The sequence below is a fragment of the Microcaecilia unicolor genome, chromosome 2 (genome assembly GCF_901765095.1).
Source record: "Microcaecilia unicolor chromosome 2, aMicUni1.1, whole genome shotgun sequence".
Lineage (NCBI taxonomy): Eukaryota > Metazoa > Chordata > Amphibia > Gymnophiona > Siphonopidae > Microcaecilia > Microcaecilia unicolor.
The window spans coordinates 424852508-425079224 of NC_044032.1; the positions used below are offsets into that span (position 1 = coordinate 424852508).

The window sequence follows — 226717 nt, forward strand, 5'->3', positions numbered from 1 at the left end:
GTTACCAGATACCACCAACTTCTTGGCTTTTTGCTGTGAATGCCAAAATGGCTACCCCTCCGGAAAATTTTAATTCTGAGAAATTAATAGAAATACTACATCCAGCTACTGACTAAACCAATATTATTATTATTTATTGCATTTGTATCCCACATTTTCCCACCTATTTGCAGGCTCAATGTGGCTTACAGAGATTTGGTATGACGTAGTCATTCCAGGATATCAGATACAATTGGTAGTGTACAAAATTTAAGTAAGGGAAGAGAGAAGGAAGGTGTTAGGCAGGATAGTATAGAAGGTGGACTTTCATTGCTGGGTGGTTGGTGAGGTAGTTTTGTAAGGCTATGGGTTCTCTTTGTAGGCCTTGTTGAAGAGATGTGTCTTCAAAGATTTGCGAAAGTTAGTTATTTCGTCAATAGTTTTCAGGGCTGTAGGTAGTGCATTCCACAACTGCGTGCTCATGTAAGAGAAGGTGGTGGTGTGTCAGCTTGTATTTTAGTCCTTTACAGCTGGGGAAGTGCAGATTGAGAAATTTGCGGGATGATCTTATGGCGTTTCTGGGAGGCAGGTCCATGAGGTTTAGCATGTAGATTGGGGCGTTTGCATGGATGATTTTGTGTACAATCGTGCAGATCTTGAACGCAATGCGTTCCTTGAGTGGGAGCCAGTGAAGTTTCTCTCTTAGGGGTTTTGCACTTTCATATTTAGTTTTTCCAATCAGACAACAAGTCCTATAAAAATAAAACCTCTATTTTATGGGGTTTTCTTTATTATATTTGTTACAGTCCTTGCAAGGGCAGATTAATTTCACTTTTGACAAGTTTAATGTTCAGCGTTGTCTCCCTCAGTAAATGTCCATCAGTGAGGTCACATGGAGGGCTGCTGTGAGTAGAGAGGTGCTGGTCGGCTTCCATGGGAAAAAGATCACAACTTTGGTTCTCTCAGTCATCAGGAAGCCATTGTCACTAAACCTTCCTGGGATGTCACCAACATCCAGCCAGACATACGGAGCCACTGCAGTGGTCTGTAGAGCAATGGCATACAGTTCACCTTGTTGGGAAACAGTGGCCTGGAAAAGAAGGAGCAAACAGGAAGATAGGTTGCAACAGTAATTTCTAATACCCCAATTTTAAGGTAAAAAGGCAGCTGTATTTTCCATGTTTAAGGCCCCAATTGATACCCCCACAAACATTTCTTCTACATGCTTCAGGCAAACTTCTGAGCAAAAGGGCAGCATATTAAACCTACTGGGGTTATTTTAGAATCCTTATTCATGATTTCCATGTGGAAAGATCAGCATTTACATGTGTAAAAACTAATTTCAGAAAGTCAGAAGTATGAATCACCCAGTTAAGTATCTATTTTCATTTTTTCTTTAATTAAATGTAACTTTATTTTCTGTCTTTATCCGTCTCTACTTAAATTTAATTATCTATTAGGCCCACTGCCCTGCCAGTTCTGTCTAATAGCAGTATATCAAATCTTAAATAAACTGTAAATTATTTACACGTGGTGATCACCTCTATATGGAAATTTCAACAGAACTTAGTTTGGGCCTGATAGCTGCTGAGTCCCTATTGTTCAATTTTTTAATGTGTATCTTTGCAAAATGGCTGCTCCTTCTGTACATGCTGGTAAATACTTGTGCAGTCCTGCAGGTATTTCAGAAAAGGCTGCCAGAACTGAGCGTGTCTTAACCTGAACATCTCAGTTCCAATCTCTATATTCTATGTGAAATGGAGCTTCATGTTAGTATGTATTGCAATCGCCTTTGAATACTCATATGGTCTGTAAAGGAGGAATACAAGTTTTAAACTAAATTTAACTTTTATCACTATTCTTTCTGGAAATCTCAAACTAAAATGTCTGCTTTTCTTTTTTTTTTTATTTAAAAGAAACAAAATAAGGGATCCTTTTACTAAGGTGTGCTAACGCACCTTAGTATAAAAGGACCCCTACATGAAAAACACAACAGAAACAAAAGAACATTAAGCACACTCTCCTACCTAATACAAAAAGGTGGGGGGGGGGGGGGGGGGGGGGAAGAGGCAGTTCCTACCTTACTCTGAATGACCAGAGCTAAGAGACAACCAGGACGGGGCTGGACTCAGTAGATCTCTAGCTCTCTTTCACTAGATCTGCATTTTTAATGAGAAATTACAGTAGCAGAGCAGCTAAGAAGACATTTGAAGGCTCAAAGCCAATGTTATTCCGGTGCAAAAGCGGCTTACATCATAGGTGCCAGCTCTGTGGCTGCCTGAACACCCGCAATATTGACCTAATTACTTAACTTTGTCTAGGAAAAGACCATTTTTGTTCCGTTGAGCACTCCCAATAATTATAACAATTTGGCTCCGAGGGCTTACATTGAGCTGTGGAGTCTGCAGTCCTTCTGTGTCCTTCAGTGATGATAAGAAGTAATAATTAGCTGGCTCGTACAGCTGATCTTTGGCTGTGAAGTAGAAGGAGACAACACAGCTCTGCCTGGTACAGTTCCCACACCTTTTCAGCAAGTCCGGGATAAGCTCTTTGTAGATTGGGACGGCACTGCCAGCCTTAACCGTGCAGGGCTCTGTCACATGGATACACACGGGCTCCAGAGAACTCCACTGGTACAACTTCACCTATGGATGTACGGATTATTAAACAGACAGTTTATGCACATAAATCGCTTTATACCTGTGTAAATAGCTTTGACAATTGTCTTCCCTATCTTTATATTATTCAGTTTTCCTTATGTCTTCTTTTTTTGTTTGTTTTTTAATTATTTTTTGCTTTTGTGGTTTTTAGCACTTTCACACAAGGACACAGTGGCTTTTCTCTTCTGAGCAAAAAGTCAGCAAGTTTACTGCAGGTGAGAGCCCTCGATTTGGCTTTTCAACTGACATATTGCCTTCGCCAGGACTGCAGCAGCTGCACAGCCCCCTATCTAAATGTAGAGGTACGTCACGTGCTGGCTTGGTCCCCCCACTGTCTGGTGTGCTCAATGGTCATTCGCAGACTCAGAAAGTTTTCATTAACATTCTCATCTCCTCCCACTTAGATTACTGCAACTTGCTCCTTACAGGTCTCCCACTAAACCATTTCTCTCCCTTTCAATCTGTTCAAAAGTCTGCTGCATGACTTATCTTCCACCAGTGTTGCTACACTCTTTTAACCCCTCTCCTAAAGTCACTTCATTGGCTCCCTATCCATTTCTGTATACGGTTCAATCACCTCTTACAGACTTACAAATGCATTCATTCTGCAGCACCTCAGTATCCCTCTTTTGGTAATTTCATTTTACACCATAAATGCCAAATCTCTTGCATTTAGCAGAAGACTCTTGCTTTCACAAGTAATCTTCCACACTCCCACTGAGGCACCAAAACCTCCCACTCAGTGCATTTGGTATGGTGTGGAAGCAGGAGACATGCTAATATGTCATCTCCTGGTGCCGTGAGAAGAACTGTGAGGTTTGCACCTCTTATCACGAGACTGGTCCTGTGGCAGCAGGATATGACATGTGGCAGCGAGGAGGAAGCATGTTAGTGTCACAACGAATCAGATACTGAGGAGAGGGAGCAATGGGGGTGGGCTACTTGGTTAGATGGAGGGAGAGCATCAGATGGGTGGAAATGAGAATGGAGGGGAAAGCTTTGCATGCATGAGTGGGGGTAAGAATGAAAGACGGAAAGAGGATGAATAGTCTCTAGTGAGGGGAGAGAAGGACGGAACGATAAGGTGAAAGGGAGAAGCATTTCTAGAGAGAGAACAGGTGGGTCAAACCTGTAGAGGACAGGAGAGACAGCCAAGAGAAGAGCCTCCAGTGAGAGGGAGAGAAGGGCAAAGTGTTTCTGGAGGTGAGAGATGGTGTGAAGGGTCAGGGGACTGGGGCTTAGGAAGCAGTAACAAATGACACTACGAAGGGCAGACAGAATACGAAAATGGGACTGGAGAGAAGCTGGAGGCATGGGAAACTGGGTAGGGGTTAAGAGGAAAAAGAAACAGCTACCTGTCATGGAAGGGTTGAGTTACAGGGAAGGAGTTGGGGTTGATGAGGGAATGAGAGTCACAGAAAGTCAGATGAGGGCATGGAAGGGGGTGAGGATAGGGGATGGAAATAGGGACTAGGAGGTGAGTGAAAGACAAAGGGAGAACAGACTGGGAAAGGGATGAGACATGGAACAATGGGAAGACATGATGACAGAGAAGAAATGGAAAGGAGACACTGGAGAAGAACCACATAAGGGAAGTGGAAAAGAGACTTGAACCAACCCAATCAGAAAAATAAAATGCCAAGACATCAAAGGCAGAAAAGAAAAACATTATTTTACATCTTTTACAAGAGGAGTGTGTCAGCTCTGGGAAAAATACATCTTTATATTTTTGTGTTTTGTAGCATACAGAACCAAATACATATCTGTTTCTCGTTTACCAGTACTGCACTGCACTACCATTTTGAACTCAGGACAGCAATGAAACAAGAGCATGGGGGTATGGCTGATATTCAGTGCTATACCTGCATAGCTAACCAGGCTTCCTTAGGGGTTTCCATTTCAGCTTTTATGTTTTAACTTTTTTATTATCATCAAAATTAAGCAATCCACTTGCTCACTATAACTGAACATACAAACATTGCAACAAAGTGAACTCCGAATAATCATAGCATACAATTTGCCATCATTTTTAGTTTCCCCTTGTTTTCATCATTTTTAGTTTCCCCTTGTTTTCCATTTCAGATTTTGTCTATCTGTTTCTTTCTAACTTATGGTCTTTTATTCTGTACTGGATGAGGGTCTGTCCATGTTCTGCATATGTGACCCAGGTGAAGTGTTTAGTTCCTCTGAAGGGATCTGTATCAATTCAGCTTGTTCTAGTTTCCCAATAGCAGCTGTACTGGTGTTGGTACTGGGAAAGTGACTGATAGGGAAGCTAAAGTCAAAGAAGGATTGTGAGAGGATAATCTGTACTGCAGTTCTCACCCCTCCCTGTTGTCACCGCTGTAAATAAGGTATTTGCTAGAATGATCTTGGGTTTGAGGTGGAGCAGGTGGAATTAAGAAGTGAAATGTGTGCTAGAAACTTCCTCTCAAAAATTGCTCCTTGGCATCTTTGATACACCCCTCTCCAGGAACCCTGTTGACCAAGTAAGTCACACTTATCTGTACCTTTCTCCTCCATTTCAAAATCCACACTCCATTCTTTCCATCTTGCTCTGCTGTATGCCTGGAATAGACTTTCTTAGTCGCTATATAATCTTCCATCTCTAGTCCTATTCAAATCCAGGCTAGAAGCCCATATTTTTGAGACCATTTTTAATCCCTTATTCACCTTTTCAATGTCCATGTTGTTTTAATCATTCCCATAAAAGAATGAAACACCTAACCCCTTATTTGTCTGTCTTGAGTAGACTGTAAGTTCTGTCAAACAGGGACTCTCTCTTATGTGTTCTGTGCACATCTAGTAGCACTACAGAAATAATAAAAAAAAGTAGTGATAGAAGAATAAGGCGATAGAAAATGCAACTTACAGCAACTGCTATCTTGTAGTCTGTGTGGAGATCTGACACTCCATATATGTACAGCGTGTCCTCCTCTTCAAACGCCACCGGCACCAGTGGGGCAAAGAATTTTTGAGCGAAGTAGTGAAGCATTTTCCACTTGCCACCATACTCTGGAATCACAAGGAAGGGAGGTTTGTCAAACAGTACACGGCCAAAGTCAGGAGCCTCTGTGGTGACAGCTTCCTCTCCATCCCCACCCATCATGGGCCAGAAGACGCATGCAGAGACTGTTCTTCCTTCACTCTGTAGATCCGAGAGGCAATCAGTGACATCCATCCCCTCATACACAGGGTCAAATTCAGCAGCAACATACCCAGGAATTTTTCACAGGGGGTGCATCTCCTACTCCCTCTGCCATCCTTACCCTCAAATCACATCCACTAAAGTCTTGCCTGGGCAGCGGAACTGGTACTCATAAGCTGCCTGCACCGGTACTCTCTCTCTGAACTGTCCCCACCCTTCACAAAAAAGGAAATCTCATCAGAAGGGGTGGACAGTTCAGAGTGAGAGAAAGTCCCGGTGCAGGCACAGACAGCATATGAGTGCAGCGTCTGCTGCTGCCTGGGCAAAGCCATTTACAGTGTCAGCTTGACCGGCATATTCAGAGTGACCAAACGCAGCAGTAAAAAGATGCATTCATGGAAGAATGGTCTACCTGGACCACGCAAACAGCCCCAACCATAATTCAATTTCTCCCTCTCTCTCCTTCTACCTGACTTAAAGATAACTTGGGCCAACCAGGCAAATCATTCTGGAGCACTTGCTGCTGCCAGCTGCACCACCTGCTCCATCTGTGCTAGTCCCACGGTGTCACAGTGCTGGCATCGAATGAACGAAGCAGGCAGCAGAGGTGGCAGTGTCAGCCACAAAGGCTCCAGAGTGATCTCCTAACCTGCCCCTGCACCTCCTCTAGTTCTCCCTCCAGCTCCTGTATGACAGTGATCCCTTCAGGCCACACCTAGGGGCCATCATTATGTCACTGGGCAACAGTGTGCGAAAAGAAACATTGCACAGAACAAAAATGGTTTGCCTCCTTTTCCATGCTATGACAAAGTAAATTGCACTTTATCAACATGGTCATTGCGTGCTCAAGTACACAGCGTCTTGTCACTGTGCAAATAAAATGGAAACTATGTTAAGTGGCAATAAGGACTAGCAAAGGAACAGACCTGCTAAATGAAGTGTTTGTCATACCAGGGGTCACTAAATCTCAGATATGCCAAAGAGCACTGGACTCTGATTATTTCCCAAGTTTTGAACTACCACCAATAATAATAACTTTATATATAAACCAGAGTCTGACAGACTCTTTGGTATTATCCCCTTGTACAAGAGTACCCAGAGAGCAAAGTAATGTGTAGCCCATGTACAAATGATAGGCCTCAAGCCTCAGTATCTCACCCTCCAGCACACACAAATTCTGCAGTACTTCACAAGGCTGAAAGGTTATTTATACACTTATGAGAACAGAGGCAGTGCATGGGAATGCACTCCCATAAACAGATTCTGGTGAAACACCTTACCCAGAGAGGCCCACGAAGGTGCCTGCCATATATCATTCAGTTGCCAGTACAGCGCACCCATGGTATGTCCTTGTCCGTTGACAATCTCACTCTGGCTGCGACGATAGAACTCCGTCTGCGTTTTCACACACTGAGCCTGCATCACCTTAACCAAAGACACATCTAGTGAGGCTTCAGCTTTTCACATTCTAGCATGTGCTCTGTACGCAGGAGAGAAAAGCAGTGTAGAGGCTGACATTCAATAAATTTAGGCACCTAGATTTAAGAGGGGCCGATGCATGTGTGCTAAGTCATCTGCACATGGTCCTAATGTAAGTTCAGTTCACAATTTTTGCTTGCTGATGCTGTAAACTAATTATTTGCAAGTCAGACCTGCAAAACACTACTACTACTACTACAAATCATTTCTATAGCGTTACCAGTCATACGCAGCGCTTCACAATTGAACATAAAGAAAAGACAGTCCATGCTCAAAAGAGCTTACAATCTAAATCATAACAGACAGACAGGACAAATAAGGGATAAGGGTAGGACAGACAGATAGGACACATAGGGAAAAGGGACTATTGAGAGGAAGACAAGATAAAGGTTACACTTGTGTACTAATCAGGCAGGGCATACCGGACACATGTATACAAAACTGAACGCTGAGGGCAACTAGTGCTGCACGCCTGTCTGCGTAAAAAAAGTTACCAGCACACATCAGCGCATATGCTGGAATGCAATTCTCTGCACAACAGTGGCGTAGCCAGAAGTCAATTTTTGGGTGGGCCAACAGGTTGGATGGGTGGGCACTAGACAGTGGTGTGCTGGTAAATGTTTAACAACAGGCTCTCTCCCTGGTCCACCTCTGCGCCCCCCCCCCCCCCCCCCCCCCCCCGTCCACCTGTGCACCTCCCCTCAAAATTGCAGAGCTGGCTATAACCGGGGAGAGAGCCTGGGGGGTGGGGGAGGCAATGCATTACTCTCTCCAGGAAAAAAAACATTAAATGATCCCAGGTTCCAATCTAATTCATGTTTAACGTGGGATAAAATGCCATAAATAAGTAAATAAATATAAACTTTTAATGTTGAGCACCTGATTCTCAAAGTGGACATGTTCCAATCATTATAATGACCTCTACTCATGATCGCTCCATAGTTTCACCACTGTTTATGCAAGCTACTTTGAATTACCACTACCCCTAAATCCAGTAACTTCAGTTTCAGAACAGCACCCGACCAAAATCAAGGGTTATTTCCTATAAAAATATGCTTGAAAATGAACCGTTTTGAGGTCTGAAGATTACTAAAAGTTTGAAGGACTTTATTGGACATTTCCAACTACCCCACAGTGGCAAGGGATTCAGGGCCTTTTTCAGATAAGTTGATATTAAATGTTTAGTGAAAAACTTAAGTCACGTAGTATGAAAGGAAGTTTGTTATGAGATATGAATGACAATGAGCAACAAGTGAAAGTAACCTTCTGACCCATTGTAAAGCATAGATTTGTAGCTTCTCTATGTCAATCTATGAAACTGAAGTATAAATCTTTGCAAACAGCAAGCCTAGCTCCGACTCTTTATAGATATGCAGATAAACAAGGTTTTGGGTACTACTGCAAAGTATAGGGGAGCTGCATCAATGTAGCTCACTTTCCCCTGCTCTCCTTGTTTGCTTGCTGCCATATCTAATCTCACCTCCTCATTCTCCCCCTTCCGCCCTCCCTCCAACCCCCCAGGTTTTCCCCACCTCTTGTTTTTCTGCCTTCTTTATTTTGTGTTGTGTTGTGTAGTGCTATGCTAGGTACATATGCTAATAATAGTATATCAAGCTCATGTAATAATAAAACTTTCTGTCCCAAGAAGCCATTGTTCCTTTGATGCTGCCCTGCAGCTGTACTAAAAACTAATAAGACTGATCAAGTGACTCCCTGTAAAATGACCACAGTCCCTTTAGGGTAAATTAATGCTGAAAAAGAGGATTTCATGTTTTACAGTTGCTACTAAAAACTGATAGTACAGGCAGTTATCCATCCTTATCTCCCCCCCCCCCCCCAAAAAAAAAAAAAAAACACCCCATACTGCATATTCCTTAGGGTAGGGTCCCACACTTTTGGGCAGTTTTTAAACTAACATGCCTTTTAACATATACAAGCTGTACAGTATCAAACCAAGAAAACAAGCAAACCACAAAGCAGGAAGTTTACTAATAGCACAGGGATATGATTTGAAGTACAGAGAGCGGAGTAAGGGCATCTCTCCTGGGCTCTCTAAACATGCAGACTCCAGAATGTCTCTTTCTATGAATCATTCACGGTTAGGAGAGTATCCTTTCAAAAGCAATTACAGTAATCAGTACCCACAAGGCTGTCTCTGCCTTAGAGGCGAGCGACCTGCCTTTTCTGGCTCTGCAGAAGCACATGCATCACACCTGTATGGAGTCAGCGGTTTCTGCTATTATTAGAAATGACGCGCGAAAGCAGCGCACACTGGGCTCACAAGCACCTCAGTTAGGATCCGATCCTACAGATACCGATGTCCTTTCCTTCCTCCGGATCCTCTAAGAAGCCTACACTGGACATCTGTCCGTACAGGACACTTCCCTCACCTGTACGGGGCCAGCTCAGGTCTCTTTGGCTTGCATGACAAAGGTGGGGGGGGTCTCTTGCACACATGAAGCAGGAACATCTCACTCTCAACAGCAGCGGTAGCGATTCAAACACGCTACCTCCTGCTTCTAACTCGGAAGCGTCTCCTCTGCAGAGGAGACGCTTCCGGGTTAGAAGCAGGAGGCAGGCAGCGTGTTTGAATCGCGACGCTACCGCTGCTGTTGAGAGTGAGACAGAGGGAGGAGGTAGATTGTGGCGGCGGTAGGCAGCGTCTGGGAAGCGCTGCCGTCAGAGAGAAGGAGGCAGATGCAGGATCAGCGCTGCCTGCTCCCTCCGCTCCGCTGCTGGGTGGGCCTGAACCCAAACTGGGTGGGCCTAGGCCCATCCAGGCCCACCCGTGGCTACGCCCCTGCTGCACAACATTTTTTTTTTCATGCTGTTTGTAACTGCAGAATAGCATTCCAGCACATGCACAGAGGTGTGCTGATACAATGTTTTTCTGTTCAAACCTATGTGCAGATGTAGCTGCCCTGAGCACCGAACCATCACCTCCCCACTTCCATCTTCTTTTTTCACCCATGCTCTTTATGGATGGCACCAAAAAGCTGGTGAGCCCCTTATGCATGCAGGAAAAATAAGAGTGGACATTAAATCCCCTTAGACACAGAGCAGGATTAAATCTTTGGTGGGCCTTAGGCAAACAAGCACATTGGGCCCCCCTATGATAATATGAATATATTTGAAAACTTCCACAAACAAGACCCTGCATGGTTCTGACTGGAGAGGAGAACCAGCAGCCAGGAAGCAAGAGGTAAGATGTAGTGTTCACTAACTCCTCCTGCCAACTGGAAAAGAATGTATGGGGGGGGGGGGGGGAGCAGAGAATAAACATGGAAAGATTAAAAGTGTTACCACTTTGCAGACTGCTGTGACTCTCCCTCCTCACCTCACAAATACATTTCTTTCTGCCAGCAGCTGACATACCAGAGCAAAAACGTTCCTCAGGGACCATTGAATTAGCACATCTGAGAAGGCTCTTCCTAAGCATTTGTGACTCTGAGCAAGTCACTTAACCCTCCATTGCCCCATGTAAGCCGCATTGAGCCTGCCATGACTGGGAAAGCGCGGGGTACAAATGTAAGAAAATAAAAAAATTAACCCTGTGCAAGCTTTCTGCACTTGCTCCAGAGTGAGGTGTCCAGAATTTCCTAAATACAAATACTCCCATTTTCAGTTCCTCATTTTAAATGGTCTCAAAACAGTGAGCAGTTCCAGGGGAGGAGCCAAGTTGGGTGCTCAGTGCTGACTGCAGTGCTAAGCGACTAAAGTTAAATGGCAGGTGAAAATTAGGTGCTGAAAATTAAAGCTAGGAGCCTATGTTCAGTCCTAAATTGATGATCCCAAAATTTTGCACTCAGCATTTTTTGAATCTTGGCTTCTCAGTACACTCAACTCTACACCGTTGGCCAGGCCGGGGCGGGCTTCTCACTGCCTGGTTCACCAAAACCTCTTTACCTCTCCCACCCCAACAGGAGACATCACATCCTTTGCAGATTTGTAGAGTTTAAAAGTACAACTGCCAAGTCAGCACTGAATGACCAGATGTGATGTAAGTGCTGAAGAAATGGTAACACTTTTAATCTTTCCATGGAAGAGTCCACATGATAATTCCCATGTAATATGGGACTGTAGAAAAGGAATGGGGGTTTGGGTTTGGAGGAAGAGGGATGGGGTGGGGTGGGGTAAGTGGGGGGAAATAATTGTAAACATTTTTGACAATTCTTGGATTGAAGATTTTCTGTACTTGGGTTTTGGGGGGGGGGGGGCTTTTTTGAGAACTGTATATGCTTGTATTAATTGTAGCCTGTGTTATCAATGAAAAGATGTAAACTAATCTGTCCATGGGGGTATCAGTAAGCCATGCCTTAGGCTGAAATTATACCGTAAGGGAGTTAATTTATAATTGTGCTCAAAGTTAGGTGCCAAAAAAACAGGCTCTAAGCTAGTGTTCTATAACAACCAAGTCACGTGCCAAATCCATTACAGAATATTAGTGCAAGTCCTCAGTTACGCAGCAAAGATGAGGTGTGATCACTTACACCATGTCTATGGCTGGCATAAATGCTACTACTAATCTTTTCTATAGCACTACTAGACATACGCAGCACTGTACACATTATATGCAGGTATTTTCTCTATCCATAGAGGGCTGACAATCTAAGCTGATGTACCTGGGGCAATGGAGGGTTAAGAGACTTACCCAAGGTCACAAGGAATTGCAGTGGGAATTGAACCCAGGTCTCCAGGATCAAAGCCCAATGCACTAACCATTAGGCTACTCCTCCTCTCAGCAGTAACGCTAGCACCTAAAATCAGCAGTTAAGTGCCAAAGAGGGGCGTAATCGAATGGGGCCGGCCATCTCTTAAGGTCGGCCCCGTAAAGCAGCATACCCGACCGTATTATCGAAGCAAGATGGCCGGCCATCTTTCGTTTCGATAATACAGTCGGGGCCGGCCAAATCTCAACATTTGGGCCGGCCTTAGAGATTGCCGGCGTTAGAGATGGCCGCCATTGGTTTTTGCCGATAATGGAAACTAATGGCAGCCATCTCAAACCCGGCCAAATCCAAGCCCTTTGGTCATGGGAGGAGCCAGCATTTATAGTGCAGTGGTTCCCCTCACATGCCAAGACTCCAACCGGGCACCCTAGGGGGCACTGCAGTGGACTTCAGAAATTGATCCCAGGTGCATAGCTCCCTTACCTTGGGTGCTGAGCCCCCTAAACTCCCCCAAAACCCACTACCCACAACTGTACACCACTACCATAGCCCTTAAAGGGTAAAGGAGGGCACCTGGATGTGGACACAGTGGGTTTGTGGTGGGTTTAGCTGTTGCCTGCTGTCCCAGTCCTAGCCTTCCCGCCTTCCTCCTCTACTCCTATCACATTAGCCACTTCACATTTATCCGCATCCACCTTAGCCCCATATATGGCCCCTATACACATTCTCTTCATCGCCCTGTCCCTTCCTAACATCTTCCCCCCTCCCCCTCCACTGTCTACCTCAGGAATTCATTGCCCACCCTCGTCCCCTCCCGTCCTACTCATCACTCCCCTACCCTACCTCCCCCCACCCCCCACCACCTCCCCAGCTCTCCTGCCCCCTCATCATTCCTAGCTCTCAACCTTCTACACTTCCTCCCCACCATTAACCCATCCCCATTCCTACTTAACACATCCCGTCTTCGTCTTCTTCGTCGACCCTCCTCCCCCACCCTCCTCCGCACTCTCTTACTCCTTCTCCTACTTTCCACAGGTGACACCCCAATCCAGGTCCCCCTCATCTCTCCTCTCCATATCCACGCAACCGATCCCAGAATGCCTCCAATCTCATCCCTATCCCCATTCTCCCCCCCGCTTCCCTCCCCTTCTCGTGTGCCCTATGGAATGCCCACTCAGTATGCAACAAACTCCCCTTCACCCACGATTTATTCATCTCCCGTTCCCTTCAACTGCTCGCTTTAACTGAAACTTGGATAACCCCTAGCGACACTGCCTCAATCGCAGCCCTATGCCATGGAGGATATCTTTTCTCCCACACTCCCCGCCCAGATGCACGCGGTGGAGGCGTTGGGTTTCTTCTCTCACCCTCCTGTAGTTTCCAACCCCCCCCCCCCCCCCCCCCCCCCCGCCACAGTCTCACTGCTTCTCATCCTTCGAAACTCATTCCATCCGGCTATTCTACCCGACACCACTCAGAGTTGCAGTCATCTACCGCCCCCCTGATAAGCCCCTCTCTTCATTCCTTACTGACTTCGACGCTTGGCTCACCGTCTTTCTTGATCCCTCATCTCCATCCCTCATACTTGGTGATTTTAATATTCACGTTGACAACCCATCCAATTCCTACGCTTCTAAATTCCTCACTCTGACATCCTCCTTTATCCTCCAACTATGCTCTACCACCCCTACTCACCGTAATGGCCATTGTCTCAACCTCGTTCTCTTCTCTTCCTGCTCACTTTCCAACTTCTGCACCTCAGTCCTTCCAATCTCAGATCATCACCTAATCACCCTCACACTTCACCACCCCCCCTCAACCTCGCCCAACTATAACCACTGCCTTCAGGAATCTCCAAGCCGTCGACCCCCCTACCCTATCCTCCCACATCTCCAATCTCTTCCCTTCCATCTCGTCTTCTGAATCTGTCGACAAGGCTGTCTCTACCTACAATGAAATTCTCTCCACAGCTCTGGATACCCTAGCACCATCTGTCTCTCGCCCCACTAAGCGCATTAATCCTCAACCCTGGTTAACCCCTTGCATCCGTTACCTTCGCTCCTGCACCCGTTCCGCGGAACGACTCTGGAGGAAATCTCGCACCCTGTCAGACTTCACCCATTACAAATACATGCTTTCCTCCTTCCAGTCCTCCCTATTCCTTGCCAAACAGGAATATTACTCTCAATTAACCAATTCTCTTGGCTCCAACCCTCGTCGCCTCTTTGCCACCCTCAACTCCCTACTTAAAGTGCCCTCCGCTCCCACCCCCCCTTCACTCTCTCCTCAAACACTAGCTGATTACTTCCACGATAAAGTGCAGAAGATAAACCTTGAATTCACTTCCAAGCCTTCTCCTCCCTGTGACTTCTTAACCCACTCCCTCAACCAACCTAACCTGGCCTCCTTCTCCTCCTTCCCTGAGATCACCGAAGAGGACACTGCTCGCCTTCTTTCTTCCTCTAAGTGCACCACCTGTTCCTCTGATCCGATTCCCACCAATCTGCTTAACAACATCTCTCCTACAGTTATCCCCTCAATCTGTCACATCCTCAACCTCTCTCTCTCCACTGCTACTGTCCCTGACACCTTCAAGCATGCTGTAGTCACACCACTTCTCAAAAAACCTTCACTTGACCCCACCTGTCCCTCCAACTACCGACCCATCTCTCTTCTACCCTTCCTCTCCAAAATACTTGAATGCGCTGTCCACAGCCGCTGCCTTGATTTCCTCTCCTCTCAGGCCGTCCTCGATCCGCTTCAATCCGGGTTTCGCCCACTACACTCGACAGAAACAGCACTCTCCAAAGTCTGCAATGACCTGTTCCTTACCAAATCCAAAGGTCACTATTCCATCCTCATCCTCCTCGACCTATCGGCCGCCTTTGACACCGTCAATCACAATTTACTTCTTGACACACTGTCCTCATTCGGGTTCCAGGGTTCCGTCCTCTCCTGGTTCTCGTCGTACCTTTCCCAACGCACCTTCAGAGTATTTTCTAATAGCACTTCTTCCACCCCCATCCCGCTCTCTGTTGGGGTTCCTCAAGGATCTGTCCTTGGACCGCTTCTTTTCTCGATCTACACCTCTTCCCTGGGCTCGCTGATCTCATCACATGGTTTCCAGTACCATCTCTATGCTGATGACACCCAGCTTTATCTCTCCACTCCCAACATCACAGTCGAAACCCAGGCCAAAGTTTCGGCCTGCCTCTCAGACATCGCTGCCTGGATGTCCAACCGGCATCTGAAACTGAACATGGCAAAGACTGAGCTCCTTGTTTTTCCACCCAAACCCTCTTCTCCTCTTCCCCCACTTTCCGTCTCTGCTGACAACGCCCTCATCCTCCCTGTCTCTTCAGCCCGAAATCTCGGAGTCATCTTCGACTCCTCCCTTTCCTTTTCTGCCCATATCCAGCAGACAGCTAAGACCTGTCGCTTCTTCCTCTATAATATTAGCAAAATTCGCCCTTTCCTCTCTGAACAGACCACCCGAACCCTCGTCCACTCGCTCATTACCTCTCGCCTTGACTACTGCAACCTTCTTCTCGCTGGCCTCCCGCTCAGCCATCTATCCCCCCTTCAATCTGTCCAAAATTCCGCCGCACGTCTTATCTACCGCGTGAACCGATACTCTCATATCACCCCTCTCCTCAAGTCGCTTCACTGGCTCCCGATCCGCTACCGTATACAGTTCAAGCTTCTCCTATTGACCTTCAAGTGCACTCAATCTGCAGCCCCCCACTACCTCTCTGCCCTCCTCTCCCTGTATGTTCCCACTCGTAACCTCCGCTCTCAGGACAAATCACTCCTATCTGTACCCTTCTCTACCACCGCTAACTCCAGACTCCGCCCCTTCTGCCTCGCATCACCTTATGCCTGGAACAGACTTCCCGAGCCCATGCGCCCTCCCTGCCCATCTTCAAGTCCTTACTCAAAGCCCAACTCTTCTCCCTTGCCTTTGGCGCCTAACCACCTTCCCCATTCATGTTACCTACACTGACTACATAGTTTGTAACCTCTAGATTGTAAGCTACTTAGTGTATAACCTTTAGATTGTAAGCTACCTACACTGACTACATAGTTTGTAACCTTTAGATTGTAAGCTCTCCTGAGCAGGGACTGTCCTTCCCCATGTTAAACTTGTACAGCACTGCGTAACCCTGGCAGCGCTATAGAAATGCTAAGTAGTAGTAGTAGTAGTAGTAGGGTTTTGGAGGGCTCCCATTTACCACCACAAGTGTAAAAGATGGGGGGGGGGGGGGGGGGATGGGCCTGGGTCCACCTGCCTGAATTGCACTGCAGTACCCACTAAAACTGCTCCAGGGACCTGCATACTGCTGTGATGGAGCTGGGTATGACATTTGAGGCTGGCATAGAGGCTGGCACAAAAATGTTTAAATTTTTTTTTTTTGGGTGGGAGGGGGTTGGTGACCACTGGGGGAGCAAGAGGAGGTGATCCCCAATTCACTCCGGTGGTCATCTGGTCAGTTGGGGCACTTTTTTGAGGCTTGGTCCTAAAAATAAATGGACCAAGTAAAGCCGGCCAAATGCTCGTCAGAGCCGGCCTTCTTTTTTCCATTATCAGCCGAAGCTGGCCATGTCTTAACCATGCCCCCGTCCCACCTTCGGTACCCTGCCGACACGCCCCCTTTAACTTTGGCCAGCCCTGCAACGGAAAGCAGTTGAAGCTAGCCAAAATCGGCTTTCGATTATACCAATTTGGCCGGGTTTAGAAGAAGGCCGGTCATCTCCCGATTTGTGTCGGAAGATGGCCGGCCTTCTCCTTCGAAAATAAGCAGGAAAATACAACACAGGAAGAGTCAGAACACCCCTGACAAGTCCATACCCCTCCCATGTTAATACCCCCTCTGCAGCAAGAGACGTTAGGAACTGTGTTTAGCGCAAGTCAGTTATGCGCACAACTGCTCATTAGTGCCATCTAGTGCTTGTTAACACCAATTATTGGTACTTATCTCTATTTAAGTACCATTTAGTGACAACTAGTAAAAAAGCCCCGTTTCTGATGCAAATGAAACGGGGGCTAGCATGTGGGAGTGTGTGTCCCTGCCCTCTGCCCTCTCTCCCTCCCCCCTCCCCCCTCCCCCCTCGGAGTCCAGTCCTTCAGTGTTAAGTTTCCTGCTGTTCTGTGTTTGTGTTACAGAGAGAGTGAGGGCATCTCTTTCCCCTCCCCCCTCTGAGTCCTTCACTGTTACAGAGAGAGGGATTTCGTGCTGTGCTGTTTTCCTTCACTCATGGGGAAAACGGTTATCTCTGGCGCTTCACACTTCCGGCTGGAGGCTTCATAGAATGTTGGTGGTGCCTTTTATATACAGTGGTGGAAATAAGTATTTGATCCCTTGCTGATTTTGTAAGTTTGCCCACTGACAAAGACATGAGCAGCCCATAATTGAAGGGTAGGTTATTGGTAACAGTGAGAGATAGCACATCACAAATTAAATCCGGAAAATCACATTGTGGAAAGTATATGAATTTATTTGCATTCTGCAGAGGGAAATAAGTATTTAATCCCTCTGGCAAACAAGACCTAATACTTGGTGGCAAAACCCTTGTTGGCAAGCACAGCGGTCAGACGTCTTCTGTAGTTGATGATGAGGTTTGCACACATGTCAGGAGGAATTTTGGTCCACTCCTCTTTGCAGATCATCTCTAAATCATTAAGAGTTCTGGGCTGTCGCTTGGCAACTCGCAGCTTCAGCTCCCTCCATAAGTTTTCAATGGGATTAAGGTCTGGTGACTGGCTAGGCCACTCCATGACCCTAATGTGCTTCTTCCTGAGCCACTCCTTTGTTGCCTTGGCTGTATGTTTTGGGTCATTGTCGTGCTGGAAGACCCAGCCACGACCCATTTTTAAGGCCCTGGCGGAGGGAAGGAGGTTGTCACTCAGAATTGTACGGTACATGGCCCCATCCATTCTCCCATTGATGCGGTGAAGTAGTCCTGTGCCCTTAGCAGAGAAACACCCCCAAAACATAACATTTCCACCTCCATGCTTGACAGTGGGGACGGTGTTCTTTGGGTCATAGGCAGCATTTCTCTTCCTCCAAACACGGCGAGTTGAGTTCATGCCAAAGAGCTCAATTTTTGTCTCATCTGACCACAGCACCTTCTCCCAATCACTCTCGGCATCATCCAGGTGTTCACTGGCAAACTTCAGACGGGCCGTCACATGTGCCTTCCGGAGCAGGGGGACCTTGCGGGCACTGCAGGATTGCAATCCGTTATGTCGTAATGTGTTACCAATGGTTTTCGTGGTGACAGTGGTCCCAGCTGCCTTGAGATCATTGACAAGTTCCCCCCTTGTAGTTGTAGGCTGATTTCTAACCTTCCTCATGATCAAGGATACCCCACGAGGTGAGATTTTGCGTGGAGCCCCAGATCTTTGTCGATTGACAGTCATTTTGTACTTCTTCCATTTTCTTACTATGGCACCAACAGTTGTCTCCTTCTCACCCAGCGTCTTACTGATGGTTTTGTAGCCCATTCCAGCCTTGTGCAGGTGTATGATCTTGTCCCTGACATCCTTAGACAGCTCCTTGCTCTTGGCCATTTTGTAGAGGTTAGAGTCTGACTGATTCACTGAGTCTGTGGACAGGTGTCTTTCATACAGGTGACCATTGCCGACAGCTGTCTGTCATGCAGGTAACGAGTTGATTTGGAGCATCTACCTGGTCTGTAGGGGCCAGATCTCTTACTGGTTGGTGGGGGATCAAATACTTATTTCCCTCTGCAGAATGCAAATAAATTCATATACTTTCCACAATGTGATTTTCCGGATTTAATTTGTGATGTGCTATCTCTCATTGTTACCAATAACCTACCCTTCAATTATGGGCTGCTCATGTCTTTGTCAGTGGGCAAACTTACAAAATCAGCAAGGGATCAAATACTTATTTCCACCACTGTATATAGATTAGCTAATTATGTTACACACATAACTGATCCTATTCTATAACTGGGTGCACAATTGCACACCCAATTAGGCACCCATTGATAGAATTGACCACCAGATGTTTGTGAACACACACCATGGAAGATCTAGTCAAGAGCCTACAGTGGAAGACAATGTAACTAGGCAGCTAGACAGACAGAATGATCCTCACAGCCTTGAGACTCAGAACTTGTCGGCCTATGTGTTTCTTCTGTTAATGTAAGTGTGCTTCCTCCTCTGCCCCCTACACCGCTCTTCACACCAGGAGCTGCTGCTTCATACATATCAGAGGTTTCTCTAGAATCGGGAATGCACACACCAGGTTCCCAAACCTGATTCTGGAGGCACCCCAGCCACTCAGGTTTTCAGGATACACACAATGAATGCCTCCACTGCATGCAAATCTCTCTCATGAATATTCATTGTGGGTATCCTGAAAACCTGACTGGCTGGGGTGCCTCCAGGTTTGGGAACCACTGCACTAGGTAAACAGAGATCAGCCAAAACGTGCAGACAAGGACAACGGGCAAACGCAATCCAGGTATGCAATCCAAACCAATAGCAGAATTACGCGTTCAAGCCGTACTGCAACTCAGCTTCAGCTACAAGTATAAAAAGGCATTAGTAAAATCCAAAATTCCTTCCCTTTCCTTTCTAAAACAGTCTACCTGAAAGCTCCCACACAAAAAGTTTCACCAGCTCTGAAGAAGGAGTAACTATGCCTGTGCATTTGCCAGTAGGAACTGTCACATATGAACATATTTTACACATTACACATATAAATGCTAGTCCCACCCTTGCTCCACCATTTCTTGCCCCTGTGAATGCCTATGAAAGTATCATATAAAAGTAGGCGCATTTATTTTGAACACCTGCTTTTATGTGCCTATATTCCTGGGCAATTTTAATGCATACTCAAGTCGCTTATAAAATTACCCCAAAACGGAGCTGTCTGTCTTTCCAATCCTGTTTCAGCTTAAAACGTCCTTCTGCATGAAAACTTCAAAATCACCAAACACTTTGATGCGTAATTCAAATGGATGGGATATATTTAGAAAAGGAGCTTTCTGCTACACTGTTTCTCGCATTACCTGTCCTGGGATTACCTGAGTCAGATAAATAGTAGCCCTGAAGCTTTCCAGAGAATCTTGGTTTGGGGGCAACTTGAAGTGGAGCCCAGCCTGATGCAACATTTCATCATTCCCAGAGTCATGGTGCTGTCGATGGAGGGAGAAGTTGCTCTTGTAAGACCAATCCTCAGGGGCAGAGATCTGTCAGAGATATATTCAAAAAATAAACTGCAGACCATACAGCCCAGTTAGTCTGACATCCATACCTCCTACTCAATTCTACAATCCCTTCTCTCTCGGGTATCTTTTGTACTTGTCCTACGCTCTCTTAAATGGAGAAATACAGAAAGATGGTAGGGTACAAATTCCCCATCATCCACTGATGGCTATGTTTCATAGAATAGCAGCATACTTACATGTTAGCATGAATATTCATGAGAACAATTGAATAAACATTTTCTCTACTTCAATGATCTGGAATTCATTATAAAATGCTTGTATAGTATTTTTGTTATAAACTTACACAAGACTCAAGGACTGGGAATAGGGGGCAATTGTTGGGTGGGGATCTGGCCCAGTGCTTGTAGGGTTAATACGCCAAATTACTTAATCAGAGGGGAATGCCTTTGTGAAGTAGAAAGTTTTCAGAGCCTGTCTGAATTTTGTGAAGAAAGTTTCAAATTAGATATCACTGTATGTCACCTCAGGGAACTAACTTGGTTGCTGATATGGGTCTGTACTTAGTTCATCCAAGATGGAGGATACTGTAGAGTCTATATAAAGCTGAAGAAACCAATTGATGAACGTATCTCTGCTTTTAATTTGCAAACAGTGTCCTACTGCTGGGAAGGAGGAAAAGACCTCAAATGTCCTTGCTAGGCGGCAAGCATAGAAACTTAATGCCAGCTCATCTTGGACTATGGTCATATCATTGGTCAAAAACCTCCTGTGTTCCTCCCACAAACAATCTAATATATTTACATTTTGAGCTTGTGTTTTTCTGTATTGTTTTGTGCTTCTCTTGCACCGCTATCATAAATATTTAAATTTTCCATTCTAAATACCAGCACTTGGCTTAAATTTTTGCTTCAAAATTGAAATTACTGACATGCTTTTATTATAAGACACATCAACATTAAGTACTCGTTTGTACTTTTACTTGAATTATAGCACTTAGCTTAAAACTCATGCTCACAACGGGACTCTCCGTTTCACTCTCCCAGTGAGCTTCTTCAGGGGAGTGGCAGATAGAGTGTCGATAACGCATGGAGAGAAAGGAGAAAGCCAGACCCCAGGAACAGGAAGTTTGTCTTAGCTGCCCACTCCTTTTCTGATCAGCCTTGCACCAATATGTATTGTGGACACTACTGTACCCATTAGGACCTAAGACCAACAGCCATAACAGGAGATATTGTTGCAGACTGGTATGAGAGCAAATAGAAGTGGAATCGATTTGTAAGACTAAGTTTCTGCTCTAAACCAGCCGCCACCAGTGTGCACTGTAGGAGAGCAGGAACTCTTACAGCCACCAATACCTGTTTCCTTTAACATCTCTTTCGAATGTCCTTCTGAAGTGCTAGGGAGGGTCACTTTCAAAAGCATTTCTGTGGGTAAAACAGTGCTTCACACAAAGAAATGGGCTTTTAAAAAAACTGCCACCTCATAGGTGGATGAAAATATGTGAATAGAACCTGTTTGTGCAACACTTAACCTCAAAGCAGAAACATTCTTCAAATGAGGGGAGTTTCACTTATGCAAATACTTTTGAAAATGCTAAATGTCAGGTACAAATGTAAGCACATACTTGTGCTGAGGTAATTTCAAAGTACCGTACTTTCACTTTGAAAATCCACCAAAGTCCATACAAAGAAAAGCATGTGAGTTCTTTTCACCTCTTGGGAACAAATTCTATAAAGTGGATGCCAACACTTATGTGCCAAACGTGCGCATAAACAATTAGAATACTAGCATATGCGCAAATATGTGAACACATACACGCATAAATGCAACATATCTGCCTAAGAGCTAATCTTTAAGTATACACACATCTTACATAGCATGTATTTGACAGATAGGTGCACATATAAGCAGGATCTGGCTCACACTTAGACATGTAACTTATAAAAGAGAATAAGCTATGCATGTATCTCTAGCATTTATGCCAGCTCTATGGCTGATATAAGTGCTCATGCCTAAATAATAGGCAAGTATTCCACCTCTTCTACTTGTCTTCTACATATATAAAAGGCACCTCCAACGTTTCATTGAAGCCTCAAGCCGGAAACTTGAGGCGCCCGAGATATCCTGTTTGGCCTGCAGGCTGCAGTTACTGTAGCTCCGCCCTCGCGTCAAAACGCGATGACGTTGAGGGCGGCCCGGCGAAGACACAACGGACGACTTCCACACATTCTCTGACAGCTGCCGGGAGAGCGCACCGAACTTTGCAAACTCGCAACCACGTCACTCAGGGACGGAAGGAAGGAGAGGAGAGGTGTGGAACTCGGAAGGGAGGCACGGAGGGGGTGTCTGGAACTCGGGAGGGAGGGACGGAGGGAGGACGGTGGGGGGGATTACCCTGCTAGCGCCCGTTTCATTTTTTCCCGAAACGGGCATTTCTTACTAGTATTCTATAATGGAGGAAGGCGTCTACTCTTCTTTATTCGATAGGTGGCACACAGGCACACTGTTACAGAATTTCCTCTTTGCAGTGTAGCCATTACTGCTTCCACTGGCAAAACGTTCTACAATTTCTGATTAAAAAGGCTGTGAAATCTACTTTCCCTTAACCTTAGAGGCTGTCCTTTACTTTTACTTTGTTTCTCCTGAGGTAAACAGATCACCTACAAGATTGCTGTAGGATTCACTTATGTATTTGACACGTGTCCTTAAATCTTCCCTCAAATGTCTCTTTTCTAATGTAACTGTAACTAGAGCCCTCATAGTGGCCCTTCCTATTTTGAATTTTTTTTTTTTTTTGGCGCAGGTAGTACCTTCTTTCTCATTCTTCTTCCATCTCTACCAGAAGAACCAGAACTGGGGTTCTAGCACTCAGCCTTCATTCACAATGACTTCGGGATTTCTCCCTCATTTTAACAGATTCCACCCCCCCCCCCCCCCCCCCCTAGTCTGATCATTGCAGCAAAGGTCCTGAAGCTAGAGCCATGCATCAGGACATCTTCAAGAACCACGTTATCGTGGACTCCAAACCTGGTCACTAAGACGTAATTCTGTAACAGTGCATCTATTTTAATGCCCAGAGGGAACTAATCCTATAAACAAAGGTAGGTGCCTGCTTTCCTTTATAGAATACTAGACAAAAAAAAGCAACACTGGGCCTTCAAGACTGGGACAATAAAAGTTCTTTATTGGTGACCCGACACGGGCCGTGTTTCCCTGCTTCAGGGGTCAAGACGATACACAATAAGATGTGCTTGAAGTCAGTTCAATGCCTAAAATGGAAAACTTCCAATAGGAACAATTGCAATGTTCATACAAGAAAAAACCAGCACATCCGAAAAGACCAATAATGTGTCTAATCATATGAAGCCTCTGCTAGTAACTGACAGATGAAAAACATGCCTATAATTTAGCTGTGAGCATTTTCAATAGCCTCAGAGCTGGTGTAAATGTTCATGGCGAAATTGCTGAAACACACATATAAATTATAGTATTCTATAATCTATGCATGTAACTGTGTGCCCGCCCATGTTTACACCTACCTGTAAAATACGGGCTATGTAAAACATGCACTTATTTACAGCATAGTGTTTATATGGATTTCTGGAACTTATAAATGTATGTGCACACATAAGTACATATATGCCAGTAGTCTGATTATTTATACATGTAATCAGCACATATATGTTAGCGCCTTATTTCTAGAAATGCCTCCATAGGTGTCACACTTAACCAGGACCACAGCTCATTCTCCTTATCCCCAACCCAGAATGCAAAGACCCAGTCTGGAAATTGAATTGGGAACCTTCCACGTGGCTGTGCATAGCGCTGTCATTGAGGCACTAAGCCGGCTCCTTTTGGATATCCTTTCTGAGAAGCAGCATCCACACCTCAGTCCATACTCCACAAATAACTTGGCAAATGCTTTACATCGTGGAGAAATAATCCCTTTCTTCTTTGCTTCCAGCCTCCATCAATATGTGCACCTGCAGGCTAAGATTCAGAGCCGATCCCTTCCCAAGCATTCCGAGTAAAATGCCAGTAACAGGATCTCTCTCACGTTTCTCAACCATGCTGCACTGCAAATCCTATAATCAAATCAGTGACAGGAACTCTTGCTGCAGAGAAAATCACTTCCCTCCAAACTGCCACTTGGAATATTTTAACTTATTTCCTCTGCTTTTTTTTATCTCAATAAATTTTTATTAAAAATTTGGACACAACACCAGCATACAGGCAACCCCAAGAGACAAAGTCCAATGGTAACACCCATTATCTCCCCTAGCCCCCTCCCCCAACCCTCATAGGGCCACTAGGCCCCCCACTCTCCCCTACCCCCCTCCCACTACTAACAAGCCAATAACGCTGGAGTACCTTGTGGTTCCTTTGAGACACTCCTATCCAACCAACCCCTCCCCTTGCGTTCCCCTCCCCCCTCCACCCCTGTAAACTCTTCAACCAACTTGTAACTTTAAACCAGTCCAGTCTATGTTGTGAATAACACCCTTTTCTCTTGTCAGTAAGATGCTCCATCTCAATCAAAGTGTCCAAGCGAGACCTCCATTTGCTGAACGTTGGTGCAGCGGTACTCTTCCAGTAAAGGGCAATCAAGGATTTAGCTGCTGCCAGTCCAAGGCGCAACAATTTACTTTCCCATCATATCCCCCTGTTGTTATACAGACCCAGTAAGCAACTCTGTGGGTTACATAGCAAAGTGTCCCTAACTGCTCCCAAGAGAGAGTTCATCACCACACCCCACACCCCCCCCAAAAAAAAAAGAAGAAAGCAACCTACAATCCTACCAAATATGCTTAAAAGTCCCCAGTAGGAGGCCACACCGCCAACATTGGTCAGAAACCGTAGGAAACATGGCCTTCAAGCATTTTGGCATGTAATACCACTGGGTCAGAACTTTATAAGCATTTTCTTGCACTAATACACATACTGAGACTAGCTTGACCTCAGCACAGATGATGACCCATTCCTGGGTCGTAAACATGCAGCCTAAGTCATGTTCTCAATTATACATGAATTTATGTTTTTCCACATCCCACCCCCTTAGATATTTATATACCACCAAAATGTCCTGGGTACCCTCCCCAATAACAGCCACAAATTTTCCAAGTATTCCTTATCTATGGGATTCGTCCAAAACCACCCCAGTTGAGCCATGAAGTGCTATAATTGCATATAGAGGAGAAAGTTCCCTGAAGGTAAATCAAACCTCTCCCTCGAAACAGCAAAGGGTATCAACTTCCCTGCTTCAGGAAGTCCCTAAAGGTGACCAGACTCACTCTATCCCAGTTGACAAAAGGCCCCCTAGGCCTCTCCCCACTAAACCGGGGCTCAAACCTCATAGGGGCCAATGTGGAGATTCTCTGCCAAGCTCCCCAATGCTTCTGAACTTCCCCCCAAATTTCCAACAAATGGTGTACGAAAGGGTTCTCTACTGATCAAGCCTAAGTCTTGGGTGTGACAGAAATCCATAATAAGTGCCTAAGGGGAACTCCCCCAACCCAATACTGTTTCAACTGGACCCCTGTCTTAGAGACCCCTGCCTGCCAATCTAACAAAATTCACAATCACGCAGCTAAATAATACCAATATTAGGGACTGCCTGCCCTCCCTGACCCACTGCACCCCACAGAATCTGTTTAGCCAGCCTGTGGGCTTTCCCTACCCATACAAATTGAAAAAATAGTGTATGTAACCAATGGAAAACCTGGCAGGAAATACCAATAGGCAAAGTCTGAAAATAAAACGAAAGCCTAGGGAGAATATTCATTTTCAGGACTGCAATTCTACCCCACCAATACAACCAAAACCCCTTCCCCACCCCAGATTCTCTCGAACCTACTGCACAATCCTAGAATAATTAAGCTCATATAACTGAGAAGGATTTTGCTGCACCCAGATTCCAAGATAGCGAATATCAGATCTAGCCAGCCTAAAGGGAAACGAAAGAGACAGCCACTCCTCCTCCAGGGATGTTATGGTCACCCCCAAAAGCTCAGCTTTATCCATATTGACCTTAAATCCAGCTACAGCACCACAGCCCTGTAAAAGCTGCAAAACAAGCGGTAATGTCAAACCCAGATCTCTAATATATATCAAGATATCATCTGCAAGGAGAGCGATAAAGTGTTACACTCCCCCCCCCCCCCCCACCCTTATTCCCTGGAAATCCGGATAAGCCCAAGTCCGAGCCGCGAGAGGCTTGATGGAAAGAGCAAAGAGCAGAGGAGATATGGGACAGCACTGTCACATCCCTCTGCCAATAGAAAAAAATTTGTATACACGAGATTTATCCGAAGGCAGGCCTTTTATAAAGCACGGACTCATGCCCAATAATTATCCCTTAACCCCACTTTCTGCAGAATTGCCCTTAAGAAAGCCCAGCTCACGCAATCAAAAGCCATCTCCGTGTCTATAGCCAACAAGGCAATTTTGTCACGGGATTGCTGGCCTGCCCAAATCAGATGGAGTGTTCTCCATATATTATCCCCTTCCTGACGTTGGGCCATGAACCCCGACTGGTCCATAGGTACCAGGTCCGGTAAGACCCCGTGCCAGCCTCAATGCCAAAACTTAGCTAGAATTTTCACATTTAATAAGGAAATGGACTGGTAGAAACCACAAGAGGCAAGATCTTTTCCCGGCTTTAAGAGAACCATCACTACCGCCTCTGACGTTGATAGGGGCAAGGACTGCTCCACCAAGACCCCATTACCCACCCAAACCAACCGCCCCCCCAGGTCTCCCAGAAACTCCTTATCAAACCATCCCATAAAGTCATCCGTCTCCGGTGCTTTCCCCTGTTTAAGATGACGTATGACCCTTGTTACTTCCCCCAATGTTATGGGCTCATCCAGCTGTTGGCAGTCCCTATCTGAGAGCCTGGGGAGGTGCACCAATGTCAGATATTGATCTATATCTACCGGGTCCACCCCTTCCGTCTGCATATAAAGGATCCTGTAATAATGAAAAAAGTTTGTTTTAGTATTGTAATCCGTATAATGTCACTCGCCCCCACGACCCTTAATCCTTTGAGTATTAATCTCCCGTCTATGAGCTCATAAATAGCAAGCCAGCAGAGTGCCCAACTTGTTACCAAATTTAGTATGCCACAAGCACAGCCTACAAAAATCTACCTCTTCCATTTGTAGCTTAGCAAGCTCCACTCACACACAGCATAACGCCTGCAAAAGCCGCGAATCCAACATCTGCTGGTGCTTTTTCTCCAGAACCAATAACCTCCATCTCAAAGCCAGGGTTCTCTGTCCCTACTGGCACTTCTTTCTCGCCCCCACTTACCACTGCTTTGAAGGCATCTCATAGGTTAACCTCACATCACCTGTATCATTCTCACGCCAAAAATCCTAAATTGTCGCCCGAAAAGCTGCACACACCTGGGCATGCCCCAGTAAGGATTTATTTGATCTCCAAAATCCACTTCCTGTATCCCCACCCAGATCCCCAAGCGTTATCCAAACTGGGGCATGATCTGAGGTTTGAATAGATTCTATGCCCGAATCCCACATTAACACATCAAATCCCGTGTAGTTCTGATTATCATAGGAATGTATAGGTTTGCCGAGTCCCATGCAACAATCGCCAGCAATCCACCAATTCCAGCCCTCGTATGAGGCTCAGCAAAGTCTTCCTATGGCCCCTACTGTAGTCTCCCCCCCCCCCCCCACCTCCCGAGTGGTCTATCCGGTACCACATTAAAGTCCCCCCACTACCACTTCCCCCTGAGCAAAAGCCTGGCGATCCCACTGAAGAGACTTAAAGAGTCCTCTTGGCCTATATTGGGGGCTTAAACATTAACAAAGGTCAAATCCTGTTCCTGATAAGTCCCTCGCACCACTACACAGCGGCCCCCTGGGTCCTTAAACACTTTTTATAGGTCGAAGCCCATCTTCCTCTTAATTAAAATTGCCAGCCCATCCATGCGCTTACCCCCAGGTGCTTTAAGCACTACCACCTCCTCAAACTGTCGTCTTTGCAACACATGTAAATCCCTGAGCTGCAAATGAGGTTCCTGCAGAAGGCTAACATCCCACTGCATCCTCTCCAACTCACCAAGTACAATACTGCGTTTCCCTTAGTCATTCCATTTCTGTTCACACCCCTCCCAGTACCTCCCCCCACCCCTTCCCCCCTTCCCCTGGACAAAAAGCTGATCCTCCCATTCCCTAAGCAGCCAACCCTTGAGGAAATGTCATCCCTTCCAGAAGGCCTCAAATATTCCATCCCCCTCCCGCCCTCATTTCAAAACCACATACATACTGCACCCCTAAACACTTTTTCCATACATACAAAATATAAATAGTTGTCAAACTTACTCCTCAAAAACCAACCCATCCTTCCTACCAACCAGTCTCTTAAGTGGTAGAGCTCATAGATTTCTTGCCCCTGCCGACCACCATCTGCCAAGCTGAGTCTAGGTGAGTTTCCAGCTCAGCAGTGCAATCTCTGGATGGGCTGGAAAATCTTTGCTTACACCCTATGCTGTCTATTAAAATGTTTTATTGTGTATTATGTTGACGTTGCAATGTAGCATACTACGCCATACTTTTATTGTTTGAATACTTTTACTGCTGTAATTGTCTATTGCTTATGTTCGACATATTCTTGCTGTACACCACCTTGAGTGAATTCCTTCTTAAAGGCGGTAAATAAATCCTAATAAATTAATTAAATAAAATTAGAACATCCCATGGCCCTTAATGCTGACCAGGATTCCTCCACAGTTTTGACTTTCTGAGATTTCCCAGCAACTGTAATCCAAAACAAAGGATGCTGACGAGCCTCGCCAGTATAAGTTTTTAGTGGGGAAATCTGCAAAGTTCACCACAATATCCCTGGTTAAGCCCTCTCACTGCGGGCCTAAGCTCCAGTGCGCTCTCTGAATATGAAGCTCCCACGGTGATCCATCTCCAGTTGTATCCAACAACTTAGTACAGATCTCCTGCACCAGCATAGCACAATCTTTGAACTGCTCCGTTTATGGTATGCCTTTAAACCTCAAATTGCCAGAACTGATTGTCTAAATCCTCAAGCTGATCACGCAGTTCTTATAATGAGGCAGAGTCCTGATGGATTGTGTGCTGTAAGGACTCTGCACCTCTGCTTGCAGCGTCGCCACATGCTCCTCCGTCTCGACCACTCGATTACCTGGATCACTCATTTCAGTTCAAATTTCTGCCAGTGTAGTTTTTACATCGTGCCAAACTTCCAGCATCTCATCTTTCAAGTCTTTAGACAAGGCTACCACATCAGGGACGCCCATGGAGGTGCCCCAGGACGATCCGCACTCCTCCTCATCAGACTTGGAGAGCCGCCCTGCCATCTTTTTTCGCTCTTCTGTAGTCCCCCCCCGACTTCTGCTCACAGGCTGTCACCAACCTCGGCCGAGTAGCGAAATCTTTCCAGACTCTTCTGCGTTGCCATGCTCTACAAACAAACTGGACACTTCCCTCTGCAAAACTACACTGAGCCCTGATGGAGCTCCAAGTTAAGAAGCCATCCAGAAGGGTGACATCACTTCCTCCTTCTTATTTTCCCCGCTTTTTATACATAATAAGACCATGTTGCTGCTGTTAGCCCATGGATGAAGATAGGAGGCCTCATCCAGAGCAAGTACAATGAATGTTGAATGCTGGTAAGCTTGTGCAATTTAACAGCATGCACAGTTGCCATGGTACATGAAAGGAACTGGGACACTACATGCCAAAAAGTACAATAAAGTCTGCTACACAAAGAAAGGACACCTTTTCAACACATTATCTATCTAATATTCCTTGTCCTCAACAAATTCAACTATCATGCTGGACTTAAAGGTGGTCTTCTCAAAAAATTACAAACAGCTCAAAATGCTACTGCTTGTCTTATATGTAGATCTCCTCGCTTCGCCAAAGCCACTCCTCTTTTATATGAGCTGCATTGGTTACCAATAAGAGAGAGAATATCTTTCAAATTATACGTTTTCATTCACCAAATCCTGTTTGGACAAGCCCTATCATATATGAATAATCGTACTGAATTACCCCCTCGTAATGCTTTCATCATCTAGAGAATATCTTGTCTTACATTTCCCTATCTGTAAGAATGTAATATATAAAAAATTTCACTCTGCTTATTTCTCCTATCAAGGCACCAAAATTTGGACTTATCTTCCTAAATCAATCATGTTTACAGATAATAACTTTTAGAAGTCTTCTAAAAACACATTTCTTCAGTCTGGCCTTTCTGAATACAAAGAATACACCCTTTTCTTAATTATGCTCTCATCTATCCACCCTTAATTATTTGTTTGTCCTTGAGATAGTCTAAATCCCCGGTTACTTACTGCACATGCATTAATTTGCTTCTTGAACTTATTGTAATTTGTGTTATATTCTGTACATTATTATGTTTTATTCACTTTATTGTTTGTTTGTAAACCACACTGAACTTGAGTCTCTATCGGGCTAATGTGGGGTATAAATGTCATGAAAAAATAAATAATAAATATGCATTATCTGCCTAATAAATATGCACACTTGTACACTCAGGAAGTACGTACGTGGTGGAACATCCATGCAGTGGCGTTCCGACCCTAACTGACAGCCGGGGCGGATCGCCGATGCGCCCCCCCCCCCTGGGTGCAGCGCCCCCCCCCCCCCCCGGCAAAATGACACCTCTTCCCCCCCCCCGGCGAAATGACACCCCCCCCGGGTGCATGCCGCTGGGGGGGGTGCCACGGCGCGCGCATATTGCCCTGTCTCCGAGGTCGCAATTCGCATGTGTTCACTGCTCCCTCTGAGTCTGCCCCGGAACAGGAAGTAACCTGTTCCAGGGCAGACTCAGAGGGAGCAGTGAACACATGCGAATTGTGAACTCGGAGACAGGGCAACAGGCGTGCACCACAGCACCCCCCCAGCGGCGTGCACCCGGGGCGGACCGCCCCCACCTTGGTACGCCACTGCATCTATGTGTCGTTTTAGCCCGAGTCAGGAAGGGCAGTGTTCAGACAGCTGGTTTTATGTGTGTAAATCGTTCTTAACCTGCAAAAACGACTGTGGAAAAGCCCCTCTTTATTATATCCAAAGTATTAAAGAAGACTTATTTAATGTATCTGGAGAAAAAGCAACTGGTAGCAGGGAGCATGATTTACCTGTCTTAGGGTACTGAAGGAGGGCCATGACTGAAATCCATATTCGGAAGCAAATCGAGTCTTTGGGAAGTTTTTCCAGTCCCAGCAGTCTTCGGAGTAGCTGTAAAAGTGAGTGTCACCGTAATGGTTGTCATAAGGATCGTTGGCCACCCAGCCCTCACTGACCGTCTCTGCACCATTGGTAGGACTGGATATGAGAAAAGGACGGCTCTGGTCTTCCTAGGCAAAAACAGAGAAGGATTCAAATTACTTAACTTTGCTATACATCCTTACTGCAGGAAATTAAACCAGGAAAACTCTTTGTTGTTGTTTTCATGCAGTACTGTGGTAAGGGGAGTTTGCCTCTGAATACACTCTGCAAGTTCCACACAAAAGGACAGAAGCCGTGATACTGAGCCGGAGCTAGGCAAACTGTAACCTCAATTCCAGCATGGCAAGGGGCTTCACTGCAGGCAGCAATACCTTTTACTGAACCCACCCAAAAATTGTGCAGAGATGCATGCAGGGTCCACACTTTCTACTACTACTATTTAGCATTTCTATAGCGCTACAAGGCATACGCAGCGCTGCACAAACATAGAAGAAAGACAGTCCCTGCTCAAAGAGCTTACAATCTAATAGACAAAAAATAAATAAAGTAAGCAAATCAAATCAATTAATGTGAACGGGAAGGAAGAGAGGAGGGTAGGTGGAGGTGAGTGGTTACAAGTGGTTACGAGTCAAAAGCAATGTTAAAGAGGTGGGCTTTCAGTCTAGATTTAAAGGTGGCCAAGGATGGGGCAAGACGTAGGGGCTCAGGAAGTTTATTCCAGGCGTAGGGTGCAGCGAGACAGAAGGCGCGAAGTCTGGAGTTGGCAGGCCTGGGTTTCTCTGATGCAAATGCCATTTTGAATTGCTTGTAACAGTGATTTAGAAGTCCTTAGTCTGCTCATCTGCCCTCTGTATCCCCTGCCCATGCCATCTGTTGTCTCTCCTCCTCAGCCCTCATACCTGCAAGTTCCTGTATTAACCACTATGGAAAGCTTGAATTTTGCTGAACAGAGTTCACTGCTTTTGGTACAGAAATCTGAAGTGTTACTTTGGAGGCACTGTGGGCTGCAATTGATAATTTGGGTAAAGTTTTGTCTGGGAAGTTTTGTTCCATTGAAGAACAATTGACTGGCCTTTCTGGAAAAGTTAATTAACAAAAGCTTAATATAGCTGATCAAGCAAAGTGTTTAGACTCTTTGGAACTGAAAGTTGACAAGATTGGATCCCTAACTGGGGCATTAACTAGGGATAATTTACTTATTCAGAGGAAATTGGAATTGAGGGGAAATCAGTCCAGGATGAAATTCCTTCATTTTACTAATTTTCTATGGCAAACTGAACTACCTGCACAGTATATGCTACAAAAATATATGGTTGAAATCTCTTCTAGCTATGACTGAAGTGTTTTATACCCCCCCTCCAAGATCTGAAAAAGAGGGTGGTCAAACTTTGGGGCTGCATTTGTCTAAGGACAGTCTGAATAAGTTAAGCATTAATGGTCTATCTACTGAATAGATTGTGAGCCCAACCACTTTGGTTGTGCCCACAGAAAGGTGGTATATCAAATCTATGACCCTCTGCACTAATTCCCATCCACAACTGTCGCAGCAGTTCCCTGCCAGCTGACCTGCTGGCTTCCCTCCCTCGTCATCTACCACCCCCCCTCCAAAATCCACCAGCTCACTTTTCTAGTGGGCCATCTGCTAGCTTCTCTCTATACATGCCTACTTACCAACTCATCTCACTGCGCCCTAGCTCACCAATTCACTCACTCCACAGCAGCCAGTGCTACATCAAGCAGCCTGGTAGCACAAGGCCAACAGGAGTGCACAATTCTGTTTCTGCATTTCCTTGCACTGGTGGAAGTTGAGTTGTGGAGACAGAGTGTGTGGTCATTTTTCCCAGTAGGCCAGCCTATCTGATGCAGTTTTGATTGCTGCAGAGATAAGCAAATTGGGGAACAGTCGAGGAGAGCTAGTGAGAGGAAGTAGAGTAGGAGGGCTTGGGTGGGGTGGGGTAGAGAGGAGTGGCAGGGGTTGAAGAGCGAGTCCTCAGCCATTGAATTGCCCCTGTTCAGCCACAGTCTTACTGGAGGATGTGTTAGTGAGTACATTAAGAGACTAGAAGTGAAAAACTACAGAGGACAAATGTGTTGGAGGGGGGGTGGGGATGATGTGTACCAGAAGTGTGAGGTAAGATCATGAGGGAAGGACAGAGGGAGCAAAAATTCAGGGGAGAAAAAACAGAGACTAGGGAGGGGAGAGAGACAGAGATGCAAGCAGGGGAGAAGGATGGAAGGAAGAAGCAGAGGCTGCTTTAAGCTTAACCTAACTCAAAACAAGACAGCTACACACAGAGGGTGAGAAAGGGAAGATAAAGAACAGATGAAGAGAAAAGAATGAGAGACAAAGCCTGCAAAGAACCAAGCTGGTCTGTGGAAGAAGGGAGAACTGTCAGGTAATAGTAAAATGAGGGACAAAAAGAAGCTTCAAGAGGAACAATAAATAAATAAATGAAAGGAGAGCAAAACTGACAAGTGGAGACTGGACCAGTGGCGTAGCCAGAAGGCAATTTTTGGGTGGGCTAACAGGTTGGATGGGTGGGCACTAGACAGTGGTGTGCTGGTAAATGTTCAACAACAGGCTCTCTCCCCGGTCCACCTCTGCGCCCCCCCTCCACCTCTGCACCTCCCCTCAAAATTGCAGAGCTGGCTATAGCCGTGGAGAGAGCCTGGGGGGGTGGGGGCAATGCATTACTCTCTCCAGGAAAAACATTTTTAAATGATCCCAGGTTCTAATCTAATTCATGTTTAATGTGGGATAAAATGTCATAAGTAAATAAATATAAACTTTTAATGCTAAGCACCTGATTCTCAAAGTGGACGTATTCCAAACACTATAATGAAAATAAAATGATTTTTTTCTACCTTTGTTGTCTGGTGACTTTGTATTTCTGATCATGCTGGCCCAGTATCTGATTCTGCTGCTATCTGTCCTCTTAACTCCGTTTCCAGGGCTTCCTTTCCATTTATTTCTTTACTTTCCGCCTTTCTTCTTCATTTCTTGCCCTACATCCGTAAGTAAAAGCTGGGTCCTCCGCAGACTTGACTGTCCAGTGGATCCGGCTTCTGCCTATTTTCTTCATCCATTTGCAGTTTTTCTCCTCCAAAGCTGAAGTACCTGTTCAATGCTGGTGGGGTAGCTGAAGCCCTGCCAGCCGAAGAAGTCCACTGCTTGAGTCATCCCCTTCCTCCTCGTATTGCCTCAGAAACGAGGAAGTCAGTGGGATGCCTCTAACCACCAATGCTTGCACTTCCCAAGCATGCTCAGTTCATGTCAGTTCAGGTCTGGTCTGACACACCTGCTCTGAAGAGGCCAGAACTGATTTCGCCATATTCTCTAAAGAGCTCCAATAAGGATCTCAAGCAGGCAGCGGGATTAGTGATATGTACTAAAAGATCATCCGCAATAGTGGCTACCTTAAAGCAGTGATGACCCACCACCTTGTATATCTGGAGTCGCATAAATGTCGCTAATCAAGGGTTCCAATGTTAAAACAAAAAGAAGAGGGGTAACGGGTAACCCATGAAAAACAGAAAAGCTCTCCAACTCCTGGCCGTTAGCCATAATTCTAACACTGAGTGAAGAATATAAAGCCTTTATCGGCAAAACAAATCATCCAGAAAACCCATATCAATTCAAAATAGCAAAGAGGAACTCCCAATGCACTCGGTCAAACACTTTTTCCATGTTAAAACTGATTAACAAGGACAGAAGATGAAGTCATTCCTGTGCTCCAATGAGATCAAAATTTTTCTCACATTTTTGGCTGTCACACAACCCTGAACAAATCCTGAGAATCATGTACAGTGGTGGAAATAAGTATTTGATCCCTTGCTGATTTTGTAAGTTTGCCCACTGACAAAGACATGAGCAGCCCATAATTGAAGGGTAGGTTATTGGTAACAGTGAGAGATAGCACATCACAAATTAAATCCGAAAAATCACATTGTGGAAAGTATATGAATTTATTTGCATTCTGCAGAGGGAAATAAGTATTTAATCCCTCTGGCAAACAAGACCTAATACTTGGTGGCAAAACCCTTGTTGGCAAGCACAGCGGTCAGACGTCTTCTGTAGTTGATGATAAGGTTTGCACACATGTCAGGAGGAATTTTGGTCCACTCCTCTTTGCAGATCATCTCTAAATCATTAAGAGTTCTGGGCTGTCGCTTGGCAACTCGCAGCTTCAGCTCCCTCCATAAGTTTTCAATGGGATTAAGGTCTGGTGACTGGCTAGGCCACTCCATGACCCTAATGTGCTTCTTCCTGAGCCACTCCTTTGTTGCCTTGGCTGTATGTTTTGGGTCATTGTCGTGCTGGAAGACCCAGCCACGACCCATTTTTAAGGCCCTGGCGGAGGGAAGGAGGTTGTCACTCAGAATTGTATGGTACATGGCCCCATCCATTCTCCCATTGATGCGGTGAAGTAGTCCTGTGCCCTTAGCAGAGAAACACCCCCAAAACATAACATTTCCACCTCCATGCTTGACAGTGGGGACGGTGTTCTTTGGGTCATAGGCAGCATTTCTCTTCCTCCAAACACGGCGAGTTGAGTTCATGCCAAAGAGCTCAATTTTTGACTCATCTGACCACAGCACCTTCTCCCAATCACTCTCGGCATCATCCAGGTGTTCACTGGCAAACTTCAGACGGGCCGTCACATGTGCCTTCCGGAGCAGGGGGACCTTGCGGGCACTGCAGGATTGCAATCCGTTATGTCGTAATGTGTTACCAATGGTTTTCGTGGTGACAGTGGTCCCAGCTGCCTTGAGATCATTGACAAGTTCCCCCCTTGTAGTTGTAGGCTGATTTCTAACCTTCCTCATGATCAAGGATACCCCACGAGGTGAGATTTTGCGTGGAGCCCCAGATCTTTGTCGATTGACAGTCATTTTGTACTTCTTCCATTTTCTTACTATGGCACCAACAGTTGTCTCCTTCTCGCCCAGCGTCTTACTGATGGTTTTGTAGCCCATTCCAGCCTTGTGCAGGTGTATGATCTTGTCCCTGACATCCTTAGACAGCTCCTTGCTCTTGGCCATTTTGTAGAGGTTAGAGTCTGACTGATTCACTGAGTCTGTGGACAGGTGTCTTTCATACAGGTGACCATTGCCGACAGCTGTCTGTCATGCAGGTAACGAGTTGATTTGGAGCATCTACCTGGTCTTTAGGGGCCAGATCTCTTACTGGTTGGTGGGGGATCAAATACTTATTTCCCTCTGCAGAATGCAAATAAATTCATATACTTTCCACAATGTGATTTTCCGGATTTAATTTGTGATGTGCTATCTCTCACTGTTACCAATAACCTACCCTTCAATTATGGGCTGCTCATGTCTTTGTCAGTGGGCAAACTTACAAAATCAGCAAGGGATCAAATACTTATTTCCACCACTGTATAAGAGAACGTAAGATTCCCATCAACCGATTAGCCAAGATTTTGACCAAAAATGTAATTTCCACGTTTAAGAGAGATATAGGGTGATATGACTCAGGGAGAGCAGGGTTTCTCCCAGGCTTTAGAAGAACCATCATTTTCACCACATTATTTCTACACCAAGTATTGTAGCCGAGCCTTTAAAAGGGAGAGGATGACCAGTCAAAGAAGGTGAGACTGTATGGGAGGACAGGCAAAGAATGGATTCACATTTAGAAATATTCAAAAAGTGCAGATTGGAACTGAGCCATGCAAAGACCTGAGAAAGCGTCTGTTATCCTGGATAACAGTGAGCAAAAGGTGCAAGAAAAACATTTTAAAAAGAGCTGGAGAGAGGACAGAGTCTTGGGGTACTCCAATTAGAAGGGGGAAGAATGGAATAGAAGAGTGGTTGAAGGAGAGCTGGTAGGAGTGGCCTCTGAGGTAGCTTGAGAACCTGGAGAGGACAGTACTGGAAATTCCAACAGAGTGGAGATGACAGAGAAAAAGCTTGTAGTCCACCAGATTGAAAGCAAAGGACAGGTCAAGGTATACCAAAATCATGGAGCAGCGCTGATCAAGAGAGGTCCAGATGAGGTCGTGTGAAGCCAATAGAAGTGTCTCAGTTCTGTGGTGTGGGCTGGTAGGGGTGAAGGCCATTACTGTGCCTGATGTATTGAACTAACTGAGAATGGACTAGTTTCTCCAGGACTTTGGAGAAAAAGGGAAGATTAGATATCGGACGAAAATTGGAGGGCTTAGAGGAATCCAGGTGTGGTTTCTTAAGCAGGGGACGGACAAGTGCGTATTTCCAGGTAGTAGGGAAGATACTGTTGGAAAGAGATGTGGCGAGAGCAGAAGCTGGACAAGGGGGGGGGGGGGGGGTCAGCAGGACGTTTGACTAGCGATGCGGGCCACAGATCTGGGATGAGGAGGTAACAAATACAATACATATATATATATACACCACACTACTCTTTTCTCTTTCTCTCACACACACACCATACTTCTCCTCACACAACTATACAACTGCTGCCAGCCTACTGAAACACAGTCTACTATGTATCTTTGCATTGAGCCTCATACATAGACATGTCTGCATCTGCAAATGAAGAAACGGTAAAAACTGTTTAAAAAAAAAACAACAACATAAAACACATTCTCTAGTTCCAACAACACACTTCAAACACAACATGTCAGGAAGCTCGGACCCCTCCAGTTGTGCCATCCAAATCCCCAGAATTCTATCCCCCACCATTGCAATCCTTTAAAATTTAAAATCCACTTACTGACAGAACAACGTCCCTGATATTCTTCACATAAAGTGTGACGTAGTCTTGGAAGTACACTTCCTTCGGCGTACTTGGTACAGGGAACCAGCCCTTGGCAAGGGCAGCTTCATTCTCATTATTTCCACTCCACAGGATAATGGAAGGGTGCGACCTTAATCTCCTCACCTGCAAATCAACATTCCACATATGGATCAATAACTGTGCCACCAGAAAAAGAGATCACTTCTCAGGCCCATGGACAGAAAGCCTCCTTCATATAATAGAAAAAATAAGAGAGAGGAATCAATGTGACACTCCTAATCCTGCAATGGCTTTTTTTCCCCATGCTTTAAACTTCAAGTGAAGCCCTCCAAATAACCTATCACATGAATTTCTTTCTTAATGATAAAACTATTATTTTCACTTTCAAAGAACTAGACAGTTAATATTCAGCCAGTGGTTGTCAGCAATCTTTTTTCCAACCTCCCTTCATCCACCTTTTTGACAGCCCCCTCCCCTCCCCTCCTGTACCTTAATGCGCCCTGATCTAGTGGCCTCTTCAGGGCAGGAAAGAACCCCACTCTTTCCTGCCTGGTGCTGCCCTGCTCGCCGATGGCGCCACTTCAAAATGGCTGCCAAGACTTCAGGAGGCCGCTGCTTGAAGTCTCGTCAGTCATTTTGAAGCAGTGCCGGCAATGAGCAGGTCAGCAGCAGAGCCAGGCAGAGTGGGGTTCTTTCCTGGCCCAAAGAGGCCACTAGACCACCAGGACAGATTACGGTATGTGAGGAGAGGGCACCCTGAAGCATGCCGCTAGCCAGCCAGCTAGCCAGGCTGCCTGCCCTCCAGCCAGCCAGCCTGTCCACCCAGAAACCCAGACAAAATGGGCAGGTTGGAAAAAACTGGCCAGATCCCTAACAGTCCCATGAAAAGGAGGACATGTCCGAGGAAATCCAGACATATGGTAACCCTATGTGAAGGCCCTGATATCCTGGAACAGAGATGTCCAGTTTGCAGATGCTTCAAAATAGGTTGAACTGGTTCTTCAGAATGCACAGGAGACATGTCCTGAAAAAACATTCTTGACAAAACTGGAGGAACTGGTTTTAGCTGACCTGGAGTTCAACTGTGTAGGAGCCATGGCTAGTCACAAAGCACAGAGCTACAGAAATTTAGAAAAATGAAGGCAGTTGAAGACCAGGGGACTCATTTTCAAAGCACTTAGCCTTCCAAAGTTCCATAAGTAGAGAGGTGTGGTAGCCGTGTTAGTCCACTCTTAAGGTTATCAACAGAAACCAAACAAAATAAAACATGGAAAAGAAAATAAGATGATACCTTTTTTATTGGACATAACTTAATACATTTCTTGATTAGCTTTCGAAGGTTGCCCTTCTTCGTCAGATCGGAAATAAGCAAATGTGGTAGCAGATAGTATATATAAGTGAAACATCCAAGCATTAGTTTGACAGTCTGACAGGGTGGGAGGGTGGGGGTGGGCAGGAGGTATGCATGGGGACATCAAAGCATTTCATTGGTATTCTAACAGGATGGGTGTGGGTAGGTGAGAGGAGGGTGATAAACAGAGAAATACAATTTTATGGTTTATAATGGGCTAGAAAACCCAGATCCTTGTTAAGTCCTGTCTGTTGGGTGTCAAAATATTCAATCATTCTGACTTCAAAGGTCTTACGTTCCTGTATTGTTTTAAAGTTACCTTTCAGGATTCAGACTGCAGTGACAGCAGAAAAAGCAACGTATAGTAGACTATAAGGTTGGCACTCTTTACTGAGATTAATGGTCAACGGGCTACACTGTGACCTGCCTACTGTTTATGAAATAGGTTATATTGTCCACTACAGTTTGGACTCATGATGTGTTCTCAAATTGGATATATTCTAATGCTAAAATTAAAATAAAATAAATCTTTCTACCTTCGTTGTATGGTGACTTTGCTTTTCTCATCATCTTGGTCCCGGTCTCTGGTTCTGCTGCTCTCTATCTATTCTCTTAACTCCGTTTCTAGGGCCCCCATTCATTTATTTCTTTAGTCTCCTCCTTTCTTCTTCACATCCTGCCCTACTTCCATAAGTAAAAGCTGTGTCCTCCGCGGACTGTATAGAGTGGATCCAGCTTTGCCTATTTTCTCCATTCATGTGCAGTTTTTCTCCTCTCTTCCCTTTCCCTCCATCCATGTGCAGCATTGCTCCTCTCTCTCCTCCCCTCCCTCCATCCATGTCTAGCATTTCTCCTCTCTCCCCTCCATCCATGTGCATCTCCTTCCTCTCTCTTCTCTCCCCTCCATCCATGTTCAGCATTTCTCATCTCTGCCCTCTCCTCCATCCATCCATGTGCATCTCCTTCCTCTGCCCCCTTTTCTCCATGTGCATCTCCTTCCTCTCTCCCCTCTCCCTATGTCCAGCATTTCTCCTCTTTCCCCTCCATCCATGTCCACCATTTCTCCTCTCCCCCCTCCATCCTTGTCCAGTATTTCTCCCCTCCCCTCCATCCTTATCCAGCATTTCTTCTCTCCTCTCCCCTCCAACAATGTCCAGCATTTCTTCCCCTCCTGTCCTTTCATATGCATCTCCTTCCTCTCTCTTCCCTCCCCTCCACCCATATCCAGCATTTCTCCCCTCCCCTCCATCCATGTCCAGCATTTCTTCTCTCTCCATCCATGTCCAGGATTTCTCCTCTCCTTCCATGTGCAACTCCTTCCTTTCTCCTTCTTCCCCTCCATCCATAGCCAGCATTTTGCCTCTCCCCTTCCCTCCATCCATGTCCTGCATTTCTCCTATCTCCCTTCCCCTACTCTCTTCCCTCCCATTCACTCTCTCTATTTCCTCACCTCCCTCTGCCCAACTAACATCACCTCATCTCTCTCCCTCCCCCCTCTTCCTCCTTCTCCTGCTGCCTGCCTCTGAGAGTCTGGCCCCAGCAGTAATCAGACAGTACAAGGCCCAGCACCAGCGCTTACTTAAGCGCTGAGCAGCCTTTGCTCCCATGCACTTGGGTAGGCCCTGTTGGTTCTGCTCTCTCCCACATGTATGCCTCAGAGGGGCAGTACCAGCAGGGCCTCCACGAGCTGATAGGCTCAAAGGCTCCTCAGTGCTGAAGTTAGCGCTGGTGCCGAGTCTTGTACTGTCCAATTACTGCCAGGGGCCAGACTCTGAGAGGCAGGCAGCGAGACGGAAATGGGATCAGCTCCATAACGATACCAATGGGGAGCAGGTAAAAAGGTTGCAGGAGTTATGATAATTTCTAACCCAGAGAAAGGCCCCCAACTCCTGTGGATCTTACCGTCTCATACTCCTTTTGAATTTAGACATTAAAATCCTGGCTAAAGTTTTACCAAACAGACTTAATGGAGTGATTGGGACTATACCGGGAGAAGATCAAGCAGGTTTCATACCTGGAAGATCCACTGGAGATAATGTGAGATGTACTCTAAAGAACAAAATATCCCCATGGCTCTTTTCACCATAAGTAGTGCCACACTGGGACAGACCAAAGGTCCATCAAGCCCACAATCCTGTTTCCAACAGTGGCCAATCCAGGTCACAAATACCTGGCAAGATTTCAAAACATTTCAACAGTGGCATAGTCACAGGTAGGCCTGGGTGGGCCGGGGCCCACCCACTTAGAGCTCAGGCCCACCCAACAGTAGCACACATTTAGCAGTAGCTGGTGGGGATCTGAAGCTCCGCCAGCTGAAGACTTCGCCCTGATGGTAACGAAAATGCTACTCTCCATGATACCGGCACCTGTGCATGCTCAGTTTTCAGCGCATGTCTGCTGCAGACTGCCAAGGTGGAAAGAAGCATTTTCCTGCCAGCTGAGATATATTTTTGGTGGTGGTTGGGGGGGGGGGGGGGGGGGAAACACTTGGTGCTCATCCACTTCTTGCCTAGGCCCACCCAAAATCTGTTGTCTGGCTACGCCCCTGCAGTACAATACATTTTATGCTCCGTATCCAAGAAATAAGCAGTGGACTTTCCCAAGTCCATTTTAATAATGGCTTATGGACTTTTCTTTTAGGAAGTTATCCAAACCTTTTTTAAACCCCACTAAGCTAACTGGTTTACCACATTCTGTGGCAAAGAATACCAGAGTTTAATTAAATATTGAGTGAAGAAATATTTTCTCTGATTCGTTTTAAATTTACTACTTTGTAGCTTCATTGCAGACCCCCTACTCCTAGTATTTTTGGAAAGAGTAAACAAGCAATTCATGCCCACCCGTTCCAATCCACTCATTATTTTATAGACCTCTATCATATCTCCCCTCAGCCGTCTCATCTCCAAGCTGAAGAGCCCTAGTCGCTTCGGCCTTTCCTCATAGGGAAGTCGTCCTATCCACTTTATCATTTTCGTCACCCTTCTCTGTATCCCATCTCTAGATCATTTATAAACATGTTAAAAAGCAACAGTCCCAGCACAGACCCCTGGGGAACTCCACTATCTATCCTTTTCCACTGAAAACAGTGACCATGTTGAAAAAGCATTTGATCAGGTTGAATGGGGTTTTATGATCCCATGTTTTATTTTGTTTTATTTCTATTGATTACCTTTAAAAGTGGACTAACATGGCTACCACACCTCTCTACTCATGATGCAGACATTAACTCATTTTGGGTTGGATGAAAATTTTGGACAATGGATATTAGCACTATATTCCTCTTCTACAGCAAGAATATGGGTAAATTTAGGTTGTTCAGAGGAACACATCAGGGTTGTCTCCTGTCCCCACTCCTTTTTGCTCTAGTTGTTGAGCCATTTATGGCAACAATCCATAAACATAAGTACATTCAGGATATTAGTCTAGCGAATGAGGAATTTAAAGTCATTGGGATGAAAATTTCCTGGAATTGTGGGAACAATCTGGTATACATCTCTCTGACCTCATGTGAACTTTCTTTAAATTAGTCACCTTACTTTCTAACTCCTCTTACTCTCTTACCTATCTATATGTTCTATCTTTGCTTATACCCTACACTGTCAATTAAAATGTTCTATTACGTATTCTGTTGACATTGTAAGTAGTATACTATGCCATACTTTGTATTGTTATTTGAATATTTTTACTGCTGTAATTGTCTATTGCTCATGTTTGATTTATTCTTACTTTACACCGCCTTGAGTGAATTCCTTCAAAAAGGCAGCAAATAAATCCTTATAAAATACAAAATAAATCCTAATATATAAATAAAATGTGTAGGAGACTTATTTGATGGTAGAATACTTAAGTCTTTTCAGCAATTACAATCACAGTATTTTCTTCCCTCTAAATACTTTTTTATATATCTTCAGTTACTGCATTTACTACATTCTTCACCAGTTCGTGAGCGGTTACAAATTAAGCTAGTGTCTTTTGAAGAAATTCTTTTGTCTGAGCCCACATAAAAGAAGCTCATTTCAAAAGTTTACAATTTACTTTTGGGGGACCTCTTATTAAACATTTGTATATGTGTAAATGGGAAAGAGATCTGGGAGTTACTATCTCAGATAAAGAATGGTCTGTTTTATATGTGACTATTTTAAAGAATTCTATATCATCTAATATGATTGAACAAGGTTTCAAAATGCTGTATAGATGGTATTTGTACCCTACTCGTTTGTCTTTGTTTTCCCTGACATGTTCTGACTGTTATTGGAGATGCAATGAGGGAAGGGGCACATATCATCTATGGTGGGAGTGTCCAAACTTTCTGGACTGTGTGTGTTCTGAACTGCTATCAGAGATGCTATGGGTCTCGGTTCTTCCAGCCCTGAAGGTATTTTTACTACATTGGCAACCTCTTAGTCTCTTAGACTCCCACTACAAGGTGTTAAAATGTTAAAAGTCTGTGTAGTAGTTATGCGTAGGGAAGTAACGAGAGACTGGTCAACTGCAACCCTTCCTAACTTGCTTTCAAATCAAAATCGAAGCTGTGGCAAGCTTACTATCATAGTAAGTTGACTTTCAAAGATATCACCAAAACAGGGAAGCAGTGGCGTACCAAGGGGGGGCGGTGGGGGCAGTCCGCCCCGGGTGCACGCCGCTGGGGGGGTGCCGCGGCGCGCGCCTGTCGGCTGCGAGTTTGAATTACTACGCTAAATTCTCTCGTTCGCTGCAGCTCCCTCCCTCTGCCCCGGAACAGGTTACTTCCTGTTCCGGGGCAGAGGGATGGAGCTGCAGCGAACGAGAGAATTTAGCATAGCGATTCAAACTCGCAGCCGACAGGCGCGCACCACGGCACCCCTCCACTAGCGGCGTGCACCCGCAGAGGTGTCATTTCGCCGGGGGGGGGGCACGCTGCACCCGGGGGGAGGGGTACATCTGCGATCCGCCCCGGGTGTCGTCGAGGCTAGGAACGCCACTGCAGGGAAGATAAGGTATCCTGATATTGAGGTTGCAAAAGAGACCGTAGTAGATCAGGTGTCCCTAAATATAATTAAAAATCAGACAAAAGATTGCAAATTAGTACTGTCAAGTACTAAGCATGATGTAAATAGGAGCAACAAACACAGGTTGAAATGTCTATATGCGAATGCCAGGAGCCTAAGAAATAAGATGGGAGAGTTAGAATATATTGCACTAACTGAAACATTAGATATAATAGGCATCTCTGACACCTGGTGGAAGGAGGATAACCAGTGAGACACTGTCATACCGGGGTACAAATTATATCGTAGTGATAGGGTGGATCGAATTGGTGGAGGAGTAGCATTGTATATTAACGAGAGCCTTGAATCAAGTAGACTGAAAATTCTGCAGGAAACAAAACACTTCTTGGAATCACTGTGGATTGAAATTCCATGTGTAAAGGGGAAAAGGATAATGATAGGAGTGTACTACCGTCCGCCTGGCCAGGATGAACAGACGGATGCAGAAATGTTAAAGGAAATTAGGGACGCAAACAAACTGGGCAACACAATAATAATGGGTGATTTCAATTACCCTGATATTGACTGGGTAAATGTAACATCGGGACACACTAGGGAGGTAAAATTCCTCGATGAAATCGACAGCTTTATGGAGCAGCTAGTACAGGAACTGACGAGAGAAGGAAAAATTCTAGACCTAGTCCTTAGTGGAGCACATGATCTGGTGTGGGAGGTAATGGTACTGGGGCCGCTTGATAACAGTGATCATAATATGATCGGATTTGATATTAGCTTTAAAGTAAGTACACATAGGAAATCAAATACATTAGTGTTTAACTTTAAAAAAGGAGTCTATGATAAAATGAGAAGAACAGTGAAAAAAAAATTTAGAGGAGTGACTGTGAGGGTCAAAAATTTACATCAGGCGTGGATGCTGTTCAAAAATACCATCCTGGAAGCCCAGGCCAAATATATTCCGCGTATTAAAAAAGGAGGACGGAAGACCAAACGACAGCCAGCGTGGTTAAACAGTGAGGTGAAGGAAGCTATTAGAGCTAAAAGAAAATCCTCCAGAAAATGGAAGAAGGAACTGACTGAAAATAATAAGAAACGGCATAAGGAATGCCAAGTCAAATGCAAAGCGCTGATAAGGAAAGCTAAGAGGGACTTCGAAAAAAAGATTGTGTTGGAGGCAAAAACACATAGTAAAAAGTTTTTTAGGTATATTAAAAGCAGGACGCCGGCAAAAGAATCGGTTGGACTGCTAGATGACCGAGGAGTAAAAGGGGCGATCAGGGAAGACAAAGCCATAGCAGAGAGATTAAATGAATTATTTGCTTCGGTCTTCACCGAGGAAGATTTGGGTGGGATACCGGTGCCGGAAATGGTATTCGAAGCTGGCGAGTCGGAGAAACTTAATGAATTCTCTGTAAACCTGGAGGATGTAATGGGGCAGTTCTACAAACTGAAGAGTAGCAAATCTCCTGGACTGGATGGTATTCATCCCAGAGTACTGACAGAACTGAAAAATGAGCTTGCGGAGCTATTGTTAGAAATATGTAATTTATCCTTAAAATCGAGCGTGGTACTGGAAGATTGGAGGGTTGCCAATGTAACGCCAATTTTTTAAAAAGGTTCCAGAGGAGATCCGGGAAATTATAGACCGGTGAGTCTGACGTCGGTGAGGGGCAAAATGGTAGAGACTATTATTAAGAACAAAATTACAGAGCATATTCAAAAGCATGGATTAATGAGACAAAGTCAACATGGATTTAGTGAAGGGAAATCTTGCCTCACCAATCTACTACATTTCTTTGAAGGGGTGAACAAACATGTGGATAAAGGGGAGCCGGTTGATATTGTGTATCTGGATTTTCAGAAGGTGTTTGACAAAGTACCTCATGAAAGACTCCAGAGGAAACTGGAGAGTCATGGGATAGGAGGTAGTGTTCTATTGTGGATTAAAAACTGGTTAAAAGAGAGAAAACAGAGAGTAGGGTTAAATGGTCAGTATTCTCAATGGAGAAGGGTAGTTAGTGGGGTTCCCCAGGGCTCTATGCTGGGACCTCTGCTTTTTAACATATTTATAAATGACCTAGAGATGGGAGTAACTAGTGAGGTAATTAAATTTGCTGATGACACAAAGTTATTCAAAGTCGTTAAATCGCGGGAGGATTGTGAAAAATTACAAGTGGACCTTACGAGACTGGGAGACTGGGAGACTGGGCGTCTAAATGGCAGATGACGTTTAATGTGAGCAAGTGCAAAGTGATGCATGTGGGAAAGAGGAACCCGAATTATAGCTATGTCATGCAAGGTTCCACGTTAGGAGTCACAGGACCAAGAAAGGGATCTAGGTGTCATCGTTGATGATACGTTGAAACCTTCTGCTCAGTGTGCTGCTGCGGCTAAGAAAGTAAATAGAATGTTAGGTATTATTAGGAAAGGAATGGAAAACAAAAATGAGGATGTTATAATGCCTTTGTATCGCTCCATGGTGCGACCACACCTCGAATATTGTGTTCAATTCTGGTCGCCGCATCTCAAAAAAGATATAGTGTAATTAGAAAAGGTGCGGGGAAGGGCAACGAAAATGATAAAGGGGATGGGACAACTTCCCTATGAGGAAAGGCTAAAGCGGCTAGGGCTCTTCAGCTTGGAGAAAAGGTGGCTGAGGGGAGATATGATAGAGGTCTATAAAATAATGAGTGGAGTTGAACGGGTAGATGTGAAGCGTCTGTTCACGCTTTCCAAAAATACTAGGACTAGGGAGCATATAATGAAGCTACAATGTAGTAAATTTAAAACGAATCGGAGAAAACTTTTCTTCACTCAACATGTAATTAAACTCTGGAATTCATTGCCAGAGAATGTGGTAAAGGCGGTTAGCTTAGCAGAGCTTTAAAAAGGTTTGGACAGCTTCCTAAAGGAAAGTCCATAGACCGTTATTAAATGGACTTAGGGAAAATCCACTATTTCTGGGATAAGCAGTATAAAATGTTTTGCACATTTTTGGGATCTTGCCGGGTATCTGTGACCTGGATTGGCCACTGTTTGAAACAGGATGCTGGGCTCAATGGACCTTTGGTCTTTCCCAGTATGGCAATACTTATGTACTTATGTATGTACTTCTATACATCATGGACGTTTGGCAGATCTGAAAAGCAATGGAAACCTTTCATCACTTGGTATGAGTTGGACTCTTCTTCTCGACTAGGACATAGTAGAATAACTCAAGAAAGTACTAGTATTACTGCATCATTACTGCATCACAGAGACTTTTGAATTTGCTGATATTTGGGTAAGAACAGCTACTAATTTTGCTTGGCTAGTTATTTGGAGATACTGTTTATAGACTTGTTATCGCACTGTGATCTGGGGTTTCTTTTTTCTTTTTCTCTTATACTGAGTTTAATGGGTCTTTGTAAACTTTTTATAGATATTAATAGAGTTTCAAATAGAAAAAAAATAGACTCACCTTTTGTGCATTTATGCCTCGGAGGTATTTAAACACCTCAATCATATCTCCCCTCTCCTTCCTCTCTTCCAACATATACATATTGAGATCTATAGGTCTGTCTCCATAAGCTTTATGAGGAAGACCACCGACCATTTTAGTAGCTGCCCTCTGGATTGACTCCATCCCCTTTATATCTTTTTGAGGGTGTAGTCATCAGAATTATACACAGTACTCTAAGGTCTCAACAGAGACTTAAACAGAGGCATTATCACCTCCTTTTTCCTGCTGGTCATTCCTCTCCCTATGCACTCAAGTCTTTGCTACCTGTTTGGCCACCTTAAGATCATCTCTCTCCTCTTTCATGCACAAAAGTACATCACCCTCTAACTTGTACCGCTCCCTTGGAGTTTTGTAGCCCAAATTCATGACCCTGCATTTTTTAGCAGTAACTGCCAAATTCTGGACCATTTTTCAAGCTTCGTTCGGTCTCTCCTCATGTTATTCACACCATCAGGGGTGTCTACCCTATTGCAGATTTTGAAATCATCTGCAAAGTGGCAAACCTTACCAGACAGGCCTTCAGTAATATCGCTTATAAAAAATGTTCAAAAAGAATCGGACCAAGAACCGAAATTTGCTACACACCACACATCCTTTTCTTCAGAGTGAGCTCCATTTACAACTACCCTCTGTCACCTTCCACTCAACCAGTTCCTAACCCAATTAGTCACTTTAGGGCCATACCGAGAGCACTCAGTTTATTAGTCATCTATGCGGAACCGTGTCAAAGTCTTTGCTAAAATCTAAGAACACCACATCTAGAGCTCTCCCTCGATTGAACTCTCAGTCACAGAAATTAATCAGACTTGTCTGACAGGATGTGCCTTTAGAAGCATTTCCATTAATTTATTTACCACAGAGGTTAGATTAACCAGCCTTTAATTCCTTACCTCCTGCATCCTATCTTCAGTCCTCCAGGACCACTTACAATTCTAAAGAAGCATTGAAAAGGTCATTCAGCAGAGTCACCAGAACTTCTCTAAGTTCCTTCAGTACCCTCAGATATATGCCATTGCGTCCCATCGTTTTGTCCACCTTTAGTTTAAGCTAGCTCCTCATCAGCACAGTCCTCTGAAGATCATTCTATTACTGGTACTTTGCACTGTCCCTAATGGCCTCACAATCTAAGTTATATATTGTACCTGGGACAATGGAGGGCTAAGTGACTTGCCCAGAGTCACACAGAGCTGCAGAGGGAACTGAACCTGGTTCCCCATGATCTCAACCCACTGCCTACTGTCAGGCAGTAGCGGGAATCAAACCCGGTCCCCCAGGTCCGCAAGCTGCTGCACTAACGATTAGGTCACTCCTCCACGCCATTTGTGTTTGTCTTCTGCAGTCCTACTCCTGACCCTTCATCTATGACTACAGAACAGAAATATTTATTAAGCAATTCTGCCTTATCCTTATAAGCTTCTGCATATTCCTCCCCTTCACCTTTGAGTCTCACAATGCCACTTTTGCACCTTCTCCTATCATTAACATATCTAAAAAATGTCTTGTTTCCCCCTCCCCATTTTACCATATTGCCTACTTTTTCTTTCATTTGCATCTTTGCTTCCCTGACTACTTTACCAGCTTCTCGTAGCTTTTCCAAATATTGTCGCCTGTCTTCCTCTTTCTGCAATCTCATTAGTCTCTGGAACAAGGGTCTCAAACTTTTGCACAGAGATATAGTATAGCAATACTAAGACCCTCTTACCTCGCAAAGAGGATGGAGATGAGGTGCATCTCAGCGCCTCTCAGTGTGTATATGTTCCCTTCTCTAGAGAAGAACAATGTGTTGTCACCACTAGGGGGCACCCTAGTAGGATTGTCTCAGTCCTAACGCTTCCACTGGAGGCAAAGACTGCTTGAGTGAAGTCTACCTTTCTGTAGTGGAAAGGGATAACCCTGAGGGACTCCCTTTCTTCTGTGGTTGACCTACCCTGCCCACTTCTTTAACCTCTCGGGTATCAGCCCCCCGGCCTAGGCAGATGTCTAGCAAATAACCAAGCCTTTGCAAGGTTTGAATAAACAAAATACCATTTATTCTGGGCAACACAACATTCATTCACTTAAACAATGCTGCTCTTTTCACCCTCCAGAGAGTAACATAATGTAACAAAAGTATTTCTTGGTTTCCCAGCACAATTATATAATAGAAAGTCAGCTAAACCTTTATTCCTTGTCACAAGCTTGTAGGAAATACCTTATACAACATACAAGGTTCCCTTTAAACACATCTTCTTCTATTACTCCTGTCCAAATCCTCTCTCTCTCTCTCTCTCTCTCTCTCTCTCTCCTCCCCCCTCCCCCCCCCCCCCCCCCCCCCCCCACTTTTCTCTCCTTGGCAGTTCCTTCTTGTAGAGACTGTTAGCCTTGCTAGAGTGTTTCCAGCCACACCCCTTTCCTGGAAGTGCTATGATGATTAGATTAGAACCTTTCCCAGCTGAGAAGAAATAGACTTCTGCACTACATCTCCCAGTAGCTGCAGCTTCCTTCCCAGGCTGCCCGCTGAGCCTCTCTCTCATATCTGGTTCTCAGCTACCCCTCCTCCAAGGCTCTTGCGTTTGATTAAAGGGATTTTTGCTGGAAGAAGATGGCATATCTCTCAGGTAAAGACTTTTTTAACCTTTGTTTTTGCTATTGTTTTGGACCTTTCAGCTTTAACTGGGTATTGCAACTGGTTACTTCATAACCTCCATTACCCGTGAGGTCCTGACCCAGCTGATGACTCACAGTGTCAAATGCCAAGAGCTTCTGGTGCATCAAAAGATCCTGTGCCATGATCTTTGGCAATAACGGACACTATTCTGGGAATACTTGCTTCTATACCATTGCAGAAAGCCCCTATGCAGAGGGGCTCAAAACCAGAGACATGTGGGTTCTTGGTGTAACGGGAATGATTGTGCAATCACCTTTAGACCTCTTCTTGTGGTCCTCTACACCATCCCCAAGTAAGAGGGCCAGAATCTTGGATGAAGTGTGATATTTTCTTTACCTAGAATCATGATGATTTCTCGTTACAGAAGAGGGCTGTTGCAGTGCCTCTCAAGAGAGACTCTAGGGGTAGTGGCCCTCAGCTTTCTAGCCTTAGGTGACATTCAGCTATGGTAGATGCAGCTGGAGGACGTCATGATCTGGTCCAAGGCAGTGGTAGTAGGTCACATGGCCAAATTTGATAGATATACAGTGGAACCCCAGTATTTTATGTATCCTAGTCACTGCATTATATCATTGCATTAAATGTGGGATCGTGTTATAGAGCAGACAGAGCTCACCCAAAGTTGTTTTCACACTGGCACTGAAAATGGCCATCAGCCGTGTAGACAGAGCTCACCCGAAGTTATTTTTACACTGGGGTAAAAATAGTTAGACATTGGCTGGAGTGTTTTTCATGTACATACAGGTGAGGCCCACCCCGGTGTAGTTAGACATTACCAACAGAGGAGCTGTATGTAAAAGTCACGTTATATGCGGATTCATGTTACTGCGGGGAGCAATATATTGGGGTTCCACTGTATCCCATATAGGTGTTTAAAAAAAAATATCTGAGCTAGGGTATGCCACAGGAGAAATGGAAGATGCAAAATCAAACTAAACACTGATTGGAGGAGGAAGGTCAAACTCTTATTATTCTTTTCTTATACTGAAAGAAGAAAACAGTAAACAAAGAATTGAGCTGATAGTACTGAAGGTGTCAAGAATCATTCATTTCAGACAGTGCTAAAAGAAGAGAGCAGGGTTTGCATCCAACGCAAGGTGCAGACAAAAGCAGGAAGGAAAGATAGCACAGTAACTCACACAGGCTTCAAAGAGTGCTAAACAAGACAGGATCTATGTTGGTGCTGTCAAATGAAGACATTCGCTGGTGTGACTGATTTCGTCCTGCTTCTTGACGGTAAAGGATAGTGCCTAAGAAAGTATTACTGTTTTCAACAATCAATATACCAATATATTTTATTTCTGTCAATTGTTTAGGATCAAAATGTCAGTCTGACAAATTACAAAAATCATTCAGGTTGATATTCAAAAGGGTTTATATGTTTAGCAGTGACCACTAAATGTAGAAACCCCCTATCTGAATTTTCAGTGGCACTAGGCAGAGGGTGCCTCTGAAAATTCTTACAGACTGCCCCGGTGCTGTCCAGACAGTGCCGGGCCAGAGCAAAGGCAGAGTGCTGGTATTCCGTCTAATTATGGACAGTTGGCGATACTCAGCTGCTATCCTTCTAGCTATGCAGATTAATTTAGGAGAGTAAAAAGACTGTTCTAGATTAATCCACTTACCTACATGAATAGCAACTGAATATCAATCATCGCTGTACATGCATATTCAGTAGCACCACCAATTCTATTGATAATGACACAAAATATATGCAAGATTTTTAAAAGTTGAACGCAGGGTATAAATATTTACTAGAGAGTATTTAGGAGGCTTTAAGTCCATCACACTCACACCTTATTTCTCTGGACATGTAGTCTGTAAATTTCACAGTTCCAGAAATTGGTGTCATCAAACCTAAGGAGTTGATATTCAAAGTGATTTAACTGGCCGGTTAACTCACCAAGTTAGTGCTGCTAAAAATAACTGGTCAGTACTGAACTAAAAACCAGCTATTTTGGAGATGTTCCGGTAGCAGATTTGGCATTTGGCTGATTAAGTGCCGATATTCAGCATTTAACCAGCCAGATTAACTGCATAAATAGGAGCACATAAAAGCCAATCCTTTCCTTATGCAGTAACCCACAGCCAGTTAAGTGCTGAATATTGCACTAGCCGGCTCTGGAAGCCCTGAAATTCAATTCCAGTGCCTGGACATAATCTGGCATTGAATTACCAGGTTTAATGCCAGTGGCAGTTAGCAAAACATTAAGAGGGACATTTTTGATATGACATCTAAATCTGACTTTGGACGTTTTGCTGAAAACGCCCAAAAATCAAGTAATGAAAATGACCATTTTCAAACCAGAAAAATGTCTACCTTTTTTCTTTGAAAATGACCATTTCCTAGATGTTGTTGTGCTTAGTAAGTCTATCTTTTTGGACCATATTAAAAAAAAAGCCCAAGTGAAAAACACACAACAAAATCAAGCCATTGGGATGTAAGAGGAGCCAGCTTTCCTAGTTGACTGGCCACGCAGGCATTCCAACAGAGCAGTGGAGCACCCTAGAGGGCACTGCAGTGGACTTCACATAAAAGGTCCTAGGTACACATCTCACCATTACCCCCTTATATTGTATGGTGAGCCCTTCAAAACCCATGAAAAAACCTACTGTACCCAACTATACACCAATACAATAGCCCTTATGGCAGCACGTGTCACCTATAAGTGGGTACAGTAGGTTTTGGGGGGGGGGGGGATGACACTTTCCACCACAAGTGTAATAGTTAGTGTAGATGATGGGCCAAAGTCACCTTCTCTACAGTGCCACTGTCCACTAGGCTACTCTAGGAACCTGCTTGCTGCTCTAATAGGCCTGGAAATAACATCTGGAGCTGTCAAAGAGCCAGGTATGTATTGTTTCATTTATATATTTGGGGGGGGGGGGAGGTTCAGTGACTGCTGAAGGAGTAAGGGGGTGTCATTCCTTTAATCCTGCAGTGGTCATCTGGTCATTTAGGGCACATTTTGTGGCTTATTCATTAATAAAACAGGTCTAGACCAAAACGTCCAACTTGGATGATTTTGTTTTGTTCCATTATGGCAGAAAAATGTCCAAGTGTTAGGAATGCCCAGATCCCACTCTTAACAAACCCCATGATTTGAATGCACTTCTGATGTACTTCAAAGAAAAACATCTAAAAATTGGTTTCAAAAACACCAATTTGGACGTTTTTATGAGACAAACGTCCAAAAGTAGATTTATGCCACTTTTTGGATGTTTTTCTCTTTTGAAAATGAGCCCCTAAGTGTCATCAGCTGAATATCAGGCCCAATAGAGATTACACTGAATACTGATTCTCAAACCCTTTTTTCTGTAACCTACCTGATGTGTAACTTCTGCTCTGACAGATTCTAAGAAGCTTGGGTCAGTTGGGTATAGGGCACAAGCAAACATGAAATCTTGCCAGACCTGTGAAAAGGAAAACACTCTATTTCCTTGTTCTTCTGTTTAAAGCTACATTAGTACTGTGGCTGCCCGGTGCATTCTGTCCCCAGTGCAAAAGAGATGCAAGCAGAGTCCAAATCAAAAACAACCATAGCTTCTAACATTCCATTTATGTTTCAGTCAAGGGGTGACCAGAGCCACTTAGAACTTAACCCCAATGTTTCCAAAGTGATCCTTGAACCAGGGGAACAGAGAGCATATACAGCAATATTCACAACTTTCAACTTCAGACTAACAATCCCAGAAAAAAAAGCACACGGGGAATCTGGCTTTTTTTAACCCTCACCATCATCTGATTCCAGGAGGGAAAAACTGGGGAACAGCCCTGCCACTAGGCGGTGTAGACGTCCATCCTGGGTGGCAGAAATGTGGCACCACTAAACACAAAAGCCTTCCTCCTGCTGGTCCTGCTGCTGCCCCCCTCCTTACACACCTGCACCGAGTTAAAACAAAGTCAGCACTGCACAGGGCCTGTAAGTACAGGCCCACACTGAAGTGCTGCTGTGTTCCACTCCTCTCCGAGGCAGACTTCTTGTCAGAGGGAGGTAGGACATGACAGCGTTTTAGCACAGGTAAGGGGTTGGTAGTAACCTGGAAGCAGGAAGGAGTGGAGGTGCTAGACTTGAAGTAGGATTATAGAGGAAAGGGAGATGTTGGCAACCTGAGGAGGGGGGCGATACCAACAACCTGTGAAAGATAAGATGCTGACAACCGGAAGGGGTATAGACAGGAAGGGGAGACGCTGACCATGGGGGAAGGGGTGAAGTAGAGAGGGTGAGATGCTGGCCATGAGGAGAGGAGGGAAAGGATGCAGAAAGGGGGAGATGCTGGCAACCTAGGTGGCACAGGGAAGGGAAGGGTAGATGCTAAACCATGGGGATGGTAGGGCCTTGAGCTACCCCGGGGGGGGGGGGGGGGGGCAAGGTTGAAGATTCACCTACGGCATCTGATATCACTCAGCTGATTCTGGAAAAACTCTTTTCTGTGATCATGGGTCCCAAGTAAATAGACCAGATCCCCTCTATATATATTTCTATCACTATTTAAAACCTGAACATGCCTAAGGAAAAAACAACTGTGTTTCTGCTACATACATTATCCCAGATACTTTCAAGTAGTGTGTTTACAACCACAGTCACATGATTGATGCTAGTCCATTTGCTTGCTTCAGCAAAAGGTTTTATTGGGATTTGATAAACGTGGATATTTATAATTGTTTTCAGCACAACCAGCACTCTCCTCATTCCACTCTTTGCTGTGAAATGTGAGGGACATTTATTACCAGAAGCCTGCTTTCAGGCAACAAAAGGAAGTTTGTGAAAACCAGTTCATGGCTCCTAAAAGAATTACATGGAACTATTAACACTATCAGACCACCTTGAAACAATTTAAGAATCATTGCAGCATGCCGTATGCCTAAAACTGGCAATAATAATTATTATTCTTAAACATCATCCCAGCATGGTCTTCCATGGAACAGAAGTCAGGTCGGCTTTTGTCAGTTCAGAGACACTGTATGACATAGAGTGGAACGAGTAGCAGAGAAGGCACATAAGAAAAATATTCAGTTTTAATGCACTATGAATAGGGACTGAGGCTTTGGTATTGGGACATTCTGAAAACCTGCAAGCATTTTTTGTAGTTTAGAGCTGTGTCTGGCTGGTTAGACTGTTTTCTCTATCCTAATGCAGATGAAGAATACAAATCTAGGACAGATCAATGTAGTGTGAGACAAGTTAGGTTACTTAGGGTTTTAATGGTCATAATTTATTTGGCTTCCTCATTTCATTGGAAGGTGGCCCCTGACCCCCAAGCCTCAGAGAGACTTATGCCATTCAGCTCAAGGCTCCTCAAAGGGTTGTAAGAATTCTTCCCCTCCTTCCCTAATTCATGCAGGCCAAGACATATAATATATATATATATATACTATATATATATATATATATATATATATATATATATATATATATATATATAGATACGTGTGTGTGTGTATATATATATATATATATATATATATATACACACACACACATACACTTCAAATGAGTTTTTTTGTACTTAAAGGTCGATATTCAGAATAATTTTACTATTACATCACAGCGAATGGGCCATCCCCAGATTTCCAGGAACACTTAACACCACACAATGTCATTGAAAATCCAGTGTGACCTACATAGCACTCACCGGTTAGTGCCACAGCAGAGCTGGAAGGAGCTGGGAGTTGTGCGGGCACTGTTGATATCCAGTACTGATGCCCACATAGCTAACTGGGCATGTAGGACACATAAAGGCAGACCTAACGCTACACGGTTAGCTATGTGGGTATAGCACTGAATATCAACCATACTCACACACTTTCAGGTGCCGCTGAAAATCTAGAAATTCACTGCTGGAACTCAAACAGGACCCAGCTCTGAATATCTGGGTCTATTAGCCAGCGACGCTCAGCATTTCAAGAAACACAGACCACCGCTGCTGCCTGAATATTGACCTATTAGTAAATAACGCCTGTGTGTTCATTCAAATGCACTGGGGAAGATGGCAAACAGCAAAATGTTGCTAGTTTGAGATGAAGATTATTAGCGGCACCATTTTGCTGTTTGCCATTTCACCCAGTGCATTTGACTAAAAATATAACAAAGTGTGCTAGGTATTTTTGTGTAATTTTATTCTCCTACTCTTGCCAATGAGTCTTTTCTCACTTCTGTGCACAAATGAGAAAATACAAACAACAACTACACACTCAGACTTTTCTTTTACCATTATGCCGAGTTCATCACAGATGTCATAGAATTCATCCTGTTCGTACACTCCCCCTCCCCACACCCGGAGTGCATTCATGTTAGCCTCGACTGCAGACTGCAGAAGCCGCCGTAACCTGTGGAACAGAAAGACAAGTACAGAAAGCTTCAGCATCACCACATGGTCCTCAGTCGTTCCCTAGTACCACTGCCTGGATGCGGATGTAGTTACCCAGGAACACTCACACACAAGAAAACGTTAGGGTAGCCAGATAGAGCAGGCTTAGTCAGTCCTTGCTTTTATCTCACTGCAGACATGAAAGTGTAGTTGTAATTTCCTTAAAGAAATGCACGACCATAACCCCTTGCGTGCAATAGGGGGATAGAGGTTAAAACCAAGCCTGGCTCAGTTTACCCTTTTCCAGTGGCGTAGCAAGGGTGGCTGCCACCCGAGGTGGCTCGCCGTTGCACCCCCCCCCCCCCCCCCCCCCAGGAGTGCATTTTAACTGTTGGGAGGCTCCACGCCCCTTCTCCCATCTGTTCCCCCTTCTCCCATCTGAGTCTCCCCCCCCCCAACCCAGTGCCTACCCTCAGCTCCATCCAAAGTCCTCTTCTTCCTGCCAGCTCCCGCACCCTACCTTTACAAGGAAATCTCGGAAGCCGAGGCGCAGCGCCTTGCGTCTGCATGTAAAAGAAGTGTAGATCGTCTCATCGGGCCTTCCCTCACTCTGTCTGTCCTGCCCTTGCGGAAATAGGAACTTGCGTCAGCGGAGGGCGGGACAGACAGAGTGAGGGAAGGCCCGAAGAGACGATCCACACTTCTTTTACATGCAGACGTGAGGCGCTGCGCCTCGGCTTCCAAGATTTCTTTGTAAAGGTAGTAGGGTGCAGGAGCTGGCAGGAAGAAGAGGACTTTAGGAGCACCCCCCCTTGAGCTGACACCCGGGGCGGACCGCCCCCACCGCCCCGCCCTTGCTACGCCACTGCCCTTTTCACATATGTTCATCAAGACAATATGTATCTTGAAAATACTAAGAGAGGACATAAAGGGAGTGATTCTATAACTGGGCGCCATGATTTACGTGCTTAGATGCAGTGTGCTAAATTCTAATTTAAGGGTCATGGATTTGATATACTGCCTTTCTGTGGTACAACCAAAGCAGTTTACCTATTACAGACAGGTACTTTCTCTGTCCCTAGTAGGCCCACAATCTAAGTTTTTGTACCTGGGGAAATTGAGGGTTAAGTGACTATAATGGCATCCGGGCGCCAAGATTCCATTACAGAATACTAATGTAAATCAGCATCAACGCACCTATACTTATGTTTGACTTATTGTTGCTGTTCACCGCAATGAGTGAATTCCTTCAAAAAGGCAGTAAATAAATCCTAATAAATAAATAATATGTAGTGACACTCCCTAACACCATGTCAACAGCAAGCATACATGTGTGCGCCTAAATGCAGGACTTAGTGCATAACTTCAGCGTGGAGAAAAGATGGATGAGGGGAGATATGATAGAGGTCTGAGTGGAGTAGAACGGGTAGATGTAAATCAATTGTTTACACTTTCCAAAAATATTAGGGATAAGGGGAATGCAATGAAGCTACAAAGTAGTAAATTTCAAATGAATCGGAGAAAATGTTTCTTCACTCAATGTGTAATTAAACTCTGGAATTCGTTGCCAGAGAATGTAGTAAAAGCAGTTAGCTTAACGGGATTTAAAAAAGGTTTGGATGGCTTCCTAAAGAAAAAGTCCATAGACCATTATTAAAATGGACTTGGGGAAAAAACACTGCTTATTTCTAGGATAAGCAGCATAAAATGTACTGTACTATTTTGGGATCTTGCCAGGTACTTATGACCTGGATTGGCCACTGTTGGAAACAGGATGCTGGGCTTGACAGACCTTTGGTCTGTCCCAGTATGGCATGTACTTATGTATTTATGTAACTTACAGTATTCTACAAATTAACCATATAAATGTTGGTCATGTCCATGCTTCACCTGTGTGACCCCCCCCCCCCCCTTTTGCATTTATGCACTGAGTTGCACATTTTATTTACAGAATAATGATAAGTGCTCACCTAGCACTTACATGGACAAGTGCACATTTACCCACATAAGTGCACAAATGTTGTTTCCATGTAGCCGCCAAGTTACATAACGGCCTGCTTTGTTTTTAAAATCTTAACTTGCATGGCTCCTTTTATCCCAGTTAATGGTGTTCCCCTCAGGCAGGGGATTCTTCCAGTTTCAGAGACTGTTATTTAGGGAAGGGAAATGGGACTTGATATACCGCCTTTCTGAGGTTTTTGTAACTATATTCACAGCGGTTTACATATATTCAGGTACTTATTTTGTACCAGGGGCAATGGAGGGTTAAGTGACTTGCCCAGAGTCACAAGGAGATGCAGTGGGACTTGAACTCAGTTCCCTGGACTCGAAGGAGTGGCCTAGTGGTTAGAGTGGTGGACTTTGGTCCTGGGGAACTGGGTTTGATTCCCACTGCAGGCACAGGTAGCTCCTTGTGACTCTGAGCAAGTCACTTAACGCTCCATTGCCCCAGGTACAAATAAGTACCTGTATATAATATGTAAGCCGCATTGAGCCTGCCATGAGTGGGAAAGCGCAGGGTACAAATGTAATAAAATTAAAAAAACTCAATTCCCCAGGATCAAAGTCCACTGCACTAACCACTAGGCTACTCCTCCACTCCTGTCATTTAAGGCCATTTGTTATAAGAAGAGACTAACACTATCTTTTTCTTATAAAGCAGTCCAGATCTAGAGTGATCTTCCACTATTGATAAAGAAACTGTGTTCTTATTCTGTTTTTCTTAAATGTTTAAAGACTTTTTTGTTTCATAAGTCTTTGACTAAATATCAATGTCATTGCACTCTTGTATTGATAATTTCATTGTAAACCACTCTGGACCCTAGTTCGGGGATAAATGGTTAAGTGTTTAATTAGAATTAGAGAGGGAAAGTGTATGTGAAAGTACCTATTCATGCTTAAAATCAGCGTATCAGCTTATTATAAATCATTCCAAAATCCTACACCTAGCAGTTAGTAAGGTTCAACTTGGAAAACAGACAGATTCCTACCTAGTGGTGGAGCAATAGCACAATCCTAACAGCTAGAGGCACATTTATTTTCTTTAAAACACTGTCTCTAAGAAATGTATCCCTGCCGAGCACTACAGAAATGCCAAAGTAACCAAGGGGCCCTTTTACTAAGCAGCACTAAAAAGTGGCCTGCATTATCCCCAGCGCGGGTCTTTCCTGTGCACTAAGGCCACTATTAGCACTGCCAGGAAAAGGCCAATTTTCTTATTTCTACAATAATGGCCACGTGCTAATTTTCCCATTAGCACATGGCCATTACCCCGTGAGCACTTACCAACACCTATTTTGTAGGCGGTAAGGGATTATGTGCAGTAGCGTACCAAAGGCGGGGTGGTCCACCCCGGGTGCACGTTGCAAGGGAGTAAAGGGAGCAGCCGCGCAGCTGTCAGCTCCACCGGTTCCCTGCTCCCTCTGACGTTACTTCCTGTTCCAGGGCAGGGAACCGGCGGAGCCGACAGTCATGCAACTACGTACTGCACCTCCTGGCCCTGGAGTAAGTGCGATGTGCCAGGGAAGGGTGGGGGGGGGTGGAGGTGATGGTGCACCGGGGGGGTTGGTGATACGGTGGAGGAGGTGGTGATGCAGCAGCTGATCTAGAACGCCACTGTTCATGCGCTAACCAAGCAATAATAGGTTAGCATGTGGCAATGTAGCTGCACTACACCAATTAGCACACAACACCCCTACTCTCCATCCAAGACCCACCCCCAGCACTAAAAAATAAATACTATTTTTTTTAGTGTGTGGGTAGAGTGCGCACATGCAAAAACTACCGAGGGTCACGTGAGTGTGCCCCCATGGTAGTGCATTTTAACCTGCGGTAAGCATGCATTAATGCTTACTGCAGCTTACTAAAAGGACCCCCAAGTTTCTAGCTTGTTTCTCCCACACCAGGCCAGTCCTTTTTGAGGCAGCTCAAGATGCACGAAAGCACCTGTAATGCTGATGTCAACTGGAAGTAGCAGCACTACAAACCCCACAATGCACTGGGCTGCAGGTTCATATGCCCAGACAGGCCAACAGTCACCCTGCAAACACTAACAGTAAGAAAAGTGCCTTGATCGAAGCAGACTGCAGGCAGAACTCCTCGAGATGGCCAACTCATCCTCTACACATGCAAGGAGATGAATAAATAATGACATCACCTGGGGCAAGCATCACAACATTTTATTTTTTTTAATTGTGCCCAGGCAGTTTGCTCTTCTTCCTTTAGGCGCCCGGGGCAATTGGAACCTGGTCTGGAATCCTAGCACCACGAAAAAAAAGTATGATCTTAATAATTTTGGTTTTAAAATTCAGGCAAATGAAATATGAACCACTGTAAACAGTTATTAACTGTCACAATTGAGCTCGCCCCATAGGAATAAGTGAACAAAGCAGCTCTGAACACAAGTGTCACAAAGAACTACTAGAAAGAAAGACAGTAAAGCGCTCCTGGGCAGATTCCTGGACTGATGCATTGAAAGGCTTTGTCCTGTTAAAACAACCAAATCATTGCTTAGAACTGCAGATGCTGCTAAAGTATGTTTTTAATTAACTGGATTACTGGCTCAGAAACTGGTGATAGGAAAAGGAATTCACTCAGAAGAAAGAAGCGAGTAGTGGAGTGCCTCGGGGATCTGTCCAGGGTCCAATTCTGTTCAATATTTTTATGAGTTATATTGTCAAAGGATTAAAATGAAAAGTTTGCTTTTTTTTTATAGATGACTATGAGACACCGGCTCTATACGCGTTGCCTGTGGCCCGTGTTCAGGTGAGTGGAGGGGTATTCTGAGGCTTTTAACTTGGGACATGTAACATGGCAGGGATGCTCACTATCTCCTCTTTTGTTTAGCCTAATGGTGGAACCTCTAGCTGTGCGCATATGTCAAACACCAACTATTCGTGGGCTGAGGATGGGGTTAAATGAATATAAGATTTCTCTCTTCATGGAGGACATTCTACTCTCGGTTACGAAGCCTGCAACATCTTTGTCTCTTATAATACAGATTCTGCACAATTATGGTATGTTCTCTGGCTTCAAGATGAATGTTATAATAAATCAGAGATTTTAAATATTAACCTGGAGGGTCACAGAGTGTCATTATTACGTTCCTCTCTGCCTTTTGGTTGGGCAAAACACTTTATTCGGTACCTAGGAGTTAATATATGTCCTGATTACAATGATCTATTTGGATACAACTACATGGTGGTGCTTCAGGAGCTTTCTTTAACTTTAGATAGGTGGCATGGTCTAACCCATACTTGGATAGGACGTGTGGCTATTTGTAAAATGATATTGTTGCCCCGCTTTTGTACTTGTGTCAGATTCTCCTGGGGCCTATACCACAGTGGGTACTGGGTAATTTGCAACATAAACTATTTCAATATATTTGGAGGAAAAGACCGCCACGGGTTTCCAAATGGGTATTAATGAGAAGACAGCAGGATGGAGGCTTGGGATTTCCAGATCTGAGGTGCTACTATTGAGCGGCTCAACTCTGTTCCTTAATGGCCTGGGGAATGTGTGCTCCTAGGCCTTGGGTGCGCATTGAGGAGGCCATGTTGGGAGTGAATTCGTGTCAGCACCTCTTATGGACCTCCCTGGAATATATGGTGTATCTTGAACCCTATTATCCATAGCTCTTTGGTTCTCTGGGTTCGTTGGTTTTGCATCCTCCTTTGGGGGGAATATACTCCACGATGTTGCTGTTTTAGCTCCTCTTCTTGAGGGCTGGGCTAAGCGAGTGCTAAATCGACGGGAGCAGAGGGGTCTGATATTTCTGACTCACATCCTTGAGGATGGGGGACTCTTGAAAGCGTTCTCAGAGTTACAACATCCTTTCCAAGTAGATGGGTGTGATTGTTTTGTGTATTTACAACTTAGACACTTGCTGGGTAGCGAATGGTATTGGGAGGGATTCCGAGTTCATTTGACCCCTTCTGAGGAGTGCATACCAAAAGGCATTCGTCAGCCAAAAATGATGTCATCCTTGTATGATCTCCTACAATTCCCACAGCATCAGCAGATACCCTCCTACGTTAGTCAGTGGGAGAAAGATATTGGAAGAGCATTGACTCCATAGGAGTGGAAGAGTGCATATGCCAACTTATCTCGTCTCTGTCTCTGCTAAACTTCAGGAGAACGGAGCTAAGTTGCTATACTGCTGGTACAGACCTGCAATGATAGCCCGTTTCTGACTTAAAATTGGTGAAGGAGTGCTGGAGGGGATGCGGGGGAGAGGGGACCTTTTTTCATGTATGATACGAATGTCTTTCTAACAAATCCTTCTGGACTACGTGGGCTAGACTTTTCTCAGTTATGCTTTCTACACATGTAATGGCAGACCCTGCACTCTTCCTACTGCAGAATCCACCTCAGACTTTGACCCGGATATTATACAGGTACTTCTTTCATGCTTGGCGATAATTCGCTGTGAGGTTGCAAAATGTTGGAAAGCTGCATTACTTCCGATGGGGTTACAGATTAGGCGGTCAATGTGGGATGCTTATTACCTAAGTAAACTTACTGCACAGAAGAGAGGCTATGGGAGAGCTTTCCAGCACTATTGGAAACCTTTTCTTGATTGGTATCACTCTTGTCTCCTTGCAGTGGGTAGTCTTTAGGCTTAATTTGGCTGAAATGAAGGATTGATATCCTATACCTTCTTTTCTTTTTCTTCCTCTTAGTTGGGGCTTTTGTGGGAATAAAGTTTTTCATTTCATGATGAATATGATTGGGGGGGTGAGGGATGGGGAAGGGGGAGGTTTCTGAGAGTTATTTTTTTCTGATGTACTATCGATTGCAATGTTTAATTACCAAATCCTAGTTGGATTGTTGGATTTGTAAGCTTGTATTGTGGCTTGTGTAATGTTTCATAAAATTCAATAAATACAAAATTTAAAAAAAACAAAAACAAACAAAAAATAAACAGGGAGGTTAGATTGTGAGCCCTCCAGCTGCACCATTCTGAATCAATTGAAGCTGGTGCAGACCCTTTGTAGTCAGACCACTGTAGAGTGCATTACAGTAAACCAGTCTTGGGATAAGATTTTCCTTCTCGATGTAAGGAGGGAGGCAGCGTAGTTGTACTAAATAATAGAAGCAGATCTTGAAAGTTGCTTGAATTTGGGGAATCAGAGTTAAGTGTTGAATCTAACTGTATTCCAAGGTTCCTGACGTCTGATTTGAGGGGGAGTTTGTACTTCCCAAAAGAGATTTTGATATCAGGTACGTGTCCACTTGTGTTAGGGACCCAGAGAAGCTTGGTTTTACTTGGGTTCAGGCAAAATTTGTTGTGCTTAGCCCATTCTTGAATTGATGTTAGACAGGTAATCAGCTTATTCCGAGCTATAGGTAAGTCAGGTTCAATGGGTATGAGTAGCTGCATATCATCCGCGTAGATGTAGAACTGTGTCCACTGACTGAATCAGCTCGGCTAGTGGTTTGAGGTAGATATTGAAAAGAACAGGTGACAGTATAGATCCTTGTGGTACTCCACAGGTCAATGCCCATGGTGGCAATGAGGTGCTGCCAAATATTATGGATTGCTGCCTGTCTGATAGATAGGATCTGAAACACTTAAATACTGTTCCATTGATACCAGTTTCTGCCAGTCGTGCTAGCATGATATCATGATCCACAGTGTCAAAAGCTGCTGAGAAATCTAGCAGTACTAACACCGAGGTAAATACCATCTTGGTTTCTATGAAGATCATCTAGTAGGGATACGCAGGGGCGTAGCTAGGTGGGGCCATGGGCCCCTGCAGATTTAGCCCTGGCCCCCCCTGCTTTCTCCCCCCGCCGCTGAACCTCCCCCACATTTCACCCCCCCCCTCTCCCGCCACCACCAACCCTCCCCCGCTGTCAGGTATCTTTGCTGGCGGGGGTCCCCAACCCCCGCCAGCCGAAGTCCTCTTCAGTGCCGGTCTCCGGTGCATTGCTGATCTGGATTCTGTTTCTGTGAGTCCTGATGTCCGGATGTCAGGACTCACAGAAACAGAATGCAGATCAGCGAATGCGCTGGACTCGGAGACCGGCGCTGAAAGGGACTTCGGCTGGCGGGGGTTGGGGACCCCCGCAAGCAAAGGTACCTGGCGGTGGCGGGCTGGCAGTGACAGGAGGGGGGTTGAAAGGGACTAGGGAGGGGCGGCAGCGCCGGGGAGGGTCAAAAGTGGCGGGGGGGGGGGGGGTCGGCGGCATCAGTGGGGGCTAAAATGTGCCCTCTCACCTTGGGCTCTGGAACCCCCTCCCGCCGAAGTCTGGCTACACCCCTGGGGATACAAGGACTGTTTCTGTTCCATAACCAGATCTGAATCCAGATGACATGGATCTAGCCAGTTTCTTTCTTCTAGCCAATCATAGAGCTGAACACAGACTGTTTGTTAGGATGTTGGATACTGGCTGGTAACTTTCAAGTTTGTCATGGTCAAGGTTGCTTTTCTTTAGCAAATAGTGAGCCACTGCCCTTTTTAATGCTGTTGGTAGTTGCCCATTAGAAACAGAGGAGTTCACAATTTTAGTGGCACCTTCTCTAAAGCCCATACTTGCCTGCTGAACTATCTTTGATGGGCAGGGGTCGAGGGAGTAGGTAGTTGGTCGAAGGTCTCTTAGGATTTTGTCAAGGCTCTCCTCTGTTATTGGGTTAAAAGTATCCCATATATCTCTGTCAGGAGGGGGCGAGTTTGTGCACTCCTGGTTAACTGATTGGAGGCTGAGTCGGATTGCCTGTAAATCCTGGCGGAGACTTTTAATTTTGTTGGCAAAGTATGCAGCAAAATCATTGCAGTTCAGTTTTGACTGGGCAGGCTGGCTCTGTTGTGAGGATGGCACATGTGGACAGTCCAAGGCCTCTAGGAAATTCTCAATGGTCAGCTTTTTTTTTGTATCTGATCTCCTTCCAAACTCTGGGAGATGCCATTTGTTTCAAGTGTTCAATTAGGGAAAAGTTAATTAGAAAATGGTCTGACCATGATAGAGGTGTTATTTCAATACTGCTATCCCAGAGCTCTGATGTCAACCACTTTGTACAATACCAAATCTAGTATGTGACCCTTTTTGTGGATTGGAAAATTGATCACCTGTCTGGTGATGTCTGGGGATTCGAAGTGTAGATTGAAATTTCTCATGATCACCATCCTAGGGTAGTTCAGGGTCACTTGAGCAATCAGGTCTAGGAGTTCTTGCACAGATAATGTGTTGTTACGAGGTGCTCGGTATAACATGAGTAGCCAGATTGGTTTCTCCTCTTCAAGCTGGATTAAAAGAGATTTTGATTCATTTAGCTGGGGGATGGAGATTCTGCGGTGTTTGATTATATCCGAATCAAGACTGCTATCCCTCCACCCTGACTTCCTGGTCTTAGTTGATGTTGGATATTGAAACCTGTTGGGCACAGTTCAGCCAGTTGTAAACCAACACTTTCATCTAGCCGGGTTTCACTTATTCCTAGGATGTCAAGATGCTGTTCATGTATGACATCATGGATCACTGGGGATTTCTTTGCAGCTGATCTGGCATTCACCAGTCCTATAGTTCCCAAGGGTGATCTGGGGATGCTGGTGGTAGCTTTGGTGTGGCATTGAGGTTATCTTTTAAGTACTCTTATGTAGGTGTTTGACCTCTTGCACTTTTGCCTTCTCTTTGGTTGGTAGGTATTACAGTTTCCTCTCCCACACACCACTGGGATCCCTGATGTCTCTTGGTCTGCCAGACCAAGGCACATTCTTTTTTGTCAGCAGCTAGTTAGGCAAATTTCACTGGGTGGCATTGCAGTCCACCCTGTGGATCAGCAGTCATACTAGTTGGCAATGTAGGATTATGGCTTTAAGTAATCAACTGCTTTTTAAAGTTGTAAATTCAGAGCAGGCCTGGGAGATCAGACTTCCAGTAATAGAGAAACAAATGGCTGTACTTAGCACTTCTATGTGAATATCTTTGGGAAACTTAGGCCCAGATGCACAAAACTTTAACGACCCTTTAACGAAGAAATGTTCAACCGTAACATGCATTAAAGGCCATTTTCCGACGACGCTAGCAGCTAACGAAAACAGAATGCAAACGAGTCACTTTCAATTGAAATGTGGACAATTCGCAATGCAATAACCATACCGACGATTGCAACGAATCATTTACATAGTAACATAGTAGATGACGGCAGAAAAAGACCTGCAAGGTCCATCCAGTCTGCCCAACAAGATAGTTCATATGTGCTACTTTTTGTGTATAACCTACTTTGATTTGTACCTGTGCTCTTCAGGGCACAGACCGTATAAGTCTGCCCAGCACTATCCCCGCCTCCCAACCACCAGCCCCGCCTCCCAACCACTGGCTCTGGCACAGACCGTATAAGTCTGCCCAGCTCTATCCTCGCCTCCCAACCACCAGCCCCGCCTCCCAACCACCGGCTCTGGCACAGACCGTACATGTCTGCCCAGCACTATCCCTGCCTCCCAACCACCAGTCCCGCTTTCCACCACCGGCTCTGGCACAGACCGTATAAGTCTTCCCAGCACTATCCCCGCCTCCCTACCACCAGCCCCGCCTCCCGATCTTGACTAAGCTCCTGAGGATCCATTCCTTCGGCACAGGATTCCTTTATGCTTATCCCACGAATGTTTGAATTCCGTTACCGTCTTCATTTCCACCACCTCCCGCGGGAGGGCATTCCAAGCATCCACTACTCTCTCCGTGAAAAAATACTTCCTGACATTTTTCTTGAGTCTGCCCCCCTTCAATCTCATTTCATGTCCTCTCGTTCTACCATCTTCCCATCTCCGGAAAAGGTTCGTTTGCGGATTAATACCTTTCAAATATTTGAACATCTGTATCATATCACCCCTGTTTCTCCTTTCCTCCAGAGTATACATGTTTAGTTCAGCAAGTCTCTCCTCATACGTCTTCTAACGCAAATCCCATACTATTCTCGTAGCTTTTCTTTGCACCGCTTCAATTCTTTTTACATCTTTAACAAGATACGGCCTCCAAAACTGAACACAATACTCCAGGTGGGGCCTCACCAACGACTTATACAGGGGCATCAACACCCCCTTTCTTCTGCTGGTCACACCTCTCTCTATACAGTTTAACAACCTTCTAGCTACGGCCACCGCCTTGTCACACTGTTTCGTCGCCTTCAAATCCTCAGATACTATCACCTCAAAATCCCTCTCTCCGCCCGTACCTATCAGACTCTCCCCGCCTAACACATAAGTCTCCCGTGGATTTCTATTCCCTAAGTGCATCACTTTGCATTTCTTCGCATTGAATTTTAATTGCCAAACCTTAGACCATTCTTCTAGCTTCCTCAGATCCTTTTTCATGTTTTCCACTCCCTCCCGGGTGTCCACTCTGTTACAGATCTTAATATCATCCGCAAATAGGCAAACTTTACATTCTAACTCTTCACTCACAAATATATTGAACAGAATCGGCCCCAGCATCGATCCCTGAGGCACTCCACTACTCACCTTTCCCTCCTCCGAGCGAATTCCATTAACCACCACCCTCTGCCGTGATATATTTACCATGAGGTCAGAGCTGTCGTTAAGGCCTGAGCTGTCATACAGACACTGCTCCCCGCTTCTCCCTGCAGCATAAATATCCAAGCTGGCATGTTTGAAAATAAAAAAACCCCACACAAACACGTGGCTCCCCGCTTCCCACTGAATAAAATTGAAAAAAAAAAAAAAAAAAGCAAAAAAGGATCAGGAGGGGGCAAAGGCGCTCGTCAGGAGCGTCCTGTATGGACACCCTTGCCCCCCCCCCCCGCCCGAGGTCGACGCTGCTCCCCGCTTCCCCCTGTATTAAATAAAAGATCAAAACAAAACTCGAAACTGTAGCAGCCACGGCCCCCCTCCCTTCCTCCCTCTCTATTTCTCCTCCCACACAGTTCCACCTCCCACCAACCTCCGCCCTGTGCCCCACCCCCATGAGGTCATTGCCGCCGCTCCCCCCTCCACCGGACCCCCCCTCCGCCTTACCAGGTCCACGCAGCGCCTCTCACCTCTGTGTGAAGGTGCTGCACGGGCAAGAACAGCTGATCGGCAATCGGTGATGCCTCCTCCAACGTCCCTCCGTTCTTCCTGGGCCTGCCCTCCTCTGACGTAGGTTACTTACGTCAGACGAGGGCGGGCCCAGGAAGAATGGAGGGACGTCGGAGGAGGCATCACTGATCGCCGATCAGCTGCTCTTGCCCGTGTAGCATCTTCACACAGAGGTGAGAGGCGCTGCGCGGGTCCGGTAATGCGGAGGGGGGGGTCCGATGGAGGGGGGAGCGGCGGCAATGACCTCATGGGGGTGGGGCACAGGGCGGAGGTTGGTGGGAGGTGGAACTGTGTGGGAGGAGAAATAGAGAGGGAGGAAGGGAGGGGGGCCGTGGCTGCTACAGTTTCGAGTTTTGTTTTGATTTTTTATTTAATACAGGGGGAAGCGGAGAGCAGCATCGACCTCGGGCGGGGGGGGGGCAAGGGCGTCCATACAGGACGCTCCTGACAAGCGCCTTTGCCCCCTCCCGATCCTCAGCTTCTTTGACATTTTTTGGCATGCGCAGAGCAGCCAGCATAACGCTTGGCTGCTCTGCGCATGCTTTATGGGCAGATTAATGACGGGGATTACACTTTTTTAATGCATTTGACTTTCATTTACCAAACCGAACATGTGGGACTTGTTTTTTTACTGCATTCTTCATTTTTTCAACTTCGGTAAGGACTTTTACGTTTTTGATTTTCTTACGTATGGTTGATGCATCTGGGCCTTAATGCAGAGGAGGCTGATGGTAGACTTAGTTTCAAGGGAATGTAACAGATTTAGAATCTTAGAAATACTTATGTAGTTAAAATCAAACTTAAACTCACGGATTGTAGGTATGCACTTCGTAGTTTCTCGTTCCGATATCCTTGGATGGTTCAATTGATGCAGGTTGCTGTAGGCTTTTCTTTGTTGACTAGAAGGAGGGTTAGATGCATAGCAGCCAGCTTTGTGGGTGATGTGGGTGCTTGATAGCCCCCAATATTGAGAGAATTCCTTGAATGTGTCTAGGGAGGGGTTATTTTCATTGGGCTTAGCACCCTGAATAATTCTGAAAAGTTGGCTCCTATGGTTAGATGTAAATATAGATCCAGCTCAGATCACAGGACATGAGGAAGTTCTTTGTAATATGAAGGGAAGATAAAAGTTTCCTTCCTCCAGCCAAATAGATGAAAAGTTCAGAGTTAAATTGAGGACTGGTGCCTCAACACAGACTGAACAGAAGTCTGTAAAGGTTTGAGTTGTAAATAAACAAAAAGTGTATGATTAAGGTGTAAATAAGCAAAAAGAGTATTACTTAGTCTAAGTTGCAGGAGCCTGAAGTGAACACAGACAGCCCAGCTCCTCCCCCTTTTATAGAATATGCTTTAATGTTATGTATTTCGGTTGTAAACACTCAAGTGTACAGTATAGGACAAAGGTTTTCAACCTGTCTCCAGTGCATGCAAATCTCTCTCATGAATATTCATTGTGGATATCCTGAAAACCTGACTGGCTGGGGTGCCTCCAGGACCAGGTTTGGGAACCACTGATGTAAAACGTTCTGCATACAATAACATAAAATTCATATTTAATACAACCTCCCTACTTCTTCCGTCCATCCTTCTAGCCCTTCCTCATCACTGCCTTTCCCTTTACCCACAACTGACCTTCACCACTCTCTTCCCACACCCCTCAACCTCACTACTCTCTCTCCCAGCTCTCAACCCCACCCCAGCAGTTTTTCCCTTTCATGCTCTCTACTCTTTCCCAATTCAGTTCTACCTCTGAAGCTGCCGATACTGCCCCCTGGTGGGCTATCCCCACCCACTCCCCTCTTGCCATCCAAGGCTGCATTTGCTCCCTACAGCTCCACGTGAACTAGTGATACTCTGCTTTCCTCACTCAGTTGCCTACTAGTAAGGCAGCCAGTCAAATGTTTTGGGGAAATTTTTACTCTATATTTTGCAGGGGGGAGTTGTGTGCCAATTCTGAATTGCATGGTGGAGCAGAATTCCCCTAGGAGTAAGCTAATAGGTACCTAATAGCCTCTTCTATTAAAAAGAACTTACACATCAGAGGTAACTCTGTCTTGGAAGGAGTCCGCTGGAATCCAGTTAGATCCCTTTATGAATATGGGAAGGCTGTTGATTCTGAAATAGAAACTCAGACCTGGGGATCCCATGATTGGTTCCTGTACGAGCTCCACCGTCCGAAAATAAACCTGTTGGCAATCACAGCCATGACATGCTGATAGCGCTACAGACATTCACAATAAGCAGCAAGCTTTCTAAACAGTGATCTATTAGCCCTACACATCTTATAATGGCAGCAAGAAAGGCACACAAGCCTAAATCTGAAAGAAACAAACACTTTTTGGTTAAAATCTATTTTAGTTCTATTCTAAAACAAAAAAAAAAACAATCTGGAGTAAAGCATTTTAACAGGTTTTATTTTAATGCGCCTCTTTGCAAAACCATGTTCCTTAATTTTTAAATAACCCCTTTTAAAAGGTTTGTCCCTAAAGCTTAGCTAAGCCTGTTAAGGAAACACGGGCAGCAGAATGGGGTGGGCCAGCCACCATTTTGCTCCACACGGCATCAGCAATGACAGCGTTCGGGAGATGGGGGAGTTTGTTAGGCCCTTCCAACTAAAAAAAATGTTCCTCTGCCTTGTAAGGAAATACCCTTCCTGCTTCTCCCTCTTCCTTATCTTGCCGAGAATGGAGGAATAAAGATATTCAACAGCTAAGAACAATGCAAGAGATACCATTGAGGAAATGGCCTGCATCAAGTTCAGAGGCTATGCAGGGACATTTCTGCTGCCCTTATTTTTGCTACAGAAAAGTACACGTTGTCTTCTGTGACCCTCATGAACCTTGTACCGCATTTGAACACTTAAAGTCAGAGGAGAGTATGATGTTTATAATTTAAATTATCAGCATAACTAAAAGCCTCTTTTATCAAGCCAAGCTAGCAATTCCCAGTGTGGTAATGCCGATAAAGCCCATTCACTTTGAATGGGCTCCATCGGCATTGTCGCATGGAAACCTCTTAATAAGAAAGGCCCTAAGTAATTAAGCTACAGTCTTTAAGGGATAAAGAAAAATATCCCTCTACTTATGAATCTCACAAAATGAACATAAAAGCAGATTTGTTTTTCCCTCAGACTCAATGCAGATCATTCTTATTCCCACAACAGTTGAATAAATGCTCTAGAAGACTTTAGTAAAGAAGAAATCCGCATTTTACAAACAAAGGAAACTTGGGAATGAAGGGAGGCTCAGAGGAAATACAACTCTACTTACAGAGTATCTGACGTCTGAGGTGATAGAAACCACACTAACAGAATTTAAATTCACTGACAGATTTGAAGCATTGTTGGGACAGAAAGGCAGGGCAACAGTAAGAGCAGGTGAAGGAAGCACACAGAGCTTAAGTGGACACAGAAGCAGTCAGGTTGGGGGGAGAAGGAGAAGGGGAGTGGGTGAGGGGCAAAGTGGGTCTAATCTGCTCCTAACCACTATATTACTGTTTTGAGGAACTGGCTCTTGATCCTCAGTCCCCTCTTTAAAATCACAAGACTAAGAAATGCATTGCTTATTTTGAAATATGCTGGATCATGCTGACACCAAATCATTTTACAAATTCAGACCACCTTGTGCCTGCACTCCTTTATGAGCTACTTTGTACATTTAAACTACGTAATGGAGAAGAAAACCATCTGGCAGGTCCCTGAACTAAAAGAACACATCTACCTGATCACTGGATCTCACAAAATGATTAACCCTCCACTGAGTGCAGTAACAGTAATGCACCACATCAGACGCATTTGCTCATTACAAGTTCCCCAGTGGGAAATCTCTTCTATGTGAAATGATCATAGATTTTAAATACTGAGAACCATGGACTTTCCTGTGCAAAAGATTCAAAATATAACCATAAAAGTATGTTGCTGTCCACAAAAACATACTAGATGATGGCAGATAAAAACCTTTATGGTCCAAACAGTCTGCCCATCAAACTCATAGCATATGGTATGAAGCAATACTACATATGCATACTTGATCTCGATTTGCCCTTACCATTTGCAGGGCACAGGAACCGTAGAAGTCTACCCGGCACTTGCCTTGTTCCCCAACTATCGAAGATGTCATCAAAGCCCCACTCCAAACCATCCAAATATGCCCAGTTACGGTCAGGGACCACAGAAGTCTGCCTGGCACTGCCTTTCCTTCCCAATTAATGTAACCAATCACTCTATCTACACACTGCATTACACAGCAGCTTGGCTTTCCAGGACTTCCTGAAGAACTATTTTAGAAAGTTACCTTTACAACTAGTGCAACACACTATTACCTTGGGCAACACAGCAACAACGTTTACTAAAAAATTGGGCTATAACCTGTATACTTTTATCAGTGGTGGCAACCAACTTTCATATCTGGGGGGAAATGGGGAAAAGGCATGCAAGGAGAAATAACACTAAGATAAAGAAAACCAAGTAGGAAAGAAAAGAGTCCAGAGCCAGAAATGCAAGAAGTTGTAACAATGGCTTAATCATTTTATTTTGTTGTGGACAATTCTTTTCTGTACTAATTCACAGGGCTCACAGCACAAGTCTGAATCCTCCAATTAACTTACTTAGAATGTTCTGGTTTGCCCATCTCTGCGAAATACCCAGAGAGCTACAGTTCTACTTTTGAGTCAAGTGGGCGCCCCATTCTTATGAATCAGGAACGTTACCTTTGCCAGTTTCTTAATATGGTAGCCACCCTCAAAAATGAAAGTTATTGTCAGGTTGTATCCAGATTGGTTTCCATGCCCACTTGGCCACCAAGTCTCCACAGTAACATCCTACAGAAAAATAACAGGTTTGACAATTAGCAGCCAGACTGTCACTGCAGAGAAAAATCAAGTCCATAAAAGCTGTGTGGCAGGCTGCTAAAATGCTTTGACATTGCAGATGCAGACAGAACATTCTGGCCATTGCTCCAGGAAACAGATGACAAAGTGTAATAGTAGGTGGTTCATTCAGAGATTCAGATCCAGTGGCATTGGGATGGGTGGGCAGGAGCCCACCTACTTTGGGCTCAGGCCCACCTAAAATTGGTACACCCTTACTATGTATGGCTGGGGGAGATCCCCAAGCCCCACCAACTGAAGACCTCCTCCTGGCCAGTACTCTTCCAAGCTGGGAAGCTGAAGACAGTGTCCTCAAGCCACCATTGCCAGCACCTCCCCCACATATGCTCAGTTTTACTGCATGTGTAAAAACTGAGCATTCAAGGGAGGCCAGCAGTGGTAGCTCAAGGACACTACCGCCAGCTGCCCAGCTTGGCACATTAGTAGCTGCCAGAGGAAGAGGTTTTCAGCTGGTGGGGCTTTGATATCCCTGCCAACTCAAGCATTTATATTTTGAATTTGGGAGGAGAGGAGTGCTGGTGACGCAGGGAGCAGGGTGAGGAAGGAGGGCAGAGAAATGCCCACCCACTTTGGGCTGAGGCCCACCCAAAATTAACAATCTGCTATACCACTGTTCTGATCCAATGGGATTCAACTATGAGCTTTTAAAGGTACATATAAAGCCTAAGAACAAGGGAGGAATCAGGGTCTTTCCTTGCCTAGAGGGATGTAGAGAAGCAGTAAGTGGAGAACTCCACCCAGGGGCCTTCTAGAGCCTTAGCTCCTTCTTCAAGAGACTAATGGGCAGATGATTAGAAGCAAACGTGGGCGAAGAGGCTATTAGTGCCATACTAGTGCCTGCGTTTGCTACCGCCCCATGATCAGAGCCCCTGAGCGCATGAAACAATGCGTTCACGGTCTCCGAACGCAACTAGCATGCAAATGCATGCTAAACAGGGCTCTCAGCGCAAGTAGAATGCAAATGCATGATAAACCTATTCCTCCCCAATGATCAGTGACAGTGTGCCAAACATTAGCGAACTGTCTATGCCAAACCCTATGCCAGCTCAGAGCTGGCATTACAGTTTGCAGACCATAGGGGAGGAATAGTGAACCCTGTCCAGCATGCATGCTACCAGGGCCCCCATTCTCCCCAATACAGCCCCCCCGCAGAAGCCCAGACCCCCCCCCCCAGCAACACCATATAAGGTGTGAAGCTCCGCCCAGCGCATCTCAGGATGCACTGGGCAGGGCTAGGTGCCACCATTTTCGAGGCGGAGCTGCTGGAAGAGGAGGAAGTCTATCTCCCTCCTCCACCAAAAGGAATGGGGGGCGGAAAAGAGGGCCACTATTACACAGATCGGGGGGGGGGGGGCTTTGATTCACGGCCCACTGGGCCACCAGGGCTTTACTTGGGGTGGGATGCTAGGGGGGTTAGGGAGGCTGGAGACTCACCAGATTTCCAGCCCCCCCAAATGTGTCAGGGGGGATCGGGGGGAACTGGAGGTCCGCCAGACCTCCAGCCTGTGTCGCTGGCTTCGAGTGAGGGTACTAGGCCACCAGGGCTGTGCTGTTTGGGGTCTGTTGGTCCCATGGACCTCCAGCCCCTGTGTTTGACAGGTCTGGGTTTTTGACAGCCCAGACCTGTCAAAGGCTAAGGCACAATCCTCCTGTACTTTACCCTATGACCAGAGATAACAGAGCACATAAATTTGCATGTTATTATCTCTTATCATAGTGGATGTAAAGCCCCGCGCTGTTCTAGCGCTATTTTTAGAGCACTGTTTGGAACAGCGCAGGGTTTTCGATCATCTGGGCATAAGGGAAAAAGAGAGTAATAGAAGGGCAGCCAGTCTGTTAATCAGCTGTCCCTTGGAGCCATGAGGAGCAGAACCAAGTTTCTCCCACTTGTATTGAACTGTTCAGAGTGGTCAGTCTGATCCACAGCTATCCTTCTGGTCTCCTACTTTTTCTGCATATACTCTTTTACATGAGAGAAAAATGCATGCAGCTTTGAAAGTACAAACCTGTGTGTGTTGCTGCCTGTTGCCCCTCTCAGACTAACCCTGTTTCAGCACTTCCAACAGAACATATATCCACGCAAGCAGTCATTTACAAAGATAAACAGCTTTAAAAACTGCCCTCTGAAGGCATTTTAAGTATATTCAAAACTAACTGGCCACTATAACCTTAGCTTATAGCAGTATACACCATGGTAAGAAAAGGCATTTCAGTGAAAAAGTCAGTTCATGAAAAGTAAGCTTTTCTTTTTAAACAGTCCTTGGTTTATTCTTAAGCTTAACACACACCGGATGGGATGGATAGCATGAGGAAGGATCTAGCAAAGCTTGAAGAATGGTCTGATAATTGGCAACTAAGATATAATGCTAAGAAATGCAGGGTCGCCCGGTGGAACTGGGGGGATGGGGAATGCCCAACTTAGTGTGGTATTACTGGGCTACACAACTAAAGCTTATTTCTGGTTGGAGTCAGGGGGGCAGCTGCCCATGACCTCCCTAGAACAATATTATGTAAAGGATTACTCCCTGGGAGCAGCCCTTTGGGCTTCTTTTTCTAGTTGGACCAATAAACAGATGACATCTAACCTTTTTGTCTCACATTGATTTACTTTCCCTTTGGGGCTTTTTAAAAACTAAGCTGAGGGGACCCCGTGCTTCCTCTTCATTTGCACATGTTGCTCAGGAGCCAGGATTTTCGGTAGGCCTGAGACAGGCGGTATTTGTTGACTGGGCCCAACATGATCTTATTACATTTCCAGATTTCCTGGATGTTGGGGAAATGCGCTCTTTTGAGGAACAGAAGGAATCCCATGGACTGCCCATCACAAACTTCTTTTCCTGTTTACAAGTAAAACACTACATCTCCAGTCCAGTGTTGCTGAGGATTGATCCGGATGAAATTGAACAGTTAGAAAATGTATGGGCTTCACTGGGGACGATTAGAGGGACCATTACTCACTTATACCGTTTTATCCGTGGAAATGGTTTCTTTAAGCTTTCTTATATGCGGGCATGGGAAAAAGATTTGGGGTGTGAACTGAGTGTGACTGAATGGAAGGAGGTTGCTTGGAGGTGAAGAAAGCTTCTATTTGTATCTTGATTAAAAAAAACGCATTTAAAATATTGAGTAGATGGTACTATACACCAGATAGGGTAAAAGCTATGTTCCCTGGGTCCTCAGATCTATGTAAGAGGTGTGGTGCGGACACAGGTACCTTTTTTTCATATCTGGTGGACATGTGGGGAGCTTCAGGGGTTTTGGAGGGGAGTTACGCAAAGCTTGTCCTCTTCTATTGATACACAGGTTCCTTGCGATCCTAAATGGTGTTTACTTGGATGGAGTAACCACAGAGGCCTGAAATGTCAACGCCGCCTTAAAAGACTATGTTTAGCAGCGGCGAAGTGTGTCATAGCTGCGCATTGGAAGCAGGGCAGAGGACCAACACCAGCCAGCTGGCGCCTGAAGATAAAACTTTTGGGGGACTTGGAGAAATTAACTGATCATAGGCTGGGGCACTACAGCATCTGGATCTGTTACTGAGAGACACTTAAGAGGGTCGGGGGTGGGGGGGGTTAGGGTTAGTGGGGTTCTGTGGGGGACGCTTTGAAGTCTTACTAAGGCAGAGTTGAGTACTCTGAAGGAACCACAGAGAGCTCCGAGTTATGTGCAGCACGCGGGGGGAGGGGGAGGGTTAGGAAGGGTTTACTGGGATAAGTATCTCTTATTGGACAATACTAGTATGTTTACCATTTGACTGTTGGAGAATACCTTTGAAGTTTATATTGTCTTTTTTTTTTATAAACCTTCAATAAAAATGTTCAAAAAAAAAAGAAATGCAGGGTCATGCACTTGAGTTATAAGAATCTAGAGGCACGGTACAATATAGGGAGTGAAGTGCTTCTGTGTACGAAAGACAAGCAAGACTTGGAGGTGACAGTGTCTGATGACCTTAAGGTCTCCAAACAGTTGAAAAAGTGACTGTCAAAGCCAGAAGGATGCCTGGCTACATAAGGAGAGGGATAACTAGCGGGAGGCCCCATTTAGAGTACTGTGTGCAATTCTGGAGACCGCACATATAGAAGGATAAAAACGGGATGGAGTTGGTCCAGAGGGCAGCTATGAAACTGGTAAGCAGTCTCAGTCATAGAACATATAGAGACAGACAGAAACCTCAACATGTATATGCTGGAAGAGAGACGGGACATGATAGAGATGTTTAAATTCCTCAGTGGCGTTAAAGTACAGGAGGTGAGCCTTTTTCAAATGAAGGAAAACTCTGGAGTGAGGGGGCATATGATGAAGTTAAGAGGAAACAGGCTTAGGAGCAATCTAAGAAAATACTCTTTCACAGAAAGGGTGGTGGATGCGTGGAATGTCCCTCCAGTGGAGGTTGTGAGGACGGGTACTATGTTAGAGTTTAAGAAAGCGTGGGACAGGCATGTGGGATCCCATAGAAAAGAAAAGAGTTAGTGGTTACTGAGGATGGGCAGACTGGATGGGCCTTTTGGCCCTTACCTGCCGTCATGTTTCTATATAGCTGATGTTAAAAGGTTTTCAATTCAATAATTTATTTTATTTTTATTTATTGTGAACACTTATATCCCACATAATCACGCCACAAGGCAATTACAGACTGCCTACTAGACGATGACCAGTACTATGCAGTGTTCTAACACGTTATATCTGGAGTGAAGGGAACCTTTGATAATTCACCAAGCAGTTAGCAGATTTTAAAGCTAATGCTGACTATGAACAGGAGTGGCATGGAATGCTTGAATGGAATTTTCTATTGTGATTGGGTAATGTTTAGAAATCCATTATCTTAGTCATGACAGTTTTGAAACTACTATTAACAATCAGTTGGATGTTAATTTTGATTTTTAAAACCTCAGATGTTAGTTTTATTGTCCAATGACAACCTCTGGGGTAAGACATTTCCTGTTGCTATTTTACCAGGGAACTCCCATCTCACTGGTTATCAGGTTTAGAGAACAAAATGCAGGTTTTTGTCTCAGTTCCTCAGGATGATGTATACATTATATCTGTAAGGTGTGTTGCATTAGATCACATGTCTGGCATCTCTTAATCCGGCTCTATAATTTTAGTGTGGTCACAGTAATAGTCCATGTGTACTTCTGAAATTATAGAGGTCTCTGAAGGTGAAATTTCTTTTAATATGTTTGCAGCAATTACAGACCAATCTAGAGGTGACCTTGAGGTCTTCTTCCCAAAAACTGATTGCAAAAAGTATCTTGCTGAGCTTCAGAACTGGATTTCTTTTATTGGCCAACTCAATAACTGAGCTCTGAAATCTACTTCCATGCTGTTAAAACTTAGAATAAGCTTCTCAAAATCCCCACAGCTCTAAATAACATTAGTTTCCCTTCCCTTCCCCCCCACTATGCTCAAAATATGTAGGCTGAGCTCTTCCTGTCCTCAACTTCCACCGTTCAATAGACCAGTGGCTCCCAAACCTGTAGACAGATGATCTAAAGCCCCACGCTGTTCCAAACAGCACTCTAAAATTAGCGCCGGAACAGCGAGGGGCTATACTGCCCCTACGATCAGAGCTAATAGCATGCAAACTTAAGCACGCTATTAGCCCTGATCATAGGGGTAAGTGGGGGAGGATTGTGCCTGAGTGCCCACATTTGTTTGACAGGTTCGGGCTGTCAAAAGCCCGGATCTGTCAAACATTCCAAGGGGCTACCCCAACTGGTAAGGCCCTGGTGACCCCAACATCCCCAAGCCCCCACACCCCCCTGGGACTCCAACATGGGGGGCTGGAACAGAAGAGTGGTCCAGCTCTGACTGCGATCCAACCCCCCCCCCCCCCCGATGCCCCGGTACCTTAAATGGAGGAGAGATGCGATCCTAGTGCTTCCTCCTATGAGCGCCGCCTCCAAAATGGTGACATTCAGCCCTGCCCAGTGCATCCTGGGATGAACCAGGCGAGGCTTCTATTCCATCTTAGGATGAACCGGGCAGGGCTGGGTGCCGCCATTTTGGAGTCGTGTCCCTCCTCCATTCAAGGTACTGGGGCTTTGAGGGGGGGGGATGGATCACAGTCGTAGTTGCCGCTAGACCACCAGGGTAGGTCTTCTGTTGGAGGGGTGGTGTCCAAGGGGGGGGGGGGTGTCACATTCACCAGGGCCTTACTGATTGGGGTGTGGAGGGTACACTGGATCCCCGGCTGACACAGCCTGGACAGAGAGCAGCATCTTGCCGCCCAGCTGTTGTCCTGCTTCCCCTCCTGCCAAGCTGGAGTAGGATTTTGAGCAGTACAGTGCTGCTGTTCAGCATACTCTACCTTTAATCATGGGGGCGCCGGAATGAAAGAGCACACCAGCATACATTAGTATGGTAAGTACGATACTAATGATGATCTGCTGTGTGTTCTTTCGTTCCAGTGCTCTGGGCGGCTGATCATAAATGCGGGCGCTAGTCCAGTACTAATGGCTTATAGCGCCCGCATTTACCTCTGATCATCTGCCTGCTGGACCTGGAGGCACCCCAGCCAGTCAGGATTTCAGGATATCAACAATGAATATCCATGAGAGAGATTTGCCTGCACTGCCTCCACTGCATGTAAATCTCTTTCATGAATCTTCATTGTGGATATCCTGAACTTGCGGCACACCGCAGGGGTGAGATGTAAATAGGAGAGAATGACACTGGGACAATGGTTCCTCTTTCGCCTTCAGACACCAAGGAAAGACAATGCTTTTGGAACTCTAAGAACCAACCAAAATTCTAGCCCTCACCGAACTGATATTGAAGAGCAGTTCTGGGCTGCACTTGCCCAGCTGAAGCTTCAGGTCGTAGGTCTGCTGGGCATGCAGTTCAGGAATGGTTATGGTGGCCTGACCAGCAACTGGCTCTGAGCCAATGACATCAAAAATGGGCACAATTTTCAGATTCCAATGGCGGGTGCTCGCTACTGCAGTCAAAAACAAAAGTACTGTATGTATTAGGTACCAAGGGTACAAAGCATTCTTTGTATGTTACATTCCTATTTATCACACAGAAATAAATATGCACTACCACAATGTATTCCTCTCTACCACGTATGCATGCACCTTAATGCAGCGACTTTTGTATTCTGTGACCCGGAAATGGCAATCGCCATTACGGCAAATGTAAACCACATTGAGCCTGCGAATTGGTGGGAAAATGTGGGATACAAATGCTAATAATAATAATAATTCTAATGTTTAATGAGGATAGCACTCCTAGCAGGAATGAATACATTAGTTTTCACTAGTCACCTTTTGCATCCTTCAGTTCCAGTAAGGTCCGTACAGCACACACCGTACCTCTCAGCTCAAGCAGAAGTACAAAGGAATGTGTAAATCTCTCTATAAGAGAGTTCAGTAGGTGTGTTGAGATGGCTCAGTAAACCTGTTTTTAATCTAAAAATCACATCTGTAGCAAAATTCAAAGCTGAGCATCTTCTGCCATTGGGGGAATTCACTTCAGAGTTTTGTAGATGGCCTTCAGGGTTTCCACAGAAACTCTGGGAAAAATATGTCAGATTATCCCAGTGATCTGGAGATAAACCTGGATGCTTTCATGGAAAATCAAACAGCTGAAATTTGCCTACTGCATGTCCAGCACTGAACTCTTTACACATCCCTTCGATACAGGTAAGCACTAAATCTTTTTTAAGAAAAGCTTAAGTTTAATTTTCCTAATGGTGCTTTGTCAGAAAATAACATTTTCCATCACATCTACCCTGTGGTTTTCAATTATTTTGTAAGTATCTGAAGCATGAATGTGTATAACTTTGTCTTTTTTTTTTTTTTAAATCAGGATGCATCTGTATATTGCTTTTTTTTCAATGCTTTTTATTTCCTTAAATAAATGAATAATTTTAAAAAACTGTGTTACGTATTTATTCAGGTTCCCTTTATCTAATATTACACTTTATTTAAAAACCACAAACCATTCAGTGTGACATATGTGACCGTCTCTGGGAAAAGGTGAATAAAGGCTCCAGAAACAAAAAATGAAGTTCTAATGAATTCTGTTAGAGCAAACAGTTTGTAATACAACAGTCCAAATCCCATCCTTTTATGTGAAAAAAATTAAAAAGCTACAGAAGTTCAAACGTAACTTTTTCAGACTGCTTATGGACCCATGACATGAAAAATCGGCCATTCTCAACATTTTGGATCCGCTACTTTTGTGCCTTTTCCCAGAGATGGTCACATATGTGCAATAATAGGGGAAATCAGGAAGGAGGTTAAAACTTTTTCACATCACTGTACAACTGATGAATTATTTGTGGGTATCCTGAAAGCCAGACCTGTCATCGGCTCTAACCAAGACCCCCCAGCTCTGTACAGTATTGGTACATACAGTCCTCACTTAACTTGCCCTCAGATGAGCCTGCCTTTGCACTGTTTGTGACCTCAGACAGTCACTATCTCTTCCACTGCCTCAGGAAACCACTTCTTAGACTATAAGCTCCTTGGAATATTATGATTCGCAGTATATCAAGAATAAACTGAACCTATTGTAGACAAATACTTATCACCACTGTACAGTACTGTGTATTTCCAGTAGAACTAGAAAAATAAGTATTATTATTATTATTATTGAGTATGAAATGCATTTGGTATTTGAAACTCAGCTGGAATGCATTTCAAAATTAGGTGTGAGGAAGTTCAAGGAGAGCTGTTCTGCAACTGAATAACAGGTACCAGCTTGCAAATCCAAGACAAAATTAAGGCACAGGCAAACTAGGTATGTGCCTAGGGCCCAAATGTTTAGGAAGGGCCCACTCAGATGTGCTAATTCAATGACCCTCCCAAGATACATTTTTGCCCAGGTAAATCAACTGCTGGCAGAAAGAAATGAGTGTTGGGGGGTGGGGGTGAGGAAGGTGAGGAAAAGCCACAGCAGTCTTTAAAGATCTGTCTATTCCCCCCACCCCTGTACATTCTTCTCCAGTTGACAGGAGGAGTCAGTGAGCATTACTTCTTACCTACTGCATTCTCCACTGCTGGTTCTCCTCTCCAGTCAGAACTATGCAGGGTCCTGTTTGTGGGAGTTTTCAAATATATTTATATTATCATAGGGGGCCCAACGTGCTTGTTTGCCTAGGGCCCACCCACCAAAGACTTAACCCTAGCCTGTGCTGAACTTTAGTACAGACTCAGGGATTTGTTTTCCATAATCCTGTGAAGTGTGTTTGTGGATTTTACATATCTCCAGGATAGAGAGGACATCACTTTAACATATTACCTTCTGGTAAAACCCCACAGAGGAAACTAAATTCTCTACTACATGCTGTGAGTACATAATATTTTGATCAAGTTATTAAACAGGGATTAGGAGAACAGCCAGATGGCCCAGCAGTAAAGTAAGGCTATGAGTTGATGAGTGCAGTTGGCAGATTTCAATTCCCAGGCCCAGCTTCTACTCCTCCTTGGGTCTGCCCCACAGGTGGGGATGAAGGGTTTCCACTCCCCTCCTTCCTGTCCTTGTCCCAAAAGGTGAGGATTCCCACTCAGCTCAACAGGAGCACCTACTGGTTGGTTCAAGAGTATAAGTGTGCCATAGTGCATTAGCTCAGTGAGGGCAGGTTCGAGTTCAGCTGGATGCCCAAAAGAGGAGAAGGAAGTTTCTGGGCAAAATGGCAAAAAAAGACAGACAACATTCTGAAGAATTCTGGCTGTGCACTGACAAGTGTAATTCCCAAGGCACTGTGTTGTGTTGGATTGAACTATAAAACCTAGCAAATAAATGGGCTTCAGAATTTAGGATTAAAACTACTGCCTAAACAGAGCAGATGCACAGGATGTCTCTGTTAGCAGATCAAAAAGTATGGCAGTTCTGTCTACTACTACTACTACTATTAAACATTTCTATAGCGCTACTAGACTTACGCAGCGCTGTACAAATTAACATGAAAAGACAGTCTCTGCTCAACAGAGCTTACAATCTAAATTGGACAGACGAACAGACAGCTAGGGGTGGGGAAATTGCAGTGGTAGGGGTGATAAGTGAGGGTGTTGATAAGAGAGTCATGGTTAGGAGTCGAAAGCAGAAGCAAAGAGGTGGGCTTTAAGCCTAGACTTGAAGACAGCCAGAGACTGAGCCTGACGTACTGGCTCAGGGAGTCTATTCCAGGCATAGGGGGCAGTGAGATAGAAGGAACGGAGCCGGGAGTTAGCAGTGTCACAAAAGTAATGACATTAACTGCCAAGGCTTCCCACAGTGCTACTGAACAAAAAACAAAAACAAAAAAAAAAAATCACACCCTCTCTCGCTGAGCTGTGTGTTTAAGGGAATAGCTTCTTAATTCCTCTATGTCAGAGTACAGAACTGGCAACCACAGATAATGCCACACCAGCACCATACCCTCCGCTCTCTTTTTCTCACTCACCCAGTGCATGCATGGTGCACACATTCAGCATGTGTTGTAAGATCTGACTTACCATATTTAGGAGTAAAGCTGAGATAGTCCAGGTGCAGGACATCATAGGCTTCGATCCTTATGTCCTTCCAGATGCCCTGGGTGGGAAAGGAAGGACCCCAGTCCCAGCTAAACGAGCACTGCTCCTGAAATCCAAAGAAATTGCAAATACATGAACATGAAGAATAACAATATTTTCAGGCCCTTCAGCAGATGTAGGGGCCAATTCCTGAACGTCTTTTTCTATTGATACAGCATGGGAGAAGATTTGTAGGTGTCAATTTTCAAAGGCTTTTTATTTATTTATTTATTATGACATTTCTACCCGGCATTTTTCCAAGGAAGCTAAGGTTCAATGCGGCTTAAATAACAAATTAAGAAGAAGCATTACAAGACAATTAATATTAACAGAAGAGTGACTCTGGGCAAGTCACTTAACCCTCCATTGCCCCATGTAAGCCGCATTGAGCCTGCCATGAGTGGGAAAGCGCGGGGTACAAATGTAACAAACAAACAAACTATTTAAAAAAATTATTTTCATATTAGCTGAACACAGATCTAAAGAAATGGGCTTTAAGTAAACTTCTAAATGATATATAATCAACTGTCTGATATACTTGGGTAATTGAGTTCCAGAGTTTGGTACTTTGGTAAGAAAAATTAGTATTAAGGATAGCTTTGCAGGTTAAGTTTTTACAACTTGGGAAATGTAATATGAGATATTCTCTAGATGATGAGGTGGCATTTCATGGTGATAAATGAGATCTATCATATAAGATGATAAGATAACAAAGAATCTGATGAACAAGAACACAGAGCTTAAATGAAACAGAAAAATACCTACTGTAACCTAAATATATAAGCCACCTGCAAGCCTGAAGGCTACTGTAGTGTACATTCAGGCACAGTAGATATTTTTCTGCTCCTGGAGGGCTCATAATAAAACAGTTTAAGTGGGATTTGAACCTAGGTCCCTTGGTTTACAGTCCACAGCTCTAACCACTAGGTTACTCCTCAGACTTGGATCCTGCTTTGCTAAGAATGCTCATAATACTTAAAGCTGTCAGTATGGTATCCCCTTTCAGTTTCACTTTCAGGGGAGGAGGGAGGGAAGACAGTAACCACTGGAGGATTAAGGAGGTATCATGTCTTAATCCCTCCAGTAGTCAGCTGCTCAGTCAGAGCTCCTTTTTGTACCCTGGACATCATGGAAACAGGTCAACTTAGGCCATCCTTCTTAGACTTGGACATTTCTTCCCGTTCAGTAATCACTGTTGGATGTCCTAATTTTGGGCTCTCCCTAGTCCTGGTCAAAACATGCCCACAACACGCCCTCTTGCTATTTGGACGTACCAGGGGCGTAGCTAGGTGGGGCCACGGGGGCCTGGACCCCCCAGATTTCATCCAAGCCCCTGGTTTTGCTGGCAGGGGTCCCCAACCCCTGAAAGCTGAAGCCTTCTTCAGCACCGGTCTCCGGCGCGCTGTGTTCTCTGCCCTGTGCTTTCTTCCTCCTGATGTCCTGTGCATGCTCCTTTAAGCGAAATTGAGCATGCTGTATTTGCTGCTGTGGAGTGCGGCGAGGCGTTGGGGGGAGGTGAAGAGGTGGGGGGGGCAAGGCGGCAGGGTAGCAGACTAAAATGTGCCCCCCACCTCAGGCTCTGGCCCCCTCCCACCACGAGGTCTGGCTACGCCACTGGGACGTACTGCAGTGTTGGGCATCCCTTTTCTGCCTTTGTAAAATCAGGATTTGGACACTTCAAGCACATGGAAGTCCATTTTGGGCATTTTGAGATGTCCATAGGCTTTGAAAATAAGCTCCAAAGTTACAACAGTGATTCCTATTTCCAGTCCTCAAAGACCAGAAACAGGTCATCCCTAATGAATATGCTTGAGAGACATTTGCATACAAAGGAAGTAGTAGGTATGCAAATCCTTTACATGCATATTCAGTAGGGCTATCCTTAAAACCTGACCTGTTAGTAGACCTTGAGGACTTGAAATGGGAAGCACTGACTTATAGAATTCTCTAAGTTGTGCACATGAGTCCCAGTCACGCTCCACCCAGACTCCAGCTATGTGTATGCCTACCTGTAAAATATGCATTTTGTAATTTAGGTGCATATTTACAGAATAGTGCTTAGACAGATTTGTTACATGCATGTGTCTTAGTATTCTAAATATTTACATAAATAATCAGCATATACATGTTAGTGTTCGCTTTACAGAATTATCCCCATAGAGTGTAATTTTATAACAGGTCACCTAGGTTGGGAGGCTAAGCAGGTGCCTATTTTGGCATAGGTATCTATAGAGCTCATTTTCAAAGCACTTAGACTTACAAGGTGGCTAAAGTCATACCTGCCACTCTCTGCAGAACATTCAAGTTATCTCCTCTAGGATTGTACCTTCTGCTCCATGCAGGTCACACTCCTCTATGGGCCCAATGCAAGTAGCAAACAGCAACCTAATGCACAAAGGGGATCACAAGCAAATGAGCTGTATAGATCCCCCTTTGTGCATCGGTCACTGTTTGCAACTCTGAGAGCTCCCAATGCAGACTGAACCCCAATATCCCCCCCCCCCCCCGCCAACCCCCCCACACCATCTCCCACACCAATCAAGAATGGCCCTGTTGGCCTAGTGACCCCCCTCCCCCGCACCAATCAACTATGGCCTAGTGATACCCTCCCTTCAACTCACTGTACCTTCTTAAAAGGTTGAGAGGCAAGAGAACAGGACCAACACCTCCTCCCTCCTGCTTCAGGCCCCACCACTTCCAAAATTGTGGCGCCCCGCCCAGTGCATCCTGGGATGTACTAGGTAGGGCTGTGCCATATCCTCCCATGCTTTCTTTAAATAGACAAGCCAACCACGAAAGGATTTTTTTTTTTAATTCTGCTCAGCACTTCAGAGTCTACAAAAAGGTAGCTAAAAATATTTTAATGAACTTCTTTTGTTGTTATTAAAATTTCTTTGTAAAATCCTATCTTCACTTAGAAAAAAAAAAGCACAATTTACTTTTTTTATACTGTGCATAAATTGTTCCTAAGATATCTAAATGTATCTCACTGTGTTGTTCCAGGCAAAGTATTTAGTAGCTTCAACAGCCAGCTTAAACCATCCTCAAGTAGAAGCTTTACTAGTAGACTCTCAGGGCCCCTTTTACAAAGTGGTGGTAAGCCCAACGCGGGCTTACCGTATGCTAAACAGGAAGTACCGCCAAGCTACCACAGCAGCCCTGCAGTACTTCCTACCCCCGGTGCACCATCATATCTGGTGCTACAAAAATCTATTTATTTTTGTAGCGCTAGGGTGTACCTGGTGGTAATCGGGCAGTAGTTACCACAGGAGACCTTGCTGCCACCTCAATAGGTGGCGGTAAGGGTTCCCCCGATGGCCGCGCAGTAAGTGCTTTACTTGCACCACAGCCATTTCCTGCAGAAAAGAAAGACTACCCTTTTACCAGCTGCAGTAAAAGAGGGCCTCGGCGCACGTAAAAAGCACATGCTGACGCCAGCACAGGCCCCCTTTTGCTGCAGCTTGGTAAAAGGGGCCCTCAGTTCTTAAGCAAAAAGTTTGGATGGCTTCCTAAAGGAAAAGTCCATAGACCATTATTAAAATGGACTTGGGGAAAATCCACTGCTTATTTCTAGAATAAGCAGCATAAAATGTATTGTACTTTTTTGGGATCTTGCCAGGTACTTATGACCTGGATTGGCCACTGTTGGAAACAGGATGCTGGGCTTGACAGACCTTTGGTCTGACCCAGTATGGCAATACTTATGTATTTATGTAACTTAAAGTATTCTACAAATTAACCATATAAATGTTGGTCATGCCCATGCTTCTCCTGGATCGGCCACTGTTGGAAACAGGATGCTGGGCTTGATGGACCTTCAGTCTGTCCCAGTATGGCAACACTTATGTACTTATGAATAAACAAAGAAAATCCAACTTACAGTTCAGTTGCTTAGACAGAATTGCTGCCTTCTGCAGATTCTGCATCTAGCCACTCCAGAAGGCAGGAGTGGCCAGAACCTCAGCCTAGCTGAGAGGAAAAGCTCAACTCTCAAAGGAAATAAGGGGAAGAAACTCGGGGTAAATAAAAGAGGAATAACTTGGGGAGATGGGAAGGGGAAAGGGAAATGGGACTTGATATACCGCCTTTCTGTGGTTTCAGCAACTACGTTCAAAGCGGTTTACATAGTATATACAGACACTTATTGGTACCTGGGGCAATAGAGGATTAAGTGACTTCCTCTGAGTCAAAAGAAGCTGCACTGGGAATCGAACCCAGTTCCCCAGGATCAAAGTCCTCTGCACTAACCACTAGGCTACTACAGTAGATTAAGGAGTGATCAGGCCCTTAGAACAGCTGCTGATCACCAAGGCATGCAAGGACAACTAAGCTCTCTTCACAGCCCATAGGAAAAGAGAGGGAGTGCTGACCCTAGCTCAGAGCTAACAGCCAGTAGGGAAAGCTCACAAGGAATCAAACACAGGATACTGCAAAAGCAATCCTAATACACAGTGCTATCTATTATACAGACAATGCAACTAAATTCAAATAATATTCAAACTAAATATACATCACAATATACCCTGCCTCCATGTCATTCAAGGTTCCGCTTTAGGAGTTACGGACCGAGAAAGAGATCTGGGAGTCATCGTGGATAGGACGTTGAAATCTTCCACTCAATGTGCTGCGGCGGCCAAGAAGGCGAACAGAATGTTGAGTATTATTAGAAAAGGGATGGAAAACAAGCATGAGGATGTTATAATGCCGTTATATCGCTCCATGGTGCGACCGCACCTGGAGTATTGTGTTCAGTTCTGGTCACCTCATCTCAAAAAAGATATAAAGGAATTGGAGAAGGTGCAGAGAAGGGCGACGAAAATGATAAAAGGGATGGGACGACTACCTTATGAGGAGAGGTTAGGAAGGCTAGGACTCTTTAGCCTGGAGAAAAGGCGGCTGAGGGGTGATATGATAGAGGTCTACAAAATAATGAGTGGGGTAGAGCGGACTGATGTGAAGCGTTTGTTTACACTTTCTAACAATAATAGAACTAGGGGACACAAGATGAAATTAGAATGTGGTAGGTTTAAAACGAATTGGAGAAAGTTTTTCTTTACTCAGCGCGTGGTTAGACTCTGGAACTCATTGCCGGAGAAGGTAGTGACGGCAGCTGGCCTTGCTGAGTTTAAAGGGGGTCTGGACAGATTCCTGAAGGAAAAGTCCATTGATCGTTATTAAATTTGGGGGTTTTGCCAGGTTCTTGGGGCCTGGATTGGCCGCTGTCGGAGACGGAGTGCTGGGCTTGATGGACCTTTGGTCTTTTCCCAGCATGGCAGTGCTTATGTACTTATGGCAGAACACTCAGCTACTGAGAAAGGTGTAAGCTAAATCCAAAACCAAGTATCAGACATACTGTGAATAAATACAAAGTTCTAAAAAAGGTCACTCAAGACCTACAAGGCAATGCTATCATATCACAATAGCACTACCTTCCACTTTCAAGAGTCATACAACAAGGGCCTACCTAGGAAAAGGCAGCATTGTAAACATTGCAGTGGACACTAAAATATCAATACACCTACTGGGAAAATTAAACAAGCTATATAAATATAGATAATCCTATACATACATTCAATGTCTTTTTTAATACAAGCAGAATACAAATAGACCCTCACCAAGTAACCACAAACTAAAAATGGAAACAAGAAGACCAAAGATTACACTGAACTCCCAGGAAGACAGACTCTGCATACAGTGCAACACCAGAAAAAGAGAAATAGTGATGCATGTCCCCCCCATACTGTGCAAAATAAAAAGATGGCAGATGCAAATTTAAAAAACTGATATTTCCACAAACTAAATTAAAAATGAATAAATAACAACAAAATAACAGAAAATACGGCAATACCTTTTATTGGACTAATTTAATATATTTTTGATTAGCTAGTCTGGATATAAGAAAGGTTTTGGCTTCTGAAAGTTAGTCAAAAACAGTATCTAATCTAATAATAAAGTAACACCTTATTTTCCATTTTTTGTTATTAACCTTTAAAGTGCACTAACATCACTAACACTACTTCACCCTAAATTAAAAATAGCATTCATTTTTCTACTTTTGTTGTGTGGCCATTTAATTTTTCTAATCATGTAGGTCCCAGTCTCTGGTTACCGCTGCTTTCCTGTTTTAGCTCTCTTTCCAGGGACTCCTGTTCATTTCTTCTTCTTGTCTCTCTTCCTGTGTTCTTCACTTTCTCCGCTACATCCATTTTTGACACTGATCTTTTTCTTTCAGCTTTCTTCTATTTTTCTGCCTTTCTGTCCATTCAGATTTCATTCATTCATTCATTCTTACTATCCAGTCTTTGATCTCCCTATTTGAACCACATCTACAGTACAGCTTTCCATATCGTTCCCCCACTTAGGCCCTCCCAGTCCCCTTTCTCTTATTCCCCAGTTCTTCCTTTACAGTTTGCTCTCCCTTCTGCCATCTAAGATCTTCTCTCTTTCTCTTTCTCCCCCTGCCATACCGCATCTCCTCTGTCTCTCTCTCTCTCTCTCTACCCCCTCTGCCATGCCACATCTCCTCTGTCTCTCTCTCTCCCTGTCAACAAGCATTGTTCCATGTCTCTTTTCCCCATCCAGCATTACCCATCAAGAATTACTCCATCTCCCCCTTCTCACTATCTAGCATTACCCCATCTCTCTCTCTCCCCTCTCACTTTCTTGCCTTCTTCCCTAGTTGGTGGCAGACTGCCAGTGGCGTCAAATATAAAAATAATGTACCGAAACACAGGACTATTTTCCTACATGTGCCACTGCTAGTTTGCCAGTCACACCCTCTCCAATGCAGGACATTTACAACAGGGGGAGTGACCAGTAGAGCTAGCGGAAGCTCACACAGGAAAATGGTCCTACGCTTCTTTACATTGTTTTTACAACTGCCGCCAACCTGGATGACAACAACGGCATCAACAGGGGATGTTTACAGTAAGGGCTTGGAGGTAGCCTTCCAGGGCCAGCTCAAGGGACTGTGGTATGCTGATCCGACTTTGGCTTCAATGTCCCCCACTGCCACCACATCTGCAACTTCTAGCCAGCCAGCCTACATGCATAACCCTGAATCACTCCAAGGGTATCGGGGGCAATAGGGGCAGATTCAATCCCCACTTGCTCCTGCACTGATGGATGCCTTCCTCAAAATGCTGCTGCTAGCTCAAAATGCTATACAAAAGAAAAAAGCCCTTATATTTCTGCTTGAACCCCCTGGCAGTAATACTCCGACTGCCACTAGGAGTCAGTGGCATCATTTTGTAGAAGACTCTAAAACAGGGTTAGGCAACCTTTATACACAGATAGCTACATAAATATCAGTATTATTCCTGGCAGGCCGAAAATGCATAGAGCTCCATAGACCTTCTATAACAAATACATAAGCTAAAATTTAAAAACAATGGAGACAAACTGCTAGAGTGACTATTCTGAAAATATTTGCTAAATACAGTATTTCAAATCGCCAAAACTCTGGTTGACATTTTTTGTGTATATTTCCCATGGTCTCACAGTCCACATTTGGTCTATGGGCTACAGGCTGCCTACCCCTGCTCTACAACATCAATACACCTACTGGGAAAACTAAAGTAGTTTGATTTCTAAATATCCCTACATTGCTAACAGAATACCTGATCTCAGTTGCACATGCCTCAGTTGCACATAAGTATAGAATAATTGACCATAATTTAAAAATAGAAATATATACATAAAAATTAAACTGAACCCCCAATAAGACTCTGCATGCAGTACAATACCAGAGAAAAAGGAGATGCAACTACCCCAGCACTGTGCAAAATATAAACCCCCATATTTACAAAGCTGCACTAGCAGCTGCTGCACAGTAATACAACACAGACCATTCACTTTTGGAATTAGCACACCGGCATCCTCTAGGGTGGCTTTGTAAACAGGGAGGAAAGTTAGCAGATGTAAATTCCAAAAATCAACATATTCAAATCACTAAACTGAAAATATTTTTTTCTACCTTTTGTTGTCTTCATATTTTATTTTTCTAATCACGTTGGTCTCAGTCTCTGGTTTCTGCTTTCCTCTTTTTTCTCTTAACACTCTTTAAGGTCTCCAGTCCATCTGATACATTGTAACATAGTAAATGATGGCAGTCCATCCAGTCTGCCCAACAAGAGAAACTCATTTACATGGTACTTCTCTCTCCTCGTGTCTTCCTCACTTTCTCTCCTACAGTCATCTTGGACATTGATCTCTACCTCTCAGTTGCTGCCATTTAATTTTCTCTCTCTACCCATTAAGATTTCACTCCTCCTCCTTATTATCCACTTCTCAATCTTCTTTTTACTGCATCTACCTACAGCTTTTCATTTCATTCCCTCATCCAAGCCATCATTCCCCATCTCTCTCCTATCAGTAACCCCCATCTGACCAGTGTTTCCCCCTCTTTCCCTATCCTTCCATGCCGAATATCCCCATCTCTCTCTCTCCTGTTTCCAGCATCTACCTCTAGCTCCTCCGTGTCCAGCATCTCTCTCTCTCTCTCTCATATCCAGCATCTGCTTCTCTTTCTCTCCCTATTCCATCCAGGTTCTGCATCTCCCCTCTTTCTCTCCTTCTGTGTCCAACATCTACCCTCTATCTCCTTATGCTCCCCCATCCAGCATATTCTCTGTCTCTCAAGTCCCACCTCCTAAATCTGCACTCTTTCCCTATCCATCCCAATGTCCAGCCTCTCCTGTCCATTTTCCTATGCCCGTGTCCAATATTTCCCCTCCATTTGTGTTCCCCTCCATGTCCAGCACCTCCCATCTACTCTATCTCCCTATATCCCCCTACCTCCCTATGCTCTCCAGTGTCTAACATCTCCGTCCTACCTCTCTATATGCCCGTTTTATTTGCCCCATGTGTTCAAAATCTCCCTATATCTCCCAAATCCAGCATTTCCCCTCCAATTTCATATGCCCCTCCCCATGTTCAGTATCTTCTTCCGATGTTCAGAATCTCATATCTCCCAATTCTCACATGTCCATTTGCACTTTCCTAATCTCTCCCCATATACAGTATTTGCACTCTCTTTCCATCTCTCTCCATGTCCAACATCTTCCCTCCACCTCCCTATGTCCTCATGTACCTCTACAACACCTCACCCACCCAGCATTTGACCTTTATGAACCTTTGATTCACCTCCCCATCCATGTCCAATATCTCCTTCAATCTCCCTATATTCCCCCCAGGTTCAGCATCTTCCATCTCTCCTCCCTCCTCTCTGCCTCCAGTCCAACTTCTCTCCTCACTCTTCCCTCTCTCCCTCTGCAACTGGGTCCAACATCTCTCCCCTGCATCAAATCCAATATCTCTCATACTCTTTCTCCATCCCCCCTGCCCTCTGCCCCAAGACCAACATACTACTACTACTACTACTTAACATTTCTAAAGCGCTACTAGGGTTACGCAGCGCTGTACAATTTAACATAAAAGGACAGGCCCTGCTCAAAGGGCTTACAATCTAAAGGTCTCTCCCTCCCTCTCCTCTACCTCCACCTCCAGATGCAAAATCTCTCCTCTCTTCCCCCCTGGTAAGGTTGGGTTGGGTCAGGTTGGGCCAGGTATCCCCCCTTCTCTCAACCCTCCTTTTCCAGCAGCTCTCTCTCTCTCTCTAAAACCTCTCCTCCCCCCCCCCCCCCCCCCACACACACACAGGACTTTGAGTTTAGTGTAACTGAACTCCACCTTAGCTTGCATATCAACCACACTATGTGGTGATCACTGCCGCCAAATTGGGCATCCACCCAACCATCAGCACTATATCCAACATCAACATTCCCCTAGTGAATTCCGCCACCATTTGCTTGAGCAAAGCCTTTACAAGACATCTGCGATCTTTCTACATCTCTCCAGATTTACAGATGAGAAACTCTAATCACATCTGGTAGATTCAAGTCACCCAGTATTATCAACTGTTTCTTCATTCTCACTTTTATGATATCATTAGTCAGATCCCTGTTCAGTTCTTCCCATACCCTGTTCCCTTTGGCAGGCTCATGCCCTGCAAGTAACACATAGACAGGTGAGACAGTATCAGCAGTTGATTCTAGAGCTCCTTTGATTCACTCCTCTGTTGAGCTGGAGGAGGCACGATAAGTGAACTTTATTGTAGCTATAACATTAAGAAGCTTATAAATTTTGATTGTACATTAAGCTTGAAGTTAGTTTTTGCACTTATGTATGTGGTGTGGTTTTTTGCCAGTGATGGAGTTTTTAGCTCTGAAGAGGTTTTCCTGGAGCTCTTTGAGGCTTTTTCCACCCACTCTAATTATTCTGATATTTATAGACATCCTGCACAGATTTCTATTGATTGAGGATTGTTTATTTGATTATATTTTGTGAAGCACCTAAAGTCAGGCACTCAGCCCTAATCAATTGTCCAAGGTGTCAATTTAAGATGACAGGGATTCACTTTCAAAGGGATTAGGCACCTAGAAGATTAAACAGGATACTAAATTTACAGTAATATTATCAGCCAGGTCTGGTGCAAGAATATTAATCGCCCTAGGTGAACCCTCATTCATACTGTTCCTCCCCCCCCCCCCCCCCCCTCCTAGTTCTACCCTTACAAATGCTGCTGCCACATCTCTCGAGACCTTAAACAACAGCAATAAAACTGGAAAAAAGTGTGATTTGGAGCCTCTGAACCCCTACGATCCTGCTAGAGCGAAACCAGATGGAGTATCAGAGTGCAGCGCGCATTAGTTCAGAGGCTCTGTGCTATAATTCTTACCTACTTCATTTCCAAAGCTGCTGTGGCCAGTCCAGGGGAAATCTGACAGTAGTGTAATGGTGGTAATGAAAGGGATGGGAAAACAGAGGCGATCCCTGCAAGGGCTTTTTTAGGGGCACTAAAGAACATAAGTGTTGCCACACTGAGACAGACAGAAGGTTCCAGAAGCTTAGCATCCTGTTTCAAACAGTGGCCAACCCAGGTAACAAGTACCTGGCAAAATCCCAGAACAGTACAATACATTTTATGCTGCTTATTCTAGAAATAAGCAGTGAATTTTCCCCAAGTCCATCTTAATAATGGTTTATGGACTTTATCCAAACCTTTTTAAACCCTGCTAAGCTAACTGCTTCTACCTCATTCTCTAGCAACAAATTCCAGAGTTTACTCAGTGAATGAAGAAATATCTTCTCAGATTTGTTTAAAATGATTACTTTGTGGCTTCATTGTGTGCCCCCTAGTCCTAGTATTTTTGGAAAGAGTAAACAATCGATTCACATCTACTCATTCCACTCATTATTTTATAGGCCTCTATGATATCTCTCCTCAGCCGTCTTTTCTCCAAGCTGACGAGCCCTAGCCGCTTTTGCCTTTCTTCATAGGGATGTTGACCCATCTTCTTTATCATTTTCGTCGCCCTTCGCTGTACCTTTTCTAATTCCACAAAATCTTTTTTGAGATTCAGTGACCAGAATTGCACACAGTATTCGAGGTGCAGTCGCACCATTGAGCAATACAAAGGCATTATAACGTCCTCATTTTTGTTTTCCATTTAATTCGTAATAATACCAAACATTCTATTTACTTTCTTAATCGCTGCCACACACTGAGCAGAGGGTCTCAAATGTATCATCAACGATGACACCTAGATCCTTTTCCTGGTTGGTGACTCTTAATATGGAACCTTGCATCACGTAGCTATAATTTGGGTTCCTCTATCCCACATGCATCACTTTGCACTTGGTTACATTAAACGTCATCTGCCATTTGGATGCCCAGTCTCCCAGTCTCGTAAGGTCCTCTTGTAATTTTTCACAATTCTCTTGCAATTTAACAACTTTGAATAACTTTGTGTCGCCAGCAAATTTAATTACCTCACTAGTTACTCCCATCTCTAGATCATTTATAAATATGTTAATAGGCAACAGTCCCAGCACAAACCCCCTAGGAAACCCCACTATCTAACCTTCTCCATTGAGAATACTGACCATTTAACTCCCCATCCATTTCAGTTTATAATCCACAATAGAACACTACCTTCTTTCTCATGACTCTACAATTTCCTCTGGAGTCTATCACAAGGTACTCTGTCAAATGCCTTTTGAAAATCCAAATATACAATATCAACCGGCTCACCTTTATCCACATGTAGCAGATTGGTGAGGCAAGATTTCCCTTTACTAAATCACTAATGGCTTTGTCTCATTAATCCATGCTTTTGAATAAGCTCTGTAATTTTGTTCTTTATAATGGTCTCTAGCATTTTGCACGTTACAGACGTCAGGCTCACCGGTCTATAATTTCCCGTATCACCTCTGGAACCTTTTTTATGTTTATATCATTTTTATTGGTAAGCATTATAACAACATACATGTCTGCAAATTCTTACTTTTCTTTTATCGCTTACTGTGCGACTAAATCCCTCTAAACCCCCCCCCCCCTTCCCCTTCCCTCTCTCCTGAATCTCTTCTGCGCACACCATATCAGTTCTTATTGCATTTGCTTGACCGTTAGTTTAGGTGTTTATCTGTTTAATAATTGGCTTCTTGCCATAGGAGTCAATGTTATATGGAACTTTGGAAGGCTAAGTGCTTTAAAAATTTGCCTAATTAATGTGTTCTAAAATGGGCTCCAGCATTGTTCCAGGCTTGCCCCTCGTGCTGACGAAAAGTCTCGTACTCCCATCCGCTCCATCCTTAAAAGTATAATCATCCGTGTTCTCCATTGTTGTGCCGTGGGGTAATTATTAGTTATCCATTCAGCCAGTATAACTTGCTTTGCCACGAGGGTAGCTTTCCGTATGACATTTGTAAAACCTCTTGGAAGAGGTGTGCTGAGAACTGGGATCCCAAACAGGATCATGGAGTCATAATGCCATCTCACCTTCCACATCCCGGACACTTGGAACATATATTCTTCCAAAACGTTACAATCCCTGTGCAGGTCCAAAACATGTGGCCCAAAGTGGCCCCCTCCGCTCCACACTTCGGACATGTTCCGACATGTGAAATGCACATCAAGGAGCAATAAATGCTCGTAGAACAAATTTATATTGAGTTTCCCAGTGCGCAGCAAACACCAAGTATTTACGAATGGACAACACATGACTCCTCAACTGTTCCTGTGTCAATGTTAACGGTATGTCATCTTTCCATGCATGTAGGATCCTTGAATAGTTTAATTCCGGAATCGTGTCCCGGATGTGTCGATGGTGAAAGGATAGCGGTACTTTCTGCTGCGCCTCTAGTGAGTAAGCTGTCGAGAGTTCGGTCTGAACATCCTCTGTCAAATCACTCCATGGTAATGTATTGACATAATGTCTCAGCTGTGTATAACGAAAAATGTCTCTGGAGGGGATAGAGAACTCAGACTGCAGATCCTGGAAAGGTTTAAGTTGACCTTCTGTTGTCACCACCTGTAACAAGTATCTGTCCCCATTTCGCTGCCATCTGCGGAAAGCTGGTTACAGGCAGCCAGGTTGAAATGCAGAGTTATTGCAAATTGACAGGTACAGAGTCACCTTTGGTGAAAAACTGTGCAGTCGACACACCCATTTCCATATCGCCTTGGCAGTGGGCATAATACCCGATAATTTCAATATGTTTGATATCGCACCTCCAGAGACGTGTAAGAGGTTACTGAAATGCATATTTGGCAAGAGTTGTAGTTCCAACAAGGTGTTAGAATAATTCGATTTGGACCGAAACCAGTCATTAACATGTCTCATACCACATGCTACTGTTATATTTCTCATGCTTATTAATCCTTGCCCACCATATTCCACAGGTATTTGTAGCACCTGTAGTGAGAGGTCCTCTCTTTCCTCCCCAGAGAAAGGTTCTTAACATTTTGTTCAACTTTTGCTCATCCTCTTTTTTCAAGAATAGTGGCAGCACCTGGAACACATATAACCATAAACATGTTGTATAGGACTATTCTTCCCAACAAAGTTATTGGTAGGGATTCCCATGCAGGTAATCTTTTTTGTGTGTCTCTTAATAGACATTGTATGTTTTGCGTGTACAGATGTGTGAGGTCCGTGGGAATAAGTACCCCCAAATATTTTAATATATCTTTCGCCCATTCAAAAGGTAATTCCCTCTCTGGAACCTTTTTTTAAAAATTGGCGTTACATTAGCCACCCTCCAATCTTCCGGTACCAGGCTTGATTTTAAAGTTAAATTACATATTACTAACAACAGTTCTGCAAGTTCATTTTTCAATTCTATCAGTACTCTGGGATGAATAATACCATCCAGTCCAGGTGATTTGCTACTCTTCAATTTATCAAATAGCAATATTACATCTTCCAGAATTACAGAGATTTCATTCAGTTTCTCTGACTCGTCAGCTCTGAATACCATTTTTGGCAAGGTACCTCTCCCAAATCTTCCTTGGTGAAGACCAAAGCAAAGAATTCACTTAATCTTTCTGCTATGGTTTTGTCTTCCTTAAGTGCCCCTTTTACCCCCTCAGTCATGTAGCAGTCCAACTGATTCTTTTGCCGGTCTCTTGCTTCTAATATACTTAAAAAAGGTTTTCCTATATATATTTGCCTCCAACGCAATTTTTTTCAAAGTCTCTCTTTGTCTTCCTTATCAGTTCTTTGCATCTGATTTGCCATTCCTTATTTTGTTTCTTATTATTTTCAGTCGGATCCTTCTACCATTTTCTGAAGGATTTTCTTTTAGCTCTAATAACTTCCTTCAACTCACTTTTTTTATGTTTCAACGGTTTTTATTAATGACAGAACAAATGTAATACAAAACCTCCTTAACACAGTGAGTACAATACAATGTTATGACCCTTCTGGTTTCTGCTCATCATTTATACCCCCACTGTATTGCAGTCATCAAACTTTAATCAAATTCCTCCCCCCTTCCCATCATTTCTTCATTAGTTGGAACTTACAATACATTATATCCAATAGAGATGTTATATCTATCCCCACATTATAACCATAAACATTAAACATACCTTAAATAGTATCCCCTTGAATCATGAAATCGCTCATTTGTTTGTTGCTTGTCCCCCCCTCCCTCAAACCCACCCCCCAGAGCCCCCCCCCCCCTCCCCACCCCATTCACCTCACTTCTTAACCATACCGGTTGTCGTTTGGCCTTCCTTACAACTTTTTTAATACATGGAATATAACTGGCCTGGGCTTCCTGGATGGTATTTTTGAACAGCATCCACACCTCACGTAAATTTTTTACCTTCGCAGCTGTTCCTCTAAGTTTTTTTTTTTTTAACAGTTCTTCTCATTTTATCATAGTCTCCTTTTTGAAACGTATTGAATTCCCTGTGTGTACTTACTCCAGAGCTGATCTGATCATATTATGATCACTATTATCAAGTTGCCCCAGCACCATTACCTCCTGCACCAGATCAAGCGCTCCACTAAAGACAAGTTCTAGAATTTTTCCTCCTCTTGTTGACTCCTGTACCAGCTGGTCCATAAAGCAGGCCTTGATTTCATCAAGGAATTTTACCTCCCTAGCATGCTCTGATATTATATTTACCCACTCAATATAGGGGTAATTGAAATCACTCATTATTATTGTGTTACTCAGTTTGTTAGCATCCCTAATTTCTGATTCACCTGGCCAGGATGAACAGACATTTCTACATCAGTCTGTTCATCCTTGCCAGGTGGATGGTAGTACACTCCTATCACTATCCTTTTCCCCTTTACACATGTAATTTCAATCCATAGGGATTGCAAGATGTGTTTTGTGTCCTGCAGAATTTTAGTCTATTTGATTCAAGGCCCTCCTTAACATACAATGCTATCCCTCCACCAATTCGATCCACCCTATCACTACGATATAATTTGTACCCTGATATGACAGTGTCCCACTGGTTATCCTCCTTCCACCAGGTCTCAGCAATGCCTATTATATCTAATTTTTTATTTAATGCAATATATTCTAACTCTCCAATCCTATTTCTTAGGCTTCTGGCATTTGCATATAGACATTTCAAACTATCTGCAGACAAACTTGCTAAATACTTTAATGACAAAATTGTAAACCTATGCAACACGCTACTACAGAACACCTCCGACATCGAAAAGTTCATTGAATGCCTGGACACAATCCTCGGTGAATACCCTGCGGACCGATTCTGGACAAACTTTGCTCTCCTCACCCCTGAAACAATCACCCAAGTGTTGAACAGATTCACCAAGACTCACTGTAAATTGGACACTTGTCCCAGCTACCTAATAAAATCCGCACCTCAACACTTCACATCAGATCTCACATCCCACCTAAACTGCATGCTTCAACATGGACTCTTCCCTAAGGAAAATGGCAGCATCGTACTTATCCCAATACCAAAAGATACAAAGAAAAAAACAAACGATATCACCAACTACCGCCCGGTAGCATCTATCCCACTGGTTTAACGCACTGCTGCAAAATTGAAAGCTTTCAATTTTGCAGCAGTGCGTTATACGAAGTGCTTGTCAAGGTTTTTGTGATTTCAATCAGTTGACTATCTAATGCTCCATCAATCGATATAGTATCGAACATCCATCGATTGACTCCTGAAGAAGGCTGATATAGCCGAAACACGGACCGTGTTGGGTCCTAATAAAGGTTATTCTGGAGCATCTTACCCTTGTGTGTGGCGACTGATCTCTTGATATTTGATCCTCTCCACTCCATTTTTTTGTTGTGTTCGATTGCTGTGGAGCGTGCGAACCCCTCTCTGTTTTTCTGTACCCCAAGGATCACCACTATCACTGATCCTGTTAAACTTAATGATGACCCCACTAGCCAAATCCTTATCCAACCAAGGCCTTAACCCTTACATATACGCAGACGATGTCATGATATACATCCCTTACAAACACGACCCAACAGAAATCACCAATGAAATCTAACTTAGCCTACAAATCATGAACTCATGGGCGGATTCATTTCAACTAAAACTGAACACAGAAAAACACACTATCTCATCCTCGCATCCCAATACAACACGAACAAACCCAGCAATATAAGCACCTCAGACAACACCTTCCCTGTCTCAGACAGCCTAAAAATTCTCGGAGTTACAATCGACTGAAACCTCACACTAGAAAGCCAAGCAAAAACTATAACAAAGAAAATGTTCCACTCAATGTGAAAACTCAAACGAGTAAAACCTTTCTTCCCGAGGAAAATATTCCGCAACTTGGTACAATCAATGGTACTAAGCCACCTAGACTACTGTAATGGAATCTATGCGGGATGCAAAGAACAAATCATAAAGAAACTCCAAACTGTATGCACAACTTAATTAATAAGCCAATCAGCAACACTAATTGGTTTAATTAGAATGTACGCACACAAATTTCTAGGCATATTCTATAACACAGTGCATGTAAATTCTCATGCACACAGTCAAAAAGGGGGCATGACCATGGGGGTGGAATGGGCATTTCAAAAAAACTATGTGCACTATTATGGAATACACCCAATATGTGCCTAACTTAGGCACAGGTATTTAGGCCTGGTTTTAAGTGGCCTAAATGGGTGCGCCTAAATTTTAGTCACAAGAATGGCATGTGAGCACAGTCTATAAACTACACATAACTTTAGGCGTTGTTTATAAACTCACACTAACTGCATGGTTTCTTTGACAATGATTTTTAAGGCACCAATTATAGAATTTGGCCCAGTATGTATAAGCAGCACCCTCCCCCCCAGAACGTGCCAGACATGCTTCCCTCAGTCTACATACAAACCTAATGTACAACAAAACAAGTGGGAGGTTTATATATATATAGGTACATACATATATATATATAGAGAGAGAGAGAGAGAGGGAAATCAGAGGTTCCTGTTTGGGCCTTTATGTCTGAGAAGCAATTTGTTTTACATAGTTTATAATTTTGCCTCTTATGTTTGATGCATATTGCATTTTGTTTCTAACCCTTACTTGAGCTTCTAATAAAAAGACCTCTAAAAATTACCAAAAAATGTACAATAGATTATACATTTGGCATATATTCGCTAATTCTTTTAAAAAAAGCATTTATACATTTGGCACCAGCTCCAAATGTGAAAATGCTTTTGAATATTGGCCCTCCTCCTCTACTGCCTCCATATATAATGTAAGAACCACTGTTAAAAGTCTTTTAAGGTGACTTACAGCTCTAAATTTGAACACTGCCTTACATCTTAGGCAAGCTAATGTTAGCTAACCTCCTCATGCCAGCCTAGCCTGCTCAGCATGTTGTGTAACTCTGTCATCTATCAAATTTCCAAAAGGAAAAACACAAGTAGCCAGGACTTCCAGATCAGCACCAGGAACAAGTACTTATTTCCTGGAATTAAAGGGTGATCTTAGCAGCTCTTAACATGGTGCAGACATCATCAGCCATTACCAGAAAAATCTGCTTTACACAGAACTATACTAGAAGAAAACATCAGAAACATTCTGAAAATTAGCCTTTTTAAAAATAATTTTAAAAAAATCAAAGTTTATTATCTGTACTAGCCCCATCAGAACTACTGGGATTTATAGAGTTTTTTAATTGAATGTATTACTTATGATGTATTGCCACCAGGGGCGTATCTGGAATCCGGCGGTAGGGGGGGCCACAGCCAGAGAGGGGGGGCACATTTTTGCCTCCCCCCCCCCCCCCCCCCGCCGCCGCCGCCGCCGCCTCTCTCCACCCCCTCCCCGCCGTCAACCCTCCCCCGCTGCTTACTTTTGCTGGCGCCGAGGTCCGACCCGCAATCTCCGTTTTTCGTCTTCCTCCGTGGCCATGCTTCCAGGAAGTAATGCTGCAGTGCTGATTCGTTGAATCCAGTTCGGCGTCTCAGACGCCGAACTGGATTCAACGAATCAGCACTGCAGCATTACTTCCTGGAAGCATGGCCACGGAGGAAGACGAAAAACGGAGATTGCGGGTCGGACCTCGGCGCCAGCAAAAGTAAGCAGCGGGGGAGGGTTGACGGCGGGGAGGGGGGCCAGGGCGAAATCTGCAGGGGCCCAGGCCCCTGTGGCCCCACGCAGATACGCCCCTGATTGCCACCTCTAGGATAGAAAACCTGGCTGCTTGGTCTGTATGAAAGCTTCCCATTGGATGAGAGGAAAATAATAAAGAATAACTAATTAACCTAATTACTGTTGGATAAATAATGGTACAAAAAGATAAAGAAAGCTGCCTGAAATCATATGAATACAGAATGTCGGCCTCTCTTGACCTGATGCCAAGTGCTCCAAACACTACATCAGACCATTTCCCAAAACTGCTAAATTTAACATACTGTCACTGCACCCCTGCAAAGCTGTGTCAGTCCAGCTCTTTCCCCTGTTACTAATGAACTCTGTGAAGGCAGAACCAGGCTGAATCTCTCCCCATGGCTGAGTGTGTTCGGGTGCTCTGGCAGCCCAGTTAGCCTCAAGAGTAGAAAAGGGTTGCCTGCTGAGCTTCATCCTGTCTTTACCCCACTTGGACGGGGGCAGGGAGCGGTGGAAATAGATGCAGAAAGCCATGCAGTAGAGCCATGCGCTGATGGCTGAGCACATGGCTTCTACATCAAAATTAATGAGAAAATAAACCACAGCCTGCCAGACACATGTGCAAAAAGGTTCTGTGATAAGGCCTGAAGAAAACGAAAGTGCCAGCACCCATGTGCACATGAAAAAATGAAGTGATGTTCTGTGCATATTAATAGCCCCATAAAAATTTATTACACATAAAATTTGTGTGAAGCTATTTATACACAGATGTGTGTTGGTACTATTGTTTTCTTCAGACAAGCAAACAGAGCTGTTACTTCCTGTTCTGTTACAGGTACTTGCTATGGTTGTAGAAAAAAAAAAGAAAAAGAAAAGAAAACTGGCAGCAAATCCCAAAAGTTGGTATTAAATCCTCTCAACTTAACCCTTCCATGCTACCTTGGACCTCACGGTGAATTTCTTGCATTGTGCACATAAATACCTGTGCATTGTGGAGGAATACAGTACCTAATGGCCTCATTACCATTCATTTAAATATACTGTGTGTTCATGTGTACTGCATGAGTTAACTTCTGTGCTGAACCCCTTTGTGCACTGTGCGCCCAGTAACATGAACCTACAACAGTGCTTCTGTAACCATGTGCTTCTGTTCACCTTTTCTGCATCAGCCTCTGGATGCATGGAGAGCAAGTCAATGCATAGTGAGGTAAAATCAGGACCGGATCAATCCATCCTGAAAAAAATGGAGTCAACTGGTACCTGCAGATGAAGAGCCTGAGCCAGGAAGAAACTGAATCCAAGCAAGCTTTTATTGTTGTCAGAACAGGCCACTGGCCTGGTCCTGCGCTGACTTGCATCCGATATTCACAGCCGTTGCCTTGATTTCTCTCCTCTCATGCCATCCTTGATCCGCTTCAATCCGGCTTTCGCCCTCTACACTCGACAGAAACGGCACTATCTAAAGTCTGTAATGACCTATTCCTTGCCAAATCCAAAGGTCATTACTCCATTCTCATCCTCCTCAACCTATCCGCCGCTTTTGACACTGTCAATCACAACTTACTTCTTGCCACACTATCCTCATTTGGGTTCCAGGGCTCTGTCCTCTCCTGGTTCTCCTCTTATCTCTCCCACCGTACCTTCAGAGTACATTCTCATGGATCTTCCTCCACCCCCATCCCGCTCTCTGTTGGAGTTCCTCAAGGATCTGTCCTTGGACCCCTTCTTTTTTCAATTTACACCTCTTCCCTGGGCTTGCTGATCTCATCTCATGGTTTCTAATATCATCTTTATGCTGACGACACCCAGCTCTATCTCTCCACACCAAACATCACTGCTGAAACCCAGGCCAAAGTTTCGGCCTGCTTATCTGACATTGCTGCCTGGATGTCCAAACGCCACCTGAAACTGAACATGGCCAACACTGAGCTTATTGTCTTTCCACCCAAACCCACCTCTCCTCTCCCTCCACTCTCTATCTCAGTTGATAACACCCTCATCCTCCCCGTCTCATCTGCCCGCAACCTCAGAGTCATCTTCGACTCCTCCCTCTCCTTCTCTGTGCATATTCAGCAGTGTTGCTTCTTCCTCTATAACATTTGCAAAATTCGCCCTTTCCTCTCTGAGCACACCACCCGAACTCTCATCCACTCTCTCATTACCTCTCGCCTTGACTACTGCAACCTACTCCTCACTGGCCTCCCCCTTAGCTATCTATCCCCCCTTCAATCCATTCGGAACTCTGCTGCACATCTCATCTTCCGTCTGGCCCGATATGCCCATATCACCCCTCTCCTCAAGTCACTTCATTGGCTTCCAATCAGGTACCGCATACAAATCAAGCTTCTCCTACTTACCTACAAATGCACTTGATCTGCAGCCCCTCATTACCTCTCTACTCTCATCTCCCCTTACGTTCCTACCCGAAACCTCCGCTCACAGGTCAAATCCCTCCTCTCAGTACCCTTCTCCACTACCGCCAACTCCAGGCTCCGCCCTTTCTGCCTCACCTCACCCTATGCGTGGAATAAACTCCCTGAGCCCATACGCCAAGCCCCCTCCCTGCCCATCTTCAAATCCTTACTCAAAGCCCACCTCTTCAATGTTGCCTTCGGCACATAACCATTATACCTCTACTCAGGAAATCTAGACTGCCCCAACTTGACATTTCATCCTTTAGATTGTAAGCTCCTTTGAGCAGGGAATATCCTTCTTTGTTAAATTGTACAGTGCTGCGTAACCCTAGTAGCGCTTTAGAAATGTTAAGTAGTTAAGTAGTAGAAGGCATATTCCTTTGAACAACTGCGCTGTTTTGGATCCAGTGTTTTCCTGCAGCTTTTGGAGGTGATTTGGACTGGTGTTATTCACTTGGAAAAAAAGTGAATTTTCAGATTAAGGACATAAATACCAAGCAAGCTGAACATAGAAACTGAATTGGCTACCTCTTGTTGATCCATGTTGACGTTGTTTAAAAAAATGATTGGCTGGTCTTTTCACATGGGCAAAAGCTTACATTTTTGTTTGCTGCTGTCTTCAGGCGAGCTGCAATTTTTTTTTTAATTGGTCGATTAGATTCAATTCAATTTAGGTCTTTTATACCGCTAATATCTCCTGTTTAGGGTTCAGTGCGGTTTACAACATTAATTGTAAACCGCACTGTTACAGATTCATAATTAAGACATTTGGTGAATACATTCTTATTAATTAGAAATAGTATTGTAGAGCATTAGTCTGAAAGATTATACTCTATGTTAAGTTAGGTAGTTCTACAGTACTTGGCGATCAATGCTCGGTGGGTGTTATGTTGCAGTCTTTGGGAAGAAGACGGCTTTTAGCTTCTTCCGGAAGCTGGGGTAGGTTTTTCTCCGCTCTGATAGTCAAAGAGAGTGAGTTCCATAATGGGATTCCTGTCACCGAGAAGAGCAAGTTAAACATCCTCGGGAATGGGACTCCTTTGTGAAATGGTGGGGCTAGGATCAATTGTTCTTTTAGTCTCTTGGAGTGAACAATACAGATTGATGAGATGTTAATCAGGAGGGCAGAGGTTTCACCTTGAAGAATTTGAAAGATAAGGCAGGCAGCTTTAAACTTAGTTCTTTGTGCTATATGCTGGTCATGAACTAAAATTTTAAAATAGGCTGGCCTCTTTGAAATTTCCCCGTAAATGTATGATTAAGTATAAGAATGAGAACTTTATTTTCTTTGAAACTTCACAGTTAGGGCCCCTTTTACTAAGCCGAGTAGGCGCCTACGCGCAACAAATTGGAGTTACCGCCCGGTTACCGTGTGGCCCTTTCAGTAATTTCAATTTTGACGGACATCCGCAAAATATTTTTTATTTTCGGGCACGCATAATGGATGCGCACCAAGTAGCATCTGACGCGAGTGGGTCATTACCGCCCAGATTCTTTACTGCTAGGTCTATGGCTGACGGTAAGGTCTCAGGCCCAAAATGGATGCGCGGCAATTTTGAATTTGCCACACATCCATTTTCAACAACAAAAAAAAGAGGCCTTTTTTACAGGTGCACTGAAAAATGGATTGGTGCGCACCCAAAACACGTGCCTACACTACCGCAAGCCATTTTTCAGCGCGTCTTTGTAAAAGGACCCTTAGTGATGTTTCTGAGTAATAAAACATCAGGGTGAAGAGGCTGGGCATCTTATGCCTGAGTATCCAGGTGTTCCACCTTGAACCTCTTTTCTCTAAATAATATAAAGTATTTCTGCACTCTAAAGTTTGATTCCTTGTAATGTTCTTATAGTTTATTTCTTCTATACAGTTTGTTCACTTGTCCCCTCTTTTATTGTGGAATTTCAGGGATATTATGGTATTGTTTCCTTGATGTTAACATAAGAATAGCCATACTAGGCCAGACAAATAGTCCATCTAGCCCAGTATCATGCTTCTACAGTGGCTAATCCAGATCACAAGTACCTGGCAGAAACCCAATTAGCAGCAACATTCCATGCTACCAATCCCAGGGCAAGCAGTAGCTTCCCCCATATCCATCTCAATAACAGACTATGGGCTTTTCCTCCAGGAACTTGTCCAAACCTTTTTAAACCCAGATACGCTAACTGCTGTTACCACATTCTCCAGCAACGATTTTCAGATCTTAACTATACTTTGAGTGAAAAAATATTTCCTCCTATTTGTTTTAAAAGTATTTTCATTGAGTGACCCCTGGTCTTTGTACTTTTTGAAAGAGTGAAAAATCAATTCACTCCTACCTGTTTGTGGCAAAAAGGTGGGTTTCTGAGCCTATGAACTATATTGTTTTGCTGTTGATATGTGTTTTGCAGATGATGTGTGTTTCTCCTGGTTGGCCAGCAGATGGCGATTGTTTTCTTTAAAGCTTTACCAGAAGAGACAGTTTGTTTTATTTTTCCCACCTAACTGTTAGGTAATTAGTCCCAGTTTGGAAGTAGAGGGGGAAAGACTTCTCTGCTGAGACCCTGTGATCAGTTATATTCTGTAACTGGTGAGAAGCTATTTCCTATACTTTCCAGGCACTATTCAGGTAGTGATAAAATGTTTAGATAACTAATTACTCCTATTTCAGTTACCTGTTATTATATAATGCTTTCCCCATCTGTTTTGTAGTTCACTGTTCAATATTTTATGAAAATAAATGAAATTGTCTGTTCACTCTACTTGTCTGGACTGGCTAAGAATCCTGGTGGTTTGTGGTTTGGGTCTGTGGGTGCTTTCTGGGAACTGTGGGACTGGGACCCCTGGGAGTGTGGCCTCCAGTAAAATAGAAATCACTGGAGATAATTTGAAAGTGAGAGACTCACCCAGAGGCAGTTGTAACCCAGTGAGTGGGGGATAGGGTTACCATATGTCCGGATTTCCCCGGACATGTCCTCTTTTTGAGGACATGTCCGGGGCGTCCGGTGGGTTTTGCCCGCCTGTTTGTCCGGATTTCTGGACAAACGGGTGGGCGGGCAAGTGGCACCGTGGGTCTCCCCTCCCCTCCCCTTACTTACTATCTGCCCTGGTGGTCTAGTGACCTCTTTGGGGCAGGAAAGAGCCCCCTCTTTCCTGCTCGGAGCGCTGCCTGTCCTTGCCCTCCTTCTCAGTCTCGGCTCGGGATTCAAAATGGCTGCCGAGAATTGAAGCGGCCTTGCGAGATAGTAAGGGGAGGGGAGGGGAATATGTGACAAGGGGGAGGGGAGGTGACGGGGGGCAGGGGAGGGGAATATGTGACCCGGGGGGAGGGGAATATGTGACAGGGGGCGGGGTGAGAGCAAGAAAGGGCGGGGCGAGGATCCGAAAGGGATGTGGTATGAGCGGGGCAGGGAGCGTGACATGTGTCCTCTTTTTCAGAGGACAAAATATGGTAACCCTAGTGGGGGAGGAAGGTGCTAGTGTAGAGCACAAGCGGCAGGTGCAGGCGGACCTGAGCTATGCTGGGGACAGATCCTCCAAGTGGCCACAGGGTTAGCCCAGGCAAGTGACTAGGCGTTTTGTGACACTGTTCTACAGCACTCAGGATTTTATAGACCTCAAACATATCCCACTCAACTGTCTCTTTTACAAGCTGAAGAGCCCTAACCTCTTTAGCCTTTCCTCATATGAGAAGAGTTCCATCACATTTATCATTTTGGTCGCTCTTCTTTGAAACTTTTCTTTTTTTTTTTAAAGTATCTTTATTAAGCCAAATATTAGTTAACAACAACTACATGGAAGGTGTTCCCATAACTATAAAATACACATTCACATAGCAATGGGGAACATACCTCATACAGTTCTCAAATAAGAAGCAGAATAAAAAGACTAGAACCATTAACCGGAACAGTATCAACATATCCTTTGCCCATTTTTAAGTGAGGGATTCTCCCCTCCCACTCACCCCCCACCCTCCCCTGTTACCCATCCAGAGATACAGTTAATTATGCAGCTCCTCTACCACCTTCTCCACCGGATATAAAGAAACATATCTATTCCACATATCACGATAGCAACGCTGTTGCAATAAAATAGAGAATTTGAGAGAGATGGCTAACCACTGTGCCATTTCATGCATGAGGTTGTGCCATACAGCTGATGATGGAGGCATTGGGTCGACCCAAGATCGTAAAATACACTTTTTAGCAAGCAGAGTGGCCTGCAGGATAAATTTACACTGTGCCTCTCCCAGACCCCCTGCAGTCAACGGGGTCCTGCTTCCCATCAACACTACAGTGTATGACCAGTCAAATGGGCCTTGTACTATAGACTCAATTACTCCTAGAACTTTAAACCAGAAATTAGATAGAGTGGGACATTCCATGAAAGAATGAAGGAAAGTGCCCGATCTCACCCCACATGTCACACAGGTGTCATCCTCCCATAAGCCCATAATTCTACCTTTGTGCCTAGTGATGTGAACTCTATGCAAAATTTTATACTGAATATCCTATAACGCTGCGTTGGGAGTCACTTTATGCAAATCCTCAAACGCAGCTTCCAACTGGGAATCTGGTATGTCTTCCCCCAAATCCGTACCCCACTCCCCTGCCAGCTTCCTCAAATAGGGGGCCTTCATCCTTGATCACTTTGTACCACTGAGAAAGTTTATTTAATTTAGAGGGTAGATGGAGAAAAACCTGGTCTAACTGCGAGAAAGTTGCTTGTGCCTTCTGCCGCCGCTCAGTGACCAGAGCATAATCCTTGACCTAAAGGTAGGCAAAAAATTGGAAATTGGGGATGGTCCACGCGCGTCTGACTTGGTCAAAAGAGGGAAAACATGTGCCCCCCCCCCCCAATAGTCTTAGGTGGCCCAGGAATCTGCAACCTCCCCTCACCCACTGACAAAAAATTACAGAATCCTTACCTGCAGGGAAGTCAGGGTTGCCCGTCAGGGTAAGGAAGGGGTTCGCTCCCACCTCTCCTCCATGACTCCTCCACCATATCCAGGCCTTACGCAAAGCCCCCAAGAACGGATTTCCCTGCAGTCCACTCAGGACCCGAGAATGCCGGGACTCTAATATCATAAAAGGAATATTATGATGCACACCAACTACTCCAAAAATCAGCCGGGACGAAAAAATTGGCCCCCGAGCATAGCTCATGAATCCAATGGAGAAGTGCCGCTACGTTGTATACCCTCAGGTCAGGTAGCCAGACCCCCCCCCCCTCGCGCCCTGTCATGTGTTAGCTTAAGAAACTAAATTCCAGCTCTCTTTGCATGCCATATGAAAGAGCTGACAATGCTACGAAACTCACAATCTTCCCGCTTATGTACCCAAAGTGGAAGCATCTGCAAAGGGTAGAGCAGTTTGGGCAAAACAACCATCTTAACCAACGCGACTCGACCCAAAAATTCACTGGAAGGTCCCTCCATCGGGAACAAAGCCCCTTTTTGGCATCTAATTGTCTATCACATTTTCTTATACACCCATGAATGGTTGGCACTGAGGTAAACTCCTAGGTACTTTATACCCCACGTCCGCCCATATCAGAGGAAAATTCGGCATCGCTCTACAGGTGCACAGGTGCGATAGCGGCAATGCCTCCAATTTCCCAAAATTTATACTGAGGCCAGAAAACGCCCCAAAATCTCAGATAATATTCATTATTAGGCTGACTGATGCGTTGTCAAGCATCAAAAGCATGCCATCAGCAAACAGGTTTATACGATACTCCTTCCCTCTGATTGAAACCCCTGTCAAAACAGAGTCCTGCCGAATCCTGGCAGCCAGGGGCTCCAGAGTGAGAACAAATAAGAGGGGGGACAGTGGGCACCCCTGCCTTGTTCCCCCCTTGCAGTGATAGTTTTTCAGTAAGAGTATCATTAATAATAATCTGAGCTGTGGGGTTGCTATAAAGTGCTCATATCCAATCTAAGAATACGCCCCGGATGCCAAAGCGCTGCATCACTTTATCAACGGCCTTCTCTGCATCCAGACTAGCCAGATTGCATCCCCCCTCTGACCAATCTCCTCGAGTAGGGCACGACTGACTTTTAAGATATTAGCCGAAGCAAATCTTCCCGGGACAAAGCCCACCTGGTCTGGATGGACCAACCGGGGAGAAATCTATTCAGCCTAGACGCCAGTACCACCACCAGGATTTTAACATCTTGATTAAGCAACGAGATTGGCCGATAGGAACCCACCAATTCTCCATCCTTCCCCGGTTTAGGGAGAAAAGTGATGAAAGCATGGTTTAAAGAGGAACCCATGTCCTGTGATTCTCGCAGTTCATCACACATAGACACAAATGAGGGGATCAGCAGGTCTTGTAAGATCTTATAGAACTCGGTACCCAGACCATCCGGCCCCGGAGCCTTAGCCCGCTTCAATTGTTTGACAACTTTTTGCACCTCCTGCCCCTGTAACGGCGCATTTAATGACTCAAACTGATCCACCGTCAAAGATGGCAGACTTATTTGAGCAAAAAAACTCCTAGCAATGTGCTGCAGACAAGGTCCCCTTACTATAAAGCGAAGAATAAAAGCGTACAAATTCACGCTGAATGGCTTCTGTGCGATTGTGAGAGGCCCCAGATGAGTCTCTAATTCTAACAATGTAGCTCTTTGCCGACCTCTGTTTCACCAAGGAAGCAAGCAACTTTCCAGTTTTGTTACCCCCATTGCAACCGGAGTTTATACAATTTAACACTATAAAGGGCCCGGGCATCTAGCAATGCCTGCATCTGCTTTTTTCGCCTCAAACAAATAACGCTGTGTTTCTCAGAGGAGATAAAATGAAAAGTTTTCTTGTGTCCCGCAATAGTGTTGCCAGTGCGCAGAGCTTAAGTTCCCTATGTTTGCACATGGAAGCAGTGTAGGCTATGATCCATCCCCGGAGCACCGCCTTGGCCACCTCCCAGTATATTCGTGGCCCTACAGATTGAACATCATTCTCAGCCACATAATCCAACCAACCCTGCCTCAAATACCTACAGAACTCGCGATCCTGGTACAAAGCAGGGTTCATACGCCAGCATGCAATGCCCGCCCCCTCGCCCAACCGCAAATTAACCCACACTGGGGCCGTGATCGGAGACATCAGACACCCCACTTCAGCCCGGTCCACACTACGTACCAGAGATTGGGACAAAAGAACATAGTCCAGACGCGCGTGGACCTTGTGCGGGTGTGAGAAAAAAGTGTAATCGCACTCATCCATGTGGAGGAGCCGCCATATGTCTACTACTTCTAGCTCCCGGATAAGAAAACTGACTCCCCGATCCTCATGATCCCTAGTTGGTTTCTTGGGAGGTTTACAATCTATCAGAGGGTCACTTGTGATATTGAAATCTCCCCCCGAGATTAATGGGTATTCATCAAAAGTTGCTAATCTGGCTGCCAGAAGGGTAAAAAATCTATGAGAGTAAACATTTGGTGCGTAAATACTGCAAAATGCCACTTTAACTCCCTGCAGAAGTCCAGCAACGATCACGTAGCAACCCTCTGGGTCCTGGTACAATTTATGCATGGTAAAAGCTAAATTTTTCTTAAGTAGTATAGCCACTCCCCGCTGTCTACAATTGTAAGCTGCATAATATAAATCCCCCACCCAGTCTCTTTTCAGCTTAAGGTGTTCAAATTTCCCTAGGTGGGTTTCTTGCAGCAGCGCCATGTCAGCATGCTGCCGTTTAAGCATTTGTAGAATTTTGGTACGTTTTACGGGAGAGTGGATACCATCAACATTTAAGGATAAGACTTTAAGGTCCACCAGGACTCTCCGTTGATAAAGGAAATATAAGCATAAGAAATGAAAACAAAAATATTCCCAGAGAGTCTCCCAGCTGGACCCTCCAGGAACACTCAGTACCATCAAAAGAATGTAGGACCAGACCAATGCCACTCCAAAAACAAATAGCAATGTACAACCTAACCATAAACCTCGCCTCAAGAAAATCTGGACAGAGCAATCCCACCCTACTACTCCCCTCCCCCTACTACCCCCTCCACCTGAACACCCTATAGTCCCACTCCTGCCCCCAAACCATTCTCCCCACCATAATCACTAAGATAACTCGCACAGATATCTTGCACATCTTCTCAACACTCATTCCCTTTCTTCCACCACTAACTCTACCCGCTCCCGTCGCTCTCCAGCCACAATTCAAACACCAAAGGAAGGAAAGAAAATGCTGACTAAAGAGCAAGTCCCATCCCCCGAACTATTACCACCCCTGCTAAACATCAATAATTTGACAGCTATATACATCAGTGCTCTGCTGCATGAACAGGGGTAATAAATGCACAACATAAGCAAACGTTTAAGGGCCCAGCAGATCTTCGGCCCAGTCGCGGGCCACTTCATAAAGCCTCCTGCAAATGGCACGCCTGGTAGTTACAAAAAACATCCAGCTTGTCTCAGCTCTTCTCTCACTATTTCACGGTAACTTATCCACAAATGCGCCTAGTTCTTTTGGATCAGAGAAGTAAAAGGTCTTGTTGTCATGCAAAAGGCACACTTGGCAGGATAGAGTAGGGCAAAGTGCACCCCTTTATCGAAAAGGCGCTTACAGTGCTGGCCCATCTATTTTCTATGATCGGAAACTTGAGCAGAATAATCCTGAAAAAGCAATATCTTGTGGCCCTGAAATTCCACAGGTTTCTTCCTCGAAATGCCTGAAGGACTCTGTCTTTCTCTGCGTAGTTAAAGATCCGGGCCAGACCGGGCCACGGGCGCTGCTCTCCCTTGCGGAGGGCCCCTAATCTGTGCACTCTCTCAGCCCGCAGCACATTCTCTGGCAGCTGCGATCCTAACTGGCCCGGTAGCCCCTTTTCCACGAAGTCCCAGAGCTCTTTGTCTTTAACAGATTCAGGTAGCCTGATAATCCTGAGGTTGTTGCGCCTGCTGCGGTTCTCTTGGTCATCAACCTGCTGGGCAAGCTGCTTACATTGCCCCTCCAGCGCTGCAAGTCTCGGGTCCACTGTTTCAGCTCTATCCTCCTGACGCGAGATGCGATCTTCGGCCTGCTGCAGTCTCGCACCGTGGCCTCCAGTGCCTCTTTAACATGATCCATTGATGCCTGAAGCTTAGAAAGCTTTTCATCAAGTACCACAGTTATCTGCTGCGTCAGTTCCTTAATTGTCTCAGCCGGCATGGTTACCAGAGAAGGGCTGGAGTTTATCACCACCATCTTAAGCCTCCTGTGCTACGCACAGTGCTTCCTGGCCCATGGGGTCTTCGAGGGCATAAACACCGCCCAGCCTGGTCAACTGGGCTCTACCTCTTCCCCAAAAGAAGCGTTGTGCCTTATTATAGCAGACAGGGTCAAAAGGGAGCTTGTCCCGGGCGATTTATGCAACAAAATCAACGGTTTTTCAAGCGACGGGGGCAGAGTCAGGCTTAGAGACGTCCGTTCAGCTCACCCGCATCACGTGACACCTCCTTTGGAGGAGTAGCCTACTGGTTAGTGCAGTGGACTTTGATCCTGGGGAACTGAGTTCGATTCCCACTGGGCAAGTCACTTAACCCTCCATTGCCCCTGGTACAAAATAAGTACCTGAATATATGTACTTAAATGTAGTTGCAAAAACCTCAGAAAGGCGGTATATCAAGTCCCATTTCCCTTTTCTAATTCCACTATATCTTTTTTTTTTAGATACAGCGACCAGAACTGAACGCAATACTCAAGGTGAAGTCGCACCATTGAGTGATACAGAGGCATTATAATATTTTTTGGCCTTATTTATCATCCCTTTCGGTAATATTCCTAGCATCCTGTTGCTTTTTTGGCCACCACCATACACTGAGCAGATTTCAGCGTATTATCTACAATGACACTTAGATCTTTTCTTATGTGCTGACTCCTAAGATGGACGCTAGCATCAGACAACTATGATTCGGATTATTGTTCCCAATGTGCATGACTTTGCATTTGTCTACATAAATTTCATCTGTCATTTGGATGACTAGTCTTCCAGTTTCTAAGGTCTTCCTGCAATTTTTCACAATTTGCATGTGTTTTGACAGCTTTGAGTTTTGTGTCATTACAAATTTAATCACCTCAGTTGTCATTCCAATTTCCAGATCATTTATAAATATGTTAAATAGCACCAGTCCCAGTACTGGTGCTATTTAATGGAGAAGGTGAGATAGCGGCACTCCACTATTTCACCTTCCTCCATTCAGAAAAATTCCTTTTAACCCTACCTTCTATTTTTCTGTCCAATAACCAGTTCCTAATCCACAGAAGAACACTGCTTCCTATACTATGACTTTTTAATTTTCTCATGCGTCTCCCATGAGGACATTTGTTAAATCTTTGATTCGTTTGTTATTCTGTATACTATTTTCTTTACTCATTTCAAGCTTTGGTCTTAACATATACATTTGAAACTTAATAAAAATAAAATAAAAATAGGCTGGCCTTAATGTTTCATAGAAATCCTCCAAATACAAATAGCAGCTGAAACAAATTATTGGGTCCTTTTACAAAGGTACAGGAATAAGTTGGCCTTTAGCGTGCCTTTATGTAGGTCTTCCCTGCTCATTGAGGCCTTTTTTCGCGTAGCACTAATACCTGATTTCAAGTTTTTGCATTAATGGCCATATGCTAATGTTGCCATTAAAAAAAGATTAGCATGTGAGTCCTTACAGCCACCTATTTGGTAGGTGGTAAAGGCTCACGCGCTAATCAGTGCACAGCAGTGTAGATGTGGTAATTTTATGTGCTAAATTACCACAGACACGCCCCCTCCGTGGTAGAAATAAAAATAATTTTTAGCACATGGTGTGTGCCTGCTAACCCGGAAATTACCACAGGAGGGCCTCAGCATGCCCCTCAGTTAGCCCTTTTAAGCACATGCTAATGCTTACTGCTACTTGGTTAAAAAACCCATCAGCAATTTATATAAAAACCACCCAAAAAAGGCTGACAATTTGGATTTTAATGGCTACTTTTTGAACCTATGGCCAATTGAGATCAGAGGTTCAACATACCACTTTCGAGGCTGAAAATGTGCTAAGAAGAAAGCTTTGATGCCGATATTCATCCCGCGGCAGTAAGTGGTTTGTAAGCCGCTCACAACCACAGACAGAGCTAACCTGAATATTCAGTGTTGGGGCATGTGCAGCTCCCAGCATTGAATATCCGGTTATGTCCACAGATATTCAGTCCGGTGCCTGGTTAATTCGGAGCATAAAATTAGGACAGATGTTTTGCTGTCCTAAAGTTATGCACTTACTTAGTCAGTTAGCAGACCAAATATCCAGATAAGAACATAAGAGTAGCCATACTGGTCAGACCAATGGTCCATATAGCCCTCCTGTTTCCAACAGTGGCCAATCCAGGTCACAAGCACCTGGCAGAAACCCAAATCGTGGCAACATTCTATGCTACCAATCCCAGGGCAAGCAGTTGCTTCCCCATGTCTGTCTCAATAGCAGACTATGAACTTTTCCTCCAGGAACTTGTCCAAACATTTTTTAAACCCAGATATGCTAACCAGTGTTACCACATCATCCGGCAAGGAGTACGAGCTTAACTATTCGTTGAGTGAAAAGTATTTCCTCCTATTTGTTTTAAAAGTATGTCCATGTAACTTCCTTAGTGTCCCCTGGTCTTTGTACTTTTGGAACAAGAAAAAAAATCGATTTACTTCTACTCGTTCTACAACACTCAGGATTTTGTAGACCTCAATCATATCTCAGCTCTCTCTTTTCCAAGCTGAAGAGCCCTAACCTCTTTAGTCTTGCCTCATATGAGAGGAGAGTTCCATCCCCTTTATCATTTTGGTTGCTCTACTTTAAACCTTTTCCTATTCCGCTATATCTTTTTTTTGAGATACAGCGACCAGAACTGAATACAATACTCAAGGTGCAGTTGCACCACGAAGCGATACAGAGGCATTACAATATTTTCAGTCTTATTCACCATCCCTTTCCTAATCATATCCTAGCATCCTGTTTGCTTTTTTGGCCACCGCCACCCAACTCTGCCAGGGACCACCTAGGCAGTTGGAGAATGACCAGTTAGCAAAGATATTCAGCGACACTACCCAGTTAAGTGCCATCGAATACCAGCAGCCGGCGAGCTCAGCAGAGTTTTACCAGGCAGGAGATTTTCCTGTCCAATTAAACCCCTTTGAATATTGGCCTTTGTTTATTAATACTGTTAAAGTATGCTTTAATTACTCATTTAATGTATGACAGAATGAGACACTAATTCAAAATGGTTGGTTTCTTTCCAGTGATGGCATACAGCACTTAAATGAAGGGGGCTACAATGCCTTCCTCAATCTACGTTTGATTTCTAAAAAATCAGTGCCTGCTGTATAGAAACTGAATGGTGCATGCTGATTTTCTGTTGGGTTGCAATAAATTGTTGACCTGTAACTTTTTTGAACTGCAGTGCACTGCTTTCTTTTTCACACCCAGACAAAAAGGAAGCTGGAAGGTGCTGCTGGCTCCAACCTGGTACTTATTCTTGCAAAAAAAAAAACAAAGAAAGAAAAATCAATAATGATTTTTGGAGAAACTTGGCCCCAAAAGCCCAGAGACCCACCCAGAGGGTTCGGTGCTCAAGAGTGACATCTAAAGGCAAGAAAGAGAAATGGACACCTCCAGGGCCACTGCAAAGGGAGGGCAAGAAAGGCACCCACACTGGGCACTGAGCTGAGGAGGATGGTACCACATCACCCTTAGAGTTTTCTGTGAGTCCACAAGCATGCAACAATAGCCCTTGCCCCTGATGCTGTTCTGCCCAGCTATTGCTGTGGACACCCTCAGCTCCATCGTATGTGAGCCCAGAGGAGCGTCTGCTGATCCTGAAACCCAGGAACCAGAGAATCTGACTGGTCACACAAAAAAAAGGTATCAGCTGGGGGCTTTATTCCCCCATTTAACCTCAATTCAAAATTGTTCACTCTTGCATTTTAGTGTCATGTATTGAAAAAAAAAAAACCTATAAAATTGTAAAAAAAATATGATAAAAAGGAACATTTTAGAAATATGTGGAGTTCTCCAAAGCATGACATTCTTGTTTGTGAAAAGATGTTAAAGACATTAAGAATTTAGAAGCACAATGAGGGAAACTGTAAAAGCCTGTTACAGAAACTTCCCTTCCAGAAATAACCAGTACAGCTGTCCATGTCCGTATTTAAAGCAAGCATTTCTAATATGCAGAGCAGAAGCAATACCACTACTTCGTAGCATCAAATAACCTTCTGAGTAAACTCGGGTATACATATAAAGTATCACATGCCATGTAAAATGAGTTTATCTTGTTGGGTAGACTGGATGGACCATACAGATCTTTATCTGCCGTCATTTACTATGTTTACTATGAGTATTCTCTCTCTCTCTGACCCATCCCTTGTTAAGAGGTAATATATAGAATGCCAGAGGGCTTTGAAGCCTACGAGTTCATTGCATCTGAGCGTTTGTATACTGATTCTCAAAGAAAATCTTCTTGCCAAATTTCTCTTTGAAAATTCAGGCCAGCAGAGAAACTAGCCTGGGGATTTTGGAATGTAATCTCTGTGAACACTCTCCCTTCACCCCAACCCTGTCTCCTCCCCAAAGGTTAAAGTACACCTGCTATTGAAGGCATATATACTTTCACCTAAGGACAGCAGTCAGTTTTCAATGGGTCTTTTTATTTATTTATACAATCTTATACCATCTATCGAAAAAACTTGTTCAAGATGGTTTACAATTAAATATACAACTTAAATACAGTTGAAACAAATCAAAATATATAAGCAACTCTTTACCCACATAATATACATTGTGAGGTTAAATACCTGTTACCTGTGTAAAACAGTCTGAAAATTAGCCTCTCCAGTCCTAAGGTATTTGAGCAATGTACAGACGTTTTACACCATTTAGAGATAAATTTTGACCACACAGATTCTTGCACACCTCTGCTTAAACACCCAGCTCCCCTCCCCCATCACAGTGGGAATGTCATTCTTGGCTAATTCTTCCAGTTTATACACCTCCACCATTAACTAGTTAAGACTGTTCAAATGACACAGCAATCACTCACTGTCACTGTCAGAACAAGAAAAAGTTCCGGACCATATGAAAACTCCACAGTATTTAGTAAACTCCAGTACTTGGTCTGCACTTTCGTAAAGCCCACTATTTTACTGTGAAAACGCAGAATCACTCCAGCCCTGTTTTACACAGCTTTGTAAGTAGTCCCTAAATAAGGTATTTTTGAGGAAGGCCTGAAAGGGAGGAGACAGGGTGTGGTCATACACTGAAAACCTCTCTCTCAAAAATTCCAACTTCCTGGCAGCTCTGGTAATGCCACTGTCAAGGTGTCCATTCTTCACACTAGCTTACTCAGGCCCCGAGCCTCAAAATTCTGGCACTGTTCCGAATAGCACCATAAAAAATACAGCTGGAACAGCGAAGAATGCCCTATGCTCAACACTAATGAGATGCAAATAATAGGCATTCTCATAGCGTTGAGGTTCGTCAGAAAGATTGTGGGTTTGGCACGGGAGGATTATGTTGGCGCATGTGCAGAAGAGTTCCATGGTGAGCTCGGCGCCTATGCCATGCACCTGGTAAACCCAAATGTGAAGTACACATTGGCGTTTGTTTTCTGTGGCCTATAGATAAGAGTTTTAAATGGTTTTTTTTTAGGTTGGACGCTTATATTTAGACGCAGGAAACAGACACCATATGCACTTTTACTGGGCATTTTTAATATATATGTTTTACCATAGATGGTTTAAATTTAGACGCAGAAAACAGAAGCCAGAGCTTAAGGGCTTGAAGGGCTTCCTTCTGCTTCCAAAAGCAATCAAAACCAGCAGAGTTTTGAAGAAAGAAGAAAGAGAGAGAGGCAGAGAATCATGAGAATCCTCTCTTCCAACACCTTAACACCTGGCATTATATTTTGCTGCAGTAAAGCAGTTTTTGTTTCTGGCTCTGTTTTCTGAGCATTGGGGAGGAATACAAATAACCTCATTAACATGAGCTTGACTATATTTGCATGGTATCTGCACTTGTGCCTGGCGCGCTTGTTTCCCACACTAGACCCTCGGAACATTCTTCCAGCTTGTAGATGTGGGCGCTAGTACAGCGCTAATGGCCTCTAGCACCCATGTTTACTTTTGAGCATCGGGGCCTCATTCCTTACATCCAGTTGACACTAGTGAGACCAGCAGGCAACAGAGGGCCAGATACACTAAACCTTAACGACCCTCTAACAACCCTTTAACAGAAGGAAATTCCTAACCGTGCATGCATTAAAGGCCTTTTTCCAACGAAGCAAGCAGCTAACGAAAACAGAATACAAAAGATTAACTCCATGTAAGTGGGCGATTCGGGATGCACTAACAATACGATGATCACACCGAATCATTTACCGCAACATATTAAACGTATGGTCAGAGCAGTCGTAAAGGCCTGAGCTGTCATTTCCACGCTTCCCTCTGCATACAACAGAAATGAATCGAAAACAAAATAAAAAAAAGACTGGGAGGGGGCAAGGGAGCTTTTCAGAACACAGCATGCAGCCACCACATGCATGCAGGTGTAACTTATTTTATTATTACTAGTAAAAAAGGCCCGTTTCTGATACAAATGAAACGGGCGCTAGCAAGGTTTTCCTCGGAGTGTGTATGTTTGGGAGAGTGTATGTGAGAGTGAGTGTTTGAGAGTCAGAGTGAAAGTGTGAGTCCAATCCATGCTCCTCTGTCACCTGGCCCCTCCATTCATCCCTATCCAGCAATTTCGCTGTCTCCCTGAGGCCTGCCCTGCAATCCATATGCATCCATGGCCATCTGTTCCCTCCATTCATCCGTATTCAGCAATTCCCCTCTCCCTGAGTCTTGCCCTTCCAATCCATGCCCTTCCATGCTCCTTTGTCATCTGGCCCCTCCATTTTTCCCTATCCTGCATTTCCCCTCCTGCCTGAGGCCTGCTCTGCAATCCATATACATCCATGGCCATCTGTCCCCTCCATTATCCCTATCCAGCAATTCCCCTCTCCTGAGTCCTGCCCTTCCAATCCATGCTCATCTGTCACCTGGCCCCTCCATTTTTTCCGTATCCAGCATGTCCCCTCTCTGCCTGAGGCCTGTCCTGCAATCCATATCCATCCATGGCCATCTGTCCCCTCCATTCATCCCTATCCAGCAATTTCCTCTCCTGAGTCTGCCCTTCCAATCCATGCTCCTCTGTCACCGGCCCCTCCATTCATCCTATCCAGCAATTCCCCTCTCTGCCTGAGGCCTGCCCTGCAATCCATATGCATCCATGGCCATCTGTGCCCTCCATTCATCCCTATCCAGCAATTCCCCTCTCCCTGAGTCCTGCCCTTTCCAATACATGCCCATCCATGCTCATACTGTCACCTGCCCTCCATTTTTTCCGTATCCAGCATTTCCCCTCTCTGCTGAGCCTGCCCTGCAATCCATCTCCATCCATGGCCATCTGTCCCCCATCCATTCTCCCTATCCAGCAATTCCCGTCTCCCTGAGTCTTGCCCTTCGAATCCATGCCCATCCATGCTCATCTGTCACCTGGCCCCTCCATTTTTCCTATCCAGCAATGCCCTCTCTCCCTGAGGCCTGCCCTGCAATCCATTTCCATCCATGCCCATCTGTCCCCTGTATTCATCCTATCCAGCAATTTCCCTCTGTCCCTGAGTCCTGCCCTCCCAATCCATGCCCATCCATGCTCCTCTGTCCCCTGTCCCCTGCCCCCTCCCATTCATCCCTTCCAGCAATTGCCCTCTCTTCCTGAGCCCTGCCATCCCAATCCATGCCCCTCTGTCCCCTGCTGCCTCCATTCATCCTTTTGCAGCAAGTCCCCCTGTCTCCCTTTCATGACCCCCCCTTGCATCCATGCTTCTCTCTCTTCCATGTCCCAGCCTGGTCCGCCCTCTTCTCCCCCCCCTCCCCCTTCGCATCCATGCTGTCGTTTCTCCCCTGCCCCTCCCGCTCCCATTGTTGTTGTTTAGTGGCCACCCTCTTCTCTCCCCCCAACATGGTTGTTTTTTTTTTTTCTTGTTTTTAAATTTACCTCCGTGGCAGCGAAGCGTCAGGAAGGAGGCGGTGCTCCCGACGTCTAGGTTTTCCTTCGCTGTGTTCCGCCTTCTTTTGACGTCATCCTTGACGTCAGAAGAAGGCGGAACACAGCGAAGGGAAGGCTAGACGTCGAGAGCGCCGCCTCCTTCCCTGACGCTTCGCTGCCGAGCGTTGCGATTGGTTGAGTGTCATTGTCCGCCCCTCGACGTCATCACGTTTGACGCGTGGGCGGGGCAGACACAATGCGATCTCACCCCCTTCACTTTAGAAGTTGGCTAACAGAGGCTTCATTAGAACGTTGGAGGTGCGTTTTATATAGAGAGATTAGGATTTATTTACCACCTTTATGAAGAAATTCACTCAAGGAAGAAATTCAGAGCAAGAACAATCTGGACAATTCTAAAATATAAAAAGCAAATGCAGTTCTGCTCACAGAAACCCAAACTACTGTTAGCAAATGCCAAACGGGCGTGTTTACAGTGCCTTTCACCTAACCAACTTGACAATTTGATATTTCAGGATTGTGTGTCACATGGCTGGGGTGGCACATTTCTGGCACCTAGACACATAAACGATAAGAGCATTTATTTTTTTATTAATATTTCAAATTACTTTACAAGAAAACATCTTGTTTAAGAAAAGTGTTAAGTTACAATACCAACAGTACAAAGTGAAATAAATTTAAAGAAATAAACACTCAAGTCCAAAAATAAGGGGATTCCAAGAATCAAATGCAGGATTATCATGTCTCTAAATCAAAATACGCGGCATATAGAACAGAGCATAAATTTAAACTCCAGCTATTGGTCTTCTAGCTGATATAAATGTTGTTAATTGTTGAGAGTCCAGGAATACATATTTTACTTGACTCAGTCTAACAACACATTTACAGGGAAAATGCAAATGAAATGTCCCTCCTAGTTGAAGTATAGCTGACTTCAGCAGAAGAAACTCCCTACGACGCTTTGCGTTTCCTTGGCTATGTCTGGAAACAGGTTTACCTTCAAGCCGAGAAAAAGCTTCTCTCGGTTTTTAAAAAATAATTTAAATAGCCATTTTTATCAGGACGATAAGAGCATTTTATCACTGTTACTCAATTACAGTTGGATAACTTAATATGGCCAGGGACATAATGTGACTCACCCAAAGCAATACAAAGGATTAGTGGTCCAGCTGGTACAAGCTTGCATTCGCCAGATTTCTTCCAAGAGGCAGGTCAGTGCTAAAACCACTAATCCGCACACCCTTTCCGATTTCTCTATCTATGCTCTAGTTCCTCAGTGTGTCCCTGAGGATTTCTGAGAGTATGAATTACAGCAATGACTACATTCTAAGCAACTGCATGAAAACTGAAAAGTGGCTAAGCAGGGTCGCAGGCACGCTTACCTTTCGAATAAAGTTCACGTGGCACTCTCCCTTCTGCACAGATGGAGGGCACTCGGGAGGCACGGGGTAAGCTGTGTGAGCTCCGCTCTCACCTGCTGCGTAGGATACTGCTGAGGAGAACCGAATTTCTAGGAAGTTGTCACTTTTTATTACATCGGTAATATCAAAGATCTACACAAAAAAAAAAGTGTGCTAATGAATGTTGTGAGCTTTTTTTCTTTTGTAGCACTGAATTTCATGGCATAGATTTACAAACAAAAACAAAACAGCTAAAAAAAAAGCGTCACATTCCAAAGTAAGCAAAACAAAAACCCGCAAAGTAATAATAAATTAAAAAATTACATGTACTCTAACAGTATCTACAAAATGAATTATCATATATCAAAAATAGGAGAATGAGGGCAATTCCATAAAGGGGCACTTATTTTTAGGCACCAAGAAGGCACCTATTCTATAAAGGATAAAGGGGGTCATGGACTTGATATACTGCCTTTCAGTGATATAACCAAAGTACAGTAGTTTACATATTCTATGCAGGTACGTTCTGGGGAAATAGAGGGTTAGGTGACTTTCCCAAGGTCACAAGGAGCTGCAGTGGGAATTGAACCCAGATCCCCACGTTCTCAGACAAATGCACTAACCACTAGGCTATGTAAGAACCTATGGTCCTTTATAGAACATCAGTGTAACCAGGCACATACTAGGCACATATGTCTTTAGGCATGAAGACTTACCCCAGCCATATAGCTGGTGCAAATGCTTCCACCTAGATTGAGGAGAAACGTGTGTAACTTATAGAATACTAGAAGTGTGAACCCCACTTACACTCTGACCATGTGAACATCCACTGGTAAAGTACGTACCACTGAAGACAGGCACACATACTTATGGAATATCATGTAAAGGAGCCAGATTATTGTCATTTATGCACGTATGTGTTCACATATGTGTATAAATGACTAGAATACGTTTACATGTATACATGCCAACTAAATCTAGGCAGCTCCTTGTTGCAGAGGTTTTCAACCCAGTCCTCGAGGCACACGCAGCCAGTTGAATTCAATGGGGATATCCTGAAAATCCCGAGTGGCTGACTGGGTTGCAGTGGCGTATCAAGGGGGGGGGGGGGGGCGGTGGGTGCGGTTCGCCCCGGGTGCACGCTGCTGGGGGGGGGGTGCCGCGTGCCTGTCCGCTACGTTTGTTCTGTGCTCCCTCTGCCCCGGAACAGGTTACTTCCTGTTCCGGGGCAGAGGGAGCATGGAAACGAACGAAGCGGACAGGCGCGCGGCACCCCCACCCCCCAGCAGCGTGCACCCGGAGGGGGTTCTTTCGCTGGGGGGGGGGGTCATGCTGCACCCAGAGGGGGGGCGCTGCACCCCTAGGAACGCCATTGCTGGGTTGAAAACCCCTGCCTTACAGAATTACCTCCATTATGGAAGTTATAAAATTACCTTCAATACATTAAGTGTAAAAGGTCATCTAGATTGAGAAGGCAAGAAGGAACTTAATTGTAGCCTATTTTATTAGGACAAGTAGACACCCATTTGTCTTTATAAAATACCAGCACAAATCCTGGAGAAATCACACCAAAAATGAAGCTTGGAAGCAGATCAAAATGTTCATGTAAATATGCATGCACAATCGTGAATCCATCTGCCCTCTACCCCAACTCCATCCCAGAACTGGGATGCACATTGCACAAGATAATTCTACAAGAGGCATTCTGAATGCATATACTGGTATACTGGCACACAAATGCTTTATAAAATGACCCTCATTTTGTCCAATGATATGTGAAAATACAATTTTGTAGACAGTGTTATAGTACATGCAATTTGTCATCATTTCTGGCTTTGTTTATTTTTTACAGATTTCCAGATAACGCACTTAAAATCAAAGTACAGAGCCAGCCTAGCCATATGCATAACATTTCAAAAGAACCAAGTTTGATTTCATTGCTCAGCTCCTGAACCTTGAGTTGGGATGATGCAAAGGAAAGAGTGAGTTGATGCACAATGGAGATATCTAGCGGTTAAACTCAAGGGGGGGGCATTCGCCAAGTTCCAAAAGGATCTGTGACTACTGGCCTGGAGAAATGGGCTGTGAAGGGGAGGGAAAGACTATTAAAAAAACAAACTTCCAGAAATGAAGGTTTATGATGTTGCAGTTCAGGTAGGAGGCTACTGCCAGGCCAAAAGAGAAAAAAATGTATATCAAGACATAAAAGACCAATAACCAAGGGCAAGTTTGCAAACAGGCAGACAGAAGCACACTGGGTTGATGATCTGTGATCAGATGAGTGAAGAAATATGGAGGAGAGAGAGACTTAACACCTAAACTCTTTTCTCATCTCCAATTTTTGACCAAGCTTCACAAAGCCCGAATATGAGGTTTGACATCAGAGCCAGGATCACTCTGGAAGATCAAGTTCCATTTCCAAATCGATCCCGAACTTACACCCAGTGCAATTCTGGAAGGCAAGGGAAGTTAGGTCCTGCTGGAACTGCTATTTCTTACATGAGATTCCTGCTTTGTGTACATTTTCCACATCAGGCACCGGTCAAGACTGAAGCCTTGAAAACTGGTACTACCACTTGCAAATTTCAGACTTGTGGTAATTCAACCCAACTGTGTGCCTGATCAAGCCCAATCCATTTCATTCCATACCTTGATGGGCAATGTGCTGATATATCAATAACAGTACTTTTCATTCCACTCAAGGAAGTGGCTGTATTTTCAGCAACTGTAGTTGAGAAAAAGAGGTAGAGTCTCATGTGTGTGAAAGCTGCTAAAACTACCTTCAAACCTGGAGAGCATGCTTTGATGCTCAGTTACTCTTTTGCAGTTCTAGGTGAAAGGTAGAAGATGATTTCAAGAGTCAGAAAAACAGAATATGTTGCCTGACAAGGACCTTAAGGTTTCTGTTTCTGGGAAGTCTGTTTCTATGACTGTTGAAGTAAACCAGTACCTTTCACACTTACACCTAGCTTTCTGAAGTCAACCTACAGGAAAATAAAAATAAAATGTCATAAACAAAACAGTAAGAAAAAGGAATAAAGTCTCCCTTCTTTAAAGCCTCTCCAAAGTAAGGCCAACCACCATCTTTGTTTAGAAAGTATCCTTGGTGCATGTTTTAAGAGCATGGCTCTGAAAGCAAACGTTACAATCTATTGTGAGGAAGACCATTTAGGAGGAAGCCGAATCGAACACACAAGAAATAAACCCAAAAAAAGAACAGACATTGAACAAACTGCTACCAACTGGGTGCTCTATACATTCAAATTGTGGCTTGGATCACAATAGGTTAACCAAGGGAATGTAGAAAAATTCAAAAGGATGTCGTCTTTCCCATTGACCCAAAAGATGTATTTTAAACAGATACCCTACTCGTTTTTGCTCTCTATACAGCATAATAAAGAGAAGAGAGGCCGGCCTTGACTGCAGTACTATGGTTCTTCAGTCATGCAGCAGACCCTGAAGTGGATCTTCCTCAGGGCCTGTGAGACATCGTGGAAAGTAGTTATTCAATCGATGGGAGAAGGCAGGACAGCTGCATTGTGCAGAGGAAAACTGCTGCCAAAAACATGAGAATGAAGGAGTCAGCCTTGGAAGAGCTTTTCGCTCTAGTCTTAGGCAAGCAGAAGTTGTTCACTCTATAGCAGTGGTTCTCCAACCTGTCCTGGTTTTCAGGATATCCCTAATGGATATGCATCCTGACTTATGAATAACAGTACAATAGTTTTTTATATACGAACTTCTCTAATAGCAAAAAATTGTTTTATTCATATAAACATTTTAATTAACAATCTTCTGTCCAAGATTCCATGCACTCCAAACATTCACACCATCACACTCACACAATCAACCTACAATCAATTGCACTGTGAAACAAAAACTCACTGCAAAAATATGTGCAAAGATTCACATGAATACTACATATATAGTGCGTCAATCTTCTTAGTATACTTGCAGCGCTCTAACACAGCGAGTACTGCTTCCAGAGTCCTCCAAAAGTTGGTAACTTGAATATAATATAATACAGTCTAGTGATTTCTCCAAATGGCACAACAATGATTAAAAGCTGAAAATACGCAAGTTCGCTCCACACTGCTCACAGCGACAGACAGCTGTAGACGTCATCAAAAGGTGCCAAAACACTGGCGCTACTAGTTCAAACAAGGCGCCAGGAATTCTGAAAATTCAAATTTTAAGTCTCAGCATATTCCGTGCGCTGAAAAGCTCTCTCTCCATAAAGGTATTCAAAAAGGTCTTCAACACTTCAATGCACCAAATGTGCCCTCGGCCACTAGATTTTTCACCCAACGCGTTTCGCCTTGGCGTCTTCAGGGGCTAGATCTCATTGTGGCGTACATCTGATTGAACACCCATAGGTTAGCAGGCACCGCGTCTAGGCTGTTCCCAGACGCCGAGCATGCCCTAATGGATATGCATGAGAGAGAGAGTTGCCTATAATAGAGGTGAAATACATGTAAATCTGTGTCATGCATATTCATTAGGGATATCCTGAAAACCCAACTGGCTAGTGGTCCTCCAGGTCAGGTCTGAGAACCACTGTTCTAGAGGAGTTCTGAATTGTGTGGAGCTTCTTTATCCCCACAATGAACAGAGCCACTACAATGATGATTGCCTGCATGCCAACATAATGACCCAGTGCTGCACACTTCCGAGTTCCTCATCCACATTTGTGGATTGTCTCTATGCAAACGAACAGATCTGCACCCTACTTAAACAGCCAAGTGCCAGAGTATGTTACAGAATACACATCAGAAAATTGTCAATTATGTGCGTAAGTGCCAGGTGCTATTCTATAATGGATGTGCCAAAGTTGCTTAGCATGTAACTGCGAGGGAGGCGTACATGTGGCCTGAGCTAGAAAGGCCATGGGCATGTCACCAAGTGATGCGTCAAACTTATTGAATACTATCAGTTGCACACATTAATTCATAGACACACCAACTTAACCAGGCATTAACCTGTAATAAGTGGACACGCCTATATTTCAGCATGCCAACATGGCTGTGTGTTAGTATTCTATAATGGCTTAGGCACGCCCTAAAGCTGTTACAGAATTGGCACTAAGTGCACTCCATTGTGGTACCTACATCTTGGCACCTTGTTATAGATCTGCCCCGATACAGACTGCAATGGAAACATTCGAAAGCTGCAAGGCGGTATATCTTAATTCTGAAATGTTACCATAATACACAAAAGAACTTCATGAACTAATGTAAGTCCTGTAACACAATGGTGCTGAAATCGTATGCATGTAAGTTTAGCTCACACAAGGAGCAGGGGAAAGGAGTTCAGCTGTTACAGAAGTAAAGCTCAATCAATCTGGTGGCTCAGATTGCTAGCCCATGATATTTTAATTAAAAGTTTCTGGAATGTTCTGCATTTCACATATGGACAACAACTGGACTTAGCTTTAAAATGCAATAACAGGTTTACTCACATATTTTGTGAACATGTTGTCTGTTCTCCCAACAGTAACATTGTTGATAAAGATTTTTGACACTGTATCTATTCCCTCGCAAACCAAATTCACTTTCTGTAGTTTGCTGTGGGGAAAGACAAAATTAGAGGAATATTACAAATCATTCATTTTCAGAAGTATTTTAAGTAAGTATGTATGTAGAGAGTTCAATTCAATATTAGCCACAGGCAAAAATAGTTTGGCTTGTTTTCCAAATTTCTGAAACCTTTCTCAATTTCAGGCACACAGAGGTGTGCTAGAAACAGAGAAAAGTTCCTTCAAAAAAACATAAAACATGGCAGATAAAGACCGTAAAGCCTATCTAATTTTCCCATCCATACCATCAGCTCTACAATCCTTTCCTCCCCCTCAGAGATCCTCAGTACTTATCCCATACTTTATTGAATTCTGATACTGTTCTTGTCTCCTGACTCCACTGGGAGGCTGTTCCACATGTCCACTACCTTTACTGCCTTCCAGCAACAGATTCCACAGCTTAATTATAAGCTATGTGAAAAGAAACTTTGCTAAGATTTGTTTTCAATCTGATGGACAATGTTGTGTCCTCTTGTTTAAGTGTTGCACCAAGCATTTCCGTTCATTTGTCTGACATTTCTTGGTTAAAGTTCCTAGACTTGGCATTGTTTAAATACTGGTGACTTTACCTCTACTTGACTGAGTTTGAACTATTTCAACTGTGCTGTATCCAGCTGACCTCTGTTGCAGGCATTCCATCAAAACATGGCCCAGGTTGGGTCTACTTTAAAAAAAAAAAAAAACTGTTCCTAAACCAATTCTTGGGGCCTATTGGGCTTCTTTTGCTTAGCTCTTCTTGAGACCTATACATCTTTCTTAATAATCAACATACTGATAGATCATACAGATCATAGAATTCTGGGCATAGTGAATTAAGGACCCCTGATACAGAAACACATGCTGAAACGCAGCCGTGTCAGGTCATATCAATAAAGTGGTTCCAATAGTGTGGCTCTCTTTTTGGCCATCTAAGTCTTTTCTTCTTTTACTCAGATTTCTTTGCCATCAAATACATTTTCTCCTGCTGCCAGTCAGCTGTCAGACTGTTTATATTTGATCTGTGACTGGCTAACTGAAAATCATCTAGAATTGAACCCTACATAAAACAGCAGACCATAAAACCATTCCTAGAAATGTATCCTCAGTACCTGTTGAGAATGTTTTCTATCTCCAGTTCATACAGTTAAGAGTCTGGGTTTTAAGGTGAACTCATACCTCAAATTTAATGATCAGGTTCACTTTGCTGTTTTTCCTACTTTTTGTAAGCTTCCCTATGTTACATATATTGAAGTATTTCATCCTGTCTGGGGATTTCTGCCTGACTCTTTTGGTCCTTTCAGGTTTGAATTATTGTAATTCAGTTCACTTCAAGCTGTACAAACTTCTGCACAACATTTATTAACTGGCAGTTCTCAGCAGGATTATGTTACCCTTACCCCCCACCCCCAGCCACCTCTCACTTGCTAGCACCACATTGGTTTGCACAATGCATTCAGTTCTATATATGTTCTAAATTTAAAATCAATAGAAGGAAAGGTCCAGAACACATGAAGAATTGTTTTTCAGTTTTATTTGAGGCTAAATTTAACTTACACTCTTAAGATGAGGAATCTTTGGGAGGGATTTCTACGGTGTTGTGATGCTTTAATTTGGAGACCCAGGGGAAGGGGAGGATAGGGATGGTTTTGTAGGAAGGTTGGGGGAGGGTGGGAGGTGGTGTACATATTAACAAGTGGTTAATTCTAGTCTGTTTAGCTGGTAGGCAGGAAAGGGGACTATAAGAGTCCAGATCCCTTCGTCTATCACTAACTAGAGAGAGATGGAACGGAAGAGAATATGCAAAGGTTGGGAGGGGAGGGGAAAGGACATTTCTATGATATGCTAATCTAATATGGCTTCATACAAACCCACTTCATTATTTAATCTTGTTTTCCTTCTATATGCTGCTATCTTAGTTGTATTCTTTATGATTCTATGTTTCTAATATATGATAGCTACTGGCTGTTCTTTGTATTGCCTGTTACATTAATAAAAAAAAAAGATTTTTTGAAAGGGGAGTTACGGAGAGTTGGGAAGTGTTAAAATATTGTCATTATCTCTGAGCCTGGCTTATTCAGTTTTTATGTAGCTGTTATCAAGCAATGTTTGAAGTTTTTGTTGCACATGACTATAAAGATATTTCAAAATAAAAAAGATTTTCAAATGTTCGCAGATCAACAGTATTATTTAAAATGGCTGGGTTTGTCCTGGGTACAAGTGATCATGCATAACGAAGATGGGCTGCATTCTCTCTTCGCACATTGGGTCAACTGTGGAAAGAGGGGGAGTTCCTTTCTTATCAAGATTTACAAGACGAATCTGGATTACCCAATTGGGATGCTTTCCATTATGTTCAGCTAAGGGCCTAGTGGTTAGGGTGGTCTTCATATTTCTCTGGAGATTGGAACCAGGTGCAACCACATCTATTGGGATTTAGGTCCCATTGATGAGACCATCCAGGACTATGGGGAGAATAGTCATGCTCTTGATCCAGTGGGGATTGTTGAGGCGATCAGATGGATTGAGAGGAGCAAGGAGAACAGTGTGGACTGTTCTGCACCTGTATGGTTATGCTAGAAGGGTACTGCTGCAAAACTGGCTGAAGTTCAGTTGCTTGCAGGATGGTTGCGCTGTACTGAACAAACCTCCTAAGAAGTTGTATGAGGACAGAGCAGATAAGATGCAGCTGTATCTGCTGGACTGACAGGCATTGTGCCTTGACTGGATTTTATTTCTGCTTAGGAAGAGGAGGGGTGTCCCTTTATGGAGAATGAGGAAATTTTGCTTTTTTAGCAGTGGAAATCTCAAAGAACTGGTGATGAACAGAAAGCAATTGTCCCCTTCCTTCATTGTGAGAAGTAGACTGTCTAGCCTCTTTTCCTTTGTCAGGATGGTGGCTTCCTGACTTATGGGAAGTTTGCTTTTTCTTTTCTTTATGTTTGGTTGTTTACTTACAGTACAATCAGACCGCAGAAACTGTGAGAGGTTGTCTATGGAAAAAGAAGGTGATAGAGTAGAGTGTCAGACTTGTGAGTTCTTGTACTACGTAGAGCGCTGCTGAGCCCGGTACTCGGACCAGGTTCTGCTTGGCAGCCGGACAACCACGGGTTTAACCTGTGCTGACCGCTGTTCCCCAGAGGTTGAGCCCCTAGGTGCGGGCAGCCTGCAGGACTTACGAGACAGAGCTGGAAGCGGGGTGGTGAACATATCGGCCAGGCAGGCAGCAGGTCAAGAGAGTAATCCAGGTACAGGCAAAGTCAGTAGGCAGGCAGCAGGCAAGAGAGTAATCCAGGCACAGGTAAAATCAATAGGCAGGCAGCAGGTCAAGACAGTAATACAGGTACAGGCAAAGTCAGTAGGCAGGCAGCAGGCAAGAGAGTAATCCAGGCACAGGTAAAGTCAATAGGCAGGCAGCAGGCAAGAGAGTAATCCAGGTACATGCAAAGTCAGCAACGAGGGACAAAGTAGAGAAGACGCAAACTACTGAGCAAGTAACACCTACCAAAGTAGAAGCCGAAGCCTGGAGTCCAGGAAGAGCTCAGCTGATAAAGTGCTGGCGTCTGACATCAGCAGGGAACCGGCAGGGAGAAGGAGAAGGAGCACAGCCATAGGACAAGAGCAGGGGAAGGAGGAACCGGAAGACCAACAGGAGAGAAGCAAGGGAAGCCAGGCAAAGAAAGAGCAAACCCAGGTGCATGGAAGCAAAGCAATCAAGGAGCCTGGAATCCAGGCAGAGAGAGAGAGAGCAGACCCAGGTGCATGGAAGCAAAGCAATCAAGGAGCCTGCAGCCAGAGAAGAACTACACACACATGGCTCAGGGCTGTGCCAGTCAAGTGTGCCTGTTGATGGGACCCCGAGCAGCCCGAGGATGCCGCTTGTGTTGAGGTAGGGGACATGACATAGAGTGACAGTCCTACTTTGGAAGGCTTGCACTCCAGAGGCCCCCCCCCCCCCCCCTCAGCCACTGGACATAGAATAAGAGTTGTGCGGCTGTTCTGTCACTGGTCTTTTCCAAAGTTATTTTAGCAAGCAGAACATGACCGTCTTACTAGAATACAGGCACAGTGACCCTCTAGTATAGGACCACACTTAATATTTTAGCTGTATTTACATTAATACATGCTTACAGGTTTGTTGACCCCCTGAAGCAGGCTCACACACTGAAACACGGCCGTGTCGGATCTCAGATGTTTTGAATTTATTACAACATTAAAGGTCCTTAAACTTTGAAACTCCTCATTGGTTTTGCCTCACTACCTGGTAGCTGTCAGTATTTTTGCCATCCTCTACAACTCTAAGCCCCGGAGAAGTGTAAGCCATCACAGGAGCAGGCATCTGGGACAGTGCTGTCATGTCCAGGAAAAAAAAGGGGAAAATTGAGTGCTGGGTCAGAGCCACAGGGAAGTGGCAAGCTAGCTTTGAACAAATAAATACAAGCTTCGGCATTTACTGAGGAAAAACTTGACAGGGGCAAAAGGAGAGAACCTGACATATCTGGCGAACATTAAAGATTGAGGGGGGGAGGACCCCAAGGCAGCACAGGAGCCCCCATTCATGATCAGAGAGGTCTCAAAAATCCATTTTCTGTAGAATTGAGGGGCTGACATTTTTGGGGAGGTGAAAACATCACATCACTAAAACTGCTTTACCATTATATTATGAATTATAAGTTTGACTATGCATTAGAACAGTAATAATCACCAAATTCCTCAATATACTATGTTTGTTTGAGGTCTCCCTGAGGGAGGAGATTCCAGAGGGCCTTGGATTCTCTGCGCTGCCACCAGAAACACCGCAGTTTTAAAACACAAGAACAGGAAGTATCTGTTCTCACGTTTAAACCTGCAATTGTACTAGTGGCAGAACAAGGAAATCAAGGCGGTCAGAGCAGAACAGCACACTCTGCCTGTGGTGAAGGGTGAACCAGTGAGTCAAGCTTTTGGTGATCTTGAACTTTGGCACCCTGAGCTAGAGCCTCACCTGGTTCATACCTTAAGCCAGACCTGTCTTTAAGCATGTATTGAGATAGCCACTTTACTTAGCATTTGTGTGTCTGTGACTCTCAGTCACACTGAAAATGACCATTTCCAGTACAGCAAAGGATTTTCATGTTTATTTGCTATATCACCTTTCACCTCATTGCATTAAAGCGGTATACAGATTTATTGCTCATGATGGATTAGATAGCCTTCCGATGTCATCATTCAATAACAAAAACAGGAACATAGGTGTAAATATTCAAGGAGCAGTGGATTTTCTTTTTTTAAATATATCTTTATTTTCCCACTCCTGAAGATCCAGGAGAAAGGAAGGAAATGTGCAGATAATATGTGCTTCCAAATGATAGAGCTCACTAACGGGAAACAGCACATGCTGACAGTCCAAAACATGCCTAATACACATGTCTTATAACACACAATGGTAGAGTGACTGGGCAGGAGAATATGAGGGTGTTCAGACACTTATTTTTGACAGGCCCTTTCAGGTAGTCTATCATACTATAAAACAGATCCATATGTATAAAATATATATATATATATTTTTAATATTCCACCTGATGTCAGCTGGAAGCTTGAATGGTCTGCTATAGGTCCAATTATCCAGCGAGATCCATCTATAGGTCAGGTCATTAAATCGATAGTAAGGATCCTACAGAGGTAAAAAAGAAATTAAAGTATGAGCAAAGCGAGGATACTTACTTGTAGCAGGTATTCTCTGAGGACAGCAGGCCAGACAATCTCATTTGTGGATGACATTAACTGTATCACCCGTTGCGGACCGCTTTCACAGCATATAGCTTTAAGAGCATGCACCAGCATCCCCACTGCGCATACACGAGTGCCTTCCCACTTGCTACAAGAGCAAGGGACCAGCAGTACAGTATATTAGCTACACAAAAACAACTCCAAGGGGAGGTGGGAGGGTATGTGAGAATGACTGGCCTGCTGTCCTCGGAAAATACCTGCTACAGGCACGTATCTTCGCTTTCTCCAAGGACAAGCAGGCCATGTCATACTCACATGTGGGAATCTCTAGCTACCAGGCTCACCGAAAACTACAATAAGAAATTGGAACTCACAATGTCAAGTTCAAAATACTAATCAACCTGAAACTATATATGTACAACATGAGCGTGCAGCCTGGTATCCCAGGAACAAAAGGTAAGATGTTCCTCTACGACAATCCAAAAAAGACACCAAAGAAGAAGAGAAAGATGAACGACTCACAGGCTGGGAGTTACAAATAAAATCACTTTATTGTAGCACCAACGATAATGACCCAACACGGGTCCATGTTTCGGCAGACAAACCGCCTGCTTCAGGGGTCACGTACAAACACTCTGCAACCGCTGTAGTGTGATATACTTGCTGCACTATAGAGTGCAGCCTGGAACAGAACAAAATGGGCCTAAGAGGGTGGAGTTGGATTCTAGACCCCAAACAAATTCTGCAGAACTGTCTGTCCAAACCAACCATCGCGTTGGGTATTCTGCTGAAGGCAAAAGTAAGAAATTAATGTGTGGACTGAAGACCATGTTGCAGCCTTGCAAATTTCTTCTATAGAGGCTAATCTCAAGTGGGCTACCGATGCAGCCATGGCTCTGACATTATGAGTCTTGATATTACCCTCAAGAGTCAGCCCAGCTTGTGCGTAAGTGAAAGAAATGCAATCTGCCAGCAAACTGGAGATTGTGTGTTTCCTGATGGTAACCCCCATCCTGTGGGGATCAAAAGAAACAAAAACCTGGGTGGGCTGTCTGTAGGGCCTAGTCCACTCCAAGTAAAAGGCCAATGATTGTTTGCAGTCCAAAGTGTGCAGTACACTTTCACCAGGATGGACATGAGGTTTGGGAAAGAATGTTAGAAGAACGATCGACTGGTTCAGATGGCACTCCGACACAACCTTAGGCAGGAACTTAGGGTACATGCGGAGAACTACTCTGCTATGATGAAATTTAGTGTAAGGTGGACCCACTACTAGGACATGAAGCTCACTGACCCTGTGAGTTGAAGTAACAGCCATCAAAAACAAGACCTTCCAGGTCAAGTACTTCAGATGACAGGAATCAAGTGGCTCAAAGGGAGCTTTCATCAGCTAAGTGAGGATGACGTTGAGGTCCCATGACACAGGTGGAGGATTGATAGGGGGCTTTGTCAATAGCAATGGAGTGAACAACTAGAGACTGTCCAAAGATGGGCTTACCTTCCACATGGTGATGGTAAGCACTAATTGCACTGAGGTGAACCCTTACAGAGTTGATCTTGAGACCAAAAGTGGAATGGCATAAAAGGTATTCAAGTAGGGTCTGTGTAGGACAAGAAAGGGGATCTAGGGCCTTTTCCTCACACCAGACGGCAAACCTCCTCCTTTTGAAAGAGTAACACCTTTTAGTGGAATCTTTCCTGGAAGGCAGCAGACCCTGGAGGCATCCTCAGGAAGATGCAAGGAAGCAAATTCTAAGATCTCAACATCCAGGCTGTGAGGGCCAGGAACTGGAGACTGAGATGCAGAAGAGATCCCTCATTCTGCATGATAAGAGTCAGAAAACACTCCAATCTCCAACTTTCTTCAGAAGATGACTCCAGAAGAAGTGGGAACCAGATTTGCCTGGGCCAATAAGGGATGATCAGAATCATGGTTCCGCGGTCTTGCTTAAGTTTCAGCAAAGTCTTCTCCACAAGAGGGATGAAAGGGGAAGGCATTCGACACTAGTCTGTCACATGCCCTGAACCTGGAACAGTACTAAAAGACTTTGTGATTGAATGACGCAGCAAAGAGATCCACCAAGGAGGTGGCCCATACTCAGAAGATCTCGCGGGTAACACTCATGCATGAGGTTGCATGACCCTGCTCAGTCTGTTGGCCACAGTGCTGGATTTGCCTGCCAGGTATGTGGCCCTGAGAACTATCCTGTTCTGGACAGCGCACTGCCACATCCAGACGGCTTCCTGACACAGAGGGTATGATTCGGTACCCCCCCACACACACTGCTTGTCGGTGTAATACATTGCAACCTGATAGTCTGTTTGAATGAGTATAATTTGGGTCAACAGCCAATTGCTAAAAGCATTTTGAGTATTCCAGATTGTCTGTAGCTCCAGAAGGTTGATCTGAAGATCTGTTTCCTGAACCAACCAAGCACCCCGAGTGTGAAACCCATCCAAGTGAGCTCCCCACCCCAGGCACGATACATCCATCGTCAGCACCTTCTGGGGCTGAGGAATTTGGAATGGAAGTCCCCCGGTCAAACTGGATCAAACTGTCCACCAGAGGAGGGACTGAGCCAACTCCAGTGTTACCCAGATGACATCCGCTAGATTCCCAAAGGCCTGACACCACTGGGAAGCTAGGGTCCACTAGATGGTTCTCATATGAAGACATTCCAAAGGAGTGACATGCACCATGGAGGCCATGTGGCCTAGTAACCTCAACATCTGTCGAGCTGTGATCTGCTGGCTGGCTCGAACCCGAGTGGCGAATGCAACTAGAACGTCCGCCCTCAGCACAGAGGGAAAGGCTTAAGCTTGCTGCATGTCTAGCAGTGCTCCAAGTCTGTAATAAACTTAGAATCTTGCTATCCCATACATCAAATAATATATCTATGTGGATGAGGTTTACAAATCTAAAAATCAGAAAGAGAAAAAGAAGAAAGAAAAAATGGGGAAAATTGCAGCAGGAGCAAGAAACAGAACTACAATGAAATGATAGGAAAGATGGGGTTTCAGAAGAGACAAAGGGAAGGATTGCAGGACTAAGCTGGCCAGCAGGCCCATCCCACAGGAAGTCTTAGGAAAGTATAAAAGCAACCTCAAAAAGGAATGTTTTGAGATCCGTTTTGAATTTTATTAGGCAAGTCTGTGATCTAACGTAAAGGAGAACAGCATTCCATAAGGTGGGGCCTGCAACTGAAAGAACAGACTCATATGTAGTATCTTTCATGTCTGATATGGCAAAAAGAAGGCACAATCAGAAGGGTTGTTGGGATGCGCGGAGTGCATAAGAGGGGACGTACGGGATCAGAGCATGTGCCAAAAAGGAAGGAGATTCAGAATTTTTAATTTTGAATATCAAAAGGAGAATTTTATAGGTGATGCAATGTCCAACCAGTAACCAGTGTGCACCTCTAAGAAGTGGAGTAACATGATCACATTTCTTTGACCAAGAAATTAGCTTAATGTGTTTTGAATAAGTTGCATATGACACAAATCTTTTTGTCTTAAACCTTTATGTAGTAAACTGCAGTAATCCAATTGTGAGAGAACAAGGGAATGGACTAGGATATTAAGGGCCAAGCAACAGAGAAGTGATCTGATAGAACATATAACACAGAGTTTGAAAAAACAGCATTGTATCAAATTTGAAAGTTGGAAACTTAAGGTATAGTCAAGAAAGATACCAAGGAGTTTGAGAGAAGGAACTATAGAAATCTGTACACCGCAAAGCAGAATTGGTGCAGAAAACGGCCAATCAAGTGGGTCAGAGCATAGAAGAGCTTTGGATTTTTCTGGGTTAAGTTTCAGTTTATTGTCATTGAGCCAGGAGGCTACATGTGTAAATTTGTCATTGAGGGTATGAATCTCCTGAGGGTTGGATGGATCCAGTGGTGCAAATATTTGGATGTTGTCTGCATATATGAAACCCGTAAGACCTATGGATTGAATAAGGGTTAGAAGAGGTGTCATGAAGATATTAAATAGCGTTGATGCTAAATGTCAGGGGATGAGATCTGGATAATGTATCCTGGCTCCAATGAACCCCAAATGCTGAACTGGGAGCAGATTGGACTTGGGTTAGTTTAAAACGAACCCTAGTAGCTCTAGCACACAAACAGTTCTCCGTATGGACTCCTGAGCACCTTTGACGTGTTCTTTACCAGCCAATCTTCCAGCTATGGAAACACATAAACTCCTATTCTGCATAGCAACGCTGCGACTACCACTAACACTTGGTGAAAACCCTGGGAGTTGAAGTGAGGCCAAACGACAACACGTGGGACTGAAAGTGACATAGCCTGGAAGTATTGGGATGCGAGTGTAGGCATCCAGAGAGCATAGCCAATCTTTTTCCTGAATCACTGGGCAAAGGGTGACCAGAGAAACCTGAACTTTTCTTTGACTAGGAATTTGTTCAGGGCCCTTAGGTCTAGGATGGGAAACATCCCCCCTGTTTTCTTTGGCTCTACCACGTGAACCTTTAGAAGGGAGGAGAGTTCCTCTGTGCATGCCTCCTTGTGCTGTGAAATGAAACAAGATGCTCTCTGAGGGCAATTTGGTGGTCTCCAACAACAATGCAGAGCATAAGAGACGGACAATTTGAAGAACCCACCAGTCAGAGGTTACAAGGGGCCACCTTTCTTGGAAAAAACTCAGCCTCCCTCCCACCGGTAGTTCATCCGGAATGGTCACTGTTATGGCAGCTATGCTCTGCTGGAGCCAGTCAAATATTTGCCCCCTGTTTTGACTGCTGTTGATGAGAACAAGTGTGCTGGGGCTGAGCCTGCTAAGGATGGCAAGACAAAGGAGTGTACCTTTGTCTCTGAAAGTAGTAGGGACCTCTCTTCAACTTGCCCGAAAACCTTTTGGATAAGGAGGGTGCAGAAGGCATCTGGTGGGAGAGTATTGATGGTATCAGTATGATTTTTTATGAGGTTGGCGACCTCCTTCACCTTCTGCCCAAAAAGGTTATTCCCCCAGCATGTGCATCAGCCAAACTCTGCTAGACCAGTGGGTCCAAGTCAGAGGCACACAGCCATGAGAGTCTGTGCATCACTATACTATGGGCAGACATCATGGATGCCACATCAAAAGTATCATAAGTGCCCCTGGCCAGAAACTTATGACATGCCTTCTGCTGCTTGACCTGCTGGCGAAGAGATTCAGCCTGCTCCAGTAGAAGAGAATCTGCAAAATCAGTCATATTGTACACCAAGTTCAGCAAGTAAAGGCTCGTGTGGCACTAGTATGACTGTATATAGGAGATGAGCATAGAGGCCTGATACATCTTTTTTTTTTTTAATTTGTACCCTGCGCTTTCCCACTCATGGCAGGCTCAATGAGGCTTAGGTACTTCCACCCAAAGAAGTCCAGAATTTGAGCTTCTCTGCCTGGCGGTGCCAAAACAAAGTCTCTGGAACTCCTGGCTCATTTGAGCGCAGATTCCACCACCAGGAAATAAGGCTACTGTGGCCTATCAAACTCAGGGGAATTCTGGGTCCAATACATGGTGTCAATCTTGGACCGACAGAGAGGACTCCTAGTTCTTCACCTGTCTCGCAAGATATTGTGAAGTGGGACAGTCACAGTCTCTCTAGGAGGAGAATAGTAGTCTAGGACCTCTAACATCTCAGCCCTGAGCTCGTCCTCCATCTTCAAATGAATAGGGATAGCAGCCACCATCTCCCTCACAAAAGCTGGGAAGGAAAGGCTCTCAGGTGAAGACTTCCTCCTTTTCTTGGAGGGGGGGAGGAGTCAGAAAGGATACCATAGGATTCCTCCTCCGAGAAGTACGGTGGATCTTCCTCAGACGCCCATGAGCGCTCCGTGTCAGTATCATCAAAAAACGCCTCATGGGAGGGCTGAGACCAAGACTGCCTCGACAAAGAGGAACCATATGCTTGCCTGGAAGGGCATCAAGCTGTAGGCTCCACCTTTGATTCCCTCGAAGCTTCCTCCATCGACGTCGAGGGGGTGCCAGCACGGGCGGTTGTAGGCACCAGTACTGGAGAACTTACCGCAGGCTGAGGGCCCTGCAGAGCAGCAGAGGCATAGCTGGTGCTAGCACCCCAGATGTCAATACACTCTGTTGGATAAGCCCTGCCAAATGCTCTTGGAGCATGACCCGGATGCGCTCATTGAGGGCTGACATTGGGAAATGCTGGGGCTGAATTGTCAGGGTTGGTGCAGGTGCCTGGTCCTGGCAGCATGAAGACCCCCACACTGGCACCTCCTTGATGGAGGGAGAGCACTCCTCCTGGCGCCGACACTACTCAGGGACCGGAACCCTCGGTGCCCCAGTGCTCTCGGCACCACGATATCGAGGGGGGAATCAATGCTTGTGATTGTTAGCCTTCGCTCGATGCCGAAAATTTACACTCCTTGGTGCTGACAAGGACAATGTTGAATCCACATGCGTCCTTGGTGTCAGGTCTGCTGCTGACCGGTCTCAGGGGCCCTGCACAGAGGCCAGCGCCACAGCAGGTGGAGACTGCTCAATGCACATCCAGTGCATCCCAGTGTCAGACATGGGTCTAGCAGCCATGGGGACCGATGCAGCTGATGCCAATGCAAGCACCGACGTCGATGTTGAGGTCAACTATTCGGGCCGGGCTTCAAAATTTTTCTCTCTGAGCCTCTGTGGACAGCCAGGTTCTCTTCTGCATATGTAGGAAAAGAAGACATCTGGAAGGCTGTGCTCTGGCTCCAAAAACACTGGAGACACCAAGAATGGGTGTCAGTTCCAGAGATGGTCCAATTGCACCGAGCACAGCGCTTGAAGCCATTTGGAGCCTTTGATGACATGTAAGGAACAACTGCCGTGGCCAAATCAAACAACTCGATGGTGATATCAAAAAGGGGCAAATCACAAAGAAAAAAGGAGGGGAAAAAATCTTGACTGGAGCTCAGGCCTAAGTAGGCCTCATGAGCATGGAAAAATAAGAAAACTTAAAAGTGGAGAAAAAAATCTAAAACTATAAGGGGAGGGAAGGAAAAAAAACTCCCAAAGAATTAAAATAACAAACTGGGGAAAAAATACCCTAAGGAGGAACAAAAACGTGCTCTAAAAGCAGCAATGCACCAGACACCAAGAGGAGCCACGAACAGCACGTTCTCTCCTGACAGCGGCGGATGGAAAGGCACTCACATATGCACAGTGGGAACACTGGTGCGTGCTTTTAAAGCTATATAGTAACATAGTAAATGATGGCAGATAAAGACCTACATGGTCCATCCAGTCTTCCCAGTCTATCAGCTATGATAGCTGGAGTGAAAAGATGTGAAACATGTTTCTTAGGTTCCAGGTTATATTATTTTTATTGTACAAGCCTGCCAAGACTCATCTGAAATCTCTAATTTTAAAAAAAGTGTTCCCATAAACTGAGTCAAGCGATGCCAAAACCTGTGAAAGCATTCTGCACCAGGCGACATGGATGACGTCACCCACATATGAGTATGGCACTGTCTGCTTGTCCTCGGAGAACTATATATCCAATCTGTTTTACTTCTTCAGTAACTTCAGTTTGAGTCATAGACAATGACTGCCAACTGGACAGTGCCACAGACTCCACTTATCTTTGACCTCTCCTCACTTCTTTTCACCAGGGATCCCTTTGCATTTATTCTGCTAGCTTTGTTGCCTCCACCACCTACATTGGCCCTTCCATGAAGTCAGCCCATTTTCTGCTGCCACTCCAGTCCCCTCACCAACGGCTTCTGGTTCTAGAAGAAGGGTTCCCAATCCTGTCCTGGGCAACTCCCCCAACCAGGCTATTTGCAATGCAAATCCATTTCTGTCATCTGACTGCATGGGAGCTCCATGTTCTAATCTCTGTAAGTGGCTGCTAACCTAACATCATAGTTATAAAGGTGGTACAATTAAAACATGTTTATTTTTAATAATTTTTAATGTGTTTATTCATTTGTAATCTTTTATAGATTATACTTATTGCTGCATTATGTATTAAGATTTATTTTACTTACTTTATGGAAAAGAAGAGTATTTGATACTATAAATAAGACACCAGACTTGCCCCATTATAACAAACAAATATGACAAAAACCTCAACAGTAATTCTGAAGGGTTAAGCAGCAGGGCTATCTACAACAAAAATATTCATTCTATGAGTGATTTTTACAAGCCTCTGGAGAATAAAAATTAAGGGCCCGATATTCAGCTAGCAGTGGTGAGCACTTTGCTCACCGCCGACAGAGCTATTCCTGGATATTCAAAGCCAGGCCCTGTCTGGGCTTTGGCTTTGAATATCTGGTTATTTTTCAGCCCGCTAACACATAGCCACTTAAGTCAATATTCAGCACTTATGCGGCCATGGATTAACGCATAAAAACAGGACAGGCTTTTATGCGCTAAACCTGGCCCATTTCCCCATCTATAACCACACCTCCTTTTTGGCTGCACGAGTTAGAAGTTAGGCACACTGCGTTATAGAATATGCTTAGCGAGTTGTGAGCGTAAATTCTAATTATTGCCAATTAGTGCTCATTATTGCTTGTTAAGTGCTGTTATCAATGCTGATTGGCTTGTTAAGCCAATTAAGTTACACACATTGTTACAGAATACCCTTGGATTTTGGCGCGGATCTCTAGGTGCACTATATAGAATCCGGGGGTTAAGGGCTGAACATCAGTACTTATCAAATGCTGACTCCGCCCCCCGGAACACCCCCAACATCATCAGCTTTTGAGTTAGGTATTAACCACGAATTTCAGCGGCACTTAACTGGTTAAGTGCCACTGAAAATTAGTGCCTAGCCCCGACCAAGCAATTTAACCAGTCAGCAGACAGCTAAATCGCTTTGAATAATCGGCCAAAATAAGTTTTGACAATTTTATCATAAATACTTTTGAAAGAGCTGGATCAACACTTTGGGGATCTAGTTAACATTTCAGATGCACCTTGATCAAATTACCAGTACTAGACACAAAATCATAGAGACAGAGTTAAATTAGACTAAAGGTTGTCTTGGAATCTCAGCAACCTCTATCAGACTAACGGCCTTAGTTGTATTCCAGGGTAAAACAGTACATTGGTGTGCTATTTTACCATGGGAAAATCTACCATGATTTTCCGTAACCTGTGGTTACATTTTGCATTTCTAAAGCTGAAAATATTTTGCATTACCAACCATAACCAAAACTAAGACAATAGGCCCCAAGTCTGGCATGCTCCCTTTTAAAGAGTTAGGCCATGCAGTTGTCCAATCCTCAGTCACTTTATAAAACCATGTACTGCCCCTCCCCAGTATCTACCACCTTATATTACTCTTAAATCAGGGTGAAGCCTGTCCCTCCCCCCAGGACTTACCAGGTCATCCCTAGGAAAAAGGGGCAGATGTAAAGCCCAGTCACTTCTGCTCCAACGGGTTCCCTTATTCAAAATATGGCCCTTTAGAACCCTAGAGGTAGTCTTGTGGTACCAGTACTAGGAGTCAGGCTGCCAAATAAGGGAACTACAAAATCTCCTTCACAATATGTTGGCCATATATATTATTTACTTTTAAAAAATGGTTGGTAATCAGTACACCACAAGACTGGAGGACTGTACATTTGTCCATTAGATTGTAAGCTCCTTGAGCAGGGACTGTCCTTCTGTGTTAAATTGTACAGCGCTGCGTAACCCTAGTAGCGCTTTAGAAATGTTAAATAGTAGTAGTATTTAAAAATCCCATGAGCTCAAAGAGATAGGGGGTAAGAGGTTCAAGGTTCAATTTTGTCCGACATACCGCCAAACATACATATAAGTGAATTACAAGAGAATAACAAAGCAATACAGAAATACATAAAACTAATGCTTCCCAAGACACTATGCAACAGGTATATAACACAAGAAAAGATCATAATAGCTAGAAGGAAAAGTTAGGGGGAGGGCAAAACAAAGGGAAGACAAGGTGCTAGACTCATTTCCCAACAAAGTGCTGCTGTATAGTATTCAGGATTGAACGCACATAAAGATTTTAATTGACCTTGCAGGAAGGCCTGAGAGAAAAAGTGGGTTTTGATTAAGGACTTAAATTTTATCAAGAGAATGTTCAGGTCTAATGTAAAATGGGAAGTGGTGTGGAGAGGAAGTGACGTCAACTTCCTGGATGGAGGCCTGATCTTAGGCTCCCATCTTCACTCCCTTAAAATAGCAAAAATCTCACTTCCTCAAGAAAAATAAAGTGCTCACTGTCTATATCAAGAATTAGTTAAAACACCTTGTAGGAAATCTAAACTTGATGGTTCTGATGAGGTAATGGAATGTTTATGTTTTAATGCTAGGTCAGTTTGTGGAAAGGCTCGTTATAAGAGATTTTACTGCAGATTCTTATCCAGGTTTAATTTTTATAAGAGACGTGAATTCCATTTTACAACTCATCTTATATTCTGTCTTTTTGTCCACCTGGTTTTAAGGCCATAAATTGTCCAAGACCAGTCAAGAGGGTGGGGAGGGTTGGTTATGTTGTATAGAGATTTTTTTGGATATTGACAATAAATTATGGTGATGAATATTTAGAAACTATGACTTGTCAATTTGCTTCTTGGTCTAAGTCGGATTCATTGACTTTGTAATCTATAGACCACCTAAATCTTGGCAAAAAACCAAAGTTGTTTGAGAAGATTTCTTACTGTTCTATGCATTTTTCTGATTTGATAATATTGGGTGATCTTAATTTACATTCAGATGATCATTCTGGTCCAAATGTGTTGCATTTTGTAATGTTTTTAGAACCTTTAAATTTAATTTTAGACTCTAGTTTGGCCACACATGAGAAAGACCACTAACACGGTCAGTATATTTTCTTCTTTCTTTTTATTAAAAACTTTTTAACATAAATTCAAATTCAGTTAGTGAAGATTTTGTTAAATTGCAGAGAAGCAAGGTTGAACCGTCTCTGTTTTGGAATTCAGTTTTGCCTATATTGAAGGAAGATTTTGAAAGGGTTTCTTCTGAAATGGTTAAAAAAAATTTTATTTAGACTATCAAAGAATCATGTTGTTTGGATGTCTGCCCTTCATATTTGTTGACTGAATTGCCACTAGATGTGCTAAATTGGCTGACTGAACTTGTTAATATAAATCTCCTACTAGGAAATTATCCTGAATCCCTAACTGGAATTGTGTTAATTTCTTTACCGAAATCTAGAAGTGCAGGTTTGTCAAAAGTTGAAAATTATCATCCTGTTGCAAGTATCCCATGGATGGCAAAACTACTGGAGTTCTCAGTTAATGAACTGCAGAATTTTTTAGAAACATTTGATATTTTGCATAAGATATAACATGGGTTTTGATCACGACATAGCACAGATATTTTTTGAGTCAGAGGAAACAGGCTCTGCATATCAGCTGCCTTAGATACCATAAATCAATCTATACTTTTGTTTAAACTATCTGAATTAGGTGTGTCAAGTAAAGTGCTAACCTGGTTTGAAATTTTTTTGAAGAATAGATTGTATAGAATAAAGGGACATAATGAGAGATCACTCAGTTGGAATCTGGGCTGTGGAATGCCTCAGGGCTCTCCCCTTTCTCCATCTTTGTTTAATGTCTATCTAAGTACCTGTATACAATATGTAAGCCGCATTGAGCCTGCCATGAGTGGGAAAGCGCAGGGTACAAACGTAACAAAAATAAAACAAAAATAAATAAATGAAATTATTTTTCTGAGGTAAGAATTACAGTGTAAACATATGTGGATGATATTTTTCTTCTCTGTCCTGTGTTAGAGATGTTGGACGGTACTTTGCATTCCATCAAACATTATCTGTTCTACAGATAATTGGGCAACTGGACATTTTTTTAAGATTAAATAAACAAAAGACCAAAATATTATGGTTTGGTGACAACAAAAAAGTTCCAGTTAGTTTTGTTTCTCTGGCTTCAGGTGAAATGTTCAAGGAATTTTCGAATGTCCTAGGAGTTATTTTAGATTCAAAACTTTCCTTTGAAAGGCAGATTAAAGATTTATTGCTTGTTTACAAGAGACAAAACTATCAGACGTGGAACACCTAAAATTAAAACAGCAGTGGGTAGGAGAATGTTACTTCTCGTCCTAGACAGGGCGCAGAGGGGGAGTGGCCATTCTTCTTAAGCATGGCCTCTCGTGTACATCACGTCTGGTAGAGAAGGACTCAGAGGGTACATATGTCTTAATTCATTTGAATTACATGGGTCAGGAGTGTTACATTTGTGCAATCTATGACCCCAATATCTATGATGCCAATTTCTTTCATTCCCTAGTTAAGATGGGCCTGAAATATGACACAGCACCACGTATAATGCTAGGAGACTTCAATCAAGTCTTAGTTTGGGTGAGGGAATGGGGGAAGTTTCTAATTTTCTGCTGTTGGTTCCTGTTTTACTACTGGGGATCAATTTTCAGAGCAAGTTAGGCATTTGCCAGTGTATTTTTTAAAGTTATATGTATAATATTGGGCCATTTAACTCACTAGATAGCCAGATATTATTGGCATAGAAAGGGGCCAGGTTAGGGGAGGCACAATATTCAGCCACTAAACAGATAAATTATTTGTTTAAATATTTGGTGGGAGTGTCCGGTACTACAGGTATTTTGGGGGGGGAAGTAACAGGTTTGCTAACTACAATGATGGGTAACATGGTCCCATGTGATCCTAAGTGGTGCTTGCTGGGTTGGGGCAATAGGAGGGGGAAGAGATGGCAATGCAGAATAAAATGAATGGGTTTGGCTGCGGCGAAAACCATTGTGGCCTTAAATTGGAAACAAACAAAGGGTCCTACGGGAAAGGATTGGGTGGAGAGGCTTAGGATAATAGCGGCTATGGAAAAGATGACGGACAGGCGTAGAGGGAGATATTGTCCCACTGCAGAAGAATGGATGCATTTGGAGATACTCTTTACTGGGAACATAGAGAACAGGGCTGGTTAAGCTACAGTTTTGAAGGGTGGGAAGGGTAGGGGGGGAGGGCAAGGTGGGGGGGAGGGGGTTGGAGGGGGGGGAAAACTTTTGTGGAATTTGATTGAATTTTGACTTGTTGGAAAGTTGTGGGAGTCAAGGGCTCCAGACTGTTGTTATATTGATTGATGTTTAATAAAAATTTATAAATCAAAAAAAAAAAATTATTTGTTTAATTTAGGCCTGCGAGATAGCAGGCCTAAATTAATCAGACAGTCACGAGTGGTGGTCACTGCATAGATATATATTCAGTAGCACTAAGTGAAAAAATATAAAGTTAAGCACAGGGAGTACACGGTAGGTTTTGTTGTGTTACGCTGGTGTTAAAGTACCTGGATGACCTGCTGGTTGACCAGTGCTGTGTGCACACAGCCAGGCACAGCCACTGTCTCCAGCACTACTGATCCATTACCGCTGCGAACCTGCCAATTCCAACCCCGCAGGCTGAGCACCATTGGTCCAGGAACAGCAAAGATCTCTATTCCACAGCATATGGACAGCAGAAAGGAGAACTCCAGCAGTGACATTCCAAGACCTGAAATACACATGATCATACAGGAATCTCAAAATGTGCATCATAAACACGGAGAAAGAAAGAAAATGTTTTTTTTAAAAAATATATATAAAAATCGAGGAGTAGCCTGGTGGCTCAGTGTAGTGGCAACTAGCAGAGGAAGTGGGTGCAATGCCTCAGTTTGGGGATGCCGCAAAGGTGGTTTCCACAGCCCCCTCAGGGGGGAGGTGTCGCTAACTATTGCCCAATGGCAACACCTTAGTGGCTAGATTGAAGACCCATGAATATAGGGTTCTAGCAGGAATACTGGTGGGTGGCCCCTGATCAAGAAATGTTGCAGTGATAATTGAGCTAGGGTGTATAGAGGAAAAATCCTTAACTTATTGTGGTTAAAGGGTCATGGCACCAGATCCCAGATCCTGTTCCAATTGAGCTGGAAGCCCAAAAGGAACAGAAGGGAACATGTCAGGCACAAAGGAAAAAAAAAAGAGAAAAATTTGATGCTTCATAACAGCAGATCTGAAACAGTCCTTAAAAAAGTTTACTCTAAATGCTAGTGTTATCATAAGAGACCTATGTATCCACTAATAAATGTTGGTATTGTCCTCGACACTGACTGAAAGTTGAGCTAATAAGGAGATCCATTACTATGGTAACTACAGTCACTGACTAAGCTTTGGGACAGTAAAATGTCTGCTACTGTTATGACCACTAGTGCTGACAGAGCTGAGAGAGTAAAGGTCTGTCATTCCAACAAATGCTGATTCTGTTGCCAAGAGCTGGGATGGCCAGATGTCTACCTTGCTACAGTGCAGGATTATTGTATAGTCAACGTAGATACATGCCCAAGCCCCAAACTTAAAGAGGAGGCCTGCAGACCTACCAAGTCTCCCATCTGAGAATACTCAAAATGTGTTTATTGGACTTTTAAAATTACTATACTGAGTCATTAACCTAGTGTAACAATTTCATAAAAAAAGAAAAAAAGAACAGGACAAATACACACAGACACCACAGCAGAGATTCCCAAACTGAGGGTCAGGACCCCAAATGGAGTCACAAATCCCACATTTGAGGTGACACCCTGGGTAGGCTTTCCATAGGTACACCCTTTATCTTGCAACTTGCCGGGGGGGGGGGGGGGGGGGAGAAAAATCACACAATTTTATTTGGCCACACTCCTAATGTAGTTATCCAAAAATTTCCAGCTAAATCCAAAAATTCCCAGCTAAACAATCTTACAATCTTTCCAATCATATTTTCATACTTACAGTAAAAACAAACAGTATTCCAGCAGATATGCATATCAACTGGAACTGAATTTTTCCAGTGGGCTACTAAAATCTTGACCACCACTGCCACGAAGAAATCTACTGGACTGAGCTTAGCACTCAAAGCAAGTGATTTCCACAGGTCTATCTTAATTGTGAACTCCTCTTTAATGTGGAAAATTTTATCCACTCTCCCCCGGATTCTATATAGTGCACCTAGTGTTGTGTGCCGAAATGCAAGCATATGCCATAACAATGTACGTAACTTATTTGGCTTAACAAGCTATCAACGTTGATAACAGCAATAAGGGGCACTAATTGGCAATAATTAGAATTTACGCATACAACTTGCTAAGCGTTCGTACTGCACCTAAATTCTAATTTAAACAGTTTTAAAAAGACCTGGTTATAGGCGGGGAAATGGGTGTTTCATAGGTTTTTCCAACATTTACGTGCACTGTTATAGAATATGGCCCAGTGCAAGGAACTGCGCCATGTTTACGTTGGTGTAAATGGATGCGCCTACTTTTAGGCCTGTAATATCAACTAAGAGTATTCTATATACTGCGCCTAAATCTAAGTGCCACTTATAGAATACGCTTAAGCAGAAATGTTTAGCCTTATATAGAATCCTGCCCTCTATGTCTGACACCAATCCAATATATTTTAAAATTAGGGCAGTAATAAAACAGATGTATAAAGGAACCTTTACCACCCTTACAGGACCAACAAATATTACTGGCTTGAGCATAACATCTTGTAGCTTTAGCAGGAGTCCATAAAAACAGGATGTGCCACAAAGAAACAAGACTGTGTTAAAGACGAAGATAGTGAAACCTTATGATTGGATAGCCAAAATTTCTCCCATTGTTTTTGGGGGGGAGAGGGGAGGTTCCACCAGCATTGTATTCCTATACCTTTTCAGTTTCCAAACAAGGTTTCAAAGTTTGTCGTCAGAATAGCCGGTAAAATTTGGAGATTGCTTTAGGCAGGAGGGAAATTTTCATAGATAATAACTTGATAAACGCTTAGCATAATTAACTGAGTGCTAAAGTTGGAGCCATATTGGTGACCTGATAAGCCAAACTCCAGTTGCAGGGTTTTAAAGTCTTGAGGTAACCACTTTCAAAGCACTGATGTGATCGACAGACGTATTTCTCCAGCCAGATCATCCAGTTAACAACTTTCTTGTTGATCAGAATAATAGGGTGGAGCCAGTGCCAAACAACAACCACATTCAAGGAGTCTAGAAATTCCCACAGAACCCTCCAATCCTGTCTACTATAGTGAATCCTCCCCACTGAGTGTCTATAGTGGGTGTGCATGTCAAATTAAAATCCCCCCCCCCCCCCCCCCCAAGAACCAAGGACCTCTCCTTCATGCTCAAAATCTGAGGAAGGCAATACCAAAGGAACATCCCCCGTGCCTCATTAAGCACATAGAGATTAACAAAAGTATATTCCCACCCTACCCCCAATGCTCCCAATTACCAATAAAACCGCCTCTGAAGGTCCCACTTAACCCTCTGAATCTCTATTCATACTCCTTAGTGGAGCCAACTCTGAGGCCCACAAGGCCAGCAGGTACCTTGGGTCCCTAACATACTTCTCATGGACCTGCAGCAAGTGAGTCTCCTGGAGAAAACTGTGGCCTGTACCCCAGGCAGCTCCTTAAACAAAGCCTTCTGCTTATATAGGGAATTCAGACTCCGCACATTATATGTCACTACCTTAAGATCCGCATTCTCCATCGCGAACCCCCAGTCCCAAGCCCATCCTCACTCCCCTGCCTCCCCCATCCATCCCCTCCCCCACTCCCTCCACCCCACTGTGGGATGCATCACAGGTTCCCACTAAACAGCAAGAAAGATCCCATTAAGGATAGCCAGTAACACATTCCCATCCCACACATCCAAACGGATTCCCAGCACACACACAACTGCCCCACCAGCTCTCATCACTTAGCATGCCCCACTCCCAACCTTACAGAGCTAAAGCCTTAGGCCCTCCCAGACTCAAACCCCATCCACCCCAAAACCAGACATACAGAGCCAGGGCCCTTGAAAATCACCAGCTACAACTGTCCCAACTCTCCAGCATAACGTAAGATGAGCTCCTCTGTCCCAAGCAGCCAAGAAGTGTCCAAAGATATGCAAGCACACAGGTCCGTCAGTCCTCATATAGCCGAGTGAAGGTCCTGCTCCATGGCCTCTGCCCTCCACCTTCTGCCATCAAAATCACTCAAGTCACCGATGAAAATCTCAGCTATCCTCACTTGCAGGAAACTCCACACCTTCCCGACAGAGCAGGTCTCTGGCCTCCTCCAGCCCCGTCGCTTTCTTATGAATCCCATTAAAGGTAATCAGCATACCAAAAGGAAAAGGGCAGCAGTATTTGATGTTCGTGATCTTTTTGAAGGCTCTGAGCTTCTGCAGAGTCACACAGGCCAGGTCATTAAACAGATCAATCCAGGTCCCTTTCCACTGCAGCGGGGCAATGGTACATGCCTTCTGCAAAAGTTGCTCCTTTAGGACAAAGCTCTGAAAGCAAACTGTAATATCCTGTGGCCTGTCCTGAGATCGAGGCCCCAGGGCTCTATGTGCTCTATCAATGCAGGGGTCGATCATGTCCTCCTGGAGCAACCACTGGGCTAACCTGTAACTACATCCACCGCATTAGCATTGTCCGTCGTCTCCAGCATTCCTCGCACCTACAAATTATTGTGGTGGGTGCAATTTTCAATGTCCTTTAACTCCTACAGCTCCATGCGGACGTCATCCAATCCCATTTTGAGCGCTTCCCACCATCTCCTCCACCGTATCTATCAGAGACTCCACTCTGTCGATTCAGGGCCCATCTGAACCAGGTCAGCCTTGAGGTCCTGCAGCACCTCCCAGAGGCAAACTCTGATTTCATAAGAACATAAGAGTAGCCATACTGAGTCAGACCAATGGTTCATCTAGCCCAGTATCCTGTTTTCCAAACAGTAGCCAAGCCAGGTCACAAGTACCTAGCAGAAACTCAAATCATGGCAACACCCCATACTACATACTCCATGCTTCCCATGTCTGTCTCTTGACCCTACCTGTCCCTCCAACTACCGCCCCATTTCCCTCTTACCCTTCCTCTCCAAGATACTTGAATGCACCGTTCACAGTCGTTGCCTTGATTTTCTCTCCTCTCATGCCATCCTCGATCCGCTTCAATCCGGCTTTCCCTACACTCGACAGAAACGGCACTATCTAAAGTCTGCAATGACCTGTTCCTTGCCAAATCCAAAGGTCACTATTCCATCCTCATCCTCCTCGACCTATCCGCCGCTTTTGACACTGTCAATCACAATTTACTTCTTGCCACACTGTCCTCACTTGGGTTCCAGGGCTCTGTCCTCTCCTGGTTCTCCTCTTATCTCTCCCACTGTACCTTCAAAGTACATTCTCATGGCTCTTCCTCCACCCCGATCCCGCTCTCTGTTGGAGTTCCTCAGGGGTCTGTCCTTGGACCCCTTCTTTTTTCAATCTACACCTCTACCCTGGGCTCCCTGATCTCATCTCATGGCTTCCAATATCATCTTTATGCCGATGACACCCAGCTTTATCTCTCCACACCAGACATCACTGCAGAAACCCAGGCCAAAGTATCGGCCTGCTTATCCGACATTGCTGCCTGGATGTCCAACCGCCACCTGAAACTGAACATGGCCAAGACCGAGCTTATTGTCTTCCCACCCAAACCCACTTCTCCTCTCCCTCCACGCTATATCTCAATTGATAACACCCTCATCGCCCCCGTCTCATCTGCCCGCAATCTCTGAGTCATCTTCGACTCCTCCCTCTCCTTCTCTGCGCATATCCAGCAGATAGCCAAGACCTGTCGATTCTTCCTCTATAACATTAGCAAAATTCGCCCTTTCCTCTCTGAGCACACCACCCGAACTCTCATCCACTCTCTCATTACCTCTCGCCTTGACTACTGCAACCTACTCCTCACTGGCCTCCCACTTTGCCATCTATCCCCCCTTCAGTCCATTCAGAACTCTGCTGCACGTCTTATCTTCCACCTAGACCGATATACTCATATCACCCCTCTCTCAAATCACTTCACTGGCTTCCGATCAGGTACCGCATACAATTCAAGCTTCTCTTACTAACCTACAAATGCACCCAATCTGCAGCCCCTCACCTTTATCCACATGTTTATTCATGCCTGCAAAGAAATGATGCAAACTGGTGAAGCAAGACTTCCCTTGCCTGACTCTGTCCCATTAAACCATGTTTGTCTATGTGTTTTCTAAATGTATTCTTTATAATAGTTTCCACTATTTTGCCCAGCACAGATGTCAGGCTTACCAGTCTGTAATTTCCCGGATCACCCCTAGAACCCTTTTAAAAAATCGAGGTCACATTGGTCACCCTCCAATCTTTTTCATGTGGAATGTGTATTTTATTACACTCAATTCCCTCTTTAACATATAACACAACCCCCCCTCCAATTTGATCCTCTCTATCATTGTGATACAATTTGTACCCTGTTAACACAGTGTCCCATTGATTGTACTCTTTCCACCAAGTCTCTGAGATGCCTATTATATCTACCTCATCATTTAGTGCTATATACGCTAACTCTCCCATCTTATTTTTTTAGGCTTCTAGCATTGGTATATAGGCACTTCAAAATGTGATTTTTTTCCTTTGATCTACAAGCTGCTTAGAAGTTGAAGGGAATCCTTTATCCTGCTCTCTCATTAAGCATACCTGGCTTACTTTCAGTATTGTTGAAACCTATCTACTAGCATCCCTAAACGTCCTGTTTCAATAGTATCCTTCAAGGATACTCCACACTGAATCATGTGCTCCAGGGTGACTGTCGGCTTCTACCCACCCCACCCCCATTCTTTTTAAAAGTTAGCGCCAGCAGCCTGGTTCCATCCCAGTTAGGGTGGAGCCCATCCTTTCAAAACAGTCTCCCCCTTTCCCAGAATGTCGCTCAGTTCCTAACAAATCTAAATCCCTCATCCCTGCATCATCGTCTAAACCACGCATTAAGATTTCGGAGCTCTGCCTGCCTTTTGGGTCCTGAGCGTTGAACGGGGACCATCTCTGAAAATGCTACCCTGGAGGATCTGGACTTCACCTTTCTACCCAAAGAGGCTAAATTTGGCTTCCAGAACCTCCCTCCCATATTTTCCTATGTCATTGTTACACACATGCACCAAGACAGCTGGCTCCTCCCCAGCATTAAGATCCTGTCTAGGTGACACGTGAGGTCCTCCACTACTACTACTACTTATTTCTACAGCGCTACTAGTCGTATGCAGCGCTGTACAATGGACATGAAGAGACAGTCCCTGCTCGACAGGCAGGCAAGTGACCAGGCAATTCTCATGTCCACCAGCCACCCAGCTATCTACATGCCTAATGATCAAATCACCAACTACAACAGCTGTCCTAACCCTTCCCACCTGGGCAGAAATTCTTGGAGACATATCCCCTATGTGAGAGGATAGTGCATCCCCTCAAGGGTAAGTCCTGGCTACAGGAGTACTTCCTACTTCACTAGGGTAATGCTCTCCTTCTAGGAGACCTCCCTCCTCCAAGGCAGCACAGGAGCTGCCAGACTGGAGGTGGGACATCTCTACAACATCCTTGTAGGTCTCATCTATGTACCTCTCTGTCTCCCTCAGCTCCTCCATGTCTACTACTCTAGCCTCAAGAGAACATAAGTATTTCAGGTTGGAGAGAAATTTAAAGTCAAGCCACTCACATGCAGTTAAAGGGTGTCTATATGAGTTAAGGGGAAAAAAGTCTATTCCTGGCTGGTTAAATAGTTTTTAATATTGGGGGGTGAGTATATGTCCATTTTACCTCTCCCTGAATAGCCATTTCTATAGCTGATACTGCTCTTCTCCAGAAGTCAGCAGTTCCCACACATTCCAGAAAGGAATATTTGCCGATCCCCTTTTGTTAACATTTTAGCCTCCCACAATCTCATCCACACCCCTTTTTCTCTCGTAATATAAGCCCTGGGCATTATCTTGTACTGCATTACTTGCAATCCAGCATCTTCTAGTTATTTGTGTCATTTTCTCAATTCTCCTTCCTAATTTTATCACTTATCTCCTCCCCCTCCCTTATCCAGAATTCTGCCAGCAGGCCCAAATATCTCTCAGATTCTCACTTCTAACTTTGTCCCACTTGACCAGACTATTAAACATTGCAGTTGTTTTCTCAATAACCCTATCTAAAATAATTTGCTGCAATTCTCTAGCATTCTGAAGCCTAAATGACCACAGTAATGCACACTTGCAAGTCTCACAGCATATGGATTTTGGGGATACTCCACTCCTTAACTTGCTCAAAAGTTGAGAGGTTGCCTCTATTTAAGCCCAACATTTGTCCCATAGTTGTTTAACCTCAATTGCCATTTTTTAAAACTGAGTAGCACCCAACCCAGGAACAAAGTCAGGATTTCCCACCATCTGTTAGAAACTAGACATCCCCTGGGCACCACAAACTCTGAGCCTTCAACATCCTAAATGAGTATAGCAGTTATAACTGTCCTAAAGGAGCTACTACAACTTCCTAACATACAATAGTCAGACGCCACTACAGTACGAAGGATAGTTCTATGTCAGAAGGAAATTATATTTGGACTTTTGTTCTATTGGACTAATATTGAAGATTGTGCTTGACCCCTGATGAAGGTTTGTGCCGAAACTTGGCCAAGTCGGGTCACTCTGGGTCATTCTTCAATAAAAGTCTGTATTATGAACCTTTGGCTGTTTCCTTCACTCCTGGACACCCTCTGCAAGGGACACACCAATTACCAGCAGACCTTATATTTTCCTGTATACACTTCGTACAGCCTCCTAATCAATACCACAACATTGTACAATGTAAGTCTCCACTGAACAAAGCACCTCACCAATAAATAATGCAATGCTATGAGACTCTGAGGGGCATACGCGAACGCCCATTTCCATGGGCGTCTATGTCCGAGAACGAGTACGTGAAGGGGTGGGACAGACTGTATTTTTGAAAAAAATGGGTGCCCATCTTTTTTTTCAATAATACGGTTTGTGCCGGGCAAATGCATTGGATGTGTGCGGATTTGAGCTGGGTGGTTTCATTTTTCAACGATAATGGAAACCGAAGGTGCCCAGCTCAAAAACGAACAAATCCAAGGCATTGGGTCTTAGGAGGGGCCAGGATTCGTAGTGCACTGGTCCCCCTCCAATGCCTGGACACCAACCGGGCACCCTAGGGGGCACTTGTAACAATTTAAAATAAAAAGTAAAATACCTCCCAAGTCCATAGCTCCCTTCCTTTGGGTGCTCAGCCCCTCAAATCCTCCCCCAAAACCCACTCCCCACACTCTACACCATTACCATAGCCCTTATGGCTGAAGGGGGGGCACCTAAATGTGGGTTTTGGGGGCGGTTTGGAGGGCTCCCATTTACCACCACAACCACAAGTGTAACAGGTAGGGGGGTGGGCCTGGGTCCACCTTCCTGAAGTCCACTGCACCCACTAACAACTGCTCCAGGGACCTGCATACTGCTGTGATGGAGCTGGGTATGACATTTCGGGCTGGCATACAGGCTGGAAAAAATGTTTTCCTCCCCTCTCCCCGTCAGGTCTCAGGACCCCCTCCCCTGTGGTGTGAGGACCCCCTTCACCCCCTCTCTGTGGTCTTAGGGACCCCCTCCCCCCCCTCTCTGTAGTGTTAGGGACCCCCCTCTGTGGTCTTAAGGACCCCCCTCTCCATATTGTACATAATTAACTTTGTATGAACTTGGTTGTTAATAGTGTGTTGAACTGGGCAATGCTGGCACATTTAGACTGACTGTGGACAGTAATGAAGGCAGCCCCTACCTCAGTATTCAATATATATCTGTGAAATAGTAATTAAAAAAATAAAAGCAAGACCATTTTTATAATAATCACTGCATTCCAGAAAACAAATGGAGCAAGTTCCCAAATGCTATCTTTTCCTTTTGATGTAGGCACAGGAAAAAAACGATGTTAAATTCTCCAGTTTGAACCTAATTAATGTTTTCTTTTTAATAGTACTTATAAATAGTAAGTCTGCTTGTTAAGTACCTGATTCTCATAACATGATTTCTGTTTTGGTGGCCCTTCACTAACTGAAAACAACTGTGGCACGAATACAGGGAGTCCCTATAGCCAACACTTCCTATGCTGCACATATAAGAAATAAATATGCCACCAATAATAAAGAACGACAACTTGTATTCAGCAGCTCACAGTCTTGCTTGACTTACCTAAGTGGCTTCAACTGTTGACGTCATCCCGCCTTCTGCTTGCTTCAATGTATGAAGGAGGTTTAATAGACAGGAGTGGAAGTGAGCCTATCTAGTCCACTGTAAGCAAGGAAGCCAATTTGGTTAATCTTTGTTTCCACTCCCCCACATCGTCGTCATTGCAATACACTCAAAACAAAGCAAGCAAACCTAAGAGCTGCTGCAAGGAGGAAGCCAATTTGGGTAATCTCTGTTTCCACTCCTCCGCGCAGCCGTTATCCTGTACACTCAAAACAAAGCAAGCACTACTACTACTACTTAACATTTCTAAAGCGCTACCATCAGGGTCACGCAGCACTGTACAATCTAACAAGGAAGGACAGTCCCTTCTCAAAGGAGCTTACAATCTAAAGGACAAAGTATGCAGTCAATCAAATTGGGGCAGTCTAGGTTTTCTGAATAGAGGTAAATGGTTATGTGCCGAAAGCTACATTGAAGAGGTGGGCTTTGAGCAAGGATTTGAAGATGGGCAGGGAGGGGCCTTGGCGTATGGGCTCAGGAAGTTTATTCCAAGCATAGGGTGAAGCGAGGCAGAAAGGGCAGAGCCTGGCGTTGGCGGTGGTGGAGAAGGGTACTGATAGGAGGGATTTGTCCTGTGAGCGGAGGTTACGGGTAGGAGCAAACCTATGAGCGCCCTCGATGTCATCATGTTGTGACGCGAGGGCAGGGCAGACACTCATGGAGAAAATGTGATCTTCACCGCTTCACATTTAGAACGTTGGGAGATTTGAGGCTTCATTAGAACGTTGGAGTTGCGAATTATGTCTGGATGGGGCGTGGCTGAGGGCGGGTCTATGAGTGAGGGTGAGTGGTGCTGACAGCCTAGCCTACAAACAGTACAGGGCTTCAGTGCTTCACTGAAAAATACAATAGAAAAAAATGTATATTTCACAAAGCAGGCACATCTTAGTCCTTAAAAAGCATTAAATAAAAATAAGGTTTTCTTTTTTACCTTTGTTGTCTGAGCATTATGTTTTTCTAGTTGGTCTGGTCCCAGTCTCTTTTCCACTTTCCATGTATCAGTCTTCTCCTAAATTCTTTTCCAGGTTGACTTTTCCATTTCTTCAATCTTCTCTTGTGTTCTTCCTGTCCTCTGCATCTGTCTGGCACTGATCTTTCATTTTACATCCCCCACACACACACACACACACACACACACTATTCTCTCATCTGATGGCTGCGAGTCTTCAGGACGTCTCTCCTTTCCTGACCTGGGCCCTCCCCCTTCTGACGTAAGTAACCTACGTAGGTTACTTACGTCAGAAGGGGCGGGCCCAGGTCAGGGAAGGAGAGACGTCCTCCTGAAGACTCGCAGCCATCAGATGATCTTCTTGCCCGTGCAGCGTCTTCACACAGAGGTGAGAGGCGCTGCGCGGGCCCAGTAAGGCGGAGGGGGTCCAGTGGGGGGGGAGCGGCAGCAACGAGCTCAGGGGGGGCGGGGCACGGGGCGGAGGATGGCGGGAGGCGGAGCTGTGGGAGAAGGAGAAAGAGAGAGACAGGAAGGGAGGGGGAGGGGGGCTGGGGCTGCTAAACTTTTGATTTTTGTTAATACAGGGGGCAGCGGGGAGCAGCGGCGACCTCGGGGGGGGGGGCAAGGCCGTCCATACAGGATGCTCTTGATGAGCGCCTTTGCCCCCTCCCGATCCTTTTTTTATTTTTGGTTTGATTTTATATTTTAAGCAGGGGGAAGCGGGGAGCCACGTGTTTGTGTGGGTTATTTATATTTTCAAACGTGCCAGCTTGGATTTTTATGCTGCAGGGAAAAGCGGGGAGCAGTGTCTGTATGACAGCTCAGGCCTTAACGACAGGTCTGACTTCACGTTAAATATATCGCGGTAACTGATTCGGTGCAATCGTCGGTATGGTTAGTGCATTCCGAATTGTCCACATTACAATTGGAAGTGACTCGTTTGCATTCCGGTTTCGTTAGCTGCTAACGTCGTCAGAAAATGGCCTTTAATGCATGCTATGGTTGAAAATTTCTTCGTTAAAGGGTTGTTAAAGTTTAGTGCATCTGGGCCCCAGTCTCCTAAATTCCTCCCCCATATTTCACCCACTTCATTAGTCCCCAATTCCCATACTCTGTACTCACCCCCTTTGCCCTCCTCAACCCTCCACTACATCTCATCATCCTATCAGTCCCAGCTCCATCCATGTTTGTTTTATATTTAGTTTGTAATTTACTAGCACTATGTCTGACTACTTAATATGTAAATCACTTTGATGGCACTGCTGTAAGCGTTTCAGCAAATAATGACAACCTTGAGCCTTGAACTGTGTGGTGTTATTGATCCAAGTACCAGTGATATTCAGACCAGTTCCCAGATAAAGTTAAGACAGCCTTTTTTTCAGTCCTATCTTTATCCAGGTAGATATCTAGTTAGCAGATTGAATGTCACTGCTAATGGGATAACTCCTGGCTCCACCCAACCTCTGCCCCTGGACCACCCTGACACTACCCAAGTAGTGCCAAGGCAGCCAGACCAGACATTCACTGGCATTATCCGGATAATGCTGCTGAATATTGGGGTATGAGCCAGGTCAATGGAACTTGTTATAGGAGCTATTCCTACCCAGATAAGTTCTGCTGAATATCAAGCTCTTTCTGTTTTTCTGAAGATTTCCCCATCTGCTACAAAGAAAAGGGAAGTTGTTAGTAATTTACACAATCAGGGGCATTTTCGAAAGAGAAGGGTGCCCATCTTCCGACACAAATCAGGAGATGGGCGTCCTCTCAGGGTCGCCCAAATCAGCATAACCGAAAGCCGATTTTGGGCGTCCTCAACTGCAGTCCGTCACGGGGACGACCAAAGTTCATGGGGGCGTGTCAGAGACGTAGCGAAGGCGGGACTGGGGCGTGCTTAAGAGATGGGCCTCCTCGGCCGATAATGGAAAAAAGAAGGGCGTCCCTGACGAGCATTTGGTCGACTTAGTCCATTTTTTTTCACGACCAAGCCTCAAAAAGGTGCCCAAACTGACCAGATGACCACCGGAGGGAATCAGGGATGACCTTCCCTTACTCCCCCCAGTGGTCACCAACCCCCTCCCACCCTAAAAAAATTAAAAACATTTTTGCCAGCCTCAAATGTCATACTCACCTCCCCTTACTCACCCAGTGGTCACCAACCCCTTCCCGCCCTAAAAAAAAATTAAAAAACAATTTTTGACAGCCTATATGCCAGCCTCAAATGTTATACCCAGCTCCATGACAGCAGTATGCAGGTCCCTGGAGCAGTTTTAGTGGGTGCAGTGCACTTCAGGCAGGCGGACCCAGGCACATCCTCCCCCCCCCCCCCCCCCACCTGTTGCACTTGTGGTGGTAAATGTGAGCCCTTCAAAACGCACTGTACCCACATGTAGGTGCCCCCCTTCACCCCTTAGGTCTATGGTAGTGGTGTACAGTTGTGGGGAGTGGGTTTTGGGGGGCTCAGCACCGAAGGTAAGGGAGCTATGCACCTGGGAGCAATTTGTGAAGTCCACTGCAGTGCCCCCTAGGGTGCCCACTTGGTGTCCTGGCATGTGAGGGGGACCAGTGCACTACAAATGCTGGCTCCTCCCATGACCAAATGCATTGGATTTGGTCATTTTTGAGATGGGTGTCCTCGGTTTCCATTATCGCCAAAAACCGGGGACAACCATCTCTAAGGACGACCTAAGGACGACCATCTCTAAGGTCGAACTAAATGTTGAGACTTGGGCATCCCCAACCATATTATCGAAACGAAAGATGGACGCCCATCTTGTTTCGATAATAACGGTTTCCCCGCCCCTTCACCGGGACGTCCTTAGAGATGGGCGCCCTTAGAGATGGTCGTCCCCATTCGATTATGCCCCTCCACGTCACATTGCTTTAAAAAAAAGCTTTCTGTATACCTTATAAATAATTGAAATCCAAATCGGTGTTACATGACTGCTAAACATTAGGTTTGATTTACATGTGTTTCTTTGTTTTTATGATTATTTCATTCCTAGTTGTCATACCCCTGGATTCTGGCACCTGCCAAAACACAGCCCTGTTGGGTTTGGTTGACAGTTGAATAAATTTCTTCTGTTGTCATACTGGAGTTTTCTGTCTTCATGTTACCTCTGCACATCCTCCCAGTTTCTCTGGATCAGGTCATTGTTTGATCATTGGCCACTGTCAGAGACAAGATGCTCTGCTTGATGGACCTTGGTCTGACTTACCATGGCTTTGTATTAGGTTATAGGTGTCCCCCACAATCGGAGCTGGAATATGTGGCTTTTTTGTTCCAGTTGATGCAGATTACCTCTGAGTTATCCGAGTTAAATTTCAGCTTAGGGCAGAGGTTCTCAGCCCAGTTCTTGGGACACACCCAGTCAGGCAGGTTTTCAGGAACTTGCCATTATATACGGCAGCCGCAGTTCTACATACTGATTCCTAAATAGCTTCTACTCCGGTAGGTGATTGTTTGTGCTAGTTGCTCTCTATCTACTTGTTTCCTTGTTGCTGACCTCTGTATCCTGACTATTCTCTGTGCCTGCTGCTTACCTATCTGACCCAGTGGTATCCTGTTTACTCTCTGTGCCTGTTGCCAGCCTATTGACCCAGCGTGTATCCTGGCTATTCTCTGTGCCTGCTGCCTGCCTATCCGACCCAGCGGTATTCCGTCTACTCTTTGTGCCTGCTGCCTGCCTATTGACCCAATGCTTCCTAGACTACTTCTGGTGCCTGTCCTCTAAGTCCTTTTGGCTGCCCGCACCTGGGAGCTCAACCTCTGGGGAAGAGCGGTCATCGCAGGTGAAGCCTCAGGCTTGTCCGACCGCCGAGTCAGGACCCGGGTCTGGCCCTTCTTCAGGAAACATCAGGGTTCTACTTGGCACAAGAACTCACGGGTCTGTGTGCATGCGTCTGATGTCAGACGCACGCACAGAAACTTCAACACATGCTCATTCATGAAGCCACGCCACGCCCCGCAGCCCACAACAGAACTTCGGATCGGTGAGCAGAGGTACGCGAAGGCTTCAGGGGAGGTATTTCGGAGGAAATGGTGGTGTCCAGAGGGTCGCAGTAGGGGGGGTCCAGAGGTCATTAACACAGAGGGGGGGTTGTTTAAATCTTAAGGAGGGGGAGTCTGCAACTCGGTGGGAGGAGCGTGAAGGGGAAAACCTTGCTAGCGCCTGTTTCATTTTTGTCAGAAACGGGCCTTATTTACTAGTTTCTATATAAAAACAATAGCAAACACAAATGCCTATGTGTTTTCTGACAGCTTTATTTATTTGAAAGCGTCCTATATGTAGATATTTTATCAATGAAATAAAATTCAATATCACTAAAACAAAATTTAAAATTATTGTAGCTGGTAGAAACAGCAGTAATAAACTTTGCATTTTGTGCTAATTTTTCTACACTGTTCTATACAGTACAGTAATACATGGCCAAATTTTAGGGAGGATAATCTCTTTCCTGATGGGTTCATCTTAACTGTTATTGTAATCTGCCTTGGGAAGCCTGGTGTTATAAAGATAGACTGAAATTAAATAGAAGTAAAATTAAACTCGCCTTTCATTGGGACACATGGAATCACATCAGCTCTTGTGTAGAGGTTTACATTTTAGATACACAAATGGAATTTTGTTTTGAGCGTGCGTCAGGAACACGTAGTTTTATAAGTCAAAATAATAAAAACAAGTATTTGGTTTCATGAAGGTATCTCATTTTGTTGAAACATAACTAAATGGGCTATAATGCAGTCCATTAGTTTTCTGATATCTTGTTCTTATGATGACTTACACAAATTTGTTTGTAGCATTTTTTGAAGAGATGTATATTTATTGCTCTCCGCCCTATTCCATCAGTTAAATGCTGGACCCAGTTTATAGATGACATCTTCTTTTTCTGAGATGGACTGACAGCAAATATGCAAGATTTTTTTATATGGATTAATGGATACCATCCTGCATTAAAATTTACGGTACACTTAGGATAGGTAACAAAATTCTCAATTTCTTTGAGGAAATTACAGAAAATGCCCCTACTATATCGCAACTGTATCAGAAAGTGTGGAGCTTAACCCCTGAGAAGGACATGACTCTGTTAAGACAGAAATGGGAAAAGGATATAGGAAAAGAACTGCAAACATGGGATATAGTAGCACAAATTAAAAGCATTCCAAATTTAATTGGAGGAATGGATTATAGAGAATGTGCATTTAGAATGATACATAGGGCATATTTTACTCAGATTCAACTGTATAAATCAGGGAGAATTGAAACAGCTCTATGCTTAAAATGTAATAGTGTTGAGAACTCCATATATCATGCGATGTGGACCTGTGTATTTATACAAAGATATTGGAGACAAATAACTACTTATCTTGCAGGAGTGTTGTGTAGCAGAGTGGCAATGAATCCGTTACAACTAATATTAGACATGAAAGAGACAAGACCGAATTTAAATGTGGATAAAATGTTGTTACGACGTAAATTGTGTCTGATAGCTAGGAAATGTATTATGCAACACTGGACGGCGCATAACCCGCCAAATTTCTGGCATTGGCGGAACCAAGTACACCAATTACTGGTATGGGAAGCAAAAGAGGCTAAAGGAAATGAAAAAAGAAAAAAGCAATTTCTTAGAATATGGGGGTGTTATTTGGAACAGATGTCGCAACAGGGAAGGAGTTTGATCATCAATACTTTATGAATGAATTCTATAAGATATCAGAATGAATAGAGATTGCAGAGGGTTGCAGAGGAGACTAAGAAGAAGAAGGGGGAAAAGGGGGGAGAGGGGGGGTAAAGGGGGGAAGGGGGGGAGGGAATAAGAAAAGAGAACTAATGGTTAAAGGTTATAAAAATGAAGAAAGGCAACATACCACCATTGTGTAAGATAAATAATGTTTTATTGTGTTATTACAAGATAATTGAGGAACAGAAAATGCTTGTATTAGTTATATAATGCCAACAAGCTGTGGATGTGTTGATTTCTTTCATAATAAAAACAGTTGAAACATAAAATTTACGGTACACTCACATCCAACAGAAATGTCATGTTTGGATACAAAAATTGTAAAAGGAGATATAGACCTCTTTACTACTTTTTTTTTTCAAAAAGATACAGACCATAATTCTTTATTATCTAATCAGAGCTGTCATCCCCAATCCTTAAGAGATAGTTTACCAGTTAAGGTATAGGCGTATTTGTTCAACAGATGAAGAAGTCAAGAATCAAATTACAATATTAAAGAAGTAGAGAGGTGTGGTAGCCAGAGCTGGAGAAAGAGACCTACAGCCTCTACTCCAGGAGGATGAATTACTGAAAGAGATATTCCCATCCCCACCAGTGCTGGCCTTCCGACAGCCACCCAACTTAAAACACAAGCTAATCAGAAGTAAACTCCCAACACAGACTGAAAAAGAAAAGGGCACATTTCCCTGTAACATATCCAGCTACAAGCTATGCCAAAACATTTCACAGGACCCCACAGTCATTCAACAAAGGAAAAACATTCAACATATGCTCACATGCTCATCTTCCAATGTGGTATATATCATTCAGTGTAAAAAATGTAACGAAGGATGCTATATTGGAGAAACAGGCCAGATGCTTAAGACAAGATTAAATTTACATAGACACAACATGAAGAAAGCTGGTGCCAGTCAGATTCCCACCCCTGTGGGCTAACACTTTACAGGACCAGGACACTGCACCAGTGATTTCATAGTAAGAATCCTGAAGGATAACTTAAACAATACAGGAAGGTAAGACCTTTGAAGTCAGAATGATTGAATATTTTGACACCCAACAGACAGGACTTAACAAGGATCTGGGTTTTCTAGCCCATTATAAACCATAAAGTTGTATTTCTCTGTTTATCACTCTCCTCTCACCTACCCACACCCATCCTGTTAGACCATAAATTAAATGAAATGCTTTGATGTACCCATGCATACCTCCTACCCACCCCCACCTTGCTAGACTGTCATTGAAATGCTTTGATGCTTCACTTATATACTATCAACTAACACATTTGCTTATTTCCAATCTGACGAAGAAGGGCAACCTTCGAAAGCTAATCAAGAAATGTATTAAGTTATGTCCAATAAAAAAGGTATCATCATATTTTCTTTTCTATGTTTTATTTTGTTTGATTTCTATTGATAAATATTAAAGAAAAAACTGCTATAGTTTATCCACGATCAGTTATCCAAAAAGCTTATAAAAGAGCTAAATATAATAATTGGGATCCATTGATACATTCCCAGAGATAAACAGAAGCAGGAGATACCCCAACACCTATATTATGCTATACCACTCAAGCTGATACTATAGATGTATTATTTATTTTTATTTATTTATTGCATTTGTATCCCACATTTTCCCACCTCTTTGCAGGCTCAATGTGGCTTACAATACATCATGAATAATGGAGATATGTAAGACGTAAACATTTAGTATTATAGAAGGATCTTGGGTAACATGATAATGATAAAGCATGATATTAATATAACAAGCAAATAGTAAAGACAATTCTGCGTATGTATGAAGGAGTTCATATTTGTTGGTCTTTGTGGTACATCTTGTTAAAGAGATGGGTCTTCAATAGTTTGTGGAAGTTGGTTAGTTCATGGATCGATTTTAAGTTGCGCGGTAGTGCGTTCCAGAATTGTGTGCTCAAGTAGGAAAAGGTTGACGCGTGCGTTAGTTTGTATTTTAGCCCTTTACAGTTGGGGAAATGAAGGTTAAGGAATGTGCGGGACGATATCTTAGCTTTAACATGCCATTGGAATATTATGACTACTATACCCTGTTTTAAAGAGGCATGATTGCAAGTGGAGTTCAGTAGAGGGAGAAATTTAAAACAAAATTGCTCTGTGCAGCACTCGTTTCTAAACCTAAGAAATCAGCAGGAATTATTTATGGACATGCAACCTGCACTAAATGTATCAACTTCACTGCACACATTGAACAATCTTCTTTTTGTAATCCCTTAAATGGATATTTAAATTACAAACAAATACCTCTTGCTTGACATCATATGTTTATTGTATTCAGTGTTTATCCACTCCTACCCTAGCTGAGATAATATTTAACCATCTCTCTGACCTCATGTGCAGCTTTCTTCAAATGAGTCACCTTACTTTCTAACTTGTCCTACTTTCTTACCCACCTACAGTGGTGGAAATAAGTATTTGATCCCTTGCTGATTTTGTAAGTTTGCCCACTGACAAAGACATGAGCAGCCCATAATTGAAGGGTAGGTTATTGGTAACAGTGAGAGATAGCACATCACAAATTAAATCCGGAAAATCACATTGTGGAAAGTATATGAATTTATTTGCATTCTGCAGAGGGAAATAAGTATTTGATCCCCCACCAACCAGTAAGAGATCTGGCCCCTACAGACCAGGTAGATGCTCCAAATCAACTCGTTACCTGCATGACAGACAGCTGTCGGCAATGGTCACCTGTATGAAAGACACCTGTCCACAGACTCAGTGAATCAGTCAGACTCTAACCTCTACAAAATGGCCAAGAGCAAGGAGCTGTCTAAGGATGTCAGGGACAAGATCATACACCTGCACAAGGCTGGAATGGGCTACAAAACCATCAGTAAGACGCTGGGCGAGAAGGAGACAACTGTTGGTGCCATAGTAAGAAAATGGAAGAAGTACAAAATGACTGTCAATCGACAAAGATCTGGGGCTCCACGCAAAATCTCACCTCGTGTAGAAATCAGCCTACAACTACAAGGGGGGAACTTGTCAATGATCTCAAGGCAGCTGGGACCACTGTCACCACGAAAACCATTGGTAACACATTACGACATAACGGATTGCAATCCTGCAGTGCCCGCAAGGTCCCCCTGCTCCGGAAGGCACATGTGACGGCCCGTCTGAAGTTTGCCAGTGAACACCTGGATGATGCCGAGAGTGATTGGGAGAAGGTGCTGTGGTCAGATGAGACAAAAATTGAGCTCTTTGGCATGAACTCAACTCGCCGTGTTTGGAGGAAGAGAAATGCTGCCTATGACCCAAAGAACACCGTCCCCACTGTCAAGCATGGAGGTGGAAATGTTATGTTTTGGGGGTGTTTCTCTGCTAAGGGCACAGGACTACTTCACCGCATCAATGGGAGAATGGATGGGGCCATGTACCGTACAATTCTGAGTGACAACCTCCTTCCCTCCGCCAGGGCCTTAAAAATGGGTCGTGGCTGGGTCTTCCAGCACGACAATGACCCAAAACATACAGCCAAGGCAACAAAGGAGTGGCTCAGGAAGAAGCACATTAGGGTCATGGAGTGGCCTAGCCAGTCACCAGACCTTAATCCCATTGAAAACTTATGGAGGGAGCTGAAGCTGCGAGTTGCCAAGCGACAGCCCAGAACTCTTAATGATTTAGAGATGATCTGCAAAGAGGAGTGGACCAAAATTCCTCCTGACATGTGTGCAAACCTCATCATCAACTACAGAAGACGTCTGACCGCTGTGCTTGCCAACAAGGGTTTTGCCACCAAGTATTAGGTCTTGTTTGCCAGAGGGATTAAATACTTATTTCCCTCTGCAGAATGCAAATAAATTCATATACTTTCCACAATGTGATTTTCCGGATTTAATTTGTGATGTGCTATCTCTCACTGTTACCAATAACCTACCCTTCAATTATGGGCTGCTCATGTCTTTGTCAGTGGGCAAACTTACAAAATCAGCAAGGGATCAAATACTTATTTCCACCACTGTATATGCTACAACTCTGCTTTACCCTTCACTATCAATTATAATGCTCTATTACGTATTGTGTTGACATTGCAAGTAGTATACCATGCCATACTTTGTATTGTTAGTTGAATATTTTTACTGCTGTAATTGCTCATGTTTGATCTATTCTTACTGTACACCACCTTGAGTGGATTCCTTTAAAAAGGCGGTAAATAAATCCTAATAAATAAATAAAATATTTGCAAGAAAATTTACAAGGACAAACAACGAGATCTAGGTTACTGGAACACAAAAGTACAATTCAAACTCAGAAAATAACTGATGGTACATTGTAACACTTTAGGACATTAATTTTTTTCTTTGTGATGCCTAGTGCTTGAATGGGTTCTGCCAAATCCACAGGGTGTAGATAGGAAACGCCGTCAACTGTAATCGGAGCAGCATTGGATTTTCAAATTACAGACACTTGAACCTACAGAGTTAAATGGTAAAATTGAATGGCATCACTTTTGAGTAGATTTTTCTGAGTAGATTATTTTGATATGAGGTTTTATTAAGACAAATATTTGAATGTCTGTATCATATTACTCTGTCTCTCTTTTCCTCCAGGGTATACGTGTTCAGGTCCTCAAATCTCAACCTCATATATCATGTGACGCAAACGCCATATCATTGTCATCACTTTTTTCTGGACCACTTCAAGTCTTTCTATTCTTCAGCATACAATTCTTGTTGGATACAGCTTTTGGTAAAGACTTTCTAGGTGGGAAAGCTCATTGACTGTGTGAGCCTTTGTACAAAGATGCCAGTGATAACAAGTAGTAGAACTTTCATTAACTAATGGAATGAAAACACAATATGGATGAAGTATGCTATGTCTCTGCTGAGTGTTATCAACCTTGAGAAGCTGTTAAGCAATGAGCTCCCAAGTTACTTCCTGAAACAATGCTGGTAGCAAGGGCAGTTACTCTTGGATGAACTTCTGAATCAGATTCAGGGAGCACAAGCTCAAAAGAAGGCTGTAAAGCCACAGGTGTAGGATTAGGTTTTAAAAAGAGATCTGGCCCAGTTAACGATGTTGTCTACATCAGACCAGTGGCGTAGCTACAGGTTGGCCTGGGTGGGCCGGGGCCCACTCACTTAGAGCTCAGGCCCACCCAACAGTAGCACACATTTAGCAGTAGCTGGTGGGGATCTGAAGTTCCGCCAGCTTCCCCCTGATGGTAACGAAAATGCTACTCTCCATGATACCGGCACCTGTGCATGCTCAGTTTTTAGCGCATGTCTGCTGCAGACTGCCAAGGTGGAAAGAAGCATTTTCCTGCCAGCTGAGATATATTTTTGGTGGTGGTTGGGGGGGGAAACCACTTGGTGCCCACCCACTTCTTGCCTAGGCCCACCCAAAATCCGTTGTCTGGCTACGCCCCTGCATCAGACCAAATGCCAGAACATCACATGTGGCATGGTCTTATGGCTCCTCAGTGGTGGGCACATAATGCCATTGATTTCCAGAGGTGTTCTACACTGTTGCTTACATACACATAGAACTTTTTTTTAATATTTATTATTCAAACAAAATCTTTACAAGTTAAACACTTGAGCAAGAAATACAGAAAGGTAATACAATGAGTCATCATGAACCATGAAACAGTATCTGTCCTTATTAGACCACAAATTAGGGTGGCGTGTTCTAAGAAAAAACTCAGGTGACGAACATACTGGAATACATGTCAGGAATGCTCAACATGTTATAACCCCGCCCACTACATCACATAATAATCTTAACTTACTGTGGTCACTTTTTTAATAGTTATAAAGGCACACAATTGTTCTGGTAGAGAAAATATGAATTTTAAACCCACATATTTAACTACACATTTACATGGATAATTAAGGAAAAAGGATGCCCCCAATGCCAAAGTGTCCATTCTCAGGGCTAAAAAAGCCTTTCTCCTTTCTTGAGTTTGTTTTGCGACATCGGGGAATATCCAAACTTTCTTGCCATAGAATAAAGATTGTAATTTTCTAAAAGATAACCGCTTTACCGCATCTAGATCTTGCTCAAATACAAATGACACAAGTCGCTCTTCAGATAAGGACGCCTCCAGCAACTCAGATACATTCAATAAATCTTTCTTGTTAATTTCTTGAGTAATCATATCAAGGCTCTCCTCCGGAGCATTTTTGTTTGGTATGTGGAGGGGCATTTTCGAACGGGGCTGGACAACTCTAAGGGCGCCCATCTCCAAGGACGGCGTCATGAAGGGGCGGGGCCAACCGTATTTTCAAACGAGATGGCCGGCCATCTTTCATTTCGATAATATGGTTGGGGCTTGTCAAATGTCAGAGATGGCCGGCCTTGTTTTTTGCCGATAATGGAAACCGAGGCCGGCCATCTCAAACCCGGCCAAATCCAAGGCATTTGGTAATGGGAGGAGCCAGCATTTGTAGTGCACTGGTCCCCCTGACATGCCAGGACACCAACCGGGCACCCCAGGGGGTACTTCTAAAAATTAAAAAAACACATTAAAGTAGCTCCCAGGTCCATAGCTCCCTTACCTTGGGTGCTGAGCCCCCCAAATCCCCCCCCCAAACCTACTCCCCACAACTCTACACCATTACCATAGCCCTTATGGGTGAAGGGGGGCACCTACATGTGGGTACAGTGGGTTTAGGGGGGTTGGAGGACTCCCATTTACCACCACAAGTGTAACAGGTGGGGGGGGGGGGATGGGCCTGGGTCCACCTGCCTGAAGTGCACTGCACCCACTAAAAACTGCTCCAGGGACCTGCATACTGCTGTCATGGAGCTGGGTATGACATTTGAGGCTGGCATAGAGGCTGGCAAAAAAAGTTTTTAATTTTTTTTTTAGGGTGGGAGGGGGTTGGTGACCACTGGGGGAGTCAGGGGAGGTCATTCCCGATTCCCTCCGGTGGTTGTCTGGTCAGTTCAGGCACTTTTATGGGACTTGGACCTGAAAAAAAAAGGGACCAAGTAAAGTCGGCCAAATGCTCATCAGGGCCAGCTTTCTTTTTTCCATTATCAGGCGAAGCCAGCCATCTCGTACCACACCCCCATCCCGCCTTCTGTACCCTGCCGACATGCCCCCTTGAAGTTTGGCTGGCTCCACGACAGACTGCAGTTGAGGCCGGCCAAAATCAGCTTTCGATTATGCCAATTTCGCCAGCCTTGAGAGATGGCCGGCCATCTCCCGATTTGTGTCGGAAGATGGACGGCCTTCTCTTTCGAAAATAAGCTGGATAGTATATCTGGTTTATAGGGAGAATAACTTCTGAGGTATAATTCAAAATTTCAACCAGATATTTGTTAAATGCTTCCAAGGGAGTAACACCCGGAGATTTGGGAAAGTTCAAAAACCGAAGGTTTAATCTACGATTATAATTCTCAATCTGCTCAATTTTCCACTGAAGTCACAATTTATCTTTTATCATTGTAGCCTATAAGTGGTGCTATAAAAAAAAAGAGAAACAGGAATGACAAATGGTACCAGGGGTAAGGAGAGTAGAGGAATGGAAGTGCAAAGAAATAAAAATGCAGGTGAATGTGAAAAAACACTTGTGAAATATGATTATACATGTGGTAAAAATGTGAGTGATAAAGATAAAATGTATATGAAAAGTGTATATAAAAGAAAGTGCATCTGTTTATGAAAAATTTTAAAAAAGTGTTATCGGAGTCCGCTTCTTCAATTGGAGACACTGAAGACGGGCGTCAGGTCAATGACTCTCACCTAAGCACCGGAGACACAAAGCGTGCCTGTCAGTAAGGGAGATGGTCCAGCGGCACCGCATGCACCTTTTGAAGCCGCTGGTAGGCTTCGAGGACATGGGCAGAAAAATCGCGCCGGCGAGGTCGAACGCGATGGTGCCTGAAAAAAAGACACCAAAAGAAAAAAAGGGACCGCCCGGGCGGCCCAAAAGAAAAAAAGGGACCGCCCGGGCGGCCCAAAATGGCCGCGCGAAAAAACTAAAAGGAAACTTAAGGGGAAAAAACTAAGAAAATAAAGGCATTTTCTTTTTCTTTTTTTTTCAAAACAGAGAAAGAAAAAGAGGAGTCAAAGACTCACAGAGAAAAAATTCACCGAAAGCGGGCGAAGAAACAATAAAACAGCGCAAGAGGTCGATCCTGGGCAGAGAAGCGGCAAAGCAGCGTTCCCGAACCGCGGAAAAAAGAAGACTGACGAGCACGCTCGCGATCGGGCGGAAAGATGGCCGCGCATGCGCGGTAAGCACAGAAGCACGAGACTAGCAAACTTTTGTTGCTAGGGAAGATTTTCCGGTCTTGGGCTGCCGCTGGACGTCACCCATCAGTGAGAACAAGCAGCCTGCTTGTCCTCGGAGAATCAATGTTACCAAACATACCACGGAAACAGCCAAAGATCGAGAGAGCAGCAGTCAATGAATCTAGAATAATGCCAAAAAGACACAGACCTACAAAAAGCAGATGTCCATGCTTCAGTGAATGGTTGTTTTATATGAATATTTATAATACAGACTGATTGCTGCATCTTGTCTCATCACCTTGGTCATTGCCATTCCTTGACTTGCCAATGTAGAATTCAATTGCATCTAGCTGAATGACCACTGCGCTATCGGCTCTACAATCTCTAGTACCGCATCACATAACTCAAGCTGTAGAATGGTGCGAATACATTGGGGGGGGGGGGCTAACTTAGGGCTTCTTTTACAAAAGCCACGCTAGTGATTCCCATGCAGCAAATGAGAAGCCAATAGGAATTGAATGCGAGTCATTTGCCGCACAGGAATCACTAGTGCAACTTTGTAAAAGAAGCCTTTAGTCTTGCCAAAGATTAATTCCACATTGTGCCTTCTGCATCTAATACTCTCAAGTAAACTACTGTGGCTATTGCCTTTACACGCATCTGAGAAAATACAAATCTCAGGTTGAGTTGAGTGAAAAGGGTAAATGTGATTCGCTTGTTTACTCTTTCAACAAATACAAGAACTAGGAGACATGCAATGAAGCTAAATAGTAAATTTAAGACAAATCAGAGAAAATATTTCTTCACTCTACATAATTAAAACTCTGGAATTCATTACCAGAGAATGTGTAAAAGCAGAGAGTTTGGCAGGGATTAAAAAAGGTTTGGACAAGTTCCTAAATGAAAAGTCCATAAATCATTAAAAGGGGCTTGGGGAAATCCACTGCTTATTCCTGGAATAAGCAGAGTAAAATCTATTTTACTGCTTTGGGAACTTGCCAGGTACATGCGAGTTGGATTCTTATTTATAGGGAATTCTGTATTTTTTAAGCAATTCCTTGTCTTCTCTTCAAGGGTTGCTCTCTAAACTCATGATACTTTCTTAAAGGATGAGGTTTCTTGTGCAAAAGGTGTTGTTGGTTCAGATCCTCTGCTTTGTTCATAGTGAAAGGAAGATTAGAAGGTTTAGATATTGTGGGTGACACTTCCATCTTGTACATAGTTATATTTTTATGCACTTTTACACAAATAGAGCCAATACTGGCAACTAAGTGGTTTACAATAAAAGAGAAATTCAAATTGATGGCAGGAGAAGGAGGAACGGAAAGAAAAGGAAAGAGTAATAGAAGCAGAAGCGAGTCGGGGGTTCAGTGAAGAGAGAATGAATTAAGTTGTGGAGGAGGCAGAGAAGATCTGTCTTTTAAAGCTCTTCTCAAAATCTAAGAAATTGAATATCTAAGGAAGGAGGGGAGAGAATTCCAGATATTGGGGCCAAGACAGCTGAAGGCACTGTCATGTGAGATAGAGAGGTGTAAGATAGAAATGGAGGGGGAGGGATGCATAGCAGGTTGTCAGAAGAGGACCAAAGGAGACAGGGAGGGAAATAAGAGCAGTAGCTTGTTTATATAAGCAGGGACAGTAGGAAAGTGGCCTTTGAAAATCAACATAAGCAACTTGTGATGAATGCAAGAGGAGACAGAAAACCATTGTTCAAGACATCTTTTTTGCTTCACGATCATTAAGTAATAACCTAGGTTAAATTTTCCCTCTTTGGCAGATTGCTAATAAACCTTAAGAAAAGTACAAAAGATGGAAAGCTCACTTGATTTCCTTCTTTGTATTTTGCGGCATATGAGACTACTTCTACCTTAGGTTAGACGGCAGTTTCTTTACCATAGCCTTATATCCCAAGATGAATCGCAGCAACAGAAGCCTGAGAGGTGCATCAGCCTTGGCTGCCTCCAGCTCTAGGAGCAGGTCATTGTTCTTACAGCTTGTGATTGTCTATGCTGGATTTGTTTTGGAAAGCTCTCGATTCTTTCAAACAGCACATTCTCAATAGCATCTGGGCTACCATAATAGTGATCAACCCTTTCCTACATTTCAGTGCATCCTTCATAGGGGTTCTGCATGTATGATGATCTTAAGTTTTACACATTCTACAGATCTGCTCAACAGCCATATATAAGCAGATTAATCTCTTTCTTTGGGGTAAGGTTCAAATCTACAATGGCATTCTTGAAATTAGCTTTCCAAAACAGTAATTTTCTGGGCGAACATCAAACTTGGTAAGCCCTGTAGCTATGAGTTCAGACCTGTCCAACCCCTCAATTTGAATGATCGGAGACATCTAAGTGGCTGTAGAAAGGCCTGTCCCATGACTGGTTGCTTGCCTTGCTGTCCTTGAACAATAGTATGGTATAAGATTGTTCAGGTGCATCTGGTCTGAGCAAAGGGTAACTGGTATCTCTGCTGGCAGCAACTTCCCCAATTTAGCTTGTATCCCATCCTTATAAAACAGAGGAAGCTGTTGCTAAGGTGAAGTGTCTTCCTTGATGCATGTACCTGAATATGAGCCGTTTGTAGGGGATTCGTATGCATGCAATTACCATTCATGGCATACTGTGCTTCATATCAAGGATCATAACCTTGGTCCTCAATGGGTACAACCCAATCAAGTTTTCAGGCTTTACCTAGTGAATATGCACGAGATCTATTTTGGTTATGTTGTGATTCCATTGTTGGTGTAGATAAGAAACAGTCATCTTTAGAGCTTGTGATTCACAGAACCTCCTTGATAGCAACTTTTGCTTTAGAAATGAACCGTGGTTTTGAAATCTTATTTCCGCATAACTGATGAGAAGTTTGGGTCAAAGATAAGAATATCTCCTGATTTGTCAAGAGATTCTCTGAAATGATGCCAAGAATTTTTGGCTTTGCAGCCAAGACTACAAGCATTGGGACCAAAATTATTACTGATATTTCCTTGCTTGTGTGTTATTGTTTTTCAAAATAAGTCATATGTTTTTTTGACCCTAAACAATTGATAGAATTTATTGTGGCTAGAGGAAAGGTTCAAAGTATCTGTCCCACAATCCACTGAGGCTGGCTAGAAAAATGTCTACAGCTGGTTGTGTTCTGTAAAAAGTTAGTAATATCATCCTTGGTATATTGTGTACATAAGTACATAAGTACATAAGTAGTGCCATACTGGGAAAGACCAAAGGTCCATCTAGCCCAGCATCCTGTCACCGACAGTGGCCAATCCAGGTCAAGGGCACCTGGCACGCTCCCCAAACGTAAAAACATTCCAGACAAGTTGTACCTAAAAATGAGGAATTTTTCCAGTCCATTTAATAGCGGTCTATGGACTTGTCCTTTAGGAATCTATCTAACCCCTTTTTAAACTCCGTCAAGCTAACCGCCCGTACCACGTTCTCCGGCAATGAATTCCAGAGTCTAATTACACGTTGGGTGAAGAAAAATTTTCTCCGATTCGTTTTAAATTTACCACACTGTAGCTTCAACTCATGCCCTCTAGTCCTAGTATTTTTGGATAGCGTGAACAGTCGCTTCACCTCCACCCGATCCATTCCACTCATTATTTTATACACTTCTATCATATCTCCCCTCAGCCGTCTCTTCTCCAAGCTGAAAAGCCCTAGCCTTCTCAGCCTCTCTTCATAGGAAAGTCGTCCCATCCCCACTATCATTTTCGTCGCCCTTCGCTGTACCTTTTCCAATTCTACTATATCTTTTTTGAGATACGGAGACCAGTACTGAACACAATACTCCAGGTGCGGTCGCACCATGGAGCGATACAACGGCATTATAACATCCGCACACCTGGACTCCATACCCTTCTTAATAACACCCAACATTCTATTCGCTTTCCTAGCCGCAGCAGCACACTGAGCAGAAGGTTTCAGCGTATCATCGACGACGACACCCAGATCCCTTTCTTGATCCGTAACTCCTAACGCGGAACCTTGCAAGACGTAGCTATAATTCGGGTTCCTCTTACCCACATGCATCACTTTGCACTTGTCAACATTGAACTTCATCTGCCACTTGCACGCCCATTCTCCCAGTCTCGCAAGGTCCTCCTGTAATCGTTCACATTCCTCCTGCGACTTGACGACCCTGAATAATTTTGTGTCATCGGCGAATTTAATTACCTCACTAGTTATTCCCATCTCTAGGTCATTTATAAATACATTAAAAAGCAACGGACCCAGCACAGACCCCTGCGGGACCCCACTAACTACCCTCCTCCACTGAGAATACTGGCCACGCAATCCTACTCTCTGCTTCCTATCTTTCAACCAGTTCTTAATCCATAATAATACCCTACCTCCGATTCCATGACTCTGCAATTTCTTCAGGAGTCTTTCGTGCGGCACTTTGTCAAACGCCTTCTGAAAATCCAGATATACAATATCAACCGGCTCCCCATTGTCCACATGTTTGCTTACCCCCTCAAAAAAATGCATTAGATTGGTGAGGCAAGACTTCCCTTCACTAAATCCGTGCTGACTTTGTCTCATCAGTCCATGTTTTTGTATATGCTCTGCAATTTTATTCTTAATAATAGCCTCCACCATCTTGCCCGGCACCGACGTCAGACTCACCGGTCTATAATTTCCCGGATCTCCTCTGGAACCCTTCTTAAAAATCGGAGTAACATTGGCTACCCTCCAGTCTTCCGGTATTACACTCGATTTTAGGGACAGATTGCATATTTCTAACAGTAGCTCCGCAAGTTCATTTTTTAGTTCTATTAATACTCTGGGATGAATACCATCAGGTCCCGGTGATTTACTACTCTTCAGCTTGCTGAACTGACCCATTACATCCTCCAAGGTTACAGAGAATTTGTTTAGTTTCTCCGATTCCCCCGCTTCAAATATTCTTTCCGGCACCGGTGTCCCCCCCAAATCCTCCTCGGTGAAGACCGAAGCAAAGAATTCGTTTAATTTCTCCGCTACGGCTTTGTCCTCCTTGATCGCCCCTTTAACACCATTTTCGTCCAGCGGCCCAACCGACTCTTTGGCCGGTTTCCTGCTTTTAATGTATCTAAAAAAGTTTTTACTATGTATTTTTGCTTCCAACGCTAATTTCTTCTCAAAGTCCTTTTTTGCCCTCCTTATCTCCGCTTTGCATTTGGCTTGGCATTCCTTATGATCTATCCTGTTACTTTCAGTTGGTTCTCTTCTCCACTTTCTGAAGGATTGTTTTTTGGCTCTAATGATTTCCTTTATCTTACTGTTTAGCCACGCCGGCTGACGTTTAGTCTTTTTTCCCTTTTTTCTAATACGTGGAATATATTTGTCCTGAACCTCCAGGATGGCGTTTTTAAACAGCATCCACGCCTGATGCAAGTTTTTTACTCTGCGAGCTGCTCCTTTCAGTCTTTTTTTCACCATTTTTCTCATTTTGTCGTAATCACCTTTTCTATAGTTAAACGCTAGCGTACTTGATTTCCTAGTTTCACTTCCTTCAATGCCAATATCAAAACCGATCATATTATGATCACTGTTATCAAGCGGCCCTCGTATCGTTACCCCCTGCACTAGATCATGAGCACCACTAAGGACTAAGTCTAGTATTTTTCCTTCTCTTGTCGGCTCCTGAACTAGCTGTTCCATGAAGCTGTCCTTGATTTCATCAAGAAATCTTATGTCCCTTGCGTGTACAGATGTTACATTACCCCAGTCTATATGCGGGTAATTGAAATCCCCCATTATTATTATGTTGCCCAGTTTGTTTGCGTCCCTGATTTCCTTTAACATTTCCGCATCCGTCTGTTCGTCCTGGCCAGGCGGACGGTAGTACACTCCTATCACTATCCTTTTCCCCTTTGCACATGGAATTTCAATCCACAGTGATTCCAAGGAGTGTTTTGCTTCCTGCAGAATTTTCAATCTATTTGATTCAAGGCTCTCGTTAATATACAATGCTACCCCTCCACCAATCCGATTCACCCTATCACTACGATATAATTTGTACCCCGGTATGACAGTGTCCCACTGGTTATCCTCCTTCCACCAGGTCTCAGAGATGCCTATTATATCTAATTTTTCATTTAGTGCAATATATTCTAACTCCCCCATCTTATTTCTTAGGCTCCTGGCATTCGCATATAGACATTTCAAACTATGTTTGTTGTTCCTAAGTACATCATGCTTAGTACTTGACAGTATTAATTGGCAATCTTTTGTCTGATTTTTATTGTTATTTAAAGATACCCGATCTACTACAATCTCTTTTGCAACCTCACTATCAGGATACTCTATCTTCCCTGTTATGGTGATATCTTTGAAAGATACCTTATCCCGAACCATGCTCTTTTGAGCGACTGTCGGCCTTCCCCCCATTTCTAGTTTAAAAGCTGCTCTATCTCCTTCTTAAACGCCGATGCCAGCAGCCTGGTCCCACTCTGGTTAAGATGGAGCCCATCCTTTCGGAATAGGCTCCCCCTTCCCCAGAATGTTGCCCAGTTCCTAACAAATCTAAAGCCCTCCTCCCTGCACCATCGTCTCATCCACGCATTGAGACTCTGGAGCTCTGCCTGTCTCTTGGGCCCTGCGCGTGGCACAGGTAGCATTTCAGAAAATGCTACCCTGGAGGATCTGGATTTCAGCTTTCTACCTAAGAGCCTAAATTTTGCTTCCAGAACCTCTCTCCCACATTTTCCTATGTCATTGGTACCCACATGTACCAAGACAGCGGACTCCTCCCCAGCACTATCTAGAATCCTATCTAGGTGACACGTGAGGTCCGCCACCTTCGCACCAGGCAGGCAAGTCACCAGGCGATCCTCACGTCCACCAGCCACCCAGCTATCTATATGCCTAATGATCGAATCACCAAGTACAACAGCTGTCCTAACCTTTCCCTCCCGGGCAACATTTGGAGATATATCCTCGGTGCGAAAGGATAATACATCCCCTGGTGGGCAGGTCCTGGCTACAGGAGTACTTCCTACTTCACCAGGGTGATGCTCTCCTTCTAGGAGACCTCCCTCCTCCAATCTTAGATCTTTATATTGTGGTCAGTTTATTTTATTTCCCTTTATTTTACCTCAATTTATGTCTTATTTCTAATAGTCACAATGTGTGATTGTGATTTCTCATTTTTGAAATTGACAAAACAAACAAACAGCTCTTAGCAAAGCAAAGCCTCAAATTAACACTGATTGGGAAGAGTAAAATTATGAGAAAAATTACACTGGCTCCCACTCAAGGAACGCATCACGTTCAAAGTATGCTCACTAGTTCACAAAATTATCCATGGAGATGCACCAGCTTACATGTCAGACCTGATAGACCTACCACCTAGGAATGCCAAAAGATCATCCCACACATTCCTTGATCTGCACTTCCCCAGCTGCAAAGGAATGAAATACAAACTAATGCATGCGTCAAACTTTACCTACCTGAGCACACAGTTATGGAACGCACTGCCGCGCAGCTTAAAATCGATCTACGAAAGAACGAACTTCTGCATATTACTGAAGACCCATCTCTTTAATAAAGTGTACCACAAAGATCAACCAATGTGAATATGCACAACTCGCCCATTTATATTCAGAACTGTTTCATAATATCTGCTTGTATACTATTACTTTGTTTTATTATCATCATGCTGACCAAGATCCTGCAATACTAAATGTTTATTTACTAACATTCTTCCACTACTCATGATGTATTGTAAGCCACTTTGAGCCTGCAAAGAGGTGGGATACAAATGCAACAAATACATAAATAAAAACAGACAGGCTGAAGGCTGGCTCTAAGCCAGGGGTGTCCAACCTCCGGTCCTCAAGTCAGTCTGTGTTTCAGGATTTCCCCAATGACTATGCATGAGATCTATTTACATGAACTGCCTCCTTTCTATGCAAGTAGATCTCAAGCATATTTATTGAGGAGGTTCTGAAAACCTGACCTGGTGAGGGCTGAGGTAGAATACCCCTGCTCTAAGCCAATAGATTAGCAGCTTCCTGTGCAGGCATCACTGTTGTATCAAACTGTTGATACGCCTTTGCTTTAAATAAAATGCTGCTTGAGCAAATGTTCTTTTTATAACGGTATACACTGCTTTTTTTCCCCCCACAAGCCATTTGGGGTTATGCGAGTGTGCCCAACAGGATAGTTTGGCTGCCTGTATTTATACACTCAGTTGTTATTCTTTGGAGGTATATCTGAGAGACGTTTCCTATCATTTTATGGGATTTCCTTTCAAATGTTATATATTGTAATTTTATTGTAAACCGCATTAACCCTCTCACCAGACTTTGCAGTATTTCAAGCCATAAATAAACTGTAAACTGATCTTACTTATTTTTGTGCTCTCAGGGAACATAACATAACCATTGCCTTACTGGGCTAATCCAGTATCTTGTTTCCAACAGTGGTTAGTCCAGGTCACAAGTACCTGGCAAGATCCCAAAAGAGTAAAACAAGATTTTATCCTGCGTATCAGGGAGATTTTAGGCATAACATGAAGAACTTGACGAAGCTCAAGGAATGGTCTGGAATTTAGCAGCTAAGATTTAATGCTAAAAATGCAGGGTCATGCCTGTGGGCTGCAAAAACCTGAGGAATGGTATAGTTTAGGGGGTGAAGAACTTTTGTGCACAAAAAAGGAGCAGGACTTGGGTGTGATCGTAGTTAATGATCTTAAGGTGACAAAACAGGTAGAAAAGGCAACAATGAAACCTAGAAGGATGCTTGGGTGCATAGGGAGAGGAATGGCCAGTAGGAAAAAAGGAGGTAATGATGCCCCCTGTCTAAGACTCTGGTGAGACCTCATTTATATCTCAATCGATGGCACCCTCATCCTCCCTGTCTCATCTGCCCGCAACCTCGGAGTCATCTTCGACTCCTCCCTCTCCTTCTCTGCGCATATCCAGCAGATAGCCAAGACCTGTCGCTTCTTTCTCTATAACATCAGCAAAATTCACCCTTTCCTCTCTGAGCACACCACCTGAACTCTCATCCACTCTCTCATTACCTCTCGCCTTGACTACTGCAACCTACTCCTCACTGGCCTCCCACGTAGCCATCTATCCCCCCTTCAATCCGTTCAGAACTCTGCTGCACGTCTTATCTTCCGCCTGGACCGATATGCTCATATCACCCCTCTCCTCAAGTCACTTCACTGGCTTCCGATCAGGTACCGCATCCAGTTCAAGCTTCTCCTACTAACCTACAAATGCACTCAATCTGCAGCCCCTCATTACCTCTCTACCCTTATCTCCCCTTACGCTCCTACCCAAAACCTCCGCTCACAGGACAAATCCCTCCTCTCTGCACCCTTCTCCACCACCGCCAATTCCAGGCTCCGCCCTTTCTGCCTCGCCTCTCCCTATGCTTGGAATAAATTTCCTGAGCCCATACGCCAAGCCCCCTCCCTGCCCATCTTCAAATCCTTGCTCAAAGCCCACCTCTTCAATGTCGCCTTTGGCACCTAACCATTATACCTCTATTCAGGAAATCTAGACTGCCCCAATTTGATTGTCTGCATATTTTGTCCATTAGATTGTAAGCTCCTTTGAGCAGGGACTGTCCTTCTTTGTTAAACTATACAGTGCTGCGTAACCCTAGTAGCGCTTTAGAAATGTTAAGTAGTAGTAGTAGTAGTAGTAGTAATATTCAAATCTGTTTACTGGAAGAACAAAACAATCCAATCAAACATATTAAAACTAAACAGGGAGGTTGGTTTCTTATAGAACTCTATCATGACCAAACCAAATAAAAGTCAATCATTTATTAAACTTTCTACTTCCATCCTCCCCCCCCCCCCCCCCCCCCGAAACCGCCAAAGATATACAACAAACTGACTAAGGGGAAGAAAACTTCTGTGAACTCTATCTTCTTCCAGGTATATAAATGTGATTCAGAATCAAACTGTTTGCCATCTGTTTGAGAGATTGTAAATAGTGATCCCATACAAACGGATAATTGTGCTCTCTCTTTAAAGTGCTGCATCCCTCACCTCCCACAATGCCAGAACAACCCCAGCCCATCAGTTCCAAACAGATGGAGGGGTCTGGGGAAACCCAGGAGGTATTTTTTCCTCTAATACAATAAACTTTCAAATTAGTGTCTTCTGTGGTCTGCCAAGCCCCCCAGTACCTCCATTAAATCAAATATGATCAAGGCCCCTGTGAAGGTTTATGAGTATGCAATAAAATGTTCACATATAAGGCAATAACAGACCAGTATTTTTGTAGCAGAGGACAAGCTCACAAGGCTTGATAAAACATATCTCTGCCTTAGCACCTAACACACTTGGGAGAAACCAATCTTCCCACCCTATGCATTTGCACGGGTGAACTAGGCCTGATGGAGCACCCAGAATGCACAGTCTCAAATCTGCCCCATTTCCAGCCAGTGAGACCTCATTTAGAATATTGTGTACAGCTTACAAATCCCTGGGGTGGGGGGTGGGGGGGAATGGGGTGTTGGTGGTGTAAATTGGTCAGCATTTTCTGCTGTCATACCTGCTCTTTGGTTTTTCTGCGTTGGATACACCCCATACTAAGAGGGAGGGGATAGTCAAGGTTGCTCCCTCAACAGTTGGGACGACTTCTCCTGTTCAGCTGCCGATTGACAGATATGTCCCCAGCACCCCTTTACAATTTACTGGGAGAATTATCCCTGCAGAGGTTTCAGTCAGAGGAGAACCTGTTCCTTTAGGGCTGGATGTTATGCTTTTACCCCCGGTACTCAACCTGACACCACAACTGCGTGTCCCTCCAACACAGGAGGTACTCCCCAGGAGATGGCAGAGAGGTTGTCGGCATTGGAGAGCCTGCTGCGGAGGCAGCTAAGATAGAGGTTCCCATGGTGCTAACTCTAGAGAGCATCTGGAGGGGTCTCCAGAGATTGGACTTGATGGTTGCAAAGTCAGCGCTGAAGTCACTACTCTTGTGAGTAGATTCCTTAGTCAAAGGTTTGAAAGGTACTAAACTGGAATTTACTACTCAAATTTGAGGTTTTAAAAATGTGAGCGATCTAAGATGGCAGTGTAGTGGGTTACTGCTGTAGACGTGACCAGATACATTCTAATAAATCACTGCTGGGAATGGCTTCTGAACCCCTTGTATAATGGGGAAAAGAAGAAGAAAGGTGCGGGGTCCCACCTTCTGCAGCAGTCAACTTTGGAGCAGTTTGGGCTGACGGCTGGACCCAGACAGGCTTCCTCCCCTGCTATCGGAGCCGACGCGTCTGTGTTGGCCCTCAGTGTCGACGGGGTTTCTTTGAGCCCTGTCTTGCGTGCAGCTCCCCCACAGCCAGGAAGGAATGGTACGGAAGCAAGTCCTGCAGCTCAGTTTCCAAGTGAAGAGGTGCCAAGTGTGCAGGGAGGGAACCTGCCCACGCTGAGAGATACGGTTAAGAATAGCTTGGTGGAAGAAGAAATTGCAGCACAAACTTTGCCTCTATAGATAGTGAGTACTTTGAACCAGATTCTTAATGCTTCCCCTCCTGTTTTCTCTTTGGGGGCTTCAGTAAAACCTGCCGTAGTGACAAAGGAGTCACTCTGGGACCTGACATTTAATTTACACTCTTCTTTACAATCATTGATAACTAAAAATACTGCTGAAATTAAGGTATTTTCTGAAGCAGTCCTTATTCAGGCCTAGGCAACTGCCCAACAATCTTCCAGAACTGTACACTATTCTTTTAAATTTATATTTATAAACAAGTGTAACAAGCATTACACTTGTGAAAGCAATGCGGAACCAACAATTCAAAGAAAAAATAAATACTTCAATAAGGAAAAAAAAGAAATCTAATCCTTAGACCACAAGCAGGGGGACGGTGGAAAAGAGATGACCGCTAACTCTCATGGTTATCAGTCAGCCTAGAAACTCAATGCGGGGCTGCTTCCAGTGACTGACTTTTTTTTTTTTATTGGGTTTCTTTCGAAGATAGCCATTACCTTTAAACCGGCTAAAGATGGAGTAGCTATTGAAGAGGCCTGCTGTGGCCACTTAGAATAGTCAAATATGGCTTGAATATCTGGGGATAGCCAGCTGTATCATGTGATATAGCAGGTTCTCTGCTAGGTGCTAACCAGAAATATTCAGCGGGAGCTAACCAGCTATTCCCCCCCCCCCCCCCACACACACACTGAATAGTGCCGATAGCTGGTTAAGTGCCATTTAACCGGTCAGATGCCGTTCCTTGCTAGTTAAATGATTTTAAATATCAGGGGGTTGGTCTTTATCTGCCTAAATTTATGTTTTTATCCTAGAACAAAGCATTGGGTTTTCCCAAGTCTATCTTAATAATAGCTTATGGACTTTTCTTTTAAGAAATTATCCAAACCTTTTTTAAACCCCGCTCACTGCTTTTACCATTTTCTCTGGAATTGAATTCCAGAGTCTAATTACAGATTGAGTGAAGAAAAATTTTCTCCAATTTGTTTTAAATGTACTACTAAGTAAGCTTCATTGCGTGGCCTCTAGTCCTAGTATTTTTGGAGAGAGTAAACAAGCCATTCACCTCTACATGTTCCACTCCACTCAGTATTTTATAGACCTCTATAATATTAACCCCTCAGCCATCCTATCCTCTTTAGCCTTTCCTCATAGGGAAGTCTTCCCATCTCCTTTATAATTTTCATCACCCTTCTCTGTACCTTTTCTAATTCCGCTATATTTTTTTTTGAAATTTGGTGACCAGAATTGCACACAGTATTCAAGGTGCAATTGCACAATGGAGCGATACAAAGGCATTATAATATTCTCAATTTTGTTTTCCATTCCTTTCCTAATAATTCCTAACATTGTTTGCTTCCATAAGCACAGTTGCACACGCAGTAGAGGTTTCAACATATCAATGTCACCAAGGTCTGTTCTTGGACAGTGACTTCTAGTGTAGAACCTTGCCTCACATAGCTAAATTGGTTGTCACCATTCACCAGGAAGGTGAAATTAGATTTTCCTGTTAATTCTTTCCTAGAGTAGCTCCAGACCTTTCCCAACAAGCAGGTATAGGCCCTCCTACCATGGGGAGACTAAGAACAACCTTCTGCCCAGGCAGGAAGGGTTAGGACAGCTGTTATAGTTGGTGTTTCGATCATTAGGCATGTAGATAGCTGGGTGGCTGGTGGGCGTAAGGATCAGCTGGGCACTTGCCTGCCTGGTATGAAGATAGCAGACCTCACACATCACCTTGACAGGATCTTAGTGCTGGGGAGGAGTTCCGCTCACGTAAGGATCAACTGGGCACTTGCCTGCCTGGTATGAAGGTAGTAGACCTCACACATCACCTTGACAGGATCTTTAGTGCTGGGGAGGAGTTCCGCTCATTCAGAGAACTGTTCTACTCATGATACGATGGTCTCTAGATCCTGGACTCAGAAGCAGGAAGGACAGAGAGCAGATGTTAAGAGAGACAGCGCCACCTTTCTCTAATGGGTGCCAACATGTAGCTCCTCTGTGTACCGCTCAGTGTTTGTGCACTCAGAGTTAATAATAAACCTGAAATACAAGTATATACTGTACCAAGTAAGAACCACTACACGGTAGCATCACAGCTACAGCTAAGACTGGTTCCAGAGAAGGGCTGTATGCATTTCAACTTCATTGCTGAAGTCAGCCTTCCACAACTTACACAAACTGATGACACTGTGGAGCTGCTGCTGCATCTAATCTACATGATCTTTGCCAGGAGCCAGCCATGAAACAGCATGGAGTCCGAGGAGAGGAGACATGTCATGCCATGGAAGTAATAGACTTCTCCAAGTACAGCAAAAGGATTAGGACAATGTTATTTTTCCGATGGGTTGAGGGGCTAGATAGAAAACATTGCTAAGTTCCAAGTGTGAGTCAGGACCTTTGGTATGTGATTCCTTAGTCTATTAGTTTTGTATCAGGAACAATGAAGTGCACGACTAAGTTTTGTAATTGTTTTGCCATAATAATTATACCTATAATACATTTTTGTACTGCCAATAAATTGTAACATATTTCTAAAGTGTGGCACTCTTGCCTTATAGTGCAAGCAAAACTTTCATGAGAACTTTTTTCTGTGTTGGGACCTCATTAGGGGGAAAAAAAAATCATACACCAACCAGCTGAAAAGCCACAAACTCCAATTATTAGCTAATTAGCCTAGTTAATCACCTAATTAGCCCTACAAAGGGTACCAGATCTCCATACCACAGAAAAGGCCAGTCAAGAGATACAAGCACCACCTGACCCACATGGCGTTCTAGCCTCTAAATCAGTTGCTCCATCAATGGCCATGAGGGAAAGATGTAGAGCCTGCCTTGGGTGGGCCAAGGCTGCACCAGAGCACCCAGCTCCTTGAACAATGGCTCCCTTCTGTGACTGAAAAACAGAACCTTTACATTTGTAGCAGTGGAAATGGCAATGAAATCCATGATGGGAAGACCAAGTGGTTAATAATTTGAAAATGTGGCCTCTGCCAGGGACCACTGCCCCAGATCCAGCAGATTCCTGTTGAGGAAGTCAGCCTCTGCATTTGCTATCCCTGCTACATGGGATGCTGAAAAGGATGGAGTGTTGACAGTTCCTGTGCTAACAGACTCTTCATGCCCCCCTGCTGATTAACATAGGTGGCTGCCATCACATTGTCAGTCAACACTTGGACCAGCTTGCCCTGAAGTATCCAACTGAAGGCTCACACCACCAAATGAACGGCCCAGGTCTTCACCCAACTAATTGGCCAAGTTACCTTTTCTGTGGTCCAATGACCCTGGCCAGCTGACCCTGGCAATGAGCCCCCCCCCCCCCCCCCAACCAGAAAGGCTGGTTAGTGCTGTTGAATAATAGGAAATAATGAACAGGAAAAAGATATAGGAGTCATAGCTGACAATACTTTCAAACCCTCTGCTCAGTGTTCTGCAGCGGCAAAGAAAGCAAATAGAATGTTTGGTATTTGGAAAGGAATGGAAAATAAAAGCAAGGGTGTTATAATGCCTTTGAATCACTTAGTGGTGCAACTGCACCTCGAATATTGAGTGCAATTCTGATTACTGTGTCTCAAAAAAGATATATTGGAATTAGAAAAGGTACAGAGAAGGGCGACAAAAATGTTAAAGGGGATGGGATGACTTCCCTATAAGGAAAGGCTAAAGCGGCTAGGGCTTTTCAGCTTGGAGAAAAGACTGCTGAAGAGAGATATGATAGAGGTCTATAAAATAATGAGTGGAGTGGAATGGGTAGACATGAATCGTCATTTACTCTTTCCAAAAATACTAGGACTAGGGGGCACACAATGAAGTTACAAAATAAGAAATTTAAAGCAAATCGGAGAAAATATTTCTTCACTCAGTGTGTAATTAAACTCTGGAATTTGTTGCCAGAGAATGTGGTAAAAGCAGTTAGCTTAGCAGGATTTAAAAAGGTTTGGCTATCTTCCTAAAAGAAAAGTCCATAAGCCATTATTAAAATGGACTTGGGAAAATCCACTGCTTATTTCTAGGATAAGCAGCATAAAATGTATTGTACTGTTTTGGGATCTTGCCAGGTACTTGTGACTTGGATTGGGCACTGCTGGAAACAGGATACTGGGCTTGATGGACCTTTGGAGTAAGACCCCGGAGGAGCGCAGCGACGTGAGAGGCGAGAGGAGGAGCGGCTGCAGAGCCGACAGCCAATGCCTGATGGCTGTCTGCGGTGCCACGCTTGATGTTTAAAAACATTTATTGCTTTTTTTCTTTTTGTAGTGGCCGCTACTGCTCAACAGGAGAAGCAGCAGCGGCCGGACAGCGTTACCAGTGGCAACTGCGGGTGGCGAGGGGGTTTGATGCACGGGGGGGGGGGGAGAGGAGGGTCGCTGGACATGGATGGCTGGAGGGGGGGCAGGGGGAGAGGAGGGGGTCCTGAGACCAGAGAGGTGGAGGTGGGGAGGGGACCTGCAAGAGGGAGGCACACACTCACTGTCTCTCACATACACTCTCTCTGACACACTCTATCTCTCTGTCACACACACAGTCTCACACATACAGACACTGTCTCTCACACACTCTCTCTCTCTCTCTCTCTCTCTCACACACAAACACACACACACACACACATTCTGTCTCTCCATCATTCTCTCTCTGACACACACATTCCATCTCTCACACACACTCTCTCTCTGAAACATACACACTCTGAGGAAAACCTTGCTAGCGCCCGTTTCATTTCTGTCAGAAACGGGCCTTTTTTTCTACTAATATTTATATATATATATATATATATATATATATACACACACACTAATAAAAAAGGCCCGTTTCTGAGACCAATGAAGCAAGGTTTTCATCGGAGTGAGTGTGTGAGAGAGAGAGACAGAGTGAATGTGCGAGTGTGTGTGTGTGTATGTGATAGAGTGAGGCTGTCTGTGTGAGAGTGTGTGTGTGAGAATGAGAAAGAATGAGAGTGTGCGGCAGGGCCCCCCCCCCCCCCCCACCATCTCCCACCCTCCTTCTCCCTCCCCCCTGTCTCCCCTCCCCCTTCCTTCCCCGCCACCTCCCCTTTTTCCACCCCTACCCCCCCCCCTTTGTCTGCCTTTCAGGGTCTTGGCCCTCCCTCCCTCCCACGTTCAGGGTCCCTCACTCCCATTGGCACGTTCAAGCTGGCTGGCTGGCTGGCTCACTCCCTCTCTCCCTCCGACGTTCAGGCTGCCTGCCTGTCTGCCTCCCTCCCTCCCACGTTCATGCTGGCTCACTCCCTCCCTCCTTCGTTCATGCTGCTTTCCTCCCTCGCTTCCTGCTCCGCCCTCGACATCATGTGGACAATGGGGAGCCGGTTGATATTGTATATCTGGATTTTCAGAAGGCGTTTGACAAAGTGCCGCACGAAAGACTCCTGAAGAAATTGCAGAGTCATGGAATCGGAGGTAGGGTATTATTATGGATTAAGAACTGGTTGAAAGATAGGAAGCAGAGAGTAGGATTGCGTGGCCAGTATTCTCAGTGGAGGAGGGTAGTTAGTGGGGTCCCGCAGGGGTCTGTGCTGGGTCCGTTGCTTTTTAATGTATTTATAAATGACCTAGAGATGGGAATAACTAGTGAGGTAATTAAATTCGCCGATGACACAAAATTATTCAGGGTCGTCAAGTCGCAGGAGGAATGTGAACGACTACAGGAGGACCTTGCGAGACTGGGAGAATGGGCGTGCAAGTGGCAGATGAAGTTCAATGTTGACAAGTGCAAAGTGATGCATGTGGGTAAGAGGAACCCGAATTATAGCTACGTCTTGCAAGGTTCCGCGTTAGGAGTTACGGATCAAGAAAGGGATCTGGGTGTCGTCGTCGATGATACGCTGAAACCTTCTGCTCAGTGTGCTGCTGCGGCTAGGAAAGCGAATAGAATGTTGGGTGTTATTAAGAAGGGTATGGAGTCCAGGTGTGCGGATGTTATAATGCCGTTGTATCGCTCCATGGTGCGACCGCACCTGGAGTATTGTGTTCAGTACTGGTCTCCGTATCTCAAAAAAGATATAGTAGAATTGGAAAAGGTACAGCGAAGGGCGACGAAAATGATAGTGGGGATGGGACGACTTTCCTATGAAGAGAGGCTGAGAAGGCTAGGGCTTTTCAGCTTGGAGAAGAGACGGCTGAGGGGAGATATGATAGAAGTGTATAAAATAATGAGTGGAATGGATCGGGTGGATGTGAAGCGACTGTTCACGCTATCCAAAAATACTAGGACTAGAGGGCATGAGTTGAAGCTACAGTGTGGTAAATTTAAAACGAATCGGAGAAAATTTTTCTTCACCCAACGTGTAATTAGACTCTGGAATTCATTGCCGGAGAACGTGGTACGGGCGGTTAGCTTGACGGAGTTTAAAAAGGGGTTAGATAGATTCCTAAAGGACAAGTCCATAGACCGCTATTAAATGGACTGGAAAAATTCCTCATTTTTAGGTATAACTTGTCTGGAATGTTTTTACGTTTGGGGAGCGTGCCAGGTGCCCTTGACCTGGATTGGCCACTGTCGGTGACAGGATGCTGGGCTAGATGGACCTTTGGTCTTTCCCAGTATGGCACTACTTATGTACTTATGTACTTATCATGGTGTTGTGACACGAGGGCGTGACGAAAATGACCCCTTCTGTTGCTGATGCTGCTCCCTTCTTGCCATATAGTTTTGTTTGATTGGAGCGATCCCTTCACTGTTAGTGCTCCGCCCTCGACGTCATCACGGTTTGACGTGAGAGCGGGGCAAAGAGACATGGTGAGTTGGATGGCTTCACCACTTCGAACTGACAAACCGTTCACTGAAGCCGGAAGCTTCAGAACGTTGAGGGTGCGTTTTATTATAGTATATATATATATATATATATATTTTTTTTTTTTACTCAACACAAAATTTGAATACTGGATTCTTCCTTAATTATTAAAACAAGTTGCACTTTCTAAAGTTAAAAATCTACCTCAACTGTTTCTGTATCTGAGGCTTCTGCCTTCTCTGAAAAGCCCTGGTGATAAGGCAGAGGTCTACTGACTATGATAGGCAGAGCAGACACTGTACTTCTAGCTATATGTGACCCATTGAGCAAAAACATATCAAAAGTAGGATTACAAATAACAAATAAAAGCTATAAAATAAAGTTTGGAGAGGCAACTTTAATTTTTGAAAGTTTTTTTTTTTTTACGATTGAGTCAGTAAAATGAGACACTGCAATTTTTTTTCTCGTTCTACACCCTAAAAACTGCAGGTACCTAAAGTGAAAGGGATTTGATATACCACCTTTCTGTGGTTACTATCAAAGCAGTTTAGGTAATACATACAGGTACTTATTTTGTACCTGGGGTAATGGAGGGTTAAGTGACTTGCCCAGAGTCACAAGGAGCTGCAGTGGGAATCAAACTCAGTTCCCTAGATTATCAGGCTGCTGCAGTAACCAGTAGGCTACTTCTCCAGCCATAGTGGCGTATGTGATTTCTGGGGATAATTACTTTATTGATAAATGTTTCTCACTGTAAATTAGTCCATACCATACTTTGCAGGATTATGCAGTTGATTTTCCTCTATTTTGTGGTATAATTCACATACCCCACTCTTGTTACTTTTTTGCTCAGCAGGTCATATGGTTGTAACTCCCAGGGCTATAATTAAACTTATATTTGGATGTGATTGGCTAAATCAAAGTCCCAAACATTGATTTGCTGCTTCTTGGCAGAGACAAGAATCCCATTCATGCTTGGTTGCTGACAAAGAAACATTTGTTTGACTGTTTGACTTACAATGTGCCCTTGGCTTGAGCAGATAAAGATATAGAGCATAGGGGTTGTTGAAAAGCTTCTTGAACTCTGACCACATTCTTGCATGTGGTGTTCATCAATATAGGTGCCCCAGCCTATGTTTGATGTATCTGTAGTTAAGAACTGGTCAATCTTATAATGGAGCAAAAAGGACACCAGCTATGAGACTGGTGTTAGACATTCATCACTATCACAGTCCCAAATTGAATGAAAGAAAAAATGATAGCAGAAAGAGGTACAATATGTATGGCTGCAACCATGTGACCCAACATCTGTAAGTAGACCGTGGCCTTGATTACAGCCATGTTGGCGACATGTAAATGCATTCGGTCCTCTGATAGAAAGGCTTTCTCCTAGGGTGAGGTCACAAATATCTAAGAGTGAAGAAAAGGAGCAACAATCCAGCCTAAAGAGCAGCAAGAAATATTACTGGAGAGAGAGATATTGGAAAACTGCCTTAATATCGTAGAATAAGATGCAAGCCAATCAATTCATAATCCCCAAAATCTTATAGCAAAACTGCCTAAATATCATAGAATTAGACACAAGCCAATCAGCTTGTAATTCCCACAATCTTATTGCTTTAGAATTTAGACTGGCCTCAAAGAGACCTCCAAAAATTGAATGTGATATGCCCAAGAGAACAAGTGGAGGAATAGACTAGTGGGTTAGACCTCAAGCTGGCAACCTGGGAAGCCTAGTTCAAAATCCGATTGTGGCTCTTTGTGATCTTTGGCAAGTCAATTTAACTTCATTGCCTCTAGTACAAACATAGATTGTAAACCCTCCTGGAATAAGGAAATACTGAGTGTACCTGAAAGTAACTCAGCTTGAACTACCACTGAAAAAGGTGTGATCTAAATCAAATAAAATAAATGATGAGTACCTACAAAGAGGAAGCACAGCGTAAAAAAGAACCCCTTCCCAGCTCCCCTACCTTTTAGTTGTAGGAGGGAGGTAGCCTGCCTCCCTCCTCTTCCTTGGGTTGATGACGCGCAAAATGGGGGCGCCCAGCACTGCCCAGTGCATCCTGGGATGCGCTGGGTGGAGCTAAAGACCATATAAGGGAATTGCTCCCTCCCTACCTCCCTCCTCCAACTAAAAGGTAGGGGGGCCAGGAGGGGGTTCTTTTTTACGCTGGACCACCAGGGATTCTACAGAGAACACTGGGGGGGGGGGAGTTGGGGTGGGCTGGAGGTCCGCTGGACCTCCAGCCTCCCCCCATTGCTCGCTGGGTGGGAGGGAGGTTTGACCGGCGGCCACTGGACCACCAGGGACTATTTTCTGGGGGTTTGGGGGGGGGGATAGAGACCCACTGGATCTCCAGCCCTCCCTGAATCTGGGGGTGGGGGGGTGGGATCGTCGGGGGGACTGGAGGTCTGCCGGACCTCCAGCCCCTGTTGCTCTCTCTCGTAAGATGGACACAACCCATCCATTTCTGGAGTCATCTGCTCCGACAAGGAATTGACTATATGCAGCTGCCATCTTCCTGTACGAATCCCATATATTTGCACCTTCTTGAATAATTTAGCCAAAAATCTGGAGTACTAATACACCCCCCCCCCCTTCTCCAAACACTACAGTCAGTGCTGACTGCAAACACTAGCTATAGCATTTAATGTATAATGTCCAGTGCCAGGGCATAGCTAGATACCAGCACAGAGGGAGCAGACTTTTATAAAATAGGCGCTGGTTGGTGTCAGCTAGACAGGTGCTATGGCGGGCAATGATTAATACAGGCTGTCTCTGTTGCATCCTGCCTACAAGGAAACAGTAAGTTACATCAGGAGGCAGGACGCAGAAGAGGTCCCTCGACTGGCCAGAGTAGGCAACCTGTCTTCTTAACTACAAAGTAAAAATATTCAGGAATAGCACACACATTCCTTTCACTGCTAGACACCTTGTTTAAATCAGATGGGTTTTTGTTTGGGTGGTGACTGGCAAAGGGGTACTCCAGGACTGCCCTAGAACACAAAACTTACCACACCATAACAGCCCTAACCCACCTATCAGAAGAGAGTGCTATATATATTACACTGGACTGTGGAGCACCAATATACCTACTATTGGAAAACTGGAACAAACTGCACTGTTACACATTCTTACACAGACACTACATGTTAGCAGAATCCTTCACCTCAGTCACACATATAGAACATGGACAGACCCTCATCTATATAAACATAAGGTTAGCCATACTGGTTAAGACCAATGGTCCATCTAGCCCAGTATCCTGTTTCCAACAGTGGCTAACCCAGGTCACAAGCACCTGGCAGAAACCCAAATTGTGACAATATTCCATTCAACCAATCTAATACAGAATAGGGAGCCACAAAAACCCCCCACCAACAACAGAATTAAAATAGAGACGACCCCCCCCCCCCCCCCATACACACACACTCTCTGTCCAAGGAAGCCAGACTCTATAAACAGTGAAATACTAATAGAAAAGAGACAGAAATGCATTTTCTCCTGTACATGTTTCAAAGTACTAAATAAAATGTTCTACCTTTGTTGTCTGGGAATTTGGCTGGTCCCAGTCTTTTTTTCCATATTCCATGAGTCAGCCTTACAAATTCTTTTCCAGGCTGGCCTTTCCATTTCTTCTCTAACCTCTTGTCTTCTTCCTTTCCTTCTCTACATCTGTTTGGCACGGATCTTGCATTTTACGACCCCACTATCAAATAGCTGTGTATAGAGCTGCCAAGTGATCCAGTTCCAGAAGAGTGATTTTTCAACCAGTCCTAGTGTGAACTCACATCCCAAATTCATATGGGATTTGCAGTCCCTGATTCTACCCACCAAAATCTGTGCTTCAGTACATCCAAAATGACTTAAGAAAATGCACTTGGATCCCTCTACTGTTATTTGAACAATTTATTTTCTCATTTGCTTTGGTCCCGCTGTCTCTCTGTTTTTCTCTGTTTCTTCTGCTATTACAGGGTCTTTTGCCCATCTCACTGATGGGTGATGTCCACGGCAGCCCCTCCAATCGGAACACTTTACTAGCAAAGGCCTTTGCTAGTCCTCGCGCGCATGCGCGGCCGTCTTCTCGCCCGAACCGGCTCGTGTTCGTCAGTCCCGTATGTAGCAAGACAAAGACAAGGGAAGACACAACTCCAAAGGGGAGGCGGGCGGGTTTGTGAGAACAATCAGCCTGCTGTCCTCAGAGAATACCTTCTACAGGTATGTAGCATTCGCTTTCTCCGAGGACAAGCAGGCTGCTTGTTCTCACTGATGGGGTATCCCTAGCCCCCAGGCTCACTCAAAACAACAAAGATGGTCAATTGGGCCTCGCAGCGGCAAGGACATAACTGAGATTGACCTAACAACTTATCCAACTAACTGAGAGTGTAGCCTGGAACAGAATAAACATGGGCCTAGGGGGGTGGAGTTGGATTCTAAACCCCGAACAGATTCTGAAGCACTGACTGCCCGAACCGACTGTCGCGTCGGGTATCCTGCTGCAGGCAGTAATGAGATGTGAATGTGTGGACAGATGACCACGTCGCAGCTTTGCAAATCTCTCCAATAGTGGCTGACTTCAAGTGGGCTACCGACGCTGCCATGGCTCTAACATTATGAGCCGTGACATGACCCTCAAGAGCCAGCCCAGCCTGGGCGTAAGTGAAGGAAATGCAATCTGCTAGCCAATTGGATATGGTGCGTTTCCCCACAGCCACTCCCCTCCTGTTGGGATCAAAAGAAACAAACAATTGGGCGGACTGTCTGTTGGGCTGTGTCCGCTCCAGATAGAAGGCCAATGCTCTCTTGCAGTCCAATGTGTGCAGCTGACGTTCAGCAGGGCAGGATTGAGGACGGGGAAAGAATGTTGGCAAGACAATTGACTGGTTCAGATGGAACTCCAACACAACCTTTGGCAAGAACTTAGGGTGAGTGCGGAGGACTACTCTGTTATGATGAAATTTGGTGTAAGGGGCCTGGGCTACCAGGGCCTGAAGCTCACTGACTCTACGAGCTGAAGTAACTGCCACCAAGAAAATGACCTTCCAGGTCAAGTACTTCAGATGGCAGGAGTGCAGTGGCTCAAAAGGAGGTTTCATCAGCTGGGTGAGAATGACATTGAGATCCCATGACACTGTAGGAGGCTTGACGAGGGGCTTTGACAAAAGCAAACCTCTCATGAAGCGAACAACTAAAGGCTGTCCTGAGATCCGCTTACCTTCCACACGGTAATGGTATGCACTAATCGCGCTAAGGTGAACCCTTACAGAGTTGGTCTTGAGACCAGACTCAGACAAGTGCAGAAGGTATTCAAGCAGGGTCTGTGTAGGACAAGAGCGAGGATCTAGGGCCTTGCTGTCACACCAGACGGCAAAGCTCCTCCATAGAAAGAAGTAACTCCTCTTAGTGGAATCTTTCCTGGAAGCAAGCAAGATACGGGAGACACCCTCTGACAGACCCAAAGAGGCAAAGTCTACGCTCTCAACATCCAGGCCGTGAGAGCCAGAGACCGGAGGTTGGGATGCAGAAGCGCCCCTTCGTCCTGTGTGATGAGGGTCAGAAAACACTCCAATCTCCACGGTTCTTCGGAGGACAACTCCAGAAGAAGAGGGAACCAGATCTGACGCGGCCAAAAAGGAGCGATCAGAATCATGGTGCCTCGGTCTTGCTTGAGTTTCAACAAAGTCTTCCCGACCAGAGGTATGGGAGGATAAGCATACAGCAGACCTTCTCCCCAGTCTAGGAGGAAGGCATCCGATGCCAGTCTGCCGTGGGCCTGAAGCCTGGAACAGAACTGAGGGACTTTGTGGTTGGCTCGAGATGCAAAGAGATCCACCAAGGGGGTGCCCCACACCTGGAAGATCTGTCACACTACACGGGAATTGAGCGACCACTCGTGAGGTTGCATAATCCTGCTCAACCTGTCGGCCAGACTGTTGTTTATGCCTGCCAGATAAGTGGCTTGGAGCACCATGCCGTGAAGGCGAGCCCAGAGCCACATGCTGACGGCTTCCTGACACAGGGGGCGAGATCCGGTGCCCCCCTGCTTGTTGATGTAATACATGGCAACCTGGTTGTCTGTCTGAATTTGGATAATTTGGTGGGACAGCCGATCTCTGAAAGCCTTCAGAGCGTTCCAGACCGCTCATAACTCCAGGAGATAGATCTGCAGATCGCGTTCCTGGAGGGACCAGCTTCCTTGGGTGTGAAGCCCATCGACATGAGCTCCCCACCCCAGGAGAGACGCATCTGTAGTCAGCACTTTTTGTGGCTGAAAAATTTGGAAAGGACGTCCCAGAGTCAAATTGGACCAAATCGCCCACCAATACAGGGATTTGAGAAAACTCGTGGACAGGTGGATCACGTCTTCTAGATCCCCAGCAGCCTGAAACCACTGGGAAGCTAGGGTCCATTGAGCAGATCTCATGTGAAGGCGGGCCATGGGAGTCACATGAACTGTGGAGGCCATGTGGCCCAGCAATCTCAACATCTGCCGAGCTGTGATCTGTTGGGACGCTCGCACCCGCGAGACGAGGGACAACAAATTGTTGGCTCTCACCTCTGGAAGATAGGCACGAGCTGTCCGAGAGTCCAGCAGAGCTCCTATGAATTCTAGTCTCTGCACTGGGAGAAGATGGGACTTTGGATAATTTATCACAAACCCCAGTAGCTCCAGGAGGCGAATAGTCATCTGCATGGACTATATAGCTCCTGCCTCGGATGTGTTCTTTACCAGCCAATCATCAAGATATGGGAACACGTGTACCCCCAGCCAGCGAAGTGCCGCTGCTACTACAGCCAAGCACTTCGTGAACACTCTGGGCGCAGAGGCGAGCCCAAAGGGTAGCACACAGTACTGGAAGTGACGTGTGTCCAGCTGAAATCGCAGATACTGTCTGTGAGCTGGCAGTATCGGGATGTGCGTGTAGGCGTCCTTCAAGTCCAGAGAGCATAGCCAATCGTTTTCCTGAATCATGGGGAGAAGGGTGCCCAGGGAAAGCATCCTGAACTTTTCTTTGACCAGATATTTGTTCAGGGCCCTTAGGTCTAAGATGGGACGCATCCCCCCTGTTTTCTTTTCCACAAGGAAGTACCTGGAATAGAATCCCAGCCCTTCCTGCCCGGATGGCACAGGCTCGAACGCATTGGCGCTGAGAAGGGCGGAGAGTTCCTCTGCAAGTACCTGCTTGTGTTGGAAGCTGTAAGACTGAGCTCCCGGTGGACAATTTGGAGGTTTGGAGGCCAAATTGAGGGTGTATCCTTGCCGGACTATTTGAAGAACCCACTGATCGGAGGTTATGAGATGCCATCTTTGGTGAAAAACTTTCAACCTCCCTCCGACCGGCAGGTCGCCCGGCACTGACACGTTGATGTCGGCTATGCTCTGCTGGAGCCAGTCAAAAGCTCGTCCCTTGCTTTTGCTGGGGAGCCGAGGGGCCTTGCTGAGGCGCACGCTGCTGGCGAGAGTGAGCGTGCTGGGGCTTAGCCTGGACCGCAGGCTGTCGAGAAGGAGGATTGTACCTACGCTTACCAGAAGAGTAGGGAACAGTCTTCCTTCCCCCATAAAAACGTCTACCTGTAGAGGTAGAAGCTGAAGGCTGCCGGCGGGAGAACTTGTTGAAAGCGGTATCCCGCTGGTGGAGCTGCTCTACCACCTGTTCGACCTTCTCTCCAAAAATATTGTCCGCATGGCAAGGCGAGTCCACAATCCGCTGTTGGATCCTATTCTCCAGGTCGGAGGCACGCAGCCATGAGAGTCTGCGCATCACCACACCTTGAGCAGCGGCCCTGGACGCAACATCAAAGGTGTCATACACCCCTCTGGCCAGGAATTTTCTGCACACCTTCAGCTGCCTGACCACCTCCTGAAATGGCTTGGCTTGCTCAGGAGGGAGCTTGTCCACCAAGCCCGCCAACTGCCGCACATTGTTCCGCATGTGTATGCTCATGTAGAGCTGGTAAGACTGAATTTTGGCCACGAGCATAGAGGAATGGTAGGCCTTCCTCCCAAAGGAGTCTAAGGTTCTAGAGTCTTTGCCCGGGGGCGCCGAAGCATGCTCCCTAGAACTCTTAGCCTTTTTTAGGGCCAAATCCACAACTCCAGAGTCGTGAGGCAACTGAGTGCGCATCAGCTCTGGGTCCCCATGGATCCGGTACTGGGACTCGATCTTCTTGGGAATGTGGGGATTACTTAAAGGCTTGGTCCAGTTCGCCAGCAATGTCTTTTTTAGGACATGATGCATGGGTACTGTGGACGCTTCCTTAGGTGGAGAAGGATAGTCCAGGAGCTCAAACATTTCAGCCCTGGGCTCGTCCTCCACAACCACCGGGAAGGGGATGGCCGTAGACATCTCCCGGACAAAGGCCGCAAAAGACAGATCTCGGGAGGAGAAAGCGGCCTTTCAGGGGAGGGAATGGGATCAGAAGGAAGGCCATCAGACTCCTCGTCAGAGAAATATCTGATGTCCTCCTCCTCCTCCCACGAGGCCTCACCATCGGTATCAGACACAAGTTCACGGACCTGTGTCTGAAGCCGTGCCCGGCTCGACTCCGTGGAACCACGGCCACGGTGTGAGCGTCGAGAGGTAGACTCCCTCGCCAGCACCGGCGAAGCTCCCTCCGCCGACGGGGAGCCTTCCTGGGAGGCGACCGCAGTCGGTACCGCAAGCGGCACCGATGTCGGAGACCTCACCCCGGGCAAGGGGCCAGCCGGCACCTCACTCGATGGTACCGGTGGTGCAAGCACCCCCGGTACCGGAGGGGAAGGGCGCAACAGCTCTCCCAGGATCTCTGGGAGAACGGCCCGGAGACTCTCGTGCAGAGCGGCTGTGGAGAAAGACATGGAAGCCGATGCAGGTGTCGATGTCAGAGTCTGTTCCGGGCATGGAGGCTGTTCCGGGCTGTCCAAGGTGGAGCGCATCGACACCTCCTGAACAGAGGGTGAGCGGTCCTCCCGGTGCCGATGCCTACTGGGTGCCGACTCCCTCGGCGACCCAGAGCTCTCGGTACCGACGCGGGAAGGAGACCGGTGTCGATGCTTCTTTGACTTTTTCAAGCGAAGCATGTCACCGGAGCTTCCCGGTACCGACGAGGAGGACGTAGAATCCAGCCATCGCTTCCTCGGGGCCGAGGCCGAGGCCGAAGAAGGTCGGTCTCGGGGGGGCTGTACCGCAGGAGCCCTCAGGGTAGGGGAAGACCCACCCGAAGGCTCACCACCGCCAGCAGGGGAATGGACAGCCCTCACCTGCACTCCAGTCGAAGCACCACCGTCCGACGACATCAGCACTAGTGGAGGTCCCGGTACCACCGATGCAGCCTTCCGATGTCTCGGCCCCGACGACACAGAGGGTCGATGCCTCGATGCTCTCGATGCAGTCGCGGCCGAGGGCGGAGGTCTTGACGCTGTCGACGTCGACGCACTCGATACTCCCGGTGCCGATGCCGACGAAGAGCCCGAGAACAACACGTTCCACTGGGCCAATCTCGCTACCTGAGTCCTTTTCTGTAAAAGGGCGCAAAGACTACAGGCCTGTGGGCGGTGCCCAGCCCCCAGACACTGAAGACACGATGCATGCCTGTCAGTGAGCGAGATTACCCGGGCGCACTGGGTGCACTTCTTGAAGCCACTTCGATGACATGGGCGGAAAAATCACGCCGGCGAAATCAAAACTCGTAATTGCAGTAAGGCACCAAAAAGAGGGGGAGAAAAAATTCGACCCGAGGCCTCAAAAGGGCCTACCCCGAAAACGAAAGAAAACTTAACGGGGCAAAAACTGGAAATAGAGGAAGGGGGAAAAGACCGAAAGGCCTTCTTCTGAAATCCTTTTTTTTTTTTTTGTAGCGAAAAGTCAAAAAGACGTGCGAGGGTCAACTTAAGGGGCGCGAACGGCGTAAACACGACCGTACCGAGCGCAGACAAAAGAAGACTGACGAACACGAGCCGGTTCGGGCGGGAAGACGGCCACGCATGCGCGGTGCGCATCGGCGCGCGAGGACTAGCAAAGGCCTTTGCTAGTAAAGTGTTCCGATTGGAGGGGCTGCCGTGGACGTCACCCATCAGTGAGAACAAGCAGCCTGCTTGTCCTCGGAGAACCATTAATTAATTGTAATGCACTATTATGAATGCTTAATGTTTGCCACACTGAACCCAAACTTGTTTGGGAAAATGAAGGATACAAATATCAAATAAATAAAAATAAATATGCAACTTTCATAAGCAGAGTCATTAGGCATATCCTGAAATCCCAATTTGGAGGGAGGAGGGGTGATTCCTTAGGACACGTTTGAGAACCACTGCTGTAGAATATGCTTTAGCCTGTAGGAGCCAATGTAGGAGAGAAGTGAGGTTATTACATATGCTAGGTAAGGCACCAATTGTAGTAGATAAGAAAATATGGCAATGCCTGAGGAGATCGTATATGCCCTTAGGGCTGGAGCAACATCCATTGAACTAAACTGACACTAGGGCAACGCTTCTCAACCCAGTCCTGGGGTGCACCCAGCCAGTCACGTTTTCAGGCTATCCAAAATGAATATGCATGAAAGATTTACACACATTGCCTTCTTGATATCCAAATCCTCAGCTATTCTTTCATGTGGCTTCCCCTTCTCCTCCTGTAGAAGACCCTGCCCAGTTTTTCCATGATAAAATAGTCTCTTCATCAGTCCTTCCTACATAATCTTGCCCCATCTCTGCAAACTTGTCTAGATACTAGTGCTCCTTCCCCAGGGCCAGATTATTCACAAGCATCCTTCCTCAGGGCCAGATTATTCACACGCAGTTTCAGTCCTATTCCATGCCTCGTCCTCCTAATCCACTTCTCTTTGTTCCTTCATTAAATTTGTTCACTTGACTAGAGCAACCAACTATATACTGGACCCTGTCTTCGTGGTACAGGATACAGCAGAACAGCCTTTATTCCTGGGGCCACGGCCACATAGAGGGGTATAATCGAATGTGGACGACAATCTCTAAGGGCATCCATCTCTAAGGACATTCCGGCGAAGGGGTGGGGAAACCCGTATTATCGAAACAAGATGGACATCCATCTTTTGTTTCAATAATACGGTCGGGGACACGCAAATCTCAACATTTAGGTCACCCTTAGAGATGATCGACCTAAATGTTGAGATGGTCGACCTTAGAGATGGTCGTCCCCGGTTTTCGGCCATAATGGAAACCGAGGACGCCCATCTCAGAAATGACCAAATCCAAGCCATTTGGTCATGGGAGGAGCCAGCATTCGTAATGAACTGGTCCTCCTCACATGCCAGGACACCAACCGGGCACCCTAGGGGGCACTGCAGTGGACTTCACAAATTGCTCCCAGGTGCATAGCTCCCTTACCTTCGGTGCTGAGCCCCCCAACCCCCCCCCCAAACCCACTCCCCACAACTGTACACCACTACCATAGCACTTAGGAATGAAGGGGGGCACCTACATGTGAGTACAGTGGGTTTCGGGTGGGTTTTGGAGGGCTCACATTTACCACCACAAGTGTAACAGGTGGGAGGGGGATGGGCCTGGGTCCGCCTGCCTGAAGTGCACTGCACCCACTAAAAGCTGCTCCAAGAACCTGCATACTGCTGTGATGGAGCTGGGTATGACATTTGAGGCTGGCATAGAGGCTGGAAAAAATTTTTTTTTTAGGGTGGGAGGGGGTTGGTGACCACTGGGGGAGTAAGGGGAGGTCATCCCTGATTCCCTCTGGTGGTCATCTGGTCAGTTCGGGCACCTTTTCAAGGCTTGGTCATGAAAAAAGGGACCAAGTAAACTTGACCAAATGCTCGTGAGGGACGCCCTTCTTTTTTCCATTATGGGCCGAGGACGCCAATCTCTTAACCACACCCTGTCCCGCCTTCGGTACATGCCGACACGCCCCCATAAACTTTGGTCATCCCCGCGATGGAAAGCAGTTGAGGACGCAAAAAATCAGCTTTCAATTATGCCGATTTGGGCGACCTTGGGAGAAGGACGCCCATCTCCCGATTTGTATCAGAAGATGGGCATCCTTCCCTTTCGAAAATATGCTAGGCTATAGCATAGAAACCATATTTACCTCTCCTCACCTAACTGCACTCCACCCTAGCTGAAGGAAAACTAACACTGGACTTCCTTGGATCTCTTCAGCATTTGACCTTGTGGGCCATCTTCTGCTCTTCATCAGACTACGTTCTATTAGTATCCAAATGTAAACTGCTCACATTGGCACACAAGGCTCTACACTCTGGCACTCCTCCATACCTTTCATTACTCACAATCCCACATACACCACGACAAACCCTTTATTCTTTACACAATGGCTATGTATTCCCCCAGGCTCTCAGACCTGGCATTCCAATCTGCTTTTTTGTGTGGGTCCCCTACTTTGGAATCCCCCCCCCCCCCCCACTCTGCATACGGAGTTGTCCTATCCAAAGTTCAGAGCAGGATTCAATATGCACCTTTTTAGAGTCGCTTAAGACTGTGTGCAAGCATTGGTGTGTGTTGGGCCACCATGTGTTGCAGTCCCTTTGATGCTGCCTGTACTTTACTCCATACTCCTATTGTTACTCTCCACCCCACCCTCTTTCTATACTAATTTCTTTTTCCTATACTTAACAGTTATTTTCTTAATTATAAACCGCCTCATTCTTTAGAGGCAGTATATCAAATTTTAATTAAAAAAAACATAAGCCATATTCATTTTGGATATCCTGAAAACCAACTGGCTGGGTGTACACAGAGAACTGAATTGAGAACCACTGCATGAGGTTGTCAGTACTGCACCTTTCACAGGTCTTTGTAATAGCCTTGCATAAATTCATTAAATACCATTTGCCGGAAGAAGTGCTGTTGCTCCAAAAATAAATAGTTATGAAGATTCAGCCACTATTCTGCCCCTACTTTCCAGGTGGGCAGGTTAGATTACATAGTAACATAGTAGATGACGGCAGAAAAAGACCTGCACGGTCCATCCAGTCTGCCCAAGAAGATAAATTCATATGTGCTACTTTTTTTATTTGTACTGTCCTCTTCAGTGCACAGACCGTATAAGTCTGGCCAGCCCTATCCCCACCTCCCAACCACCAACCCCGCCTCCCCACCACCGGCTCTGGCACAGACCATATAAGTCTGCTCAGCACTATCCCCGCCTCCCAACCACCAACCCCGCCTCCCCACCACCGGCTCTGGCACAGACCTTATAAGTCTGCCCAGCACTATCCCTGCCACCCACCACCGGCTCTGGCACAGACCGTATGTCTGCCCAGCACTAGTCCCCCCTCCCAACCACCAGCCCCAGCACAGACCGTATATGTCTGCCCACACTAGCCCCGCCTCCCAACCACCAGCTCTGCCACCCATTATACTACTACTACAGTTGTATTATGAATTACCCATTTGTCATACTGCCTGCAAAGTTGTAGTTCTACTCATTGGTTGCCCCTGGGCATGTGATCCCTGCTCACTGTCACTTAGGCCTTTCATATTGGCTCAAGAGTCTGGCTTCATGCCTGTAAAGAGAAGTAGATTTTCATGAGCCTTTAGCCCTGCAATCCAGCTGCTCCTAGAAAAAAAGCAGAGGGTAGCCTCCACATATCATGATTACAGTCAAATTATAAGCACTACCAGCAAAGGTCAGAAGAGTACTACCAATTCTTAACCAGAACACTGAAGAAAGCCTGGCAAAAAAAAAAAAAATGCTACAAGCTACAGATCTGACAGCAGAACAGGTAACAGACATTTAAAAGTTAAGAGTGGGAAGGAGTTTATAAAGGATAGTACACCACAGCAAGCTCATATAAGGAGTCCACCCAAGTCAGTCCACAACCAGTAACTGCCAGGCTGAAATGCAAGCCTTTTATAGTACAATAGTAACCCTAAAACTTGAAAAGAGGTACAAAAGGCAACTGCAGTAGAAGCTGTCACTGCTACGTACAAAAAAAAAACCTAATTAAACGTTTCCATGAAGTGTTGCAACAGGAAGGAGCAGCAGCTGGCACTGGGACTGATGATTTTGACCTAGCCAGATAAGCCATATTTTCTCACATATCAGTGTATGCCAGTGCACAGCATTACCCAGAGGATGCCACAGATTCTGAGATAGCACATCTTTTTCACCATTAACACAACACCTGTTTTTATAAATTAGCTACCTATTCAGCTCTATGCAGGTAAAAAGACTGGGACAATCCAGTAATTACAATTGAAAAAAAATTCTTATTTCAGACCAAAGGCACATGGGATAAACAATTTGCATAGCAGAGGTTAATGAAATAAGTCACCATTTTTCTGATTAGTTGTTAATTTAACTGTAATAGATTGATGGGGGGGAATTCCAAACCGCAGCAGCCTGATAAGAAAAAGATGTGAAATGTAAAGGATCTTCTCTTATTGATAGCCAGAAAATCAATTTCAACCGGTTCCAAAGATAGTTGCATAAGATCTATCATGGGAAGAGAAACTCCATATACGATTTTAAATGCTATCATAATTTCATCCCCGATTCCATTGGGAGCCAGTGCAAAAATTGAGTTATTTTATCAAATTTTAAGGCTAAATGTGCGACTGCTGTATTCTGGATCCTTTGTAATTTTTTAAAAATCAGCCTTCAATACCCTGCATATACACAATTACTATAATCCAATTGAGGTGGCAACAATGTTTATAATATCAAAATGTCTTAATTCTTCCTAGTTTTTACAAAAGAGGAAAAGCTAAGTTACTTACCTGTAGCAAGCATTCTGAGGACAGCCAGCATATATTCTCACATGTAGTGATGTCATCCATGAAGCCCAGTGTGGACACTGCCACAGCGCACTGTCACTTTAAACTGAGGCAATGCCCCCACCACGCATGTGCAGGTACCTTCCCGTCTGATGCTTGAGTATGGGGCCAGCAGTATAATACTAAAGTTAAGAACTCCAAGGGGATGCAGGACGAATGTGAGAATATATGCCTGCTGTGCTCAGAGAACTGCTATGGATAAACTTTCTCCAAGGACAAGCAGGTATAATATTCACACAAGTGGGATTCATTAGCTACCAGGCTCACAATATAATCAGTTTCTTCAATTAGAGATAGTGAGCATGGTGGAAAAAAAGGACTGGAAGGTGGAGTTGACATAACTAAGATTCTGCAGGACTGCTTGTCCAAACTGGCTATCCCGCCAGGAATGCTGCTCCAGACAGTAGTGAGCAGTGAAAGGTGTGGATAGACCACCACATAGTTCTCTTGCAAATGTTTTCAATAGAGGCAGAATGGAAATAAGTTACTGAAACCACCATGGCTTTCGTTGTGAGCAGTGACCCAGCCATGAAGGGTCAGCACAATCTGAGCATACATGTAGGAGATAGACAGCCAAGTTAAGATTGTACGTTTGGTAGAAGGTCACAAAGCTGGGAGAAACTCCAATAATGTTTTGTACATGCAATATAGTATGATACAGTACACTTGCAGTCCAAGGCATGCTAGAGTACGCTTGCAGTGCTACTTCTCCAGGATTATAGTGTGGCTTAGGGAAGATGACAGGTAGTACAATGGATTGAGATGGAACTCCAATATCATTTTAGGAAGGAATATGGGGTGGGTTCAGGTTACAACCCTGTCATGGTAGAACCTGGTGTAAGAAGGAACTGACAAGGGCTTGAAGCTTGCCAACTTCTGGCAGAAGGGCTATTAAGAATCCCTTATGTATGAGGAGTTTCAGAGAACAGTAATGAAGCAGTTCAAATGGAGGTTTTATGAAAGTTGTTAGGATGACATTCAGATAGCATGCCACTGGAGACGGTTTAATATGTTTGGTATGAAGGAAAAATTAAATCTACCTTCTAATTTGCTTTCCTATAGTTGCTCCAGATCATTCCCTACAAGTGGGTATATATGATCTCCTAAACAGCAGATGGAGAGACTAAGAACTGTGAAGTGGCTGTATCTGGTCCTGTGCAGACCTGAACTCTCTTCACTATTCACTATCGACAAAGCAAATGTAACAACAGAACAGGTCCCCCTGTAAACATCCAAGGGGAAACAGAACCCTAACAATAGAACTAGCCATAACCTGTCTCATGCTGGCAGTGCCAGTATCAGCCTCATGCGTGCTGATGCAAGCTTACTTGTACCCAGACTGCAAAGATGTCTACTGGGTGCCTTTGTCATTTGTGTCTTTTTTTTTTTTAATGCATGGTTCGCATTTTTGCTGCCTCCTGACGATTCACTCAGCTTCAAAGCTCTTAAAACAGACCACGAACAGGGAGGGAATGGAAATGATCTGAAGGACTAAAAGAAAGTAAATTAGCAGTTAAACTTTAATTTTTCCTTCCTTAGTGTCTTCCTCCAGACCATTTCCTATGAGTGGGAAAGTACCAGAGAAGTACTCACTGAGGATAGGAAACAGCTAAGCCTCGATCCAGTACCTCAACGTAATTACATAATTATTGCCATACTGGGACAGACCGAAGGTCCATCAAGCCCAGCATCCTGTTTCCAACAGTGCCCAATCCAGTTTACATATACCTGGCAAGATCCTAAAACAGTACATTTTATGCTGCTTATCCTAGAAATAAGCAGTGGATTTTCCCCAAGTCCATTTTAATAATGGCTTATGGACTTAGGAAGCTATCCAAACCTTTTTTTAAACCCCATTTAACTGCTTTTACTACATTCTCTGGCAATGAACTCCAGAGTTTAATTACACATTGAGAAGAAATATTTTCTCCGATTTATTTTGAATTTATTACTTTGTAGCTTCATTGCATGCCCCCTAGTTCTGGTATTTTTGGAAAGAGTAAACAAGTATTTCACATCTACCCGTTCCAAACCATTCATTATTTTATAGACCTCTTATCTCCCCTCAGCCATCTTTTTTCCAAGCTGAAGAGCCCTAGTCGCTTTAGCCTTTCCTTATAGGGAAGTTGTCTCATCCCCTTTATCATTTTTGTCACACTTCTCGGTACCTTTTCTAATTTCACTATATCTTTTTTGAGATGCGGTGACCAGAATCACACAATATCAGGTACGGTTGCACCATGGAGCAATATGAAGGCATTATAATGCCCTCCTTTTTGTTTTGTTTTCCATTCCTTTCCTAATACTACTCAACATTCTATTTGCTTTCTTAGCCGCCGCACACTGAGAAGGTTTCAACATATCAACGATGACACCTAGATCTCTTTCCTGGTCGATGATTTCTCTCCTCTAAACATAACAAGTACAAACTCACAACCATAAAAACCCCAGGACATACCCTCCCTACCTCAGACAGCTTGAAACTACTCGGCGTCACACTCGACCGCAACCTTACTCTCGACCGCAACCTTACTCTCGAGAGCCAAGTAAACTCTGTAACAAAGAAAATGTTCTATTCAATGTGGAAGCTCAAACAATTAAAACCTTTCTTCCCAAGAGCAACCTTTCGAAACCTAATACAATCAATGGTCCTAAGCCATGCAGATTATTGCAACGGAATTTACGCGGGTTGCAAAGAACTAAAAAAAACTCCAGACCGCCCAAAATACAGCAGCCAGGCTGATATACAGCAAAACACGCTTCGAAAGTGCCAAACCCCTTCAAGAAAAGTTGCATTGGCTCCCAATCAAAGAACGGATTGTCTTCGAAATCTGCACCTTAGTCCACAAAATCATATACGGCGTAGTCCCAGGATACATGATAGGCCTTATAGATCTACCAATAAGAAACAAAGTCAGATCGTCACGATCCTACCTAAATCTACACTACCCAAATTGCAAAGGACTGAAATACAAAACAACTTACACATCCGGCTTCTCCTACATAAGCGCACAACTATGGAATGGCCTCCCAAAAGCTGTGCAAACAATCCACGACCACCTGAACTTCAGGAAATCGCTAAAACCCAACCTCTTCAAAAAGGCCTAACCCAACGACCCAATGTACACCTCTTCACCCAGCAACATAGCATGACTATGATCGCACTGGACAACATGCAATCTTCATCCCTTCCGACCCTCCACATATACCTCATACGATCACTATACAACCTTGTATTTGTTATCATCCAACTGGGCAAACACCTTTGACGGTACTATGTAAGCCACATTGAGCCTGCAAATAGGTGGGAAAATGTGGGGTACAAATGCAACAAATAAATAATGTGGAACCTTGCATTATGTAGCTATAGTTCAGGCTCCGCTTTCCCTCATGAATCAGTTTGCACTTCCTCACATTAAAATGTCATCTTCCATTTGTGTCATCAGCAAATTTAAATTACCTCACTAGTTACTCCCATCTCTAGATCACTTATAAATATGTTAAAAAGCAGTGGTCCCAGCACAGAACCCTGTGTGCTCGCTGTAGCCTGATGGTATTGGGTGCGATTGTGTGTTCTGTTGTAGATAGTAGATGGGCAGCTAATTTTTGTACTACCAGTTCGCAGTTAGTGAATTCCGGCAACTCAGGTAGGCCCCGAATCCTTATGTTAGAGCGCCGACTCCTGTTCTCGAGGTCTTCCACCTTGTCGGTAAGGAATCTTAGCTCAGTTTGTTGCTCAGATAGACGGTTCTCCATCACATTAAGGGAGTCCACTTGCTCTTCTAGTCCTGCTTTGGCTTCGCTGACTCTGTTGCCCAATTCTGAGATCTCTCCAAAGAGATCCGCCCCTAGCTGTGCGAAGTCGCGATGCATCTCCTTGATTTCCGATTTAATATCTTGGAACCAAATTTGGAGTTGCTCCCACTTGTCTGGTGGCATCTCACTTTCCCCCTTTTCTCCATGGTCCTCAGGATTCACTGGCATTTGTGGCCGCATGGCATCCTCACCAGCGTCCTGTGTGTTTTTCGCCGTCTCCCGTTGACGATAGGAGAAAGCGGTCAAATCTGTTGTTTTTGGACCCGGAGTTAACATTGTTGGGGTCGCGTTCATCTCTCGCTTCACTGGCACTATCTTAAATAAGCCACAGGCACAGATTGCTCTCCTAATGTGCTCTTAGTGTGACTGGGTTTCGGGAGCTTCTGTTTTTTAGTCCGCCATTGCAGAGCGTGTCGTCACTTCCCTGACTTCTTGCTTTTAATACACCTAAAAAAAATTACTATGTGTGTTTGCCTCTAAGGCAATCTTTTTTTTTCCACAGTCCCTCTGCCTTCCTTGTCAGTGCTTTGCATTTGACTTGTCATTCCTTATGCTGTTTTGTATTTTCAGTCGGGTCCTACCATTTTCTGAAGAACTTCCTTTTAGCTGTAATAGCTTCCTTCACCACACTTTTTAACCATGCTGGCTGTCATTTAATCTTTCTTCCTCCTTTTTAATACATGACATATTTGGCCTGGGCTTCAGGGATAGTATTTTTGTCCATGCCTGATGTAAATTTTGAGCTTCGCAGCTGCTCCTCTAAGTTTTTTCACCATTCTTCTCATTTTATCATAGTCTCCTTTTTGAAAGTTAAATGCTAGGTATTGGATTTCCTGTGTGTACTTACTCCAAAGCTGATATCAAATCTAATCATATTATGATCACTGTTATCAAGCGGCCCCAGCAACATTGCCTCCTGCACCAGATCATGCGCTCCACTAAGGACTAGGTCTAGAATTTTTCCTTGTCAGCTCCTGTATCAGCTACTCCATAAAGCTGTCCTTGATTTTGTCAAGGATATTACCTCCCTAGCATGACCTGAAGTTACATCTACCCAGTCAGTACCAGAGTAATTGAAATCACCCATTATTGTGTTGCCCAGTTTGCTAGCCTCCTTAATTTCTGATAACATTTTTACGTCTGTTCATCTTGGCCTGGTGGACAGTAGTACACTCCTATCAATCTATAGGGATTCCAAGATGTGTTTTGTTTCCTGCAGAATTTTCAGTCTATCTGATTCAAGGCCCTCCTTAACATACAACGCTACCCCTCCACTAATTCGATCCACCCTATCTCTACGATATAATTTGTACCCTGGTATGAAATTGTCCCACTGGTTATTCTCCTTCCACCAGGTCTCAGAAATGCCTATTATATCTAGTTTTTCATTTAGTACAATATATTCTAACTCTCCCATCTTATTTCTTAGGCTTCTGGTATTTGCCTTCAAAAATGTCAAACCATGTTTACTGATCCTATTTACATCTTGACCAGCAATTGACAGTGTTAATTTCAAATTTTTGTCTGCTTTTAATTTAAAGACACCTGGTCAACTATGATCTCTATTTCAACCTCACTATAGGGATACCTTATCTTCCTTGTTTTGATAATATCTTTGAAAGATACCTTGTTCCGAACCATGTGTTTCTGAACAACCATCAGCCTTCCCCCAGGTTCTAGTTTATAAGCTGCTTTATCTCCTTTTTAAATACCGATGCCAGCAGTCTGGTCCCAGCCTGGTTAAGGAGGAGCCCATTATTCTGGAATAGGCTCTCCCCTTCCCCAGAATGTTGCCCAGTTCCTTACAAATCTGAACTCCTCCTCCATGCACCATTGCCTCATCAATGCATTAAGACTCCGGAGCTCTGCCCCTCTCTTGGGCCCTGAGTGTGGAATGGGGAGCACTTCAGAAAATGCTACCCTAGAGGTTCTGGATTTGAACTTTCTACCTAAGAGCCTAAATTTGGCTTCCAGAACATCACTCTCCCACATTTTCCTATGTCACTGGTACCCACATGTACCAAGAGAGCCAGCTCTTCCCCAGAACTATCTAAAATCCTATCCAGGTGACACAACAGGTCCACCATCTTCGCACCAGGCAAGCAAGTGACCAGGCAATCTTCACGTCCACCAGCCACCCAGCTATCTACATGCCCAATAAATCACCAACAGCCGTCCTAACCCTTCCCTCCTGGGCAGAAGCTCCTGGAGACACATCCTCTGTGTGAGGTTATTGCATCCACTGGTGGGCTGGTCCTGACTACAGTATTACTTCCAGCTGCACCAGGGTGATGCTCTCCTTTTATAAGACATCCCTCCTCCAAGGCAGCACAGGGGCTGCCAGACTGGAGGTAAGACTTCTCTACAACATCCCTGTAGGCATCCTCTATGTACCTCTGTCTCCCTCAGCTCCTCTAGCCTCAAGAGAACAGACTCGGTGAGAACTAGGAGCTCTTTGCATTGAGTACACACAACCTCTCACCAACTGGGAGATAATTATACATGTGACACAGTGCAAAAGACTGGATAGCACCCCTCTTGCCGCTGGACTGCTGTCTGCACCTTAGTATTATAGAGTTGTTTAATTAAAACTTAAGGTATTAGGGATATCAGATGAACATAAAGAGCCTAAGACTATATGGTAGAATTTGTAATTTATTTAATGTTTCTCTGAAACTTAGTAAATGTAACTAAAAACTAATGAAAACTCTTCTCTTGTTGTCCAAATTAGAATAACTATAAATGAAGAGTTGAGCTAGGGGTGGGTGGGAATGACTGAACTAGGCTCTACTGTGCCTTCGAGTCTAATCTGTTAATGCTGTGGCAGAAAATATGTTTAAAATTACGTATGGGAAAAGGATATGGAGACTAACTAATAAAGTTTGCTTCTTTTTTTTTTTTTAATTCTGTGTTTACCAATATCCTACAATGCTTTTAAAACCCAATCTTTAAGTTACCAAGCAAAATAATGTCACTTACCTACAGATATGTCCTCTTCTCTCTCAAAGTGGGACCTTTCCTCTCTATAGCTTGGATTCTAAGGAGACTGCTTCAAACAAACCCTTTGAAGCAAGCCCAGTCTGATTGACCCTAGTAACCTTTGTAAATATTCTACTTCCTCACACCTTAATAATGCTTGTATTTTTTTTTTTCTAAGACTGAACTAGGCCCTACTATGCCTTCTAGAATGTTTATGCTGTGGCAGAAAATTCAAGTTTTAAAACTGGGAAAAAGGGTATGGAGACTAGCTAATGAAGTTTGCTTATTTATTTATTTATTTTAATTGTTAACTGTTTATCAATATCCTGCAATTCCTCTTTTAAACCCAATCTAATTTACAAAGCAAAATAATGTCACTTACCAGAGAAATGCCCTCTTCTCTCAGAAAGGTTGCATCATGGTAGTGCCATACAAAGGCATGCATGGACGACCAAGAAGCCGCTCTGCAAATGCTAGCCACTGGCACCAAAGAGTGCTGTGGTCACAAAGTGGAATGTGCTCTGGTCAAATTTGTGCGGAGCCTAGCCTGTGTCCTCTGACCACCAAGAAGATAGGCGGAGGCAATCTTTTTCTTGATCCAGTGAGCAAAAAGGCGATCTGAGTTGCAGAACTCCGCCGTTTTGTGCAAACAGCACAGCACTCTCCAAACACCTAAACAATAGAAGTCCTCCCCAGTGTCCTATCTACTAAAGACCAGGAGGGAGATGGTCTTGTTGATATGGAAGAGACACTTTAGGCAAAAAAAAAAAAAAAAAAAAGAAGTAGGAACTGGACACAGGACACCTGCCCCTCTTAAGAACAGCAAACAAAACAGCTCCTTACATGCCATGCTGATGTAATGGCCACCAAAAAGGTCACCTTGAGAGAACGACCCTGCAAAGTAGCCAACTGGAGAGGCTCAAAGGGAAGCCTCAGCAAGGCGGACAAAACCAAGTTGAGATCCTGGGAGAAACCATCAGTCAAACTGGAGGCCACAAATGAGTAACACCCTGAAGGAAGCAGGTCACATCTAGATGGAGATACAGAGAACACCCCTGCACCAGCCCATGGATGGCCACCAGAGCCACCAACTGCACCTTCACGGAAGAGGGCCAAAACCTTCTGCAGTCCTCAAAAGTGTGCCAGACTCATTCACATGCCAATGAAGTGGAACACTTCCTAGAGCTGAAGCAGGTGGAAACAACCGATGCAGAGTACACCCATTTCAACAATCACACCTTCTCAAGAGCCACACTGTAAGCAAGAACTGATCTGTGTCCGGCATGGTCGCTGGTGCCTGCCATAGCAGGGACAGTAAAAGAGGAAACAAACAAGCTCTCCTTACCACTGCTGACGTGGCCAATCTGGAGTAACAAGGACCACTGGCCCACTGTGAGACTTATCTGCTGAATGGCACCGCCTATCATGGGCCACCGGGGGGGGGGGGGGACATACAACAGTCTGAGACAAGGGCATTGAAGCCCTCCGCCTCAGCTCCTCTTTGCAACTGAAGAAGTGAGGTGCTTTGGCATTCTTGGCCATGAGATCCATTTCTGGCACTCCCCAGTGAGTCACTAGAGACTGGAAAGCCTCCTCTGACAAGGACCACTCCCCAGCATCCAAAGATGGAAATCTGGCTGTACAATTGTCACTCCTGCCATATGCTGTTGCACCCCGGCCATCAGAACCACCACTTTGCTTGCCAGGAGCTGACCGAGTCCTACCCTGCCAATTAACATAAACCACAGCTGTGGCACTGTCAGACAAGACTCGCCGCTCAGTTCACCAGAAGTAGCTGGAATGCCTCCAGGGCCAGACGAATGGGTCTGAACAGTTGAAGAACCACTAGGCGTCCTCCGGAGTCCAGAATCCATGGGCTACCAGACTCCTGCAACGAGCCCCCCAATCTAGGAGGCTGGCATCTGTAGACATTATGGTCCAGAGGATCTAGTAGCATGCTGGTCAACAAGCTGTCCAGATTCAACCACCAACTCAAGACGGTCCCTAATCGAATCCTGCAAGGTAAGCCAGGTCCAAAAATCACCCGACACTGGCAACTAGTGAACCAGTAATAACTGTTGTAGAGGCTGCATATATACGCTGCCATGGAACCCAGCACCTGCAAGATATCCCATGCTGCAGGTGACCTGCGACTGACCAAACTCTGCACCCGAGATTGAAGTTTATGCATGCAATGCGGTGGAAGAAACACCTTGCCCATGTCAAACAAACCTGAGATACTCAACAATCTGGGTGCGCTACAGCCAACTTGGACATGTTGACCATCCAGCCAAGATGTGACACCATCCAGGCCATAACTTGTACACTCTCCTCATAAGACTATCCGAATAAGCCAATCTTCCAGGTAGGGGTGGACAAGAACACCCTCCTTGTGTATATGTGTCACCACCATCAACACTCTGTGAAAAGGTGCATGGTGCCATAGCCAGCCTGAACATTGCCCGTAACTAAGCAGTGCCTGAGAATGGCGAACCGCAATTACCTGCGATGATCCGGATGAATGGGAACATGCAAATATGCCTCCAAGATCTCCAAAGCGGAGAAAAACTCCCTCTTGTGAACTGCCACAATTATGGATCTGAGTGTCTCCATCCAAAAGGAGGAAGAACTGAAGGGCCCTGCTCATAAGTACATAAGTACATAAGTAGTGCCATACTGGGAAAGACCAAAGGTCCATCTAGCCCAGCATCCTGTCACCGACAGTGGCCAATCCAGGTCAAGGGCACCTGGCACGCTCCCCAAACGTAAAAACATTCCAGACAAGTTATACCTAAAAATGCGGAATTTTTCCAAGTCCATTTAATAGCGGTCTATGGACTTGTCCTTTAGGAATCTATCTAACCCCTTTTTAAACTCCGTCAAGCTAACCGCCCGTACCACATTCTCCGGCAACGAATTCCAGAGTCTAATTACACGTTGGGTGAAGAAAAATTTTCTCCGATTCGTTTTAAATTTACCACACTGTAGCTTCAACTCATGCCCTCTAGTCCTAGTATTTTTGGATAGCGTGAACAGTCGCTTCACATCCACCCGATCCATTCCACTCATTATTTTATACACTTCTATCATATCTCCCCTCAGCCGTCTCTTCTCCAAGCTGAAAAGCCCTAGCCTTCTCAGCCTCTCTTCATAGGAAAGTCGTCCCATCCCCACTATCATTTTCGTCGCCCTTCGCTGTACCTTTTCCAATTCTACTATATCTTTTTTGAGATAAGGAGACCAGTACTGAACACAATACTCCAGGTGCGGTCGCACCATGGAGCGATACAACGGCATTATAACATCCGCACACCTGGACTCCATACCCTTCCTAATAACACCCAACATTCTATTCGCTTTCCTAGCCGCAGCAGCACACTGAGCAGAAGGTTTCAGCGTATCATCGACGACGACACCCAGATCCCTTTCTTGATCCGTAACTCCTAACGCGGAACCTTGCAAGACGTAGCTATAATTCGGGTTCCTCTTACCCACATGCATCACTTTGCACTTGTCAACATTGAACTTCATCTGCCACTTGCACGCCCATTCTCCCAGTCTCGCAAGGTCCTCCTGTAATCGTTCACATTCCTCCTGCGACTTGACGACCCTGAATAATTTTGTGTCATCGGCGAATTTAATTACCTCACTAGTTATTCCCATCTCTAGGTCATTTATAAATACATTAAAAAGCAACGGACCCAGCACAGACCCCTGCGGGACCCCACTAACTACCCTCCTCCACTGAGAATACTGGCCACGCAATCCTACTCTCTGCTTCCTATCTTTCAACCAGTTCTTAATCCATAATAATACCCTACCTCCGATTCCATGACTCTGCAATTTCTTCAGGAGTCTTTCGTGCGGCACTTTGTCAAACGCCTTCTGAAAATCCAGATATACAATATCAACCGGCTCCCCATTGTCCACATGTTTGCTTACCCCCTCAAAAAAATGCATTAGATTGGTGAGGCAAGACTTCCCTTCACTAAATCCGTGCTGACTTTGTCTCATCAGTCCATGTTTTTGTATATGCTCTGCAATTTTATTCTTAATAATAGCCTCCACCATCTTGCCCGGCACCGACGTCAGACTCACCAGTCTATAATTTCCCGGATCTCCTCTGGAACCCTTCTTAAAAATCGGAGTAACATTGGCTACCCTCCAGTCTTCCGGTACTACACTCGATTTTAGGGACAGATTGCATATTTCTAACAGTAGCTCCGCAAGTTCATTTTTTAGTTCTATTAATACTCTGGGATGAATACCATCAGGTCCCGGTGATTTACTACTCTTCAGCTTGCTGAACTGACCCATTACATCCTCCAAGGTTACAGAGAATTTGTTTAGTTTCTCCGACTCCCCCGCTTCAAATATTCTTTCCGGCACCGGTGTCCCCCCCAAATCCTCCTCGGTGAAGACCGAAGCAAAGAATTCATTTAATTTCTCCGCTACGGCTTTGTCCTCCTTGATCGCCCCTTTAACACCATTTTCGTCCAGCGGCCCAACCGACTCTTTGGCCGGTTTCCTGCTTTTAATGTATCTAAAAAAATTTTTACTATATATTTTTGCTTCCAACGCTAATTTCTTCTCAAAGTCCTTTTTTGCCCTCCTTATCTCCGCTTTGCATTTGGCTTGGCATTCCTTATGATCTATCCTGTTACTTTCAGTTGGTTCTCTTCTCCACTTTCTGAAGGATTGTTTTTTGGCTCTAATGATTTCCTTTATCTTACTGTTTAGCCACGCCGGCTGACGTTTAGTCTTTTTTCCCTTTTTTCTAATACGTGGAATATATTTGTCCTGAACCTCCAGGATGGTGTTTTTAAACAGCATCCACGCCTGATGCAAGTTTTTTACTCTGCGAGCTGCTCCTTTCAGTCTTTTTTTCACCATTTTTCTCATTTTGTCGTAATCACCTTTTCTATAGTTAAACGCTAGCGTACTTGATTAAAGAACCCTCCCTTCTTGAGTACAAAATAGATGGAATATGTTCCAGAATACCTCTTGGCAAGTGGCACTGGAGCAATAGTCTCCAACACCAACCACCTGTGCAAAGTGTCCCTATCTGCAGTCGCCTTCTGACGATTGCCATAAAGGGAGAGGATGAAAGGAATGATGGTACTTCAGAAGATAACCAACCAACTTTCAGAAGATCCAAGATCCACTGGTCATATGCAACATGGGCCCACATCCGGTAGAAGAACTGTAGTCACCCTCCAATTGGAGGAACTGGAGGATGGATCCTCAAAACTTCACTGAGCCCGGGGACTAAAACTAGGGGTCCCTTGAGCCCGTCACGGTCACTGCAGCGACCTCCCCAAAAGGGATGAAAGGACCAAACGCACCCCCATATGCTGCAGGAAACAAAACCTATGAGCATCCTTTGGATGCCTGTAGGAGATATCCCAAAGAGCAGAGCTGGCCTGGATCTCTGGCAACTGCAGTACTTTAGATTCACCCAAATCCTTGACCAGTTTCACACACCAGAGACCACATCCGCCAACCACTGTTGCAGCCATAAAAAAAAACGCTCTGCACTGTTGTGCAAGAGACTTTGCTAAGGCACAGACCAAATCAGAGGACATCCTCATCTCCAGATATGCCAGGTCATTCGATACACCAGGAGCATGAGGAATGTTTTCTGCCCACCAGAAACAAGCCTTTGCAACAGCCACCACAGATGGCAGCCTACAATGCTTGAGAGGACACCTCAAAAATCTCTTGAGAGTGGCCTCCAGATGCCGATCCTGAGGATCCTTAACAGCAGCATTCCCTTCAACGGGTACAGCCATCTTCTTAGTGACCACCATAACTAAAGTGTCCACTTTAGGCACACAAAACCAACTCTGATCCAGACACTGGCAACTGGTACAACCAGGCCATAGCCCTTGCAGTATGGAGCAGAGCAGACAGCTGCAACCATTGAGCCTCAGTTCCTTTAGACCCTAATGATCACCCTTCCTGGGCACTTTTGCTTGTTCCTTTTGCAACCCCAGGCACTGTAGCACCAGGAAGGTTAACCAGAGTAATACTTACCTGTTGAAAAGACATACCACCGAGGGGTCCTCTCTAACCATAGACTGAGGCATCCTCCAACGCCTCCCGGGACCAATCACACCCCCCCCCAAGACCCCTCCTCTACCAACAGAGGTGGGGGGGTTTAAATCCTCCATACTTTCCAGATCCAAAAGCAGCTTTGGAAACTTAGCCTCAAAAGGCCCTCCCCCTTCAACCCCAATCTCCACAAATCCTGGATGGAAGCACCTGAAGAATGGCACTTAAACTCATTACATAAGGTATGATGCAATAATATTTGACCTTGATTTGTCCTTGCCATTTTCAGGGCATAGACTGTAGAAGTCTGCCAAGAAGAGTCCTTATTCAAAAACTTCAGAAGTTGTCATCGAAACCCCTGAAGATCCATTCCAACCCATCCAAATGTATTCAGCCACGATCAGGACACAGACTGTAGAAGTCTGCCCAGCACTGGCCTTGTTCCACTCAGTGCAGCCTTAAGGTCTCACAAGAGAACGGAAGAGTGGACTCCCTGTAACAGACAGGCAAGGCAGACAAGGAAGCTGTTCAAATACCAAAAGGCAGAAACCAAACAGATGGAGATACAGGGAAAGGAAGAGACAGCTTCAGACCAAATAAGAAAAGGACACAAGTTCCCCTTTTTGTTTGAACATTGAAATTGCCTCTCAAAAGTTGTTTTTTTAAGCCTCAACAATAAACAGAACCCCGGATCTGTATGTCGTTATATTCCTTTTATTTCTTTTTTTTTTAAGAATTCAAAGACTCACAGACCATACCATCTGCTGAAGAGAAATACTGAGTTCAGGTCTGCATAGTATCAGATAGGCTACTTCAGTTAGTTCACTGTCTCCCCATCTGCTAGGAGGACATATACCAACTCAAAGGGAATGGTCTGAAGCAAGATGCTAAGGAAACAAACCTTTCATGAATCTATTAATGGATGAACTGAAACTGGTTTATCAACCTTAGAATGAAAAGCACATGTAGCTCTCAAATGTACTCTCACCAAGTTAGTTTTGAGGCCAGAATCTGAAAGGTGGCGGAGGTACTCAATAGATAGCTTGTAGTAGGTGTTCTGGCTGCACATCAGAGAGAAATTTCCACTTAAGTGAAAACATTTAGGAATATCCTACAGACTGTAAGGATGATTTAAGGAACTAAATCTGTCATCAGGAACCATGCCACCAGGGCTGAACAATGAGCATCTGGATGAAGAAGGAACCTTTTGTTCTGTGTTATTAGGGTTGGAAAGAGGACCCAACTTAAATTGTTCCTTGGATGATAATTCTACAAGGAACAAGGTTTGATGTGGCCAGTAGGGAACTATTAGAATTATGGTTCCTTGGTCTCGGTTTGAGAATAGCTTTCCCTACGAGGAAGTGGGGGGTGGGGGGAAATGTATATAAGGCATCTTGGGCTGTATAGTTGGGGAGCATACAACAGAACATGAGCAGGGAAGCTGCTTGCTTTGAGAAGTGAAAAAGTCTATCACTGGGGTTCCCCACTGCTGGAATAGTCAAACTACTGATGCAATGAGGGACCATTTGCGATGTTGATGGACTCTGCTCAATTTGTCTGCTACAGCATTGTTTGCCGACTAGGTAAACATCTCTTAGAAAGATGTTTTGAGAAGCTGCCTAACTCCATATCTGGATTGCTTGCCAACAGAGAGTAAGAACCTGTTCCTCCCTTTTTGTTCAGCTAATACATTGCTACCTGGTTGTCCATGCGAATTAGTATTACCTGGGGATATGGTTCTGGAAGTCTTGATAATGTTCCAAACACCTTGCAACTCCAGAAGGTTGATTTGTCTTTTTCTCCCATGGAGGTCAAGAACCCTGTGTGGAGATCATTTAGGTGTGCTCCCCAAGCTGTCATGGAGGCATCTGTAGTAAGGACCTTGTGATGTGGAAGGGGCCGGAATGGAATGCCCCACGTCAGATTTTAAGACACCACCCACCAATGTAGAGTGGCACAGCTGTGGCATGATCTGAATGTGAGCTGATAGTAATTCTGTCGCTTGGGACCACCAAAATGAAAGTGTCCACTGAGAAATTCAGAAGTGAAGACAAGCCAATGGAGTTACATGGACTGTTGAAGCTATGAGGAGTGGCCTAGTGGTTAGAGCACTGGTCTTGAAATCCAGAGGTGGCCAGTTCAAATCCCAGTGCTGCTCCTTGTGATCTTGGGCCCTCCATTGCCTCAGGTACAAACTTAGATTGTGAGCCCTTCTGAGACATAGAGATATCCAGTGCACCTGAATGTAACTCACCTTGAGCTAGTACTGAAAAAGGTGTGAGCAAAAATACAAATAAATAAATGTGGCTGCATAGGCAGAGCATCTGTTGAGCAGATACTTGGGTGGAGTTGAAAACCTGAGTGGCAAGATGTATGTTTGCCTTTGGTTGAGGAAGAAAGGCTAAGCCTTGAATAGTATCCATGAGAGCCCCTATTAGCTTGGTGGAAGATGCAAGGGAAAGGTTAGCCTTTTCATGTTACAAAATGGCTCAGAGGGAGACAGGCAAAAATACCTGGAAACACTAAGGGAAGCTGGAGAAGTTGTTTGGAAAGAGAAGAGACAAATGGAAGAAAAGGTAACCGATACAGTAAAATTGGGGGACAAGACCTTTTTCAGATATTAAGTGACAGGAGGCAGTGCCAAAATAGCATTGTGAGGCTCAAAGCCGAGGAGGAGGAATATGTAGAAGCCGATAAGGATAAAGCTAAACTACTTAATTATTTCTGTTCTGTGTTCACGGATGAAAAGGCCTGGGGAAGGACCGCAGAAAATGAATGTAAATGGGGATGGAAGTATGGTAGACCAGGACCAATTCACAGAAGTGTTTGTGAGGAGCTAACTAAACTAAAAGTAGACAAAGCAATGGGGTCTGATGGAAAATATCCGAGGGTACTCAAGGAACTCTGAGAAGTCTTAGCAGCTCCACTGTCTGACCTCTTCAATGCTTCCTTTGAAGCTGAAGTGGTCCCGGAGGACTGGAGAAAGGCGGATGTGGTCCCCCTGCAGAACAGCAGAAGTAAGGAATTACAGACCCATCAGTCTGACCTTGGTGGTGAGTAAACTAAAGGAAACGCTTCTGAAGTGGAGGATTGTGATGTTTCTCGAAGCAAATGGACTACGGGACCTGAGGCAGCATGGCACCACTAGAGGCAGGTCATGTCAGACAAATCTGATTGATTTCTTTGACTGGGTGACCAAACAGTTGAACGTGGGAGGGGCGCTAGATGTGGTATACTTAGATTTTAGCAAAGTGTCTGACACGGGTCCATACAGGCAACTGATAGAGTGCCCTCAGTATGGTACCCAAAGTGACTGACTGGGTCAAAAACTGGTTAAATGGGAAGAAATAGAGGGTAGTAGTAAATGAAACTTGCTTTGAGGAAAGGGATGTTATCAGTGGTGTGCTGCAGGGATGGGTCCTCAGAAAAGAGCCAATTGCCATTCCATTAACAGAAGACATCCAGTAAATGTGGATTCTTTTCCCCTCTACAAAGACTTCATAAACTACCTAAGATTCCAGTGGTACATGAATATAGGATGTCAACCCACATCTTTGGAAGCAGTCCCATCACTGGTGGCCACCTATGGGCTCACAAAATCAGCCCAAGAAGAAAATGGTACAGATACCTGATGTTTTATAGAGAGTTAAAAAGAATACAAGCAATGCTAGCAGAGGCCAGGCTCCATAAAATAACCTCTAATTGTCCTGAAATAATAAGAGTATTTCCTTCAGAATGAAAAAAAAATGTTCTGAAGGTAGACACCAGCACCTTGGATTAAGTTGGGACCTAAAAAATCTCTACCTTCCAGGTCTCAACCAAAGGGAAATCATATATTGCTTGTCAAGGTGTCCTCTGCAGTGGACAGTTTATTCCAGGGGTGTCCAACCTTGGCCCTTGCCAGGTCAGGTTTTCAGGATTTCCCCAATATGCATGATCTCTTTGCATACAAAGGAGGCAGTGCATGCAATTAGATTATCATGCATATTTATTGAGGAAATCCAGAAAACCCAACTGGATTGTGGCCATCGAGGACCGGGTTGGACAATGAGAAATCCTGAAAACCTGACTGGATTGTGGCCCTCAAGGACCAGATTGGACAATCCTGGTCTAAACAATCTGCTGGGGTTTGTTGCTGCAGCCATCATACAAAGAAGCTCCTTGATAACAGAATGTCAAATACTAGTGACTGGGACACACTACCTCTTGAAGAATGGGTTGTATGGAAAAATTCCCTACAAACCCTTGAACAGCTCCATATTCCACTCAGCACTGCCTGCCGCAAAGCAATCTGTATGTTCAGATGCATCTGAAAAAGCTACAGCTACAGTGGCCTACTTGAAAGTAATAGATATGAAGAACCCCTTATTTGGGATTCATCTTCAAAGCCAAGTTATCACCACAGCCTAATCACGCTATTTCACACCTACAGTTGTGCTGGCCATAAAGATAACAGCAGATATCGAGTGAATTGGCCAGCTAGGCAGTCAAAGCAACAAGTGGGCAACATACAATCAAGCTAGGAAAATTCTACATATATGTCAGCAACAAAATCAAGGGGAGAAAAGCTACCGAAGTGGAGGACTAGAAGAAACCTTACGGAATATGCAGAATAGTAAGGTCAATGGATGAGTCTTCCAACAAGTAAACCACTTGTACAACTGGTAGATTTTCAAGTCTGAAATTTATTGGAGAACAGAAAACACCATGTTTCAGCTTGAAAAAAGCCTGTTTCAGGAGTCTGTAAACAATATGTAAATATAATAAATCATAAGGTACCAAAAATATAGATGATACCATTTTCTTTATGCTGATTCCTTTTGAAATCAGCCACATCCTTGATCTTAAGTAGCTTATTCTGAGCTATACAAGAATGCATGTTTGATGACAATGTTTGAAGCCTTAAGTACCACAATTACACTTTATTATTATTATTGCTGAATATCCTTAGAAGCATGCAGGATCTTGCTGTTACCTTTTTCATTTATATTTATAAACATAACCATTACATTGTTACTTATTGCAGAATATTTTAACATTCTATATGCAGGTGGTTAGCCATTCATTGTTTTTTGTGCCACTGATTTAGGCTATTTTTCCTTATAACAATACCTAAGTCCTATTGATATTTTCTTTTGTGGCAGTTTGTGCCTAATATTTAATCTCTGCATGTGTGTGTGCGTTTTAGTATGCACATGTGTTTATAAGTATATATACATCTGACATGATTTATCTTTGTATTTATTCCAGAACTTTTTAGTTTACATCTACTTATATATACTTACATATGGCTTTTCGCATTAACATGTTGTGTGATTCCCAGTAATTATATATTTTTAATGTTTTTTTTTGTTTTATGATTTGTGTATTGTTTAGGACCCCATGAAGCAGGCTTTTTCTGTTCTCCAATGAACTACAAATTTGAGAATCTACCAGTTGTATGAGTGGTTTAAGTGTTGAGACTCATCCATTGAGCTTAATGTTCAGCAACAAAATCAAGTATTTGGTCAACACAACCAGAACAGCATTATGTGCCCACCAACCAAAATCCAGATGATCCATGCTACAAGAACTGTGCCAGCATCCCATTTAATGAGGACATGGTTGAGAGGGCCAGATTTCCTTTTAAAATTAATCGCATCATCAGTACCACAGAGATCTCAAGCTTGTAAATACTAAACAACTCAGAAGTCCACACAAAAATAACCAACCATTCTTGCTACTAGAATTGCTTCTGAAAATAACCTGGGAGCTACCACCATCAACTGCTTTTCAGCTTGGGCAGCATCAAGAGTCATGCACCTCATCCATACTGTGGCTCTTACTTCAACCAGTTGATGGGAAGCCCATATACCTGTCACCTTTGACACCTTTTGTGCAATTAACTTACTTGAGCAAATATCGTAAACTACCTACAAGAAATGTATGCTGAGGAGCTCAAAGACATTAGATCCTTTCATCAACAAAGATAGCCTGCTGAGAGCTGGTGGCCATCTCACCCACACTTAACTAGATGAGTGTGACTATGTGGCAAGCATCAAGAAAAAGAGTATGGTAGATTTGTCAGCAGACTTACTCGGCATCAATCCACCATTCATTTGCATGGGGTTAGATGTCTTCAGACCCTGGTCAGTAATGTCATATCAAAAAAGTGGATGGGTGAACAGCAAATGTTGGGCTGTGATGTTAACCTCAATGTGAACAGCACAAATGCTCATGCATGAGAATGTTGATAGACAACAAGCTTCTTAAATGCTTTTCAAACCTTGTTCTCCATCAGAGGACCAGCTAAACAAATCCAGTCCAAATGTGGAACAAACTTTGAGTGCATGTAGAAAGCTGGAGATTGCATTTAAGTTTGACAGTCACCACAAAGATACAATTAAGTACATGTGAAGGGGGGATGCATTACTGGGATTGACTGCTGCATCCTCAACATTAAGCTCTGAGAAACAGGGCTTACGCGACTTACCTATGAAGTCCTGACTACCTTCCTTGCAGAGGTCTTAGCCATGATACACAAGGCCTCTGATTCCAGTATCTTCTGATCTTGAATCACCATCCTGATACTAGCTATGCTCTTGCCACAAAAGACTGGGCCAATTCCAACTCCACCAGGAGAATTCAATAAAAAAGGATCTCAAACATCAAATGTAGACAAATGTTGGACTCGAGTACATTCCAACGCTGCAGAACTGTAGCAAATGGCAGACATCCAGGATGACGACCTTGATCTGCTTTAACCCAGGGTAATAAATGGCCTTTGAGGCTTGTCTAGATCTTTCCTAGTAAAGATGGAAAATGTTCACAAAATTGAAAATCAAGACTGAACCAACGGACAGCAAAGAACTTTTACAAACCCATCAAAATAGTATACTCATCATGCCTCATGAAGGGGCATGAATCTTAGAGACTGCTGTTTACTCCAGAGGACTCCGTTTTCCAGTGCACTCTCATTTCAGGTCCTGCGGAATGAAGAAATCCCTTGGATGTCAGAGCTCAGGAATAAAGGAGGCACACTTTGTGCAACAGATCCAGTTCTGCAGAAATGGACTTTGCATGTTATGTTTATCTATAGATACCAAACAGGGAGTATTCTACCCCCACTTAATACATGTGGAGGTTAGGTTGCCTATACTTCTACTCCAGTTGTATTATGAACCAGTTTGGCACAGTTCCTGTGAGTTGTAGTTCTACTCACTTGTTGCCCGAGTATATGATCCTTACTCCCACTGTCATTTGGGTCTTTCCTATTGGCTCAGACTAGCTTCATGCCACCTTCCTTTCTGGCCTATAAACCTCTGGGGAAGTATATGCCAGTGTTACGTAGGAGTCCTTATGGGTGTCTGGACTTTTAAAAGACATCAGCAGGTATATCACTATATGAAATTAAAGCAATATGTACATGTGCTAGGAGAGATGAGCACAATGTATCTGCTCCAATTTAATCTGTACCCAAGCAGATTAAGCACATGGAGCAGGTGTCAAGTTTTAGATTTGTCACATCAAACATAGAAAACAAAAACAAAATAAATTTAACACTGAAGTAATTTTAATTAGAAGACA

The 226717-nt window shown here is 44.5% G+C and overlaps 1 protein-coding gene and 1 long non-coding RNA gene across 2 annotated transcripts; one reads left to right on the forward strand and one right to left on the reverse strand.

Annotated features, from left to right (window-relative positions):
* Window positions 1-729: 729 nt before the first annotated feature.
* Window positions 730-158403, reverse strand: MANBA (mannosidase beta). Its single transcript, XM_030190756.1, has 18 exons — window positions 158371-158403; window positions 148635-148837; window positions 135209-135303; window positions 129558-129663; window positions 124085-124255; window positions 84282-84405; window positions 80601-80776; window positions 73657-73767; window positions 70984-71135; window positions 56816-56933; window positions 53930-54016; window positions 38094-38261; window positions 31297-31515; window positions 19995-20159; window positions 7068-7212; window positions 5512-5654; window positions 2367-2624; window positions 730-1069 (listed from the first exon to the last, which is right to left on the reverse strand). Exons 2-18 carry the CDS (start codon window positions 148827-148829, stop codon window positions 845-847), a joined length of 2658 nt encoding a protein of 885 aa, XP_030046616.1. The 5' UTR covers window positions 148830-148837; window positions 158371-158403; the 3' UTR covers window positions 730-844.
* Window positions 2821-61868, forward strand: LOC115461151. The gene is made up of 3 exons (XR_003940669.1): window positions 2821-2941; window positions 61629-61678; window positions 61780-61868. It is a non-coding gene; the product is annotated as an uncharacterized LOC115461151 (long non-coding RNA).
* Window positions 158404-226717: the final 68314 nt, after the last annotated feature.

Excerpts from the sequence above, each read along its gene's own strand:
- MANBA (XM_030190756.1), bottom strand. The coding sequence starts at position 148,829 with ATGTCACTGCTGGAGTTCTCCTTTCTGCTGTCCATATGCTGTGGAATA. Across the intron at positions 124,256-129,557 it reads ACAACATGTTCACAAAATAT|ATCTTTGATATTACCGATGT; the intron begins GTGAGTAAACCT and ends TTTTTTGTGTAG. Across the intron at positions 7,213-19,994 it reads CTACTATTTATCTGACTCAG|GTGATGCAGGCTCAGTGTGT; the intron begins GTAATCCCAGGA and ends TCTTTGGTTAAG.